The sequence below is a fragment of the Rhinolophus hipposideros genome (assembly GCF_964194185.1).
Source record: "Rhinolophus hipposideros genome assembly, chromosome: 4".
In the NCBI taxonomy this organism is placed as follows: domain Eukaryota; kingdom Metazoa; phylum Chordata; class Mammalia; order Chiroptera; family Rhinolophidae; genus Rhinolophus; species Rhinolophus hipposideros.
Window position 1 is genome coordinate 21,980,713 of NC_138050.1, and position 288,358 is coordinate 22,269,070.

The window sequence follows — 288,358 nt, forward strand, 5'->3', positions numbered from 1 at the left end:
GGCTTCTTGGTAGGCCATCTGCAGACTTACCAGAGGAGTTTGGTTGCATGGCTCTAGGAAACAGAGCTTCAGTGTGACTGAAATGGAATCACAGAGAGAGACTTTGCTGGCCGCTTCTCTGATCTGTAGCCCTAAGAGAAGGGGAGAGTCCACTGGGGAGGAAGGAAGACTTGAACACTCCTGCTGCCCCTACCTCTGCTCCCTTCGCTGCAGCCACTTAGGCCCTGGTTTTTTTCCTAAAACATAAAGCTCACCCTTGGGCTTGCTGGTTCCTCTGATTAAACATCTCTCTCTCATCTTTTTTAGGTCTTTACTCCACTTCCTGGGAGAGGCTTTCTGGGCCACACTCTAAAATTGTACCTCATCCCTACGTTCCTTAGCACTCACCATCCACCACACAGAAAATGCTTTCACTTTTCCTCTTGGCTTTTATCTTTCTCCTATACTGGAGTGTGAGCACTGGAGTGTGAGCACTGAAGTGTGAGCACTGGAGTGTGAGCACTGGATTGTGAGCACTGAAGTGTGAGCACTGGAGTATGAGCTGGAGCGTAACCACTGAAGCATGAGCACTGGAGCATAAGCACTGGAGCAGATGTCTCTGTTCACTGTTCTGTATCTGGCATTACAATAGCTTGCCATGTGGAGGGCTCCCAATAATCACTAGTTGATTAAATGAGCAAGGAAGCATGTGGGAAGGGCAGCTTAGAGATGGATAAGGATATCCTGCTGTGAGCCACGTGGTAGGGATGGTAGAAAAAGGAATTAAAGGGATTGGGAGGTACCCCTCCACAAAAACTTGCTCTAAATATATTTTTATTGAAGGCCTGTGGCCCTCAACCTTCCTTCCGACCGGGTCGTGCCTTGATGGCTCAGGTGGAATGTGTCCAGGTGTTCAGGAGGCCCAGAATTCCCTCTCTGGTGACGTGTGAGCTGAGGTGCCCCAGAACAAGAAGCAGGCACAGTGCCAGGCCTCCTCTGACCCAGGCATTCCCCAGTTTCCTGTTGAAGCCCATGGCCTGGCCTCTGAGGCCCAGAAAAGCTGGACAAATAGTGAGCTCTCTGTCGCTCTGCGTGTGGGCTTTAGGTTATCCCCTCTGGCGGGAGAGTAATTAGTATTTCCTGCTCCCATATAGCCCTTGTCTCTCCAGGGTCCTGCTCTGGTTTCTGACCCTCTAAGACAGGAACATCCTTTCCCACTGGGGCCCCAGAGATTCTATAGAGCTTCAGGGCACCACGTGCTCCTTTGCCATGGCTTTCTTTAACTGCCCCACAGTCTTCCTTTCCTGGCCCCAGGGTGTCCTGTCCCCTTAGAAAATTAATGGATGCCATTTGTTGAGCAACATAGCCAGGCTCTGTGGTATTATTACCTGTCCGAATCCTGAAACTCCCTTGTGAGGCTGGTACTATTATTTACCTATTTTACAGATGGGTATCAACGATTTTCACAATTTATTGAGGGATTTGTGTGAGCCAGGCAATGTCCACAAGCACTTCATATGTGTGGCAGATTCTGTTCTTGTTCTTAAGTGCTTGCTGTCCCTCCCTATGGGACAGTCTCACTACCCACCCTGATAATGACACGTATGACGAGTTTGGCCATTGGAACAGGATTGGAAGTGACATACTTCTGTGTGGAAGCTCTGCGAGCCATTGCAGGTTCTGCCTTTCTTCTCTCTGCCCCAGTCCTGCTGGGCCGTTAGGGCGGACCTGGTCGTCTGATTCTCAGAATAAGGACATGTGGCCAAACCACAGAGAACATATAACAAGAGTGAGAAACAAACCTTTGTTGTTGTAGGCCACTGAGATTTGGGTGTGGTTTGCAGCATAATCTGGTGAAAGCTAGTGGATAGAACACGAATTATCACATTTAATCCTAAGAATAGCCCTGGAGGTATGTATTTACGTCTCCTTTTTCACCATTAATACTGTAACTCCACTAAATCCTGGTGAAGGGGGCTGTGTGGCTCCGTCTCCATATAGAGTCAACTTTATAGAAACACAGGCCAAGAGCCAACCTAATTAAATGGGAATTTTATTCCTGCATCTTTAGAAAAAACCTTAAAAGGGGGTCCAAATGAAACTCTTAATTGAATTCCTTCTCCTCTCCCATCCACCTTCCTTTTACCCAGAGCTGCTCTCCAGCTTCTCCCAGATTCCTTTAGATTCCTCTCCCACCCTGAGCACCTTATTGCTCTTCTCTCCTTCTTCCCTTCGTCTCCACCAAAGCAGACCAATTTTTTTTCTCCCACACTGAAAAAGATCTCATATCCCTCATCCGGGGAATGTGCTATCTTCTCCTTTTCGGGATAGACACTTTTCACATACCCTGGACATGATTTCTCAAGAAACCTTCCTTTCACACCATTTCACCCAGGGTCCAGCCCTGTCATCCAGGAGAGACTGGGTGACTTGTTTATCTACAGGCCCAGAGAGTGAGACTCCTCCACTCTCTGAAAGGAGAATGAAGGGAGTGGGGGAGAACAATTGGCAGGATTCTCTTTGAGAAAGAAGGGGGGGAATTGACAGAGGGAGGGGCAAAGGCTGTGACAACCCCAAGTTAATAATCTTTACCCTGTTACATTAAAAACAATAACAATAATAATAGCAGATAATACTTATTGAGCGTTTACACACACCCCCAAAACTGTGCTAAGCGTTTTATATGCACTTGTCTCATGTATTCCTTATTATAACCCTGTAAGATAACAAAATCCTCACTTTGTAGGCAAGAGAATTAAAGCATACAGCAGTTGAGAAACTTGCCCAAGGACATAAGCTAAAAAGTGATAGAACTGAGGTTCAGAGTAGTTCTGAACCCACAGCCTGTGCGTAACCCAATGCCATCCTGCGCCCATGTAGTTAGCTCAAGACTTACAAACCGCCCTCGGCTTCCCAGGGCCCTTGTGGACATTTCCAGCCCCGAGCGTGGCTCAGGCAGTCCTTCACCCCCGCTCCCTGCTCCTTTCACCAGCTTCATTCCCAAGTGGCCCCTCTGCTCCACTTGGGTTCACTTCTCTCAGCTCAGCCCGACATGTTTTGCTCTTTTTCCTTCAGCCCTGAGTGAGGACACTTTCTGGCCACACTACTGTCAGTTCGCCTGGTTAAAGGCTTTGATCTTGCAGACCTTGGCTTTGACTTCTATTCCTCTAGGAGGCTTTCCCTTGTTTTCCTTGTCATTGCCCATTCTTGCATCTTCCCAAGTTTCACTTGTGTTCCCAGGGCAGAGCACAGGCCTCAGATGTACTGAGTACTCAATACATATTTGTTTAATGAATGGACGATTGATGTTTATTTATTCAATTCATATGAAACAGATTGTTTGGGTACTCTTACTATGTGGTGACGATTCCTGACCCATGTTTCCAGGCCACTTCTGGATTTGATATCTGTAGTCGGTGGCCCGAAGCCTAGGATGAGCCACATCTTCCTTCCTGGTACTCAACTATTTCATGTTTGCCACGTGACATGTTTCACCTTTGTCATTTCCAAAGCAGACTAATTTTTCTCCATTAAAAAAAGTCTTGGATAACCCTTGTCTGGAGAACTCAGTAGTCTTTTTCAGAATAGGCATGTTTGACTCACTCTGAGATGACTCGTCAAGAAGCCTTCTGTTCACAGCCAGTGACCCAGGGTCTAGTCCCTGTCATCTCCCAGGAATGACAGGACGAGTCTGCAGCCCAGAGAACAACGTACCGGAGTCATCTATCACAGATTTGGCATATAACATTCTTTGGACTTCAGGCATCCATGACAACAACATGGATATTGTTTTCATCAAGGGATTAAAAAAGAATTCTTCCACAACTTGCAGCCAAAAAGAAAACCAGCCAACTAATCAACAAAAAATGAAAAGCGTTGGAGGCCTCCTCACCTGAGGGTCTTTCAGGCTTCCCAAATAGCCTTGGAATTTTCTTGTTTGCTGCATCAAAAGTGCAGGTCATGTCCCCAAGGTCCAGAGAGCTTCCTACACTTGGCACAGAGAGTGGCTGGGTGGAGCTGGGAGAGCGAGGGTGGGTGGGTCTGAAACGATGCTCCTTTAGGTCACCTTCATCCATGCCACTCCCTGATATTTCAGACCTGTGCCCTGGCTTATCCCAAGTACAGACTGACGAGGGGGCATGCAGAGCCACAAAAAAATTCTACTCCTGAGAGTGGAGATTCTTGCTGGGCCTCAGCAATATGCTTAGTTGATATATTAGGCTCCAAATCAATAATCTTTCAGAAATTCAGTATTTCTACAATGATAAATTACCATTGATAGTGTGCCAAGCATTGTGCTAGAAGCCTTAAATTGGTGGTTCTCAAACTGCGTCAGCATTACCTGGAGAGCTTGTTAACACTGCTGGGCCCCATCCCTAGAGTTCTTATTCAGTAGTCTGGGGATGGGGGTGAGGATGTACATTCCAACACATTCCTAGGTAAGGCGGAGGCTGCTGGTCTGGGGACCACATGTCGAGAATCACTGCCTATATGTGCGTTCTTATTACATCCTCACAGGAATTGAAATGCATAAAGGTAAAGCATGTAATCCAAGGCAGAGCTGGGATTGTAGCCCACACCTGGCTCCTTCCAAAGCCTGTTCTTTTTCCTGTGGCCATTCTGTCTTTCTATCACATTTATCCACCCTGGAAACTGCTCTAAGACAAACAAACAAACAAACCACAAAACACAAACCCTTAAAGGACCTGTTTCTCCTGTAGCCTTCTGCTACTTTTATTTCCAGGACAGTGACAAGCTAGTGAGATTTAGTGGTATGCCAAGAAAGTAACAATCCATGACCTCAAGTTAAACACATGGCAGAGCCGGGGCTCAAGAATCTGATTTCTGCCTGGTGGGGTGGTCGCAAGGCCACAGCATACTTCAATCCATGCACAGAACAATCAGGGACGTAGTTCTGAAACTGTCTGGGGCCATGCAGCCTTCCACATGGTTTCTGTGCTCCAGCCGCCATCTATCTGTCAGCACGGCGGGGGATGATGCACAGTCCTCGCTCTGGAGGGGCCTTATGGGAACCTCTGGCACCATGGAACTTCATTGGAAAGCTGTTGAATTTGTAAACAAGCAGAATGATAGCTGTAGACAGCTGGGAATCTATAGCCCCAGAATGGGCCAGTAGTGAGAGATGAGGAGAGTGATTTTTTTTTTTTTACTTCACAAGCAGAGAGAATGGCATGCAACATTGGGCCTTGCAAATGTTTTCTAAACAATACAGACCTCATACGGAGAAAAGTCTGTAGGCACACATCCATCTTTTCAAGTCACCTTGGAATCCATAGGCACAAGCCCCTTCAGCTGCATTGTCTTCCATTTTCTGAGCAAAGGTTGTTATATCAGCATTGTGCTGCTGTGACATGGCATCTAGTGTTGGGGCACCTACAGGTGGTCTCAGAGGGGGCTGGTCTTGTCTTCTGAGCTGGGAGCGAGGGGTAGGGTGGTGGCGGACCTGCAACAGGTCCCGTAAATTTTGAAGGCAGCAATCTTGTATCCCCAAGTCTTTGGTTAACTCTTTTCCCCTATAATTCTTCATAGGCCATGGTTTTCTGACACTTCCTCCAATTGTTTGCCAACTTAGGATTTTCAACCTTCAGCAGTTTTCAATGGCTCAGGCCTGAGTTTTAGCAATAGCTCTTCTGATGTGCTTCTTCTCCAGTATTTTTGCTTCTTACTTGATTGACAGTGATGATCATTTAAAGCTATTTTCTGTCTTTCTATATGTTGTTAATAGTCTCTTGTGCTGTATGACAGTTATTTTCAAAGTTGTCTCTAAAGATCACTAGTTCATCCTCAGAATTGGGTGAAGGAGGCCTGTGTTTGTGTGTGTCTGGGTGGGTGGAGGGTATTATGCATACAGCAGGCTTCCAGAAACAGGGAAGGGGGAGATTTTCTCAAAGTATATTACAGTCAGTAAAAGATGAGAGATCTGAATTCAAATTACTCGAGTGAGCATCACAGAATTTTAGACCACAAAATGCCCTTAGGAAACTTTATTTTACAGATGAGGAAACTGAGGTCAAAGAGAGAAATTGAGTTACCTGGTGCCACACAGCCAGTGAGCAGCTGAGGTGGGCATGTAAGCCATGTTTTCTGATTCTAAGTGTAATGTTCTTCCTGCTACCTCCTTATTTAATTTCCCTTTGATCACTGGAGTATTTTCATTTTCAGTGGAATAATCTCTTAACGATTGTGGCCTACCAATTTGGGAGGAATTATAAATGTTCCAGCATTAACATCAACAGCAGAAGCATTTAAAAAATATATAAAGCATAATGAAGGGTCCTGAAATTTTCTTGATTTTCACCTCCCATCCCACTGCTATGCTAAGCTTATTAAAGACTAAAAAATTTCTAAGGCACTACTTAAACTTTCACCACGGAAACCATTTGGCAGTTCCAAAATGAGGTGTGTGTGTTTTTTCTTTTTAAATAACATCAGTGAGTATTATAAATCAAAGAAGAAACATTTTACCTGTTTTCAAGTTAGAGGGAATAAAAGGAAAGAAAGAGAATCTGTGCGGGAGGGTTGGTCATCTTACTTGGCAGCAGGAAGCTCAGGGTCAGCGGTTCTTGATTGTGAAAGAGCAAATTTGAACCTTGAGCCCAGATTACAGGATGAACGTTGGCTCCTGATCTTAATAACTAATTTCTCCTAAGTTAACTTTTCTTCCATTTATTCCTTTGGTGCTAACATAACGCTTTACAATGTACAGATTATAGCAAGAATTTCTCCAGGCATTCAGGGACATTCTAACTTCTTAACATTTAAAGAAAAGTTCAGATTTAATTTGGTCCCTGTGCTTGATCTAGTTTCATTAATTTCTTATAGCATTTACAACTTTATTAAAATATTTACCGGGCTAGTGATGAGTTTATTTCTAATCAATTTTTTGTTTCCTAACATAAAGCTTACTAAGTATAATGAATTGAAATCATGAATTCATGTGTAAAAAAGTCATGCTTTGTAATTAGAGTTGCCAAATATTACATGGGATATATTTATAGCAAAAAGTTATTTCTTGTTTATCTAAGATTCAAATTTAACTGGGTATCCTGTATTTTTTAAATGTTTTTTCAATTTATTTTATTTAATTTATAAAGAATTTTATTAGAATATAGCTAACATACAATATTATATTAGTTTCAGGTGTACACCATAGTTCAACATTTACATACCTAAAGAAGTGATCACCATGATAAGACCAGCAAGCATCTGACACCGACCCACGCTATCACAATATTATTGACTATATTCCCTATGCTGTACATTACATCCTCATAGCTTGTTTTATATCTGGAAATTTGAAACTCTTATTTGCCTTCACCTTTCTCCCCTTTGTATTGAACTGACACTCAGTATTATTTTATATTAATTTTAGGTGTACAGCACAGTGTTAGAGACTTATACAATTTAAAAAATGATCCCCCTGACACGTCTACTACCCACCTGGCATTATGCATAGTTATTACCATATTATTGACTATATTCCCTGTGCTTTATTTTACATCCCCATGACTGTTTTGTAACTACCAATTTCTACTTCTTAATCCCTTCACCCTTTTCCACCCTACCACTCAACCCTCCCCCTTCTATCATCTCAAAAAATCGAGTACCCATCTGCACCATACAGAGTTATTACAAAATTATTGACTATATTCCTTGTGCTATACCATACATCCCCATGATTACTGTGTAATGACCAATTTGTATTTCTTAATCCCTTCCCCCTTTTCACTCATCCCCGAAACCCCTCAATATGTTCTCTGTGTCTATGAGTTTGTTTCTGTTTTGTTTGTTAGTTTATTTTGTTCTTTAGATTCCACATATGAGCCAAATCATTCGGCATCTGTCTTTCTCTGTCTGACATACCTCACTCAGCACAACACGCCCCAGGCCCATCCATGCCCCCTGCAGATGACAAGAACCCATTGTCTTCCATGGCTGAGCAATGTTCCATTGTACATATGTATCACCTCTTCTTTATCCATTCTTTCATCGACAGACACCCAGGCTGCCTCCACATCTTTGCCACTGTAAACAATGCTGCAAAAAACATATAGATTGCATATGTCCCCTCGAAGTAACATTTGGGTTTCTTCAGATAAATACCATGAAGGGGGATTACTGGGTCCTGTTTTGTCTCTTGTTGCAGCCTTTGTTTTAAAGTCAATTTTGTCTGGTATAAGTATTGCTACCCCAGGTTTTTAATTTTTTAAATTTCCATTTTAATGAAATATTTTTTTTCCATCTCCTTAGTTTCTGTCTGTGTCTTCAATCTGAAATGATTCTCTTATAGGAAGCATATGTAAGGGTTTTGTTTTCTTATCCATTCAGGCCTCCTATGTGTTTTGAATGGAGCATTTAATCCATTTACATTGAAAGCAATTGTTGATAGACATTTTATTATTCATAATTTTTATCATAAAAGAATCACTTTAACATTCCTTGTAATACTGGTTTGGTGGTGATGAGCTCTTTTAGCTTTTTCTTATCTGGGAAGCTCTTTATCTGTCCTTCAATTTTAAATGATAACTTTGCTGGGTAGAGTAATCTTCGTTGTGGGTCCATGCTTTTCATCATGTTTAAAATTTTGTGCCAATCCCTTCTGACCTGCAAAGTTTCTGTTGAGAAATCAGCTGACAATCTATTGAGAGCTCCCTTATAAGTTACTAGTTGCCTTTCTCTTGTTGCTTTTAGAATTTTCTCTTTGTTTTTAATCTTTGCCGTTGTAATTATAATGTGCCTTGGTGTGGCCCTGTTTGGGTTTTCATCTTGTTTGGGACTCTGTGCTTCCTGGACTTGTATGTTCATTTCCTTCACCAGGTTAGGGAAGTTTTTGGTCTTTTTTTTTTTTTTTTCAAATAGGTTCCCAATTCCTTGCTTTCTCTTTTCTTCTGGTACCCCTATGATGTGAATGTTGTTATGCTTGATGTTGTCCTAAAGGTCTCTTAAATGGTTGTAATTTTTTTGGATTTTATTTTTTTTTTTCTGTTCTGATTGGGTGTTTTCTGCTACCTTGTCTTCCAAATCGCTGATTTGATTCTCTGCTTCATCTAAATTTCTAGTGATTCCTTCTAATGCGTTCTTCACTTCAGTTATTGTATTCCTCACTTCTGACTGGTTCTTTTTTTATGGTTTCTACGTTCTTTTTTTGTGCTTGTTATCTCTTTGTTGAAGTTCTCACTTGGTTCCTTAAGCATCCTTATGACCATTGTTTTGAATTCTGTCTCTGGTAGGCTGCTTGTGTCCATTTTGTTTAGTTCTTTTTCTGGAGTTACCTCCTGTTCTTTCATTTGGGATGTATTTCTTTATTTCCTCATTTTGGCTGCCTCTCTGTATGTTTCTATGTATTAGGTAGCTCGGCTACGTCCCCTAGTCCTGACCAGGTGGCCTTATAAAGTAGGTGCCCTTTGGGACCCAGTGGCACAGTCTCCCTGGTCACCTGTACCAGGTGCTTCAGAAGTGTCCCTTGTGTTTGCCCTTCTGTTATCATTGAGCCTTCATTGCTATTGGCATGCTAGTGGGTGGGATTGACCTTTAAGCTGATGGGCTATGAGGTTTGGCCATGTGCATAGTTTATAGACTGCTCTGCAGGGGGGCTTACTGCCTTGAGTGGGATTCACTCCAGCAGGCTCTGGTGCCTACTGAGACTGCCCTTTGGGACGTGCCGCTTGTGGGGCCAATTGGGCAGTGCTCAGCTGTGGTTTGAAGTCATCCTTCTAGCATGTTGGTTCTGGGCCTCTTGAGAGGGGCTTTGGTGCAGGCCAAGTTCACTAACTGCCTGTGACTTGCTGGGGACTACCTGGTAAGAGCTACAAAGTGATCCATGGTTGTTTGCTGCCTATGCTAACTTTGGAGGCACATGGGAGAGGCCACACTGCAAACCAAGGATATTTGCCACCAGTACTGGGCCTGGGGTAGCTGTGTAGAAAGGCAGCACACCCCACGGCCTACTGCCACCTGCCAGCTTCCTAAGGTTCAGCCACTGATTGAGCCTCCTGTGATATGCAAGTTGGGTGAGGCAGGGTCTCAGAGAATCACTGTAGTGGGAAGAGTTGTGGTTACCAAGTTAATGTAAATTCTGGTTTGGTGCTAGTACTGAGCCTGAAACTACTTAGCAAAAGTCTGAGAGCACACTGAGTCCATTCGCTGCCCATCTGGGGCCAGGGACTTTGATAGTTTTCCAAGAAAGAATGCAATGGGGGGACGGGGCTGGCTGCACTTGGAAAAAGTGCCTCCAGTGTTGGGGGAGTTGGATGGGTTGGGTTCCCAGCACGTCAGCTGAGCAGAGCTGTGGAGTTCAGCAGACCAATCAGATTCAGGTTTGGCTACGTGGGGGTGGGCTCAGCACAGGAAAAATGGCACCCGCCTGCTGGCTGCATGGGAGGAGGACCTCCTCATGGAAAAATAGCGACTGTCCTCCAGCCCTCAACCTGAAGCAACACAACTCAGTCTTCCCCTGTATGTCTCTGACACCCCCCCGAATCACCATCCTTCTGCTGAAGCCCAAGGTGAGTGCCTAGGTGTGAGAGAGTTTGTGCGCAGGCGCTTTAAGAGGACACCTGAGTTTCCCGCAGCCTTGCTTCCTAACTGTATAGTCAGAATCCCCACTGTTTTTCACAGCCACATGTTGTGGGGGCTCCTTTTCCCAGCACCAGTATCCTGGTCTGGGGAGGACAGTGTGAGGCTGAGGTCTCTCTCTCCTCTGGGGGGAACTTCCACAGCTGAGATATCCCTCCCAGTTTTCATCTGCCACAGGGAGGTTTGGAGGTAGCCAGTTACATATCTCTGCCCCTCCTACCAGTCTTGACATGGTTTCTTCTTTATTTCCTTAGTTATAAAACTTCTGTTCAGCCAGACTTCCAATGGTTCTCCAGGTTGGTTGTTCTATAATTTCACTGTAATTTTAATGTGCTCACAGAAGGAAGCAGGCACAGTGTTTATATACTCTGTCATCTAGGTATCCTGTATTTTAGTTTGCTGAATCTGGTAACCCCATTTGAACTATGCAGTATACATCATCCTGAAATCTTGAGTTTGGGTAAAGAATTTTTTTCAGTTTTATTTTGTTTTTAATGGGCAAAGATATTTTTAAAATAAAATTATACACTGAATGTTTTAGGGAGCTAAATATCTATCTTCTGATAAAGACATACATAATATATCTAGATTTTTATGTAGCTGGCTTGCTTTATAGGTGAAGTATAACTGTGTGTTTTATAAATTCAGTTTTTAAAAATGTTTACTTTTTATCTTGCTTACCCTCCCTCTCCCAATTAAAAATTATGCTAGCTCATAGTTTTCAGATTCCACAACACAATTTAGAAATATATCATTGTCTACTCACTTAGGAGCCTATGTTTCATGGCTTTTGAGGTCTCTTTCAGGGAAATGGCCCTACCCTGCTGTGAATGTGGTGAGATTTTTGTTTTTTTTTTTTTAGCTCTGAGCGATTAATCCAAAGGAGTTCCACCAAGGGTTTTGGTAACCCCAGTAATAACATGGCTAGGCTATATGTGCTCCCTGTTATGCATTTTTTCATCCAATCCTGAAAATTCTATGAGCTAAGTACTATTATTATCTTCATTTTACAGATGAAGAAACCAAAGGCCTGGTAACTTGCCTGTGGTTTCACAAGCAATAAGTGAAACTGCTAGGATTCAAACCCAGGTCTGATTCCAACATACTTTTAACGCTTACCCGCACGAGATGTTTCCCAGTGGTGGACAAGGTAGCAGAGCTTGTTGTGAGCCTTGTGGAACAGGGGAAGTGTATTCCACATGAGAAAATTTCATATGAGAAAAGGGAGACTCTAGGAAGGCTTATCATAACTGGTGAAGTTTGGTTCCGTATGAAGATCTAATGTAGAATGGAGATTGTTGTCTCTGTCTCTTAAGAGATGGTTTGCAATCTAAAGCCTAGAATTTGATGGCTTACCAGAATGAAAATCGCAAATTATTTACAAATGCTTTGAAAGTAAGCTGTCTATTACTTTTGTGTACATAAGAAATCTGCAGAGGGACTTGTATAAAGATTCCTGAGCCCATTCTTAGAGATTCTGAATCAGTTCTAACTCAGTGGTTCTGCGCAGAATCTGAAAACTAGACTTGCTGCCTATTGTTTTGCAGAGACCTTCCAGGAACCCGTTGTTCTGTGTGAGTGCCAATGGGTACACACTTTGAGAAACCATACTTGAGTCCGTGAGTTCCTATTTTTGTATCCTCAAACCTAGAACAGTGCCAGCTACATAGCCAATAAATGCTGAAGAGGGGATAACACGGCATGCTAAAAGGGAAGGGTTTCCGTTGACATTTCTGGCTGCTCGAAAATAAGCAATTATAATTCTAATCATGGCTGAAGAGTTTTCTTCCAGCTTTTATAAATGCAAAATGTTGACTTTGATTTCCAGGATCTACATATCTAGGAGGTGGGGGGAGGTGGTTGTGGTGAGCATATATTTATATCATACAATGAAATCCTTACTATGCTTTATCATCGAAGCCAGAGCACATTTCTTAGTGTGTGAATGTGTATCTGTGCCTTCCTCCCTTTTGCAGTTGATACTGGAGATTAGACTCAAGCTTTAAGATTATAAAAAGCCTTTGAGAGAAACCCTTAATGAGGAACTGATTCTTTTAAACACAAGTTTAATTACATGTACTTTTATAGCAACATTTCTATTTTGGATGCTTCCCATGAATAAAGTCTCTTTTATGCCATTGGTGCAATGCTAGGCCCTCAAACTTAGAGGGAGAAAGAACACCCAACACGTGTCTTGATGAGAAATGAGACCCCAATGAAAAAGCCAATTTTAGATTGGTGCAAAAGTAATTGTGGTTTAAAAGGTTAAAATAATTGCAAAAACCATGATTACTTACAAAAACCGCAATTACTTTTGCACCAACGTAATACTTTTCTGCTTAAGCAGGTGCTTTGATTTCAAAAGCCACCAAGAGAGAAAAACTTGGATCCCACATTTGCAAGCCCTTGAAAATATTTCCATCTTTTCTCTGCTGTTTAACCATTTGCTTCCTCATATCGTATTTCCTAGAAAATAAGACCTAGCTGGACAATCAGCTCTAATGCGTCTTTTGGAGCAAAAATTAAGACCCAGTCTTATTATATTACATTATATTATATTATTTATTATATTATATTATACCCAGTCTTATAGTAAAATAAGACTGATTGTTATATTGTATTATATTATATTATTATATTATATTATTATATTATATTATATTAATTATTATTATATTATATAAGACCCGATCTTGTATTATAGTAAAATAAGACCAGGTCATATTAATTTTTGCTCCAAAAGACGCATTAGAGCTGATTGTCTGGCTAGGTCTTATTTTCGGGGAAACATGGTAGAGAATAACAAGCAACTTGAGTTCTCTTCTGGGACCAAAGAAAACTGGAAGGGTTATTGTGGTTATCAGGACACATGTGTTTTCAATGTCCAGCATTTGAGGGAAGCTACATGAGTGTACTCTGCCAATTGCTTTTTCACAAATTGAATTTTGGGACATAACTCTAAGGAGATACTTTGCAAATTCTCCCCTCAGCATAGTGTAAAAAGACTAGAGATTGTCTCAAGTTGGTATAGAAGAACTGAGATCTTAGTTTGTCTCTATTAATACTCACTGCACCATAGTTTTATGTTACTTTATATATTTTTTGGTAGACAGCACATTTTTGACTAGAGACAGCAAGGCAAAAGTACTAGATTCAGAATTGAAAAGCTTTCACTAATTTACCAAGCTCACTTGGGCTTTACAGTGAAAACACCTGCAAAGCCTTCTATGAATATAAGGTGTTAAAATTATGGTATCCACTCACCAAATAAGTGTGGATGAAAGAGTATAAATATGAGTTGCAGGTCCCATCATGAGAAGAAAGATCCCTGGGGTAGATAGGGAATGTTGCCCATAACTATCCTTTGTACTGGATTCTGGAGCACACACAACCAGAACTCTCCAGCTACGAAGGTGAGCATGGAAAAGGAGCACAGGCTCTGGGCTAAAGTAGAGGACAAACAAAACAAATACCAGATCTGCCAGTTGTGGCTGCGTGACTGTGGGTGAGTCACTTAATCTCTCTCAATTCCCATTTCCTGAAGAGCCACCCTGCAGGGCACCAGGTACTAGAAAGCACTGTGCACATTGCAGATGCTTATCCAATCAGAGTTATGAAGAACGACTAGCAGTGATTCTTTGGTATTGGGCTTTGGCTTGAGGTTCTAGCTGCCACAATCTTTGTCCAGCATTTCCTGCAATTGTTTAGTTACATGAAGCCAAGCTCTCTCTCTCTCTCTTTTTTCTTTTGTTATTTTTCATTAGTTTTAGGTGTACGAAACAATGTAATAGACATTTACACCCTTCACAAAGTGATAACCCCCTCCCCCAATCTGCTACCCTCTGATATAGTACTTGTATATAGCTGTTACAATTCCATTGACTATTTCCTATGCTGTACTCCACAGCCCATGAGTATGAGTATATATGGGATATATGTATATATGTGTCTATCTATCTATCTATCTATCTATCTATCTATCTACATACACACACATATATACTCATGGGATGTGGAGTATAGAATATATATATATATATATATATATATATATATATATATATATATATATATATGTTTATAGTTGACATTCAATATTGTTCAGCTTCAGATGTACAGTGCAGTGGTATATTTATTGCAACGTTATTCACAATAGCCAAGATATAGAAACAACCAAAATATACATCAATAGATGATTGGATAAAGAAACTGTAGTATAGTTGTGCAATAGAGTACTACTCAGCCATAAAGAAGAATGAAATAATATCATTTTCAACGACATGGATGAACCTAGAGAATATTATGCTATGTGAAATAAGTCATACAGAGAAAGAAAAATACTATATGGTCTCACTTACATGTGGAATCTAAAGAACAGAATAAACAAACAAACAAAACAGAAATACATTCAGAGACAGCGGGAAAAAATAAAACCAACTGAGGGTTGGTAGGTGGGAGACAGGTGGGGATAGGGGAGGAGGTAAAGGTATTAGAAGCCAAGCTCTTTTTAATGCCTCTTCATTAGCTGTTCCATGATGTGAACATGGTCTACGTGGGCACTAAGACCTTTCTCTCATTCTTCGCATCAGGATAGTTCTCATTAATATAAGTGAACAGTTATTAAGCTGGATAAAGAGAAACAGGAGAAAGACAAATAAGAGCAGTAAAACCTTAAAAGTTAGGGAACTGAAATCCCTGAGGCAACATGGGCAGTGATGTCGGGCTGCCCAGGGTCAAATATTGGCATCATCAGTTACTTGCTGGGTGACCTCAGGCAAGTTACACAAGCTCTATATGGTTTGCGTATTCTAAATTGGACATAATAATAATGTTTATATAGTATAGGGGATACTCAGAGAATGATTATAATAATCAAATTAAAAAAATGTGTGAAAAACTTAGCATAGTGTTTAATATATAGTTATCCTTTGATAAACATGAGCCACTATAAGAAAGTTGGAGTTAAAAGCTTAAAAGTGGCTCAAAGACTTTGTTCAAGTATATTATGTAATGTGCAGAGTGTGAGAAAATAAGACTAAATTGTTGCAAGAAAGATTCAGGCCATCATTAAGAATAAAATGACTCTAAGGGTTATTAAACACTTGGATAGAATGTTATCATGCTTCTGATTTCTTATAGTTTTTCTCTTTCTAGTTCTTAGCATTTCTGGACCTGCATATTAATAAAATAGCAACCGAAACAAAGCTTTTAAAAATATGTTTAGACAAATATTCAAACTATTGAAAAAGAGAAATTATGAACCAAGAATAATATATCCAGCAAAGATATCCTTTAGATGTGAAGGAGGAATAAAGACCTTTCCAGACATACAGAAGCTGAGGGAATTTTCTAATACACAACCTGCACTACAAGAAATACTAAAGGAGGCTATTCGACCACCATCAACTGGGACAATTTGTGGCAACATAAAAAGGGGGAGAGTAAAGGCCTGAACCGGAATATGGGAATGGAGGAAGTAAGCGTGATGAAGAAAATGGAATACTCTAAATATCAAACTTTCGTTTACATAAACTTAAGGGTTTATGTAAACTCAAAAAAAAAATACAGAACTGAACATATACTGTAATAAAAGAAGAAACAAAGGGAAACAGCATAGAATACCACCACACAGAAATATTAGACAACAACAAAAAGGCAAAAAAACAATGGAGACACAGCCCTACCAGAAAACTAAAGCTAGAATGACAGGAAATCCTCACATATCAATAATCACCCTAAATGTAAATGGACTGAACTCACCAATAAAAAGGCACAGAGTAGCAGATTGGATCAAAAAACTAAACCCCACTCCTATGTTTATTGCAGCACTTTACACAATAGCCAAGATATGGAAACAACCGAAATGCCCATCGGTCGATGACTGGATTAAGAAGCTGTGGTACATTTATACAATGGAGTATTACGCAGCCATAAAGAAAAAAGAAATCTTATCATTTGCAACAACATGGATGGATCTAGAGAACATTATGTTAAGTGAAATAAGTCAGAAAGAGAAAGACAAGTACCATATGATCTCACTTATATGCGGAATCTAAAGAAAAGAATATGTGTATGAACTAATCAGAAACAGTTTTGGGGACACAAAAAACGAGAGTTGTTAGATGGGCGGGGGGGAGGGGGTTAGGAATGGGGAGAAGGGTGAAGGGATTGGGGGGCGGCTAGTGACCACAGGATGGCCTCAGGGTTTTTTGAGAATTACCTTGGGGAACTTATTCAATAGTGTTTGGGGATTTTGTTGGGTGTCCGATGGACATGTGTCCTGTTTGGGAGACCACCTCAGGGATGCTGTGGATGCCTGGTCATGGCATTGTACACCAGAGACTGGACATTAATGAATGCCAACTATAATTTTATGTGTATAATGTGATGGCTCGGTGTGAGGTCGGGGTGGTGGTGGATGGGGGGAGGGGGTTCACGGTGTGAGGGATGTAAAAATAAAATAAAATAAAACTAAAAAAAAAAAATTGCAAAAACAAAAACAAAAACAAAACAAAAAAAACCTAAACCCAACCATATGCTGTCTCCAAGAGACACATCTCAGCTACAAGGACAAGCATAGACTCAAAGTGAAAGGGTGGAAATTGACACTCCAAGCAAATGGTATCCAGAGAAAATCAGGTGTAGCCATACTGATATCAGATGAAACAGACTTCAGTGTGAAAAAGGTAACAAGAGACAAAGATAGACATTTCATAATGGTAAAGGGGACTATACAACAAGAAGACATAACAGTCATCAATATTTATGCCCCCAATCAGGGAGCACCGAAATATACCAAGCAACTATTAACAGAGCTAAAGGGAGAAATTGACCAAAATACAATTATACTAGGGAACTTAAATACATCATTGACAGCTATGGATAGATCATCCAAACAGAAAATAAATAACGAAATAGCAGCCTTAATTGACACATTAGATGAAATGGACATAATTGACATATATGGAGCACTTCATCCTAAAACATCAGACTATACATTCTTTTTTAGTGTACATGGAACATTCTCAAGGATAGACCATATATTGGGACATAAAATCAGCCTCAGCAAATTTAAGAAGGTTGAAATCATACCAAGCATAGTCTCTGATCACAAGGCTTTGAAACTGGATATCACTGCAAAAAGAAAGCAGGAAAAAACACAAATACATGGAGATTAAACAACATACTTTTAAAGAACGACCGGGTCAAAGAAGAAATTAGAGGAGAGATCAAAGATACATAGAAACAAATGACAATGAAAATACATCCTACCAAAATTATTGGGATGCAGCGAAAGCAGTTTTAAGAGGGAAATTTATATCATTACAGGCCTATCTCAAGAAACAAGAAAAATCCCAAATAAATAACCTCATGTTACACCTTAAAGAACTAGAAAAAGAAGAAGTGAAACTCAAGGTCAGCAGAAGAAAGGAAATAACAAAAATCAGAGCAGAACTAAATGAAATAGAGAACAAAAAGACAATAGAAAAAATTAATGTGACAAAGAGCTTGTTCTTTGAAAAGATTAACAAAATCGACAAACGCTTGGCTAGACTCACTAAGATTAAAACAGAGAAGACACTAATCAACAAAAACAGAAATGAAAAAGGGGAAGTTATAACAGACACCACAGAAATACAAAGGATCATCCAAGAATACTGTGAAGGACTATATGCTACCAAATTCAATAACCTAGAAGAAATGGACAAGTTCTTAGAAACATACAGCCTTCCAAGGCTGAACCATGGAGAACTGGATAATCTAAACAGACCGATCTCCAGTAACGAAATTGAATCAGTCATCCAAAACCTTCCCAAAATCAAAAGTCCGGCACCAGATGGCTTCACTAGTGAATTCTAACAAACCTTCAAAGAGGATCTAATACCAATCATGCTCAAAGTACTCCAAAAAATTGAAGAAGAGACAGTACTCCCTAACTCATTTTATGAGGCCAACATTACCCTGATACCAAAACACGGTAAGAACAACACAAAAGAAGAATACTACAGACCAATATCTCTGATGAATACAGATGCAAAAATCCTAAACAAAATTCTAGCAAATCGAATACAACAATGCATTAAAAAGATTATTCATCACGACCAACTGCGGTCATCCCCGTGGCACAAAGATGGTTCAACATCCACAAATCCATCAATGTGATACATCACATAAACAAAATAAAGGGCAAAAATCATATGATTATATCAATTGATGCAGAAAAAGCATTTGACAAGATACAACATCCATTTATGATTAAAACACTTAATAAAATAGGTATAGAGGGAAAATACCTTAACATAATAAAGGCCATATATGATAAGCCCTCAGCTAATCTCATAATTAATGGTGAAAAACTGAAGCCCTTTGCTGTATGTTCAGGAACACGACAGGGCTGTTCCCTATTACCTCTGCTTTTCAACATAGTGTTGGAAGTCTTTGCCAGAGCAATCAGTCAGGAGAAAGAAATAAAAGGCAGAAATAAAAGGCAAATTGGGAATGAAGAAATTAAATTATCACTCTTTGCAGATGCCATGATGCTATATATAGAAAACCCTAAAGACCACCAAAAAGCTATTAGAAACAATCAATGAATACAGTAAAGTTGCTGGCTACAAAATCAACCTACAAAAGTCCATTGCATTCCTATATACTAACAATGAAATCTCAGAAAAAGAAATACAAAAACCAATTCCTTTTGCAGTTGCAGCAAAAAGAATAAAATACCTAGGAATAAACCTAACCAAGGAAGTGAAGGACCTATATGCCGAAAACTATAAGACATTTTTGAAAGAAATGGAAGAAGACACAAAGAAATGGAAAGACATTCCGTGCTCATGGATTGGAAGAATCAACATAGTTAAAATGGACATATTACCCAAAGCAATATACAGATTTAATGTAATCCCCATCAAAATCCCAATGGCATTTTTTAAAGAAATAGAACAAAAAATCATCAGATTTGTTTGGAACCACTGAAGACCCTGAATAGCCCAAACAATCTTAACAAAAAAGAACAATACTGGAGGTATCAAAATGCCTGACTTTAGCTTTTACTACAGGGCTACAATAATCAAAACAGCATGGTATTGGCAGAAAAACAGACACATAGACCAATGGAATAGAATTGAGAACCCAGAAATAAAACCACATAAATATGGACAGATAATTTTTGACAAAGAAGCTAAAAACATGCAATGGAGGAAAGACTCTTCGATCAATGGTGCTGGGAGAATTGGATAGCCACGTGGAAAAGAATAAAACTGGACTGCTATCTGTCACCATGTACCAAAATTAATTCAAAATGGATCAAAGACTTAAGCATAAGACCTGACACAATAAACTGCATAGAAGAAAACATAGGTACTAAACTTATGGACCTTGGGTTTAAAGAGCATTTTATGAATTTGACTCCAAAGGCAATGGAAGTAAAAGCTAAAATAAATGAATGGGACTATATGAAACGTAAAAGCTTCTGCACAAAAAAAGAAACCATCGACAAAATAAAGAGGCAACCAACTGAATGGGAGAAGATTTTTGCAAACAGTGCCTCCGATAAAGGGCTAATATCCAAAATATACAAGGAACTCATGAAACGCAACAACAAAAAAACAAACAACCCAATTGAAAAATGGGCAGAGGACCTGAAGAGAGATTTCTCCAAAGAGGACATACAAATGGCAAATAGACATAGGAAAAAATGCTCAACATCACTAATCATCAGAGAAATGCAAATAAAAACCCACAATGAGATATCACCTCACCCCAGTCAGAATGGCTGTAATCAAGAAGACAAATAGCAACAAGTGTTGGAGAGGCTGTGGAGAAAAAGGAACCCTCATACACTGTTGGTGGGAATGCAGATTGGTGCAGTTGTTATGGAAGGCAGTGTTGAGGTTCCTCAAAAAAATTACGAATAGAATTACCATATGACCCAGCAATTTCTCTCCTGGGTATCTACCCAAAAAATTTGAAAACATTTATACATAATGACACGTGTGCTCCAATGTTCATTGCAGCTTTGTTTACGGTGGCCAAGACATGGAAACAACCAAAATGTCCTTTGATAGATGAATGGATAAAGAAGTTGTGGTACATATACACAATGGAATACTATTCGGCGGTAAGAAAAAATGATATAGGAACATTTGTGACAGCATGGATGGATCTTGAGAGTATAATACTAAGTGAAATAAGTCAGACAGAAAAAGCAGAGAACCCTATGATTTCATGATATGTGGTATATAAACCAAGAACAACAAGAGAACAAGACAAACAAATGAGAAACAAAAACTCAGACACAGACAATAGTTTAGTGGTTACTAGAGGGTAAGGGGGGTGGGGGGTGGGAGATGAGGATAAGGGGGATCAAATATATGGTGAAGGAAGGAGAACTGACTCTGGGTGGTGAACACACAATGGGATTTATAAATGATGTAATACAGAATTGTACACCCGAAATCTATGTAAATTTACTAATAATTGTCACCCCAATAAATTGAAAAAAATATGGTTAGAGACATTGGCTCCAAATACAACTCATAGCAAATAAAATTATAGTCAATAATACTGTAATTATAGAATTTAAAAGTGTTCCTGTAGCTCACACGAGCTTCTAAAGGTTCCACAGGGAATGTCTGGGGTCAGGATTCAGCATCATCAGATGACATTAAAGACAAAATACATTGACTATGTGCTTAGATGCAGATGTATAAGCCAGGAAGAACAATCAAACTGGAGAGGGGCTATCAAGTAGCTAGGGAAGATGGGAACACTGGTTATGTACCTAGTAACTGGCAGAGAGTGTACTGGGCTCCTTACATTTATTGTTTGTTTATTCTTCATAACTAAATACGTTATCCCCAGGAAACTGAAGTACAGAGATTAAATAACTTTGCCTAGTTGCAGAGTTAAAGAGGGGCAGAGGCAGGGTGCAAATGCAGGTCCTTCTGAGGCCACAGGTTGTTCAGAATGCCACATGGTGATGCACGTAGAGTGCTGCATTAGGCGAAAGATTATAAGTGGCGTCCAAATAAGGGATGAAGGAGCTCTGTGAGGGGCCCTTGAGGGGCTCCGTGCTGGAGCCGGGAGCTGAGCAGGCTCTGATAATGGGATGGGCAGGATAAACACACTTGGGTTTCCTTAATTAATCAATTGGGAGGATACTGGTTTACGGAACTAAAGAAAAGGCTGAGGAGAAAGAGGGCTAAGGCAGAGTCTTAGGGGGAAAGGAAGGAGCTGGGGAATAGATTGTGGCCACCTTCCTTGTCAGTAATATTGTCAATTCTATAGTCTGTAGTTCTCAAGTCTCCTGATAAAAAAAACTCTGATAACAGAATCATTCCAATATTATCTCATGTTGTCTTAGACCAGTCAAACTTGTGGTCTCCTGAGTTACCTCCTGAGTAATTTGAAACATGGACTGTGAATTTCTTCTGACTGGAGTATAAGATGAAATGGTAAGGAGTGAGATCAGTGGCTGATGGTTGTGATGAAAAGTGATAAGTGAGAGAAAAAGGAGGCCTTTAGGAGTTTGGATTTGAGGCAGGAAGAAATGTGGGGCTGACAGTTGAGTCCATTGGATTTTGGGTAATGATCTGCAGTCTTAATAAGGAACATTTTCTATGGGGAAACTCGGTGCTGGGGATACTCCTTTGGGTTACTAATTGTAGCTGGGGTTCTGAGCTCTGCCTGTCCCCTGCTTTCTACTGACTTGGGAGGGCTGCAGTGCAGCTGACTGGTTAACCAGACCCCTGGGGCTCTGGGAGACAGCTTCACCTGGAAGAGTGGGTGACTAGTGTGGTTACTGACAGCACCTTTAATTTATCGGTTCTGCTTAGTGCTGAATGAGAATAAGCCAGGTGCAAGTGGGAGGCGCTTTGCCAGTCTCAAGATGAGTAGGGTGGTATTCGGGGAAAGATAACAAACTTGTATTAAGCAATAGCAAGAGCACCTGTCTCGGGCTATCAGGTCCCTGTCTGCAGTTGTGCTCATGTCTTTGAGACTAGAGCAGCCGGGAGAGATGCCAGCGAGGCTGTGTGAGGGGAAGGATGCTTTTCGGTGAGGGGGCATGAGTGACTTCCTTTCTAGATGATTGGCTGGAACGCAGGAGTTCCACTCCTGGCAGGTTCTTGGATTCGGTGAGGCTGAAATAAGACAACGGAGCCGTAGGTAAAGGGCTCATCCCAGTTATATTCTCGAGGTGGCCGGTTGAGACACAGGAAGTAGTATCCACACTTGCTGGAGCAGCCACGACAGTTATATAGCATACAGAACAAAAGTGGCTTCCAGCCAGCTGGTTATGTAAGCGGAGGTGGGGTGGGGAGGCATCCAGTGGTCTGTGCATGCATGCGCTATAAGCCGAGTCAGTATTTTCCCATGGGAGGCTGAGAGCCTGGCGCTACTGCCCTCTGGCCCTGTCCCAACACTGGCCTTCTTTGCGGAGGCAGCTGACCGTGTGCCTTGAAAGGTGGAAGTCTATGGTCTGCTGCCATATTGCTGGAACTACCACCACTGGTTCTGTTAGCAGGAAATTGCCATGTTAATATCTCAACCAGTGGTTCCCAAACATGAGCCTTCATCAAAATCACCTCGCGGTCATGTTAAAGCAGGTGGCTGGGTCGCACTCCCGGACTTTCTGGTTTAGTGTGTCTAGGGTAGGGCCTGAGAATTTGCATTTCTAATAAGCCTCCAGATGATGTTGATGCTGCTGGTCCATCTTGAGGATCACTGCTTTAGACCTGGCTTTCTCAAGTGACCCGGGAACATTCTGAGGGATTCTGGGGTAAAAAAATATATTGAACCTGGTAAGAAAACTAGAAAACAAACCCAAAGTAAATTTACTGAGGGATGCCAGGGTAGTAAGGTACAAGGTAAGATTTTAGGCTTGCAAATTGCTTGAGGCAGAACATACAACATTTGTTAGTTTGTCTTACTAAAGCTGCATTCCGGTATGCTGTGACAAAGTGATTTCTTTGTTGTATGTCATGTGGAGAGATTTCTTCATGGGAGAGAACTTGCACTAAGAAAAGAAGAGGTGACAGCAAAGAACTCTGTGCTTTTCATACCCACCGACCGCACTGAGGCAATATAAGTATTTTTAGAAAAACATGGGATATTTATATAGCATCTATTAGGTACTAGGCACTGTGGTAAGTGCTTTACACACATCACTTCCTGTGATTTTAAAACAGTTGCAAGGTCTGTATTATTTTCATTTTATAAATGAGAAAACTGAGATTCAGCAGCATTCAGAACACCCAGAATCACAAAGTTAGCAACAGGCAGAGGCAGGACTTAAAAATATGTGTCAGCCGTATTCCAAATCTGTGTCCTCTTAATTTACCATTAGAAATTCATAGATCTTTATAAAAATGTGCAGCTTTTAAAATGAAATATTACTTCTTAATTTTAAAAACAAGGTTATAGGTTCAGGACCAAGAATATACAGGCACGAACAAATGAGAATTATAGATAAAGAGGCAAAGAATATAAAACGTGCTAAATCAGGTCATCTAGCGATATTTACATTGATCCATTTGATATTTACATTGATCTAATTGATTATTTTAAAGCTTCTTCCCTCCTCTGCCTACTTTGGTGATTTTCCTCAGGTGAGAAAAAGTCCAGAAAACTAAAACAAGAGGCAGAGGGCAGACCTGGTGAATCTTATAAACCCAGTGCATAGAGCAGTGCCCGGCACGTGACCATGGTCATTTGTACATCCATCATTCTGTAGGCATGCCTGCCTGCAGGAGAGTGAGGGTGGGAATTAGGAGGGCACCAGCAGCAGTGGGTGGAATCAGAGAGGAAAAGATGTATTGCAAAGAGCAGATTGCTTTAGTCATGGAAAATTTCTAAACGTTCTGGGTTCTGATTTAGAAGGTGAATATGACTTGATTGAAGAAGGAGAGTTGGAGGAATTAGAGTTGGGGGAGGTAGGAAAAGAGTGGCTATCTGTAAGAGAGAAAAATGGATGAATCAGTGAGAGTCATTTGGTGAGCTCTCATTGTCAGCCAGGAAGGTAATTTACAATTTGGGCTCATCTTTCTGAGATATAAACTACCTGATTAGAAGACATGCCCTGTACCCATCGGAGAAACCTGGGAGGTATGTACATGTTGCTGTACTTAAGGTAGTTCTTGGGAAGAAAGGCTTGACAGGAAAGCCAAATGACATGAAAGCCACCAGGTGAGCAAAAAGCCAGGTAATTGCACTTGGGCATTAACTGGGGAGATGAATACACCTGTGGGCAAAAGAATGCGTTTAAAAGGTAAAGTAGATGGCAGGACCTCTGTGCAAAGAAAGGGATCCAGAGGGGCCACTAGGAGATAAAAAGAGAGAAGAGGTGGCAGGCTGGGTTAATGGAAAAAGTAAGAACAGAATCAGATATGTCTGCACATATGGGCAGAACCAAAGGAGGAGTAGAGTGGGCAGCAGGGAGGGAACAGATTAGAGCAGCCAAATCAAGGCTGTTTCAAATTGATTTCCACATGGCACAAAGAAGAAATGCCAGGCAAGAGGCTGGACTTCTTTCTGTAAGTGGCTGATGGGAGATGAGGACAGAGAACTGCCAGCTGTTACGCTGCTGGGGAGGTAAACAACTGGCCAGATGTTTTAGAGACAACCTGTGTGGCAACCCGAACATATGCCAGTTATCAAGACTGAGGAATAAGCAACAGCCGACCAGGGCAATCACGTCTGTATTTATGAACTGTGGGCTCTCTGTGCGTGCATGCCAGTGTGTGGGACACAAGATACGCAAGTGATGAAACCTAAAGCGATTCTCGTTTCCGTAGAGCTAATTAGGAGTCTGGTAACAAAACAGGAGCCTGGCAGAGAGGTGAGAGGGAGTTTGCAGGGACCAGTCAGAACCCAAAGCTTGATGTTCCTTGCTGTGATTGATGAATTGTGGCTCAAGGGTGTAGCCATTTTAGAACGTCCTGTTCCTGTCAGCTCTGAAAGCAGGAGGCATTAACAGCCTGGTGATTGTGGCCTTGGTTTAACTCTTTCCTGAGCGTGGCCTTTTTAGCCTGATTTAGCACTCTGTAAGGATGCGGCATAGAATTCCTGGCACAATTCACAGAGGTCCTACTCATTAACAGCCTCTCGTGTCCCAGAGAGTTAACCATAAGAGTTTTTCAGTCAGAAGCGAGCAGGCTTGAATCCTGTGGCTGGCTGTTTTTGAGGGCAGTTGCTGGGGAAAAAAGCTAGTTGCACCCCAGCACTGCCTGCCCTGTGCCCACAGCAGGCTGGAAATGAAGCACATTTTGTCCAGCAGTGGCAGGTTCAAGGCCATCTTTGGCCATCCCTATGGCTATATACAACCTCAACTGAGTAAACTTCCTTTTCCTCTCCCAAAGTGTGAACTCAGGAACTGTTTTAACGTGAATAAACCTGGTAAGGGAGTAAAAAAGAGTTACCAAGTTAACCAAAAATGTAGCTAACAAAACTCAAGACTAACAGACACTTGGGTGGTGTGAGGCACCCCAAATCATTGCTAGTACAGCCCTAACTGAGCATGTTTCTAGAATAGACATTAGTAGTAGAAGGAAGGAATGAGGGAGGGAAAAGGTGTCTGAAATGTGAGACAGCGTAGTGGAGGGATACTGAGGTGGAAGAGGAGAAACAGGACGTACGCCTCAATGGACGGAGGTGAGCAGGAGAGTGCCCGTGACCCAGGCAAGTGCAGGGGCCACTGGGTGACAAGGAGGCCAGTGTCCTATGGTCAGTCTGGGCAGGGGAGTGAGGCCTGGAGATAGGGCAGAGGCTGGCCAGAGGTTAGAACACAGAGGTGCTGTTTGGAAGTGATTATTAATAGGGGATCCGGAGAATTTGCTGGGGACTTAGAGTTGCCCTTTCCTTGGGCATTGGGAAAGAGGCAGAGGACAGAAGGCTCAGGAAAGCTGTCAGGGCATGAGGAGGAATGTGGGCATGAAATAAAACCATGGGGTCCACCTCTAAACTTTCAGGGTGATTAGAAAATATGGCTTGAGGGACCTTCGCTTTGAGATGGCCCTTGATGGTTTCCCCTCTCTTTTTTCATCATTCTCATTTTCTCAGCTGAGAAAGTGCTTCGCCAACCAATCTGATACCTTCTGGTTTCTTCAGTTCTATATAACATTCCCTTCTGTGTAGTTGTAGGCATCTCATAAACGTGTTCGGTGACTGGGAAATATGGGTATCCTGCTGCCTTCCTCCCACCCCCTATACTCTTAGCAGCTATTCCTCTTGTCTGTATTCAGTGTGTCTTCCCAAACCTTTGAGACTGGTGTCATTGGCAATAAAGGTGAGTCAATGTTTATCATTTCTAGGCAAAGGTTTTATGTTAGCTATCCTATGTGTTGAGGGAAGAGCAAACGATAGGTGTCTCATCAAGGTCATTTGATAAATTGCTTTTATGTTTTGCATTCTCCCCAACTATATGTGTGTTCCACAAACACCCACTGAGCATCAATTTGTGCAAGGTACTGTCAGGAGCTCTTGGGGCTGCAAAGGTGAAAGCAGCCCCAGCAGCTCCATTCTTCTTTCTCTCTGCAACTGGGTTTCCAGGAAGCATTCAGGGAGCTTAACATCTAGTAATGGACAATAGGCCTTTTCCTGAATAACCATAGCATAAAACAGAATGTGGTAAGTATACTAAGAGGTGTCTAGATTCAAATGTTTTGGGAGTTCAAAGGAGGAGAGATTTACTGTGCACGTTGGAATTGTATTCGAGTACAAGTTGTACCAGGAGAGGATAAATAACCTATTCACTTCATAGTACTATAATAAATAAAATATTATTGACATGGCTGGCAAGACGGCTAATACCATTTGGATGTTGCAAAAAAGTCTGATGTATAAATAGCCATGGGTTCGTAGAACCACAGAATCTAGAATGTTAGCAGCACTGCAAGTAAATTTGGAAGACATCCAATTCAACTTCTCATTTTGCAAATTTACAAACAGATGTCCATATAGGCAAAGTCAATTGCCCAAGATCACAGACCTAGTTTGTGGCCAAGGCAGGGGCAGGTGGCCAGGGCTGCTTACTCGCTGTTCACACTGGAGTGGTGACATTATCCACTCTCCTGCCTCTGCTGAACAACTGCCCTCAAAACAACTTCTCATCTCATGTAGGAAATTTATATCCCTATCCCATCTTTCTCATCAGAACACTGTCATAGCCTTTTATCTCCTAGTGCGAAGTGTGTATGACAGTTCTTCACTGAGGACTCAGGTGGCATGGGAGCAGCACAGAGCAAGGAACACAGTGATGACGGGCTGGAGTATGTGTTGCTTTTATAATTATGTAGAAGAAAATGTTGGGAAGTTTGAAGAAAAGATCTGACTGCCTTGGCCCCCTCTCCTCACGTTTGGTCTCACCTGTGCAGTGTGGACATGCCCCACCTTCTCAGAGATTCATTCCCCAACTCAGCAGCCATGTATCTACCACAGCATGAGACCCAAGAAGGGAAAGTCAGCCAATCAGATTTGTTCTGTCTCTGGGGGCCAGCCTGTCTGTTAGTCCCTCTATCTGTTGGTAAGTTTTTCCTTCCATTTGTCTTCCTTCCTATCACTCTTTGTCAGTCCTTCTTTCTCGCTCTTAAAGACTCCACAGTTTCTTTCTCATCATATTTTTACTTCTCTCCTAGTTTAATTTCCACTTTGGGGTCTACCACAACAAAAGTCCGCCATGGCCCTAATGCTCCATCCTGACTTCCTTTCAGAGTCTGTCTCTAAGCTTCTGGCTCTTCTTGCCACAGACCCTGACTCATAACCTGCCTCACTACATCTGATGACTGTCTCAGTCCATTTCTTCCTTCCTGGCTGGATAATGGGTTGTTGCTTTGGTTAAATGTCTCCTCTGGACCAATTGTCCCAGGCCAGGGTGATTTGTAGAAAAAAGGCCATATAGAGTTGTCCTTAAAATTGTATTTAAAAGAGATGTGCGTGGGCTCAGCATCTCTGGTATCCATTGTCATTTAGTTAGGACTAAGTCCAGTAAATTGCCCCCTTTTCAATGTCCCCTTTTCAAGCAGTGAGTGACAGTGCCCTCCTCTGACCCCTGAGCCCATCACTTGTGGAGCTCATGTGGTGCTTCTGCAACTCTGCCTTGGACCCTAGAGAGGTCTGCCACCTTCTTTCTGGCGCTAGAATGAAAACTACAGTAGGATAGGAACCCTGTGTGAGCATTTTAATTAGACTTAGCACACTGACTTGCACGGGGGCAGCTCAGAATAAAAGACAGATTCTGAAGTTTCTTCAATTGGACTAAGCTGACAAGTTTGCAGGGCTTATTTGGGAGGTAAAATCAACTTGGGGGGAATAAGGCATGGACACAGGAAAAGGACATCATGAAATATACAGTAGCAGTGGTAATACCACCACTACACCATCATTTATAGAACCTTTCTGTCAGGCATTCCATAATACTTTGCATACTTTATCCCATTTAATCCTAAGGACAACCCATTGAAATAAATACTATTGTTTCCTTTTTACAGATAAGGAAACTGAGCCTCAGGGAGACTGAGAAACTCACCCACGTTCACTGAGCTAGTAAGTGGAAACACTGGGATTCCAATCCAAGCATGTCTAATGCCAAATCTAGTATCAATGGTGGGCACACATTGGCAGAATGATAGTGATGTTTTTAATCTCTTATTTAGCCAGCACATAAGAGCACAAGGTCTCTTTTGTAGCTATTTTATTTCTAAGTATGTGACTTTCCCCCCTTGATCTGCTCAATGTTATTATACAGCGAGTAGTATTCATTTTTTTCCTTCTTCCAGATTTTCCTTCCAAAACAATTAAAACGTTAACTGCCCTGCTTTTAAAGATTATGTCATACTCTTTGATCCCTGGCATCTGAAGTGTCATTAAAACGTCTCTTGGAATCATTCCCTGTGACATTACAGTTCGGTTCCTGCAGCATAATTCCACTTGCTGACTTTTTTCTTTGCATCACATTTGGATGATGAGTGGTACCCTGTTGTCCCTAGAATCCACCCCTTTCCGCTGTCAGAGACTGACTTCATGGGTCCTCTTTCTCCTTCTGATGGCCCTGCTTGCCTTCTGGAATGGCCAGGGCTCAAAAGCATTTGCAGGCAAAACACTTGGGGACATGCCAGTTTGCCTCCATCTCGTTGCCCTTCTTGGTTCCCTTTTTCTTCATGTTGGCTCCTCCATGCTTCATGCTGGGCTTCTCGTGCCCCCTCACAGCCACAGCTGTGCATAACAGTCCCCATTCTTTGGCTTATCCTTGGGACTGATGACATAGCCCCCAGTTTTTCTTTCTTTCTTTCTAGGCTTTCTCCAAAATTTCCATTACTTGATCACTTCTCATAGTTGCCTTCTTGCTCCTTGTCATGGTGTTTCTCAGATTTTTGTTTTTTTTTCTCAGCCCCACGTGACAGCAGCTGTCCTGACATTCATACTTTCATCAACGTGCCTTTATTTAGCCTCTTCTATATGCCATGCTTTGTGGTTACAGGTGGATAACATAGTCTTAGGAATTTTAAAATTTTAAATAGACTTTATTTTTAAAATCAATTTTAGGTTCACAGTAAAACCGAGTGGGAAGTACGGAGATTTCCCATATACCTCCTGTCCCCACACATGCATAGCCTCCTCAACTACTGACATCCCACATCAGAGGGCACATTTGTTGTAACTGATGAGCCTAGGTAGACAAATCATTATCACCCAAAGTTCATAGTTTACCTTAGGGGTCACCTTTGCTGTTGTATAGTCTATGGGTTTTGACAAATGTAGAAAGTCATGTACCTTTCATTGTAGTATCATACAGAACAGTTTCACTGCCTTATAAATCTCCTGTGTCTTAGGAATTTTTAAAGCTTAGTGAAAGAGGCTGACACAAATAATTACAATACAATCTGAACAGTGTTGAAGTAGAGATATAAACAAAGGATTGTCACAGCACAAAGGAAGGAGTAGCTAACACTTCTTAATGGGACCCGTGGACGTTTGTGGGTCAAGCAAGACATCTGAATTCTACATATTTGCAAAGGACAGGGGTGTCATGAGGCATGTGAGGCCCAGAGACAACCTGAGCAGAGGCATACAGGCATGAATACCCAGTCATTCTTGAGGGGACAAAGAATGTGGTGTATCAGTGATAGTTAAGGGCGGAAACTTTGCAATCCCTGAGATGGAAGTTTGAATCTGACCTCTGCATCACACTTGCTGTGTGATTTTGGCCAAGTTACAGAACCTGTGTGAGCCTCAGTCTCCTCATCTGTAAAATGGGGATGATAATAGTACTTGTTTGTAGAGATGCTCCGAATGTTAAATGGATGCATGTAATTAGCCCAGTGCCTGGCCTGTGGTCTGTGGACCTGAATGTCAGCTGGTGGTGCTGAAGCTGAGAGGACACTGGGAATAGGACTCAAAAGGCCATTTGTAAAGGCCCTGAAATCATATGAAGGAATTTAGACTCTATCCTCTAAGTCAGTGACTTTCAGTCTTCAGGGTCCATGAGAATCACCTGAGAGTTTGTTCAAATGCATATTTCTTAGTTCTTTCCCCTTAGTTCTGCTTCAGTTGGTCTGAGTGGGGCCCAGGAATCTGCATTTTGAATGGTTCTGATGAGAGTGGTACAGATCACATTTTGGATTAGGACATTGGGCGATCAGAAGGCTTCTTGTAACCTCTCAGCAAAACAAATCCAGAGTTTACATATGTAGAAACTGCAGAGAGAAATTTGGGGCTTTCTTAAGGTCAGGCAGCAAATTGGTCAGTGGAGCTGGAGCCAAACCCCAGAGAGGTTTCCAGACTCTGAGCTCGGACTCTTTCTGCTTTATTCAATCGCATCCACACAGTGCTGGTGAAAGCCACAGCGAACCCTGGCTGCTGGTGTTAAAGGTCTGGTCTGAACAGCTCATGTGCCTAGCAGGCCCAGATTCTGTGAAAGGGCTGTTGTCAACATCTGCAATCAGGACACGGGGTCAGCACTGCCCTTGCCCAGCTCCCCTCCCCCCACTCCTTTTTAGATTAAGAGGAAAAATGCTTACAAGTATCCAGCTCCTGGAATCTCACTCCTTAGCTCAGTTTAGCATAGATTTTCAGAACAGGAGACTCGTGCACCTTTTACGGGGTGGGCTTTTTGCAAAAGAGCACAAAGCAAGCTGCAGTGGGCCTTACCAGGTACTTCATTCTGGCCGTTGGGGGTGTTCTCCTCTCTGCTTGAATTCCCTCAAGGGAGGGCTGTGTTTCCCTGGGTCCTGCCTGCCCTCTCCAGATTCCTAGGGCTACAAGAATTGTCTACCACCCATATGCCTTTTGGTAGCCAGGGCCATTTCTCTGAGGGACCTAGTCCGGGTTTACGAAAAGAACCCACCCTCTGCCCCACTTCTTCTGGAAGAGGATTCTGAGGACATTAATTGAGGTCAGGTCGATAGGCCCCAGCTCACAGACAGCTGTCAATAAATCCTGCAGTAGGAGTCTCTGTCCTGGTTTCCAGTTTATTCTTAAATCCCCTAAACCAGCCAGCCTCTTAAATACAAAATCTTTGAGTACTTGAGTAACTGGGACCTCTCTTTTTGACATTTTGGCTTTTCCTGGCAGAGATATTTGAGAGCAAATTTGTGGACTTGGCTAGAAGCTCTCTCTCTTCCCTCCTCCCTAGTGCATTATGGGTGGGGTGGGGTGGGGTGGGGTGGTGAAACCCCATGTCAAGTGGGCATGATGGAGCTGAGAGAGGACCAACTGCACTGACCCTGAGTCATGCACACAGCTTGTAAACTAAATGCTAAAGTGACCGTGAGGGCCATTGCCTCAGGGAGCCATTGATGCTGAGCCTGGAACCGGCCCAGGCCCTTGTTGGGGCAAGTTACCATGGCCAGCCTTTAAGCTTTCTGGATGCTCAAGGCTTTGCAGAAGTGACACATTGAGTTTTGCAGTGCCACTGTGGCGACAAACATGTGGGCACAGATGTTTCTGCAGTTTTCCAGAGGTATCTGGGATAGCAGGGGTCCTGGACGGCTGTGGAATTGTTTCCTCTCTGTTAACTTTGACAGCGACTGGACTCTCCTGAAGCAACGTGACCCTGCATATGGCCCTCCCTGCTGTCATCACTTTCTTGCTTTCAGGCTGACGTTAAATAAATGCACCTTGGTGCTTTTTATATGAGTATGTCCAATCATAACCAGCTGGAGAGCTGTCTCCCACCCCCATTTTATATACAAAAGCTAAATGATTGACTCAGGGCAACTGCTCAGCCCAGGTTCACCCCCCGATTATCACAAGTCCCACACTGGTGATGATTCTGCACCCAGGATCCCACACAGCGACGCCACCCCTGGAAAGAGTCAGGTCATTATCCCTAGTGAACCAAGAGGTTGCTTAGTAACCTAAACCGATCGAAAAGCACGAACTATGGCTTGCCAGATGACTCAGGATAAATTGGTCTCAGTGCAGTTCTGGACATTCCCAGAACTCATGGAATTACTTGGAAAGAAGGTAGTAAGAGTGAATTACAGCCAACAGAGAGATAAAGAACTGGAACTATATGTTGACAAGAGTTCGTCTACTTAAATATGTAAGGTTAGAATTACACTTGCCTCGTGATTTCCACTTCTGCGGCTGCTGCCGTCTGAGATTTCAGTCCCAGCAGCGCTGCTTTACCAGCTGCTCACATGCTGTGAAGGGAAGTTCTGGGGACACTCCCCAGGGGCTAGGCACCTGGTACTAGAACGAATTTACCTTTGATGGTCTAGCAAGTGGGATTTATAGTCTACATTCTTCTTCTTATTATTACTGTAGGTTACCATTTTTGACTTGTATTTTGGTGGGTGATTTTAGTTGCAATTCCAGGAGAACACTAGTATCTTCCTCCTCCTCAGATATTTTAAAGTACATATTTGATGCTGTCCACGAGTGGGTGTGACACAGGAGCAGACACTGATTAGATCTGCAGTCTCCAAACCTGACGTGCAACAGAATCACTGGGAGAGCAAACAAATAAGCAACAACAAGCAAGCTCAAAAGAAGCAACGAACAGACAAATTCTCAAGTGTTGCTAAACCCAGAGATTGACTTGGTAGAAAAATGATAGTTTGAAAGCTGCCCAGGTAATAATTCTGGCCCATAGCCAGGTTTGTGAAATCTTGAATGAACTGTCTGGAGCAAAGACAGAAATTCTAGTTTTATATTTGCCTGCTTTCAAAATTTTCTATTTTTGAAATGAAAAGTCTATGTGAAGGACACTTCTGAGGCTAAGATGATAGCAAAAATAACATTGTATTCCAGTTAAAACTTTGGAACACGTGAACCCTGACAAAAACAAGTGAGGCATTTTCACAATCAGGATATCATGTAGATTGAAAGTAGGAGGTCTCAGTAATAATATTAAATAATTAGATGGGAACATGCTTGAATCTCTTCACTTTTCTGGACATCAGTTTCCTCATCTACAAAATGAAAGACTTGCTCTGTGTGATTTCTGTATTCCCTGCTGGGTCTGAAATTCTGCAATGAACCTCTCTGCTCTCTGGAATATACTTTTATGTCCAGGGGTTTAAGTGAGATTATCACATATTTATTGAACACTTGCTATGTGTCCAGGAACTGAAATTGTTTGAAAAACTGGATCGGGGGTGAAAAAAGGGGTGGGGTGTGGGGTAACAAATAGTAGTGAAAAAAATAGGTGGAGCTCAGTGACTAAGAGTTTGTGAACTCTAATAGCGCTTCTGCTTTCTCGTTTAGAGCCGTTTTGTGTGGTTCAAGTGCAGGTTACAGTGAGACAATTGACTGAAAGCAGCAAGCAAATATAACCTGATAGATGGTAACTGTGTTACTCAGCCCTTTGGATGACAGATATTGCTAGGTGATAAAAAGCACTAATGCATCAGGTGCTAATCTGGTGCTAAAATGCTGCTTCAGGAAAAATGTATTCCCAGAAAGGAAATACTGGCGATCTGACTGACAGGAACAGCTGGAGGCCCCCAGATTCATCCAGATAGGAAGCAGGAAAAAACAAAAAAGAAGTTGTATGTTATATGAAAGAAACGGGTGTGAGTTGTGTCTCTTAAATTGTTCTTGTTTCTGAAGCGTTAGGAAGGTGTTGATTATATTACCTCTCAGTCACTGGCAAGGCTCCGATTCTGTGTATTACTGAGCAGTGAAAGCCTCAGCCCATGGAAGGGCCCTCAGTGCAATGTTTTCTGTGGAGAGGGCAGGGGTCCAGGCTGGGGACTTTCAAATGGCTTTTAGAGTTTCACAGCAGTGCTAAAGGTGGAGGCAGGTGAGGCAGAGGAGGGGTGTGTGTGGTATGAGAACAATTCAACTCCTAACTGCTGTGCTTATTGGGGCTCTGCATGAGATGTTGGAACACAGCAGGGTTCATGCGCTATATATGGTGGCATTAGTCTGCCATGTGGTGGAGAGAAGATGGGCAGAGACTGAGTGCTCAGTACTCTTGGTTGGGCTGGGGCAGTGACTGATAGTGTTTGGAATGACTTTGCTGGATAATGTGACCAGATTTCTGGGTACACAGAACTGGGCAGATGATACGTTTGTTACTCCACAGCTTGCCCCACATCCCATCACTGTCTTGTCTTCTGGGGGTGGTGTGAAGTGAGGAAAGAGGGTGAGGTCCACATGGGGAAACTCATTTAATCCTTGCAAGAGCTGTCTGGCTTGGCTGCCATAATATTATCCACACTTTTAGAGGAGGGAAATGAGGCTATCAAAGTTCAAAGGTCTTGCCTTAGACCTTAGAACCAAAGGGAAGTGCTGGGCACAACAAGGTGTGTGTTTACAAGTCGACTCGCAGAGATGACTCCAAGCACACCCCAAAATGAGCTAGGCCTGGAAGCAACCAGAATCTTCTCTGGGTACCATGGAAACCAGGAGGGCCTCTGAGAAGGGTGAAGGAGTAGGACTGGGTCTGCTGGTCTTAGGAAGGCTGTTATCCTCAATTCTTCACTTGCTTTCGCTCAAAAGCACTGTGTGATCAGTCGGAGGAGGGCGGTCTAGGAAGGACTACTTGATCTTGGATTGGCCACAAACCTCCTGAAGAGCCTAGTAAAAGCCCCTCTAGCAACAAAACCGGGGTCATAAATACCAAACAGCACCATAGGTAATATTCAGTGATAAATAGTTGAATTCCCCAAATTTATAAACAGTGATAGAAATAACTCATAATTTTTCCTTGATATATGTTGATTCATGATCCTTCAAAATTTAGGGATTACAGTTTTACTCTCTGAGGAGAAGAAAGTATACTAAGTAGAGTGAGCACTCCATACACATTCCTTGAATGAACAGATGTAAAAGAAACAAAGGCAAACTTATGTAAGGCATTCCTTCCTTCCGGGATAAGTGCACAAGACTCTACCCCTCAGAAGGGAGCTTTATACTATAAAAACTTGGGTGATTTTCTTCTTGTTTAATACTATTATTTACGTTTTATGTGTGTAAGGTAGCTTGTTGCTGTTTCACACTCTATAAAGCCAACAATCAGTAAAGAAAGGGGCTGGAGAGATATCAGTGGTACAGATCTCTGCTCCCTTTCCATTTTTTTCTTGGCAGACATCTCAGCTGCAGTTTCTCTCTGGTATGTCTCTGGGGATATAGATCCCAATAAACTGTATAACCTGACATCCCAGTGGCCTCACTAAGCTGCAGACACATGTTTAGAATTCCTCAGTCAACTCGGAGGCAGGCAAAGAAAGCCCCAAGCAAGAAAGGCAGACACTGGGCACTTTTGAACTTATTCTTGGTATTAAAGGAGCATTAAATGGGAAAGGGTATGTAAAAACAGCAGTCAGAGAATTTAGCTGACTCAAGAACTAACTGTTATAGGAGGCAGTGGGTACATTACTCGGTAGGTTGGCTGTGCGTACATTTAGGAGACATTTTCCAGGCAAATTATATAAAGTCCTGCATGTGTGCCTGGTCTCGTCATATGCAGAATAAAGTGTTCAATAAAAGGAGGTGGACTGGAGCTGCACCTGGTTCTAGGGCATCTGTGCCTTTGTACAGGTAGAGAGATTCATAGCAGATTGGATTTTTCTGCCCAGGACTGGCATTTAGCCTGCCTGCATGGCGTTGGGTGACCTGCTTGTCTGTGGCTGGTGTCCATTCTGACTGGTTGATGCCTGTGTTGTACCTGTTGTTAAATATTCAAATATCACCCCTGGTTATATCCTCCAGAATACTGATTTGTGGTGGATCTCTAGCTAGATTCCACAGACCTCTATCCTCATCTTTGTCCTTAATCAATGACCTTAAAGAAATGGTCAAAAGTCTCATTTGTTGATGAGATAAGCTCTTCACTTGGATTGTTTCTTGGATCTTGGCTTAAATGTGACTTCTCTAGAGAGCCCTTGCATGACCCCAAACCCCCTCCCATATGTGCCAATAGCTCATAGCACTCTCTTTGTAAAAATACTCATTATACTCCATTGTTCTCAACTGTTTTTAGTGAACATCTATCCTGCTGTAAGTTACATAAGGGCAAAAACCGCATGGGTCTTGTTCACCCCATATACCACAGCCTAGCACCAAATAGATTCAGTTAATATCTGTTGAATGAATGAAATGAAACAGGTGTTGAATATTTGTTCGATGACAGATGTAATACCTGTCCTCAAGGGGATCATTCTATAGAGGAGACAGTAAAAACATCACATGTGTTATGGGCACAAATGGCACATACATGAGGTGTTATAGGAAATGAAGTAGAAGGAAAAAATTAACTCACTGCTCCAGGCTTGTGGGAGGGGGTGGTGGGGAGTGGGGTCACTGATGAGAATTTAAGGAAGACTTCATCAGAAAGGCAAGTCAGAAAATGAAAGATAGGAGTATTCCAAGTGGGGAAAAGCATTCCAAAAACAGGTAGAAGTTCAAGGAGTACTGAACAAATGTGGCATATTTGGAAAGAGCACTCACTCAAATTGACAAGAGTTAGAGCATCAGGGAATACATGATGAAATAACAAGCTAGAAAGGTAAGCAGAGCCTTTTAAGGTATGCTATGGAGGTTTGGCCCTAGCTTCCATATAATGGAAAAATTTTACAGGATTTTAACAAGGGCAGTTATGTTTTTCAAAAACACAGTATTAGTGGTTAAGTATAGAGAATGGGTTTAAAATTGGAAGATCCTAGCAATAGGGATATTTCCTGGAGGCAGCTCCTCCCTTCTTGTAGCATTCAGGGGGTAAGGGAGAGGGAATAGTTACAGATGGCATTGATGTTTTCACAGACGGGGATGGAATCTACATCTTGACAGGCTGTAATGCAATGAGCTGTGATTTTAAGAGATCATTTGACCTCTTTGTACCTCAATAACTGTATCTGTAAAATGTAGGGTCTGGACTAGAAGATCTGCATGACTCTGAGCACTAACATTCTATAACTTTGTGGAATAATAAACTCATAACATGAAATAATGTTGGAAGATTGTACATATATATAGTAGTGTACAGTAGTAATAGTGTTGTGGGAATACTTAAATTATAAAGAAATCAACACAAATACTGTCTTAGCAGCAATTCTTCTGAAAAGACCCCTGGGGCTTTTAATTGACTGCTGGTCAGTATGACCAGCAGTGTGGGAAGTGGCCTGGACAAGAAGAATAGGATGGAGAAACAGAGAGGTCCCGGTCTCTTTGTGCACCAGTCAGGGCATACTTTAGCTTGGAGATTGTTCTGGGCTTCACTTTTTCAGAGGGATGTGGACAATTAAGAATGACAAAATGGCTAGGTTGCTGAAAAGTCAGATGTCTAGATCATACGAAAACTGAATCAAAGGAATTAGAATATTTAGCTTAAGGAAACTAAATATTCTAGAAAACAGAAAACTTAAGGAAAATGTATTAGTTCCTTCATATATTTGAAAGACCTGCCTGTAGAAAAGGGATTTGATTTTACTGGGCTTCAGTGACCAGGTTTAAGACCAATGATTGGACGTTTCCAAAGGCATGGTTTGGCTGAATAGATGTAAAAAAAATCTATCCACCTAGTAGGGTTTTCAAAAACAACGAAGACTTATCAGTTTTCATAAAGTTTTCATGAGGTAAGGGAAGAGTTCTGTTTTGTTCAGTTGTATCAGTGGGACCTGTATAGTGCCTGGGACACAGTACTTGTTCAGCAACTATCTATTAAATGAGTAAATGAAGAAGGTGAAATTGAATTAGCTGTGAACTCTTTTTCATCCCTTATATTAAAATTAATATCTCCATCCTCAGCACTTTTGTTTATACAGCCTTTGTTTATTCTTCTTTTTTTTTCTAAGTGTGTTTTTCATGACCCATCAGCTCCAAGTCAAGTAGTTGTTTCAATGTAGTTGTGGAGGGTGCAGCTCACAGTGGCCCATGTGGGGATCAAACCAGCAATCTTTTTGTTAAGAGCACCATGCTCTAACCAACTGAGCTAACTGGCCACCCTGTTTGTTCTTTTGATATAGGCACACCTCAAAGATATGCAGTTTTTGTTCTAGACCACTACAATAAAGCAAATATTGCAATTAAGGGAGTCACACAATTTTTTCAGCTTCCCATTGCATATGAAAGTTATGTTTACACTATACTGTAGACCATTCTACACTGTAGAATGTAGTGTAAACACTGTAGCATTAAGAATGCAACAGCACTGTGTCAAAAACAAACAAACAAACAAAAAAAACCCCCAAAAATGTACATACCTTAATTAAAAGTACTGTACTGCTAAAAATTGCTAACCATCATCTGAACCTTTAGTGAGTTGTAATCCTTTTGCTGGTGGGGAGTCTTGCCTTGATGTTGATGGCTGGTGAGTGATCAGGATGGTGGTTGCTGAAGCAGGAGTAGCTGAGGCAATTTCTTAAAATAAGACAACAATGAAGTTTGCTGCATCAATTGACTCTTGCTTTCATGAAGAATTTCTTTGTAACATGCAATGCTGTTTTGTTGTGTCCAGCGCAACAAGGGCAGTGAGAGTGTGAGAAGGGGAGGTTTGGGTTAAGTCTTTAAGAAAGAAACAGAGACTTAATGTAGTTAAATCTCTCCGAAGGCCAGGGGTCTGTCTCTCAGTCTCAGAGGACTGGAGCCCAGAATAAGGCTGACTGAAGGTTTTTATCGATAGGTATACAAATACAAGAAAGTAACATTGTTTCTTACGTGGTCTGTGAGACTCATACATCATAGCAGAAAAATGTTTATTTCAATCACCCTTTATCTGTAAACAGCTAAAGCACAAGGTCCCATGATGTTTTACTTAAGGTATGTATCTTCTCAGGGTCAAGTCTCTCATATTGTAACAGCTCCTTTGAGATACATGGAGAGAACTGATTTTTGTTGTCCTCATGACTTCTCTCACAAACAGGTGCCAGGCAAAAGCCAGAGCCGGCAACAGCTTTTCCCAGGCAGGGGGAATGGCAGGCAAGGCCCTTTCCCATACAAATCTGAGGCAGCTCATTGGGGGTTCCCACTCGGTTCCACCTGGCTGAGGTTGTATCTCCTGTGAGATATCTTACCCGTCTTTGGCTGCAAACCATATTTCGGGGACCAGACAGAGAGACATAAGGTGTAAACACAAGGTGGAACAGAGTCCCAGAAAGGCACAGTCTTACAGACTCTTCTTTCCTTAAGGAAAGAGATGGGGGGACAGTTGGCTAGGCTGTTGTGTGACTAGACTGTTTGATAGCATTTTACCCAAAGTAGAACTTCTTTCAAAATTAAAGTCAATTCTCTCAAAACTTGTCACTGCTTTATCAACTAAGTTTATGTAATATTCTAAATCCTGTGTGGTTATTTCAATACTCTTCATAGTATGTTCAACAGACGTAGTTTCCATCTCAAGAAACCATTTTCTTTGCTCATCCATAAGAAGCAAGTCCTCATCCATTAAAGTTTTATCATGAGATTGTAGCAATTCTGCCACATCTTCAGGCTCCACTTCTAATTCTAGTTCTCCTGCTATTTCAACTACATCTACAGTTACTTCCTCCACTGAAGTATTAAACCCCTCAAAGTCATTCATGATGGTTGGAATCAACTTCTTTCAACCTTCTGTTAATGTTGATATTTTGACCTTTTCCCATAAATCATGAATGTTCTTAATGACATCTAGAATGGTGCATCCTTTCCAGAAGGTTTTCAATTTATGTTACCCAGACCCGTCAGAGAACTCCACGGCAGATATAGCCTTACAAACTATATTTCTTAAATAATTAGACTTGAAAGTTGAAATTACTCCTTAATCCATGGGCTGCAGAATGAATGTTGTGTTATAAGGCATGAAAATCACATTAGTCTCATTGTATCTCTCCATCAGAGCTCTTCTGAGACCATGTGAATTGTCAATGAGCCTTTATATTTTGAAAGGAATCTTTTTTTCTAAGTAGTAGTTCTCAATAGTGGGCTTAACATATTCAGTAAACCATGTTGTAAACAGATGTGCTATTATCAGGCTGTTGTTCAATTTATAGAATGCAGGCAGAGTATATTTAGCCTATCCCTTAAGGCGCTAGGATTTTCAGAATGGTAAATGGGCATTGGTTTCAACTTAAAGTCACCAGCTGCATTAGCCCCTAACAAGAGAGTCAGCCTGTCCTTTGAAGCTTTGAAGCCAGGCATTAACTTTTCCTTTCTAGCTATGAAAGCCCTAAATGGCACCTTCTTCTAACAGAAGGCTGTTTTGTCTATATTGAAAACATGTTATTTAGTGTAGCCACCTTCATAAATTATCTTAGCTAGATCTTCTGGATAACTTGCTCCACCTTCCATATCAGCACTTGCTGATTCACCTTGCATTTTTATGTTATAGAATTGGCTCCTTTCCTTAAACCTCATGAACCAGCCTCTGCCAGTTTTAAACTTTTCTTCTGCATATTCCTCACCTCTCTCAGACTTCATAGAATTGTAGAGAGTTAGAGCCTTGCTCTGGATTAGGGTTTGGTTTAAGGCAATGTTGGTTTGATCTTCTATTGAGACCACTATAACTTTTCCATATCAGCAATAAGGCCATTTTGCTTTCTTATCATTCATGTGTTTACTGGAGTAGCACTTTTAATTTCTTTCAAGTACTTTTCCTTTGCATTCACAACTCAGTTAACCCTTTGTCACAAGAGACCTTGGCCTTATCTTGGCATTTGACATGGCTTCCTTGCTAAGCTTAATTATTTCTAGCTGTTGATTTAAAGTGAGACATATGTGTTTCTTCCTTTCACTTGAAAAATTAGAGGCCATTTGTAGGGTTATTAATTGGCCTCATTTCAGTATTGTTGTGTCTCCAGGAATAGGGAGGACTGAGGAGAGGGAGAGAGGATGCTGGTTGGTGGAGCAATCAAAACACACACATTTATTGATTAAGTTCACCGTCTCATATGAGTGTGGTTTGTGACACATAAAAACAACTACAATAGCAACATCAAAGATCACTGATCATATATCACCATAAGAAATATAATGATAATTAAAAATTTTGAAATATTGTGAGAATTACCAAAATGTGACACAGAGACATGAAGGGAGCAAATGCTGTAGGAAAATGGTGCCAATAGACTTACTTGACGCAGAGTTGCCACAAATCTTCAATTTGTATAAAACAACACAGTATCTACGAAGCACAATAAAGCTAAATGGTATAAAATGAGATATGCCTGAATCTCCTGGTTTTTTAATAAATTTATTGGGGTGACCCCTTTTTTAATTAGACTATGAGCTCACCAAAGTCAGGGATTGTGTTTTAATTGTGTCTTCTATGTTCAGTTCAATTTTTGACATGTAGCAGGTGCTCAGTGAGTAGGGGAGCATGTAATTTGTTATTCAAACTAGAACTCTTTCAGAATAAAAGGGGTTCTGACCAGATGGGAGCTGATACCACAGCATAAACTGGCATTGTGCTTGCAAACCAGAATGTAAAGTTACTATAATCAGCAAGAGCTTATTGAGTGAATATAAAGCGAATGAGTTTATGGAGCCAGCAGAGGCAGGCTATACAAATGCTTCCCTTATACCGAGTTTAAAAAGTCTTCCCTGGGAATTCCATCTGCTGGGCTTAGGTCTGTTTGACTAGACACACAGAATGCATCTAACTTTTTCATGTGTCATTTAAATATTTGAATTCATTTATTGCTTCCCTTGGGCTGAGTTTTCTCTTTTCCAGCCTAAACTTTCCCAGTTTGTTTAACCATTTCCTGTTTTTGCCTAGAGTTTAGCCCTGTTACATTTGGGGTTCTCTGGTCCTGAATGGGCTTCTATTTGACCAGGCCAGTTTGGGTGTCATGGGCCTTGGCCCCAAGTAACCACACATCCCTATCCTCCTGTCTCAGTCCATTCATACATGTATTCTCCTCCATCTTCTCCTCGCACCTCAAGTGTTGTATCCCTACCCTTTCCCTGACCACACAACCTTGGCAGGATCTCTAGAACCAGTTATGACCACGGACAAGAGGGAATTAGGAAGTTGAACGAGTGTTCTGCAGCTTAAGCTCATATAAGCTTGGCCACTGGTCCAGCCCTGACTTGGTGACCTGATTCTCATCAATGTACTCTGTATTGGCTCTAAAATCCAACTCCCTGTGGCCTCAATTCTGGTAACTGGGCCTCTGTCCTGCTTCGTTGGCCTGAGTGCCTATGTGTATTACCTACAGAGGGCTCATCTTGTCTCTTGAATTGTTCATTTCTGCAATTTTTCATTTAATATTTTTGGACCATGGTAGAACACAGGTAATTGAAACTGTGGAAAGTGAAATGGTGGATAAGGGGGACTACTCTACAGCATTATTATTATAAAATTGCTAGAAATCCCTGAAAAGGGAACTGAACTTTTTCAAATTAAGTTACAATATACTGTTGAGCTACGTGTTCCACAAATTCTGGAATAAAAGTCAAAGCCTTCAAAAGGTTAATAATCTCAACTGGAGAGGGAATTTTTTTTCAGAAGAGGATAAGGATCGTTCTTATAATCTTCTAACATCAGGTTAGTAGGTCCACTGCATTTTTAGGAAAAAAAAAAGATGGAGTAAATAAAACAGCATACTATTTTTAACTGAAAACATTACTCTTTGCTCTGCCTCCTAGGTAGCTATGGGATCCTAGGAAAGCCATTTTACCTCATCAGGTCTTGCATCCTCATTTCTAAAAGGGAAATTTTGGACAAATGTCCTCTAAAACCCCATGCAGCTTTAGTATTTTATAATTTAATGCAAAAAATAAGAAATAACAGTTGTGTTGAGCTTGTAGTGGAGGTAGATGAAACATTTTCTGTGGTTGTATATGACCTGTTTTATATAAGAATAATAAGCCAAGTCAAAAGAGGATCTCACCAGGATTTTGGAGTCTGGAAGTTCATTAAAGTCTCTTTGGCTGGAGAAGTAGCCAATGTACTGCAGTGGTTCAGAACTCAACGAACTAAGGCAGAGATCCAGGTGCTGCTACCTCCTCAATGTGTGACATTGGACACACTACTTAAAGCTTCATGTGTCAAATGTGGATAATAAAAATCCCATCTCTGAAGGGCCTTTGGGAGATACAGGAGATACTACTCATAAGCAAATGCTTGACATGGTTTTTTGAACATAGTATGTGGTCAATAAATGTTTGTTCCTCATCTGTGATAGATGATCACATAGATGATGGCATACATGATCTGTGAGGTCCCATCTAGATCTAAACAGCTGTGACTTTTAGGGCTTTGTGGAAACTGTAGCAGCAGATGACCTCCAGGATGTTTGGTTAACTGGAATTTGGAGAATGAGGCCAAAGTTCACATGAAAGCTCCAAGCCTATGATAACGACAAATGCTATTTTTGGATTATGATATGTTTACTAACATAATGGAGCCTTTTTGTTAAACATGCCTCTTGCATGCATTCCTGTTCTGCAATTATATTTACATTTTTCTGAAAGCGGGGAGAAGCTAGGGAAGGATTTTGTGACACCTCCTGTGGAGGCTAACGAGCTGGAGCTACTGACCTCTTAGAAATGCGCTGCCTGAGGAAAATGGCTCCTTTAGTGAATCTGAAATGATCACAAAGGAAATAAAGTTGTACGTGTCTGGGCACTGACTCGGAGGAAATGCTGGTTCAGGGCTGCGTCTGTCCTTGCTCACAACCCAGCTCTGGGTCCAAAGTCCACAAGTCTGAGGCTCTTTGCCGGATACGCTTGCGCTTGCGGAGGCCTCTCTTGGATTTGTGCGAAATGATTGTTCTTCTCAATGCTGTGTGTGGCCTGGACTCTGACAATACTGGGGCGTCATTAGAGACCTTTGTAACTCTCTCCAGTCTGTGACGTGCTCCTGGCTGTGACTTGGCCTAGCATGGCGTGGGTGGGGCAGGACAGCACAGATAGCTTGGGTGTGTGGACTGGTGAGGCTGAGAGTGGGGGCCTCTCAGCCCAGGAAATAAGTGACTCTGATGACATTCTGAAACTCAGTGAACTCAGTGCAAAGTAACTGGCTATTAAGGTGCTTCTGTGTTTTCATGTGATCTTTGGTCGTAAATCTATTGCATCAACTGCCTGATTTTAGGGTAAAATTTAAAAAGTTAAAAATCAGTTCTTTTAATATTAGACATAGTAAATTGTTGAGAGAAACAATGCATACCAACTCAAAGGCCATCTGTATTTAATAGTAAATAATAGGACCTGTAAACCAAACTGAATGGCACATAATAGAAAATTGGGGTCAATGCACATTTTGAATAAGCACTGCATCTGGTATGTTTAATTGGGACATTGCATTTTAAAAATCCCCTCTACCATGTCCCACTCATTCCCTGCATTTCTTTCTTGATGGGCAATGTCTGCCTTCTTATAGAAGAATGGCAAAAAGTGATTTCTTTTCGGGTCTTGGGGCCTCTCTGTTCACTCCAGAGTTACCACAATATTTGTAAGACAGTGTCATCTGGCACAGGGTTGAGATTGCTGATTAGTAAGATCAATTGAAGGCACGTGGACAAGTAATATTAAAAAAAAATCAGTTATGCATTTCGAGATCATTTAATCAAGGTACAGTTAAAATAGACGTTGAGAACTGAATTAAAGAACAACTTCTACCAGTGACTTTTTATGTCTCAGTCTCCAAGAGCAACTGAATGTCACCTCCCTGGAGTGGCCTTCATTGATCAATCTCATATCCGCCAATTGCTGCCGCATCGGTGTCCCCACAGTGTTTTCAGTGGTCAAGCAGGGCACGTCCTTTCTTATCTCTGCCCCTCTGATGTACCAGAGCTCATGCATGGTTCTGCTCTTGGGCGTGGTGATCTAGTCACCTTTCCAGTATGGCTCCAAGACGCCTCTCTGTCACAGCTCTCCATCGCAGGAAACGCTGCACCTTAAGTCTGCTCTTTGGATCACTTGCCTTGGAGTTGCCCCCGCAACTTGCACTGACGTCTGGCACACGTGATCTTCACTAGCGTTTGCCTGCTCACCTGCTTCCACACTTGGCTCTGTCCCAACCTGTCAGTGTACTTCTTGGGCGTGTTTCTGATCCTGCAGATACTCCTGTTTCTGCCTTCGCACCTTATCTCCTTTACACGTTGCTGTCTCTGCGTAATGATGTCGTATGCTCAATCTCTCTCACCCCCAACTCTTCTCATAGGGTGCTGCCCTAGAATCGCTGCTGGCTCTCTGAATTACTGGGTGTGTCATAAAAATAACACTGGCTTAAGTCAGAGACTAATCCAGACTTTCTGCTTCCAGTTGTATCATCCCGAGTCACGTGATCTCTTTAAGACTGTTTCCTCATCAGCAAAATAGGAGTAATAATAATACCTACCTGGCTCACCTTAAAAGTGATTACTAGGACTAGTGATGTTGGGCTTATTTATTTATTTATTTCGTTTGTTATCCATGTATCTTCTATGGTGAAGTGGCTATTCAAATCTTTTACCTGTTTAAAACAATTGGATTATTTTTCTTTTATTGACTTTTGAAAGTTCTTTATAGATTCTAGATACAAGTTTTTACCAGATATATGCTTTGTACAAATCTCTCCCAGACTGTGCTTGCCTTTCTATTTTCTTAATAGTGTCTTTAGCAGAGCAAAAGATTTTAGTTTTGAAGAAGTTCAACATATTATTTACATATGTTATTAATTTTCCTTTTGTGCTCTAAGAATCTTTGCCTACCCAAGGAAGCAAATGTTTTACAACTGTGTTTTCTCCTAAACGTTTTATAATTTTTGTTTTTACATCTAGGTCTATAATTCATTTTAAGTGTGCATATATAATACAGTATAATAACATAATATGACATGATATGACATGATACGAGGTCAGGGTTGAAGTTTATTATTAGTCATTAAGGAAATAACCACAATGAGATATTATCACATACTACCTACCTATAGGAATAGATAAAATTGAAAAGACTGGCTAAATCGATTGTTAGTGAGGAATTATAGGAAATGGAACCTCATACACTCTTGGTGGGAATGTAAAATAGTACAACCACTTTGGTAAGCAGTTTGATAGTTTCTTAAAAAGTTAAACATACACTTACTGTATGATACAGCTATTCCACTTCTAGGTATTTACTCCAAAGAACTGGGAACATGTATCTCTACAAGGATTTACACATGAATGTTTACAGCTGCTCCACTTGTAATAGCCCCAAACTTGAAACAACTCAAATGTCTATCCATAGAAAATGGATGAATCAATTATGGCATTGCCATAAAATATAACACTAATAAGCAACAACATGGATGAATCTCAAAACAATTATGGTGAATGAAAAGAGACAGATGAATAGTGTGTCTCTTCATGCATATAAAATTCTAGAAAATTCAAACTAATCAATAGTAACAGAAAGCAGATCAATGGCTGCCTGAAGGTGGGGTGGGTGGACATGGAGTGAGTGTGAAGGGGCAGCAGGAAAGTTTTCAGGGTTGTGGGTATGTTCACCCTCTAACTGTGGTCATAGTTTCATAAAGTATGTGTATACATACATACATACACACATATATCAAATGTACCAAATTGTACACTTAAACACGTACAGTTTATTTTATATAAATTATACCTCACTAAAGTTATCAAATAGGGTCATATTGGAATAAGTGTTCACCAATGTGGAAAAAAAAGGGATTACAAGTCCCCAGTGAGGTAATGCCTATGAAATTGCACTGATAGCTGTAATCTGCTCTAGAAATGTGTATTGTCATCATTATCTGTACTACATAGACTAGAAAAGTTTCCTGTTAGAGAACTAGGCCAGTTTCTGGGGGCATCAGACTCTAGTTTTCCTAACCCCAACCAATGGAAAACGTCAAATTGTGAGTACAGCACACATTACGGAAGAAAGTCCTGACTGCATGCTAGGACATTCAGACCCTCAAAAGATTCCTTTCAGAGATTGACCATATCCCAGCCCCCTCCTCCCTGTCCGTCACTCCCAACAAACAATGAAATAGTGGCCTGAAGTGCAAGGGCTTTCTGTATCTAGAATAGGAGATCTCAACCTCGCTGCACATCGAAATTACTGAGAAATTTTTGGGAAATACAGATGCCTGTCCCTGTGACTGGAAATTCTGATTTAGTTGATCTATATTTTTAAAGCTCTCTAGATGATTCTAAAGTGCAACTAGGGTTGAGAAGCACTGAGGTGGAGCCTGGACTGCCTATCATTACCTGCCCCACCCTGTAGCTAAATTATCTCCCAGCACCTTCTGTACATCTCTAACTTTCTGTTCAACTAGTGTTGGAAAGCAGTCAGGCAGAACCAATGATGACGATGATGATAATTGTCTCACTGTGTTTCACAGATAGCCTGACACAGGGTAGGAGAGGATGGTATTATTTGTAACATTTTTTTTTAACAATAACCTTTAAAAATATCATCATGGTTGGTTTTTTTAATCATTATTAGTTTCAGGTGTACAAAACAACATAATGATTAGACATTTACACACCTCACAAAGTGATAACCCCAACAAGTCTACTACCCTTCTGACACCGTACATAGCTATTACAGTACCATTGACTATATTCCCTTTGCTGGACTTTATATCCCATGACTACATATATTTTTAATTATAGTTGACATTCAATATTCAATAGTTTCGGGTTAACAGAGTAGTGGTTAGGCATTTACATAATTTATGAAATGATCCCCCCCATAAGTCTAGTACCCATCTGACACTATACATAGTTTTTACAATATTATTGACTATATTCCCCACACAGTACTTCACATTCCCACAACTATTTTGTAACTACCAATTTTTACTTCCTAATTCCTTCGCTTTCTCACCCATCCTCCCAAACTCCCTCCCATCTACCAACAATCAGTTTCTTCTCTGTATTTGTGAGTCTATTTCTGGTTTTGTTTGTTCGTTTACACTGTGCTTTAGATTCCACATATAAGTGAGATCATATGGTATTTGTCTTTTTCAGTCTGACTTATTTCACTTAGCTAAATACCTTCTAGGTTCACCCATGTTGTTGCAAATTGTAAGATTTCATTCTTTTTTATGGCAGAGTAATACTCCATTTTATGTATATAGGAATATGTACTGCAATTTACCCAATTGTCTATTAATAGGCCTTTCAGTTGTTTCCATATCTTGGCTATTGTGAATAGCATTGCAGTAAACTTTGGTATGCACATATCTTTTTGAATTAGTGTTTTGGATTTCTTTGGATAAATACCCAAGAGTGGAATTGCTGGGTCATGAGGTAGTTTTATTTTTAATTTTTTGAGAAAACTTCATATTGATTTGCATAGTGGCTGCACCAGTTTGCAATCCCACCAATAGTGCATGAGGGTTACGTTTTCTCTGCATCTTCATCAACACTTGCTGTTTGTTGATGTATTGATGACGGCCATTTTGACAGGTGTGAGGTGATACCTCATTGTGGTGATACCTCATTGTGGTTTTTATTTGCATTTCTCTGATGATTAGTGATGTTGAGCATCTTTTCATGTGTCTATTGGCCATCTGTATGTTCTCTTTGGAGAAATGTCTATTCAGATACTCTGCCCAGTTTTTAATTGGATTGTTTGGTTTTTTGGTGTTGAGTTGTATGAGTTTTTAAAATAAATATTGATTATTAATCCTTTATCATGTGTACCAATGGCAAGAACCTTCTCCCATTTAGTAGGATGTCTTTTCATTTTGTTGACCATTTCCTTTGCTGTATAAAAACTTTTTAGTTTGATGTAGTCCCATTTGTATTTTTTTTCCTGTAGTTTCCCTTGCCTGAGGAGATATGTCAGTAAAAATATTCCTAAGGGTAATTTCTGAGAGTTTACTTCCTATATTTTCTTCTAGGAGTTTTATGGTTTCAGGTCTTGCATTTAAGTCTTTAATCTATTTTGAGTTTATTATTGTATATGGAGTAAGAAGGTGGTCCAGTTTCATTTTTTTTGCATATATCTGTCCAGTTTTCCCAGCACAACTTATTGAATGAACAGTCTGGGCTCTCTATTATTCTGTTCCATTGATCTATGTGTCTGTTTTTATGCCAATATCATGCTGTTTTGATTACTATAGACTTGTAGTATAGTTTGATATTAGGTAGCACGATACCTCTGACTTTGTTCTTTTTTCTCAGGATTGCTGTGGCTATTCGGGATCTTTTATGATTCCATATAAATTTTAGGATTTTTTGTTTCAGTTCTGTGAAAAATGCCATTGGTATTTTGATAGAGATTGCATTGAATCTATAGATAGCTTTGGGTAGCATGGGCATTTTAACTATATTAATTCTTTCTATTTATGAGCATGGTATATGTTTCCATTTATTTGTATCTTCTTTAAGTTCTCTCTTCAATGTCTTATAATTTTCTGAGTATAGGTTTTTTACTTCCTTGCTCAGATTTATTCCTAGGTACTTTATTATTTTTTGATGTAATTGTAAATAGGACTGTTTTCTTAATTACTCTTTCTGATAGTTTGTCATTGGTGTATAAAAATGCAATTAATTTATGAGTATTAATTTTGTATCCTGTTACTTTACTAAATTTATTTATTGGTTCTCATAGTTTTTTGGTGGAATCTTTGGGATTCTCGCTATATAATATCTTGTCACAATAATGCAAATAATGCAAATAATGACAGTTTTACTTCTTCCTTTCCAATCTGGATGGATGGGTTTTATTTCTTTTTCTTATTTGATTGCAGTGGCTAAGATGTTCAATAGTACATTGAATAAAAGTGGTGAAAGTGGACATCCTTGTATTGTTCCTGATCTTAAAGAGAATGCTTTGAGCTTTTTCCCACTGAATATGAGCTGTGGGTTTCTCATATATGTCCTTTAATATATTGAGATATATTCCCTCTATTCGCACTTTGCTGAGAGTTTTTATCAGAAAAGAATGCTGGGTTTTGTCAAACACTTTTTCTGCATCTATTGATATGAACATATGATTTTTTGTTTCTTATTTTGTTTATGTGTATATTGGTTTAATTGATTTGCAGATATTGAAACAACCTTGCATACCAGGAATAATATTTCTGTGGTCTATTTTCACTTCTTTCATTTCTGATTTTATTCATTTGCATTCTCGCTGTTATTTTCTTGATGAGTTTATTTAAAGGTTTTTCTTTTTTTTTTTTTTACCTTTTTTAAAAAAACAGCTCTTGGTTTCATTGATCTTTTGTATTTTTCCCCCTATTTTGTTTATTTCCACTCTGATCTTTATTATTTTCTTCTTTGTACTCACTTTGGGCTTTGTTTGCTGTTCTTTTCCCAGTTCCCTTAGGTGTAAAGTTAGATTGTTTATGAGATTTTTCTTGTTTCTTGTCATTTTTTTTTAAATTAAGTTTTTTATTGGGGAATATTGGGGAACAGTGTGTTTCTCCAGGGCCCATCAGCTCCAAGTCCTTCAATCTAGTTGCGGAGGGCGCAGCTCACTGGCTCATGTGGGAATCAAACCAACAACCCTGTTCAAAGCTCGCGCTCTAACTAACTGAGCCATCTAACTAACTGAGCCGCCTCGAGATTTTTCTTATTTTTTGAGGTATGCCTGCATTGCTATGAGTTTCCCTCTTAGGACTGTTTTCTCTGTGGTCCATAGATTTTGGGTCATTGTGTTTTCATTTTAGTATGTCTCAAGGTATCTTTTGATTTCTTCCTTGATCTCATTGTTGACAAATTCATTATTTAGTTATTCATGTTATTTAGTGTCCAAATGTTTGTGTATCTTTCAGTTTTTCTTCTTCTAATTTATTTCTAGTTTCATACTATTGTGGTCAATTGAGCAGACACTTGATATGATTTCAGTTTTCTTAAATTTATTGAGACTTGTTTTGTGGCCTAACATGTGGTCTACCTTGGAAAATGTTCCATGTGCTCTTGAAAAGAATGCATGTTCTGCTACTGTAGGGTGAAATGATCTAAAAAAATGTCAATCTGGTCTAATGTATCATTTAAGGCCACTGTTTCTATGTTGATATTCTGTCTGGGAGATCTGTCCATTGGTAACAGTGAGGTGTTCAAGTCCTCTACTATGATTGTGTTACTGTCAATCTCTGCTTTTATGTCCATCAATATTTGTTTTACATATTTAGGTGCTCCTACGTTGGGGGCATAGATGTTTATTAGGCTGATGTCCCCTTTATCATTATGTAATGTTCTTCTTTGAATTTTATTATAGTCTTCATTTTAAAGTCTATTTTGTCCAATGTAAGTATTGCTATCCTAACTTTTTACTCATTTCCATTTGTGTAAAATATCTTTTTCCTTTCCTTTACTCTCAGTCTATGTGTGTCTTTCAATCTGACGTGTGTCTCTTGTAGACCGCATATGCATGGGTCTTGTTTTCTTATGCATTCAGCTACCCTATGTTGTTTGATTGGAGCAGTTAATCCATTTACATTTAAAGTGATTATTGGTAAGTTCATAGTTATTGCCATTTAATTCATATTTTGATCTTCTTTTATTTGTTTATTTTATCCTTTCTTACTCGTAAAGAAGTCCTTTTCACATTTCTTGTAATACTGGATTGGTGGTGATAAACTCCTTTAGCTTTTTCTTGTCTGGGAAGCTCTTCATCTGTCCTTTGATTCTAAATGATAGCTTTGGTGAGTAGAGCAATCTTGATTGTAGGTCCTTGCTTTTTATGTCTTTGAATATTTTGTGCCAGTCCCTTCTGGCCTGCAAAGTTTTTGTTGAGAAGTCCGCTACCAGTCTTATGGGATCTCCCTTGTAGGTAACTAACTGCTTTTCTCTTGCTGCTTTCTTAAAAGCTTTAGCATTTTAATTATGATGTGTCTTGATCTGGACCATTTTGATTCATCTTGTCGTGGGTTTGTATGTCTATTTCATCTTTGTCAAGTGAGGGAAGTTTTCTGTCATTATTTCTTTGAATAGGTTTTCAATTCCTTGCTCTCTCTTTTCTCCTTCTGGTATCCCTATCATGCAACTGTTAATAAGCTTGATGTTATCCCAGAGGCCCTTTAAACTATTTTCATTTTTTTTGTATTCTTTTTCCTTTTTGCTGTTTTGATTGGGTATTTTCTACCACCTTTTCTTGTAAGTCTCTGACTCGATCTTCTGCTTCATGTAATCTACTGTTGATTCCCTCTAATGTATTCTTTATTTCAGTTATTGTATTCTTCATTTCTGACTGGTTCTTTTCTATGTTTCTTATCTCCATTTTTATGTTTCCTGTGTCTTTGTTAAAGCTCACGTTGGGATCATTGAGCATCCTTATAACCAATGTTTTGAACTCTGCCTCTGGTGGATTGCTTGTCTCCATTTTGGTTAGTTGTTTTTCTGGAATTTTGTTCTATTCTTTCTTTTGGGGCGTGTCTCTTTGTGTCCTCATTTTGGCTGCCTCCCTGTGTCTGTTTCTATGCATTAGGTAGACTTGCTGTGTCTTCCAGACTTAGTAAAGTGGCCTTATATAGTAGGTGTCCTGTGGGGCCCAGTTTTGCAGTCTGTCTTGTCACCTGGGCCATGTGCTTCAGGTTGTCCCTTGTGTGCTCTCATTTTGTAGATGAGCCTTGGTTGCTGTTTGCATGTTAATTGGAGGGATTGGCCCTCAGTCTGATTGGTTGTAAGCACTGGATGTGACTACAGTGGAGGAGCTGTTGTGCAGGGGCTAACCCTATAGAGCAGGTTTTGCTTTAGCAAAGTTCTGGTGCCTACTCAGTCTGTTCTTTGGGTGTGCTGTCTGCAGAGGCACCCAGATGGTGCTCTGACTTGGACTGAAGCCAGCACAAGGGCCTCCTAAAAGGAGCCCCACCACAGGCCAAGTTTAGCAGCAGTCTGTGCCCTGCCCAGGGCCACCTGGAATGAGCCACAAAGCAATCCACAGATGGCCGCTACCCACACTGGGCTTGAAGGTGCCTGGGAGAGGCTGAGCTGTGAACAAAGGCTGGCTGCCACTAGTGCTGGGTTGGGGTTGCTCAGCAAGAAGAATGGAGCATGGTGAGGCCAGAAGCTGCTTGTTTGAGGTTTGTGAACCTTTGAGAGATTTTAGCAAAGTCCAAAGCATGAGACAAGATAGGCCATTGTATGAAAAAGCCACTGAAAGTGGCTGGGGTGGGCCCATATTTTGGGTGGGGCATGGCCACAGAGAATCACCAGGGTGGGGTAAACAGCATTAGCTGGGTTGATGGAGACTCAGATATGGTGACTGCCTGCATCAGCACACTGGGAGTGGGGAGGGCCCAACAAAGAAACAATGCCTTCTGCCAGCACCTCTGTTTGGAATAAAGCTTCCCCTTCAGCCGTCATCCTAAAGTCAGACAATTCAGTCCCCGCACCCCCACCCCCATATGTCCCTGGCTCCTTTCAAGCTGCTGCCGTAGTGCTGGAGCTCAGAGTGAGTGAGTCCATCAGTGAGTAAGGCCTTATGTAGGCCTTATGAGGAATTCCTGGGACTCCAGCATCCCTCTGTCTCATTCAGCCACCATCTTCACTGGTTTTCATAGCCAGATGTTATGGAGACATCTCTTCCCAGCACTGGGACCCTGGGCTCGGTGCAGGGGTAGGACCTCTTCATTCTTCGGGGGGGATCTCCAAAATGAGATGTCCCTCTCTATTTTTAACTGCCACATGAAGGTGTGCAACAGCTCATTCCTTGTCTCCACCCTTCTTACCAGTCTCAAGGTGACTTCTTCTGTATATCCTTAGTTGTAGGACTTCTGTTCAGTTAGACTTCAGGTGATTCTTAATGATGGTTATTCTGTAGTTTAGTTACAATTTTGATATGGTCATGAGAGGAGGCTAGCAAAGTGTTTACCTACTCTGCCATCTTGACTGGACAGTAGAATAATATTTTCAATACATTTCATGGAAACATCATGCTTTGTTTATCTAATTGTCTGTTGTTTGGCAGGTTTTGTCCAGATTTTCTGTATTAAAAATAATTGTATTCTTTTATGGAGTAAATGGAACTCTCATATCATGCTAGTGAGGGTATAAATTCATACAACTACTTTGGAAAAATTTTGACAGTATCTACTAATATTGAATATATGCACGGTATAACTCAGTAATTTCTCTCCCAGGTGTGTTACAGAACACAAAGAGTTCATCTGTCTGGTGCTAGCAGAGCCAAATACTAAACATCAAGAATTGTTGTTGAGAAAGATTGACTATTTTATTACGAATGGTGCCTTCAAGGAAAACAGAAAGCTTATGCTCAAAAGCTCAAACTCCCCAATCTAGGGTTCAGGGCAGGTTTTTAAGGGTATAGGGGGAACGGGAATGTGGAAGTGCTGGTGGGGCAAGTTTTAATTGGAGGACCTTGGAGTTTGACCATTTATGGTAAGGAGCATCAACACTGGATTTTCCTGGACAAAAGACCCTTTGCTTCTGAAAGGGTTCTGGTGTTTAAGTTCTGGTTATGTCCTGGTTCTTTGGTTCTGCATGTGGGGGGTGACAGTGCTTCCAGGTGCAGGTGGAAGTCAAAGTTCTCTTCTGTGCATACTTTAGCTCATTACTTGCAGTTTTGGTCTGTTGTATCTGGAATGCAACTCAGTGTCTCATTAAACCAGGATAGAGCCATTTTGAGCTGGTTCTGCTGTTACATATGTATCCACAAAAATGTGTACATATGTTCAACAAAAGACAAGTACAAGAGTTTTTATAGTTGCTAACTATGTGTAACTACTAGTAAAGGCCCTAACTGGAGACAACCCAGATACAAATCTCCCCTTTTTGTTGTTTATTCCTTAATCTTGATGGACATAGGCCAACAGGGTCCAGTACCAATTAAGATAGAGGAGTAGCTTCAAGATGGAGTCAGATTTATGTACCCATTGTGCCCGTCTTATCTGGTTCTTACAACCTCATACACCCACCTCTTCTGCAATGGTTCCTGAGCCTTAGCAGGGATATTCTGGGTGTTCAGTTTATAAGCAGAGACCATAGCAATGGGAAAAGTAGCAGGAGGCCAGGATACCTGTACCTTCATATGAGACAAAAAGTAAAGATTAACTTTTGTTACCATGTTTCCCAGCATCCAACACATGACAATGATGATCATGATAATTATTATGTCATATAGTTGCAGTTTTTAATTGCAAGTCTCAGGAAAAGAGAAGTTTTAATTCTCCGTGGTTCCAAGTCAAAAAATGGGAGAAAAATTGGAAACAAGTTTGGATAAAAATAGGTAGATATTGGAGGAAACTAGAAGAATTCATAATTCAGTCCAGTTTACAAGTACAAAACAAAACAAAACTCAAAAGACAAGGAATAACACTAGACTATAATATCTACAAAGGTATATTTTAGTTTCTATTGAGACATAATTTTTATCTCTAAAAATCACCTCCATTTTTACCAAAGATAGCCAAATTAAGACTAATTTGTTTGCAAAATAAGTCTCGTTTCAATAAGCTTGGATTGACCACAATTCCTTAAAGCTATCCAGTCATATCTGAATTTATGCAAGACTCTATCAAAATATGACATTATAGTCAAAGCGTTGGTAATAAAACCAGTTTCTAATTATGTTCCTTTATAAAGAGAACAGATTCTTATTGAACTTATGCAAACAAACATGTTGCCATGAAAATAAAAATACTGATTGAAAGTTTACAAATTCTGTGGTGATCAGGTAGACAGAAAAATATAAATGTTTCAGTACTGCTTACAAAGGTATAATTTACCAAATTGCTGAGTCATCGGTAATTTAAGAGAAGCTTCCGTTTTATCTGGAAAACAATACTTTTTAAAAATCAGCAATTTCAAACAAAAAAGTTATTAAAATTGTAACCATTTTCATCAGTTCATTTAGTCCTATGTAATTAAACTTGTTCTGCTTGAATCCAGTCTTTCCATTTGTTCTCTTGAACTTGCCTGATAATTAAGGGTGATAGGATCAGTGATAATTCCAAAACATTTGCAAGGCTGTCCATCAAGGCTCATATGATTTGCTCTGTGGAATGGGTGCCTCAATCCCTCAAGAAGCTATAGCCCAAGTTGGAAACACATTTTCTAACAGTTTTTTTTGCCATTATAAGGACATCAACCATGTATCATGGGATAGCTTCAATGCATCCAAAAACACACACACAAAAACAAGAACATTGATAACCCAAAAAGTAAGAGGCAGTGAATGAAGTCCAGCTTAAACATACTATAGTGGATAAAGGAATGCAAAAATGAAAAACAATTGCCAGGGATCGGGGAGGAACCAAGTAGCCATCTTGGATTTCCCATAGACCTGAGTATTCACTTAATTCACAGTCATTGTTTAACCATCTTAATTTCTCTGATTCTAGAGGAAGCTGTTGCCAAGTTACAAGGATATCAGGATAGCTAAAGTCTGGCAATGAGGGGTCATTTTTGCAAAAACAGAATGGACTTTATCCACATGTGCCAAAATATGATATGTCAGTTCAGTCCTTATAGTATGTGCCTCAGTTTTGATGACAGAAATCTTGTGCCAGGACATCTCAAATTTTCAGGAATTTCACATAATTTCTGGAATACTTATAACATACACGTATACAAATACAACATAATTATTATTTCCTTATTTGACAAAGCTTCCTATGTAATTTTAGTATATCAAAGAAGCTTAATTATTTTAATATTTCTCTTTTGTAGGGAGAAAAACAATTCTTTTGAGGTGTTCCAGGGGCCCTTCTGAAATACCTCAAAGTTATTCCCAGATCAAGACTCTATTTATAATTTAATTTTTGGAAAGTTTGTCAAATTATATAAAAGGCTTTGGATGTTTGACTACATAGGATTATAAGTCATTATGAAGGAATACTTAATTATCTGTTATCCAAAGTGACAGTAAAAGATTTCAAAGAAACATACAAAAGTTTGCATAAGTGTTAGCGAAACTTAATTCTTTTTTTTCATCTTGCTTTTTCTTTCCTTCTTCTTTTTTAAATTTATTGGGGTGACATTTGTTAGTAAAATTACATAGATTTCAGGTGTTCAATTCTGTATTATATCATCTATAAATCCCATTGTGTGTTCACCACCCAGAGTCAGTTCTCCTTCCATCACCATATATTTGATCCCCCTTATCCTCATCTTCCACCCCCCACCCCCCTTACCCTCTGGTAACCACTAAACTATTGTCAAAACTTAATTCTTGCTATTGAGAAGATTCAAGCTTCTTAAGGGTACATAAAACATAAAATTATTTTGATAAAACAGAACTTTTGCTTTCTAGGCAGAAAACTTTTTCACAGTATCAATACCAGATCAATAGATTTTTTTTAGCAGAGAGGGAAAACCAAACTCTAATTTCACATCAGCTTACTTTTCATATTTAAATTCACTTACGTGATTAAATTTATTTCAGTCTTATTCAACTTGACCTCACATAAAATTTATTTTTCTACAAGCCTTCTACAACTTTCTTTTTTACATTCAGATTTTGTCTTTGTTGTTGGCTTTCTTTCTCTTTCTCATTCTGAAACTATCAACCTTATCAGGATGAAATTACATTCCTTTTCAAAAACAAACAAACAAAAAACCAAAATTCCCTACCTTATACCTTCTTTACTGAAAACATATTATTTTCTTCCATATTAATTAAAATTTTTAATCATTAGGAGCCTTAATTGTTAATGACAACTAAAAAATAGCAGTTAGCATTCTTTAGATGAGCAAATATATGAATATATTTCATAACCTCTAGAAACAGGCTTTTGTTGGTAATTATTTACAAATTTTTTAGAAACTTGTTTTTTCGTACAATATAAGAATTGTTAAAAGATACAAATTTATCTTTTTATTTCTCTGTAAGAAGCCAAAAGTAGGAAAACTTTTAATCCCATTTACATTTATTTAATTTATTTGCTAACAATTAAATTTAGATTACTTATGAAAATTTTGTCATACTGAGTTATTCTTGCTGACAAATTTTGCAACAGTGATAACATGAACTTATTTAACTAATAAAACCGAGGTAGAATAAAAGTATTATTTAATACTGATGATTAAATAGGCATAAAGATATGCCTATTTAATCAAACCAAACTCAAATTGGCTTTAATATCAAATATTTTCCCAGATCATGTGATTCTGAAGAGCATTTAGTTTGGTTTGTTATATATATAATTCTTATATAAGCATTTGTTTATTTAAGCCAATTTAATATTATAAATTAGCAATATTATCCAGTAGTAGAGTTACGCTATATCTAGAACAAAGATACATAGACATACATAAATATAAGTAAGCATAGACAGAGATCTCATAGCTTTCATTTAAAAATGCTAGCTTTTATGTCTCAAGTACAATGCAAAGCTCATGAAAAACTTGATCCAAATTATGTCTTGGCAGACGAACTAAGTTAAGATTTTGCTCAGATGGCCAAAGCTTTGCATTTTGTAAGAATTCCTTTAAGGCGGTTTTAAAATTAATTTATAATCAATTATGTCATGCATTCTATTGTCTCTGAGAGGCCTGAGATCCTTTCCTTCAAGGGTGCCCCTTAAAGTGGACTCGATGACAAACACAAACAACAGAATGGAAAACAAGTGTGCACAACAAAGTTGGAAAGCTCAGAAAGTGAACGGAGTGGCTTCAGAATGCTTGAATTTAAAGTGGCAGATTTTCCTAGAGGAAGATGGTGCCGGGATAGAGCCTGAGCACAAGATGGCTGCTGCCACATGTCTGGAGACAAAGAAGATGGGGGAGGGAGGAAGAAGCCTCAGACACCATTTTATTGCTATGTTTGATCCCCTCAATGGGAACAAACCACAAAAGGAGGGGGCTTTTTCCCTTTCAGAGTGGCCACAGTGAACAAGTCACAGGATAAACTCTGACTGGAAATTGAACTGGGACCACAGTGGTAAGAGCACCAAATCTTAACCACTGGACCCCAAGGAAGTACGGGTTAAACTCTGACTGTATTCCATATGAATTCCTCTTCGGCAACAACAAAGTTCAGGAGCCAGGACAGGCTCCTGCTGCAGACTGCTTTACCATATATGATGAAAGCCTGGGAAGAGGATGTAAAGTCCTGAGTGCCCTGGGAATGGCTCAAGGGGCCAGAGGGAGAGGCAGTGCCTCTCTTCTATGGGGTCAGAAGGCTCTCACAAAGGAGTTCGCTATGGTCATCTGGAAATTCAGTTCCTGAAAGTCGGATCATTTAAAACAAATAACATTGACAAACAGCATTATCTCACTCACATTCATACATTTCTCCCCCCATATACACAACTTTCCAACTCAATTTGTCAGCTCTAAGCCAAATTCAAAACCAGATTCAAGTTAAAAACAAAATTCCATGGCTGGGTTCAAATAAACCAAAGGATTTCAATCCAGATTATCGAGGTTAACTTCTCAAGGCGTGTTCCCTAATATAACTAGTGGGACATTCCCAAACCACCAAAAGGGAAAAGTTGTTTGGTGTAGCTACACACCAATTTACTCACCAAAATTTGTCTGTCAAGCCAAGTACCCAATTTCTCTCACCGCAAAATGAAAGTGCTACTATAGGTCAGTCATGCCCAGTCAACAGTGAGCACTGCAGGTCTGTCTCTGGGACAATCATTCCGGACAGCTGCTCGGACAGGCACTGGAGAGATTGCCACTTGCCAGGGGTCACTGAACTTCAGGCAGAAAGCCCACTCAGGGCTTAATCCATTCATGGTTGCCATTGTTGTTACGGAACATAAAGAATTCATCCACCCCTCCTAGCAGAGCCAAACATCAAACATCGAGAATTGTAGTTGAGAATGATTTGCTATTTTATTATGAATGATGCCACCCAGGAAAACAGAAAGCTTATATTCAAGAGCTCAAACTCCTCAATCCAGGGTTCAAGTTGGGTTCAGGGTGGGTTTTTAAGGGATAGGGGGATCAGGTATGTGGAAGTGCTGGTGGGGCAAGTTTTAAGTGGAGGACCTTTGACCTTGGCCATTTAAGGTAAGGAGCATTGACACAGGATCTTCCTGGACAGTGGACCCTTTGTTTTTGAAAGGGTTCTGATGTTTAAGTTCTAGTTATGTCTCTTTCCTTTGTTTCTGTGTGTAGATGGGTAAGACTTTGGTTCTGGATGCAACTGGAGGTCAAAATTCTCTCCTCTGTGCATGCTTTGGCTGCATGACTTGTAGTTTTGGTTTGTTGTCTCTGAAAAGCAACTCAGTATCTTGTTAAACAGGATAGGACCGTTTTGAGCTGCTTCTGAAATTACATATATACCCACAAAAATGTGTACATTGTTGAGCAAAAGATAAGTACAAGAGTTTTTATAGTTGTTAACTATGTGTAACTACTAGTTATGGCCCAAACTAGAGACAACCCAGATATCCGTTAATGATAGAATACATAAATTAACTGTGGTGTATTCATGCAATGGAATATAGCAATAAAAATTAACAAAATACAATGATATCCAACATCATAATGACTCTTGCAAACATAATATCAATTAAAAATAACAAACAAACACAGACACAAAGAATACATAGGAAAACAAGCACAATTAGTCTATCCTGTTAGGAATCAGCCTGGTGGTTACTTCTGCATGGGAGCAAAAGGATGTTCTGACTTTGGTTGGTCATAAAACTAGACATGTTCACTTTATGAAAACTCATCGAGCTGTACATTCATGTTTGTATTTTTTCTGTATGTTTACTTCAATAATATTGACAAACCTCTCCCTATATTCTTATATGTAAACTTTCAAGGCAAAGTTCCTTGTTCATTCTTTCTTTTGGCTAGGAAAACTGTGGCTTTGAGAATGGTTATGGGCTACATTGGGTCTCCCCCAAATTCATATGTTGAAGCCCTAATTCCAGCACCTCAGAATGTGACTATAGTTGGTGATAGAAACTTTACAGATGTGATTAAGTTAAAATGGGGTCATTAGAGTGGGCCCTGTATCGTTCTGACTGGTATCCTTATAAGAAGAAGACATTAGGACACAGACAGTGAGAAGCCATAGACCAAGGGGCAGCCATCTAAGGACACAGCCAGAAGACGGCCACCTGCAAGTCAGTGAGAGAGGCCTAGCAGAAACCAAACCTGCCAATACATTGATCTTAGATTCTAGCCTCCAGAATTGTGAGAAAATAAATTTCTGTCATTTAAGACACCCAGTCTGTGATACTTTATTAGCAGCCCCAGCAGATTAACATAAGAATTGAGTTAATTTTTAAAAATATTAAACACAGTAAGTGGCAAAGCAAAACTTGAACATTCACTACCTGACTTCAAATTTTTATTTTAAATAGAAGTTTAATAACATGTATATTTCCTGTGTACATTAGCACTTTTGCCATGATGGTTGGATATAACCGAATGAATATATCCAAATTTTTTATATAGAAAAATAATGTCATTTATATAAAAAGTAGCTCAAATTGTTATTATTAAATGCAAAAAATAGTCAAAATATCAACTTTACTTTTTTTGTGGATTTCTGACACATTTGGAAAAAAAACTCTTGAAATCAATTAACATAGCTAAAGAATTAGAGATATCCAGGAAAATGGAGTAGGTCCCCCCAAAAGCCCAACCTATCACCTTAAATACCATCTTCAGTTAAAGACTGAAAGATGTTGGGTGGGGAGAAGCCAGTTATGGGATGTTACCAGGAAAAGCCCACTAAACAAAGGTATGATTTAAATCAATGCCTTCTCCATTGATAAGAATTTCTAGCTTAAGAGTGATCCTGTTCTTCCTGTTACAGAGAGGGAGGCATCCTTACCAATGGAGATTTCCTTTATACATGTAAATGTTTCCTACTAAGGGGTTATTTATACTCTGTTTTCAGAGCTTTTCTTGCCTCTGCTGTTTCTTAAAAATAATCAGTTCAAGATAATCCTTACTCCAAGTAGGCATATTTTGGGTGGCAAATTTTGCTCCCCTTCAAGTGGAAAGTATAAATATCACTCTCCTAATCCTCAGAAATCCCTTTGGAGCTCACAGTAGGACAGCTGCAACTACAAAAAGTCTGAGCACTTCCTGCTCAGAGAGACTGGAAGAACTCAGCAGAGGTCTTCCTTCATATCAGACACCATATATCACAGGATATCACAGGAAAGGGTCCCCTGACAAAAATGCTGTCCCTCTGACCCACGCTAAAATTCGCCCATTAACTGGAATAAAGAGGTGCCAAGAATTTCTGAAGGTCAATATTCTCTCTAATTTTCTTCTACATGGTTCCCTCTGTCACTTTGGGCACATCTGTTTTCCTCTACTCTCTCTCTGGTCTGTCTTTCCAGCTGATTGACTGTCTGGGCTCCATGTGACTTTCCAGAAAAAAAAAAATTGACATGTAAGTAGTTTTATTTTCTTTCTCCCAGGCTCTGTCTTTTTAAAAAAAATTAAAAAGAAAAACATTTCTCCCACTACTTCTTTATAATAGAGTATGAAAATATGAAGAGAGAGAGCAGAGAAGGAATTAATAGCTATTAGGTTCTTGGTTTACCCCAGGCGTTTGCACATTCATTACTTAATTTAATCCTTACAACAATTGTGTGAGCTGTTGCTGTTCTCATTTTTGCAGATGAAGAACCTGAACAATGTCTTCTGTGCCACGGCCCATGTTCTTTGCCTTGCATTTGTCTTGACCTAGGTTCCCCAACCCCTGCCAAACAAACAAACAAACAAACAAACAGAGTATAAACAAAAATTTGTGTGTAGGTAATTTATTTGGGAGGTGATCACAGGAAGCAAGGAGGAGGATTAAAGTGAATGAGATCGGGAAGAAGGAATAGCAAGTATAAAAATACCTTATGGAACAGGTTATTGCCAAACACAACTCCAGATCTGTCCCTAATGGTCATTCTGAGAAGCTTATGAAACCTCTCCAATTTTTCTACCCAGCAACAAGGAGAATAACTTTTTCCTCAGGATCCCAGTCCCCACTGGTTGAGGTCTTCAGTATGGGGTCAAATATCCTACTCTTCAGACCTGCACAAGCTTGCCTCAAATAACACTCTGAGGGTAGCAGAATGTGCCACCCCTAAATATACCACTTTGGCATATCGATTATTTTGTTTCTTTTAAAAAAATTTTTTTTTCAATTAGCATTGACATACAATATTATATTAGTTTCAGGTGTATAACATAGTGATTACACATTTATATACTTTATGAAGTACTCACCTTGATAAGTCTAGTACCCACCTGGCACCATATATAGTTATTCCAATATTATTGACTATAATCCCTGTGCTGTAATTTACATCCCTGTGACTGTTTTTAGAACTGCCAATTTGTATGTCTTAATCCCTTCTCCCTTTTCACTCATGCCCCCATCCTCCCTCCAATCTAGCAACCATCAATTTGTTCTCTGTATATATGAATTTTTTTTTTCTGTTTGTTTAGTTTCATTTTCAGATTCTACATATTAATGAAATCATATCGTTTTGTCTTTCTCTGTCTGACTTGTTTCACTAAGCATAATACCCTCTAGGTCCATCCATGTTGTCACACATGGTAAGATTTTATTTTTTTTATGGCTGAGTAATACTCCATTGTATGTACTACTATTTCTTTATCCATTCATTTATTTATGGACCCTTAGTTTGCATTCATGTCTTGGCTATTGTAAATAATGCTGCCATGAACATAGGCATGCATATATCTTTTGAATTAGTGTTTTTGATTTTTTTGGATAAATACCCAGAAGTGAATATGCTGGATCATATGGTAATTCTATTTTAAAATTTTTGAGGAACCTCCATACTATTTTCCATAGTGGCTGCATCAATTTGCAATCCCATCAATAGAGCCTGAGGGTTCCCTTTTCTCCACATCCTCATCAACAATTGTTGTTTGTTGATTTACTGTTGATAGCCATTCTGATAAGTATGAGGTGATAACTCATTGTGGTTTTAATTTGCATTTCCTTGATGACTAGTGATGTTGAACATCTTTTCAAATGTCCATTGGCCATCTGTATGTCCTCTGGAGAAATGTCTATTCAGGTCCTCTGCACATTTATTTATTGTGTGTGTGTGTGTGTGTGTGTGTGTGTGTGTGTGTGTGTGTGTGTGTGTTAAGTTGTATGAGTTCCTTATATATTTTGGGTATTAACCCCTTATTTGATATATTATAGACGAGTATCTTCTCCCAGTCAATAAGTTGTCTTTTCATTTTGTTCATGGTTTCCTTCACTGTGCAAAAACTCGTTAGTGTGATGTGGTCCCTTTTGTTTATTTTTTCTTCTGTATCCCTTGCTCAGGTAGACATTTTCAAAAAGATATTGCTAAGAATGATGTCACAGAGTTGACTGTCTATGTTTTCTTCTAGAGGATTTATAGTTTCAGGTCTTACATTTAAGTCTTTAATCCGTTTTGAGTTTTTTCTGTATACGATGTAAGAAAGTGGTCTAGTTTTATTTTTTTGCATGACTCTGTCCAGCTTTCCCAAAACCATTTGTTGAAGAGACTATCTTTACCCCCATTGTATATTTTTGCCTCTTCTGTCATAGATTAATTGACCATATAGGTGTGGGATTATTTCTGGGCTCTCTGTTTTGTTCGTTGATCTATGTGTCTTTTTTTATGTTCGTACTATGCTAGTTTGCTTACTATAACCTTGTAGTATAGTTTTATATTGGGTAGTGTGACACCTCTAACTTTGTTCTTCTTTCTCAAGGTTGCTTTGGCTCTTTGGGATCTTTTGTGGATACATATGAATTTCAGGATTATTTGTTCTAGTTCTGTGAAAAATGCCATTGGTATTTTGATAGGGACTGCATTGAATCTGTAGATTACTTTGGATAGTATGGACATATTAATGATGTTAATCCTTCCTATGCATGAGAAAGGTATAACCTTCTGTTTGTTTGTATCTTCTTCAATTTTTTTCTTCAGTGTCTTAAAATTTTCCAAGTACAGTTCTTTTGCAGTTCTTGATTAAATTTATTCCTAGTATTTTATTCCTTTTTCATGCAGTTGTAAATAGAACTGATTACTATTGGTGTATAAAAATGCAACTTGTTTCTGAATATTAATTTTGTATCCTGCTACTTTACTAAATCCATTTATTAATTCCGGTAGTTTTTTTTTTTTTTTTTTTTAAATCTTTAGGGTTGTCTCTCTCTCTCTCTAGTGTCATATCATGTACAAATAATGACAGTTTGACATCTTCCTTTCCAATTTGAATATCTTTGATATCTTTGATTTCTTTTTCTTGTCTGATTGCTGTGGCTACAACCTCCAATACTATGTTGAATAAAAGTGGTGAAAGTGGACATTTCTGACTTGTTCTTGATGTCAAAAAAAAAAAAGCTTTTAGCTTTCCACCATTAAGTATAATGTTAGCTGTGAGTTTGTCATATATGGCCTTTATTATGTTGAGGTGTGTTCCTCTCTATCCCCACTTTGATGAGAGTTTTTATCATAAATACAGAGGGTGCCAAAAAATGAATACAAATTTTAAGATAGGAAAAACTATTAAAATTGTAATACTTGATATATACTGATAACAAAAGATGAGTACAAGTCACATTTGACTTCTGCCATAACAATGGGTGCTCAAAGTGGTTACCATTAGCGTTAACACTTTTGATTATGGCAAACTACTGCTTGATGAATGTTGACCCAAGTGTCCGCTTGTATACAACTTTTTGACACTCTCGGTACATGTTGGAGTTTAAATGCTTTCTCTGCATCTATTGATATGATCATGATTTTTATATTTTATTTTGTTTGTGTGGTGTATCACATTAATCGATTTGCAGATATTGAACCAAACTTGTATCCAGGAATAAATCCCATTTGATTGTAGTAATGTATCGATCTTTTTAATGTATTGTTGAATTTGGTTTGCTAATATTTTGTTGAGGATTTTTGCATCTATGTTTATCAGGGATATTGGCCTGTAATTTTCTCTTTTTGTGGTGTCTTTGGCTTTGGTATCAGGATAATGTTGGCCTCATAAGATGAATTTGGAAACCTCCCTTCCTCTTAATTTTTTTGGGAAAAGCTTGAGAAGGATAAGTATTAATTTTTTTTTAAATGTTTGGTAAAATTCACCTGTGAATTCATCTGGTTCAGGACTTTTGTCTGTTGGGAGTTTTTTGATCACTGATTTGATTTTGTTAGTAGTTATCAGTCTGTTCTTTCTGATTCAGTGTTGGCAGATTGTATGTTTCTAGCAATTTATCAATTTCTTCCAGGTTGTCCAATTTGTTGGAATTTAATTGTTCAGAGTATTAGGTTGATGGAAAAGTAATTGCAGTTTAAATGGTTAAAAATAATTGCAAAAAACCCAATTACTTTTGCACTAACCTAATATTTTCTTATAATCCTTTGTATTTCTGTGGTGTCAGTTGTCATTTCTCCTCTTTCCTTTCTGATTTTATTTATTTGGGTCCTCTCTTTTTTTTTCCTGGAGAATCTGGCTAAAGGTTTATCAATTTTGTTTATCTTTTCAAAGAACCGTCCCCTGGTTTTATTGATTTTTTTCTATTTTTTTAGACTATTTTATTTATTTCCACTCTGATCTTTATTATTTTCTTCCCTCTAGTTACTTTAGGCTTTCTTTGTTCTTCTTTTTCTAGGTCCTTTAGGGGTAAGATTAGATTGTTTGAGATTTTTCTTGTTTGTTGAGGTAGGTTTGTATAGCTATGAATTTCTCTCTTAGAACTACTTTCCCTGTGTCCCATAGATTTTGAGTCATTGTGTTGTTATTTTCATTTGTCTCAGGGTATCTTTTGATTTCATCTTTGATCTCATCGACCCATTCATTGTTTTTTAGCATGTTATTTAGCCTCCACATATGTGTGTGTATTTTAGTTTTTTTCTTGTAATTGATTTCTAGTTTCATACCATTGTAATCAGAAAAGATGCTTGATATGATTTCACTCTTCCTAAATTTATTGTGACTTGTGGTCTACCCTAGAAAGGGTTTTTTGTGCACTTGAAAAGGATGCATATTCTGCTGCTTTGGGGTGAAATGCTCTAAAAAATATCAGTTAAGTCTATCTGGTCTAATGTGTCATTTAAGGCCAATGTTTTCCTTCTTGATTTTCTGTCTGGATGACCAATCCATTGATTTCAATGGGGTGATAAAAACCCTACTATTATTGTAATGTATTACTGTCAATGTTTCCCTTTATGTCCATTAATATTTGCTTTATATATTTATATATTGAGTGCATATATATTTATATATTTATATATTGAGTGCATAGATGTTTACAAGAGTCACGTACTCTTATTGGATTGATTCGTTTATCAGTTTGAAATACTCTTTGTCTTTTGTTATAGCCTTTGTTTATAGTCTATTTTGTCTGATATAAGTATTGCTACTCCAGCTATTTTTTCATTTCGACTTATATGAAATATCTTTTTCCATCCCTTTACTTTCAGTCTGCGTGTGCATTTTGATGTGAAGTGGGTCTCTTCTAGGTTACATATGTATGGGTCTTATTATTTTTATCTATTCAGCTACCCTATGTCTGTTGATTGGATTTAATTTACATTTAAATAATTATTGATAGATATGTAGTTATTGACATTTTATTGTGTTTTTGATTGTTTTTGTGGTTCTCTTCCTTTCTTATTCTCTTGTTCTCTTGTATGTTGATGACTTTCTATAGTGTTTTGTTTGGATTTCTTTCTCCTTATGTCTTCTCTATCTCTTACAGACTTTTTTGTTGCTGTTTGTGGTTACCATGTGCTTCATATATACTAAGCTAAGTTTATAGCAGTCTTCTTTAAGTTTATGTCCACTTATGTTTGAGCACAATCTAAAATCACTACAATTTTTACTCACCTCCTCTATGTTTATGTTTTTGTAATTATTTTTTATTTATTTTGTGTGTGTATTTGTGTGTATCCCTTAATTCATTGTTGTAATTACTCATGATCTTCCCATTTTTGTCTTTAAACTTTTGTACTAGCTTTATGGTTGGTTGAGCCACTGCTTTTCTAAGTGTTTATCTTTGTCAGTGAGCATCTTTTCCTTTCCTGTATGTTCTTATTCATATTTTTGATCTTTTCTACTTAAAGAAATCCATTTAACATTTCTTGCAATACTGGTTTGGTGATGATCAACTCCTTTAGGTTTTTTTTTTTTTTTTTTTTTAATCTAGGAAACTTTTTATCCTTCCTTTAATTCTAAGTGATTGCTTTGCTGGGTAGAGTAATCTTGGTTTTAAGTGTTTGCCTTTAATCACTGAATATTTTTTTTTTTAATTAATTTTATTGGGGTGACAATTGTTAGTAAATTTACATAGATTTCAGGTGTACAATTCTGTGTTACATCGTCTATAAATCCCATTGTGTGTTCACCACCCAGAGTCAGTTCTCCTTCCATCACCATGTATTTGATCCCCTTTACCCTCATCACCCACCCCCCACCCCCTTACCCTCTGGTAACCACTAAATTATTGTCTGTGTCTATGAGTTTTTGTTTCTCATTTGTTTGTCTTGTTCTTTTTGGTTTATATACCACATATCAGTGAAATCATAGGGTTCTCTGCTTTTTCTGTCTGACTTGTTTCACTTAGCATTATTCTCTCGAGATCCATCCATGTTGTCACAAATGTTCCTATATCATCTTTCCTTAACGCCAAATAGTATTCCATTGTGTATATGTACCACAATTTCTTTATCCATTCATCTATCGAAGGACATTTTGGTTGTTTCCATGTCTTGGCCACCGTAAACAAAGCTGCAATGAACATTGGCGTACACGTGTCTCTATAGAGAAATGCTTTTATATTTTTGGGGTAGATACCCAGGAGAGCGATTGCTGGGTCATATGGTAATTCTATTCGTAATTTCTTGAGGAACCTCCACACTGCCTTCCATAGCGGCTGCACCAGTCTGCATTCCCACCAACAGTGTATGAGAGTTCCTTTTTCTCCACAGCCTCTCCAACACTTGTTACTATTTGTTTTGTTGATGAAAGCCATTCTGACTGGGGTGAGGTGATATCTCATTGTGGTTTTCATTTGCATTTCTCTGATGATTAGCGATGTTGAGCATTTTTTCATATGTCTATTTGCCATTTGTATATCCTCTTTGGAGAAATGTCTCTTCAGGTCCTCTGTCCATTTTTCAATTGGGTTGTTTGTTTTTTTGTTGTTGAGTTTCATGAGTTCCTTGTATATTTTGGATATTAGCCCCTTATCAGAGGAACTGTTTGCGAAAATCTTCTCCCATTCAGTTGGTTGCCTCATTATTTTGTCAATAGTTTCTTTTGCTGTGCAGAAGCTTTTCAATTTCATATAATCCCATTTGTTTATTTTAGTTTTTACTTGCATTGCCTTTGGAGTCAAATTCATAAAATGCTCTTTGAACCCAAGATCCATAAGTTTAGTACCTATGTTTTCTTCAATGCAGTTTATTGTGTCAGGTCTTATGCTTAAGTCTTTGATCCATTTTGAATTAATTTTGGTACATGGTGACAGATAGCAGTCCAGTTTCATTCTTTTGCACGTAGCTATCCAATTCTGCCAGCACCATTTATTGAAGAGGCTGCGTTTCCTCCATCGTATGTTTGTAGCTTCTTTGTCAAAAATTATCTGTCCATATTTATATGATTTTATTTCTGGGTTCTCAATTCTATTCCATTGGTCTATGTGTCTGTTTTTCCGCCAATACCAAGCTGTTTTGATTATTGTAGCCCTGTAGTACAAGGAAAAATCAGGGAGTGTGATACCTCCAGTATTGTTCTTTTTTTTTAATATTGCTTTGGCTATTCGGGGTCTTTTGTGGTTCCAAACAAATCTGATGATTTTTTGTTCTATTTCTTTAAAAAATGCCATTGGGATTTTAATGGGGATTGCATTAAATCTGTATATGGCTTTGGGTAATATGGCCATTTTAACTATGTTGATTCTTCCAATCCATGAGCACGGAATGTCTTTCCATTTCTTTGTGTCTTCTTCAATTTCTTTCAAAAATGTCTTATAGTTTTCAGCATATAAATCCTTCACATCCTTGGTTAAGTTTATTCCTAGGTATTTTATTCTTTTTGCTGCAATTGCAAAAGGAATTGTTTTTTCTATCTCTTTTTCTGAGATTTCATTGTTGGTATATAGGAAAGCAATGGACTTTTGTACGTTGATTTTGTAGCCAGCAACTTTACTATATTCATTGATTGTTTCTAATAGCTTTTTGGTGGAGTCTTTAGGGTTTTCTATGTATAGCATCATGTCATCTGCAAAGAGTGACAATTTAACTTCTTCATTCCCAATTTGGATGCCTTTTATTTCTTTCTCTTGCCTGATAGCTCTGGCAAGGACTTCCAACACTATGTTGAAAAGCAGAGGTGATAGGGGACAACCTTGTCGTGTTCCTGAACGTAGAGCAAAGGGCTTCAGCTTTTCACCATTAATTATGAGGTTAGCTGAGGGCTTGTCGTATATGGCCTTTATTATGTTGAGGTATTTTCCTTCTATACCAATTTTAGTAAGTGTTTTAATCATAAATGGATGTTGTATCTTATCAAATGCTTTTTCTGCATCAATTGATAGAATCATATGATTTTTGTCCTTTATTTTGTTTATGTGATGTATCACATTGATGGATTTGCGAATGTTGAACCATCCTTGTGCCCGGGGGATGAACCCCACTTGGTCGTGATGAATAATCTTTTTAATGCATTGTTGTATTCGATTTGCTAGAATTTTGTTTAGGATTTTAGCATCTGTATTCATCAGAGATATAGGTCTGTAGTTTTCTTTTTTTGTGTTGTCCTTACCAGGTTTTGGTATCAGGGTAATGTTGGCCTCATAAAATGAGTTAGGGAGTACTGACTCTTCTTCAATTTTTTGGAAGAGTTTGAGCAAGATTGGTATTAGATCCTCTTTGAAGGTTTGGTAGAATTCACTGGTGAAGCCATCTGGTCCAGGACTTTTGATTTTGGGAAGGTTTTTGATGACTGATTCAATTTCCTTACTGGTGATCGGCCTGTTAAGATTTTCCAGTTCTTCATGATTCAGCCTTGGAAGGCTATATGTTTCTAAGAACTTGTCCATTTCTTCTAAGTTATTAAATTTGGTGGCATATAGTCCTTCATAGTATTCTTGGATAATCCTTTGTATTTCTGTGGTGTCCGTGATAACTTCCCCTTTTTCATTTCTGATTTTGTTAATTAGTGTCTTCTCTCTTTTTATCTTAGTGAGTCTAGCCAAGGGTTTGTCGATTTTGTTAATCTTTTCAAAGAACCAGCTTTTTGTCACATTAATTTTTTCTATTGTCTTTTTGTTCTCTATTTCATTTAGTTCTGCTCTGATTTTTGTTATTTCCTTTCTTCTGCTGACCTTGGGTTTCGCTTGTTCTTCTTTTTCTAGTTTTTTAAGGTGTAACATGAGGTTATTTATTTGGGATTTTTCTTGTTTCTTGAGATAGGCCTGTAATGATATAAATTTCCCTCTTAAAACTGCTTTCGCGGCATCCCAAAAATTTTGGTAGGATGTATTTTCATTGTCATTTGTTTCTATGTATCTTTTGAGCTCTCCTCTAATTTCTTCTTTGACCCAGTCGTTCTTTAAAAGTATGTTGTTTAATCTCCATGTACTTGTGTTTTTTCCTGCTTTCTTTTTGCAGTTGATATCCAATTTCAAAGCTTTGTGATCAGAGAATATGCTTGGTATGATTTCAATCTTCTTAAATTTGCTGAGGCTGATTTTGTGTCCCAATATATGGTCTATCCTTGAGAATGTTCCATGTACACTAGAAAAGAATGTATAGTCTGATGTTTTAGGATGAAGTGCTCTATATATGTCAATTATGTCCAATTCATCTAATGTGTCATTTAGGGCTGCGATTTCGTTATTTATCTTCTGTTTGGATGATCTATCCATAGCTGTCAATGATGTATTTAAGTCCCCTAGTATAATTGTGTTTTGGTCAATTTCTCCCTTTAGTTCTGTTAGTAGTTGCTTGGTATATTTCGGTGCTCCCTGATTGGGGGCATAAATATTGATGACTGTTATGTCTTCTTGTTGTATAGTCCCCTTTACCATTATGAAATGTCCATCTTTGTCTCTTGTTATCTTTTTCACCCTGAAGTCTGTTTCATCAGAAATCATTATGGCTACACCTGATTTTTTCTGGGTACCATTTGCTTGAAGTGTCAATTTCCACCCTTTCACTTTGAGTCTATGCTTGTCCTTGTAGCTGAGATGTGTCTCTTGTAGGCAGCATATGGTTGGGTTTAGTTTTTTGATCCAATCTGCTACTCTGTGTCTCTTTATTGGTGAGTTCAGTCCATTTACATTTAGGGTGATTATTGATATGTGAGGATTTCCTGTCATTCTGTCTTTAGTTTTCTGGTAAGGCTGTGTCTCCATTGTTTCTTTGCCTTTTTGTTGTTGTCTGTTATTTCTGTGTGGTGGTATTCTATGATGTTTCCCTCTGTTTCTTCTTTTATTACAGTATATATTTCAGATTTGGATGTTTTTTGAGTGGTTACCCTTGAGTTTATGTAAAAGAAAGTTTGATATTTAGAGTATTCCAGTTTCTTCAGTACGCTTACTTTCTCTATTCCCATATTTCAGTTCAGGCCTTTACGCTCCCCCTTTTTATGTTTCGGTTGCCACAAGTTGTCCCTGTTGATGGTGGTCTAATAGCCTCCTTTAGTATTTCTTGTAGTGCAGGTCGTGTATTAGAAAATTCCCTCAGCTTCTGGATGTCTGGAAAGGTCTTTATTCCTCCTTCATATCTAAAGGAGATCTTTGCTGGATATATTATTCTTGGCTCATGATTTCTCTCTTTCAATAGTTTGAATATTTGGTTCCATTCCCTCCTAGCTTGTAGAGTTTCTGCTGAAAAATCTGATGATAATCTAATGGGCTTTCCTTTGTAAGTTACCGTCTTCTTTTCCCTAGCTGCCTTGAGGATTCTTTCTTTGTCATTGATTTTAGACAGCTTCAATACAATGTGCCTTGGTGAAGGCCTGTTGGGATTGAGGTAATTAGGTGTTCTATTTGCTTCTTGGATTCGAGGATCCAGTTCTGTCCACAAGTTTGGGAAGTTCTCATCGACGATTTGTTTGAATATATTCTCTGTTCCCTTCCCTCTTTCTTCTCCTTCTGGTATGCCCATTATTCTTATATTGCTCTTTCTGATGGAGTCAGAAAGTTCTTGTAGAGTTCTTTCATTTCTTTTAAGTCTCAAGTCTCTTTCTTCTTCCCTCTGTGTAAATTCCAGGTTCCTATCTTCGATGTCACTGATTCTTTCCTCCATCTGGTCAACTCTACTACCTAAGCTGGATATTTTATTGTTAATTTCTTCTATTGAGTTCTTAATCTCCAGAAATTCTATTTGGTTCTTTTTCAAGATTTCAATCTCTTTTGTAAAATGCTCATGGTGTTCTTTGATTGTGTTTCTGAGTTCATTAAACTGCCTTTCTGTGTTTTCTTGCATCTCGTTCAGTTTTTTCAGAATTGCGATCTTGAATTCTCTGTCATTTAAATCACAAAGGTCCATATCTCTAAGTTCCTTTTCTGGAGACTTTTCACTTTCTTTCTGAGCTATCTTGTTGCCTTGGTTATTCATGGCAATCACTGATTTACTATTTCTCTTCCTAGACATCTACAGGAGTGTCTTCTGCAACAGGTTGATAGGTATGCGAAGAGCTTTTGGAGTTCCAAAGCTCTTTCTGCACCAGATTCAGAGCCCGTTTGTTTCAGCAGTTCTGTTTACTCCTGCAGGGATCCGCCCAGATAGGTGGGGCCAGGGGCGGGGTGAGTTGTGAGAGGTGGCCCAGAGCAATGGCGGCGACCACCACCACAGCCAGTCCTGCTTCCACAGCTCCCTCCCCTTTGCCGGAACTAGTTGAGCTGCGAATCTGTGTCTGCGGTCCACAGTTCTCAGAGCAGCAAATATTCTGTCCTTTGATCCGACACTGCTACTTTATCGCTTCTAGCACCGGGCAGGTGGGGGCGGGGCGAGCTCTGGGAGGGTAGGGAGGGGGCGGCTAGTCTCCGTGCCTAGGGCTTCCATTCTCCGCTTGGCAGTGAGGGCTTAAACCACCGATTTCAGCCCTCTTCCCTCAGTCTTTGCTCCGAGGTCTGCCGTGAGCGAGCGTTGGGTTCAGCTGTGTTATATGCTGCCCCTCAGCCCTGCGGGCCGTAAGCGGAGCCCTAGCAGTCCGAGTCCTTCCCTCTCCCGCAGCAGCTGCGGAAGATCCGGGCGCAGCGGGCTCCGAGCACTGAGCTAGGTCTGTGTCCTGCGCCCGCGCGGCTCCGTCTCCGCACTTCTCCTCTCCCTCCTCCCCCGCTCGCGCGATTCACCCACCTGGAGGTGAATTCAGTAGTCGGCCTCTTCGTCTTGCCTGTCTGCTGTGCAAGGAGTCCTTTGTGGAGATATTGTTGTCCGATTCGTTGTAAATTCCAGGGGAGCGTTACAGAGGCTCACCTCACGCCGCCATTTTTTTTTTGTCTTAACCAATCACTGAATATTTTTGTGCCATGCCCTTCTGACCTACAGAGTTTTTGTCGAAAAATCAAGTGATAGTCTTATGGGAGTTCCCTTGTACATGACTATCTGCTTTTCTCTTGTTACTTTTAAGGTTCTCTCTTTGTCTTTAGCCTCTTGCATTTTAATTATGTTGTGTCTTGGTGTGGAATTCTTTGGACTCATCTTGTTTGGGACTCTCTGCACTTCCTGGACTTGTATGTCTATTTCCTTTACAAAATTAGTGAATTTCAGTCATTATATCTTCAAATATGTTTTCAATCCATTGCTCTCTCTCTTCTCCTTCTGAGACTCCTCTGATGTGAATGTTATGCTTGATGTTGTCCCAGAAGCCCCTTAAAGTATCTTCATTTTAAAAATTCTTTTTTTCTTTTTTTTTTCCTGTTCTGATTGGGTGTTTTCTGCTACCTTATCTTCAAGATGGCTGATACAATCCTTTGCTTCATTTCATCTGCTGTTGATTCTCTCCAATGGATTCTTCATTTCTGTTATTGTATTTTTCATTTCTTACTTTTTCTTTTTTGTTTTCTAACTCCTTTTTAAAAAAACATTTTCTATCTCTTTGTGTAAATTCTCACTGATTTCATTTATTCTTCCTCTAAGTTCATTGAGTATCCTTATAACCAGTGTTTTGAAGTATGTATTTTGTTGAGTGCTTGTTTTCATTTTATTTAGTTTTTTTTTTTTTCTGGAGTTTTTTCCTGTTCTTTCATCTGGGACATGTTTCTTTGTCTCCTCATTTTTTTTTTTTCTGACTCTCTCTATTTCTTTCTGTGCCATACATAAATGTGCTATGTATCCCAGCCTTGACAGAGTGACCTTATGCAGAAGGTTTCCTGTGGGGCCCAGTGGCACAGTCTTCTGTTTTACCCGAGCTGGGTGCTCCAGGGGAGTTTGCTGTTTGTGTTGTGTGTGCCATCCTATTGCGGTTGTGCCTCAATTTCTGCTGGCAAGTCAGTGGTTGGTGTTGACCTTCAAGCTAATTGGCTGTGAGTACCCCACAAAATGAGAGTCACTTTATTTGGACTCTGGTTCTAGCTGAGGCTGCCCTTCAGGTGTTTTGGTTGTGGAAATCTGGTCGGTGGGACTCTTGTGTGCTCTGAAGCTGTCCTCTAAGTGTTTTAAGTCTGGGGCCTCTTGGGAAGGGCTCTAGTGCAGACCAAGTCAGACACTGCTTGTGCTGGACTTGGGCAGTTTGGTAGGAGCTACAACACTTTGGAGCTCCTATATTTGGTTGCCACTTGTGCTGGGCTTGGAAGTGATTGGGAGAGTTTATCCTGTGAACCAGCCCATCCTCTACTTGTGCTGGATTTGTGGCCACTCAGTTGGAGCTACTTTTTAGGCCACAACTGGCCACCACTTATGCCAGGCTTGGACTCACCTGATGGGAGTTACAGTGCAAGTTGAGAATGGTTGCCAGTTGTGCTGGGCTTAGGACTGCTTGGCAGAAGCTATAATATATACGCACTGCTCTTTGTGGTTTGTGGACCTTTGAGAAAGTCTTCAGTGCAGACCTAAGGCAACCAGCACTCATATGAGATTTGAGGTCTTTTGAGTGAGTGTACAGCATGAGCAGTGGCAGGCTGCTCCTTTGCAGGACCTGCTGAAAGAGACTGTGGTGGGGTGAGCAAGTTGAGGATGGTGGGGGTTCTACAGGTTAACAAAGAGCACAGATTTGGTGTCCACCTGCACCGGCCTAGCTGCGTGGGAGTAGGGCTCAACAAAAGAACAATGATTCCTGTCATCCCTTCTATCCTGGAAGAAGTTGCCACAACCCTTGCCCCTCCAGTGCTGGCCCCGAAATTTGTCAACTTATTTCCTCCCCTTATGTCCCTGGTGCTTTTATAGCTGCTATCCCTGCCCTGGAGCTTAAAGAAAGTGAATTTATGAGTGAGTGAATGAGTCTGTGTATGGGCCCTTTAAGAGTAGCATTTTGGTCTTTAGCAGCCCTCTGTTCTTCTCGGATACAAACTCTGCTGGTTTTCACAGCCAGATGTTATGAACACTACTCTACCCAGCACTGGTGCTTTGGTCTGGGAAGCTCAGTGTGGGGCTGGGAAACCCTCATTCCTCAGGGGGGATCTCCACAGCTGAGATTGCCCTCCTGATCCTTAACCACCACATGTGGGTATAGGACCTGTCCTTCTGCATCTCTGCCCCTCCTACCAGTCTTGACGTGGCTTCTTTTTTATACCCTTAGTTATAGAACTTCTGTTCAATTAGTCTTCAGGTGGTTCTCAATGATGGTTGTTCTATAATTTAGTTATATTTTTGATATGATTGTGGAAGGTGCTGAGTACAGTTTACCTACTCTGCCATCTTGAATGGATGACTTCAAATTTTAATCTTATCAGTGCCCCTGATTTTTCTTCCTTTCTGTGAGAGATTGATGGTGGTGCTGTGAGGTGGCAAAGGGGAGCACCATCTCCATGGATCAACCACTGCTTTAAAGAGGAGACATGTCTGGGCACCCAATGGGTCACTTTTTCAAAGCAAGCCTTTCCTTCTGTCAGGTTGCTTGCTTGGGTGTGATGACTTTCACATCCAGAGAAGAAGACTTGCTGGAGGAAGAATGTATATAGCGGGGGTGTCAAAAATATGTATACACATTTTAATTGATGTTATCTATGCTCAAGCAGTAGTTTGCCATAATCAGAAGTGTCTGGATGCTGGTGGTAACCACTTTGAGCACTTCTTGTAATTGCAGAAGTCAAATGTGACTCGTATTCATCTTTTGTTATTGGTGTATATTGAGTATTACAATTAATACAGTTTTTTTCTTTCTTAAAATGTGTATACATCTTTTTGGATATATATGTATATTCCAAAATCAGAACTCATCAATGGGCAGTCATGTTTAGTAATTATTACTGATCATTAGAAGTCATCTCAGGCTCTTGGAAAATAACTATAACTTTGAGTGATAGTAACACTGTTTCCTGTTTCTCTTGTTAATTCTACCCCCTCAGACTTGGATTTGGGGAGCTGAAACATTTTGTTTTTGTATTTATCTGTTCTCAATGATATTACAATGCTCACATTTTAAGGGCTTATCATATTAGGGCTTCCTCAGGATGTTAAAACATCTGTTTCTAACTGTCAAAGAGAAGAAAGAGGAAAAAAAAACACTTATTTGACTTTTAATTTTAAACACTGCAAAATGAAATATATGTTGATGGGAATACCATCTGGAATTTTCCTGATAAGTAAGTAGAATACAGGGATGTGAAAGAGATTTGGAGTATGAGTTAAGGAGGTCACCCCGCCTAGGGTGTCTTAATTTATCACGCTTTGAGGGTATATACAATTTCCCTTTAGTTCAGCAATTATTTCAGAACCCACTCTTTGTCGGATATCATATCACAAACAGAATGTAAGAGAGGGTTCCCTTCTGTTAAAAACTTATGAATCTCTTGTGTAGATAAGTGGCTCTGCCCATGATTACCACAACTTAATGCCTTCAGAAAGCTTTCAGGCTATAGCATAGAAATGGAACTGGTGGGTTCCTTGAGTTTAGAAGTCAGAGCTGAGAGGTCTCCAGGGTTCAGAAGGCAGAGCACAAGACAGGCGATTGCTGCACAGAAGGGGAACTCCAAATATCTGCATAGGGTCCCCTTTGGGCATTCAGGTGAGTACTGATCAATGTATGCAAATGAGGAAACTAGCTCAGACTAAGGAAAGAACTATCTAAAAAGATTAGAGGAAGAAATGCCCAATGCTCACACAGGGACGGGAGCAGTGTCTGTTTATCCCAGCCAGACTGGAAAAACTCATAACACATTAGGGAGAATACTCAGAAAATTTGTCTTTAGTAGTGGAATAATTAGCTATAGATTGAGCACTGCTCTGGTCCTGTCTAATAAATTTTAAAAGCAAGATCTGAAAATGATCAAACTTCCCAATTAACTGTATACTAGAAGAGTATATAAGAATATTTATAGTAATACAAAAATATCCAGCAACACAGTTAAATCCACAATATCTGATATTCAATGAAAAATACCCAGGCATGCAAAAAAGTAGTAAAGTACAAACCAAATAAAGATAAAAACCAATCAATTGAAACTGACACATTTAATCCAGAACTGACAAAGACATTAAAATTGGCGGGCAAGGGCACTAAAGTAGTTATTTTAATTATTTCATATATTCAAAAAGGTCATTAGAGACATACTAAATACAAAGCACCCAAATCAAAGTTCTAGAGATGAAAACTACAATGTCTGAGATGAAAAATACACTGGATAGGATTCACAGTAGATTACATATTGCAGTAGTAAACATTTGAAACTTGAAGACATAGAAACAGAAACTATCCAAAGTGAAACACAGAGAGAAAATGGGGGAAATAAAAGAGTACCAATAAACTGTGGAATAACTTTAGGTAGCCTATTTGGACTGTATTTAGAATCCTCCAAGGTGGAAGGGAGTAGAAAAATATTTGAAGAAATAATTGCTCAAAGTTTTCTAAATTTGATGAAAAATTTCAACTCAGAGATCCAAAGAGTTTAATTAACTCCAAGAATAAAACACATGAAGAAAACTACATCAAACTACTCAAAACCAATGCTAAATCTTAAAAGTAGCCAGAGAAAACAGACATATTACATACAGACAGAAGAAGATAAAAATGACAGTAGTTTTCTTCTTGGAAATTATTCAGGCAAGGAGACAGGGAAGCAATAGCTTTACAGAAGGAAAAAAAAATCTATCTACTTAGCATTCTATACTCCACAAAAATATCTTTAAAAAATGAAGTTCTTTATTTAAAAAATAAAGAACTTTTCAGACATTCAAGAGCTGAAACAACTCATTACCAGCATACCCACATAACAAAAATTTTAAAGAAGTTCTTCAGGCAGAGGAAAACAATATCAGATGGAAATCTGGCTCTCCACAGAGGAATGAAGACAACAGAAATTTATAAGAACAAGTATGTAAGTTTACTTTTTTATTACTAAAATCTCTTTAAAAGATACTTTTCTGTTTAGAAAAAAATAGCAATGTAGTGTAAAGTTTATTACATACATAAAATTAAAATGCATAACAACAAATTGAAACCCACATAAGTAAAAGAAAGAAAATAATAAAGATCAGAATGGAAATCAATAAAGTAGAAAAAAACAACAATACAAAAAAAACCAATAAAACCAAAGGCTGGTTCTTTGAGATAATCAATAAAATTGATAAACCTATAGTTAGGCTGGTCAGGAAAAAAAAGAAAGAAGCCATAAATTACAAATATCAAGAATGAGAAATGTGACGTCACTAGAGATTCTAAAACTATAAAAGGAAAACAAAGGAATACTATGAACAATTTTATGCCAATAAATTTCACAACTTAATTAAAATGGTAAAACACCTTGGAAGGCAAAACACACTTAAATAGACAACCTGAATATCCATATATCTATTAAAATATTGAATTTATAGTTCAAAAATCTTCCCACAAAGAAAACCAGATTTAGATGGTTTTGTTGGGAAATTCTTTCACACATTTTAAAAAGCAGAAACATGAAATCTATGCAAATTCTTCCAGAATATTGAAGTGAATGAGCTGCATACCAACTCATTCACAGAGACCATATTATCCAGTAATTTTTTCTAACACATGAAAACGTTCAAAATCAGGGAGGAGAGGCTCTGCACCAATTAGTCTTTCAGGGACAAGACAGATTAAGGCTCTGCCATCTTTAATATTTGATTTGCATAGCAGAGTTGTCTTGATACTTCCATACAGTTTGCAGACAGAGGAAGAGAGTAAGGGAAGAACGAGAATGTGGCAGATTTTTATAGGCAAGGCCTGGGAGTGGTTCAAATCAGTTATACCCACACTAACTGCAAAGGAGGCTGGGAAATGTAGTTTAGCTGTTAGATGAACAAATATCCAGGGTCTGTCCAGTGGGTAGGACTTTCCTTGCCTGATAGAAATAGAGTAAAGAAAGGCAAATTCATGTAGGGGCATATTGGGAGAAAAAGCTACAAAGGGAGGCTGGATGCATATTGAACAAAGCTTTAAATACCTAATAAGAGTATTGAGTTTATCTTAGCTGCTAGGGACTTAACAAAGGTTCTCAAATGACTTCACTGGAAAAAATCTTTTGAGAGTGTGTGGTAGTTTGTTATGGCAGCCCTAGCAAACTAGTACAGATGGTAAGCAACTTGAGGACAAATTCAAGTCTTGTGTCTCTTGGTGTCCTTATCATATACTCCAAAGCCTGTCACACAGTAAAGGCAAAATAAACATTTATGGAATCAATGACTGATAAATTGATGAATGGATAAACAAATTTGATATTGATAAATAAATAAAATCAGTTTTGAGAGTTAGTTTGATGTACCAACTTTGAATTTAACTAACTTGTAACCAGGAGCCCTATTATGAAATAACTTACGAATGATATGTGCGGGAAAACTTTGTTGGTAGGTGAATAACAGGGTCATATCATAATAGTGTTTTATAGTTATAAATTTTCTTCATGAAACAAAAAAAGCTCTGGCTTCCATTAAGACACCTCTCTGGGAGTAGCAGTAGCACTGGTAGCACTAGTAATTGGGATCTCCCGGGGCGGAAGCTGAGGTGTGAGGGGACAGGCTGCTTGCCCAGGACCAGGGCAGCCACGGGCCTGGCCCGTGCTGAGGTGGAGGCCAGACTGTTCCTTTAGCTGGCAGAGTGCCACCTTCTGCAGCCAGTCCTTGGGGATGATCCACACAAAGCTCCCGTGAGATGATTCAGCCACATGTGCTTTGAACTGACAGTCGCACCTGGAATGCACCTTCTGGAATGGCAGTGGAGGAAAAGAAATGGCAGCCTTGAGGGGAAAAGAAAGATTACTCCATCAGAGTTTTATATGACAGCAAGCATCTGGGCAAAAAGTGAATGCAGGGTCAGTCAGACATCCAGATGTTTTCTATCTACCAACATGACAATATCTGGAAACATCTGGACAGTAAGTGAAAAGGCTTGTGTTTTTCCACATGTGTGGCACATTTGGGCAAACTCCAGCCAGGAACAAGCTTGGTCAAAAGGAAGCTGATTAACTAGCTGCCACATTCCCCACAGGGTTATATGGGATTGGATACAGAGGCTGGATTTGGCTGGGGTGTTGGTTCAACTGGCACGTGCACACGCCAATATACACACATGCCATTGGAGGCTGCTTGTGTGGATCTGGAGATACTGCATGCCAGGACTTCCAGAGAGAGGAAGGCTCTCCTCGGGACTGAAGAATGCCAGGTAGCTGACTAGACCCACAGCCGTCGGTGCAGTAAGCCAGCCCACACCTGTGTGCAGTTGGTGAGCAGCATCGGTCACTAGAGGCAGCAGCAGAGAACACACAGTAGAGCATCAGGCTCAGAGGCGGAAGGGCCGCAGAGTCAGGGCAGCGGTGAATGCCTTGGTGATCAACTTGACTGATGTGGGAATCCAAAGACAGGGGTAAGTTTCAATTTTTAGGAACAGCTGTCACCCACCATGAATGAAGAGGATTCACTAGGAAATAGGGTTTGTGGATCACAGCTAGGATATCTCTCTGGAAATTCGTGGAGCTGTGAGCTCATCGGACTTGAAAGATAATAAATATAGTAAACAAATAAATGATTGATATGTCCTCCACAATGTCTCCCCAGGGAACGTTTTCTCAATAGAATGTCTCTTGAATTCTTAAAATCCAACTTCACAGAATGTATGTATCTCTTAATGTTATGTTTTTTTGTCCAAAGTTTATATGGAACCCCACATGTGTTTATGACCCCTAAACTCCAATAGTTAAACAAAATGATTTATAGAAATAGTTAGTTTTATTCCAAATACCATTCATAAAAAGTCAGGATTTTTTGAAAGGCATGTTGAGTGTCAGCCTGGCGTATGTGCCTTGGTTTTCGTTAGAGCTGAGAAAGGAGCCACAGCACTTTAAACAACTCTTTGTTACAAACGTTCATTTTATGGTACTGAGATCAGATTAAGTAATGCCATCATTCTTATTTATCCATTCGTTCATTCTGCATTCACTTGACCAATATTTATTGAATGCCTATAAAGCATGGTTAGAAAACTACACTAGTTAGTGGGGATTCTAGTCTAGTGGAGGATACAGACAAAATAGATAGGCCCTTGCAATACAGTAAAATAGGTGCTCTGATGGGGGAGGTGTTGGGCAGTGGGAGCTCACCAGGGCCTGTCGCCTCCCCACTTCCTGGAGGAAGTGATATCCACATTAAGATCTGAAGGATGCATGGAACTGAGCCAGGGAAAATGAGGACTAAGGAGTTTACCGGAAGAGGGGACAATGGCTGTGCAGCAGCTTAGAAGAGGAAAAGTCAATAGTTCAGAAAGGCTGGAATAGTTGGTGGGAGAAAAGAGGCAGGACAAGTCAATGTGCCTGGATCCCGGAGAGGATTTGTTGTTCCTGGTGGAGAGGATGGACCACTAGCAGGCTGGCTATGTGGGGCAAAGCATGGAACATAGAGCAGGGCAGAAGAAAAAGGTTTGCGAATCTTCGTATATAGACATCAGAGGCCTGAGAATTAGTAAACTCCCTCCCAGTGAGTGTCCAAGTGAGAAGGGAGAGGCCAGGACAAAATCCTGGGTGGGCAGAGTTTCAGGAGTATCTAAGGCTGACTGGATGGGCAGCCAGAGAGCTGGGAGGACACCAAAAGAAGAGCAAGTTGGAAAGACAAGGACATGGTTCACAGAGTAAAGGGGGCTGAGAAATCAAATAAAATAATAACTGTAAAAAATGCCTATTTAGCAACATGGGCATGGTTGGTTGTCTTGGTGAGCTCAGAAGTTTCTTTTTTGATAATGCAGGTGTGGGAAGGAGTAGAGAGTGAGGAAAAGGTGAAAAAATAGTGTTGCAAACTTCCTTAGGAATTCTGGCCATGATGGCAAAAAAGAGATTTGACTGAATCATAGGACTTTGATGTGGAAGTACAATTTAGGATGGAAAAGAGAGCATATTTGAATATTACTGAGGACCCGGGAGAGCTGAAATGTTTGAGCAGAGATGGGGGTGTGTTCCAATGTTTAAGGGGTGGAAGGTGTGCCCCACATTTCGGCCAGTCCAGAACTCATTTAGAAGTTGTGTGTGGGTAAGGGACTGGAGCTCTGGGACAGGGCCAGGTGGATTTAGTCCTGCCTCTTCCCTATTCGGGCTGTGTGACCTTCAATAAGTCATTTAATCTCTCTCAGCTTCAATTTCTTCATCTACAACAATAAGACCCACTTCATACGGCTGTTTGAAAAATCCAATTCAATTCTGTACATAAAATGGTTAGCACAGTGCCCGGTAAATGCTCATTCATGTCTGGCTTTCTTAGCATGACTTCCTCAGGACATTTGCAGTAGCCTGTCCATAGAGGGAAGGTGGTGGGAGCCTCCTTCAGTGTCCACCTCTGTCTTGAACAGGGCAAGGAATCATTCTCTTTGCTCTGCTAGGCTCTCTGACCCAGCACCAGAAGCCTCCCAGCTGAACTTTGGGCTCTCCCGATTGTGCTTACTGTGTGGGGCCTCAGACAGGGACAGTGTCTGGGGACACACCTGCTGGAAGCTCAGCGTTGCACAGTGGGTAACATCTCAGGGAAACCACAGCTTTGCGCCTCTGCTGGGAAGGCCAGCCACCTTTGTTTCTGTGTTGTTAAAGGGAATGGAAATTGAGCTCCCGGAACAACACCGTATTGTACTTCCCAAGCGGTGTCTTTGTTTCTGAACATCACTATGATGTATAATGTGATGTAACAAGAAGGGAGTGCCCCAAGGGAGGGGCAATGCCAGTCGTCACTTTCTAAATCAAATTCTGTGCTTTCTTTCGCTTTTGCTGCCTGCCCCCTATTTCCTCCCAGTAGGAACTGTGTCTGCCTTTGTCTCTGCTGTTAGAGAGCTTGATAGGCTTATTCCCATTGGAATCAGATGGGAAACCAGGGATGGAACTGGGGCTGGGGAGATAACCTAGTGTCCAAAGAGGAAAATAAGGCTTGAGGTCACACACTGAGGAACAGAGTGACCAGTCCAGGACTCAAAACTCAGGTTTCCAGACTCCTGGTCCAGTGCTCTTTTAAAAGCTTCTCCACATAAATGATTAGGATTTTAGTAATCCATCCTCCTCCCTTCAACCCCCTTACTGTTGCTGATTTATTTATCCAAAATGCACTGGGCGCCTCCTTCACAGAAGTTCAAAGAACTCACGTTAGGTCCTTTCTGGGCACTGGGGACTCATCAGCTAGTCATGAGCTAAACAGAAATAAATCCCTGCTTTTCTTGCAGGGCTTCAAGTTCAGTGAGGAGTGGGGGTAGGCAATAAATGTAAAAAACAAATAAATGATAGGTATATCCTCCACAGTGCCTCCCCACAGTGCCTAAGAAAAGAGAACATTTTCTTAATAGAATGCCTCTTAAATTATTGAAACCCAACTTCATAGAATGCATGTTCTCTCCTAATGGATTTTGGTCAATGATTATATACAAAAGCATGTATATTTATGAGTCCCAAACTCCATACAACATTTAAACAAAATTATTTGCAGACATAATCTTGAGTTACATTCTAAATACAATTTGTAGGAAGTCAGAAGTTTTTGAAAGGCAGGTTGAGTGTGTGCCTTGGTTGTTGTTAGAGCTGAAGGAGGAGCCACAGCACTTTAAGCAACTCTTTGTTACAATCATTAATTTTATGGTGATCAGGAAGTAATGTTTGAAACATTGGCTATCCAACATGATGGTCAATTACTTATACGCGATATACAGGTGTTTTACTGTAGGTTGGCTATATTTTAGGAAATTGGTAAGCAGTTTTGGGTTGATGCTCTGTGACTTTTCCCACATAAAGTCATGGGAAATGGTCTTCTGGTGGCCTGATGGCTGATTTGCAAGAAGCTATTCCTGATGTTAATTATGTTGTTGGAAGGTGAAAGGTGTTATAAAATACCAGGTCGGCATTAGTGCAGATTCTCGTAGCGATGTCTCATCAGAACTCCAGTCACAGCCTCGGTGTTCCCATGGGTGACAGATGCTTTTCATGGGGGAGCTACTAGCATAGCAAATGGTCCTTGAATCAGATATTTAGGTGGGACCCCTGTCTACAAACGTCCTCTAGGCAGCTTGGCTCAGTGATGAGGATCATGGCTACTTGCAAAATAACTTGAACAGGAAGAATCAATGATCCCCTTGTTAAGTTCCACGCTGTCTTTTGCCAGGAGAGGTGGCCCAATTCCATGAGCTTTCTTCTTCTACCTTTTTTTTTTTTTTTGAATGGTAGCTGTGGAATGATAGGAAGTCTCCCACAAAGGATTTCCTTTGGTCATTGTTGTTTTTTTGCTTAGCAAAAAAATGTGGTGGGGGAGGGACAAAAATCTCCCTCCCTTTGTAAGTTGTGTGATTCAGAGTTTAAAAGGCCAGTGACAGGATCTGGGTCACAGACTCGGTTTCCTTCTTGTGTGGGGCCTGGTGCTTCACATGCCTGTCCCGTTAAATGTTGGGACTAGAGCCCCTTCATCTGTCCTATTTTTGTCTTTGGTCACATGGGTCAAAAGTGTTTTCCTTGAGGTTAGAATCTGTACTAAGCGAAGTACCATGTACTGGAATAACCAAACTTTACGTTTTAGCTTTGTAAAGAGTTGAAAGTTCACTTCGTTTTACCTCCTTTTCAAAGGAGAACCCCCCTCCCACTCCCAGGGACAGCTGGGTGAGACGGTGTGTGCTCCGAGTACATCTGATTAAGTGTGGGTGTATTCCTCAGGGTTTTCCAGGAAAACAGAACCAGCAGTATGGGTATACGAGTATATATAGAAGGAGTTTACTTTACGGAGTTTGCTCGTGTGATTATGAAGACTGACAAGTCCAAAATCTGCAGGGTGGCCCAGCCGGCTGAAGATCTAGTACCATGTTTGTGTCTCCCCAAAATGCATATGTTGAAATCCTAATCCCCAAGGTGATGGTATTAGGAGATGGGGCTTTTGGGAGGTGATGAGGCCATGAGGGCAAAACCCTCATGGATACAATTAATGCCATTATCAAAGAGGCCTGAGAGAGCTCCCTTGTTCCTTGTGAGGCTGCAAGGAGAAGTCTGCAACCCAGAAGAGGACCTTCACCCACCCATGATGGCACCGTGATCTTGGACTTAATACAATGGATTTTGGTTAATGATTATATACAAAATAAATGTCTGTTATTTATAAGCCACCCAGTCTGTGACACCTCGTTATAGCAGCCTGAGTGGACTGAGATACTCAGAAAGAGCAGATGCTGCAGTTTAAATCTAAAGGCTGTGATGGTTTAATTCCCTCAGGAATTAAGACTGGCTCAGGGGAGGTCAGTCTTTTGTTCTATTCCGGCCTTTACCTGATTGAATGAGACCCACCCACATTAGGGAGGATAATCTGCTTTACTCAAAGATGATTTAAATTTACATCTCATCCAAAAATACCCTCTCACAGAAACATCCAGGATAATAATGTTTGATTAAATATCTGGACTCTGTGGCCCAGCCACGTTGACACATAAAATTAACCATCACAGGGGAGTACAGCAACTGAAATATTATATGTACTTATGAATGTTCCACAATTAAAACAATCCCACCCCTCACCCCCCCCCCCCACACACATATGAATTGAACTCCCCCTGGTGTGGAAGGAAAGGAAGAACAAGCTTGGGGTGGGGAGAGTGTCTCTTTGCTCCTTATTTTTTCTGCCCAGGAAAAGGGGTTGGCAAAGGATATGACACCTGGGCTTGGATGACTGATTAAAGGTGACCTTGGCTTCAGAGCTTTTAAAAGTTGATGTTAGCCAACTGTGCAACTTCCTGCATCCCTGGATTTGTGTAGGAAATGATAAAGGCAATTAGCTGACGTGTGTGTGTAAAACGTGTACACACATACACACATGTGAGGCAATGTGACAGAAAGGTATGGTGGCTCATGGACTATGGAGTCACACTGCTGAGTTGAAATCTCAGCTTTGCCACTGATGTAAAATAGGGAAACGATAGAACTTATAGTTCATAGGCCATGAGGATTAAGGGAGGTAGTAGCTGTGAAGTGTACAAGATTGCCTGGTACATAAATCCTAGAAATGGCAATTATTTTTATCATCATCATCATACATACAACGCACGTCACTTGTTCACATACATATAGCACACATGGTTATTTGTGAGCAAAGGAAACCTACACTTCTGGCAAATAAATGTACAATGGGAAATTTATACCCAAACTCTACTAAAGTATTAATGCAAAGTCTATGCTGAATACTGATTCAGAAGAAGGTGCGTGCTTTTGATATTTCATTAATGAAACTCCATTAGATAGGATCCAGATCAAATCTGCTTTAAAATATATATATTTTTTAAGTAAACAGTGTTACAGCAAGATCCTGGCATGACATTGGAGTAAATTCAGATTTTGGGTTTGCAAGCCATGCAGCCATTCTGCAAGGGAGAGGGCAGTGCAGGAGTTCTCTCCTCTTGCTTGTTCCCACACTTAGTAAACTGGTGCTGGCCGCCTGAGGCTCAGGTGTGCCTGAGGCTGCTGGAAGGAGAGCGCAGATAATGACAGCTGGTGGGCTCCAGTGTGATCTGGCTCCTTCTCCCTGATAAATGGCTTCACAGATGCTGCCAGCTTTATGTTCAATTAATCTCAGTTGAATTGATCATCCAGTTATAAAGAAAACCATTAGCGATAAAGCAAAACTTTCCAAAGAGCTTTTATGGGGAGGAGAAAGGGAAGTGAATATTTTTTTCTTTTGAAGAAATTAAGATGATGAACTGTGTTTGAAAAGAACACAGCACTAGCCTTCTCTCTACCTAGCTGACTCAGCCCTAAGGGGGAGGGATAATAATTTTTTTTTCACCTATTCACTCAGGGACCATTAAAAGGAAATATCTTTTAAATAAACAAGCACACACAAAGCTTGGTATATGACAGACTTCCTTGAAGCTGAGAAACTTTACACACTATTATCAATTCATTTAGCCCTCTAAAACAGGGTGGGGTGGAGTGGGCTAAGTACTATTATTTGTCACCCATTTTACAGATGAGGAGACTGAAAAAAGAGTTTAAGCAACTTGGCCAGGATCCCAAGTGGCTGAGCTGGGATCCAAAGCCTGGCTTTTGGGCGTTTGCTACACATATTACATTATTCTATTTCTCTTGGGACCCAGATTCCAACTGAGCCAATCCCCTTGCCCCACATATCATTCAGGAGCTCACTGCCTCCTTCCTGAATTCTTACATTCATATTTATTTATTTATTTATTTATTTATTTATTTGGATAGATACATGTAAATATTTTTTTCTGAAAACTTTTTCCCCCCATTTTTAAAATTAGTTTTAGGTGCACAAAACAATGTAATAGTTAGACATTTATCATTTATATTCGTCACACAGTGACAACCCCCTCTGACATCGCACGCAGCCATTACATTTCCACTGTCTCTATTCCTAATGCTGTTCTCTGCTTCTATATATATATATAAACTTGTAGTTGACATTCATTATTGTTCAGCTTCAGCTTCAGGTGTACAGTGCAGTGATCAGGCATCTACATCTTCCCTGAGTTGGTCTCCCTAATGTAACAAGTGTCCATTGGATACCCTACAAAATCTTTACAACATTATTAATTACATTCCCCAAACTAACTTTCGTTTCCCCATGGCCATCTTGTGGTTACTGACCGTTTTCTAATCCCCTCACCTTCCCCCTTATCCCCACCCCCCCACCCATCTAGCAACCCTCAGTTTTCCTCTGTGTCTCTGAGACTGTTTCTGATTAGTTCATTCATTTATTCTTTTCTTTAGATTCCACATATAAGTGAGATCATATGGTATTTGTCTTTCTCTGTGTGACTTATTTCACTTAACATAATGTTCTCTAGGTCCATCCATATTGTTGCAAATGGTAATATTTCCTTCTTCTTTATGGCTGGTAATACTCCATTGTATAAATGTACCACAATTTCTTAACCCAGTCGTCTACCAATGGGCATTTTGGTTGTTTCTGTGTCTTGGCTATTGTGAATAGTGCTGCAACAAACATAGGGGTGCATAAATTTTTTTGAATTAGAGTTTTGGATTTCTCTGGATAGATACCTAGGAGTGGAATTGCTGGGTCATAACATAGTTCCATTTTCAGATTTTTGAGGTACCTCCATACTGATTTCCATAGTGGCTGCAGCAATCTCCAGTCCCACCAACAGTGTACAAAAGTTCCCTTTTCTCCACATCCCTCCAGCACTTGTTGTTTGTTGATTTATTGATGATAGCCATTCTGACTGGGGTGAGGTGGTATCTCATTGTGGTTTTTATTTGCATTTCTCTGATGGTTAGTGAGGTTGAGAATTTTTCCATAAGTCTGCCATCTGTATGTCCTTTTTAGAAAAATGTCTTTTCATGTCCTCTGCCCATTTTTTAATTGGGTTGTTTGTTTTTTTGGAGTTGAGTGAGTTTTTTATAAATTTGGGATATTAACCCCTTATCGGATATATCATTGGCAAATATCTTCTCCCATTCAGTAGGATCCCTTTTTGTTTTATTGATGGTTTCTTTTGCTGTGAAAAAAATTTTAGTTTGATGTAATCCCACATGTTTGTTTTTTTCTCTTACTTCCCTTGCCCGAGGGGATATATCAGTAAAAATCTTACTCCAGGTAATGTCTGTAAAATTTCTTCCTATATTTTCTTCTAGGAATTTTATGGTTTCAGATCTCACATTTAAGTCTTTAATCCATTTTGAATTTCTTGTATATGGTGTAAGGAGGTGGTCCAGTTTCATTTTTTGCATTACATTCATGTTTATAATACCACATGCATATCTTCAACATGTTATGCATGTGTTCATTTTAGAAAACAAAAGCAACAATGGAAAATGCTGAGGAGCAAACAAAAGAAAGTAAAAATTTTTCATACTCCTCCACCTCCTACAACCCTTGTTATCATTTTGGTATATATCTTTCTAGACTGTTTTCTATGCACATGCTTTCTTTTTAAGCAACAATGAGCTCATATGCTGCATGCTCTTGTGTAATTTGATTTTTTTCACCCAACAATAAAATGTCTTCTCATTTAAATAAATACATTTCTATGACATTATTTTTAATTCTTAAAAAGTATTCCACCATATGCACACATTGCAATTTACTCAACTAATCCTTTCTTTTTGGACAATTAAGTTGTTTCCAAATTTTGAAGTTAGAAATAAGGCTACAACGAACATCTTTGTAGCTTAACTTATATGTACATTAAAATATTTTAATTAAATAAATTATTAATATTAACATTGTTAATGCTGAATTATTATAAACTCTTATTTATTCAAACGGTTTACTTACAAACCATCATTGTTCTTCATTTTCAGATACTTAGATATTAATGGAGGTGATCGCTGTGATCAGTACAAGTTCCATATTTTTCATTAATAAGAATCTTGGTTTTATTAAAATCATGTGACTTGGGCATTAAAACTGTTGTGAATTACGTTGTAATTTTTTAGAGGATAACTGACAACATATGAATAAAACATACAGAAAACGGCATATTCTGTGAAAAACTCTGTGGAGGCCTCCCTGTAACTCTTCTTACCTAGGACCCCAGGTGGCGGGCACTTCCCTGTGTACTCCGTTAGGATTCAGGATGAATATTTTACTTCCGGGGGGATGCCTCTGCCACTGCTTTGGTTCAGGCCCTCATTAGCCTCGTCCTGAAATCTTTCCTCAGCCCCCTACCTGGTTCCTACCTCCTGGAGCTTCCCTTTTCCATTTGTGCATTGCTATCAAATTTAGCTAAAACGTCAGTCTGATGTTGCTCAGGTATCCAAAAACCTTCAGAGTAATTTCTCATTAAAGATGAAGAGTAAGAGATGAAAGGACAACAAAATGTTTAGACCAAGCATCAGTGTGTTTATCTGCATTCTCTCCAGACTGCCTGCCTAGTCCAGACGCAAGCCAGTGTCCTGCCCCTCTGCGTTGTTTACCAATGTACAGGAAAAGCTCCTGTATACTGCTACAGGGCCTTCCTGCTTCCCAACTCCCTTTTCAGAAGGTTTGGCCTTGGCCCCAGGAATTCCAGAGGTCCGTATGGGTGGCAGATATTTTCCCACCTTGCAATGAGGCATCCTTCCCTTCTCCTGTGCTCACCTGCCCTTAGGCTGCCCGCCTTTCTGGGCCAAAGGCTGAGATTCTCCTTATTAAGAGTATTTTTTTTTTTTAATCACATTCAGGTTTGGGTAGTCTGAGCCCAGGCATATGGTTTCAGTGCCTCTGTATAAGTTGTATTCTTCCTTTAAGGCGTCTTTAATTGGGGATACTGAAGTAGCAGGAACTTGCAGCCAGGCTGAAAGAAAGCATGACACTTGTATTCTCATAGAGAAGATGCTTGTGAGCAATTTTACCTTTATTAATGTGACGCAAATGGAACTGACCTTGAAAACAGATTAAATGAGTTCACAGGGTATCTCTTAAGGATGTTGGATTCTTTGGAGAATGCGTGGCTTATCATAACTTGGCATATTTTAAATGGTTTTATCCAAAAAAGTAATCATTCCCTTTCCTTCCCTTCTAAGGTCACATGTGCTGTGTATCTATTTCCATGGTTTGGTCCAAGGCACTACACCTGGTGTGTGGAAACAATTGAATGGAAATACAGAGACACTTACTAAGTGTAGCGTGTTTCATACAGTGTGACTGACAATGAAAAGTGGCACTTGGGTCATGGAGATACAGGCCCAATGACCTGGTTTTTTAACTGGAATTTCTTTATATAAATCTTTTTACTTTGCCTGATGCTTAAATGTATAAAACACTATTATTTACATAACCTCATTTTTACTCAGAGAAATGGATTCAGAGAAGTGAAGAGGATAGCCCAAAGTCATACTTCTTTAAGGGGTCAGGCTTTGACCCCAAGACTTTGGATCCAGATCTTTCCACTAACACGCAAGGGTCTTTTAGTAAAATATGTTTCTGTGCTATTTTATCATTGCCTTTATGTGTGAATTCCTTGCATTTTATGGAATTGTTAGCTAAAATCATGAGATTAAGTTTTCAAGGTCAGCCCCAAACTCCGCCTTTTCCTATTGCAGGAGGAGGGTTTATGGCTTGTGCAGGAAAGAATTCAAGCGTGAGCTAAGTAATAAGGTGAAGGCAGTTCATCGAGAGGTAGTATACTCCACAGCCAGAGTAGAGGCTGCCCTGGGATGAGAGTCAGCTCCCCGACCCTGCTTATAGCAGTGGTTTTTACTAGGCTTTTTAGTATGGGAATAACGGGGAGGAATATTTCAATTAGTTCTTGGAAAGATCGACCCCTCTGAGATTTTGGGATACACCCCTTTTTTGTCCTTATATGATCTTTCTCCGAAGTGTCATGGCATGGGGTGGGAGGGGTGTTGCTTGCATGGAAATGTATTATAATGATCTTATAATGAAGCTGGTAAATCTCACTGCCATCTTGGTTTTGGCCAGTTCCGGCTGGTTTGTTCCACATCCTGATTCACCAGTTTTCTGCCTCTGGCTGACAGTGATTTTTCTTGGAGGCCCTGCCCTGCCCTATCTCAGTCCCAGTGCAGGTATCTGCATGGAGTAATGGCTTATGAGCTGGGACTTCGGTGGGAGCAGTGACTATGGTGGAGGTGAGGCAGGTTAAGCAGCCTAGGAAATTGACCAAACCCTCTAGGACACAAGGTGAGGCACCTCACTGGTTACACAAGTAATGAGTAACCGTATTGGGCATCTGCAGCTGGAGAACAAAAACCAGTTTTATCCAGCAAGGCTAATTGCTATGACATGGGAACCTGATCTTTAGCTAATTATAATGTCATGTACACTGCGGTTACTACTACTCCCAGCACACATCTTATGCCATGACAATTTCAGAGGAAACAAATAGAAAATAAAGAGAGGGAAACTGAGAATGCAACCCACTGGGAGGAAAAATGACTGCCATGTCAATGGGACATCACCAATTCTTGCGTCCCCCCACCCCAGGAGGGTTAAGGACCTCTTATCTGGGCTTCCTTGGTTTGACTCACTCTCTGAAATTGCCCACACTTCCCTCTCCAGGGTGTGCTCTCTTTTCAATAACCTCTCTGTACTTCCCTGCATCTGTCTCGCTCTGGAATTATTTCTTGCACGGAGACAAGAACTCAGTCACCGCTGCTCCCAGTTGAATCCTCTCTTGGACATCCCTGTGAGCCTCTGGTGGCAGAGAGGTAGGCTTCACAGGCATTGGGGTACAAAGTACAAATGTTAGGGCTTTGTTTCTTACTGGTCCAAAGTCTGTGTCCCTGACCCCTTGAAAGGCCAAAACTCAAAACATCAGAATTTAGAGTAAGGAAATGTGTATTGATTGAGAAGGCACCAACTGAGAAGGTGGGATCCCTAGTAGTTTCTCAAATCCATTTTAAGAAAGTATAGAGTTCAGGCTTCTTCTATGTCAAGGGAAGGGAAAAATTGGAGAGGCTGTTTTTCTATTAGGGTGGTGCAAAAGTAATTGCGGTTTTTGCATTTTTAACCTTTTAGACCCCAATTACTTTTGCACCAACCTAATAAAAACTCAAGCCCCAGGCAGAATTCCTCTAATGATTAGCATGTCTAAAGCAGAAGCTATTAGCCTGAAGGTCCTTGGAACAACACAGGCTTGAATAAGATGGAGTTAGAGAGAGAGCAAGCATTTCACTGTTATATTTCCTCAAGATCTGCTGGATGCTTTCCCAGTAAATGGTTGGTTTTCTACCCCAAAGAGCTTGGGTTTGATCGCAATTCAGGGGAATTTGGGAGGCTCCAGAGGGGAGAGAGAACTGAGCAGAATGAACTTTCTCCACAATGCCCTTGCAGTTGTATTTCTTTCTTACCCGGTAGTCAGACAACTCCTTGTTTCAAGACAAAGCAGCAACATGTTTACAGTGTTATTTGATATGCAGATATTACAATTAACTGGAAATACATTTTAACCTTCTCTTCCTCATGTCAATATCTTGTTTTCCTTCTAGACTGGTATATAGAATGTCAGAAAAGAAAAAGTGACATTGAGGAACAGGTTGACCTTAAAGGGGTCCGCAATTGTCTTAAACGTTATTCGTCAAAAGTGTTGACAATCTCAGAGATGAGTGAAAGTAAAGGAAATCAAGATCCCTGCCTACTGTGACAGACTTGGGGAAGAGGCTACATGTAGAACGTGGGGTTCAGGAATGTCCTCCTGAATCACAGTGTCCCTTTCACACCTCTTCTTCATCAGCTGTTGTCAAACCACATGTACCCAGATAATGAATGGGGACACAAAGGGACTGGGTTGAAGAAAGGAGTTGAGTCCAGTTGAGGGATGTGGAAGCCTCAAGGTGTTTAGAGCAGCTTATTCTTTTAAACAAAGGTCTCTGATTCTGCTCTGTATCACACGTTCTTACTGTTTTTTCTTCCCTTTGCATGAGGCAAGGACTTGGATTTGCTGTTAAGGATAGTGGAACAAAATAATACTCCTGCCCCACTTTCACCAGTTGAGTTAGACACTGGAGAAGAAAGAAGCTTGATGTGTCTTGCTAAAAATATGTTCCATGCTGATGAATTTAAATTCAAACCATAAATCTGCCTACTACTAACTGACATGGGTCCTTTCCCTTTCCACTTTATGATACTGCAAAGAAGCTTCTGAAGTATTCCCTTTTAATATATGATAATGGCATATCAATGGGAGCTGCTAATAACACCACCTTTGAAAGCTTGGGCAATTGGGTTGATGACTATTAAGAGCTAGGTAGTCTCTAAGTGTCTACTACCTGCTCTTTATTCTTTGACTATGAGTTGGGAAGTAAGACCCTGAATGAGGATTATATTATGCTATATTGTAAGGAAGAATGCTGTCCTGAGATTCGGGTGCAAGATTGTCATCAAATCAAGACTACTTTTGAAAATACAAAAGTCCAAAATGTAAGGTTGAAAATTTTAAAATAGAGTTGCCTTTTGGGTATAGATTGTATATACTTCTTTTTGATAAATATATAACTGTGTATCATTATGCATTTATGTACCTGGCTAGGGCCAGATGCCACGTAAGTCACTAAAATCAACTCCGGATTTTCTCTGGCATTGGGAAGTATGGATGAACACCATCTGTTAAATTTCCACCTTTATTAAATTACTATCATGTTTTCCCCAAAATAAGATGTGGCCGGACAATCAGCTGCAATGTGTCTTTTAGAACAAAAATTAATATAAGACTGGTCTTATTTTACTGTAATATAAGACTGGGAATATAATATAATATAACATAACATAACATAACATAACATAACATAACATAACATAACATAACACGGGGGCTTATATTAATTTTTGCTCCAAAATATGCATTAGAGCTGATTGTCCGGCTAGGTCTTATTTTCGGGGAAACACGGTACCAGACGTGTTGCTGGTAACTAGTAAAGTGGACTCATTTGAGGCTGCACTCTTTTTCCTTTCCTGTTCTCTGGTGAAAATGAGTATGACTAATGAATGCATTGAGACCAGACTCCAGAAAGTTCTAGAGGATAAGAAGCAGAGTCTGGAGCACTAAGCATGCATCGTCAGAGCCCAAGACTCTTTAGGGCCTTGAATAGTTGGTCACATCCCAAATTTGACACACCCCAAATTCAAATTAATCACACCTTGATTCTTTATTTTAAAAATAAAGTTTCTATAAGGGACATTACAATAAGGTTGAATGAAATAGAAATGGAAAATTGGAACCGAAGACAATGAATCTATGGGTATGCTAATTACAAGTAATTTTCCTTGATTGAGATTTCAGTTTGGCTCTGGGCTTCATGGAAACTCAGACAAAAAAAGGAAATAGGACAAGTGGCATGTTCTTCACAGCTCCTCGGAGGAGACAAATCTGATCAAGCACCAAACCCCAGAAAGGATTTTTAAGGGGCGAAAATGAGAGGATTTGTGTTTGAGGCCTACCTAATTTCTCCCTAAAAGAATAATCCACGATGAATTATTAACCTTATGTAATACAATTCAGTATCCTCCTCACTTTTAAAAGGAGTTAATAGTAATTACTCTTCAGGGTAGTTGTGAAAAGTAAGTGAGAGGCTTGATAGAGTGAATCTGGCATGATTATTAGTTGGAGTCAACCTAAATTTTATCAGTGGGGGAATTGTTAAATACATAATGGCATACTGTATCCTTCGTCATGTTTTGTCTCTCCCAGTAATCACACTCCTTGTTGATGATTTGCAGCTTCTCCTAGGAGAGGCAGAGTATATTTCACCATCCCACCAACATTGAACTTGGCCATGTGGCTTGCTTTGGCCAATGAAATGTGGACAGAAGTGACAATATAGTGATTCTAGATTTAAGAGGTATTATTCCACTCACCTGTCTTGAGCACCTGCCATTTCCATACGAGGCATAGGATGTTATCATCCTTTACTAGTCATAGGAGGATGACAACAAATGCCTAGTGCATATTGGACCCAACCTGAAATTCAGAGTGCCGATGAACCTAGCCGATTGAGACCCTCAGTGTGAGTGAACAAAAAGAGATAAAAAATATAGTTGAAAGTCATTGCATTTTGGAGTGATTTGTTCTGCATTGCTACTATGACAATAGCTGATGTAAACAGTTCCCTTCTATGACCAAACCTGGAGAGATATTTGTGATATATTTTGAGAATAAAAGTTTAAAAAGCAGAATCATATAAATTCTGCTTTAGTAGAATAATACAAATGTCTGATCTTGTTTTGTTAAAAAAAAAAGAATGTGTTTATACATCTAAATATTAAAAAGTGTGAAGGATGGCATTCACATCTTTAAAAGAATTGAAGGGGTTCTGAACAACTCTCCCCAAGATATGCCCCTTTTGGTACATGGATTATTTTGAGCTGAAAGCAATCAAGACCCTGAGAGATCATGCAAAACTTTTACTTCTCCCTTACAGAATTTAAATTGAGGCCTTGTCCCAAATAAGATTTATCACCAGAAATGATTTTTTTATGACCTATCTATAGGGAAGGGCAAACTCCAAATTACTGAACATCTGCTCTTCTTATTGTCCTGCAATGACCTTCCTCCCCTCTGAAGCCTCAGGTCATCTTATCCCATCCCTTAGTTCAGGATGTCACATGTGCCTCATTTTACCTTTCTGTCTCTGAACCTTTCATGAATGGGGGTCCCCATACATACATATATAATTAAATTTGGTTATTTTCTCTTGTCAACCTTTCTCATGTCAATTTAATTATTAGAGCAGCTGAAAGAATGTAGAAGGGTAGGGAAAAATTTCTTCCTCCCCCACAGTATGAATTTGAAAAGTATATACATTTTTAGAAAAGTGTTTTTTTTTTTTTTTCGTTTGCCATGTTTGTGTGTGTATGTGTGTGCATGCAATTTGTGAATTAAAAAAGCTTAAAGATCAAACACAACAGCTTCAAAGCAGGCTGCCACTACAGCTCTATGGTGGTCACTTTGTCTAGGGGTATCTGGGCAAACTTTTTGCTTAGATCTGCTCTTCATCATTGCTTGAGTGTTACAGACTATTGTAAACAAACTTACATTCCTTCAGCTACTGTTGGAGCAAGGAAGCATTGCCCACAGCTCCATAACAAAGGAGTGTAGTTAGGACTAGAAACCAAGTTGCTTTGCTAGTTTACGTCCTTGCCCTCTCCCTTCACAAATATTTGTACTGTAGGCATTATACTAAGTGCTTGGGAAGCTGTAGTGAACAAGATAGTCTTACAGAGCATCAACAGCACTAAATCCCAGACTAACACTTTATCCATTGTTCAGACATACACATACATAATTTTATGTAAATCCATAAGTGTCATTCTATAATTTGCTTCTTTTTATTTATTTATTTATTTATTTTTTGTTAGTGCTGTCATAGTCCCTTTATGCTGCTCAAACAAAATACCCCAGACTGGGTGGCTTAAAATTAGCAGAAGTTTGTTTCTCACAGTTCTGCAGGCTGGAAGTCCAAGATCAGGGTGCCTGCATGGTTGAGTGAAGGTTTTATTCCTGGTTCATAGCTGTATTCTTGCTGTGTCCTGATATGGTGGACAGGGGCTTATAAACTCCCTGGGATCTCTTTTATAAGGGCATTAATCTCATTTTTAAGGTCTCTACCCCTTATGACTAAAGCACCTCCCAAAGTCCTCACCTCCTAATACCATCATCTTTGGGGGTTATGATTTCAACATATTAATTTTGGGGGGATAAAACATTCAGACCACAGTGAGTGCAAAGTTATTTTTTCTTTTGTTGTCTGTCTTCCCTTCTCTTCTCATTTCTGTCCCGTCTCCCCCACCCCACCCCATACATACACCCACAAAAACAAACTAGTTTATACCTTTGTGTACTTTTCTTTATGATCATGTAACCATGTATGGACATTTATGGTGTAAGGTAGGGAGAAGAGTGTTCTTGCCTCTATAGAAGTGTGTGATCAGTTTTTATTTTATGATCAGAATAGAGACACATGCCGTCAAATAAACTCAAGGACAAATCAAGGCCAGGTATCAAGAGAACGCTATCAGATTCTCCTGCTCCAAAGTTCTTTTGCCAATTGTTCTGCTGATCTTGCTGTGGCAGTGTGGCCCTTTGCTCAGAGACCACTGTGGCTCACCTGTTCTCCTCATTTAATACAAATGATGGTTGTCCCAAGTCACAGTGTCACATTCCCCTTGGCCTATGGGGGTGGGTAAGATAGGTGGGTAGAACAGGTGAGTAGCAGACAGACTGTTGGCCCAGTGGTTGAGGTGACCAATTAATATATCATCCAAGTAGAAAACTTTTGAGAATGAAAGGAGGCTCTACTAATGTTTCATAATGTTTCATAATGTCCTTTCATTGTTACTGGGTAGAGATGAACTGACAATGTGTATGGCTTATGCAACTTGTCTTCCCTTTTTTAATATTTTAGGAATCCCTACCACTCCCACCCGCTAAATGTAAATACCCAGGCCGCTCAATACCTGGGACTCCCTGATGTGTTTATTTCTCCCCAAGGAGTCTCTATTTTAATTTATTTCACGAAAATAAGTTTAGAAGCTATGGAATATTAATCAATCAATCTTTATTGGGCACCTTACATGTGCCAGACCTTCACTGAGCAAAAAGGTAATCATGGCTCATATCACAGATGGTTGCTGAGAGGCTTAACTGAGATAATCCATGTGGAGCACTTAGCACAGTGCTTGGCATATGGTGAGCCCCTAATTATTTGTGTTGTTGTTTTAATTATCATTATAATCATTACACGGCAATACATATGAATAAGACAAGATTTGTCATCAAAATCCTAGCAGTGGTGATGGGGCACATAGAAACCAACATTTAAACACAATGGTGATAAAAGCATCTACAAAACTATGAAACTAGAGAACATTATGGGTGTAACTTATTGTGCCTGTAGGTGGAAGAGCAGGGTGGGTGTAGGAGGTGATCTTTGATTACCTTATGCTCCTGCAAGAGACATGGACGCTTCCTAGGAGGAAGCACCTTTTAGACAATTGGTCTCTTTTAATGCATAGAGAAATCTTGTGCTTAACAGGAAATCTAGTATGTAGATATTTGTATTTTATAACAGTAAAAAGGCCAGTAATTATGATGAATTTAAAATGAACATTTCCTCGCTGTTAAGACATTGGGCTCTGGAGCTAGGAGCCTGGATTTGAATTCTGATTCCACAGTAATGGGGCATGTGACTTTAGGCAAGTAACTGAGCCTCTTTGGATCATTGTTTCTACATCTGTGATGCAGCAATATTAGTAAGATTTGCCTGAAGGAGTTCATGTGAGGGTTAAATGATTTCATTGACGGAAAATACCCAGAACAGTGCTTGGCACATGGTAAGAACCCCACAGATGTCACTTGACAGCTTCAGTGTCCCCAGAGTTTGTTAAAGTGCTATTGCATAAGTTAAATTCCTTTAAGAAACAGCTAAGTGAATATGGGAATGAAAAAGCTGTTTTTACATGGAAGAAATGTGAATCTGTTGAGCAAATTTAAAGACTTAAAAAAATCGTTCTTCTGGTTCCATGGATCTAGTTAAACTGTAGCGCCAAAAGATCACAGAACTTCTCACCTATTTTTATTAAAGTATACTATGTATACCTATGATCGATGAAAAAGTATTCTGTTTCCTTTTAAAATAATAATTTGTTCCATAAGGAGGTGATGTGCCAATGTTTGCTAGAAGAGGAATGGAATATGGGTCTTCTAAGGAAGGGATTAAAATGCTTACTCTGTAATTAAATGCTTACTCCAATAAGGAAGCTTAAAGCCAAATCTTCCCCGAAGCCCCCACCCCAGGCATAAAGTTAAAGAACTGCAGGGCTGTGCTGGATGAATGAGGAGAAAGGGACACACCAGCACAGCCCAGCAGCCATCCTAGGAAAGTAGGAAAAAAGAAGCAGCCAATTAAATAGGTTAGCAAAAGTATTTAAATATTCTTTCATTTCACTCAACAAATGTAAGCCCATGTGCCAGACACTGTGCCCAATGCTTTTCCATGAATTACCCAACTTTCTGTGACCAGTAACTTAGAACAGGACATCTACCTCTTGGAGGGAGTTCTAACTGGCCCTGACAGAAGGGATCTGAGTGCAGGTCATCTATAAAATGCAGCATTTATCTGGGTGGTGTCTTTGGTTCTTCCCTCGCTAATGTGCTCTGGCTGTAACTACCTCCCTTTCAACTTCCAAGAAGATTCCCAGATGGACATTCCTTTTGACAGCTCTTGAGTATTTCATAATTAGGTTAAGCAATCAGCACAATGGCTGTGACCCCCAAGTTCCTTCCTTGCCCAATTTAACAAAGTGCCTCTTCTATTCCAGTTTTCTACCCATGGAATTATAAATGTTATGACTTTGCAAAATAGGAATAGTAATAATACCTGTTACATAAAATTATTGTGAGGATTAAAAGTTTTAATAGATAAAATTCCTTGCAACAGTGCTTGAACCAGAAAAATCGTCAATATGTATTTGTCAGTATTGTTATTAAGCATCACCTATGTGCCAGGTACTAGGCTAAGTGAGCTCCACGTGTCAGCTCATTTCATCACCAGAAAAAAAAATGTGTTTACTTACTTTATGTCTGAGTGATAGAATTTTGTGATCATTAGTAATTTTCCTTCCCAACCTTTTTTTATTTTCAACTTTGTGTTCTGGTCGCTCTTAAACTGATAAAAACATCATATCAACCACATGGATTGCAATCTTTGATTCCTCTCTCTCTTGTCCTCCTCTTCTTCAACCTCACTGCTCCGCATCAGATTGAGCCGATTTAAAATCTCTCCCGGATGCTTCTTACGTTTTTCTACTTCCCATTCTAGCCAGGCTCACCAGACACTGTCATAGCTTCCTAACTGGTTCCTCCCCAGTCCATTTTACATACTGCAGTTCAAAGTATCCTCTCTTGGCATAGTTCTCAGCCTGGAATTGAAGATCCTTTTCTTTCTGGTCTTAATCTACCCTTTGGGACTGTCTCCAAATCAGTCTCTTGTACCTTTTAGTCTGCTGCTGAATTATGCCCCATCTCCCTGAAATGTTCTTCCTGTAATTCATATGAATACAATTTCCTTATCAAATGTTAAAGCATTATATAGAAGTCCCCTTTGACCAGACCCCTACTCATTCCTAGACCTTTCGATGTCTCCCTGGAGATCACCACTATTCTTGGTCAAAAAGCCTCTTACCTTTCTTTTTCTTTGCATTTACATTCATATATACGTAAATACAGAGAATGTATGGTCATGCTTGTTGTTTTGTGTGTGGGTGTATCTGTGACATAAATAGTACCCAACTGTGCTTATCATTCTGCAACTTGCTTTTCTCTCTCAACAATATGTCCTGGCAATCTGTCCATCAGAATTCATCTTAAATGCCACTAAGAATTTCCCAAACTTTACAAGATTCTGCTGTACTGTCAGTACTCTCTCGACTGACACCCCTTGGAATCTCTTAAGATGCTTTCTACAGTATGTGTGTGTATTAGAATTAGGAGTGATTTTTGTGTGTGTGTGTTTTATACTTTTCTTTAATTTCAAAAATTTCAACTATTTCCTCAATATCATATTTAAATAAATGGGTGCTAGGTTAAACAGACACACACACACACACACACACACACACACACACACACCATCACATACACACATCATCACACACACACCATCACACACACATCATCACACACACATACATTTTCCTTTCTTTTTTTTTTTTGCTGTAATTTTATATTTCTCAGACACCTAACTTTTAATTTGTCCACTCAGTGACTTTGATAATGGGACTGCAGGTATCTTGGAGAGGGAACATAAATGTGACCAGGAAACTGTGCCACTGTTGCAAACTCTCTAACCTGCCCAATTGTTGGGCCACAACCTCACTACTAGGATCCGAGAAGAGCAAGTCTCAGGTGAAATTCTGCCACACTGTGCTGTGCCCAGACATGTCGGAGCCTGTGCAAGTGGAAAAATGGGTGCTTTTGTGTGGAAAGTTCAGCTTTATATTATTATTTGATTACAGAATCACATATATACTATACATTAGATACATATATGACATATTAATAAGAATTATAAAATATACAATGAACACATATTATGTAATTATAATATATTATAGATATTAATATGAAAAGTTAAAAGCTCTACAATCAAACACCGTGACTGTGTATCACATCTGCCTGCTTTGCCCAATCTGTTTGCAAGCCATGTCCACCCTCATAAATTTGCACAGTGGGGAGGCCCCGGGCGTGGTCCCAGATCTGTAGGCTGGTTGGAAACAACCAGGCACAATAATGCCAGGTCGTAAACCAAACATCAACAGCCTGTCTCTATTTAAAATTTGATATTTTATCATAGATTTAAAAAAAGTATTGCATTACAATATTTGTTTTGGCACCCTTTTCAGTCTTGCACCTGAGATGAATGCCTCACTGGTCTTGCTGTAGTCCCACCCCACCGCGACACATATAGCCACTTATTCACTAAGCATTTATTAACAAACAATCAGGAAGGTGGCTTGTGCAAGCTGTTCTGTAAGCTTGATGAAGTTCCAGCTTACTGTCCTCTGGGTGTGGGAAACGGTGTCCTCCAGAGGCAGTTCTGCTGGATCCCAGAGGCGGGATTCTGTCACTCTCGTTGCCTGCATCATCACACAAGGAGAATCTTCCAAGTTCATGACTGTTTACATAGGACTATTAGGGACTGGCCTTGGGCACCGGCCTCAGGGGTAAGGCTATGGGCCTCATTCATTTTTCATACTCGTTTCCCTCAAGAGGGGAAGTGTTTTTAAATATTTTAATCACTCCACATTTCTCAGCTTCACTTTCTATCAATTCCGAACATTCATCACGCTATTTAAAAAGTGTTTAACCAGTTAAAAAATCTATTTATACCATTACTCTGCTAATTAGCAAAGCCTCAGTTATTGACTAAGATGTGGATCAGGGTCACTCTTGTGGTGGCCCTCTGGAGCGTGGTCCTTCTGCTGCAGCGAGCAGACAATCCCTGGAGGGTGGCTTGTTTTGTAGGACAACTCTAGAGTGAAGCTTAAACTAACGGCGCATTCATAACATCACACCGTCTTTGCTTTAAATATATTAAGTTAGAGATTCCATAACAATCACCTATGATGAATGGGCAAATTGGTGATTTAGTTTTCTTATCTCAGTGTACCAGGAGTGTGGTCGCCTCTGGGTTATTAGGCAACTCCACATTTGTACGTGACAAGCTCAGTTCCAGGGTAAGTGCCTTGGGAGGCATATCCCTGACCTGTGTGGCCCTGGTGACACTTCTGCTGTGCTGTCCAGCATGCACTGTCTGCGATCAGCACCTCCACTGGGGTCACTGTCAGAACATGGCGGTGGCGCAACTGGGGGAGGAGTAGCTGGGGGAAATCAGATCATGAACGGGAGTGAGTGAGGGAGTGAGTGAGTGAGGGAGTGAGTGAGGGAGTGAGTGAGTAAAGGCAGGGCGACTGCCTGCATTCAACAACAGTAGCACAGAGGATGAATAATCAAGAGGTCACAGGAGGAGTCAGCCAACAGGGCCCATTGCAAGGGAGGTATGGGAAGCTCAGAGTCCTAGAAACTGAACTGGGTGAGGGCTTCAAGCCAAGGAACTGTGACTTCAAGGTAAAGCCCTCACTGTCCCGGAGGCTGACATGACAGAGGAATAAAGATTGTGGTTAAATTCTCCCACAGACTGGAGCACAGACTGGTACATGACCAGCTCTAAACCAAGGTTCATGGGGTGAAAGAATTATGTTGATTTTTCAGTGCCTTGGGGCCCTAGCTGAGTGATCATTACACAATCCTGCTACTATTCATGATACTCGGCAGGACTTACTCTAGACCAGATTCAAGATACAGTCCCTGGAACTTACTGTTGAACATCAGCCGCTAAGATGATGGCTTTATTTTCTAGGGATCTGAAACTTTATCCCAAAAGAAAATGGCAGTAATAACTTCTGCTGGTCAAAGACACTGACTTCTTATAGCTAGGTACCATTAGTCAATGCTTTAATGGTAGCTATTAACAATTGAATTCTTGCTGTGTTCTATAAATGGCTATGTATTTTATATGCATAGTTTATCCCTAAGTTCCAGATAAGAAGACTGAGCCGTTAAGCCACCTGCTCAATTCTAGTGGCAGAACTGGGATTCTCGCAGAACCCATGCTCCTATTCTCTCAACCTCGGCCTTACTGTAGATGGCCAATGGCATTGAAGAAGTTTTTGGAAAATGCATTTGCTTCCTTGTTTTTCACATAAAAGATGCTGCTGCTATGCTGACATCATATGAACTGTGTGAGTCCTCTCTGCTTTTGCTGAGAAATAATGGAGGATCCTGTTGAAGTGTCTGGCTTTTGAAGGACTAGTGATTACTTTATCAGCTGAAGCAGCTGTGAGCCCCATTGGAAAAGCTGTCCTCACCACCAAAACAATCTGAGAAAGAACAAAGTACAGAATTCTCAACCCAATGTAGAGCCATTTGTTAATTGAAAAAGAAAAGCTTAAATCAACACGTTGTAATGAACTGTCTCAAAATGCATTCACATCTTTTATGTTATTATGCCCAAAGGAATAATAGGTTAATTTCTGGCTCACCTCTGGCTTGTTGGATGAACTTAGGTCACTTAATTTTTTTTGATTCTCTATATTTCATTATTAATAAAACAGCGTTTTGACAAGATTATTATCCCATAAAAGATTAGTTTTTTTTGTTTTATTTTTTTGTTTGTTTTTTTTTTGGGTTATCTATTCTTCTGCCATCTTCTTTTTAGGGTTTGAAATACTTTGTCAGTAGATTAAATTGAATTTAAGTGATAATTCTTTTGATTTCTGATTTTTAAAATGAATTAGAAACATAACAGCCAATATGAGCTTGGCTAAACAGGAGAATAATATGATGCAAATACAGAAAAGATTTAATTCAGCCATCACCATTTTGGATAGCTGCATGATTTCTATTACAAGTTTTGAAATTTAAATTACTCCAGCTTAGAAGTCTTTGAAACTCCAGGTAGGTAACAGTGGGATTAGAAAATCACAGAAACCCATTTTGCTTATAAAATTCAAGTAAACCTATGTCTTTCTGTAAATTTGGCTCTTCCCACTTTGTCAAGGGAGAATTTGAGATCTGTTACATTTCAGTGATTAATAACATAGGGGTACATTGTGAGTACTTTGCAGAATTCCAAGTTCTCACACACCATAGTTTCTGAACTTAAATACCTATCCAGAATTTATTTTGAAATAAGGAAAATTGTGAGGGCTGATAAAAACATTAGTAAATCATTTACTGTAAAATTTTCATCCATAAGAGATTAAATAATAGTTAACAGGTTAAGAAGGGAATATGCAATGATGTTTAACCACCATACCTCATCATCTCATCAACATGTACGTTCCTGTCTCATCACTTTGTGTTTCTTTCAATCTGAGGGTTTATAGGTGCCCATTCTTTCCTCCCCTTGTCATCATCCCCTGACCTAGGAGTCAGAAGATGTGAGTTCCATTTCAAAATCTAGCTGTGTAACCATAGTCAGGCCACGAAGTCTCAAAGCAATACTTTCTTATCCATCTTACATAACCGTCAATTTTGAACAAAGCAACAGGTGTGAAAGAACTTATTTACTTACAAAAGGTTATAGCATTATAGAAATGTGAGGTGCTACAATTAAATCCAGCAGTTTTTAGAAGTTCAAATAGCCATGGTATTAAAAGTTAATGAATAAATGATTGACTAGAAAAAATATCTGCGTTTTACTTTCCCAAAGTAATCACCTCAGTTTTCTCCATTTTATCCACAGGATAACAAGTTGGTCATGTAAAAAGGTGATACAGGCATAATTTCTTTCTTGTTAAACTTTAAGAGGTAAGAAAACATTTATTGGAACATATACATCTGGTATCAATTTCCCCCCCCACATTTTATTATGAAAACTTGCATACAGAAATGTTGAAAGAGTTTACTGACAATACTCGTAAACCTACCAGCTTGATTCTACCATTAACATTTCACTGTACTTGCTTTATTGTGAATCTCCCTATCTAGCCATCCTCCCATGTATTCATTAATTTATCTTCTTCTTTTTTTAAATATATATTTCAAGGTAACATGCAGACATCAGTAAACTTTCCCCTAAGTAGCATACATATCATTAACCAGAGTTTAGAATCTGCTTATGGTACTTTTTTCTCTTGATGCAAATGGGGTCTAATTTAATGTCATAAAAATCATGGCACAGTATGATTTTTTTTTTAATCTTGCTTCTTTGGTATAGAAGCAGTGAAACCCTCTTTTCAAGCTAAAAATGCAGAAGCTGACATGTGAAACATGCTTTCAGAGCTGCTTTGAATGAAGCAGGAATGGGAGCCTGGAGCACCAGTCCCCACGCCCGTCTGCCACTCCTTGGGGTGCCCCGTAGGCCCCTCATGCATTGCCATGGGTTATTAAAGTTGGTTCCTTCCTTAACCTCATCAAGATCATCTACCAAACAGCTGTTTTCACAGGTTGTTTTCAAGCTGCTCTCCTCTCTCATTTGGTGACTCTAAAGCATTGAAAACTTTGCAGACTTTCCCCTCACAAATCTCAGCAGAGAGCTTCTCTTGTTTTAATTAGCGTAATGCAAGGAGCCTTATTTAAGATCTGGATGCCTGAAGTAAAGCCCACAGTTGGAAGAGCTGCCTTTGGAATGGGAGAAAACTGGAAAAACAAGAACCTGACGTAGGTGGATAGCCAAATACAGTAGCCCGCACATGCGGGGTGAGCATGTTGACACAGTGTGAATGGCCACACTGTCTGTCTTCCAGGGCTTCTGCCAAGTCACAACTGAGAGCGCGTCTCAGGAATTTTGGCATCCTGCTGGGAGCGAAGTCTGCTTGGGACACTTATCTTCCCCTGGTCCCTCCCTGAGATGCAATGCTCTTGTGTGTGGGGAGGGCAGATCTTTCATGAGTTGGGCAGCAGCCTGGGCATGTGGGTGAGTCCTAGGCATGGGGGTTGGAACTAAGGCTGGGACCAGATTGGGCCACAGTCACATGAGGGTGCGTATGTTCAAGGAGAAGAGCAAGGATTAGAGCCGTGGAGAGACCATATTGATTATCCAGGTTTGAGAGGAGAAAGTGAATCTGAAAAATGAGGGGAGAAGACAAGACTGGGCCAGGGACAAGGTCACAAAGCAAGAATGAGGAGAGAGGGTCCCGTCTTTGCCGTGAACACAATTGGATGCCCAGAGGTTATTCTTACTAGATATTAAACACTGTGCTGTAAACTCTGTGAGGATAGGACTGTATCTAAGTGAATGTTATGCCCAGGGCCTAGAAAAGTGAATGGTAGGTAATAGATAGATACTCAATAAATGTTTATTAAAAGAAAAAACTAGGGGAGAGGGAAGGTGGATGGGAAGGAGGAGGGAAAGAGAAGAAAGAAGGACAGAAGATGGGATGGATGGGTTTCACTGAGTTGTGGTAGGGTTAGTGCCGGCATCCACACTATTGCTAACAGCTTGGTGAGACTCATAGAAAACTTAAATCTAAACTCTCCACCAATGACCACTGTTTTAAAACATATTTTGACCATGACTCACAGTAAAAAATATGCACTTTAAATGGTGACTCAGTACACACACACACACACACATACACACCTCTTAAAATATGATACGTCCTAATAATTTTCATTCTGTTCCATCTCATCCTATCCCATTCCCAAAGTACACGTTTGTAATCCACAGATTGAACAACGCCAGGTCCAATCTCTGATTTCTTCTGGGACATTATTCTTTCAATGATCACTTTCCTTTCCGAATGCTTAATCTCTCTCTCCCATATGGGAGTTAATCCTCTCTTCCTGCAAACATATCATATTTATTCTGTTTTATAAAAAGCAAAGACAATTCTTCACTTGACTTTGCTCCCTTTCTAGAGACAGCTCTTCACAATACCTTCCATTTATAGGAATGGCCTTTAAATAAGTGATCTCTACCTGCTGCTTTTTTCTATCCAACCTTTCCTTCCTTAATTCCCTGCAATGAGTCTCCCCCCACCACCACCCCCTTCTCTCAAAGGAGTCTAATGACCTTTGGCTATGGAGATCCAAATGCTGTTTCCTTCTTCCTTCTCCTCTTCTTAATTCCTACTCTTCTTGACTGAGAATACTTTTGAACCTTATTCTCTTAACAAAGGTCTTCTTTCTTGGTTTATTTTATTCATGCACTCATTTATTTATTTGATTAGCCACTCGACATTGGCTCAGGAGCATTGCAATGTGTAAAGTAAGGCAAATGTGCTAAAGGGAAAACAAAGATGAATAAGATATATAATTTCTGCCCTCAAACACCTAAAAGTATAAAAAGAGACTTGGATTTACAGAGCTAACTGCCCAGTGCTAGAGTTTGGAGGGCCAATTGGATGGTGGAGTATGGTTAAGAACTCAGGCTTTGGAGCTGGATAGATCTGGGTCTAAATTTCAGCTCTGCCAGTTACTAGCCATCTGATTTAGAGCAAATTACCTAACTTCTCTAAATGCCAGTCTCTTCTTCTGTCAATAGTGACTAATATTCATGGTGCCTCCCCATAGAAGTGTTGTAAAGGTTACATTATCTCACTGAATTCTCACATGATTCCTCTGAGGCAGGTCTGATCATTAATCCAATTCTACAGAGGAGGAAACTGAGACAAAGAGAGGACATAGTGTCCCTAAGTGGAAGACCTGACAAATAAACTCAGGCATTCTAATTCAAGAATCTGTGATCCCAAACACAAATATATTTTACTTCTTTGGGTCTTCCAGAGTCCAGGGTCTAGTCTTTATTGATATAAGACTAGAATCTAGTTTTATCAGTATTTGCAGAGGTTATTAAACTCTTAAGAGGCTAAGTGATATGCCAGAAGACAACTGTATTAATTTATTGTTCAAGAGATAAGACTATACATCTACACAGGACATAGTCTCCCGTGCAGATATGATAACATCAAAAAATAATGATAACTACTATTAACTGACCGTATGCTCTGTGCTGGGTGAATTACACATATGTCTTACTGTATCTCACAATACTCTGAATGTAGGCTATTAGCCCAATTTTACAGATTGGAAGACTAAGACTTTTTATTGAGTACATAGTAAAAACTCCATACATTCTAGGATCTGCTGCAATGATCATTATTAATAGGAGTAGCAGCAGTAGTGATAATGTTAAAGAATTTTCGCAGTAGTTCTGCTGGTAAATATCAGAGACTGGAAATGAACCCAGGTCTATCTTGGTTCTAGAGATACTATTTTTTATCATTAAACTTCACAAAAGTTTGGGGTCAGAGCAGTTTTAGACCAAGGGAGCTGAGTATCCCCACAGAATATTTCATCCTGTCTGAATTGCTTCTATTTCAGAGAACTACTGTGTTCCCCTGAAAATAAGACCTAGTCGGACAATCAGCTCTAATGTGTTTTTTGGAACAAAAATTAATATAAGATCTGGCATTATATTACATTACATTATGTTATGTTATGTTATGTTATGTTATGTTATGTTATGTTATATTATATTATAAAGACCCGGTCTTATATAATAGTAAAATAAGACTGAGTCTTATATTAATTTTTGCTCCAAAAGACACATTAGAGCTGATGGTCTGGCTAGGTCTTATTTTTGGGGAAACATGACATGTCTAACAAAGAACAAGTCTTGGTCATCTGGGACTTAGATGTGATTCTTTGGTTGGTTGCAGTAAAAATGGAGGGAGTGGTCCTGACTGATTCCATTTTCAATCAGCTACCCAAATTTCCATGCCCTGATGCCAGTCAGGTCATACTCTGATTGGGTAGGCCAAAATTTTCTTTATAATGGTTGCATCTAGATATTTCCTGTGGTACAATACCTAGTCCTGGTCCCCTTGCCTGGATTCAGAGGATATCATTCCTTTATCTGGCTCTCTCATACCCCTTCTTAGGACAAGATATTTCTTCAGAGGATGCAGGTTATATGGCATATGTGGGTACTTCAAGGAGTTCTACTGCTGAGAGAATCATTTACTGACTCAGGCCCCTGTCTCTTAGGTGAAAGGATATTTGAAGAGCACTTCTGTGTGATGAGAGACTTTGTGGTGGGAAAGTGGGAAGAGCTTCACAACTGATTTTGAGGGATTTGGGGTTTTATGGTGAGAAGGCTAATGGAAAGTAGAAGTGTAATTTAGCATTGAAGTTGGAACTTAAGTAACTTGGAAAATGGTGGTAAAATGGAAAAAAAAGCTGAGAAGTGAGGAAGAGAAAGAAATTGTCTCAAGCTATTTTGGGGGTGTAGAGGGCAGACATAAGAGTAAAAATGGAGAAGATGGATTCAACTTCAGACAGGATGGATTTATAGTGTGGCTGTAGTAAGTCGACTTATTGTACTTGATGTGTTTTTCTGTCTTTCCATTTCCAAGCAAATTTGGCTAAGGAAAGTTGTATATGTGTGTTCATAGCCATATGATTTTATACCAAGGAATAGGATTTTATACATTCATGCACAAATATGTAAATATTTACCAAAAAAACTTTTAAAAGATTAAACAAAATGTACAAATATGAGAAGAGAAAATTGAGAAGCAGATAAAAATGGACTTGAAAAATTTCAGCTAAACACAGCAATTAAATAAAAAAAATGCATTGGAAAGGTAAAAATATAGTGAATGAATTTGAAAATTATTTATGGGATAATAAAACATTCAATAATATTTAGCAATGTGCTTCCATTTTGGTATATATATGTTTGGTATATGGGACTTTTAATGTGTTTCAAATTATTAACTCTACAAGAAGTCAGTAATTCAATAGGATTCATGGCTGTAGCAGGCAACTTTCACATGTTTAAGAAAAGTTATAAACTAGTTGGATATAAAGTCAAGTCAATGAGTGAAAAAAATGGACCCCTATTGTTTAGTCATCAGAGTCTGTGCTTTAACCATTAAAATAAATACACCACAACCAACACAACCAACAATACACACAGAAATAAATCCAACCATCCATATTTGGATCAGCATTTAAATCACAAGGTCCTCAAAACTCCTACTGTGTTTCCCCAAAAATAAGACCTAATCGGAAAATAAGCCATAGCATGATTTTTCAGGATGACACCCCCGGAACATAAGCCCTAATGCATCTTTTGGAGCAAAAATTAGATCCAGTCTTATTTTCAGGGAAACATGGTAGGTGTTTGGAAATGTGAGGAGTGAGATGGAGACTGATAAATAAATTTTGAGTGATATGTGCATCTGGGGGACAGATGTGAAAATAAGGAGAAAAAGGAGAAGAGAGCTGAGGGCAGAGCCATCAGAAGGACTCTTATTTCAGAGTAAAATAAAGAATTGGGGCACTTAGAGAAGTAGAAGAGATGAGAAGGTGCAGTACTGCAGAGGCCAAGAATTCTCCAGGCTCATGGGGAGGGGTGTTTGGCAGTGCAGAAAAGTGGAGAGAATCACAGAGGCTGAAGTCTGAAAACTTATGTTTGGCTATGACCATTGACTATTGGGGCAACAGTTACAGAGGTCAGTGATGTGAGTGGAAGGTGAGGAAGAGGGATCCTCAGAAGAGGTTGAAGGGGGAAGGGAGGGTTGGGAGAGAAGGAGGAGAAGGAGGAGGAAAAGGAGAGAGAGAATAACTGAGAAAAATTCCTTATTTTGGATATTGTAATAAAACTTTTCCTATACATTCTGGGACGGCTAATATTTAGTGAGGCAAGTATGTACCTCACTAAAGTTGGACAAATTATTGAGATCTGAGAGCCTTTAGGCCAGCAATGTGAAGCAAAAGTAGAGGAGAAAGGGGAAAAAGCAACACGTCCCAAAGTGTGTTCTGCAAAACCCCTGTCTGCAGGATGATAATAGATGTTCAGCAAGCAGGGAATTGAGTCTCCCTTCTCTCACCAAACAGTTTTATTTCTCTCTGTCCCACAGGAGAGGAATTACCAGCACCCATGCTTGCTTTCAGAACCAGCTAGCCTGTGGCTTCAGCCTCGCTAATTGCTTTGTGTTTCCATTACGTTTCTGGTCTCTGAGATGCTTATTCTGTTTTTATGCTGAGTCATGCCTTTTTTATTTTCTCAACTTATATTTTGTCTCTCACTGTTGTACACGTGTGTGCCACAGGGGACGTGTCAATGATTGAACAAACCGTGCCATTTGGACCATAAATCTATGGCAGAATTTATGAGTGTGTGACGTCTTGGAGCTTCACATGCTGTGAGTCTCCAAGAGGGGAATAATCCATACACAGCTTCCCAAATTTACGTGACTGTGGAACTCTTTCTTCAAGATCTCCTATTCTGGGAAATACACTTTGGGAAGCTTATAAATGAAATGGTAGAAATGACGAAAAGGTATTTTAGGAACGTTGTATAAAGTATTTGAATTGAGAGTGGGAGGAGCAGCTCTCAAAGGAGCTTCTTGAGGCTGAGAGTGCAAAGAATGATGGCACTTCTGGAAACAGGGAGAAGTTCCAGCGTAGGCATGCCAGGAGGCTATGCAGGGGGGTCTGTCAGCAGTCTCATCCAAAAATGTAACTGGAAAGAACTTTATTTTATTTATTTATTTTTTTGAAGGCCTTGGAGCTAAGATTGCCTGGGAAGGGACCCAGCCTAAGGAGGACCCGTGTGTGAGCTGGGTGAAGGCAACTATAACAGTGTGAGAACCTGTTACAGTAATCTGTCTACCTGCAGAGGGTTCTCTGGGTTCTGCTTGCCATAGTAAAGGAGCTCAAGCACCCTGAAATACTGAGTGAGGCTGTCATGCTCCCAAGATATTTGTAGAGGAGGGGTGCCCATGAACATGGTACTTATCCATTGTCATGGTCTAAGGAAGAGAACTCTGCTTTCTTCCTTGGATAAGGGTGGAAAAGGAAATATTTGTGTAGCTATTCATCAACCCACCTATGTAACAAATATTTATTGGGTCTCTATTGTGTGTTTGAGCACTCAATAACTGGGCAGGAGATAAATTGATAACAAAATGAATTAAAGAAACTGTCTTAGATCTGAGTATGGAGTCTTGCCAAGGAGACAAATAAACATACCGCGAAAGCGCAGTGTGGTGAGATTCCTGATACAGGAAGTTCAGGGAGATATGCAATGTGTCGGAGGGCACCCAACTGAGAGGGCGGACCAGGATGGACTCAGGGGTTAGAGTGTCGTTCAAGCGGAGCACCTAGAGATGGGTTAGCCAGGCAAGGGGGAGCATGTGTAATTATAGGTACAGAAAATAGTATTTTTGAGGGTCTTCCAACTAATCTGTTGGAGGAAGTGAAAAATATTCAACATGACTGGAGTATAGAGTTCTGGATGAGGGATCTAGGGTGGGGAATAGGGGAGTGAAAGACAAAACATGAGGCAGGCAAAGCCCAGATCCTATGGGTCAGAGGTCAGCAGTATGCCTGCATGGGGAAACCACCAAAGCTTGGGCCTCACTTCCAGAGACTCTGAGACTTTTCTGGTTCTCTTCCTACACCGAACATCTACTTTGTTCTTTTCTCTACCTCTCTTTCTCTTTCTTACCTTTCAAAGCTCTCCTTCAGAGAATTTGACCCATCCTGTTGGGATAGGAAGTTTGGAGGTCATCTGAGGAGTGGTCAGGACCTGGAAATATGACCTGCCCACTGTGGAGTGGGTCATTGCTGGGGAGGAGAGCTAGTTTAGCAGGTGGACACTGTACTAGGAAATGATGGTTATGGGGAATAGGAGTCAGTTGAGGCAGATGGTCTATCAGGAAGGTTTCACAAGGGTAGTGGTCAGAAAGAAGATAGATAAAAACTGGACAGCAGAGAAACTGAGAGCAGACAACATGAGGAAATCCAGATAGGCAGCCTGTCAGGAGGGCTGGCCATGGACCAAGGCTCAGTGAGGGGCCTTCTTACCAAATCTGGGATCTATAGTGCAGACATCACAGACCTGACAGTCATTGGGTGGAAGGGCACAGCAGTAAGTAGGGAGTCACCTGAACACTGGAACTGAGGCCACTCCAAACATCCCCTGGCTCAGGACAGCCAGGGAACCTAACCCAAGCCAAGCCTGGGAGTGGAGGTCAGGGTCGTCTGCTCTGGGGAGAGGAGGAATCTTGGTCAGGGAGCCAGGTGAGGCATTACTCTCTCTGCTCTCAACTCTCATCACTTTATGGATTCCATTCACCTTGACCTCTTCTTACCTGTACTTTAGGCTCATCTCTGCCCAGTTTACTCTCCTTCTTTGGCTCTCAGCCTAAGTGTCACTTCCTCATGGAAGCCATCCCTGGCCCCCTAACCAGGCCAGGAACCCTTCTCTGGGGGTTTCCTCCCCAACCCTCAGCACATCTGTAGAATGATTTGAGTGATTACTTACAGCCTGTCCTCTCTACCAGGCAGGGAGCTCCATGAGGGCAGGGATCTGTCTGCTTTGCTCCCCATTCTATCTCCACTGCGTGGTACAGGGTAGCACCCAGCAGGAGCACTCGTAGTATCTGCTGGAAGAATGAATACGTAAATATTTCCAAATGCCAGTAGGACTTCTGTAAGATTCCTATGATCGCCATTTCCACAGGCCCCAAAACCCTGTCCTCCTGTCTGATTCGGTGTATGCCATTCATATCTAGACTCTTGATCTCCCTCCAAATATGAAGGGTTGAAGATATGAAGCAAACGCTATGTGAATAGTTCAAAAGCAGATCCGCGTTCCCCGTTCCACCTGGGTAAGGTCACGTTGCAAACATTTTAAACGAGCTTTGCAAATTGTCAGCTGAGCAAAGAAAGGGGGCATCAGCCTTGCTCTGTGCAAAAGCACATTTTGATGTAGGCTGCCTGTTGCCTGAAATTCTGACAGTCACACAGTCGTCAGGTGGAGGGGATGCTAATGATCCGGGTGCCCTGTGCAGTTACATTTGCAAAAATTGATTTCCTTCATAAGGCAGCAGAGAGTGTCAAAATGAATGCTGCATTTAGGCCAGTGCACAGAGCAGTTTGATAGCACCGTGAGAGCTCTTTGTTTCTCTCTGGCATGTGGATGTACAGCCTTTGATGTTAGAATTTTGGCTCATTAATAACTAATTTACATTTCCCAGACAGCAAATTGTGATCTGACACAAATTTATAAAAGAGCTCCAAATGGTGAAATTCTCTTCTACAATGCGTCCTTTGTGGATTTTTTTTCTTCCTAACTTAAGGAGTTTGTGATTAAAATTTTAATGCAATCATTGAAATCTCATGGGCTGCTTAAAAATAAAACACCATCTTCGTTCCTTCCTCTTAGAGATCATGACAACTGGCTGCTCCTCTGGGGGTGTTTTACAATTGCGTTTTCATCTGCTCTGGGCCTCAGATAAAGTAGGATGTCCTCGGTGAACCAGAGGAAAGGCGTGATGAAGGAACTGGCAGTGGTAGCAAAAGGCAGTGGTGATGTGCTCGGCAGCTCCCTGAGGTTTCTGTGCAAGTGTCAGGGACAGCAGGTTTTTTTTCATAGCCTTGTCTCCCTGGTGTCCAGGAGCTCACAGGGGTGAGTCTCACTGCTCCAGATGCCTCGAAGCCTGAATAGGCCATTTTGGGAACACGGATGGGCTAGTCACAACTATCGAGACAAGGAATTATATATACATCGATGTTTCTTTCCTTTTGCCTGCTTCTTGGAGGACCAGATGCTTCATGGAAAACATGGTGATTTTTCTGTATTTGACCCCGTGTTTCTTTGGGAGAATAATTGAGGTCAAGGGAATATTGAGGCAAAGGAGCTCTTGGGAGGCAAATGTAGGTGTATCTTGGTTCTGCCCCTACCCCCCATCCATCTTAGCCAAAGGCTCCGTCATTGGGTATGTGATGACTCACGGCTTAGTGGGAGAGACAGGGCAGGGCTTCTCTCCTCCCGTTGGAAGGAGAAAATGCCATATGTATCCAGTCACCTGGAAACACCTTCTCTTGGACCACAAAGGGAGGTCTGTGTCTCTCTGGGAGGTAAGAAGATAGACCTGAGAAGTGAACTAGAGAACTGGCCGTGGTCAAGGCAGCAGGGGGTGGCCAGAGGAACAAGACACTGGGTAGCTTGACCAATTGCATTACTTCTGGCAAGAGGCTCAGTCTACTTACTGAGTTACTCTTTGCTTGGAGAAAGAGTTTAGAGAACAGCCATGGCTCATTGTGTGGAATGGAAACATACCCAGAATGAAAAGATTTTGAAACTGGCACTATTTGAGGCCAGATTTTAAATGATCACACAGCACGAGCCAAATTGACTCCATGCAGAGAAGCAATAAGCCACCCCAATTCCCTATATTATTTTAATAACAGAAAGAATGTATTTGGAATTCCAGGCAAGACCTCCACCTGGGCACAGTCCCAGATTCTAACTCATCTGTTCATGCCTTTTCAAATGAGCCTTTTACAAAGAGGCTGTTTTCCCCTCCAAACTCTTCCTGACCAAGGAAGGAATCTGAGATTCCCCCCTCCCAGCTTTGGATGTAGGAAGCAAGAAACCAGAGAACCCCCGCTCTGAGCAGGGTGTCTTCAAGGAAAGTTACTAAGAAAACTACAGTGCTGATTGGATTGAAAAGGATGGCCTTTTGTTTATTAAACTAATTAAACAAGGAGGCCATTAGACTGGCTGTGAGGGCCCCCATACGCAAACCAAAATCTAAGCCTGTGAATGCCTCAAGATTACAAAATCAAAACCCTAAGGACAAGTCACAGACAGTACACTAGGCTCTAAGCTATAGACAGTCAATAATTTCCTTGCTTTGCTTCCCCCCTTTTCTCTGTAGAAGTCTTTCCCCAGCTCCTGTTGGTGGAGTGCTCCTAACCAGTTCCGGTTTCGTGCTGCCCGATTCGAATTTATTTTTACTCAAATGAACTCTTAACATTTTTAGCATGCTTTTGGTTTATCTTTTAACACGTTCAAATAACAAGGCCTATCCTAGGAAGTGGCATGAGGTACATTGCCCCTTTCCCTGAGCTTGGAAATTAGGGCATATGGGACAGAGAGGGGACTGAATTTGGTCGTTATTTTTGTCAGTCTCTGAGTGACAACTACAAAGTGTATGCCACCATATTTGGACATCCATCTGCTCCCCTGAAGTGGCAGGAGGATTCCCATAGGGCCTGCAGACCACTCTGAGAGCCGCGAGGGAGGGAGAAAAAGCTTCTGTGTGTCCTGACAATAATTAGGTCTTTCTCAGCACCTAGAACATTGCTGATATTTAAAAAAGAATGCTCTTGTCATGCTTGCTGATTTTACCTTCTTGGATCCTGAACAGCTTACATAACACTTTACTATTTTTTCTGAGTCACAGAGATCAGATTGGATTTTCTTGGAAGGGAATCAATTCTGTTCCCAGCCATGTTGGGACCCAAAAGAAAAAACCCTTTTATTGCTGGAAACTTGATAGCTCCCCTGGCTGTGTTGTACTCATCTTCTTCAATATGTGGATAGTCTTTGGAGACCGTTTAGGGTTAAGTCTTTGTGCCACCACCTGCCCCTGGTGAGCTTGGATTTGTTACTCAATCTTCATCTGTACAGGACAGATGATAATAGGTGTTGAGCAGATTAAATGCAAAATTCCTTGCACATGGCCTGGCACATAGTAAGTGTTGAAAGGGGCTGTTGTTACCATTATGAGGCTTACCATGGAGTGAGGCATAAGAAGCCCCTGGAAGGGGCATCCTGTGAAGTAATGAAACAGAAACACCTTGAGCTGTTCTGCTGATTGCCACTTCGGAGAGATGCCGCCGTGGTTATGGCATCCAGTTTTCTGGACAATTAAGGATACATGTTAGACTCAGACATCAACAGGAAGTGGCTCTTTCTGCTTGGGCTGTTTATAGAAAACCTCATGGCTCTAGTTCTCCTAGGGAGCACCCATCCTCCTAAGCAAACCTGGGTATGGAGAATAAATTCCTCAAAAGGAAGGATCACATGTGTTTTTTTGAGAACCATTTTTCCCAAGTAGCACTCGGCATATTGTAAGCAGTCAATGAATGTTTGTGGAAGGAAGTAATGATGGATGGGGCAGAGAGCAGATGGTGATGTGGCTGTTCCTGGGTCAAACTGCAGTTCATCTTTTGCCAACCACTTTGGAGGGAGCGGGGCTCATTTTCAGTGGATACTGACTGGGTGCTTAGGGACTTCACTTTGGGCGATTGCACAGATACAAACTAAGATCTCTCTGTAATTATTCATAGAAACAGATGTCTTAGAGAAGAGATTTCTCAAGATGTAGAAAATTAGAAAAAAGTCCAGGAGAGAACTATGTCTTGGATATACTGTTTAAGAGTTTTCACTAGTTTCTTAGGGAGAGAAAATTTAGGATCAAGTTGCAGTATTTAAGAATATCTGATAAACTAATACACAATTCTCATTACAGAGCATGAGCCAGTCATCCCTTATTATCTTTTTACTGTCAATTTCATAAAGTTTTCAGTGAAAGACTTTCTTCAGGCATGGGCTATTAAAACCAAGATTCTGGTGCTCAGAGTGGTCAAAACTAGATGTATTAAAAATGTTGATCCTGTTTGGGTGTGATACATGGTATAGAGGCATTTATGAGCACTCAGTAATAACACCATGTGCTATATTTTTGGCTTTGTTAATCCATATTTACATCTTTACTGTTATTTTATCCTCACACCATTTGCAAGAGGCTAGCAGGACAGGTAGGGTGACTAGTAATGTCCTGATTTTATAGTTGAGGAACTGCTGTTCAAGGTTACCGTCTCTATGAAGGGGTGGATTCAGGGCTCAGTGGGAACAAGCACACAGATTCCCCAAATGTAGAGTTCTTTGTTTACATCTCACCAAATCATGATTTAAACTGTCCAGACTGCAGAACTTGCTCCTTCAGTCATCTCACGGGCCACACCTCCGTCTTCTAGATTGGGGGGTGGGGGTAGGATGGGTGATTGCTGTTGTAAGGAAGGATCCAGGAAGGGACTATGGCAATACCTGGTACAAATTAAGATGGGGAAGGCGGGAAGAATTTGTAAACCATCCATGCACATTTGACTTTTGCTTAACCAGATATCTCAGCTGCTGGGAGAACTTGGACCATGGGGACAGGTTTTGGATTGGTGTCTGAATAGCAACAGCAGCAGTAGTGTCTTGTCCAGTCTGTTTGCACAGCCAGATCCAAAAAATCTGGGAATGTGATGATGGCAGGGCCACCAGGTGATGACTACAGCATCACGTTCTTAAAGTTTCACCAAATGACTAGCCTGTCCAGACAGGGAGATGCCTTGCTGGAAGGGCTTGGTCATCCGAGGGTCAGCACAAAGCTCTTAGTGATGGCGCTCCCAGGAGCTCTGGGAGAAGATGCTTATGGTTGATTTAAATCTGGATTAGATGGAGCTGGGAGGTGACTTCTTCTATAAGCTCTTTGTGAATATAGAACTTGGGTGGATGGGGTAAGATGAGGCAGGCCAAGATATTTTAGCTCACAGTTCAGTTTGCTGTCTCGTGGTAACCGGAAGTTGATTTTAATCATGTGTAAACTCCTTCACTTTGGCATGTGATAAGAACTTGGATCTGCTGTGCCATCAATCTTGCACTGCCTGGGGTGAGGGCTGCACAAGGAGCAAGCATGATACTCTGCCCAGCACCTGGGGAGAGCTGTGTGCAGCAACTGGGGGAGCAGAGGTCTGACAGCTGCTTATTTCCTTGTGATCATCAAGCCCATCTGTGACTTCAAGCAGGTTCCCTTCACAATTGCCCACTTACCCTCCTCCTCCCTTCTTTACCTGACATGAAATTCAGAAGATGAATACTTCTGGCACTCTTTGCCTTGGTATCCTTGAAACAAATTTACTTAGATATCAAATAAATGGAGCAGTTTATTATCTGAAGTGGATTTTACCCATTCAAATCCAGGTTGTTGTTTTCCTAAAAAATGAGAGTAATTTCCTGAATCCTGGAGACCTTAAGTGAGAACTATGGGATCCGATCCTCCTTTGGCACTTTCTGTCTAGGGCTGTGACTTCATATTGTGAACTCAGATAAAAGACTAACGGGGGCTTCTCTGTGGGCTCCAGAGTGGGCTTCGGAAGTCATTCACCCATTGTCTTGGTATCACATATCCAGTCACCACACATATCACCTTGTTTCTGAAACCAGATTTCTCAAGAAATCTGGAAGTCATTTATAGTGATTTCTGGAAAGATGTACTCTGTGCAGTCATTCTGATAGATTTAATTGAAGATTATAGGTACTGAGAAGGACAGGCTGGAGTAATAAAAAAATGTCTTGCTGGGAGTTATGAGGTTCCTGATTTGGAAGACAATATGGTGTGGTAGGAAGGGCATGGGCTTTGGAGTCATGATGGACGTGGAAGAAATCTTACGTCTCCAACTATGTGACTGGGCAAGCTTTGGTTTTCTTGTCTGTCAAATAAGGCTATTGACAGATATCTCATAAGGGGGTGGTGGGGGTTAAATGAGGTAATGTAGATGTTGATGCTTCACAGATTGGTGTCTTCAGTATCTCTACTTCAGACCTGTCTCTTGAGTTTCAGATCCTTATCTCCACCTGGATGCCCATCTGTACTTTGTACTCAGCATGTCCCAGTGTGAACTCATCCTTTCTCTGCCTCGCCCTCCTGACCAAATTGCTCCCTTCCACCTACAGTTTTATTTCAGTGAAGGATTTCATCATTCTCCATTGTCTATGCCAGACACCTGGAGCCACCCTCAAATTTGCCTTCTCCCTTAATCAATCTAGAAAATGTCATCAGTCACCAAATCCTGCTAATTCTGTTTCCCCTGCATCATTGTACTCTGTTTCATCTTCTCCACCCAAGGCTACTCTTAATCCAGTGCCTCATCATTTCTTGTCTGTGTTACTGCAATACATTCCATTTTAAAATTTATATTACCATCAGAATGAATTACCTGGTGTCACACATCTATTTAAAAGCTTTATCATTTCCTTCATGAGCTTCAAGGGGAAGTTCAATTTCCCTGACCCGGGAAAATATGTTCTCCATGAGCTGCGTCCTTCCATTCTCTCTAGCTCCCTCACCACTTCTGTGTTCTCACCCTAAGGTGATGCCAAACTGAGGTACTTTACGTTCTGCAGGAGCACGAAGCATTCTCTGACTTTCCTCAGGATCATCTGCTTTCTCTGCCTGAAATTCTTTTGTGTTCCCTATGTACCTGGCTAACTCCTAACCACCATTCAAGATTCAGCTCAAGTGTCACCTCCTCTTGGAAGAGGTTCTTGAACTAGGCTGAGTTAGATCCTTTCTTCCTGTACCACCACCATTTCATCTATTTATACATTTATGGTCATTGATTTTTTTCCTGGTCTGCCTTCCCTCTGAGGCTAGGGAGTATTACACGTTCAGCTTGGCAACATCAGACCCCGCACCATGCTAAGCATTGGTGGACATTACATATTTATGGAATGAATGATTAAAAGGTATCAAAAGTGACTAGTACAGAGCGTTATGGGAAGGGCTCATTAAAAGGATCTTCTCTTTGATTTTGCCATTAAATAGCCAGTTAATTTGGGTGGGACCTGTCACCTCTCTGGGCCTCGATTTTTTCATGAGAAAAGAAAACTTATAGATAATTTAACACACACACACACCATTTTTAAAAATCAATATAGTGTAAATCTGAGTAAGAAATAGATGAAAAGTAATTTGTAATACAATTTTGGTGTTCCATAAGTAAATGCACAACTACACTGAAAGACAGGATGAGGTGGTCAGATGCTTGCACCTGCTATAATGAATAAATCTATCTTTCAGAGCAGTAAAACTGGTTTGTATTTACACTTTGTCTTTCAATTTCTCATTTTAGAATAAGGGCTAAATCAAAATATTTGTAAGTTAAAGTGGAATAACTGACTGGGCTAGCTGAAAATGCAAACTGATAAAGATGGTTTTGTATTGGTGCCTAACACAATACCTAATACCACACTGGCAATATTGTTGGTGACATAATTTTCTGAATGTTTGAAATGGTAGATGACTCTTTGTAAAGTTTCAAGCAAAATAAAACTAATATCGTTTTATTTTTGATGACTTACATTCTTGGAAAATTCAGTATATAATAAAATAGTGCAGAGAGAAATTGTTTATATGTAAAATGGAAATAGGCAGTAGGTTCGGTTAATTATCAATAGATTTTTTCACCTACATAAATGTCCAGGGGAGAGTTAGAAATGTATGCAGAATGCGGCACACCCTCCATGGAGTGGGGCTATTCCACACATTGCAGAATGTCCAGCTTTCCACACATTAAAGGGTAGTAGTGCCCACCGTATTGATGAGACATAAAAAATATAACTACACACAAATTTCTAAAATACCTTCTAAGTGTCTCATAGTGAACTAGATGAGCTGCAATGCACTGTACAGTAGTGAAACATTTTTCATCTACATCTCCTTTCTTAATGGAAGAATGTACTTCATTTGTCTAAAGCCAATTATTGTCAAGTGAATTTATTTCATGTGATGAAAGATTTGTAGTTTTAGGGGGGAAGTGACTAACTTTCAGTTATAAAGGAATTAAATACTAAATGAATATACAAATGGAAGCAATTTTATGATTGTTGGGATTTGGGTTACATTTTCCTGATTGTTACTTCCTTTCTTATGTCATTTTTCTTGATCTTCACCCACTATTCTAACTTTAGTAACCTCCTTGATTAGGAGATGATCTGTTTCCATACTCTTAACAGTGAGAGATTTGCTCTCATTGTCCTCCATTCTTGATATTTATGATTGCAACTTTACCTGATACTAGTTAAGTTATAATTACTTGGTGATCATGGTTGCTTGATGTCACTATTGTACCACGTATCATTTCCAAGTTAATTATCCTACTCAGCTGAGATTATTTTTTCAAGTCTGTTTCCACTATTAGTGAGAACTTCGTTACCAAATGTATTGTTACCTTAAAAGCAGGGATCACACGTTATTCATCTTAATCTTTAGACCTTGCCTCAGTAATCAGCTACCAGCAGGTGTTCAATAAACATTTGTTGAGTGAATGAATGGGTGGAAAACATGATGTGCTTCAGTCTACAAATCTCAGAAACGTCAGATTTGAGGTTGTGTAAAACAAATGAATCTTCTAAGTCATCATTTTTGACTGTGAAATTCTGTAATCTATTTAAAAGGAGCATAAATGTTTCCTTCTAAATTGACTCCCCCTTTCTATTGATGGTGTACCATTTTACCAGGCTCCCCAACAGAAAATTCTAGAATCTTCTTTGACTCTTTACAGTCCATTACATGTCATATAGACCAAGCTTTGGTTTACAAAGTCTCTCAGATCTGTCACTTTTCCTCCTCTACTCAAATGATTCTGTCATCATATCATGCTTAAATTCGAGCTAAAAACTCTGATCAGGGTTCTTATCTCTAATTCCTCTTCTTCCAAGATTATTCTTACCATAAGGTCAATGTGCACAGGGAACTACAACAGCTCTCGCTTGCTTAGAGTCAAGCCCAACCTCCCACAGTTAGATAGACACCCTCCTTTTTACCACTTCCCTTACCTCCCCCAGCACATGCTATTCTGCAATCAGGCTTGTTTCTTTACTGGTCACCACAGGACTCCAATATATCTTGAATTCTCCTATTCTGGTATGCCATCTGTAGCTTCTATTATGTAATAGGGCATTTTATAATTCCCCACAATTCTTTTCTTACTTCGTGTATTTATCTCCTTGTAAGATTGTAAGCCTCTATGCAAGGACTGGTGTTCATTTTATTAGTAAACAAAACCAACCTTATCATGATACTGGGGCTGTAAAAGTGCTCCACAGAGAAGTTGAATTGAAAATATGTATATAGCTGTAGTTTGGTTGCTTAGATCAGGGCTCAGAAAACTTTTTCTGTAAAGGGTAGTAAGTATTTTAGGTTTGCAGACCTTATGGTCTCTGTCACAACTAGTTAACTCTGCTGTTGTAGTGTGAAAGCAGCCACAGGTGCTGTGTAAACAAATGAGTGTGACTTGGTTCCAATAAAACTTTATTCACAAAAATTGATTTGCCCAGAAAGATGTTTCCTGGCCCTTGGCTTATAGTATGGTGTTAGTGAGACCCATATCAAGACCCCCTTTGGGTCTGTGTTGGTAAACTTAATTGCAATACTAAAATTTCTAATCCTGACCAAATAGCCTTACAAGAAAGTGTATGGTCACTGCTGGAGAATTGATCAAAGCAGAGGGACACTATGCATGGCCATGAAGATTGTGCATCATACACTCTAGAATTGTCACTAACATAGCCCTCTTGAAAAGCATTCTAGATGAGTCCTGTTCTCTTCCCATTGGTAGAAAAGAGAACTGTCATTTATTTGAGTATCTTCCATGTGCCAGGTACTTCATATGTTGTCCATTGTTTCATTAAGTGCAATTATTCTCCGGAGCATGGGCGTCATCATTTCCACTTTTCAAATGAAGAGGCTGAGGCACAGGAAGTTTAATTTACCCAAGGTCACAGGTGGCATGTCGTGAACCCCACATTGGTCTTTCTGACACCCAAGTTTATGTTCTTTCCACTGTATATCATAGAGTTATTATCATAATAACTCTGGTGCTGGTGTATGAAAAACCAAAGAGAATGTAACGTTCCTGGCAAGGCAGACTGATGTAGCCAGTTAGTATTTATGGTCTTTTGGTCTTAGATAAATTTCTGCTGTCAAGTTTATTAATTATTACAGCTCTTCTTTTATAGTCATTAGAGACCACCAGTCAAGTATATCTAAATTTCAGAGATCTTACTTTGGAAAGAGTCATCCTTAGACGTGCCAGTATTTTATACAATTGTATAATTGTAATACAATTATGGTCTCACTTAAACAAAAGGAAATTTAAATGGGAGCTAAAATAATAATTTTTCTCATTTTTTTCTATTTTAGTGTTCATCTCTGTTGGGGTAAACCAGAATAAACCTTACAGGATTAAAAAAAAAAACAAAAAAAACTGGTCACCTCTATTCTATACTTATAGCCATCCTCACCATAAAGCCAATGGTTAAAGGAAGATATTAAAGAGGACTATATAATAAATAATTCAAATCCCCTTGTACCCTGATTGTATTGCTGAAGCCAGGAGGGAGTGAAAATAAAGGGGGAACAAAATATATTCATTTTAGAATTTTTTAGCTTGAGTTTCCTAAGGCCAAATAATCATATTTGCCATTTGTTCTGTCTTCTTGCCAAACCATGGTATAAGTTCAGAATCTTTCTTCCTTTTTTGCTCTTTTCCTATTTTTCTTTCTTCTTAGTCTTCTCCCCTTCATCCCTCTCTCCCTTCCTTCTTCTCTCCCTCTCTTCATTTATCTGTCTCTCTACCTGTATGTCTGTTCATCCATCCATTTATCTATTATCTATCTATCTATTTATATCTCTATAAAATCTCCAGGTTTTAGTAATATTCTAATGGGCTGGGTTCTCTGTGGTGCCACACAAGAGTCTGTCTTGTCTGCATTATATTTTTCTCACTAGTCTTTAACATGTACCTGAATCCCCACACAGTCATGGTTATTGTCCTAGATAAAAGAACAAAAATGTACAGATGATTTATCTTTCATAGTTATGTCCATTGTTTGCTTATCCTAGCATTCCTGTTACAAAGATTATGTATTGTTAGATTGAGGATCCCAGGAAGTGCAAAATAATAGGAAATGAATCCCATTGCATTTGGCACCTACTGTAGTGGTTTCCCAAAATACTGGATTCAACAAGAACAATAACATTAAAAAAGCACAACCACCAGCCGTCAAAGTTCATAGACCCCAAAGATTACTATCTTCTCCTAGTTTTTGATACATGCTAATGCATTGTACTTTGAACATATGAAATCCGGGGACTTTCTGGGAGATGCTTCAGTTCTGGACCAAAAGGCTTCAAAGGCTTACAGCCCTCTAAATGAGGCTTTGAAGTAGAGTGGTGGAGTGGTGATGAGAGGAAGCTCACCTCTCTGTGTGGGTATTCTGTTATTTCAGGCTTTTGATTTCCAGCTGCAAAACAAATAAGCCCCCCTGGTGCTCTGATTTACCCCAGGTTATCTTTATAGACAGAAAAGGATAAATTTCCAACTCAGCCAAAGATAGAGCTAATCAGTCCAGTATTATATATTCAGGCATCTTCAAACTCCTCATTATTTTGGTTTTATTATAATCACAATGCCCTTTGACATTGCTTTTTGATGTTGTAAAAATTAACGCCTAATGAAGTGTAATGGTTTATTTATATATTGTGGTAGAAACAATTGGTTGGCTAATTTCACAGCCATTCTCAACCTTTTTCTCCTTTCTGCCTCCCACAATAGAGAGGGAGCCAAATACTTGCTTTGCTAGCTACCGGTGACAATTCCAGTCAATGAGATGTTAATCCTACAGACTTTGGGAAACCTTTCTGCTTTCTCTGATAAAGGAGACATTTGGGCTGGTGTCACCTTTTCTCTCTTTTTTCCTGTCTTATATGCAGATTAGATTCTGGGAGCTTCTGAAGCCATTTTGTGACCAGTGATAATTATGAAGATAAAGTCAGCATGCTAAGGATGCTATTAATAGGTGCTGTGGAAGGAAAAAATAGATTAAGTTTAGGTCCTTGATGGTTTATTGAGTACCGGAATGAACATCAGTTGCAACCAGTCTTTGGACTCCTTTGATATATGAGAAAAATACATCCTTTTTTGCTTCAACCACCACCAGTTGTGTTTTTTGTTATGTGCAGTTGAAGGCGTTCTTAACTAATACAGATATAATAGCCAAACTATGGCAGTACCAGGATGGTTATTTCTGACTTCTAGAATACTTTTAGCTATGTGACCCACTTTTAACCATATGTCACTAATCTTCTATTTACTTGATCAATGAACATATCTATGAAATAGTGAATCTGGCTTTATAAATCAGTTTTTGGTCCTTGTGGGGTAGTTGATCCAGTAACTAATGATGCCACCGAGATACATACAAACAAATGCAGCATTTTCATTGAGCACTTCTCACTCATTTCCTCAGGGCAGCTGATTTAATAAAGTACATTCTCCTCTCTCATGGTTCCCAAGAACACCTTTATTATTGGAAAAGCCCTAACTTATAAAAACCTAAGTTATAAGAAGATTTAATGGAAAATACTTCGAAAAACAGATATTAATTTTTGAGTATTTGTAACACATACAAACAACAAGAAGTTCTGAGTAATTAAAGTCCACACTTTACCCATAATAATATGTTGTTTTTTTCTGAATCAGGCATGTGAGTTCTGAAGTAGGGTTCTTTTTGTGTTCAGCCTTCATGGTTTCCTGAGAATCTAGAGGAAATGTCAACTTTTAGAGGAAGCAAGAAAATCTCTTCTTGTTTCCTTAGGCTGGACAGTAGTAATTGCTTGTCTTTTCCCCTCTAAGGAAAGCAAATCACCAAATCCATTTTTTAAAAAAATTTTACCAGAGGAAAATTTTATTACTCGTGTTTGTTGTTCCCAAAAGAGTAATTAAATGTAATCAACAAGGCAATTAGTTTGGGTCCTAACACCACCTTCTCTTTTTTTTTTATATACTTATATTCTGAAGAACCACTGACCTAATTTAGAGATAAAATAATTCCTCTTCATGAGAATGAAATATAATAAGAATGAAATTCAAGTCTGGAGAACTGTGGATTGCTTCGATGTCATCTTAAAATGAGAATGTCTGACTGCTTTGATCTTAGGAAGGGTTTAAATGGTATCGTCATTTAGTTTCCAGAATGTGCCTCCTTCCATGTTTCCATAGTTTTCTATTGGAACCTCAATTCTGGAACTTTTTATTATATCAGAGGATGCATGTTGCTGTCTCCCATTCTAGACTGTGAATTTCTAGAGGGCATTGGTGAGATTTAATTTATCTCTGTATTCCCCCACATTTCCTAGGGTAAGATTTTGTACTCATATGACAACTGATAAATGTTTGTTGAATTGAATGTTATCCTTGCTGTTGTACCTTTGCAATATCTTGATCTTTGAGTCACACACTTAGATGATTCTTAACTAGGCGTCTGAGACTATCTTAAAGATAAAGTTGTTAGTATCACCAAGCTCTGATTACTTGGTGTTGGTGTTATATAATTATGTTGCAATTAAACTAAAAATAAGCAGCATATTTAAATAATTCAAACAGAATTAAAGCAAGTAGGTGATTCACACAAATATCCCTGTGCCTCTTTTGTTGGTGGATAAAATTAAATGCATCATTGGTAAATGCTGACTCTTTCCCATATTGACTGGCCCACCTAAGGCAAGCACACTTCCTGGAAATTTGGATTGATATGGAAAATAAAATTAGGGCATTATTTTTTTTCCTTTTAAATGTCTGTAAATAAAATTCCTTTAAATAGTAAATTTAAAGTCTGACTCAATTAAAAAAAAACCAATTATAATCACTGAAAAACAAAACAATAAGAAAGTTTTAAAAGTGGCCTTTTAGGGTGAGGAGAATTGGCAGTCTAGGATCTAGAGATGGCTTATCATAGAGTGGAGGAAGGCTTATTTCTCACTGAAACCCTTTGTGCACATATATTACCTATTAATAGATAAAAACATAAACAAAGAAATTTCAACACAATTTTTGAAAAATTACAAAATTATAGGACTTGTACAGCCTGATTCTAAGACTTACTATACAGTGGAAGTATTCAAGATAGTGTGATATTGGTGTAAAGGGAGGTGTGTAGATCGATGGAAAAGATACAAACTCTAAAAACACAGGGACACACACATCGATGGCTAATTGATTTTACACAGTTGAAATAACTCATTTCAACTAGATGAGGAAAAAATAAACTTTGACACTTGCATTGTACACAAAAAAATTAACTTAAAATGAACTATAGACCTAAATGTAAAATCTGAAATGTAAAGCTTCAGAAGAAAAGATAGGCTAAGATCATTGTAACCTTAGGGATACAAAGAATTCTTAAGACACAAAAAGCCCAAACCATAAAATAAAAATTTGATGGAATGTACTTTATCAAAATAGAAACTTCTGCTTTTCAAAATAAATCATTAAGATTTTGAAAAGCAAGAAACGGGACAGGGAAGAAATGTATGCAAAACATGTATCTGATAAAGAAATTGTACTCCAGATTATAGGCAAAATATTTAAATACGTACTTCACAAAGACACATAAATGGCCAATAAGTACATGAAAAAATGCTCAACATTGATAATCGTCACAGAAATTCAAATTGAAACCATAATGGAAAATTAAGATGAAGAAGAGTTGATGAGGATTTGGAGCAACTGTAACTCTTATACGATTTATACGATGCTAGTTGGAATGAAAAGTTTACTGCTACTTTGGAAAACAGCTTGACCATTTCTTGTAAAATTAAACATACCATACACCTGAGCAATCCAACTTATGGGTATTTGTGCAAGAGAAATAAAAACATGTGTTCACATGAAGACTCATACTTGAATGTTGTAGTAGTTCCCCAGAATTACTGTATCAATTATCACAGACTAGGTTACTTTAAACAACAGAAATTTATTCTTTCATAGTTTTAGAGGCTAGAAGTCCAAAATCAAGGTGTTTGCATGGCCATGCTTTCTCTGAAGGCTCTAGGGGAGAATGTGTTCCTATAACTTTCTCTTTGCTTCTGGTGTTGTCAGCGGTCCTTGGCGATCCTTAGCTTACAAATGCATCATCACTCCAATCTCTGCCTCTGTCATCACATGGCCTTCTCCCTCGGGTCTCTGTGTCTGTGTCTCTTCTCTTCTTCTAAGGACACCAGTCATGTTGGGTTAGGGCTCACCCTAATGACCTCATTTTAACTTGATTACATCTGCAAAGACCCTATTTCCAAATAAGGTTACCTTCATAGGTACCAGGATTTAGGACTTCAATTTATCTTTTTTGGGGGGGGGGAGGAAAAGGGGGACAGAGTTCAACTCACAATGTTCATAGCAGTTTTACTGGAAATAACTGCTTATGGAAATAACTCAGATGTCTATCAGCAATAAAAAGGATTGAATTAGTGATAAGCATAACAGATGAATTTCAAAAATGTTTTGCTGAGTGGAAGAAGCAGACACAAAGGAATACATCCTGTATGATTTCATATACATGAAATTCTAGAAATGACCAATCTACTCTATAATGACAAAAAGAAAACAAACAAATAAACAAACAAAAAACAGATTAATATTTGCCTGGGGCTGGGGCCAGGGAGGTGGAATGTCTGGACTAACTACAGAGGCACTAGGGTAGTTTTTGTAGAGATGGAAATGTTCTGTGTCTTGGTTTTGGTAGTGGTCACAAAAGTGTGTAAGCATGTCGAAATTCATCAAACTAAACACTACCCAACTGAACACTTTTTATTTTATGTAAATTATATCTCAATAAAGTTTATTTAAAAGTTCAATTATAAACAGCTATTAGGTAATTTATGGCATAAAGCAAGATACCTTTGTGATGTATTCACATTTTTATATTTATTTAAGATGAAGTGTGACGGTAGCATTTGTGGAAGGTGTTAGCACCTATGCATTCACCACTGGGAAGTGAGGCGCATGTCTACATTCTGTCTGCCCAGCACCCCTTTACCCTTCTCCTGGAAATAGCATCCCCTCCTTTTCCTTCTTTTAGAGGGACCTCCAATTATAATGGACTTCTTGCCTATTGCCACCTCCTTAACATACTCACACTTCATTCTCTCTGTCTCCGCCCTCTCACTCTATCAATGGAAGCACATGGAGAATGTTGATGTACAGCAGAAGATAATAACTTTGAGCTGTAGAAAGCCTCAAGGAAAAGAAGAAGAGAGAGAGAGAAAGTCATGGAAGCATAAAGTCTCTGGCTTTGGAAATTCACCAATTATTCCCTACCTCCACTATTCCTGGATTCTTGAGCCAATAAAAAACAAAGTTTCCTTTTTTTTTTTTTTTTTTTTGCCAAGTGAGTTAAAGTTAAGCTTCTTCCAATTCCAACTAAAAGAATTCTGACAGATTAGGATTAAAAAAAAATTTTATTAGTCTAAACAGGCTGCCTTATATATAAATACAGGGCTGTTTCCATAAGTACGTTCATTAGTCTATACATTTTCATGTTGTCAAGGTTCCTCCAAATGAATGTCACCTTGGACTTCCCCACCTCCCATTGTCCAGAGGTTGTGTTGTCTAGCAGATTGAGCCTTTGACTTACGTTTATTTATTTTTTTTAACTTTAATTATATGGCATAAAGTTGGATTAGACATTTTGGCAGCTGCTTTACTTGTTACTGTATGTTGGGCATGAGAGCAATAAGTTCAAATTAAACCTAAATTTTTAAATATAGATTGCTATCAAGCCAGGTTTTCTTCATCTAATACTTTCATAAGTGATTATTTCAACCCTAAAACCAGAATTTACATTTATTGCTATTTAATTTAATTCTGATACTTTTCCTCCCTCTAATATTTTAGAATCCAATTGATCCTTATTCTGTCATCTACAGTATTTTTCTCAATTTTATTTCATTTATTAGTTTAATAAATAATAAAGTGGAAAACTAAAACTATTTTATGTGTGCCTATGTTAGGTTTGGTGTGTTCCTAAGAGAGCATCAAGATTTACTCAATAATTGGTTTGGGAATTTCCCTGGAAGTCAACAGGAAGCTTATGGATTGATAGCTCTCTGCATTGCTGTGAATGACAAAATCTCCCTTTTATGACCGTCAGGAAACCGATGTTTACTATTTTTAGTCTTTTGGCATTTCCTCCATTCTCCAGGGTATTGTGAAGACCACTGATGTGGCCCTCTGATCACTACTCCAGTGATTTTGGTGGTAATTTTTGGGTCCCTTCTATTTATTTAAGGTCACTTTGTGTTCTCTGACTATCTCCTCATCTCTCCGGGTCTTTGGTTTCTTCTATTTTAATCTCATTATTTAATTATTTAATTATTATTAATTAATCCTTAGTGCAGAAGATTTAATTATTTAATTATTAATCCTTAGTGCAGAAGATGGAAACAAAGTGAAAATGTAGTTATTTACTTCCTACACTACTGAATCTCTCTGAGTATTATTTTTCCCTCATGGGGTTATTTTGGGGGATAAGAAAGGCAATGTAGAATGAGGTGCCAGGCATAAAGTCAGATGTAGTAGTTGTGCATGACCCCAGACCTGCTCTTCAGGGCAGGGTGACCTCTGGGGGTGGACACCATTGATAGAGAAGGTTCTACCAGGGAGTAAGGGGTATGATAGTTGCTTTTAGGCAAATGGTGTCTCTGCAAACGTTCCTATGCCCAGCCTGTTGTTGCCTCTAGATGACTGGCCAAGGGCAAAGCTTCAGTTCCCTCTGCTTCATCTAGTCTGCTGGTGATTCCTTCTAGAGTATTCTTCATTTCAGTTATTCTTCACTTCTGACTGATTCGTTTTTTATGGTTTCTATGTCTTTTTTTAATGCTTGCTATCATTTTATTGCTTGCTATCATGTTCTCACTAAGTTCCTTGAGCATCCTTATAACCATTTATTTTGAACTCTGTCTGTGGTAGGTTGCTTGCCTCCATTTTGTTTAGTTCTGTTTCTGGAGTTTTCTCCTGTTCTTTTCTCTGGGATGTATTCCCTTGTTTTCTTTTTGGCTGCCTCTTTGTTTCTGTGTATTAGGTAGATCTGCTATGTCTCTGAGTCTTGGCCAGGTAGCCTTATGTACTATGTGCCCTTTGGGGCCTTGGCACAGTCTCCCTGGTCACCTGCTCCAGGTGCTCCAGGAGTGTCCCTTGTGTGGGTTATATGTGCCCTCCTGTTGTAGTTGAGCCTTGATTGCTATTGGCACATAAGTGGGTAGGATTGACCCTGAGGCTGACTGTCTGTGGGGTTTGGCCATGTTCACAACTTATGGGTTGCTGTGCTGGGGTGCTTACCCCACTGAGTGGGATTCTCCCCCGTGGGTTCTGGTACCTGTTGAGACTGCCTTTTCTGTATGCTTCTTGTGGAGCTAATTGGGTAATGCTTTGCTGTGGTCTGAAACCAATCTCCAAGTATGTTGGTTCTGGGGCCTCTTGGGAGGGGCTTTGATACAGGCCCAGGTCATCCACTGCCTGTGACTGGTCGGGGGCCACCTGGTAGGAGCTACAAAGCGATCCACAGTTGTTCACTGCCTTTGCTAAACCTGGAGGTGTGTGTGAGAGGCCACCCTGCAAAATAAAAAGATCTGCCCCCAGTATTGGACCTGGTGTAGCTCTGCAAAAAGCCAAGAAACCCTGAGGCCTGCTGCCACTTGCCAGCTCTCTTACAGTTCAGCTGCTGATGTAGCCTTGTGCAGTATACAAGTTGGGTGATGGAGGGTCTCAGGCAGTCACTAGAGTGGGAAGAGTTGTGGTCGCCAGGTTAATGTAGACTCTGGTTTGGTGCCAGTGCTGTCCCTGCAGCTACTCAGCAAAAGTCACAGGGCACACTGAGACCATTCACTGCCCACCTGGAGCCTTCTGGTCTCCGATAGTTTTCCAAGAAAGAGTGCAATGGGGGCGGGGCTGCCTGCTCAGGAGAAAATGCCACAGGCATTGGGGGAGTGGGGTGGGGTGAGTTCTCAGTGAGTCAGCAATTTGGAATAGTGGAGCTCACCAGACCAATCAGATTCAGATTTGGCTGTAAGCGTAGGGGGCGGGCTCAACACAGGAAAGATGGCGCCTGCCGGCTGGCTTCACGGGAGAAGGACCTCCTCACAGGGAAATTGCCGACTGTCCTCCAGCCTTTATCCTGAAACCACACAACTCAGCTCCTAAGTTACTGCCCCTCCGCTGGAGCCCAAGGTGAGTGCCTGGGAGTCAGAGTCTATGCGCAGGCCCTTTAAGAAGATGCCTGGGTTTCCCGCCGCCTTCCTTCCCAACCGGATGGTTAGAATCCTCACTGTTTTTTCACAGCCAGATATTGTGGGGGAATCCTCTTCCCAGGAGCAGTACTCAGTGCTGGAGAACCTGCGGTGAAGCTGTTGTCCCTCACTCCTTTGGGGGGAACCTCAGCCACTGAGCTATCCCTCCTGATTCTCAACTGTCACACAGAGGTTTGGGGCCCATTCCACTTCTGTGCCCCTCATACCAGTTTTGATGTGGCTTCTTCTTTATATTTTTAATTACAGAGCTTCTGTTTGGCTAGACTTCAGATGGTTCTCCAGGTTGATTGTTCTATAATTTAGTTGTAATTTTAAGGTGTTCACGAAAGGACACAGGTTCAGTGTTTATCTATTCCGCCATCTTGGGTCTAGCTGTCTTGCCATTTTTACACAAGTATGCAGTGAATAATTCCTCCTTAACAAAGAATTCAGATCATGATTGGTCTTAGGTACGGGAGTGTAGCCAGACTTTGGAGGTGGTTGGTGTTAAGTGGATCCAGCTGTAGAGTGCTCATAGTAGCAGCGACAGAAAGGAGGTGGTATTTGGCAATAATCCTCCTTGAGGAAAAGATGGACAGATGTTGGCCTGGTGACAATAGAGTCAGTGTCAGATCAATGAGTTGATAACAAAGATAGTTTATAAATCATGTGAACCTAACAGGAGGCTTCTAGTAGGTATTGTAAGACTCTCTTTTTAGCTCTGTTACCCTTTGTAACAGGAATTGAGAGAAATGTTTAAAAGGCATGTGAATAGCATTCATAATGGCATGATTGTGACTCCAAATAATCTCAACAGCTTGAATAAAGATCTAATATTATGAGGAGGAAATGTGATAGAAAAAGAAATATGGGGACTCTAATATCCTAGGTAGGGCAAACTGTAGAATTTGCAGGGCTCAGTGCAAACTGAAAATGCAGGGCCTCAGAGTGGGATAGAGAAGTCAGTCTCACTTCACACAGGTCCACTGCCCCAATCCACAGCAGTGGGTGACTCTGAAGGGATTGCAACCTCCACTTCGGATGCTTTCTTGACCTGGATCAAGGGTAGACGAGAAGATGAATGCACTATGGCACCATGAGTTCATGGCAGGACAGCCTCCAGTTTACCATGCCCCAAGACAATGTGGGGTGTATGCCTGACCCCAACTTTCCCTGTGCCTCTGCCCAAGTCCCCACTGAGGGTGAAGGTGGCAGTGGTTGTGGGGTGGGGACAAAGCAGCGGGGAGGGCTGAGAACCAATCTCAGGGGGCGGGGAAGGCAGCGGTCGGTAGACGACTCAGGAACTGAGGCTCCAGGCTCTGGTGTGCGTTCCATTGTCCCAGAGTCTTAACACGACCCAAGTTCAAAGGCAAGTTTATTAAGAATTTCAAGATAGCAACCACAGAACATTAAACCCATGTGCCGGCCCTTTGAAGGCAGACCCTGTGTGACTCCACTGGTCACAGGCCCATGAAGCTGGCCCTGAATCTAAGCTAGAAAACAGTGTCAAAAGTGGAAATGATAACTTTTTTTGGACAAATCAATTTGAGCGGATGGAATGGTTCTTGAAAGGAGGATGAGAAAGAAGCGAGTAAGGCAGGTTGAACACTAAGTATAGAGAACCTTGAAAGTCGACTGAGGATTCAGACATCATCCTGTGGGAAGGGGAAGTCATGAAGGCTTGAGATCAAGGGAGTGACAAGGTGAAGGGGGTATTTTTAGAGGATTAATTTCCAGTGAAATGTCTTTTAGAAGCTTGTGCCTTTCAAGTATTCTTTTTTGTTGTTTTCATACATTAAAAACTGAAGGAACACTTCTTTTGGATCAAAGAAGGGCAGTTGCCTGGAAGGCCTCTTTTACTCACTTTTTCCTACTGTTCCATGCACAAAATCTGCTGGAACTTTTGACATTTTGCTCTTTCTTGCCTCTGGATTTTTAAATGCCAGCAAATTAATGTGTAAGATGTTGGCAGAAAATGACTTTCACGGGACAGAATGACCTTGCATTTTTGGTCAAGAGAAGAGGAAAGCAGCACACACACTAATTGCTGAATTACAATGAACCTTTTTACGATCCTTTGAATCTCTCAGAGGAATCAAAACAAAACAAAATTAGAGCAGTGATCTCAGGCAACCAGCTTTGCATGCAGACAACAGGTGGAGATAAAAGCTGAATCCTCAAAGTTTTTCGAAGTATCAGAAAAATGTGACTTCTGTTCCTCAGAGACTGATAATAATTTTCATCTGTGTTCCTGTCATCTTAATAGTAATTTATTAAAACAGGCATTTCTATGGCAAACACACACGAGAACTAACTGGGCACATCCCATAATCTCTTACCCCTGATATAAATAGGTTGAAGCTGCCGGAGAACTACTAGTACGGTTAAACAATTGAGAATGTTAATGTTGTAAGAAAGCAAACTCTACCAGGGTGGTGTGTACTCAGAATAAGAGCTTCTATAATGGTTAAAGCATTTGGCAGAACAAACTCTGGGCTTCCCAGAGACAGATAAATGGAGGCAAGCTCCTAGTGAAGGAGTTTTGTTTTCTGTTTGTCGCCCTCTCACTTGTACCCTTGTTTGTAGTCCGACTAAGGGGACAGGAGTTTCCCCTTTCCCGTTGTCCCGTGCAGGTTTAGTTAGCCTCGGCTAATATGAAGCCTGCTTTACACTCCCTCGTTATATCCCCCTTGCCTTGGTTATGTGCTCTCGTTTCATTCTTTTGAAAAGTTCTTAAAAATGTGTTAGCTTTTTGGACAGCTCCCTGTTATACTCATTTCTTAAGTTATCATCACAGGATGGTCTTTCTGAGAAACTGTGATAGAAAGAGGTCAACGTTAGAGTCAGACCACCATCTCAATCCTGGAACTGCCCTTTTCAGCAACATGACTTTTAACAGGCTCCATCGCTTCTCTAGCCTCCTCTGAACATGGGGAAGCTGGTGAGACCCTCACAGGTGTGTTGTGAACATGAAACAAAATCACATGCATAAAGCACATGAACACAGCAAGTACTGGGAACTGATACCGTTCCCTGATTCACCCCTTCTCTTCTCAACTGTTTGTGGCATGTCGGCCGTGAAACCATACAAGGCCTTCCTACAGAGTGCTGCAGGCTTAACGCCCACACTTACCAGTGACCGGACTTCCCTCCCTGCTTATCGGAAATTCTAAGACGATGTGTTTGCTTCTCCTCCAGACCTCTAGCATGTTCAACTCACCAATTAAAACCTCTTAGTTTGTCTCAGGTTAGAAGACTCTAGCCTTTCGGTGTTTCCTTTATTGGCTCAGAGTTGAAATTCATCAGGGCCAGTCTGGAACCTGTTCAGTGATCTATTTTTAGCAGAATACCCCTTCTGACAAATTCCGAGATCCTTGGAGTGTGTCAACCACTACCACCTACTTCCCAGGGGTCATCTGTGATGGACAACAGGAAAATCCATGTTCCCTGTAACATAATTCCGTGATCCTTCATTTTCATAAATTAGAGTAGACATAAGGGCAACTGGCTCTGCCATCTAATTGTTTCCTCAAAAAAATGGCTTTATTTGGCCTGTTTTAAAATTAATTATTTTTGTGTAGGTATTTCTCAATGGCTTATATTGAATAACAACCCTATATGTAAGAGAAAACAAAACAATACATTCAGCTACCTGGACATAACATTTTGCAACTCATTTTCTTATGTATTTATTATACCATAGTTTTTTAAAATTCATTTTTATGTAAGTTTTATAAGGAAATTATATCACTCAAAGTTAAATAGGAGTTGATTATTGTTTTCTGGCCAGAATAGGCATTTTGTAACATGTATTTAAACATTTAAGTTAAAATTATGTCCATGCTCTATGCTGTATGGCTCCAGTCATCCATTTATTGGTATGTAAGGAAAGATCTACACATAAGTAAATCAAGGTCTTCTCAGTCCATCTGCATATGAAAATGAAGTACATGTCCCTGGTAGGCTCCCCAACTGTCTTAAGAGGTCATCTGTTAAGACAGGGGCTATGTCCCCGCCTTCTGTGATAGAAGAGCTCCATTTCAGGGATTTGTTGAGAAATGTAACGTCAAACTCACTTCTCAATATTTATAAAAAATGCCAATGAAAGCAACAGTATTTACGGAGGTTGTTCAACCCATTCTGTTTGGTACACTAAAACCTCGTTTTGGTTTAAGCTGAAGATTTAAAGAGCCTTGTTGCTTAAGCATTGCACCATCACTCTACACTGAAGAATACTTTTTGAAAAGTCATATGGAATTCATTGCTGTCTCTACTACTCTGATGATGCTGAGACAGTGTTCATTCCATCACCCCTTGTCCTCTTTGGAACACAAAAAGGAGAACTTTCTTGTACTTCTCAGCATGAGGTACTATAGTTGGGTTTCTCTGTTATGATCTTGTGGATTCTGTGAATTATTTAAAAGTTACATTTCCCTCTTTGATTGGACTGCAGGAAGCTCAAAACCAAATTTGCAATCTGCCTTTCATGGAGTATATTCTGTGTAAACTGATTCCCACCTCCATCCCCAGAATGGGAGGTATCCCCAGTGCTCTGGGTGCTCTGTCGCCCCCCAAGCTTCCACTCCTTCATTAGCAGGAATAAAAAGCCCCTGTGTTCCATTTTCTTTAGTAACACACCAGTTCTCTCCAACACTCAAAGGTTGGCCATGAGAACTTACCTTGAGATCATTATCAAGATATGTGCCTTTCATCATTGTTATTTATATCCATCACCACCAGAAAGAGAGAGCTCCCATTGCTTGATTCTCATCCCCTAACAATCTCTCATTCTCTTTTCTGACCCCCATCTCCTATCTCTCTACAATTTTTATACTCTTCCACTTGCCCTCTGGAGCTGTGGATCAGTTATTAGAAAGACTTCCTGTATCTCCACCACTTCTTTCAATTCTTTGGCCTTCTTGCTCTACCTGAAACTAGACTGCTGAAGTCAATATCTTCCCTATACTTGTCTCAAGTGGTGGTCGTTTTCTTTCTCACAGGGATTCCATACCCATCCCTCCAAGCAGCAGTCATCGGAAGACCCTACTTTCCAGGTCACTCCCCCTTATTCTTTGAAGATTTTAGCTGTTGGCTCACTGACCCTTTCTCTACATGAGTCCTTTCATAATTGTAGAAGACTTCAAATACAAAAATATACTTCCAGTGCTCTAGCTTCTTAGTTTCTCCAATGTATCATCTTCTACCTAACCTAACCCTCTCATTCCTTTGGTCATATCTTAGAAACTGACATTGCCAGTACCCTCCTACATTACTTTTCTATTGCAGTGTAACCAATTACCACAAACTGAGTGGCTTAAAATACCATCTATTTATTATGTCAGAGTACTTTAGGTCAGAACTGTTGACCACGCTGTGTTCTCGCTTGGAGCCCATGTGGTTGCGGTAGACTTCAGTTACTTCTGGTTCTAGGACTGAGCTCCCCATTTCCGTGCTGGCTGTCATCCAAGATACTCTCAGCTCCTAGAGGCCACTTAAATTCCTTCACACATGGCTCCCTAAATCTTCATAGCCAACAATGGATAATTTCCTTTGTGTGGAACCCTTTTCATGCTTTTAATCTCTTTCATTAGGTAGAGCTCTGTGCCTTATAAGAACCAACCTAACTAAGTCAGGCCTACTGAGGCAACTCTCCCTTTCTCAAAATCAGCTATTCCATAAACATAATTTAATCACCACGTGTCACCTGGGTTTATTGCATTAGTCTCCTACTTGGTCGCCTTGCTTCCACCCTCTTTAGTCTACCCTCAACATGGAGGCCTTTTCACCATTCAGAATCCTCCAAAGGCCAGAGTCCTTCCAGTTGCCTATGAGGCCTTTCCTGAGCTGTCCCCTGTTACCTTTCTGACCTCTTCTCTTGCAATCTCACCTACTCCCATCCTGCTCCAGTCACATTCGTTCTTTTTTCTGCATCTAAAATGTGGTAGACATGCTCTTATATTACAAGTTTCGCACCTGCTGGACCTTTAGCTCTTTCCTCAGATATTGCAAAGATTCACTCCCCGTCTCCTTCATGTCTCTGCTCAGATACTGCCTTCTCAGTAAGGCTTTTTTGAAAACACTTTAGGTTAGTAACCCCCATTCCGGTACTCCCTATTTCCTTTCATGTTTTGTTTTTCTCATAGAGCTATTATCCATTGTACTATGTTTTGCTTATTTGTTTTTTATTTGTCTCCACCCACAAAGCAGGGATTTATTTCTATTTTGTTACTGCTATATTCCTACTCTTTGTTTTCTTTCACATATATTCCTGCACACCTCTACGTCAGGTTTGAGACTATCCTCAGAGGTATGTTTCTTCTTGGTATATGAGACTTCACTTCCTCTCAACAAAGCTATTTCTTTTGAATTAGGCACAGTTTCTGCAATTGTTTCTCTATGAGCTCCAGCCAACCAAGTTTTGGGGGCACTAATGAAGTTGTATTTACCAGCCAATGACTCATAAATGTACATTAAATTTGGAGGCTGTCAGTATTGCTTCTGACTCTCTGGCTGTTTATTATTTTGAGTGAATTATTGGGTACATCCCTTCCCATTTTTCCCCTTTTCACTTGAGACTGACGCCCACCAGAGTGACAAGTCTGTACTCCCTCTGCTTCCTACTCTCTCACATCTGCTTTCATATTCTACTTGCTCACCTGTCAGAATATTCTTCTGACATTTTGAAATCCTTTACCTTAGAAGCTAGGAAAAAATTGGAGGTTGAAGCATGACACCATTAGAAGTTTGTAGGGCTGGGATACATCAGTTTTGTATTTTTATAGATTTGACAACCCAGCTTTGAAAGGCACAACTATAAAACATCACATATTGGAAAATGCCTTGGTGGAGCCCATAAACTAATTCTATCAGCTATCTCACCTATTAATTATTTTCTCCAGCGCTCAAGGACTTGTAAGTAGCTGACAAAGGTGTTAAGAACTAGTTCAAGACAGTTTGCATTTACACCCAGTTTAAATGCACATTCAGAATGATTTCCACCTTTTAATCTGTCGGTTATTATTCTATGGTGTGTAACAGCGTGGCAAGAACGACATGGTTAATGTAATAATATGATCTTCCATCACTTTTATGGGACATTTGCATCTTTTTATGCAACACCTAATTGACAGTTGCCCCACCAGTCCTCCCCAACGGAACCGCCTATTATATGGAATTTATGGCCAGTGCTTTTTAAGGCAGTTAAATGAGATGAAATGAAAATCTATTTTAAATGACATTCAATGAAATCTTTCCTCTGGATGGAAAAATTGTATTTCAAAAAATATTTATTTATTGTGTAGTTGAGCACTTTGAGGACTTGCTAAGCCACAGAGACAACGTGTGGTGTACATGAAGCTGTCCTTTTTATTGGGGTTATACTTTCTGCAGTTTGGAAGCACAGGGCTTAGCCCTTCTGATGTACATCAGGGCACAGCCAGCAAAGTGCCTATTCTTGGGGAACACACACCCCTCCTCACCCCAGTACTCCAGACCTTTCTCATCTTGTACATGTGCTCTCTCTTATCTCAAGCTCTCACTCATGGTCTCTCTCCTCCTGCTAGAGTGTCAGCTCCAAGAGGAACATGATTCTCTCTTGTTCATGGATGTGTCCTCTAGCACATGGTAGGCACTCCATATATGTTTATTGAATTAATGAATGAGTCAATACCCTGACTATCTGGCCTTCATTAGTTTTGTGACTTTTGACAATATTTTATCCTCCCCAATCCATTAAATCCTTATTCCAGAAACCATTGAGTTTTATGAGAAAGCCCAAGAATAGATGCTGTATTTATTTCGTGTTTTAATGAGATGGGTGAGCCACTGTAGCTAAGTACTGGCACCTCTTTCAGCTGACTGACGGGTGGGTCTCCCAAGGTGGCCACTGGCTTGGATGGTTGCCATGCCTTTCAAACTGCCTGATCCAGTCTGCCTGATTTTTGGATGGACTGGTGTGGTGAGAGAGCACAAACATCGGTTTGGGTTTGGAGAGGGCAGTGCCTGATTTTTGACTTGGTTGAGGGTTAGCATGGGATGATCAGTGCCTACATCTTTTGCCACACAGTGAACAGGAATAAAACAGGATGGACAGATGTCCAATTGACTCTTTCCAGAGCTGAACTAGGGAATTTACTCTCAGTATAGCAATGCTAGGGAATGTGACTCTACTTTGAGCACACCTACGTGACAGCTCTACAGGGCCTCAAAATGTAGGGACCATGTCTATTTGCTCCTGTAGCCCTGATGCCTGGCATTCTTTCATTCCGTGCTCTGTAAGTATGAGTTGGTGTTTAGTGAAGCCATTCATTCTTGTTTCTGGTTGATATTATTTTAGGGACAGGTTCAGGTTTGTGGAACCTGAAGTTTACATACTTTGTATGTGTGTGTGGATCCTCTTTAATAAAAAAGAATACAAATGACAAGTTAGGTATGAATAATTTTCTGGAATGAGTAAAGACATTGTAACAAATTACTGGAAGCTTAGAGGTTCATATCCCTTCTTTCCAAGCTCTTTTTAGCCAGTTTGCCAGAAGTACACTCTTAGGAATGCTTCCTAAGCTTTCCTTTTTCATTTAGAACTCTGTAAAAGTCCCAGTAATTTCTAGCACTAGGACTAGTGCTTATGAATAGTGCTTATGCATATCTAGCGCTAGGACTAGGGTTTATGCAAATGAAATCTTAATCTTCATTAGTTTTACAAAAACCTATCTTTGTGATTATTTCACTATGGTCTTAAGAAACTGAGAAGCTCTTAGAAAGAAGGAGGGGCAGGGATATGGGTGGAAAGAGAAAGATAAAATTGACCGAGATAGGCTGTTGGCCTTTGAGGAAAGTCTAGAAACAATTTGGGACTTAAACTAGATTGTAATCCGGAAATGCTGCTGACACCATGACACTTTGCACAGTCTTCTTTTGGACTCCCGCCATGGTTCCTAACTTGTCCCATCTCTTGTGACAAGGGTTTGGCAGCCACCAACATCCTGCCTTTGGGTTGCTACAGGATCAAGCCTCAGGCATATGGAGAGTTGAGTAAATTCCCACAGTCTGTGGTCTACTTGTCAGGAATTAGTGGGGATAAAGTAAAGTAAATTGTTCTCTCTAACTTTCTCTTTCTCCTTCATCTTATTTTCTGTCTTTTGAGAGAGGGGAGCAATGACTGTAAAGGTAACTGTGTTCTTTGTTCCTCTTCTGAAATCTAAAGACAAGTTCATTTATAGGAGCACATGGCGGTCCGTTTTTTTCTTTCTCTCCTCGAGTCTTTTCAATTCCTTCAGAGATCTTTAAGATCACATTTGTGTCACAAATCAGACATTGTCTTTTCCATGATATTTCTAAGAGAAAAGACCTTTACATGCAGTCACATGGGTCAAGTGAATTTAGTGTGTATGGCACTGTATAAAGGGTAGGACAAGGAGTTGGCATAGATATGGAGCCTTCCAGAGAGCATATGCCATGTAGGGGGCAGGTGGAGAATGACAAGTGTACTGTACAGCCCTGACGTAAAGCAGATTATGATAATGTATCATACATTAGAAAGGTTAAAGAAAGAGGTGATGGGGCTATAGGAATCTAAGAGGAAGAATGAACACATCCTGTTATATACTCTTCATGGAAGGGATAGTATATTCTATAAAACTTTAAAGAAAGGTAGGATTTCAACAGGCATGGATGGACTGGGAGAGTAGGAGAAAGGAAAGCATTCCAGGTAACTGGTACAGCATGAGCAAAATCAGGAGAATATGGGGTGTGTTCAGGGAAAAGTGAGCATATAGCTTTTCTGTAATGTGGGAGAATATGTTAAGAAGTATCAAAAAAGGAAAAAAAGATGAGAAAGGATAAACTAGGTATAAATTATAGATGTCCTTGAATATTGGGCTTACTAGTTGGTATGAAAGAGAGTGTGATATGTTGAGGAAATCATAAAACTTGGAGCAAGACAGCTGAGTTGGATTATAACATTGTAATTGACTAGCTGGCCAACATTCAGCAAATCATTAAATAAAATAATCTCCAGTAGAATGGTGGATCAATGTGTAAACTAGTGGTTATAAAATTATAGTGAGGTTCAAAATAAAAGAAATGGTGTTTGGTCAATAATTCTTACAAGAAACACTTACCCAGTGCCTAGGTCTTAGGGATGCTGAGGGAACCAGGCATGTAGGGCCCTGTTCTCAGAGCTGACATGTTGGTGCAGAGACCCAGATAATATATGCATAGACTAGCCCGAAGGAAGTAAGATAATTTCAGATAGTGATTATTGTTGTGGAGGGAGGAGAACAGACAATTGGGTAAGAATAATGAGAGGGTAGAGAGCAGGGTTTTTGGTACTTTAAATATGGCAGTTAAGGAAGACTTCATGGTAGAGTGGACAACTGATGAAAATGAACCATCAATGTGAAGATCTGGGGGGCAAGAAGAATTCCAGGCAGAGGTCACAGCAAGACCATATATGAGGATCAAAGAAAGGCCAATATGGGTAGAGGTCAGGGGTGAGTAGAGGAGACAAGTTCTTTAAGCTGTCCGGACAGACCACAGAGGTATAGGGAGAGGAGTTTGTGTTTGGTTCCAAGGAAATCAGCGGTAGGGCAAATTTATTCTGTGAGAAGAGAATTGCAGCAGGATAAGAATGGAAGTCCCAAAGAGGAGACCATTGTGGTAATTTAGGCAAGCGATAGTGGTGGCTTAGACAGGTGGATACTGGGAGACAGAAATACATGGTTGGTTTTGGGTTATTTGGAATATCACCATGAAATTGTTGATAGATTAGATGTGACCATAAATGAAACACAAAGTGGAAATATTTTGTAATCAAGAGCCCTGTGTACACGTGGACCACGAACACAGCCTGTTTTGGTAGCCAGCAGGGAGAGCTGAAGGTTTCACGCTGAATAGTGACATGAAGCAGCACTTCAGTGAGGTGACCAGGCGGTCCCATATAGCAGGAGGAGAGTGGACAAAGCCCAGAAAGAACTTGTCAGTGAGCGCTTATCAACTTCACTGTGCATGTGAATCACCTGCAGATCTTATGAAAGCGCAGATTTGATTCTGTAGGTCTAGGGTAAGACCTGAGATTCTGCATTCTCCCAGGTGTTGCCAAAACTGCTGGTCTGCAGGTCACCCTTCTAGCAGCAAAGCATTCAGGAGACTAATTCAGGTGAAAGTTAATGAGGGCTTGAACTGGGAGAGGGTACAGATAGAGAGATACAAAAGATCTTTCTTTTCCAGTGGAGGTAAAAATTGAAGAACAAAGGGAAGTTATGAAAAAAATGAAGCTTTTAATCAAGGTGACCAAGAAACAACGGTGTCAATAATGTAAATATTAAAATTAGGAGGAGGTTGGGGGAAGGGGAGAAGATGGATTTTTCTAATCCCCATTATTTATTCTTGTGCTGCAGTGTGGGGTCTGACTTGGATACTTGGGGTGGGAAACCTCCCTGACCTAATCCATCTTGTCTGGAAAGATGCCGAGTCGAAATTTCGTTCTCTACTCCTGTGTCTGCTGAATATGAGAACACAAAGACTGCATGTAGCTAAGGAGTCCCAAAGGGAAGGAGGACTGAGGGCCTCATTCCAAGTAATGCAGTTGGAATTTGAGCCAGTAAATAATCTTGGAAGTCAAGAAAGGCCATGTTTCCTTGGACCGTGGTATCTTAATCCCTTTCTGTTTACTGCTGAGCGTCCTCGAGGCCAATCCCCACCCCTACGTCCTACACATGACATGCTGCAGGCTACAGATATTAATACCATAAAGCCTGAGGACTAGTATGAGTACATTTGTGTGATATTAATAATATTAACATATTAACAACAGTCCATACTATGGAGCACTTTATGATGTGCCAAGAGCTGTGTATCTTACAGTTATTTCATTAAACTCTCACAATATCAGAAAAAAGGTATTAAATTATTACTTCTCCCCAGTCCGGATATCACCCCCTCCACCCCTTTATAGCCAAGGGCTGTGAGGTTTTGCAAGGCTTAGTGGTTTGCCAAGGTTTCATAGTGGGGTGGCAGAACTGAAGTTCAGAATAATCACTTAAATAACTCTTCCAACAAGCAGGCCCAGGGAGGCTGGTTTGAGCAGCCTCACTCTGAACTGTCAGGTAGAACAGCTCCCCTGGCTGCACCTCCACAAAACCATGGTCCTTATGTTCACCTGGGGTTACAACAGGGCACCTGGCCCAGCAACTGGTTTAACTAGGCTCTGGTCCTAACTCTGCCCCAATTATCCGTGTGACTTTAGACAAGCACTTGAATTCTCTGGGCCGAAATAGTCTCACGTAGGAAAAAAGGGGATATGACCAGAGCTGTGGTTTCTCAGGAGCAGCCATCCATTAGAATCAACAGAGAAATCTTTAACAAGTGCTAATGCTGGATCCCCCTCAGAGACTCCAATTCACTGAGTTTGGGGGAGGACTCAGGTACTGGAACTTTTAAAAAACATCCAAGAGCTTCCAGTGGACAGCCAGGGGTGAACCCGCAGACTAGCTAATCACCCCTTGAAGGAAGTTGAAGGAAGGCCCCCATCTACCACTCTTCCTAAGACTTCCTGATGCATGACATGGGCATTGGACTCTTGTGACCACCAGGACTTTTTTCTCGGTGGCTTTTATTATGGCCACAAAGCCCAAGTGGGAATATGGAATCTGAAACAGTAGGCATAAGGGAGGTCTAACCTAGTAATAAAAACTCCAGATTTTACAGGCAAAAACTATGAATGTGAAAAAGGTGATCCAACAGTATGTTTTGTTTTTGGAAATGAAAGAAACTTCTTCTCTAGATGGCCCTCCAAGAAGCCTAGGTCAGCCTGGGTACTTTGTGTGCTGAGAGATAACCTGGAGTTGAGAAATGCATTCAGGGTCAGTGGGATCCGCCTGGATTTGGCTGGAAGTCTGAGACATTACGCAGAGTGACATGAAAGCAAAGCATGAACTCTACGTGGAAATTTCAACCCTCCTGCTTTGGGTGTCAGATACCTTCCTGGACCTCTGGGGATTGGAGCTTGCAGGTTGTGTGTATGGCAGCACCTGGAATTCCATAAAACCCCACTTATTGGAAGTGGCATCATGACCAGCGACACCCACTCAAGGGTTTTTCTCACGCACTGTGCCAATAACTTTCTATTTTAAGATTCTTTGGTTGTAAGAATTGGTGTATTTCTCCCTGAGCTGTCCCGACACAGCCATGCCTGGGTTGATTCCCTTTGATCCCCACCTTCTCTCACTTGTGGTTCTGAACTGCTGAACCCAAAGATGTTTGTCTTCCGTGGCAGAATGACATCAGCGAGGAGGCAGTTCCTCGGCCGCGGTAGCCAAGTACTCAGACATGATCTCGGAAGTAGGACAAGTACATTTTGTTTCTGCGATTCAACCCAGAGAACGGCTTGGTCCCTTAAGCTGGTGCCAAATGTGATTGCGCAACCTCAGCAGTGGCTTCCAGAGTGCGGCGTAAGAATCTGCCAAGGGTTTCATTTCCTTTGGGGATGAACATACATGCCTGGCATGATTGCTGTTGGCCAGACACGTCGGTGTGTGAATTGGGGAAACCACTGAAAGGGTTAGGGTCTGAAAAGATGATCTCCCTGGCTAGGCTAGACGTGAGACGTGGCTGCCATCCTCACCTCAGCAGGGACATGTCGCGTAGCCATGGAGAACATTGTGATCAAGTTGGCCAGGCTATGGCTCCATTTTGTTTTGGCGAAGGGTGTGTTAATGCAGTGGAAAGGAACAAGAAAAGCTACCAGTTTGGCTGCTGCTTCTGAACATTTGCTCTGCATTTTGGAACCCTCCTGGTTAAAGAGAACAACTTTGTAATTCTTTCCCCGAGGCAATGGGACAAGAAAGTGCGTGCGCTTTCACACACACACACACACACACAAACTGCACATGCAAACACACACACATAGCAAAGCTAAACCTTGTAGGAAATGAAAATCACCTATTGCATGTGTGCCCACAGGCTCCTAATGGGAGAAATAAAGAACTGTAAACATGGGCATGCATATATAAATGACCACTGTTTTAAGGGCTACTGTTGGTACCTTTCAAAGGCCAATCTTATAATAACAAAATCCCTCATTTTGCAGTTTTTTACAGTTTACAGAACAATTTCACATGTCTCATCTAATCAGCCCAACAACCTGTTAAGGTAAGAATTAGTTTCCTTTCCATTTTAACACCTGAGGAAATATCAGAGATATTAAGTGACTTGCTCAAGATCACACAGCAATTAGGGTCCAGAATCAGGGTAAAAACCATGGGTCATTTCCATCTGACCTCTCCAGCATGTTGGCTCTCTAATCTTGATCTTACAAAGAACAGAGGTTAGACAGCATGTGACTCATCTACTTATAGGGCTAGAGGTGAAGACCTAGTGTCTCAATGTGTGGTCTGAGTGTGACCAGCAGCTACACGTGCTTCTCCTGGGAGCCCTTTCAGAACCACTGAATCACAGCCCCCTCCCCCCCAACCTCTCCGACCTTCTGAATGAGTGTCTGCCTTTCCTCAGGATGTCCCTCCAGGGATTCATGTGCACCATCAAGTTTGGGACCCTCTGGAGACACAGGCTGGGGTTTCAGTCCCAGTTCAGCTACATTCAGGAGCCCCTAAGTGCCAGAACTGCATAAGCTGCGGAACTAAGAAGAAATCTCCATGCCAGGGTCCCACGCTGAAGTTCTGCTTCTAGGACAAGACTAAGACATCAATTTGCTTTAAAAACATCCACAGGTGGTTCTAATATGCAGCAGGTTTCAGAGCCATTGGAATAAACCATCTGTGAGGTTTCTTCCCACCTTGGATGAATCTGAGAACCTTGCCTATAAGCAACATTTCAGGATTCATACAACATTTTTATTGAACTTGACCTTTTCCTTTCTGCCTAGAGACTCTGCATCTTGAACCCTTCTTTAACAAGCACTTCTGAAAGCGTCAACCCCTCTATGTGGTAGCTGTACCGACGAGGTGGTATATTTTTTTCTCTTCCTCTGCACAGGAAAAGGAGTGAAAATGGCATGAAAGAGGCCTCTGGCATAAAGGCAGGCGCAGAAGGCTGTGACAGGAGCCTGACTTTTAAGGGAGGAGCTGTGACAGCACACAGCATGCTGTGTGCCCAAGCCCCTGAGTTCAGGAGGGCTGGCCCCCACACCTTCCTCTTCAGGTAAAGATCTCAACTGTCCCTTAAGACTGGCAGAAAAGTCAGTACATTGCGATCACCACCAAGAGTGCCAAGGAGCAAGTTCTAGGAAAGAGCTGGATCCCAGGAAAAGCCTAGTTGTTCCTGGCAAGACGTTGCGAGCCCCCAACGTCTTCAGGAAAAAAAAAAAAAAGCAAATACCAAAACAAAACCCACATTTCCCTGTGTGTACAGAGTCATGCCGTAAGATCTGGAATGTGTTCACTCTCCTGTTGAGCCATCTGCTTGAGGTATCAGGAGGGAGAATTCATTAGGGAGAGATTACTTGTGGGTCAGGAGAGGACGGCTGTGCAGCTGAGGCCCCTGAGCCAGCCTGTGTGTGAGGGAGCTGGTAACTCTAGATGTCCTGTATTTCATTGCTTCTTAGATATGCAGGGACAGTGCCAGGCAGCAAGAATCATGCTGATTTACTGGGTTTTGCAAAACAATCTTGAAATTGACAGAGGTTTCTTGTACAGCCTTGCCCTGCCAGTGTTAATGCAAGCTCAGGTACTCATATTTTCATCTGACATCTGTGCTTGTCAGGACTCACCCTGGACATGTGAGGACACGTGCTTAATCTGGGCGCCACACACAGAAAGTGGGCAGCTGTCGCCATCCCTGGCTGCTGCTCTTGTGCCTGTCGCTTCCCTCTTTGCTAACTGCCTTTCCTCTCTCTTTCACTCTCAGTTTCATGGCTTAGCAGCTGCATGGGTAATTATTTTCCTCTCCCCCAACTTCTTAGATTCCTCTCACCCTCCTTCCTGTCTCTTCCTGGCCGATATATTCAAGGCACAACCCAATTCTTATAGCCAAACCTCTCGCTCTCTCTCTCTCTCTGAAGCTCAGGATCCCAGGGAACCCGGAAATAGTGGGGCAGAATTTCTCTTGGAGCTTGGATGAGAAGCAGAAAAGCTTCTGGGCCCTTGGCACCCAAGGTCTTTGACGCTTATCGCTCTGCATGAATATGCTGTCCTGCGACCACCACACGATAGGTCAGGGCTGTGACCTTCTATCTAGGCAGGGAGGCATCCTATTCTCCCTGCAGGATGTGGAAAGTGTGGTTGAGTGGGTCCTCAGATTACAAAACCCAGTAGCTCTCAATCCTGTTACATCTCAGAATCCTCTGGGATATTTTCAAAGCATACCAATTCCTGGGCCCTAATCACAGAATCCTGACCAGGTTAGGTATTTTTTTTTTTACAGGCTGTTGGCTGGGTTGAGAGCCACTGCTGTTCTGCTGTCCTTGGGTAGGGTCTTAACTCGTGTCACTTCCAAGATGGTGGATTTGGTATATACCTAATTCGAATTCGAGAGTCCATGTGAGAGTGAAGAGGGATATCCCATGCTTGCTGATTCAGTGGAGGAAGGCCAGTGGGAATGAGAGTGTTAGGAAAAATGCAATTTTGCTGCTGCCTGGTACATACAGTGACTTATTAACTGCTACCTAAGAGCTGCCCGATAGTGCCCACAGAGGGGCTGGCTGTAATGCTCAAGATGGAAGAATCTGGCTCATTTGTAATTACACGTTAGCACCGCTAAAGTGCTGCTCACACCTACTGCTCCCCTTAGGCCTCTGCCAGGGGCAAACTTTCCATTGCTTATTCAATGGTGTAGTGTCCACAACCTAATCGCTTTTCTGTTTGCCCTAATTTCAGTGCAGCGGGACTGATTTGGGCTGTGGGAGAGGAGGAACTGCAGAATCACAAAGCCGCCTGCTTCCAGCAGTCCCCACCAAACTGGCCCCTGAAAACAAATCGACACACCTGGCCCTCCCTGTTCACAGTGGAAGCCACATGTATTCTTGATTCAAGAATGTGCTTTAGGCATCATCTCCATCAATGGCAACAGATTGCTATAGGAAAGATTTTTTGAAAAGGCCACGTGCAGTAGCTACAATCCTTGTTGGTGGGGTTTCCCACAAAAAAATTGGAATATCAGGGCTATCAGGGATCCAAAATGCCATTTATCCTGCAGTCACATATGCAAATGTTTATGCAGCCCTGTCTGATGAAACTTTCTGTGACAATGGCAGTGTCCTCTATCTGCAATGTCCAGTGTGGTGGCCGTTAAGCCACATGTGGCTGTTGAACACTCAGAATTGGCTAGGAACTGAAAATTCAAGTTTATTGATTTTAGTTATCTTACATTTAAATTTAAGTAGCCCTACATGGCTAGGGGCCACTGGCTTGGACACCTCAGGGCTGTAGAATTGAACAAGGCAGGTCGGTGTGGGGCGTGACCTGGGCTCACAAGAAACCCTAGGATGTGGTAGGGCCTGTGCTCTGTGTAAAGAAGCATCTCCAGCACATACATTCGGTGCCAAAACAATGTAGACACATTTTAAGAAAGAAAAAAACTATATGAAAATTGTAATACTCAAATATAGTGATAACAAAAGATGAACAAGTCACATGTAAACATTTTCTTTTGGCACCCCGGGGAATGTGGGAATGCTATGTGGGAATGCTACAGGCGGAGCGCTGAGATGTTCTAATTTTTCAGGAGAAGACAGCAATCTCGGATTGCATTTGAAATCAAAGTTTTAAGTGATGGAAACTAGTCAAAAAATTTAAAGAGCTTCTGACTTTTCTTCGTCTAGTACAATTCCTTCATTTTGTAGACGAGGGAACAGACACTCAGGGAAATGACACGTCCTACCCGAGACTACATAGTAAGTAGGTGGTGTGGCCTTTTCTGGTCTGTATTCTCCGTCTCTACTCTCATCTCTTAATTGGTGTCTGTGCTGGTTCTATATGTTCTCATTCTAGATGGTACCTATTTTGTCCTCCAAGCATTTTCATTTGGACAGATTGATCTATGAGTTTGTTCCCTCCTGTTAGTCTTCCTGGCAGCAAGACTCTTCTCCAAGCATGTGAAATACAAAAGAGGGAGTTTTTGCTTCTGGATTTAGGAGGCTGGAAGCAGTTTGTCTAGAGGTTTGAAATTTCTTTGAAGTTTCATATTCTATCTTAAAAAAAAACCAAACATGCAAACTTGGCAGTGTACTTCTTAATATATTTGTGTTTATTTAATATTAAGACAAAATCCTCCTTCATTTCTTCAAGTAAAACTGAAGTTTCAAAGAAAAGCAATAATTTTATCTTGTGGTTCAATGAATCATGTGGCCCGCAGTTTATAATCATTGGTTACTTCGAACTCCAGTTTGTAAAGTGCTGATGCGTTTCAAGCAATCTTAATGGTCCGTTTAGGTCCATTGCCTTCCCAACTTACCATCATTTAACAGGTTTAGAGGAGACTTCTTGTTTGGAGATGTCAGGATTTCTAGTTTCTCAAGGAAGATGTGAGTAGTTTGAGGACATGAACTTGGATCCTGTCTCACTGTTCTTGAATTTGAGATATTTCAAGGGCATCAATACGAAGACAGAGCAAAGCAGGGAATGTGACCAGGAGCAAAGAGAGATCAAGCCAAAGTCACTGGCTATTTGAACGCCATTGTCTTCCAGGCTGCTTTTGTCCTCAAAGGGAAAGATAGATGAGAAATCATGGAAGTCATGAAGAAGGAAATCATGTTGTGGGGGAGGTAGTAACAATGGCCTCAACTCAGCCTTCCATAGAATTTTCTTAAGGCAAGCCGATGTGGGAATATTGTGTTGGGTTTTCCAGATACAGATGCATGTACAACTGCATCTGAAGAGAGAATGCAGATAAAAGAAGGGCAGCTCTCACAGAGAAATCAGAGGTTTTCAATCTTGGGTTCGTTTTAATGCTCTGGGCTTCTTGTTGCACCAACATGCTTATGGTGTTTTTGCATTATCCCCTCCTTACTTCAAAGGTTTCCAGTTAGAGGATATACAGGAAAGTTAAAAAATCCTGACTGAGTCTGGGGCTAGTCATAGCTTAATAAAGGTAGTAGTAGGAGAGCAGGAGAAACATATCCTGAGCATTTTTTACATAGACAAGAGATTGGGCAACTGTCGGACTCTTGGGTATTTATTGTTGTTCTCCACAGTGACTAAAGCAGAACACAGTGCATTGTGGGTTCTCATGAATATGACATGGTTGGTCTTACAATGAGCTTTGGTTGTTCTGGACAAATCCTTAGGTCCCTTAGGTCTCCTTTCTACATTCTGTTTTTTGTTTGTTTTTTAAAGTCTTGAATTTACCAGAAGAAAACATCCACAATTTCAGCTACCACTCTGCCCATTAAAAAAAATATATATATATATGAGCTATTATGTTTCGTGATTTATTTCTTGTTGTTTCTGGTTTGGAAGAGCACTGCTTCAGAAACACTTGGCTCGTTTCAACTGATCATTGTTAGCTGGACCTAAGTTGGCTTTGGGAAGCTCTGAGACTCTTCACACAGATAACCACTTAGGGGCTTGTTTGCTCACAAGTCAGTACATCTAGTTGATTCAGAAAACAACCCAGCCTATCTTCCAGATATTTAGTTTACATGACACAAAGACTAAGAGTATCTCTTCATTCTGATAATGTGTCCCCAAGAAAATATGGTAACACAATGTAATAATTTTACATCGAAACCTATCTCCTCTGCTGTGCTCCCTCCCTTTTACTTTAATTAAACTTTTTTCCCCAGCTTTGCAAGATATAATTTACATATAGCATTGAATATCTTTTTCCAGTTTTATTGAGAAATAATTGACACGTATACTGATATAAGTTTAAGGCAGACAGCATGATGGTTTGATTTACATATATTGTGAAATGATTACCACAGTAGGTTCTGTTACCATCCATCTTCTCAAATAGATACAATAAAAAAAAGAAAGAAAAGAACAAATTTTTTTTCCTAGTGATGAGAACTCAGGATTCATTCTCTTAACAACTTTCCTGTATGTTGTACAGCAATATTAGCTGTAGATATCCTGTTGTACATTACAGCCTAAGTACTTACTTATTTTATAACTGCAAGTTTGTACATTTTCACCACCTTTCTCCAATTTTCCCCCAATTTTTATCTCTCCAAAACATCACCTGCATATTTTGAATGGCCTACTAGATATATCTTTCCTATTAAGATATCATAAGCATAAACAAATTTTGTTTATGCTTGTTTTATGCATAAGCACAAAACAAATTTTACTTAACAGAATTTATTATCTTTTCTCCCAAACCTGCTCTATGTTCTGTACTTTCTCTCTTAGGTAGTGGTAAAATGGCTCACTCAGTTTCTCAAGTTACATAACCCTCCTCTATTATCTTTGATTTCTATTCTTCTCCCTACCGTGTTCAATTATTTGCCTATTTTGTCAAATTTCTTCTCGTATGCTTGGCAGCATTCCCACTGCTATGACTTTGATTCATATCATGTCTTGTCTAGACAATTGCTGTGGCCTCTAAACTATTATTTTTCCCTGACCTCTAGTCTCTCTCATCTCTGGAGTAACTTTAATATGGCCTCCTGAAATCATTAAAAAAAAAAAAAGGATGTAGCAGTCTTCTGCTTCAAATTCCCTGTTGACCTGTGTTGTTCCAGGATAAGTTTTAAATTCCTTATAAAGGTTGCAATATTTTTCCCAAACTGACCCCAATTTAGTTCTTTAACGTAAGTTTTTTTCCAGTTTTTACTTACGTATTCCCGTCAAGCCACACAGAACCGTTGCCTAGTCCTCAAATGGCACACCCTTTCCTGGCTCTGGCTTGTTGCCACACCATCCCTTCTATCTGGGATGCACTTTCCTTGTTTCTTATTTATCTTCTAAGTCCAGTTTCAAATACCTACTCCTTTTAAAATTGTCTGTAACTCCTCCAGTTAGGATTAGTTATTTCAACTCTTGGGTTTCCCAATGCTTTGTGCATGAGTCTTTTATGGCTGTGATGCTATGTAATTTATTAGTTTACAATGTATACTGTGCTCTCTACTAGAGGGTGAGCTCCTGAAGACACATACCTCACCTCTTTTTTAGTTTAATTTAATTTTTTTAAATTAAAGTTTATTGGGATGACAATGGTTAGTAAAGTTACATAGGTTTCAGGTGTACAATTCTGTAATACATCGTCTGTATATCACATTGTGTGTTCACCACCCAGAGTCAATTCTCCCTCCATCACCATATATTTGATCCCTTTTACCCTTGTCTACTATCCCCTCCCCCCTTACCCTCTGGTAACCACTAAACTATTGTCTGTGTCTATGATTTTTTGTTCCTTTATTTGTCTTGTTACTTTGTTGTTTTCAGTTTTATATCCCATATATCAGTGAAATCATATGGTTCTTGACTTTTTATGTCTGGCTTAGTTTGCTTAGATGTTCAACATAACTAATCATTAGAGAAATGCACCCCTTTTCACCCCATTCACCCCATTTCACCCCATTTCACCCAGGTTAGAATGGCTATCCTCAACAAGACAAATAGTAACAAGTGTTGGAGAGGCTGGGGAGAAAAAGGAACCCTCATACACTGTTGGTGGGAATGCAGACTGGTGCAGCCGCTATGAAAGGCAGTGTGGAGGTTCCTCAAAAAATTAAGAATAGAATTACCATATGACTCAGCAATCCCTCTTCTGGGTATCTACCCAAAAAATCTGAAAACATTTATCCATAAAGATATATGTGCTTCAGTGTTCATTACAGCTTCATTTACAGTGACCAAGACATGGAAACAACCAAAGTGTCCTTTGATAGATGAATGAATAAAGAAGAAGTGGTATATATGCACAATGGAATATTATTTGGCCATAAGAAAAGATGAAATAGTGCCATCTGTGACAACATGGATGGAATTTGAGATTATTATGCTGAGTGAAATAAGTCAGACATACCTCATCTCTGGTACCTAGGGCCCCGCACAGTGCCTAGCACAACTAGATGCCCAATGAACCTTTGTGTAAATGCCAATCTTGACTATTACAGTGGCCAGCAGTGAACTGCTTAAGAAGAGGGATTGTGTCTCACACATTTTTGAGTCATCAGTGCTCATCATATACTAAAGGCTCTCTAAATGTCTATAGACTCAGTGAGTTAGAGATTCCCAGAAATCAAATATGGTGATAACTAAATATCTGTCTGTCACTTAGTCTTGTGGCCTTGGAAAGTTACAAATACTGTCGGGACAAAGCCAAGCTTCTAAAGACCAACAGTCCATCATGGCAGTTGTGCTTTTTGTGTTCATTTTGTTTCTACCCAGAAATTATACTCAGAGTGGTGTTAGCTACTATTTACTGAAAGCTTGCAATGTGTCATGTTTTGCATTAAAAATTACCTCATCCAATTAGTATTTCTTTAAAGGCAGCTATTTAAAGGGCTGTCATCAGTAAAACCCTGGAATTTATTTAAAATTACCTTGAGCGCATCTGAAAGACTCAAATTATTATTTAAGCCCCTCAGACATTACACTGCTAATCCTTTTCTAATGATCTCATCTTAAGAAATAGCACCGGCAGGAGGACTGTGAGCCTCCCCTCATAACAACATAATGAGCAGATTTGGGTATTTACATAATAACTCAGAGTGATTTCAGGGCATTTAGACAAAATATACAGCCACTTAGATTGCTGTCATTGCAGTTATCTCATCAGTCTTAGAAATTAAATGAAGATGGAAATGGAAAAAGTGAAAATCTGGAAGTTTTGGATACACTGCCCTTGGTTTAGCTACTTAAATGCTCTGGGTCTGTAGCAAAGTGTCACTATTAGGAAATTGGGTTCACAGAAAATGCAACCATTAATGCTTTGAGCGAGATGTCAAAACTTGATCTGAGGTAGAAGCAACTAGATCCCAGAAATCCTTTTCAAAATGATTACTACTTAACATTTACAGAGGGGGAAACTGATGCTCTTAGGGGTGAGATAATGTACCAAATCACCTATTTCTGACCACATGCCATTTTTATTTAATATTTTACTTCTATCTCCATTTTTGTAATGTTACAAATTGGACACTGTATTTATTATTTTGTGCTTTATTTACCCACGTTTATTTTCTTTACTCCTCATTTCTTCTTGAGAATCATTTTATTTCCTTCGGAGATTATTTTCTTCTTTCTGAAATTTATCCTTTAGAAGACCTTTACTGAGTGTGTGTTGGTAATAATCTTTTGCAGAGTTTTCTTATTTGAAATTATGTTAATTTTATCTTCATATTGGGAAGAGAGTTGTGTTGGATTATCAATGTTTTTCTCTTAGTTGTTGTTGCTGTTTGTGAGTAGACAGTTGGGCTAATATTTTTTGTACGTTATCTGAATTTTTCTCTGGGTGCTTCTTGGTCTTTGGCAATTCTGTGGTCTCACTTTGAGATGTCTAGGTGGGGCTTTCTTTGGGAATGTTAGTGTTCATTGGGCTTCAGGAATTAGAAGATCATTGTCATTAATTAGCTCTGGAAAGGTCTCAGTCATTATCTCTTTTAATATTTCCCTTTCCGCATTCCCTCCATTATCTCTTTTGGTGCTCCCTTTAGATTTACATTAGAACTTTTTCCTTGACCCCCAGGCTTCTTACCCTCTCTTTCATATTTTTCATCTCTTTGCCAATTTATACTGCAGTTTTGGTATTTTTTTCTCAGCTTGATCTTTAAGTTTTTTAATTTTCTCTTCAATTCTGACTAGTTACTTTAGTTTTTGTTTCTCAACTTTCTAATTGAACTTTCCTTTTTGAAAGAAAATCTGTTTGATTATATTTGACAGTATCTTATTTTTCTGCCAACTTTTTGATATCATCTTTCATTTTTTTATTGAGCTAAAAAACACATGAGATCTACCCTCTTAACAAATTTTTAAGTGTACAGTACAGTATTGTTGATTATAAGCACAAGGTTGTGCAGCAGAGCTCTAGACTTTTTTCATCTTTCCACCTTTCAGGTTTTAAACATGTCAAACAAACATTTCATAGTCTCATTCAATAACCTATCACCTATATTCTTACATTGTCTGATTTTGCAAGTCATTTCTATGGTGGCTTGTTTTCCTTTGTGTTGTGGGGTCGGTCTCTCTCTTTCTCTCTCTCTCTCTCTCTCTCTCTCTCTCTCTCTCTCTCTCTCTCTCTCTCTGTTTCTTGGAACTTTACTATAGGAATTTTTGAGTTGAAGTCTATTTCTCTTTAACTAAATTTTTGGTTTATAGTTTTAGAGTGAATTCCAGCCCCAAATCATTCTAAGTGTGGGTTTATAGTTAGATATTCTCAGAGGAGACTGCTTACCCCACTCTTTTGTTTTGTTTTGTTTTGTTTTGTTTTGTTTTGTTTTGTGTTTTTCTTCCATCAAGAGTCCAGGACAGGACAAGACAGGGAAAAAGATCTTATTTCCCTCTGTGGTAGATATTCTTTTTTTAGATTTACTTATTGTGAGTTTTTCACTTCTGAGGTCCTGGATTTCTTTTTCCTTTTTTCTCTTTTCTTTTCTTTTCTTTTCTTTTCTTTTCTTTTCTTTTCTTTTCTTTTCTTTTCTTTTCTTTTCTTTTCTTTTCTTTTCTTTTCTTTTCTTTTCTCTTCTCTTCTCTTCTCTTCTTTTCTCTTTCTTTTCCTTTCCTTTCCTTTTTTTTCCCTTCCCTTTCCTTCCCTTCCCTTCCCTTCTCTTCACTTCCCTTTTCTTTTCTGCTAGGCTTCTCATCCTACTCTAGCCCAGGCATTGTTTCCTGCCCTACAGGCATGGAATCTCTTAAAACCTAGGTTCTCTGTTCCCATTGGTCGACAGACAACACAGAACAAAGCTGGCTCCAGCAGCAACTTACCTCCCTGAATTCATGCTGTCTTTCTTTTCTTTTTTTGAAAATTAAAAAAAACATATATATATCTAAGTGTAGTTGGTGTACAGTATTATCTTTGTTATACTAGTTTCAGGTGTACAATACAGTGATATGACATTTTATACCTCACAATGTGATCACACTGCTAATTCCAAGTAATCATCTGTCACCATGCAAACTTGTCACAATGCTATTGAATATATTCCCTTTCACCTTTTTCAGCCACCGCCCCACCCCCCTTCCTTCTGGTAACCATCCCTTCGGTCTCTCTTTCTATGAGTCTGTTTTTATTTTGTTTGTTCACTTGTTTTTTTTTTTTTTGTTTGTTTGTTTTTTGCTTTCTTTATGCTTCTAGCCTCTGAGAATTGTCATTACTTTCTTCCAGCTCTACCATACATTTCAAAACATATTTTAAAACTTATTCAGGGTTTCAGTTATTTCTGGACCTCTGGATAACCTTATTTCCAGAAGCAGAATTTCAAGGGTGAATTCTTCAATATCTGATCAATATAATAGTTATCAGTCCTGTTTAAAAGTTAAGAAACACATTCACCAAGAGGATGTGACTTTTTAGATAAATAATCAGTGTCTATACCACATACTCAGGCAAGCATCCTGCTTAGTGCCTTAGCTGATAAGGTGGCCATCTTTCTACTAGCTCATGCTATAAAGATGATCAAAGGGCAAATGATGACCTTGCTTCATACTCCTTGAGAACTAGAATTAGTTGACAGGAAGTTCTTAGCTTCCCACTACCAAATCCACCAACCTACCTGCTTTCATATTCATATTTATTGTGTCTGTGGGTGAAATTTTTGTTTTTACCTAAGCTTGCCCTTTCTACATGTTCTTGGGACCTTTACCCTCTCACTGTGTCCAGGTCTCATTTTCGTTTTGCTGCTGTACCAATTTCTCTCTCTACACTGAGCTGTTACCATTATCACTGTTATTCCTGTGTGAAACCCCCTCCCTGTGACCCCATATCCCCTTCCAGCTACTACTCCATTTATCTGCTGGTCTTTACAGTAATAACTAATTGAAAGTATTTTCTACGTTATAGTCTCCATTCCCTTTTTTTTTCACATTCTCTCCCACAGCCCATGACAATTGGGTTTCTATCCTTTGCAGTTGCTTATGTCAAAACCACCTTCATGTTGTCCAGACCAATGATCTCCAATCTGTTTTTATGTTACTTGATCTCTGAGCAGAATTAGGTACCACTAACCATTTTCTTTTTTCTTGAAACACTTTCTTCTTTTGGCTTCTATGCTACCATGCACTGTACTGGTTTTCTTCCAACCATAAAAATTTCCTCCATCTTAAGTCCTTGTCTGCTGGACCTCTAAATTTTGGAGTGCTCTGAGGCTCTGTGCTGGATTCACCTACTCTTCCCCATCTACACACTCCCTCTGGGTGAATACTGTAATTTCAATGGCTTTAAATGCTAGTTATTTGGCAATGATTCTGAAATATGTATCTTCAGCACAGAACCCCTACTGTATCCCTAGCACCTGGAATAGTTTCTAATGCATAATATGTACAAATAAGGTAGAAAATAAGAATCAGAAGATCAAACAGATCATCTTGAGAACTCAAAGTCTGAAGCCTGAAGTGTTTCCAATCAGGTGAAAAGAATGTGAATAGTGTATGGATTTTCTGCCCCTCGCCTATTCATGCTGACATCTTCAAAGAATTACAGCAAAAATCTAGGAAATTCTTGGTATTCCTTAGAAGAAGAATCCAGTGTAAGTCTTCTCTTCCTGTAAAGCTTGAAAGTGGACTTTTACAACCTACTGTTCCTTTAAGTATTCAAGGCTTTATAACATAATGAAACATTTAGAACAGGAAAAAAATTCACAGACCCTGGGGCAATAGACATCAGACCTCTGGGGGAGCAAATCTTTCCCAAAATATGGGCTGCTGTTTTAGAAGAAGTAGAAGTGTGTGTGTTTCTGTGAGTGCCTGTGTGTGTGTGTGTGTGTGTGTGTGTGTGTGTGTGTCTATGTCTATCTATATGTGTGTCTATGCTTCTCTCTTGGTGTTTGTGTCTGTGCGTCTGTGTGTGTCTCTCTGTGTATCTCTTTCTCTGTATGTGTGTGTATATCTTTGTGTGTCTATGTGTGCGTCCATGTGTATGTGTCTCTGGGTGTGTCTATGTGTATATCTGTTTGTGTGTCTTTGTGCCTGCATGTGTGTGTTGGGGGAGAGATGGTGGCCTGGAGTTGGGGGGGGCGGGGGTGGGACACTGACTATATTAAATGGAGGAAGGGACAGGGAAGGTTATCTTTCTTACAAAGATAAAATCTCTGTGGTTATCATGTCTGGCATGAAAGGCACAGGCTGGCTCAATTAATAGATCAGGTCCAAGAAATGCAAGATGATAATTAATTGCACGTCTCGTTCAACCCAAGGTGTTCTCAGATGGACTCCTGCAGGGGTCCACATTAGGCCTGGGCTTATCTGAATTCTGGCTAATGATCTGGAGGATGGTGTTGCCAGTCCACTAATGACTGAATCACATTCAGTTTGAGGGCTTCAATCATCAGCAGGGGATGAAAATAATGCACATTGTTTTAACTTGCTGTTGCTGCTGTAACAAGTTATGACAATTTCATAGTTTAAAACAGTATGAATTTATTATCTCACGACTGTGGAGGTCAGAAGTCTGACACAGGTCTCAGTGGGCTCAAGCCAAGGCGTGGGCGGCCGATGCTCCTTCTGGAGCTTCTGTAGGAGGATCTGTTTCCTTGACCTTTCCAGCTTCTACACATCTCTTGGTCCCTGCACATAGCCTGCCCCATGTAAGAACCAGCAATGAGGTGTCACATCCTTCTTCCTTCTTGTCTCTCTCTGCTTCTTTGCAGCCAGAAAGGTTGTCCCTTCTGAAGGACCCTTGTGATCACATTGGGCCACTCAGATAATCGAGAATACTCTCCCCAGCTCAAGGTCTTTGACCTTAGCTATATCTGCGAAGTCACTTTGCCATGGAAGGCGACACATTTACAGGTTCTGGCAATTAAGATATGGACTTCTTTGGAAGGTGGGGGCATCATCCTGCTCACTACACACATAGAAGTTGGAAACTGGAGCTGTGTAAACAATCTCAAAAATGGAAATGAATATAAGAGAGAAAATGGCTAACCTAGGCTTCCCTGATTCAGCAGGCCAGAGATGAGAGATTAGAGACATGGCAAGAGCAGAGAGCTGAGACATATCCCACTGTGAGCAGGAAGTTGGCCATGTAAGTGCCCTTTGGGCTGGGCCCAGAGAATGCATGTTGGAGAAAAGTGAAAGGCAGGCCATTGCCTCAGGAATCTATGAATATTAATCTCAGTGTTTGCTGTTTAGTTCAAAATCAAACATCAGACTAATGTATCTTAAATGATAAATTATGTGTTCAGAGGGGTGTCTTGAAAGTGGAGACTGCAAGGGGGAAGAACGTGCATGCTGATGATTGTGAGGGAATCAGAGTAGGCCTAAGAACAATTTGCAAAAATTATGTCCATGACAACACCTTAAAGCATAGCCAAAGAGAAAGGTTAGTCAGTTTCAAACAGATATAAAAAATAAACACTACTGAGACTAGGACTGTGGTAGGCAGAATAAAAGACGTCTAAATCCTAATCCCTGCAACCTGTATAATGCCTCATAGTTTGGCAATATAGCTTTCTATATTTTGCTGATGTGATTTAATTAAGGACCTCAAGAGGGAGAGACTATCCTGGATTATCAGAGAGGGACCAATGTAATCACAAGGAACTTTTGAAAGTGAAACAGAGAGTCTGAAGAGTAGAATATCAAAGAGATGGAGCATGAGAAAGACAGCCTGATATTGCTGGCTTTGAATACAAAGAAAGAGGCCAGGACGCAAGGAATTGGTCAGTGGCCTCTAGAAACTGGAAAAGGCAAGGAAATGGATTCTTCCCTAGAGCCTTCAGAAGGAATACATCCCTACTAACGCCTTGATTTTAACCCAGTGAGACCAATGTCGGACATCTGACCATTTTAACTATAAAAAAATAAATCTGAGTTGTTTTAAGTTGTTCGATTGGTGGTCATTTGTTAGAGCAGTAATAGGAAAATGATAGAGGGAACGTGTGCTTTTGTGGGCCTGCTTCTTATAATGCCGTCTTATGCTAAATTGATGCCCCATTAAAGTCTGACCGAAAGGATGAATGAATGAGTAAATGAATCCATAAACTGTGGGAGAATCTTCCCAGGGAATTGAGAGATAATCTCACTGCTTTGCTATTTAAATTTGTTTTCCTCTTTCATGAGCTTCCTTTGATTAGGAGCATAGCACACTTGCAGAACGTGCAGACACACATGTGAAAATAAACAATTGTGGGTGGGCTTCTAAAGGACAGGAGGACACTTTCCTCCTCTCAGTGTTCTTAATCTAAGCCTGAGTTGGAGAAAACTAGATGTGCTCCAATTTGGAGCCCAACAGTGGTGCGGGAGGCTGAGCTATAGCATCTCTAATGTTACAATCCAGGCTGTGAAATGTCCTTAATTATCTGGAGTTAGATTCCTGGGTCAGGCTAATTAAGCCTCTTCTGACTGTGCAGAATGCCTTGGTTGGCAGTGGTCGGTGGGTAAAAGTTTATATTGTACACCTTTACTGTGGGAACTTGCTTGATTCCCTCCATTTCTCTTTTGTTTCTCTGTGCAGAATTCAGGCCCAGGTGGGCTGTTTCTTTTTAATAAGAATGCAATCTACCTGGTGCTCTCATGGGATCTCCAGGCTTGTGGCCATTAAAGAGACTAGTTTTGGAGGTAGGCAGTGGGATGGAACCAGTTAGCACGACCATCTAGCAAATCTCCTCTATGCCTAATGGCCTTTCTTCTCCTTCTGGGAAGCACCTACCTATGCATGTTCTCGGGTGAATTTGGAAGAAGAGCCTGCTGCCTGCTGTATCTGAAAGAGGGCCAGTGGTGGGAAAGGTCATTGGTAGTCCATGGAGAAACCGTTGCTCTAAATGAGCGTGTCTCCAGAGTTAGTGTGGGAGGGAAAGGAGCTGGTTATACTTTAAAATCTATGCTTTCAGATGCTCCTTAATCATGAACTAATCTTAATGATAGGACCATGTGTTATCTCTAAATAACTAGTAAACCCTCTCTGGAGGTGAATAAGCCAGAACTCTTAGAATCTGAGTGTGTATCTACATACTCCCTATTATTTCACTGTCAGTTTGGACAAAGCCAACAGTCCCCAGTTTCAAATGAGATTTGAAATTTTCTCTGTTTCAGACCCTTTTACAGACTATCTATCTAAGGAGATGGAGATCCCAGGAAAGAAAGTAGCACTTTCATTTTGGGCAAGTTGCTTAGTCTGTCTAAGCCCCCATTTCCTCATCTGTAAAGTGAAGAAAATAACTCCAAACTCAAGGGGTTGTTATGGGGTTAGATGATTATAATGCAGGTAAAGCGCTCAGGAGAGTGCCTGCCGCAGGGCGAGCTCTCTATAAGTCGGCTACTCTTTGTAGTGACAAGTACTTAAGTACAACTAAGTATCAGGTACAAGGCCAATAGCGGGGGTATGAAGAGGACTAAGGTAGAGTCCTTCCTGAGCGATGGTTTGCACTTTGTTGGGGGGAAAGATATGTGACTATACAAGGTTAAAATGGAGAATTATGGGTCCCATTAAAATTATGAGTAGGATAGAGTGAATCGCCCAGTGTGCCTGGGATAAGAGTGAGGATGATGAGAAAAGGTTTCTAGATCTGGAGCCAGGACTTGAAATGTGAGTAGGTGTTCACGAGTCAGATGGGCAGGAAAGACAGTCCAGGAAGGAAAGTCCCCCTTTTCCTCCTGCCTAATCGAGTGCCCATGACAGAGGGGCGTGTGGCACAGACCTGGAGTACTGCCTACCTTTCCCTTCTCAGGCTGTTTACAATACACCCAAGCTGCTGCCTCGCTTTGGTTTGCTGAAGTGGGGGGATATTGCCATGTGTAGGAGTAATCGAGAGGAGAGCAGTCATCCAAAAGAATTCAACTTCTGCCATCAGATGGTTTTCAGCGCATACAAAGGAGGCCCTGTCTCCCAGCTCAGTTTACCCAGGGCCCCTTTCAATGGAGACTTTAACTCTGCAAGGTGGGTTCACGCATGCCGCATCCTGCCCTCACATGCAGCAATGTAGGAGGTGTACTAAGGAGGTAACCCTAGGAAAGTGGGCTCTGTATAGACGTAATAAGAAGGATCCTTACCACTTGCTAAACAGTGATTAGTTCTTCTCATCTCTCTGACCTGTCCTTTTTTTCCTTTAGGGAGCCCAACTGATTTATGCTGATTCAAGGTAGCATGTGGGACATCAATCATGATGAAACACCATTTCTCTTCATTCTCTCCTTCCAGGGTTGGAAGAACCTAACTCAGTTTTGTAGATACTCAGATAGTACATACTGAGCAATTGCTAGTTAAAAGAAAGAGTGATTTCTTATATGAATGGAGGCTCTCCTTAGAATGTATTTGGAACTCACATGAAGGCAGAGCCCACACCTGACCTGCTCACCAGAATATGTCCAGAGCAAGCATAAGGCTTGGCACTTGGTCAGTGCTCAGTAGATGTTGAATGTATTTTTCTAGTCATTACCACAAAGCTTCAGAATCATCTCTAACTACTTTCCCCCACTCTAAATGAGTTACTAGGACTTGTAGATTGTGCCTGTATTCTCACATTTGCCTCTTTTATATTCTCTGTTGCTACTTTAATTCAGACCCTGGTTATTATTTGTCTAAGTTATTACAAAAGCCTTTACCAAGTCTTCTGGTCTCCCTTCTACTCTATAGCTTACTTTTTAAAGACATGGACTGATCATATATCACTACATCACGTGTGTGTGTGTGTGTGTGTGTGTGTGTGTATGTGTGGGTATTTCTATGCCTATAAATAAGTTCCTTCACATTATGTTCCAAGTTTAGCTCTCAAGACATGACCTCCTTCTGCCATTTGCTGTAATCGAATGTACCGCTTGTCATTCCATTAATATTCCATGTCTTTCTATCTTCTTGAGTTTGCTGTGTCATTTCCTCCTCCTGGAATGCCATATCCATTACTCAGTTCTCAGTTAGAATGCTACCTTGCCTTACCCAGAGGCAGAGGAATTGAAATGTTAGATCTAAAAGGACTCTCGGAATCATCCACTTCTGCTCCTCATCATATATATAAGGAAACCAAACCCTAGAGAGGTGACTGGGCTTATGTTAGATCAACATTAGAGCCAGGACTAAGGAAAGACCTCCTGGCTCATAATTTGCTACTCTTCACTGTGACCAGTGTCCTTCATTCACCTTCAACAACTTTTCTTACGATACTTTTTATATTCCATTTTGCTTTACAATTTCTTGTACTTGTCTGGATTTGCAGCTCTGAGGGCAGAGACCATGTCTTAATCACCTTATTATATCCCGCTGCACTTAGCACAGAACTTCCATGTGATAGATGCTTCCTACATGCACTAAACATGAATGGATGGGTGGGTAGATGGATAAATGTGTGGATGGGTGGGTGGATGTATGGGTGGAGTGGTGGTTGGATGAATAGATGGATAGATGAGTGGATGGAAGGATGGATGGATGTGGAGATGGGTGGATGAAAGGGGTGGATGGCTGGGTAGATGGGTGGTTGGGTGGATGGATAAATAGATGAGTGGATGGATGAATGGATGATGGGCAGATGGATGGATGGATGGAGGCATGCATGCACGCATGTATAATTGGATCATTATTGATGCAGTAGTTTCTATGTATGTGCTCAGGTGTTTTAATAGGCTCATAACAGACATTATCTGCAAATGTGTGTGTGGTACAGCACAGCTGCAGGTGTGGCTTACTCATTTTATGATGTGATGAGGAAAAGATTATTGAGGGGGCTGGGTGAGGGATATTCCCTTCCAGGTGTGCATAATAATAATGATAATAATAATAATAACAACAACAACATAATGCTTCATTTGTTCCAGATCCTGTGCTAAGTACTCTATGTACATTATCATATTTAATCCTTACAGCAACTTTATGAAACCTGTGTTCTTATTATCCCCAATTTACAGGCACTAATGAGGTTGAGTAACTTGTCAAGGAAATCACAGAGCTAGGATTTGAGCCCAGCTTTTAACAACTTGGAAGCTCAGGTCCTTACCTCCTACACAAAGGCAGAAAATATGAGGGTGGCATTTGGGTGCCAGGCCTTGGAAATCAGAGTTGCTATGTTTGAACCCAGTCAGGCCACTAATTTCCTGAGCGAGGAAATCACTTAATTTGGCTTCTCGATTTACTCTCTGGTTGAATGGAAGTAATAGAATCTTCTTAGCAGGAGTGCTGTGAAAATTAATGACTGCATATAAAGTGGTTTAAGATAAAGATTCTCGGATAAAAGGAGCTGGAGGGAGGGAGTTTAGAGTGCTGTTAAGAAAGAGCAAGGAACTACAGTTTATTCTATTTCCATGGGCTGGTTTGTGAGTGGGCAATATATTTGTAAAAATTTCAGTTCACATCAATTTGCATTGATGAAGAGTTCTGGGCAGGAAGTAGAATCTGGTAAATAGTTTTTGGTTCCGTCTTCACACATTTATGAAACATTGTTTTTAGCATTAGATTATTTTAAAAGAGAACTATTGTTATGAATTAATAATGATGGTAATTATATACCACCTGAGAACCAGGGACAGGCGTTCCACAAGGCCTTGATCTCTGAGTCAGCCTGGCTTCTCTATGGCAAGTTGAGAGTGCTGCGTTCTTTTCCCTGGTCTGCTTGCGCTCAGTCATGGCCAGGGGCAGGGGATGGAAAAAGAGAAGCTCTTTATGTCACCACATCCCCTCCTCGTGCCTCCTCTCCAGGTGGGAGTGTCTAGGCAAGATTTTCATAGGTAAGATTCCTGCTCCTGGATTTCATCAGCTTTCATCGAATTGTACAAAACCACCACACATGCCCCGTTGAATAAATGAACCTCTTCTTCAGCCCCTTCCCTCCCAGCCAGGTACTACTACATAATCACATTTACTTACTCATTCATTTGCTCATGAAATGTTTATGGAATATTGACTCTGTGCCAGGTGCTGTGCTAACACCGGGGATAAAACAAGCATGATCTCTAATTTTTGGGGCGATTCACTGTCAAATAATCATACAGAAAAATAATCTGTGACAAGAGATGACAAGAGTGAGGAGGGAAAGTAACGGAAAGGAGGAAAGTGTATGACAAAAGAGTGTGACCTTGTGATGTGAGGACCAGGAAAGCTTTTTGAGGAAGTGATTTTGAGCTGGGACTGAAAGATGAGCAGGAACTAATAGGATTTATAGTGCTAGGTGCATGGGATGCCGAGCTAAATAGGGCCCAGGCAGTATACAGTATAACCCTGACTTCAGGGTCCTTCTGCTCTGGCCCTGGAGATGGACGAACATGCTGGCAGTGATGGTACAGAATGGCAAGTGCTGTAGATGGAAGTGTGTGAGGTGCAGTTTCATTTCAGGGTGGAACTCCTACCTGAAATGTTTCCAGAGTCAGTCCACAGTGTCTGGGGATTCTGAACTGCTTTGACGCATAGGTGGGATCAGTGGATGAATAGCAAGGGAGGGGAGTGAGGGCATTTTATGGGGAGGGAACACCTCATGCAAAAGCTGAGATTGCTGAAGCGTCCATTTGAGAAAGCACAGGTAGCTTTTTGAATCTGGAATATAAGAACATGTTGGGAAAAAGAGACAGGAGAGAGAGAGAGAAGTTAGGTACGGAAAGGCCTTGTGAAGGACGGTAAGGAATTTAAACTTAATCCTCTTTTGTGTATGTGTGTGTGTGTGTGTGTGTGTGTGTGTAGGGGGAGAATTGTTGAGAAGTGTTCATTAGGGGAGTAAAGTGATCAGATTTGCATCAGAGACTCCTCCTTGGAGTGGGCTGGATGAAAGTCAGAAAGGTACTTAGGAGGCTAATCCAGAAAGCACCAAAAGCGTGAATAGGGCAGAAGGTGCATTTGGGAATGACCTCTTGAGACAGGGTGACTGATTGGATGTGGTTGGAAGAGGGAAGTCAAGGAAAAGATTCTTTACCATATCCTCCAGGAAGCAGTTTTCTGCAGTGTTGCTTAAATAATGGGTTTCTTGACCAACTGCAGTTCTTATCTTGCCCTCTCTTAGAGTCCACCTGCAAAATATCACTGTGAGGAATCCAGCAGCAAAGATTCCTGATAAAGTGCTTTAGGTTTTCTAAACCTCTTTGACCATAGGACTGTTTCTTTTTTTCACAGAGCCTTTACTGGCATCCAGAGTGATCTGCCTAGGATTAAAGCTGAGCATATATGTAGATCCTTGCTTAAAATCATTTAGCAATTTTTGGACAAAGTTCAAATTCTTTGCCTTCCACCTCACGGCCTTTCTTGGACTGATTTTTGGCAGAGCTCACTTAGTGAGCAGTGTTCCAGATAACTTCCACAGTCAATTTTCTTTTTGAGAAATGTCTTCTCAAGTCTTTTGCCAACTTTATTTCATTGGTTTTCTACTTGTTATGGAGTTGTAGGAGTTATTTATATACTTAGAATATTAATCTCTTGTCAAATACATGTGTTGAAAGTATTTCTTTCAGTCTGTGTCTCAAGATGACAGGATTATGTGAAGATTCAGGGGGAAAGATGGTGCATGAGTTTTGGACAGGCTGAGTTTGAAATGCCTGAGGAATATTCAGGAGCAGACCCCATAGAGACTGTCTTGGTTAAGTGTCTACATTTTCTTAAGAGGACAATATCCTGATTATTATCAAGACATGTATGTTTGTGCTTTAATTGTCAGTATATCACTGTTTGCATTCAGGCTCTGACCAGTTACTGAACCCTACAATCCTTATCTAATCTATGAAGAACTTGGTTGTGAGAAACAATATATAAGAGATATTCTTAAATAATTTGCAGCAAATCTATTTTCTTTGATGTTCAAGTCTTTATATGCATCAAGCCAGACCATCAGGTAGTTGGATTGTTTTGGACTCTCAAACACTCATGTTATTGAATTAAGCTTTGGTGTTATGTTTCACTTTTATAGAAGAAAACTGTAAGTCACATCCAGGTGAAACCTGTTGTTGATTCTGGGGTAGGGATGGTGTCAAGGACTTTCTCCAAAATGTTCAAACCATCACACAATCAGGATCCCTTTATGAAGTTGTTTTTTGGGTTTAAAGAGAAGAAAGAATGTGCTTCTCTTGGATACATGGATGTGGTAAACCTGGCAACTATCATATTTCTGGTATAAAAAGATAGCACACCTTGTACAGTAATCCTTATACAGATTACATGGGCTATCTCTGACTTGGTGAGTTTGTTACCTACACTTTCCCTTTGATTTTTAAATCCTTCATCAAAATATATACCTTGTGACCATCTGAAATCCTCAATAGAATAAAGTGAGGTACTTAAAGATAGCTCAGTGAAGGTGGCCCGGAGGAAATTGGACATACTGGTGGAGTATAGCAGGAAGTTCTTATTTAGAATTATGGGTTTGGGAATCATATGAATATAAATGACGGTTGATGGTATGATGGTAGATGACAACATGGGATGGTGAAAAGAGCAAAAGGCAGAACCTGGAGAGCATTGTGTAAGAAGTAAAAGAAAGCAAAGGAAACATGAAGTATACAGGGAAGGAATATCAGTGGAGGTAGGGGCAAGAAGGGAGGCATCAGCAGAGCACCAGCATAGAGAGTTGTCATTACAGATGAAGGACAGTATTAGAACAGAGAGGAGAGGAGAGACGTCATCAAAATGGCGGCGTGAGGTGAGCCTCTGTAAATCTCTCCTGGAATTTACAACAAATCTAACAACTATAACTCCACAAGGGACTCCCTGCACAGCAGACAGGCAAGACGAAGAGACTCACTACTGAATTTACCTAAAGGTGGGAGAATTGCGCGAGTGGGGGAGGAGGGAAGGGAGAAGTGTGGAGACGGAGCCCCACGGTGCAGTACACAGACCTAGCTCAGTGCTCCGAGCTCACTGCATCCCAGAACTACCGCAGGTGTGGGAGAGGGAAGAACTCGGACTGCTAGGGCTCCGCTTATGGCCCACAGGGCTGCGGGGACAGCATATAACACGGCTGAACCCAACGCTCCCGGCAGAGACCTCGGAGAAAAGACTGAGGGAAGAAGGCTGAAAACAGGGGTTTAAGCCCTCACTGCCAAGCAGAAAACGGAAGCCTTAGGCACTGAGACTAGCCGCCCCCTCCCTACCTTCCCAGAGCTCTCCCCGCTCCTACCTGCCCAGTGCTAGAAGCAGAACAGTACCAGTGTCAGATCAAAAGAACAGAATATTTGCTGTTCTGAGAACTGTGGACCACAGACACAGATTCGCAGCCCAACTAGTTATGGCACAGGGGAGAGAGCTGTGGAAGCAGGACTGGCTGTGGTGGTGGGTGCCGCCATTGCTCTGGGCCACCTCTCACAACTCACCCTTCCCCTGTCCCCACCTATCTGAGCGGATCCCTGCAGGAGTAAACAGAACTGCTGAAACACATGGGCTCTGAATCTGGTGCAGGAAGAGCTTTGAACTTCAAAAGCTCTCCGCATACCCACATGGACACTACGCCTTGTGACCCAGGTGAACTATTAACAGAGGAGAAGCCCATCTCCCAGGGAATTCCCCCATTGTGTGAGAAGCTGGAATAGTGCAGAGAAAACATAGCATTACAGTGTGAGGGAGAAAAAAAGGCTGCAGTAGGAGAGGAAATAAAACATTCTACCAACAAGTACTGGAAAACAAAAGAAAGACCTCTTCCTATCAACCTGTTGCAGAAGCCATCCCTGTAGATGTCTAGGAAGAGAAATAATAAATCAGCAATTGCCATGAATAACCAAGGCAACAAGACAGCTCAGAAAGAAAGTGAAAAGTCTCCAGAAAAGGAACTTAAGATATGGAAATATGTGACTTACATGACAGAGAATTCAAGATTGCAGTTCTGGACAAACTCAACGAGATGCAAGAAAACACAGAAAGGCAGTTTAATGAACTCAGAAACACAATCAAAGAACACCATGAGCATTTTACAAAAGAGATTGAAATTTTAAAAAAGAACCAAATAGAATTTCTGGACATTAAGAACTCAATAGAAGAAATTTAGAATGAAATAGCCAGCTTGGGCAGTAGAGTTGACCAGATGGAGGAAATAATCAGTGACATCGAAGATAGAAACCTGGAAATGACATGGATGGAAGAAGAAAGAGACTTGAGACTTAAAAGAAATGAATGAACTCTACAAGAACTTTCTGATTCCATCAGAAAGAGCAATATAAGAATAATGGGCATACCAGAAAGAGAAGAAAGAGAGAAGGGAACAGAGGATATATTCAAACAAATCATCAATGAGAACTTTCCCAAACTTGTGGAAAGAACTGGATCCTCAAATCCAAGAAGCAAATAGAACACCTAATTACCTCAATCCCACAGGCCTTCTCCAAGGCACATTGTATTGAAGCTGTCTAAAAACAACGACAAAGAAAGAATTCTCAAGGCAGTCAGAGAAAAGAAGATGGTAACCTACAAAGGAAAGCCCATTAAATTATCATCAGGTTTTTAAGCAGAAACTCTACAAGCCAGGAGGGTGTGGAACCAAATATTCAAACTATTGAAAGAGAGAAATTATGAGCCAAGAATAATATATCCAGCAAAGATCTCCTTTAGATATGAAGGAGAAATAAAGACCTTTCCAGACATACAGAAGCTGAGGGAATTTTCTAATACATAACCTGCACTACAAGAAATACTAAAGGAGGCTATTCGACCACCATCACCAGGGACAATTTATGGCAACCAAAACATAAAAATGGGGAGAGTAAAGGTCTGAACAGGAATATGGGAATGGAGAAAGTAAGCATTCTGAAGAAAATGGAATACTCTAAATATCAAACTTTCTTTTACATAAACTTAAGGGTAACCACTCAAAAGAAATCCAGAACTGAAATATATACAGTAATAAAAGAAGAAACAGAGGGAAACATCATAGAATACCACCACTCAGAAATAATAGACAAAAACAAAAAGGCAAAGAAACAATGGAGACATAGCCTTACTAGAAAACTAAAGATAGAATGACAGGAAATTCTCACATATCAATAATCACTCTAAACGTAAATGGACTGAACTCACCAATAAAAAGAAACAGAGTAACAGATTGGATCAAAAAACGAAACCCAACTATATGCTGTCTCTAAAAGACACATCTCACCTACAAGGACAAGCATAGACTCAAAGTTAAAGGGTGGAAATTGACACTCCAGGAAAATGGTATCCAGAGAAAATCAGGTGTATCCATACTGATATCAGATGAAACAGACTTCAGTGTGGAAAAGGTAACAACAAAGATAGACATTTCATAATGTTAGAGGGGAATATACAACAAAAAGACATAACAGTCATCAATATTTATGTCCCCAATCAGGGAGCACCGAAATATACCAAGCAATCAATTACTAACAGACTAAAGAGAGAAATTGACCAAAACAGAATTATACTAGGGAACTTAAATACATCATTGATAGCTATGGATAGATCAACCAAACAGAAAATAAATAACGAAATAGCAGCCCTAAATGACACATTAGATAAAATGGACATTATTGATATATACAGAGCACTTCATCCTAAAACATCAGACTATACATTTTTTTCTAGTGTACATGGAAGATTTTCAAGGATGTCCACATATTGGGACATAAAATCAGCCTCAGCAAATTTAGGAAGATTGAAATCATACCAAGCATATTCTCTGATCACAAGACTTTGAAACTGGATGTCAACTGCAAAAAGAAAGCAGGAAAAAACACAAATACATGGAGATTAAACAACATACTTTTAAAGAATGACTGGGTCAAAGAAAAAATTAGAGGAGAGATCAAAAGATACATAGAAACATATGACAATGAAAATACATCCTACTAAAATTTTTGGGATGCAGCAAAAGCAGTTTTAAGAGGGAAATTTATATCATTACAGGCCTATCTCAAGAAACAAGAAAAATCCCAAATAAATAACCTCAGGTTACACCTTAAAGAACTAAAAAAAGAAGAACAAATGAAACCAAAGGTCAGCAGAAGAAAGGAAATAACCAAAATTAGAGCAGAACTAAATGAAATAGAGGACAAAAAGACAATAGAAAAAAATTAGGTGACAAAGAGCTGGTTCTTTGAAAAGATTAACAAAATTGACAAATCCTTGGCTAGACTCACTAAGATAAAAAGAGAGAAGACACTAATTAACAAAATCAGAAATAAAAAAGGGGAAGTTATCACGGACACCACAGAAATACAAAGGATCATCCAAGAATACTATGATGGACTATATGCCACCAAATTCAATAACCTAGAAGAAATGGACAAGTTCTTAGAAACATGTAGCCTCTGTAGGCTGAACCATAAAGAACTGGAAAATCTAAATAGACCGATCACCAGTAACGAAATTGAATCAGTCATCCAAAACATTCCCAAAAGCAAAAGTCCAGGACCAGATGGCTTCACTAGTGAATTCTACCAAACCTTCAAAGAGGTTCTAATACCAATCCTGCTCAACCTCTTCCAAAAAATTTAAGAGACAGTACTCCCTAACTCATTTTATAAGGCCAACATTACCCAGATACCAAAACCTGGTAAGGACAACACGAAAAAAAGAAAACTACAGACCAATTATCTCTGATGAATACAGATGCAAAAATCCTAAACAAAATTCTAGCAAATCGAATACAACAATGCATTAAAAAGATTATTCATCACGACCAAGTGGGGTCATCTCCGGGGCACAAGGATGGTTCAACATCTGCAAACCCATCAATGTGATACATCACATAAACAAAATAAAGGACAAAAATCATATGATTATATCCATTGATGCAGAAAAAGCATTTGACAAGATACAACATCCATTTATGATTAAAACGCTTAATAAAATAGGTATAGAAGGAAAATAACTTAACATAATAAAGGCCATATATGACAAACCCTCAGCTAATCTCATAATTAATGGTGAAAAGCTGAAGCCCTTTGCTCTACGTTCAGGAACACGACAGGGCTGTCCCCTATCACCTCTGTTTTTCAACATAGTGTTGAAAGTCCTTGCCAGAGCAGTCAGGCAAGAGAAAGAAATAAGAGGCATCCAAATTGGGAATGAAGAAGTTAAATTGTCACTCTTTGCAGATGACATGATGCTATATATAGAAAACCCTAAAGACTCCACCAGAAAGCTATTAGAAACAATCAACGAATACAGTAAAGTTGCTGGCTACAAAATCAACGTACAAAAGTCCGTTGCATTTCTATATACAACAATGAAATCTCATAAAAAGAAATACAAAAAACAATTCCTTTTGCAATTGCAGCAAAAAGAATAATATACCTAGGGATAAACTTAACCAAGGATGTGAAAGTCCTATATGCTGAAAACTATAAGACATTTTTAAAAGAAATTGAAGAAAACACAAAGAAATGGAAAGACATCCCATGCTCATGGATTGAAAGAATGAACGTAGTTAAAATGGCCATATTACCCTAAGCAATATACAGATTTAATGCAATTCCCATCAAAGTCCCAATGGTATTTTTTAAAGAAATTGAACAAAAAGGTCATCAAATTTGTTTGGAACCACAAAAGATCCCAAATAGCCCAAGCAATCTTAAGAAGAAAGAACAATACTGGAGGTATCACACTCCCTGACTTTAGCTTGTACTACAGGGCTACAATAATCAAAACAGCATGGTATTGGCAGAAAAACAGACACATAGACCAATGGAATAGAATTGAGAAGCCAGAAATAAAACCACATGAATATGGACAGATAATCTTTGACAAAGAAGCAAAAAACATACAATGGAGAAAAGACAGCCTCTTCAATTAATGGTGCTTGGAAAATTGGATAGCCAAGTGCAAAAGAATTAAACTGGCCTGCTATCTGTCACAGTGTACCAAAATTAATTCAAAATGTATCAAAGACTTAAGCATAAGACCTGACACAATAAACTGCATAGAAGAAAACATAGGTACTAAACTTATGGACCTTGGGTTCAACGAGCATTTTATGAATTTGACTCCAAAGGCAAGGGAAGTAAAAACTAAAATAAACGAATGGAACTATATGAAACGTAAAACTTCTGCACAGCAAAAGAAACCATCGACAAAATGAGGCAACCAACTGAATTGGAGAAGATTTTTGCAAACAGTGCCTCTGATAAGGGGCTAATATCCAAAATATACAAGGAACTCATGCAACTCAACAACAAAAAAACAAACAACCCAATTGAAAAATGGGCAGAGGACCTGAAGAGACATTTCTCCAAAGAGGATGTACAAATGGCAAATAGACATATGAAAAAATGCTCAATATCACTAATCATCAGAGAAATGCAAATAAAAACCACAATGAGATATCGCCTCACCCCAGTCAGAATGGCTATCATCAACAAGACAAATAGTAACAAGTGTTGGAGAGGCTTTCTTCTTTCTGTGGAGAAAGAGGAACCCTCATCCATTGTTGGTGGGAATGCAGACTGGTGCAGCTGCTATGGAAGGCAGTGTGGAGGTTCCTCAAAAAATTACAAATAGAATTACCATGTGACCCAGCAATCCGTCTCCTGGGTATCTACTCAAAAAATCTGAAAATATTTATAAATAAAGACAAGTGTGCTCCAATATTCATTGCAGCTTTATTTACGGTGACCAAGACATGGAAACAACCAAAATGTCCTTTGATAGATGCATGAATAAAGAAGTTGTGGTATATATACAACATGGAATACTATTTGGCGGTAAGAAAAGATGACATAGGAATATTTGTAACAACATGGATGGATCTTGAGAGTATAATGCTAAGTGAAATAAGTCAGACAGAAAAAGCAGAGAACCATATGATTTCACTGATATGTGGTATATAAACCAAAAACAACAAAAGAACATGACAAACAAATGAGAAAGAAAAACTCATAGACACAGACAATAGTTTAGTGGTTACCAGAGGGTAAGGGGTGGGGGGTGGGTGATGAGGGAAAGGGGGAGCAAATATATGGTGATGGAAGGAGAACTGACTCTGGGTGGTGACCACACAATGGGATTTATAGGTGATGTAATACAGAATTGTACACCTGAAATCTATGTAAATTTACTAACACTTGTCACCCCAATAAACTTTTTTTTAAAAAAAAACTGAAAACAAAAAAGACAGAGGGGAGAGGTCCACAGTGTCAGATCCCATGGTGTTCAAAAATGATAGAGACTTTTGGATGTGAAAATATGGAATTTGTTGGTGACTTTAGCAAATGAAAGATACAATTTGAAGAAGGAACCCAAGTTAGAGGAAGAAGTTGAAAATACAGAAATGGAAAGGGAAATTTAGAAAGGAAAAACAAAACACACAAATCAAAACAAACCCCCCCAAAACAGAAAACTTGGGAATGTGGGGAGAGATGAGATCCAAAGCAGAGATGGCAGGTTTAGCCCGAAAAAGGAAGAAGGAGAAGTTTTCTATGAAATGTGAGGGCAGAACAAATGGATGGCATGGCCAAGGCTGGGCAGCTGCTCACCAACCCATTTTGCTTTCTTCCTCATACACAGCTGGACAAGATTCCCAGTGTCCTTTGCCATTAAGTACAGTCAGATGATTAAGTATCAGCCGTTAGAATATGCGTCAAAATGGTGTGTGCCACTTATTAGAATTCCCATGCACGCCCCGCCAGACTCTTCCCTCTGACTGATGGGGATGAGGGCTTTCAAAGAGACGCTGGACACCACGTGGAGAAGACATCAGAACCTCTTTCAGTATGGCTGTTTGAATGTCTGTGATGAACAACTCTCCTCGTACTTCTGGCCCTTTTTGCTCCAACGTGGGCTCACCCTGGATTATTACAGGAGTCGGATATAAACTTTTCTTGTGGTAGTCATTAAATCATTTCAAGTGGTACGTTACAAAAGTTATATGCCAAGGTTGTCCCGGAATACAATATAACTTTATAAAGGCAGTGAGGAAGGGCCTTTTTGAGGCATGGTAGAAACCCAGTGGATGAAGAACCAGATGTGTAAGGAACCTTGGAAGAGAGTTCCAAGTGAGGCAAAGAACAAGCACAAAGTCTTTGTTGGGGAGGCAGCTCTGCAGGTACTGGAATTGTCAGGAATTCACTGTGACGGGAGCACAGTGTGTGAGTTTAGGGGTAAGGTGAGGGTGGTGATGAGGGGAGCCGGGAGAGCTCCGCAGGACATGCACCGTCTGTCTCTCAAGACCATGGCGGCCCGTTTGTTTTCTAAGTACAATAGGAAGCTCCGAAAAGGGCTAGGAATGACTTGTATGTTTTAAAGCTCATGCTGGCTGCTGTGTCGAGACGAGATTGTGCAGGAATGGGGTGCCCATGAGGGAGCCTCTTTCAGTTGTCCTAATGAGAGACATTGGTAGTTTGCATTACGATGGTGGTAGTAGATATAGAGAAATGCGTGGATTTAAATGTGAATTTTGGGGGGTAGACTTAACAGGGTTAGAAACAGATTGGATCAGGGGATTGAAGGCAAGAGAGGGATAAGAGATGACTTCCAAAGTTCTATATCACTTATGTGGTGTCAAATAATCACTTAGGGAAGACTGGGGAAAATTGGGTTTTGGGGGACAAAGCAAAATGCTTTTTGGGCAAAAATTTGACATGCATATGAAATATCCAAGCATGCATGTAAGTAGGCCGGTAAATATAGGGGCTCAGGGGTCAGAGAAGGGTAAGGAAGAAATTTGGTAGTTATGAAAGATATTTAAAATAATGCTCTAAACACTTACTATTCTGACAGGTAAGAGAGCTGGAAGTAGAGGAGGCTGAGAAGAGGCAGCCAGTGAGGTGGGAGGAGAGCCAGAGGAGGGCGGTTTTCTGAAGCTCATAAAAAAAGTGTTTAAAGAAGAGGGCCGTGGTCTACTGTGTGGAGAGCTGATGAGAGATCAAAGAAGAAGCTGTCCATAGAAACAGAATACTTTTAGATGGTGGCCTCGTTTTTCTTTCTGGAACAGGAGAGGGTGTGGAGGAGCTGACAAAATTGGAGATTCAAAGACAGAGGTGAAAGTTTGGCTCACAGTTGTTGAGGGGATGAGGCACATGGGAAAGAACTGCCGGGCTGATTGGAGACAAAAACAATTTGTAATACCTTCTACCTTCACCCTCACATTGGTGTGGGTTTTCTTTGGGTAGAGCAGAGGCAGAGGGACTGAGGTTTTTTTTGTTTTTAATTTTTTTTTATTTTTGAGAGGGTGAAATGGAAGATAAGGAGGTTAAAGTTTAGAGGCTTATGGCAAGAGCGTGACTGAAAAGGTTCGCCAGGATGGACAGGAAAGTGAAGTCAGAAGGGCCTTGAGAGATCAGGAAACACTGGGGTGGTTTCCAGTTATGTTATCTGAGTCAGAGGACGTGGTTGGATAGGGAGGCAGAGAGAAGAGAGATGGGGGTAGGTCACAGGGTGCAAAGAAAGAGAAGTATTGGATGGGAATGTGAGGGATGACAGATGCCTAGAGGGCTTGAATTTGGGGCAGAGAGTGCAGAGGTGAAGAAGGGCAGCAGCCTGGGGAGTTGTTGGTCTCAAGTGTTTGTCTCCTGAGGATGTTTCTGAGATGACATATGGATTATTCCCTCTTGAGAAGAATCTTCCCCTATTTATTCTTCCAGAGCTCAGTTCCTTCCTCCCTCCCTCCTTACCTCCCTCCTTTCCTTTCCTTTCCTTTCCTTTCCTTTCCTTTCCTTTCCTTTCCTTTCCTTTCCTTTCCCTTCCTTTCCCTTCCTTTCCCTTCCTTTCCCTTCCTTTCCCTTCCTTTCCCTTCCTTTCCCTTCCTTTCCCTTCCTTTCCCTTCCTTTCCCTTCCTTTCCCTTCCTTTCCCTTCCTTTCCCTTCCTTTCCCTTCCTTTCCCTTCCTTTCCCTTCCTTTCCCTTCCTTTCCCTTCCTTTCCCTTCCTTTCCCTTCCTTTCCCTTCCTTTCCCTTCCTTTCCCTTCCTTTCCCTTCCTTTCCCTTCCTTTCCCTTCCTTTCCCTTCCTTTCCCTTCCTTCCCTCCCCTCCCCTCCCCTCCCCTCCCCTCCCCTCCCCTCCCCTCCCCTCCCCTCCCCTCCCTTCCCTTCCCTTCCCTTCCCTTCCCTTCCCTTCCCTTCCCTTCCTCTTCCCTTCCTTTCAGAAGCAGCCCCTGAGAGCCTTGATCTCAGAGTTCAGGCTGACCATCCCACCCCCACCATGGGCTGGTGAAACAGGGCCAGCCAAGGCATTGGTAGCCCTGGCTCTACTGCCTACTCACTATGTATCTTGAGGGAAAGCAACAAGCTTTGCTGCCTCGATGATCTTATCTATCGAATGGGGATGACAGTACTGGCTTGCTCTCCTTCACAGGGTTATCATGAAGATAAAACAAAATAACACTTGTGAAAACATTTTGAAAAAGTTAAAAGCCATGTACAGATGGCTGTGCTACATTGAAATTGTGTATGTTCCTGACCACGCCCAGAAGGCGAAGCTTTATACTCACCTTATGTTTCGTCTTTCCTTTTCCCTGGCTTGCCTTTTACACCTTCAAATTACAAACAACACTATTCTCCATTTACCTCTCACAGATGTTTAAACTATAGAGCTGAACAGTATACAACATGCATGTATTTTGGTCCTATATTTGCTTATATAGTGATTATTATCTTTATTCAGTCATTTACCCAACGAATATTTATTGCTTTTCAACAACATATCCCAGACACATGCTAGTGACAAAACAATACAGAGACAGTCCTTTCCCTCAGGGCATGAAGTTTTTAGTGAGAGTCAGACAATTAGATAATCATTTTCATACAGGTCATGAAAGGGGGTTATAAGAACATCAAAGAACAAAAGGCAGAACCCGGGGAACAATGCATAAGAAGTAAAAGAAAGCAGAGGAAAAGCCAGAACTGTGACATCATGGAAGCTTCTAAAGGAGCCATTTAGAGGAAGTAACAGAAGGAAATCCAACTACACAATTTGTTTTCATTATCTATGAAGACATCCATTAGAAGAAGCATGGATTCATGACACCCACATCTTACTTGGCCATTTTAATCTCTCCCCTCAAATTCTTTTACAGGGTTAGTTAGTAGAGGCCTAATAAGATTCATTCTGCAGCTTCTTCTAGCCCTTTATTGAAGGTGATAATAACAGTAAGTTGTTCATAACAGAACTGATAAGAAGGAGAAGAAGAGGAGAGCCTGGGTAATTTCCTAACTTAGGTGTCAACCCTTGAGGAAAAGACCATGGACAAAATCACCCTTCTCAATGAGCACTTCCCATCCTTGTCATGACCCGGTACTCTGGAGTCAGCTAATCCTTCCAGATAGCCACCTGTCTCGTGTTACTTTCTGACAGGCACTGAGGCAGGCATCTGGCTGCGACAAGCCCCCTGTGTGGCGTGGACGATGCCTGAGACCATGACTGCTCCTAGAAAAGGCAGCTCCAGGCAGTGCTCGGCCATGCTCAGGCCATGCTGTCTGCACAGAGCTGCATGGGCCCTGGCTTCTCCACTCTTGCTTGAGCTGAGAGCATGGAGCAAAGCACTATTTGTTCCCCAAGTGAAAATTCAGATAAAAGGTTTTGTCCACGACCCTCGTGGCATCTCCCAGGTCCGAGATGCCTGAGGTGCCTTTGCTGGACATCTATTCGAGCTGGGTGGGCATTTTATGCTGTCTTTGCCCAAAGCCTGCCCCACACAGAAGCATGCATTGTAAGTCTCTGGCCTCCCATTCGGCAGTCAGTGGCTCTCTCCATTGCAGTGCTGTAGGCTAAGACATTTTAGATAAAAATCAACTCAGAACTTAATGAGCATCTTGGCAATTCACGTTGTCCATTCTTCGAGCATCTGTGCTCATTGTTGCTGGGGTGATTCATCTGTGTGGAGCATGAGGCTTCAGTTTAATGACGCGTTTTACACGAATGTGGCCCTAGCTGACAGATACCAAGACACCCTTGCTTTAATGGTCACAAAACCTGTAATGCAGTTATTAACTGGTAGTTTCTAGTTTTAACCTCCTATGCACTTCAGGAAAAAAAAAACAAAATCCACCCTGAGGGGATATGGAGTTTAGGTCTGTCTAAATTCAAGTGATATTAATTTGTCCTTCTTGTGTGTGCTTCCCGATACAGAGCCTGTCACACAATAGGGCACTGCGGATACCGAGTCCCTCTTCCTCTGTGAATGACTAGAAAGGAACCCCCACATTTGGATTGGGCCCTGCAGAGTTGCGGGTTTGATAGAACCAAAAGGATTTGAGAAAGGAAGTGCTAGGTTCTCCTGGGTTGGAAGACCTCATCGACCACGTGACTATCTCTCCCTGCAGGTGTCATTGTTGAGACCCGGGGGCGTGAGCCTTGTCTTACAGGTGTGAGAATCACTGCTTTCTTTTTGGAGAAGTTGGACAGGAAACGTCGCCTTTCTGTTTCAGAGGCTGCCTGTGGCCCGCTAGTCTTTGCTGGCTGCATGCGGGCTGAACTAGCGACTGCTTCTCCAACTGTCTGCAGGTGTAGATGCCAGAGTGCCACCCCCACAGCTCTGATTTGGAATGTCTGGGGCAGGGTCCCATGCACTGAGCAATACGGAGCCCAAACCTTGCAGTCCAAGGTGACTCTCATAAAATTAAGAAACAGAACAACCTGTAGCTGTGAACAAAGTGTTGGCAACAGGTAGCAACGAAAGGCATGGTTCTTGTCACTGCTGTGCGTTGGCTCTGTGTGCCAAGCATGCTAAGTGATATTCATTTCTTTTAAGGCCTACTAGGTGCCAATCTGTGTGCTATGTGCTGGGGAATGCAGAAATGAATAAGAAATAGCTCTTGCCTTATGAAATTCATAGTCCTGCGTGTATGGGCAAACAGACAGCTACAAACCAACTACAATATATGGTGTAATAACGTAGCATAAACCCAATCTGAAGGGTCGTAGAATAAAATATTCGCTGCCATTTATTAAGCACTTACTATGGGCTCACCTTCATCTTACATAGGTTAAGTAAATTCATCACAACAACCCAATAAGGCAGGTGAAGAAAGAGGTCGAGGTTGTTTCAGTAGTTGGCACAAGGCTGCCCAGTTAATAAACAGCACAATCAGATTGTAGCTGCCGAAGGCTAAGTACTTAAGAGCTATAGTGTAAAGACTTCCTAGAGAGAAGGGGCCTGTTACTTGCTGGACACCTACTATGTGTGGGGCTCACTTAATTGAATATTTATGATATTGCTGAGGGTGGCCAGAGCTCCGTAAGGAGAAACACTAAGCACAAATAGGACAGGCACACTTGTCTGGACGCCACCATTTCATCTCTTGGTTAGAGCTTGAATGAACACTCGTATGCTGGGATGTGGGTTCCCTTAGCCTTCCTGGTGGCTGGGCAGGGCCTTGTCACTGCTAGTTCTGGCTCCCTCATCAGTTTACCCTAATGTGCTTACAACATAGGGCACAGACTGCCCTGGTTTCTATTTCCTTGCCTCTCATAAGCAATGGGCGCTGTACAGCCTAAGGTGTTTCAGCCTAAAGTGACTGGGGATTGCGCTTTTCATTTCCATTCTCTGACCATTTTTGAATGTGAGCTAGGTCCCCCCCCCCTTCCTGTCCTTTGGTAGGTTGGCGCTGGGAGAGAGCACCCCTGTGCTCCGACAGGACTCAGAGCTCTTCATTTCCTTGCCTTGCATTTGCCATCTCACTCTGCACACATTTTATCTTTTGGGGTTGCAGTTGAAGACACCCCTCTTCACTTCCTCTCCTAAAAATGGTCATGTCTAGTGTCCCAAGAATTGTGATTGCTCCCACATTAGCCATGTGTATGGCCTGGTCCCCGGCACCTGGCTTCAAGATGAACTCCAGTGACGTCTTTAATGAATGTGCAGCTTCAATTGTTCTTTTTTATAATTTACTATTTGGGGACAATTTGTCCCCAAGAAAAAACACGTCTTTTTCTTTAACTTGGTACATCAAAAACAGGAAGTCAAAGGTATGAATTCTCTTCCTGTGAATCAACAGAGAAACCTTTCTCATCTGCACCCATGAATGTGCAGGTTGCGGCGCTAGGCTCACTACTGCAGGAATGGAAGGTTACAAGCTGGAGCCTAGGGTAGTGAGCCGGCAGGAATGAGAGGTGGGACCACTGTGACTATTGAACTGTCACTATTGAGCTGAGCCTGGGAAGCACCAAACAGACAGGCATACACTGTAAGCTGGAGTGGCAGGGGCGGGAGCGAGGGCAGGGGCTGGCAGCTTGTCCATTCCAGGGTGCTATAAATAAGGTGAAGGCGAGTGCTGACGAGCAGGTGATGCACTTCAGTAGCAGTCAAAGTGGGATGATGGTCCTGGGCCTTCTGGGAGCTCGTGAGATGGGTGGCTGGGGGCGGGGGGTGGGACAGTGGGGGTAGGAGATGGGGCTCTCACGTCAACACCTTGTGCTGGGTCAAACACACACACACACACTATAGTTGCATGTACTCATTAGGCCTCACTGATTCAGTCCAGCACTGAGTCACAGGACACTAATTTCTGATCAGCGATACATATTTCAACATTGACTAGTGAGTCACAAGTAGCCAGGAAAAGGGACTGACATGGTTTCAAGTCATCCCCTGATGTCACTGGGGTTGAAAGACAGTCTTTTCCTGGTTGTTGAGGTGGCTGCTTGCCACAGAGGAGCCATAGCACACTGCTGTCCAAACAGGCTCCTTGGCGAGCCTTTCATGGCACCTACCTGCCTGCTTCTTCCCAGGGTGGAGGTCGAATGAGCGGAATCATATGCAGAGGATGATTGAAGATTTGGAAACAAAAGGCCTTCTGTACGTATGAGTTAGACTGCCACTTTCCGCGGCCTCAAATAAATAGCGTTTTCTGCAGTTCTGGATGGGTGCTAAGAGAGCCCGATGGTATCTGTGCCCAAACTCATCTAACAGCCCTCACCTCTCAACCAGCTTCCACTGGGAACCTGTTGTCATTTGTGGCCCTTGACCTTGTTCAGCTCTTCATTCTTTCACTGAGATTGTGTTGCGTGCCTACCACATGCTGGGCACTGCGGTATGCGCTGGGGAGACAGAGATGAAAGTATATGAACTCTGAGTCTTGGAGTCACTTCAAGGTCAGTGGGAGAGAACGGTGCATAATCCAATCAGTCTGTGCAACACATACAGGTGACAAATGGTAACTGTGATCGGAGGTGGGACATCATACCCCAGGAGACACCCAAGTAAGTAGATTGTTTCATTTGCTGCCAGATCTAATGGTTACACTGAGCTAAATATCCCTTTCTGTAACTTTGAGTTATTTATCCAGGGTCTTCCCTCTGGAGCCACATGGAACATATTACACTCCTCTTCCAAAATGATGGGACTTTGGATATGTGAAGATGACTAGCTTCTCTTTTAAGGCTAATAGTGTCATGTCATTGGGTCCAGATCTATCTCTGTTTTAATTGCTCCCTTCTCAATATAGTCTAGTTTCTCACTGTCTTTATCGAAGTGGAGAAGCCAGAACCCAATTCAATATTCTGGGTGTAGCTGGAGAGAAAAATCATAAAGATAAATAAATGAGGAACAATGAAAATAACAAAATAAAAAGGAGCCTGGTACAGTGTGTATGTTCGTGTGTGTGTGTGTGTGTGTGTGTGTGTATGTGTGTAATGCATGGGTAGAGAGTATATGTTTTTATTTTTAATTTTACATAATGTAAAGTCAGTTCAAAAATTTTTTTGGTATAGTATAATTGATTCTGACTGTCTTGGATCCAAGTATATATTTCCGTTTTCTGGTATGTTTATGCTAAAGTAGAATTAAGAAAGCTTGATGAAAACAGCTGACCTACATCTCTGGACAGGTAGGTGCTATGGCTCTCAGCCCCTCACGTCACTCTTGACCTCTAATTGACTTTCCTCCATTAGCCACTGCCTCAGTATCCTGGATGATCCTCTCTTTCTGAGTAACTTCCTTTTGTAGTCATATATGTGGCTTTCTCTCTGCATCAAAGCTATAACCAAGCCCTGCTCTTATGCAGATGGCCACTGAGAAGGCTGACACCAGAGAGCTCCAGGGTCATTCTACTCACAGTCTATGAATAGTGCACAACCTGAAGAATTCACTCCTTTCCTATTCTGAGGAGTGCACTACCTGTGCGACTACTCATTGTGCCTGGATCAGGTCACCTGTGATATCTGCCTCTAAAATACATCCCCCAAATCCTCTTTCTAATCTGCCTTGGGATACTCTGTTAGGGTGTCAGAATTTACCTGTCGTAGGTGTAGTAGATTGGCACTTGGCATTTATTCCATGTATCTTCCAGAATCCTTTGCAGCGCAGGTTATGGGTGTAAAGCAGGGTTCACCAATTATATGTACTCATGCAGTATTTGAAAAGGGGAAATATGATAGCAGGTCAGATTTCTGCAGCTCTGGCTACTATTGCCTGCAAGCAAAGTCTTAAAGATGCTGCGTGTTTCTGTAGCAAGATTCTATTGTATAGTCGCTGGCCTCATGTGAGTAGAGAAGCAATTGTAGTAGCATGCTGATAGTTTCCAGATCCCACAGCTCTGGGGCTAAGTTCTGGAACTCAGCTGTTCCTGTGGCAGCCTGCTGAATCTCCACCTTTTGTTTGGGATACAGGGAACAGTTCCCTTGTGGTCAGGTCAGCTGTGTAGTGCTGGAAGTCATTCCTGGAGAGCCAAATAACAGCCTATCCTTCCAGCCCTTCCAACAATTTTGTGAGCACTAAATTCCCCGCATTAAGTCCCTTTCTGTTTAAAATAGCTAGAATACTTTCTATTTCCTGAAACTGAGCCTTGATGGGTACATTTATCAATGGTAGTTCATGAAGGGTGATTCCAACTTTTTTGCCTTAATTAAAAAGGATCTTGTTACAAAAATTGTCACCCTAATAAACTTTAATTAAAGAAAAAAAAGTATCTTGTGATTGCTCTTAAAGAGCACTGCACTAGAATTTGAGTTAAAGTCCTGCGTGTGTTGCTTATACACCTATACTTGGGACCCTGAACAAGTCACTCAGCTCTCACATCCTTTTCCTTATCGATCAAATTAGACAAATAATACCTGTTTTGCATATGTGAGCATACATGGAGAGAACAATTGTGAAAATGTGCTTCAAGCAATAAAAACATGACTGCTGTCTTTTCTCCTCAGTCTAATATATCCCCAATAAAACCCAATTTCTTTCTTTCACAAAGTATCCATTAGAAAATGTTGTCTATTTATCACAAAGTGAGAAATAATATCAAATGTCCTGCCTCCCATTTCATTTAGGATTCCCTGTAGCTGTTTTCAAACCGAATGCCCTGAGACGCTGGAGAGAGAGTTGACATTTATGCAATAATTTCTAAATGAATAAGTGGAAAGTTGGTGAAAAATCAAGGAACCTTTCAAAATCAGACAACTATCAAGATAGACGTTAGTATTACCCACCATGTGAACTCAGTGGCTTACAAAAGTGCCTTATGGAAAAAGAAGATAGTTTAGAAAGTCAAATAATACCATAGTGACAGCAGATGGTTCATACCCTGTCCAGTATCTGCCATGTCAAGCAAGGCTTTCTGCTAGGCTTTGGGCCCTTTCTAGATGTTCAAGTAAGTATACGAGGGAAGATTTTACTGTATGCAAGTTGAATATCAGTTAACCTGACCAAACGAAAAGAAAGACACTAAAATAAACGTAAGAGTTGCTCATTTCCCATTTCTAAGAAAGCCCGTTTTTCTGGGTATAACAGGCCCACTGCACAGCACGTTATAATTCACTCCTCTGTGGAGATCATTGCTCTTTGCCACACCCATGTCTGCCTCACTCCACTGTTCCTTCTTGTGGCAATCCCCGTCCATCCCTGCCTACGCAATTCTTAGCTCTTGTAGGGCCCTGGCCAAGGGCCACTTCTTCTGAGAGAGCGTTCTTCTTCTTTAAGTCTAAATTAATCCCTCTCTGTGTTGTCCTAGTGATTCGTATTTGTTAACTCTAGGATACGTCATTTTTCTGCCTCATATTTTCTGATTTAATTATTTCATTAGTTGTCGGTTATTTAGATATATAAGTAGAAAATATTTATATATTTTAATTATCTATTTTAATTAATGGAATCTGGCACAGTTTAGCACTGGTAGTGAATAAAGGTTGCTAAATTCAGTTTTGAATGGATCCTAATCCTAGAACATTTTGCTGTATTGACTAGTTGAAAGAAATAGCCTTAAAATAGATATCATTGAGGTCTAAGTGACAACCAGTACTGTCTCCATCTTTCCTATTATTTCCCGTCCTTTTCCTAACTTCTACCTGCCTACCACTTCCACATGAACAGACGTATGGCCATCTTGTTGGAAGCAGCCAATGTATCAGAACAGGCAAAGGGTATTAGAACAATAAGAAATAATGCCACTTTTCTAGCTTTAAGTCTAATTGCATGTAGTGCCAGATACATGAAATATCAGGGAGGAAAAAGTGTGTAATTTATTCAAATTTTGATTAAACTGAGTTAAGTCAAGTGTATAGGTATCATCTGTAAGCAGTTACCCTGTGCACATTATAGAATTATGATTTTAGGGGATGTATACGTCCTCTCAATTTCAGGAAGAGGGTGAAGGTTTGCAACTGCTTGCCTGAAGAAGTAAAATCTGAAGAGTCATTTAAAATATTAATGTTATTAATGAAAATGCCATATGTAGAGAATTGTAAAATGTCTTTTTTTTTTACATATATTATCTCATTAGACCGTCACAGTAACCCTGTGCAGTAGATAGGGCACAAGTTTGCACATGAAGAAATGGATTTAGTCCAGCAATTGTCTCTTTCACCTCTTTTAACATACCAAACTCTGTTGTTAATGATTTAGAGAAATATGCCTATCTGAAAAATTTATTAGCTGCCACTTTTTTAAAGATGTCAGGCTGCCCCACTAATGAACTTACTACCCTTTAGTAGTTTACCAGTTAAGGTCAGAATCAGTCAATGTTACCCTGGAGCAGACAGAAAAACAAAATGATTTGCTTTGAAATGAGGGCTTTGCTCGTAAGGATTGCAGTGTTGGCATGAGCATGGCCTTGAAGTGTTTATTAAGATCAAAGCCTGTACAAACCGAAGATGCTGAACATGTGATTCCAGGTATCTCTTTCTTTGTCCCTTGTAGTATATGTCCATGCCAGATAGACACAGGGCTGAAATGTGTAGGGTGCAGGTCTGAAATGCTCTGGATTTCAGACCTGAAATGCTCTAGATTAGTTACAGGTGGGTGAGGATCAAACCTTGTCTACTTTCAGTTCTCTGTTCAGCTCGTGTGATGCCAACTAGAAATCAGCCAGAACATGTGATCTGAGGAAAGAGATTGGCAGAGTTTTTTCAAGTTAGATATTCATTTGTTTAGCTACGAAATTATCACTGTGCTACACACTGGGGATATACAGATAGAGAATGACACGATTCTCATCCATGAGGAGCCCACAAGCTAATGGAGAAGATTAACATGCAAACAAAAACAATTCAATAAGAATGTTTATATGATTGTGGAGGTGGGAGCCAATGACCTGTTTGAAGGGATGGGGAAGGCTTCTTGGTGATGCTGGAGGGTGTAGAAGCTAAGTTTCGGTCAGTGGAGAGAGGGAAAATTATTCCAGGCAGAGGAAGTAGTGTAAGCAAAAGCACAGGGACATGAAAAGTAGGAGTAATTTGTGAAAATGGTCAGTGATTCATAAAATTCATAAAATACGTGTGGAGGAGATTGCACATGAAAATAAAGAGACTTTATAAAAGAGGCTTCCATTCTTGAGAAACTGTAGAAGAACCTCTCTACAGCAATGTGTCTCAAATGTTAATGTGTGTAGAATTTGAATAGGAATCTCACTAAAATGCAGATTCTGATTCAGTGGATTTGGGGTGGGGCCTGAGGGTCTCTGTTTTTTATGTTTTTAATTTAAAAAATTTTTTTTTTATTTTTAATTAAATTTATTGGGGTGACAATTGTTAGTAAATTTACATAGATTTCAGGTGTACAATTCTGTATTACATCGTCTATAAATCCCATTGTGTGTTCACCACCCAGAGTCAGTTCTCCTTCCATCACCATATATTTGATCCCCTTTACCCTCATCTACCACCCCCCACTTCCTTACCCTCTGGTAACCACTAAATTATTGTCTGTGTCTATGAGTTTTTCTTTCTCATTTGTTTGGTTTATATACCACATATCAGTGAAATCATAGGGTCTCTGTTTTTAACGTGTTCCTAACTGCTGCTGCTGCTGCTGCTGCTGCTGCTGCTGATCTGCAGACCTCTCTGTGAATGTGAATAGGAAGTGGGAGGAGGACAGGTGATAAGCCCAGCACCCTGTTTGAGGCTAGGGTGTGTGTGTTGTGTGTGTGTGTGTGTGTGTGTGTGTGTTCATGAGCTAGATTTGATGCTGGTAAGCAATGGGCAGCAACCAATGTTTTTAAACAGAGTGGTGACAAGATCATATCTGTATTTAGTGACTGTGAAGAATGGCTGGGAGTGGGTGGAACAGGACACATGGATGGGAGGCTGCTGCAGTAATCTAGAGACTGGTAGTCGGAGCCTGAACATTAGCAGTGACAGCGAGAATAGAGAGAAGAGTGGATTGAAGAGATACTCAGGAGGTAAGAGATGGGACATGATGATTGAGTGGGTTGAGGGGTATGAGGCAGAGGCAGAAGGAAGAGAGAAAACTCCTAAGAATCAGTCGTGGAAAAGTGAGGTTTGGTGCTGTTATAACGAGGTATAAAATGCAGGAAGAGGAGGTGGTCAGACTTGGGGTGAAAAGAAGCCTAGAGGTCACCCAAACAGAGCTGCTCAGAAGGCAGTTATGATTCAGAACCAGGGTGTAGGAGAGCTGGATGCAGACCTCAGATGTGCAGGGGAAGCCACACTACTCCGAGAAAGAAGCAGAGAAATGAATGAAGAATTCAGTAAGAGATGGCCCCAAAGGTAGAAAGAAAATAGCAGGCAGTATTATAGTAAATAGAAGCCAAGTGCTTCAAGAAATAGGTCATGTCAACATCAAACACTGCAGAGTGGTCACATAAGGAAGAAGTAGATATAGGATATAAGTATTTGAGAAGACTTTAGTGGAGGTAGAGACAGAAGCATTGTGGATGTAGGACCATAATAGGTTAAGGAGAGTGTGATAGGCAGAATATTGTGCCCCAAAGATGTACCTGTCTCAATCCCTGAAGCCTGTGAATAAGTTATATGGCAAAGAGACTTTGCAGTTGTGACTAAGATATGGTCCTCAAGTTGGGGAGATTATCCAGATGGGCTCAGTACAATTATATGAGTCCCTATAAGTGACAGGGGGGAGGAAGAGTGGCTCAGAAAGCTATGGCATGACCACTTGATTGCTGGATTTGGAGATAGAGGGAGGGGACCATGAGCTAGAAATTTGGTGACCTCTAGAAGTTGGAAACAGTTCTCAGTTTCCAGCCATAAAGAAAACAGGGACCTCGACCGTAGAACTGCAAGAAATTCTGCCAACAACTTGAATGAGTTGGAAATGGATTCTCTTCTAGAGTCTCTAGAATAAAATGTAACCTGCTGACATCTTGACTGTAGCCTTCAGAGACCCATACCAGACTTCTGACCTACAAAACTGTAAGATAACAAATTGGGGTTCTTTAAGCCACTAAGTTTGTTGGTGATTTGTTACAGCAGCAGTATGAAACTAATACAGAGCGGTTAAGATCTAGAGTCACGGCAATAATGAAAAAGCCAACTAGTCTTTCAAGATATTTGATGGTTAAAAATATGAGACTATGAAACTTGGAAATATGTTAATAGGAAAAATTTTGGAGTCAGTTTCTTTGGAGTAGAAATTAGGATTGTTTGAGTCAGAGTTTCATGCAGACCTTTGACTATATCCCTTTAGCTTTTCACTGGATGAGGCTGAATTATGAGGTCAGACAATTAAGTTCGCAAACTCATCCTAGAAAAAGTGCTGCATACCTCATTGCTGAATATCACTATGGTCACCTTCCAAGTACTCCCCTTGGGAAGCTGTGCACCGACACCAGCACCTAGTCCACCCTTCAAAGCAATTTTGGAACTCTTTCTGGAATGGCCATCAGAGCTGTCATTGTATTACCCTTGATGTCCTGAATGCTATCAAAATATCTTCCTTTAATATTTCCTTTATCTTCGGGTAAAGAAAGAAGTCATTGGGGGCCAGATCAGGTGAGTAGGGAGCATCTTTCAATACAGTGATTTGCTTACTGGCTAAAAACTCCCTCACAGACAGTGCCGTGTGAGCTGGTGCATTGTTGTGATGCAAGAGCCATGAATTGTTGGCAGAAAGTTCAGGTTGTCTAACTTTTTCATGCAGCCTTTTCAGCACTTCCAAATAGTAAACTTGGTGTGCTGTTTGTCCAGTTGGTACAAATTCATAATGAGTAATCCCTTTGACATCAAAAAAGGTTAGCGACATCATTGCCACAAGTTCGCAGACTTAATAGTGAGACCTCATGTGAGTACGATCATTGTATTGCTGCAGGGACTGGAACATATCCTGCCCCCGCCTTTGGACTTTATTTATTTATTTATTTATAAATAGACTTAACTTTTTAAGGCCATTTTAGATTCACAGCTAAATTGAGCAGAAGGTACAGAGCTTACCCATGTATTCTCTCCCCTCAACATGCAAACTTCTCAACTAACATCCCACACAAGAGTGATTCATTTGTTACAGTTGATAACCCTACCTTGACACCTCATTTTCACGAAAGTCCATCATTTACATTGGGGTTCAATCTTGTCCTAATATGTGTGTGTGTGTGTGTGTGTGTGTGTGTGTGTGTGTGTGTTTATAACCTAAAAACAGAGATCCCCCCGGTAACCTGTGGTATATTGATTCCCTGCGGTAGTCACTCCGTAGCCCATCAGAGCCCACACTGTGACTTGATAGGAATGTACGCATGCAGGCAAAGACACCTTTAATTTTTCTTGATGCGTCTCCTTCCAGGTCTCCCACTCAGCAGTTTGGCTATTACAATAAGTGCTTAATGTGTGCTCTAGCATTGTTGCGGCATCATTTAGAGATTGCATGCTGGGCCGACACGAGTCAGAGGCGGCAAGCACATTAAGGGCTCATCTGTATCCGCTGGCTGCGGGTTCGGTGGATGGAATGGTGGTAAAGCTCAGACGGTCCTCAGAGACACGATCCTCTTTGTGCTCTTTCCTCATGCTGTCCTGTTCCCTCACGTTCTGTCCCGTATAGTGCTGTCTCTCCATGTTGTTTGAAGCAAATGTGTAGCCAGCCTGGCTGCTTCTCTAGGCTTGCGCACCCCCGGGAACATAGAGATAGCAATTGGTGGACAAAGTGCCATTGCCTGTCAAATGAGAAAGGGTTCAGAGCACTGCAGCAATAATTGTGGGAGTTTTTAAACATCTTTTTAATAATTACATACATTTCAATGTACTTTAAAATTTCTCTGCATAGTGCAATTATTCCAATTATATTCATTTGGTTTCGAAAGAAAGTTACGAGGTCTACGTATATATGACATATATGGAGAATATCCTGAATATAGCATTCAATGCCACCCCATGGATTTCTTATTAACACCGATAAAGGTCTATACACCTAAGAAAGCTTCTCTTGTACTTTTTCCACATCCTTCTATATTTTTCTCTTCCACCTGTCATATGCAACTAAACATTTCTTTATGGTCATCAGTCAATTTAATTTCGAGACACACCACAGAGTGCAGGGCATTGGGCTGAAAATAGTACCAACAATAAAAGTTCTAATAGTAATCATTAGTCCAGTTCTCTCTCGCAGGTCCTCTGGGGGTTCAGGCAGGTATCCACAGACAAATGCATGGATTTATGGGGCACATGCACGCTCTCTTCCCCCACAGAAAGGGACAGTGCTCAGACTATAACCTAGCCCCCAAAGAATTCCTTTTCTCCCAAAGGGGTACAATTATAAGAAGGGTGTGGGAGGAGATCACATTCTGTGAGCGGCTTACCCATCAAGTCCTACTCTGTGCTGATGTATGTCCTTCCTATTTCAGCTGTCCCAGGCAGTGGCTGGGTCAGTTTTCCTTATCATGCACATCTGGAAATACAGGTCCTGATCAATGCAGGTAAAGTCACAACAAGTCCTTTGCCTGCATTTGCTCCAAGTCTTTGGGACCAAGTCCTACTTTTCTATCCTCCTACAAAGTTGTCTTCTTACTAGCAACACTAACACACCACCCCATATTTCTCTGATTTTCTGATGTTTGAGGCCTGGAAAAATTTATTCGTGTATAGATTCGGCAGTTAGCATTTATTAACTACTGGAAGACAAGAATTTTACCAGGCAATGAAGATAGTTAGTTGAGTAAGACATTTTCTGTGCTCAAGAAGCCCACCATCTGTGATTTATTTTTAATTTATGTTGCCCTGTGTTTGGGGACATTTGGCTGATGTGTGCCAAATGTCACATTGGTCCATGCTGGAGGAGTGGCTGATGCAAGCTGGAGTCAAGCTAGCTGTCTGGGCCTATGTCTACCTTCTGAGCGTCAGAGCCATCCTGATGCTCTTAGAGTCTTCCGCGAGTGCTTCAGAAGAAGCCAGGAACGTCCACAATTATCCTCTCCCTTAACCTGCAAGTGCCATGCTGACCTCTGTGAGGGCCTGTGTCTGGGTGAGTGATCAACGGACACCTGAGTCTCAGAGAAGCTGTGACCCTGTGACATCACTCTGATGCTCAGGTGGAGGCACATCTGGAAACGTAATCTTACATGTTAGGTTTGAATATTTTCAAACTTACAAGCATATACCTTGGTTTTCTATTCCACTGATCTGGTACCTACCTCAACACTCCCAGGTACTGGTTTGGATAACTCTGATCGAAATAGTTCCTTCCTTTGTCACATATATCGCTGTGTCAGTAAGATAAAGGCTCTCCGTACATTTCATATATACGAAAACTTAAATGTTTACCTTTATTGAAATAACTTTTCTCTTCGTAAATTTAACAACATTATTGTAGAACACCACCCATCAGGGAAGGGTATGTGTGAGCACCTTCAGGTTAGTCTGTCTCCACCTGCGCAGTGAAGTGATCATTGGTGAGGGGGAAGAGGTGAGGAGGGGATGTCTAGGACGGTTTTGAGTGTTCAAGTTCAGTAGAGTAGACTGCACTCTGTGGGGGAATGTTGAGAAAGCTGGCTGCTGGTGCTCGGGCACAAATACTTGACAAAACAGATCGAAATGGGTCAGATACGGGTGCAATCCAAGGAAAGATAATTTGCCTTCTTTTTATTCAGCTTCACTTTAAGCAGAGCAATGTTGACTGTGCCCCGAAAGCTTTTGTTCAGCTTGTGCCCCGAAAGCTTAGTAAATGGGTTGTCATTTTTCACCAGTTTTGCTGTCGAGAAGCTGATATCCCCAACTGGCTATGTGGTAGGCTGGCAGCTGCTCCTGATCTCATAGGCTGTGTGCATTCTCAGGCAGGGACCCTTCCCCTCTCACATCCTGTGGACACAGAAAACTTCAGCCACTGAGCTCCATAACTACTTCCTCCTAGGTCTGAGGTTTTCTTGGCTCTGAAAGCTTCCTGGGTTTGCTGACATCACCCTCCTGTGGAGGAGGATTGGCCTGACGGCCGAAAACATACATGTAATTGAATAAATTCTATTAAGAAAAAAAGGACAAGAAAAACATAACTTAATCAGACGCCCCTTCAATGGCCATTGTTTAGCATGCGGAACTTGTGGTTCTGTGCCATGGCAGGAAAGGAAGAGGTGACCCTGGGAGGCATTTCCTAAGTACAGATTAGAGAGAGCCTGGTGAGACCTGAATTGGTGAAGAGGAAATGAAAAGCTGTGCTCTCCTTCCAAATAGGGCGATTCTGTGGCAGTTGATCTGAAGGAAAGATGTAATGACAGAAGCCTAACAACTAGGAATTTCAAAACAAAACAAAACATTGTTATCACCCTCTGACAAGCCAGGGGCTTCCTAGAATCTAAGGGTTCCATCCCTCACCACACGTAAAAAGCCAGACACATTCACTCTTCAGCAATGCTTCAGCATTCTCTTTCAGTGATATATTGCAGTGCTGAACATTCCTCAGTCTGGAAAACTTTTCTCCTGTCTAACCCAAACCCCTCATGCTGCAGCTGAAGTTCACGGCTTCTTCCTCTGTTCTGGTGGAGATGGAAAAGAACCTGTCACCATTTCCTCCTTAAGAATCTTTCAGACACTTGATGACTTAAAAAGCACATCTTATTTTCCCTTGGTTGTTCAGAACTTCTCTCCAAGTCAGTAAATTCTGGAGAATCCTTGTCAAATCTTTTATGTTCAGGGGAATAAGCTCTAATTGCCAAGCAAAGTAAAAGCCCAGAAACAAGCACCCCTGTTCTGCTTTGTCAAGGAAAACCTTTTGCCCTGGACTCTCGATTTCCAAACAGAAAGCAGCACACTGTTAAAAGGGTATTTTGTTTCCCTTTTCTGGAACCCATTGTTTGTTGCATCAAAGACAATGAGTGGTTCATCCAGCTGCAGTTGTTAAAGTATGAAACTTCCCCTGCAGGTCCTAATGAGCTCTTGGAGAGAAGAGTGAAACTGCCGAGTAAGGTGTGTTTGTCCTGTGTGTCTGTGGGTGAGGGTTGGGGAGCGGGGGTGCTGGGGCACACGACACCCTTCTTTCCAGCTTGAAGCATTCCCTGCCTGTTTCTTTTAGGCTCAGGAAGCTGTCCCCACAGTGACACTCACATGCTGAGGAACTGAATTGTTGGCAAGATCTGGGGGAGAGTAAGCCAGATTGGGCGGGGAGAGCATTCCATTATTATAACACAATGCCATAATAGGTTACAAAATTCTTTTCGTATTAATTCTTATACAATAGGAATCTCAAATTTTGACTGTCGCACTGAAGAGGGAGGTAAAATGCAGCCCTTTGTTGTATTTTTTGTAACTATCGTGGAGGTGCTCCCTGCATGTCTTAGTTGCAGGGCTCTGCTGTTAGAAAGGGGTGGGCTCCTCCTGAAGGGGGTGTGTGGCACTCTCTTACACCAACCAGCTCAGAATCTTCTCCTGCAGGCCTTCCCTACACCGCTCTGTACCTGGCAGCCGACGCAGCTCTTGGGAAACTGGCTCTGCTGGAAGGCTGCACTAGTTTTTCTTGCCTTATGACCAGAGGGCCTTGGAGTGTGAAGCCAAAGCGTGCCCAGGCCTCCTCAGAGGAGGCAGGCTTGCAGTGCCTGCAAAGCTGCTGGTGTAACATTGATGTTGGAGTGAAGTGCTCACTTCCAGTACCCCACCACCTACCCCTGGGGCGTTGGTGTGATGCTCACCCAGGGCTGGCAAGGACAGCGTGTCCTCCTCCCTGTGCCACTCTCCCTGGGCCTCGCAGAGCCCAGTGCGTACCTTGTCAATGTTGTTGACAGGTTGACTCACAGACCAGGCACAGACGTTGGAACCCAGAAACCTGGACGCTATTTCTAGCTTGGCTGTGGTCCCCGACTTTGGTTTCCTACCATTGGAGCCCGGGTGGAGAAGTCATTGGGCAGGCGCTCGGCTAGGCAGCCGATTTGGGGTGGATACACAGGAGACATGGGACTTTTTCTTCATAAAAGTATAGAAAATGAGTTTAACAGTGTTTGTGACCTGGTCCACCCCAAGTGCAATCTCTGACTTTGGCAATGGTAGGGAGTGGAATATATTCCAGAAATATATGAACTCTGTAGAGTTCCAATACATCTTTGAGATTAACTTGAATTCCCACCCTTAATTCACTGTTGTATTCATTAAGTATACATTTATTTAGAATATTTAATGAAAGCCCTTCATAAAAATCTCTGTAAACTGTAAGTGCAAATAAGCTGCATTCTCCAAGCCTCACAACTCCCCATGAGATCAATTCCTTTTTCAATTCCTTTTCAAGCACCCTGCAAGGTAGAGGTTGCTTGGGCAGTATTTCAGACTCTCTTAATTACATCTTTTGGGGAAATTATGATACATTTTCTTATTTTGTATGAGGTTTATACTTCCTCTTTGGATGAAAGGAACTCCATGTGTAAATGCAATTATTATTCTCTGAAATTCTTATGTGCAGTTAACCACCAGAATCTCCTGGGCTGTTTGTATCCGATTCAGGCCTGAATTTTAACAGTGCATATCAACTAAGAAAAGCAATAAAATCCATAAAAAAATTAACATTGCTAAAAAGAACCACTGGCTTCCAGGGGTTACAATCCTCATGAAGTGATTCTCTCTCTGATTAGTAAGAAATGGGCCTGGCATCTTCCACAGCATAAATACCCTGTTTCTGAGCCTGCCCAGCAAATGCTTTCAGAGGCTGAATTTTCCCCCAGATTAGTGAGCTGGCAGTGGACAGTAAGGGACATTCCACTGAAATCAGGCCATCAGGAGCTGAAGACAAAGGCCACTGATTCAAGTGCACCAAATTGGAGTTGCTCTAATCAAATATATTAAATTCACCATCATTCTTGATAATTTTAATGGGAAGAAAGGGCAGCTGTACCCTTAATTTTCTAAGCATTTTATTTAGGGCCATAGGGAGGGAAACAAGGAAGGGGAAGGAAAGCAGGATGGGACGGGAATAAGGGTAAAGATGCTAAGAAAGCTACAGGACACTAATGTCTTTTGTCGTAAAAGTAAAACGATTTTGCGTGTTGTTGAGATCCACACGGAGAGTTCCCTGAGCCGTCACTCATGGGGAAAAACCCAAGATATGCAGTGTATAAAGCACATTGCCAGCAAGCAGACTGGGGAGCTTGGAATACTTGGGCAAAGAGCGACATGGATGATCAGTATTAGATTTGCTTCACTGGTTCCATGAAAGCCTGATCAGTTGAGTATTTTTCCCCCCTGCATATATGTGCTTCATACAAAAGAACTTAAATTTCGAGACATTTGGGGGACATTATCTCCACTCCTTCATAACCTTCCTGGCTAAGAGCAAAATTCACAAAAGACCTTTCTCGCCATGCGAGCAATGGGATTCAAAATTCTAGTTAAGAAACTGATGGCCCAACCTATTTTTTTCTAAAGCAGTTTAACAGAAAGTCTCAGTGTGACACTTCCTGCCTAGAGTATAGCTCGACTTGCAATGTCTTAGGACGCACCTCGAGCTTCAAAGGAGAGCTTGGGTGGGTGATGTCACTTCCTCTGTCTGTAGACTTGATAACAGGATGAATCTGAATGAGATATGAACCAGACATTCCACTGTGTAATTAATTATTTCACTCCATTGTAAAGCCGAGTACTTAGGTAGACATTGTTTTTGTACTTAGAGTTTCACACACACAAATGCTCTTCGAAAAGGAAACAAAGGTCTAGGAATCGCTGCGTGGGACTCACAGGCTCACACAGGCGAATGTGAGTCACCCAGAGAAAGGGCTTTGGAAGCCGGTGCCTGTTACAGCCTGAAGCCAGCCTGTTTCTGAGCTGGAATGTGAGAGGCAGCTGGCTGTGTCAAAGGGGCAGAGAATAAAGCAACAGTGTAAAATGAAGACACAATTCAGCAAAGAGAAGATGCTAGTAAAATGATTTCTGCTCCTCAGGGAGCTTCGTTTGGAGGGCTCCATTCTGGAAACAAATGATTCTATTCCTCTTCTTAGGGGGGGGGGAGGAGGGGGAAGGGGGGAGAGAAGAAGGTAGGAGTTCGTGTCAGAAAAATGTTATCGGACTCTTTAACTGTCCTTATTTGAAGGGAATCAAAGGGAGTGTGATAAGGCAGCATGTATATACTCAGGGGTATTGTATCAAGTGACACAACGCAGGCTAAATGAAGCTCTTCTGTCTTTGGAGGAAATCTAATAATCAATCAGCTCCGATCATATGCGGTGGTCCTCCAGCTCTATGGAGGTTGTTCCCTTTACCATGAGCCAAATGGGTGAGGCAGGCTCAAGGGAGGGGAAGAAATTGCCAGTGCATTCCTCCCCACGCTCCCTCCCTCTCTCACACACAATGCCTTTTTGTCCCTGTGGCCCCAATCCCGCAGGGCATGGCCTGAGCTGGCTGGAGGCCATTGCCAGGGAGCTGCACAGTTCCCAGCACCCTCATTTGTGGTAGCTGGGCAGGGTGAGCCTCCTGAGCCAGCTTGGAGTGACATCCACAGCTGGCAGGCTCAGTGGGGAGGTGACCTCTCTTCTTAGCTTGGGTCTGGGTGGCACTGAGTGTGGCTGTCTTTTCCCACTTGTGGCTAGGGTCTGGAGGCAGGCAGGAGACTGCAGAGGTGCTTATGAAAGCGTCAGGGTCAGAGAGAGAGCTCAGGGCTAGGAGTTGAGCAAATGAGTTGCAGCCTGGCCCTATCACCAAGTTCACTGAGCAAGGCTTAAGGAAGTCACCTAACCTCACTGTAGGTTGGTCTCTGTAAAATAAAAGGCTGGAGGACATGATGTCCAAGGTCTCTTTCAGGTCCAGTGGCATATACCTCGCAATAATAACTGAGTACCTGGGATGGGAAACACCGTGGGCTTCTGAGTCAGATAGGCCTCCATTTGAATCCTGATTTCACCACTATGCAGTTTTTTTCAAGTTCTAAAGCTTCTGTTTCTCCTTGGAAAATGTGTTGAGTTAAATCATATCTACCATATGAACACGTGAGTTTAATGACCCGAATTATAAGGAAAAGTCCGGTATAATTTCTGGCACACAGTATGTTCTTCTAAATGTCAGCTTTCCTTGTAACCTATATGGTGTTGACTGTCAAAAGAAAAAACAAAACACTTAATAAAAATATGCATTAGTCTAAGAGGTTTGAAATTTTAAAGAAACATTATATAATATTTTCATGTGTTGGGTTAGCAGTTCCTAGACATTTCAATTTCAGAGACAAATAAAGTCAGAAAAAAAATAATTAGGATTGGTTGCAGGTAGAACTGTCAACTTTTTAATTTTAGCCAAGTAAGTTGGTTGAAGGACAATTCTCAATTGCTATCACCATTATTTCAAAAAATAAAGGCCATAATGACCAGTCTTTACTGGGTAAAGACACTTGCCCTCATTAAACTGACACATATGTCACATACGTATTTTTATTATACATAAAATGTACATGAACATCGTCTTTCCTTTTCCTTCTGTTATAACCGCAAAACCAGCTCCAAATGGCCCTATCCTGTTCAATGAGATACTGAGTTGTTTTTCAACAAAAACTGCAAGTCATGCAGCTGAAGCATGTGCAGAGTAGAGCACTGGGACCTCCAGCTGCCCCCTCCCCTAAAGGAAGCAAAGGACCAGGACATACCCGGAACTTGAAGGGTACGGTCCTGTTGTCCAGGAAGATCTGGTGTTCATACCCCTTTATCATAAATGGCCAAGTTTCAAGGTCCTCCAATAAAAGTTGCCCGCCAGCTCTTCTGCATACCTGTTTCCTCTAACCTCTTAAAGACCCTTAACCCAGTCCGGCAAGCAAGGTGTGTTGGAGGCCTATTAGGTCTCCCATCTTTTCTGTTGGCACCTTTTTGATCAGTAAATCTTTCCTTACTCCAAGCTCTCATGTTTTAAATGTTGGCCATTTGGAGCATTGGACACACACTGTTGGGTTTCAGTAACACTGTTTATAATTTGCTGTGGATAAGGGACAGTTTGTTCCATTCTGCCACCAACATGAGGTTGGTCTTGGGAAACCACTAACTTAAGAAATACATTTACCTTATTTTTGTACCTTTATGTGTTTGTGTAAACTAACCTCTGTTATTTTATTTTCCCTTTTTACTTTTCTCTCTAATATCCCTGCCCCTGTAGACACAAACACATGCATTTCCTTTATGTTGCTTTAGCCTACTCAACCTACCCAGAAATTTCCAGAAGTGAGCAAAATGCTTTGCAAGTTCCGTACCCTTCCTCCCTCCCACTTGAAGTGATCTGTCTTAGTAGCACATTCAGCCTGCCTCCAGGAGAAAGGGCCCTTCTCTCTTTGGCCTCCATGGCACTTCAGGGCTGCCCAGCTACACTGCCCCCTCTGGGCAGATTCCGATGACACAGAAAGCAAAGGAGCTCTCCGGCTTTTCCCCTCTTGTGGACCCAGTTTGCGTGGGGCATCTAGAGAGCTTCAGACCCTCTCCTGATAGCAGCCACATCCTCTTCACTGTATTGGCTCAGATCCCAGGAAAGAAGGGCTTTTGAGTCACTCAGCTGGTCCCTTGCTCCTTTCCCTCTTGGTAGAAGGCAGGAGACCTCTGGGCTCAGCCAAGACTGCTCTTTCAGAGCAGGCTCCTGGGCTGCTTTTCATCAGGAATCTGGGCCATCAGCCCCCAGTGTGGAGTCCCAGACAAGCGCTAATGGAGCAGGAGCTGGGTGGGAAAACTGGACAGCTTTCCACCTCCTCCTGATTTGGGTTCTCACACTGTGGCCTCATGTGTTGTGAATTATAGAAATACCAAACACATGCACAATTAAATATAAGCATTAAAATGCTCTTGACTGCCAAATGCTCTCTTGATTTGTGCTGCCTATACACAGCTTGCTTCCATGAGTGCCAATGGGTAGTGGAGCTCGTGCTAGCCTGTTCGCTTCTCCACTAGCTTGCCTTGTTTCTGGGGCTTTCCTTTAACTTTCTGCTTCCAGGAACTAGGGTTGTGCTAGGATCAGATTTTCTCTGTGTGAGGAGTGACCCTTCTTGCAGTCATATTTGGTCTTCATGGGAGGTCTCTCCATGGTCAGAAAGGAACACACAGAAAATCCATTAGGCACAATATCAAAACTCTTTCTGGGGTAATAGATGCAGGGCTACTCACTGAGGTCTGAGTCAGAAATCTTCAGCCTCCTGGAGTTGAGTGTGGCTGAGCCCACTGGTCCAGCTGGCTGGTCACACAGACAATCAAGCACAGTGCCACCTTCCTGCTCGCCATCTGGGCCCAGGTCCTACAATATGCAAATCACAGTAATGTGCAGAGAGCAGCCCGGGTCTTCTCTCTCCTGTTCCCTCCTCCCCCAGGCCCTGCTGCTCAGTGGAGTCTAGTTCCTGCAAGGCGCGGTAGAAGCCGCCAGCAAGGGAGTGGGGTGGGGGCCCCATAGAAGCCAGAAGCTTTATCTCTTTGGGCTGGTGAGTCTCTTTTGAAGTGATTTAGACCAAAGAGAACAACAGTGCTTATTTTTCATTTGGGAGGCTTCAGTTTTACCAAGAAGCTTCTCAAGTGTTAGGAGGCTCACTGAGGTTGGTGCTCTCTCCCTTCATGTGGTTCGCATTTCTCATGTTTTACTGATTTTTGATGTGGTGGCTGTAGCCAATGAAAGCGATTCCCCTCCTCCCTGCCCCCAGCCCCAGTTCAAAGTTATAAACTGAGAGTTTTGGGTTTCTGTCTTCAGCATTTCCTCTCTTCGACATCTCTGTAGAGCGGGCAATGTCATTTCCTCAGTCACTCCTGGGAGCTTCAACACTCATTATGTCCTTTGTTCACTAATGGGTCAGTGGGACACTGGAGAAGGGACCCGGATTTAGGAGTGTGGGGACACTTGCCTTGACAGATCACCCTGAGTGCAGAGCAGGTGCCAGGCAGCATGCTAGGAGCTGAGGGTACAAAGATGAACCCACCAGAGATTCCCTACCCCAAGGGGCTCTCCAGCCTTCCTGGGCATAGGTGTTCTTTCCTGTACCATGAGACAGCTGGGCGAGGCCAACTCAGGGAAGGGAAGAAATTGCTTGTGCATTCCTTTGAGATTTCTCTTGAAGGCCACAAACACCCTTTTTATTGCCAAACCCAAAGATTCTTTTCAGTTCTTCTTTACCTCCTTCCAGTTTGGGGCCTATTGATCACCGTTTCTTTAGCTGTTATTTTACTCAATATATACTTATTAGGTGGCTAATTCCTATGGGAATTAGAGCACAGTTTCTGGTACAGTGTGATGGTTAAATGCAGGTCCTTGAGATCACCAGATCTGTAGTCACATGCAGCCCTGACTTACCTTCGATGTGTGACTTGGGTAAGTTCTGCCGCCTCTCAGGGTCTCAGTTTTCTCGCCTATTAAATGAGGTTAAAAATATTACTTGCCCCACAAGGTTTTGTGAAGATTAGATAAGATAATATGGGGTATGTTCTTAGAATAATGTCCTGGCAAGTCTTAGGTGCTCAGTAAATATTGGCTCCTATTATTATTATTGACTGTGCTAAGCCCTAAGAATACAGCTGGGAAACCAGTGTCATGGTTTCATCCCTCACAAAATTTACAGGCCAGTATGGGAGACAGTCATTCATCAAGTGGGTGTCAGTGTGTTAAAATAAAAACAGAAAGTACAGAACTGTGCGTCTGCAGCCTGCTACGGTACTATTCTGTTTCCCAGATTCTCTTACCTTTTTTTCTCTAACCCCATCACTGAATTGTCTTTCTCTTTTCTTCCTCAAAGCAGTGACTCCACAAGGTCCTGTGGTTAGTTCTTTCCTATGTCCCCTCCCACCCCAACTTTCCAATATAATGGGCAGCGAAGCCTCAAGATGAATTGAAAGCTTCAAATCTTCTCCATCAGGAGTCATGCTGGGGTACAGGCAGGGCAAAACCAGGAAGTGCTTAAGTGTGGGCTTCCCTGTCAGGGACAGATGGCTTCAGCTGGCCGCCCCCACCCAGTAGCCAAGTCTCTTGCAAGTCACCTAACCTCTCTATGACTCAATTTGATAATCTCAAAAAGGGAGAGGATAATACACTCTGTGTGGGGTTAGTTGACTATATAGATTTATTCTCAACCATATATGCATTATTTATATATACACACACGTATGTAAACATATATATACATACACATATACACACATATACATACACATACACACATATATATATGAAAACTCTCAACTCCATGCCTGGTCCCTAATAAGCACTCAGCCAATGGTAGCTCCAGCTCTAGCTCCAGCTGTTTATATGAACTGAGCATCCCTTTCAGGTATGGTTATTGGAGCACAGTTTCTGGAATGCAGAAAAGTGGCCCTAAACAGTGCAATGCAGTCTTGTATTATAACTGAGTTAGGAATACGGGAAACAAAGTTGACAAATGGGCTCATGCTCTTGAGGGAGTTCACAGTACAGATTTATGCACAGGTGACCCTAATTCAAGCCAAACTGTAGAAGATAATCAAATTCAGGACACATATCTGTATGCTGAGAGAAGAGACCATTCTGCTCAGGCCATCAGGGAAGGTATCTTTAAGCTTAGCCACTTAAGCTGAGAGGATCAGAATAAAATGTGGATGAGGGACATGAAGCTTGACGAAGGGCATTTTTATCTGAAGACGGAGGAAAGTGTTAGAGCAAATGCACAGATTTAGGCAAACTCCTGGTGGGTTTGGGCTCTAACGTTGGTGACTGGCGCATGACACGCACATAGGACTATACTGGAAGGCAGGCTGGAGTTGCCAAGGAGGGTTTTTAGGCTGTTAAAGGGGTTTGCAGCTAGACACAATTTTGAGCTAAATATGCTGTCCTAGAATGACTTGAAGAATCCATCAGGAAGATTCTAACTTGTAAGGAGAAGACAAATTGAACAAAAGAGAGATTCCGGAAAAAAATGGCGGCGTGAGGTGAGCCTCTGTAACGCTCCCCTGGAATTTACAACAAATTGGACAACAATAACTGCACAAAGGACTCCTTGCACAGCAGTCAGGCAAGACGAAGAGGCCGACTACTGAATTCACCTCCAGGTGGGTGAATCGCGCGAGCGGGGGAGGAGGGAGAGGAGAAGTGCGGAGACGGAGCCGCGCGGGCGCAGGACACAGACCTAGCTCAGTGCTCGGAGCCCGCTGCTCCCGGATCTTCAGCAGCTGCGGGAGAGGGAAGGACTCGGACTGCTAGGGCTCCGCTCACGGCCCGCAGGGCTGAGGGGCAGCATATAACACAGCTGAACCCAACGCTCGCTCACGGCAGACCTCGGAGCAAAGACTGAGGGAAGAGGGCTGAAATCGGTGGTTTAAACCCTCACTGCCGAGCGGAGAACGGAAGCCCTAGGCACGGAGACTAGCCGCCCCCTCCCTACCCTCCCAGAGCTCGCCCCGCCCCCACCTGGCCGGTGCTAAAGAGATAAAGTAGCAGTGTCGGATCAAAGGACAGAATATTTGCTGCTCTGAGAACTGTGGACCGCAGACACAGATTTGCAGCTCAACTAGTTCCGGCAAAGGGGAGGGAGCTGTGGAAGCAGGACTGGCTGTGGTGGTGGTCGCCGCCATTGCTCTGGGCCACCTCTCACAACTCACCCCGCCCCTGGCCCCACCTATCTGGGCGGATTCCTGCAGGAGTAAACAGAACTGCTGAAACATACGGGCTCTGAATCTGGTGCAGAGAGAGCTTTGGAACTTCAAAAGCTCTTCGCACACCTATCAACCTGTTGCAGAAGCCACTCCTGTAGATGTCTAGGAAGAGAAATAGTAAATCAGTGATTGCCATGAATAACCAAGGCAACAAGATAGCTCAGAAAGAAAGTGAAAAGTCTCCAGAAAAGGAACTTAGAGATATGGACATTTGTGATTTAAATGACAGAGAATTCAAGATCACAATTCTGAAAAAACTGAACGAGATGCAAGAAAACACAGAAAGGCAGTTTAATGAACTCAGAAACACAATCAAAGAACACCATGAGCATTTTACAAAAGAGATTGAAATCTTGAAAAAGAACCAAATAGAATTTCTGGAGATTAAGAACTCAATAGAAGAAATTAACAATAAAATATCCAGCTTAGGTAGTAGAGTTGACCAGATGGAGGAAAGAATCAGTGACATCGAAGATAGGAACCTGGAATTTACACAGAGGGAAGAAGAAAGAGACTTGAGACTTAAAAGAAATGAAAGAACTCTACAAGAACTTTCTGACTCCATCAGAAAGAGCAATATAAGAATAATGGGCATACCAGAAGGAGAAGAAAGAGGGAAGGGAACAGAGAATATATTCAAACAAATCGTCGATGAGAACTTCCCAAACTTGTGGACAGAACTGGATCCTCGAATCCAAGAAGCAAATAGAACACCTAATTACCTCAATCCCAACAGGCCTTCACCAAGGCACATTGTATTGAAGCTGTCTAAAATCAATGACAAAGAAAGAATCCTCAAGGCAGCTAGGGAAAAGAAGACGGTAACTTACAAAGGAAAGCCCATTAGATTATCATCAGATTTTTCAGCAGAAACTCTACAAGCTAGGAGGGAATGGAACCAAATATTCAAACTATTGAAAGAGAGAAATCATGAGCCAAGAATAATATATCCAGCAAAGATCTCCTTTAGATATGAAGGAGGAATAAAGACCTTTCCAGACATCCAGAAGCTGAGGGAATTTTCTAATACACGACCTGCACTACAAGAAATACTAAAGGAGGCTATTAGACCACCATCAACAGGGACAACTTGTGGCAACCGAAACATAAAAAGGGGGAGCGTAAAGGCCTGAACTGGAATATGGGAATAGAGAAAGTAAGCGTACTGAAGAAACTGGAATACTCTAAATATCAAACTTTCTTTTACATAAACTCAAGGGTAACCACTGAAAAAACATCCAAATCTGAAATATATACTGTAATAAAAGAAGAAACAGAGGGAAACATCATAGAATACCACCACACAGAAATAACAGACAACAACAAAAAGGCAAAGAAACAATGGAGACACAGCCTTACCAGAAAACTAAAGACAGAATGACAGGAAATCCTCACATATCAATAATCACCCTAAATGTAAATGGACTGAACTCACCAATAAAGAGACACAGAGTAGCAGATTGGATCAAAAAACTAAACCCAACCATATGCTGCCTACAAGAGACACATCTCAGCTACAAGGACAAGCATAGACTCAAAGTGAAAGGGTGGAAATTGACACTCCAAGCAAATGGTACCCAGAGAAAATCAGGTGTAGCCATAATGATTTCCGATGAAACAGACTTCAGGGTGAAAAAGATAACAAGAGACAAAGATGGACATTTCATAATGGTAAAGGGGACTATACAACAAGAAGACATAACAGTCATCAATATTTATGCCCCCAATCAGGGAGCACCGAAATATACCAAGCAACTACTAACAGAACTAAAGGGAGAAATTGACCAAAACACAATTATACTAGGGGACTTAAATACATCATTGACAGCTATGGATAGATCATCCAAACAGAAGATAAATAACGAAATCGCAGCCCTAAATGACACATTAGATGAATTGGACATAATTGACATATATAGAGCACTTCATCCTAAAACATCAGACTATACATTCTTTTCTAGTGTACATGGAACATTCTCAAGGATAGACCATATATTGGGACACAAAATCAGCCTCAGCAAATTTAAGAAGATTGAAATCATACCAAGCATATTCTCTGATCACAAAGCTTTGAAATTGGATATCAACTGCAAAAAGAAAGCAGGAAAAAACACAAATACATGGAGATTAAACAACATACTTTTAAAGAACGACTGGGTCAAAGAAGAAATTAGAGGAGAGCTCAAAAGATACATAGAAACAAATGACAATGAAAATACATCCTACCAAAATTTTTGGGATGCCGCGAAAGCAGTTTTAAGAGGGAAATTTATATCATTACAGGCCTATCTCAAGAAACAAGAAAAATCCCAAATAAATAACCTCATGTTACACCTTAAAAAACTAGAAAAAGAAGAACAAGCGAAACCCAAGGTCAGCAGAAGAAAGGAAATAACAAAAATCAGAGCAGAACTAAATGAAATAGAGAACAAAAAGACAATAGAAAAAATTAATGTGACAAAGAGCTGGTTCTTTGAAAAGATTAACAAAATCGACAAACCCTTGGCTAGACTCACTAAGATAAAAAGAGAGAAGACACTAATTAACAAAATCAGAAATGAAAAAGGGGAAGTTATCACGGACACCACAGAAATACAAAGGATTATCCAAGAATACTATGAAGGACTATATGCCACCAAATTTAATAACTTAGAAGAAATGGACAAGTTCTTAGAAACATATAGCCTTCCAAGGCTGAATCATGAAGAGCTGGAAAATCTTAACAGGCCGATCACCAGTAACGAAATTGAATCAGTCATCAAAAACCTTCCCAAAATCAAAAGTCCTGGACCAGATGGCTTCACCAGTGAATTCTACCAAACCTTCAAAGAGGATCTAATACCAATCCTGCTCAAACTCTTCCAAAAAATTGAAGAAGAGTCAGTACTCCCTAACTCATTTTATGAGGCCAACATTACCCTGATACCAAAACCTGGTAAGGACAACACAAAAAAAGAAAACTACAGACCTATATCCCTGATGAATACAGATGCTAAAATCCTAAACAAAATTCTAGCAAATCGAATACAACAATGCATTAAAAAGATTATTCATCACGACCAAGTGGGGTTCATCCCCGGGGCACAAGGATGGTTCAACATTCGCAAATCCATCAATGTGATACATCACATAAACAAAATAAAGGACAAAAATCATATGATTCTATCAATTGATGCAGAAAAAGCATTTGATAAGATACAACATCCATTTATGATTAAAACACTTAGTAAAATTGGTATAGAAGGAAAATACCTCAACATAATAAAGGCCATATATGACAAGCCCTCAGCTAATCTCATAATTAATGGTGAAAAGCTGAAGCCCTTTGCTCTACGTTCAGGAACACGACAAGGTTGTCCCCTATCACCTCTGCTTTTCAACATAGTGTTGGAAGTCCTCGCCAGAGCTATCAGGCAAGAGAAAGAAATAAAAGGCATCCAAATTGGGAATGAAGAAGTTAAATTGTCACTCTTTGCAGATGACATGATGCTATATATAGAAAACCCTAAAGACTCCACCAAAAAGCTATTAGAAACAATCAATGAATACAGTAAAGTTGCTGGCTACAAAATCAACGTACAAAAGTCCATTGCTTTCCTATATACCAACAATGGAATCTCAGAAAAAGAGATAGAAAAAACAATTCCTTTTGCAATTGCAGCAAAAAGAATAAAATACCTAGGAATAAACTTAACCAAGGATGTGAAGGATTTGTATGCTGAAAACTATAAGACATTTTTGAAAGAAATTGAAGAAGACACAAAGAAATGGAAAGGCATTCCATGCTCATGGATTGGAAGAATCAACATAGTTAAAATGGCCATATTACCCAAAGCCATATACAGATTTAATGCAATCCCCATTAAAATCCCAATGGCATTTTTTAAAGAAATAGAACAAAAAATCATCAGATTTGTTTGGAACCACAAAAGACCCCGAATAGCCAAAGCAATATTAAAAAAAAAGAACTATACTGGAGGTATTACACTCCCTGATTTTTGCTTGTACTACAGGGCTACAATAATCAAAACAGCTTGGTATTGGCGGAAAAACAGACACATAGACCAATGGAATAGAATTGAGAACCCAGAAATAAAACCACATAAATATGGACAGATAATTTTTGACAAAGAAGGTAAAAACATACAATGGAGGAAAGACAGCCTCTTCAATAAATGGTGCTGGCAGAATTGGATAGCTACGTGCAAAAGAATGAAACTGGACTGCTATCTGTCACCATGTACCAAAATTAATTCAAAATGGATCAAAGACTTAAGCATAAGACCTGACACAATAAACTGCATTGAAGAAAACATAGGTACTAAACTTATGGACCTTGGGTTCAAAGAGCATTTTATGAATCTGACTCCAAAGGCAATGGAAGTGAAAACTAAAATAAACAAATGGGATTATATGAAACTGAAAAGCTTCTGCACAGCAAAAGAAACTATTGACAAAATAATGAGGCAACCAACTGAATGGGAGAAGATTTTCGCAAACAGTTCCTCTGATAAGGGGCTAATATCCAAAATATACAAGGAACTCATGAAACTCAACAACAAAAAAACAAACAACCCAATTGAAAAATGGACAGAGGACCTGAGGAGACATTTCTCCAAAGAGGATATACAAATGGCAAACAGACATATGAAAAAATGCTCAACATCGCTAATCATCAGAGAAATGCAAATGAAAACCACAATGAGATATCACCTCACCCCAGTCAGAATGGCTTTCATCAACAAAACAAATAGTAACAAGTGTTGGAGAGGCTGTGGAGAAAAAGGAACTCTCATACACTGTTGGTGGGAATGCAGACTGGTGCAGCCGCTATGGAAGGCAGTGTGGAGGTTCCTCAAGAAATTACGAATAGAATTACCATATGACCCAGCAATCGCTCTCCTGGGTATCTACCCCAAAAATATAAAAGCATCTCTCTATAGAGACACGTGTACTCCAATGTTCATTGCAGCTTTGTTTACGGTGGCCAAGACATGGAAACAACCAAAATGTCCTTCGATAGATGAATGGATAAAGAAGTTGTGGTACATATACACAATGGAATACTATTCGGCATTAAGGAAAGATGATATAGGAGCATTTGTGACAACATGGATGGATCTCGAGAGAATAATGCTAAGTGAAATAAGTCAGACAGAAAAAGCAGAGAACCCTATGATTTCACTGATATGTGGTATATAAACCAAAAAGAACAAGACAAACAAATGAGAAACAAAAACTCATAGACACAGACAGTAATTTAGTGGTTACCAGAGGGTAAGGGGGTGGGGGGTGGGTGATGAGGGTAAAGGGGATCAAATATATGGTGATGGAAGGAGAACTGACTCTGGGTGGTGAACACACAATGGGATTTATAGACGATGTAATACAGAATTGTACACCTGAAATCTATGTAAATTTACTGACAATTGTCACCCCAATAAATTTAATATAAAAAAAAAAAATTGAACAAAAGAAAGACAATTTGTAAAAGAAGGAAGTAAAGCTGAGTTGAATCATGCCAGTGACAGCACCTTTTTGTTTCTACTGACAAAGGAGTCTGTCATTAAGTCACAATGCTGTGGCCACCACCATCAGATTAAAATTGTCAACAGATTTCCATGTGTAATAGAAACTTTAAACTTTATTACTTAAAAAAAGGAACATGATGCCAACGCCACAGACTTGGTGTTTTTAAGCTCTGGTATTTGAGTCTGGCTATGTGAGGAAATAATCTGAACACCAGTCTTTCTCCCATCTGACCCATCTTCTACCCACATCCGAACCTTTCAGTGGCTTCTCATTACCTAATGTATAATTTCCAAACTCCTAGGCATGGTTTACATCCTGCTTTCCCCCTTCAACCTCTTCCCTTGTCACTCTTCTCCCATGCCCCTATTCCCGGTCCGTATTTAACTCCTGGTGGATACTTGAACTATATTATACACACCCACTCTGCATTTTCCTTCTCTATACTCTTGGCCTAGTTAATCTTTCTTTTCCTCATCCAAAGCCCTGTTCTGGTGCCATCTGCTCCAACAAGGCTTCCTGATCTCCTTTCTCAGGTAGTGCCCCTCTTTTGTTTTGGCGTAGCGACCTGTACATATCTATATAATTATACTCCTTCTGCCGTATTGTAATTGCTAATTTAATGGAACATCACCACATGCTCATGAGCTCCTGAGGGCAAGAACTCCCACCCTGTATCCTCAGTGCCTGGCACATCATATGGATAAGAAAAGGACTTTCTGAACTAAAGAAGAACAATCCTAGGAATCCAAAACATTGTTTTGTTTGCCTCAAGATGACATTAAGCTACTTTAAGATCCTGGAGGCAATGTCTAATCTTGAGTACTTAATATTAAAGAAATAAAAGAATATATTTTGGGAATGCTGAAAAAGTCAGGGCCCTCTTGAGGATTTTAAAAGTTTCAGTTTTGACCTAAACCAGCATGCAAATATAGTCTTGGACTTCCTGCTTCAGAATCGACTGGTCTACCAGCTAAACATTCATATTTCTGAGCTGCTGCTTTCTATCTGCCAAATCAAATTCCTGGAGGTAGGACCTGGGAATTGGTATTTTTAACATTTTCTCATGGTGATTCTGATCTACCCTCAAGCCTGAGAATCACTGACCCAGGCAAAGTCTCCAATCAATGGAATATTGGTAGATATAGGATGAAAGGGAAGATTGAGAACAGAAAATGCACATCGATACAGCTTTTTATGTTTCAAGAATTCTCAGCAAGACTCAAACCCTTAGAGTAGACTGTATACAGTAGTCCCCCCTTATGTTCTGAGACCCGCAGTGGATGCCTGAAATGTGCATAGTAACAAACCATACATATACTATAATTTTTTCCCATACAGGCATAACTACGATATAGTTCATTTATCAATTAGGCACAGCAAGAGATTAGCAACAGTAACTACTAATAAAATAGAACAATTATAAAATGTAATAAAAGTTATGTAAATATGGTATTTCTCTCTCTCTCAAAATATCTTATTGTACTATACTCACCTTTTTATTTAAAGAAAGCACTCTATGGCTTCTTTTTGGCATATTTCAATTGCCAGCATCACTACTCTTGATGTTTGGGTTCCTTATTAAGTAAAATAAGGGTTACTTGAACACAAGCACTGAGATACCGATATATTAGGTCTGATAACCAAGAAGGCTCCTAAGTGACTAACGGGCGGGGAGTGTGTACAGCATGGAGACACTGGACAAAGGGATGTTTCATATCCCTGGCTGGACGCGGCTGATTGGTGTGAGATTTCATCATGCTACTCAGAACAGTACGCGACTTAAAACTTATAAATTGTTTATTTCTGGATTTTCCATTTAATATTTTCAGACCATGGTTGACTGTGGGTAACTGAAACTGCAGAAAGGAAGACCGTGGATAAGAGAAGGATTACTGTATATTGCAGACTATCACAGCAGGGCATCTTGACGTCAAACTTAAACCTCGCTTCCTTCATTCTGTGATATTCAAAACATTTATAAAACAAGGAACAGGACCAAGATTTTCTGAATGTATATTATCTTACGAGGATACTGGAAAAAAGTCAATAGGCATGAGCAGTCAGGACAGCTTGAGAGATGAGGGAATGCCGTTAGAAACAACCCTACCATGGAGGGAGTGAGGAAGACCCGTGTCTCTCAATTTACAAACAAATAAATACTCTGTAGGGCCTTGAGGTGACAGGTCCCCTGGTATTTTGATAGTTTCTGGTTCCAAAGAGTAAATGATAAATTCATAGAAATGAGCTCCCAGCCTCCTAACCAGAGGGCTTCCATCAGACTACGGACTCCTCTCAGGGTGGAGAAGATGGGAAGGAATTTCAGGTGTGATAGCGCTGGTGAACTCAGGTGGGAGACCAGGGCCTCCCATTGAAATCAGGGGAAAGAGGAGACTAAGGACACCCAGTGGGACTTTTCATGCTCCATCTCTCATTACATGAGAGGGCTGAACCATTCCCAGCCTGTTGTTTTGTCTTGGATGAACTGTGGTTCTATTATTGTGGCAATGGAAGGTTCGAGACTACGTGGTGACTGATATAAAAGGAGGCAGATGTCATCCCTTGATTGGGTGTTTTGCTGATGAGTGATTCAGGTACCATGACATAATTATCAGTGATAAAAAGACTTAGAGGTGAAACCTTGTTCAAAATAATGCTGTGTCCACAAGAAGACAAGAAGAATCAATAAAAATAGAAGCATGGCTCTGAAATTTCCCTTACCTTTGAAACTAAGGCAGAAAGAAACCCTGGATATATGTTGCCAGGCTAAAAAGAAGATAAGGGGATACATCTCTGATGAATAAGGACCTGTAATCTGTTTCTTCATTTAATTTATTTGTTATTTTTTGAAATTGATAATGAGATAGAAAGGCCTTGCTATTTAATTGACCTAGAAGCAAAGGAAGAAATTATTGCAAGAGTTTTTCTAGCTATTTTCCCCAACACTGAAGGTGAAGGAGACAAATTCTCTTTTTCTTCTTCTTTGTATATATATTTATATTTTTTGCTTTAAATTTTGCCCTTGAATATAAAATGGCTTTGGTTAATACAGGATTCTAATCACATCGTAGGCTATCATAATGAAATGGTAACCTTTGACAATGACAAATCTGCAAGACATGGCAAGATGCAATGATTGACATTTACTGTGCAGGCACTTTAAAGTGCATTTGCCCTGAAGCAACTGAGAGAAAGTTCTGCATGACAGAGCTGTATCTAAACTCTCACTTACCTTGCAACACCTTTAAGTCCTTGCTAATACAATCTAGAGTAAAAGATATAATAGTCAGGCAAAAGGCCCCAATAGAAAATATAAGTCCTGGCTTAAGAAAACTCAATGTGTGTCTACTAAATTATAATAATGATAGAAAAACAAACAAACCAGACAACAAAAATTACAGATGATTATTTGTATTTAAATAGATTTTTTAGATTTGCTCCAGGGTTGTTTTAACCAAATATCTGTCATGATTTACTTCTCCATTATTTTTTCTACACAGAAATTTTAAGGATAGATTTAACATATAAAACAAGCCAAGTATATCCTATCACCCACTTGTTGAATAAGTACATCTTCTACAACTCTGTTCTTTGAATAAAGGGTGTCACTTTTTCAGCTGTGACTTAAGAAAATGAACACTGACACCAGGCAGGTCTCCGTGACCTTGCAATAATGAAAGCCGAGAACTGTTGTTATTTACATTTCTTAGGCAGGTACTACTTATCTACTTGACATGCTGTGTCTCTGTGTGATTCTGAAACATAATTATGATTTGTGTTGTTAATTATGGAAGTACTTCATATGTCCATAGTCACTCAGACCCAGGATTGCCACACATAACAACTTCCTACCTGGGCTAAACCACCTCCCTTCTTCTTACCTTAGAATATGCTATCTGACTTGAGAATTGCATCTGGGAGCCAATGTATTCCTAGTTCGTGATCCTGTGTCACCAGTATACACCGAAGTATCACATTACATTTATACTGTGATCTGAAGACTCATAAGAAGAGATTGTTGAGAAGGCAGTTTCTTCTAACTAAAAGTATCTTGTCCCTTATTCTGTCCTCAGAAATATTGTTCCCTCTTCCCCTCATCTACAATGTTGCTACCACTCTCACAAATGTGCTAATTAATTCAATGCTAATATAACATTTATTGAGCTCTTGTTATGGGCCAAATACTGTACTCAATGCACATATAGTGCTTGTTATGTAAGATTAACACTGGTCTAAATTATTTTAAAATGTTATTCTTCATAACAGCTATGAGAAGCTGTTAATATTATAATTTCCATTTTACGTCTGAGCCAACTGATGTAAAGAAAAAGGTTAGTTAACTTGCCAAAGTAGTAGAGCAAGCAGTAGCTTAAAAAGTAGAGCAAAGTAATAGTAAGCAAGTAGTAGAGCTCAGATTGAAACTCAAGCAAGTCTGCCTCCAGAGTCCATGCTCTGAACCACTTCTCTATGTTGCCTATGAAGTTTGTTATGTTTCTTAAACCATACTCTGGTACTATAAGTACCATATAAATGGTACTTAAACCATTTATAAATGTTCTTATGTTGCTGATGGAGAAACTGAGGGGCAGATGACCATGCAATTTTCCTACCATCATATATTCAAGCCCAAGCCACCCAATTTCAGAGACTTCCAGCTTTTTCTCCTATGTGGGTCCCCTAAAGGTGACAATGCTGGAGATTGATTGTCTTCTGCAGGTAGTGTTGAAGGGGAACCTCTATGCAAAGGTCTCAGCTGGTCAACAGCTACTTAAGGGTGGGGTGTGCGCCTGAGCAAAGCAGGAGAGGTTTGCGATGTTTCTAGGCTGCAGACACCACATCTGCACTCTGCTGAGTCTCATACGCTTTACCCAGGGCTTGACCTCAGAGGCAGTGAGGGGATTCAGAGCTCTGGGCTCTGACTATCAGGTTCCATGTCTCTAGGAGTCAAAGCTTTCATCTGGAGCTGGAACAACTTGTCTGGTTCAGTCTGCAGTGCACCTGCAGATTCCCCATTAAACTGCCTGCTGCATCAGGAATAATGATTCTCAGGGGGAAGAGATATTATTTGCATTTGAATTAATGTTGAGTTCAGAGTCACAGATTCCTCATCAAGAAGGATTTAGAGCAATTGCTGATATCCTGGGGAATCTGTGACCAGCTCATTATTTTCATCTCACAGGGTAGTACTAGAATTTTTAATTTTTTTCAAGTCTTCTTTTGAAAGTTTGGCTCTCTTTATCCCCATGATCATAATTATAATAATTTTGAAACATCAGTCTGCTCAGATATCAAGGTGTTGAATGGATAATTTCACTTTAATGAATTTGTCATGTATGGGCTTATTTTCCACATCTGTCCTAAGCTGAATAGCTAACTGGTTAATATGAGAGCTGTTCCGTTTCATTAGCTTCTCCCTGTTGATTTCCTTGAGGTGGAACTGATGCACTGCCAGTTGCAAGCCCTGTCAGCTCTTTCTTTTCAGGCAAAGCATGGATCTAAATCTATTTTAAGGCACCCATTTCAGCGAAGGAGAATAAAAAAATGAAATAGTTTGATCATCCGGATGCACTGTAGGATTCCATATACCCGGTAGCTTCTGAGAGATTAGCAAGTACTTGTCTTGGACATCATCAACACTTGTAGCTGAGGCCATCTTAGGTAAACTGTACAAGTAAGGCCACAAATCCCTGGCAGAAATGGAGAGGAAAATAGGTTTGGCTGATGAATCCAGGAAGGGATAGAAGAAAAAAGTAGGTAGTGGGGTGGAAGGAGACCCAGCAGGCTTTGTTGAGGGTCTAGAGTTGGAGTATAACAATTTCTAACCTTTGAAGAAGGAGGTCTCTTAATCGTTTTGGTGGGCTAGGAGGATGTTTCTAGAAGTAGTTTAAGGTGAAAAAGAGGAGCCTCCTGGAAAGAGAAGTGTGCTGCCTCCTTCATAGGGCCGTACGTTCTCCTGGTGAGGAGAAATGATCAGTGAAGTTGCTCTGGGCTCTAAGAAAACCTCATGCAAGTAGTCAAGACATGGATCATCTCTCACAGCAAGAAGGCAGAGTGCTTCAGGATTGTTTGATATAACAACTCTGTCATCGGGATCCAGTTGTTGGTATCTTTTTGCCCTATGTCCTTGGCATTGGTTTCATTCTTAAACTTGTTCTCCTCAATGTTGTATGATTACTACCAGCAAAAATTGGGGCTTTCTCTGCTCCTTGCTCACTCTGCACTCCCTTGCTCACTTCCCTGGGGCTGAGGAAGGGAAAAACTCTCTCTTCATTTATGGAAGAACAATTCCTCACTGCAGTCTGACTGGGCCAATGTAGGTCTCGTCCTGCCCTGGCACCAGTTAACTATTACCAAGGGAATGTCATGAGCTGCTGCTGAAGACTGAGCTCCAGAACCAATCCTTTGCTAGAGGTGTGGGGTTACTTGAATTAGGCTAGACTAATCAGTGCCTGCTCTTAGGGCTGGCCATGGGGTTAGCTTTCTGTGAGACAGATGTGCCATGCAGAGAAAGGGTGGAGTCTGCATAAGTTAAGAAAAAAGGAAGAGAATAACGGTTCTCACTATGCTAACCTACAAAACAGTGTTGACAATTCTACCATAAAGAAGGTAAGGATCTCAACTGAAGTCTACTCACCTCTGAGGTGAGCAGGCCTAGATCATCTCCTTCTATTGATCTGAAATGAGGCACTTTTGCTCAGTGTTTATGAGCCCTACACACAAAAAGAAATGGAAATGAAACCAGAAAACAGAAAGCAGCACCCAAAACTCAGCTATTAAAAGAAGTGAGCACATGTGTGGGAGGCTCTGTGGACTGACTGTGTCAGGCTTTGCCCTCCATAACATCCCAGCTCTTAAAAGGACGGATACTTGATTGGGACGTTCTCTGTACATCCCAAGACTCCAGAGGCCTTCAATATCTAATCACAAGAAAGAGTGAAGAAAGGATCCCTGATCTTCATGATCCACATAAAGTGCCCTCTTGCTCAGGAAAACTGGTTAAAATCAACTCTCTAGCAGTCATAGACTCCTTTATGCATTTTGTTAATTTTTATGAACGTTATGTCAAGTGTACTTTTATTCCTCTTAACTATGCAGAAATGTTTCATCATTGTCTTTTCTATGAATTCTTCAGTTTACCCTTCGGGAATAATATATTGGTGCCATCTTTGTAAACTAAAAGTTAGGTAAGCAGGAGGAAAGGGCTACCTCGTCCTAGATATTTGTATTACCAGAGTAAAATTTTAAGTAATTGTGAAGTTAATCACAGACGCCCTAAGAGGAGCTGATGTGGATAGTGTCTTGGTGCATTCAAGTGCGATGAGCTTGAACTAACCCCTGTCCAGTGAGAGACGTAACAAAGGACCTACAAGAACAGAGATGAAATGTTTGGGATCAGAGAAAGATGGTGATAGGGAGGAGAGAGACATTAATGTCACAAGTAAGAAGGAGATTGGCTTCCAGTGCTAGATATGCAGACGGCTGAAAGGTTACCCAGAGGGTAAGGCTAGGGGCTCAGAGCCCTGAGAACAGCTAAGAGTGAGAAAACACAGAAAGAATCAGGGATATACTGGGGCTCATGGCCGGAATCCGTGTTCATTTTCCTTTGTCTAAAATGGCAGCCTGTCTGACACACTAGTACAAACCTGCCTGTGGGCCTCTCCCTGTACCCACCAAGATGTTCCAGTTATGAGGTACACACTACGCTACTATGGCCAGCAGGAAATGAGCAGCCAGACCATTCAAGAAAGACTTGAAACTCCAGATGGGGCATAAATGGGTAAGGGTGTTTGAAGGGCCCTTGTGAAGGAAAATGGAAGAGAGTGAGGAGAGTGGAAGAGGCTGCTGAGGTTAATGCCATGCCAGAATTAATCCAGAGCAGAGTTTCTCAGCGTCAGGACGATGGACTTTCAGGACTGGATTGTCCTATGTTGTGCGGGTCATCCTGTGCGTTTTAGGATGTTTAGCAGCATCCCTGCTCTTTATCTCCTAGATCACGTGGTAGCTCACAAAAATTACGTGTTTAATAAACACATAAGGCAGCTGATATTTCCTATTGGTACCTCTGACATCCTGGTTTCCTGGGAGCTCAGAGTCCTGAGGATTCCTGAGCTCTTTTGAATCTAAGGGTGGGATGAGCCAGGTCACAGTAGTCAGCCAGCATTTTTGTGAGGAAAAGTTTTGTTGGTGGGGCAGTGGCTGGGGTAGGGTGGGGTGGGGGGCACTGGGAAGGAGCAGCTCCTTAAACTTTAATGTGCAAAGACTTCGTCTACTGTTCTTATTAAAATACAGATTCTGATTGAGAACCTGGGGTGGGGCCCAGAATTCTGCATTTCTAACAGCCCCGAGTGATGCTGACACTGTTGGCCCTGATATCCCTTTAAGTAGTGAGGGCCTAGCAGTATCAGCGAAGGAAATCTTATTCTAAATATTTCTTTGTAAAGCAAGTCAGTTAAGAAAGGAACCCGCCATAAAGAAGCTACAGGAAACAAGAGAGTCAAAGAAATAGTGTTAAGATGGCAAACGTGGAGCAGTGAGAAAAGGACAAATAAGACCTTCCTCACCCAATAAACAGATTATCAGAGGCAGAGGCACAGTGGCTTTAAGCTTAAAAGAATAAGAGTTGCAAAGAACTTTGTAAAATTACAGTTTCATACAGCAGGTAGTAAACTTATGGAACTCATTATCCCTAAGCTTTAGTAAAGATTAAAAACACAGTTACAAAAATGCTATAAATAAAATAGTAAATTACACACTTGCAGTAGGTTATGGAAGGAAGGAAGGATATTTTGGAATACCTCCCTAACTTTTGAGGTTGACACACATGTAAGCTCTTTGCTCATAGTTTTTAAACCAAAAATAGAGATTTATGTTTCACAAAGGATTCCTTGTTTTTTGTTTTTGTTGTTGTGTTTAGTTTTGTTTTCATTTTCCCCCATCTCTGGGTGTAAGACATACTGGATGCTAGAACATTAGCATTTTCAATACTTTTTCATGGCTTCTGAGAACAAGGTGTTAATCATTTGAAGTGAGTATTGAACTAGGGAATCCAGGATCTATTGACCTTCCTTTCAGATACCACATTGGGCCAAATTCTCCAGTCATTCTGGTGGTAACAGTATGTGAAACAAAGCCTTGATGTGCTGTTCTGTACATTGGGGCTAGATGGTCTAGAGCTCAATTCCCATATGCCAACTCTATTTATTCCATTGCTTTAGCTACTCTTTGCTGATTTCCTAAGGTGGGTCTTAGGATGTGTCTCTAAATATTCTGATCATCACATTTACTAAATTGACTTATTTATTCCACAGTTATTTGTAAATTACTACATGCCCAACACTTGGTAAATAAGAAGAAAGAAAACACCAGCTCTCTCCTCTCATAAGGCTTACAATCAAGTGGAGAAAAAAATGGGCAGCAAAGTTTGCAAATTTTTAGTTTATCTTTTTGATAACTTACTAAAGTGTGGGATGTCTAGTCAAGATGGCAGAGTAGGTAAATGCTGGAGCTTGCCTCCTTTCACATCAAAATTACAACTAAACTACAGAACAACCATCGTTGAGAATCACCTGAAGGCTAGCCGAACAGAAGTCCTATAACTACAGACATACAGAAGAAGCCACATGGAGACTGGTAGCAGCTGTAATGTAAAATGTGCTGGTCCTACAACCACCTGCGACTGTTAAAAATGGGAGGGATAGCTCAGTGGAGGTCCTACTTGAAGAATGACGGTTCCAAGCCCCACACCAGGCTCCCCAGCCCAGGTTCCAATGCCAGGAAGAGAAGTTCTCATAACTTCTGGATATGAATCAGTGGAGACTGTGGCTGAGTGAGACAGAGGGCTGCTGGAGTTCAAGGCATTCCTCTTAAGTGGCTTGTACATGGACTTACTTGCTGATGGACCCATTCACTCTGAGCTCCAACCCTGAGGTAGCAGCTTAAAAGGCACCAGGGACATATGAGGAGGAACTAGTTGTCTGGCTTCAGAGAAAGTGCTGGAGAGGCAGCTTTCTTCCAGACAGAGATGCTGGCTGAAGCCATTGTTTCTTTGTTGAGCTCCTCCCTTCCCCCAAACCCCAAGTGTGCAGATGCATGCAGACACCACATCTGAGTTTCCATCCACCTGGCTAAAACCATTCGGAATTAACAACCTGGTTAATCCCCGCCCTGTCCTGGGGATGCCCTGAGACCTGACCTCATCCAATAGGTGGGCCCACCCAAGCTGCTTCCAGTGGCTTTTCCATGCAAACTGCCTGTCTTGGCTTATGCTGCAGACTTTTCTAAAATATCTCAAAGTTCACGAATCCCAAACAAGCATCATCTGGCCTCAGCGTGCCCCATGCCTCTTTCTAAGCAGCCCCAATCCTAGCATAGTCAGCCTCAGTTTCCAGCTTAGTCTCTCTCAGGCACCACCAAGCTCAGTGCAGGTGGCTGCCATCTGCGAATTTCTTTGTGTTTCATTCTAGGTGGCTCCAGGCAGGGTACAGGCTGTGGCTGAACTTGACCTATGGTTGGGCACCTCCAAGGAGGCCCTGGGGCTGGCAATCACATGGCTGGCTTCGAATCAAGCCAAAGCACCACTAGCTGCCTCTTTGGAAGATACACCCAAAGGGCACCAGAGCCCTGCTAAACCAAATTCTCCATAGGATCATCTCCTACACAATAGCTTCTCCACTGTAGTCATGGGCAGCCCTCACAACCAATCAACCTGAGGTTCAATCCCTCCTGCTGATGTGCCAATAGCAGCCAAGGCTCAACTACAGTAGGAGGGTACATATAACACACACAAGGGACACACCTGGAGCACCTGGCTCAGGTGACTAGGGAGGTTGCACCACTGGACACCACAGGGCACCTACTACCTAAGCCCACTCTACTAAGACTGGGAAACATAGCAGCCCTACCTAATACATAGAAAAAATATAGGAAAGCAGCCAAAATAGCGGGACAAAGAAACATGTCCCAAATGAAAACAGAACTACTCTCTATAAAATGGACTAAGTAAAATGGAGACAAGCCACCTACCAGGTGCAGAGTTCAAAACACTGGTTATAAGGGTGATCAATGGTCTCAATGAGAACTTCAACAAAGAAATAGAAAACATAAAAATGGAGATAGAAAATATGAAAAAGAACCAGTCAGAAATAAAGAATACAGTAAGTGAAATAAAGAATATATTAGAGGAAATCAACAGTAGATTAGATGAAGCAGAGGATCGAATAAGCAATTTAGAAGATAATGTAGCAGAAAACACCCAATCAGAACAGTAGAAACAGAAAAAAAATCCAAAAAATGAGACTAGTTTAAGGGACCTCTGGGACAAAATCAAGCATACCAATATTCACATCCTAGGGGTACCAGAAGGAAAAAAGAAAGAGCAAGGAATTGAAAATATATTTGAAGAAATAATGATGGAAAACTTCCCTAACCTGGTGGAAGAAGTAGACATACAAGCCCAGGAAAAACAGAGAGTCTTAAACAAGATGAAACGACAGAGGCCCACACCAAGACACATCATAATTAAAACGACAAAGCTTAAAGACGAAAGAATCTTAAAAGTAGCAAGAGAAAAGTAGTTAGTTACCTACAAGGGAGTTCCCATAAGAATGTCAGCTGATTTCTCAACAAAAACTTTACGGGCCAGAGGGATTGGCACAAAATATTCAAAGCAATGAAAAGCAAGGACCTACAACCAGATTACTCTACCCAGCAAAGCTATAATTTATAATTGAAGTACAGATAAAAACCTTCCTAGACAACAAAAAGCTAAAGAAGTTAATCACCATCAAACATGTATTACAAGAAATGTTAAAAGGACTTTTTTAAGAAGAAGAAGAAGAAGAAGAAATAAAAGATCTAAAATACGAATACTAAAATGGTAATAACTACATACCTATCAACAATTACTTTCAATGTAAGTGTAGTAAAAGCTCGAATCAAAAGACATAGGGTGGCTAAATGCATAAGTAAACACTACCCCTTACATATGCTGCCTGCAAGAGACTCCCTTCTGATCCAAAGACACAGACTGGAAATAAACGGATGGAAAAAAATATTCATGGAAATGGAAACAAACAAAAAAATTGGGATAGCAATGTTCATAGCAGATAAAATGGACTTTAAAAGAAATGCTATAACATGAGACAAAGAAGAACCTAGTAAATCCCATTTGTGGGTTTTATAAAAACCCAGAACACGACTTCAAAAGGATGTGAGCATCCCTATGTTCATTGCAGCATTAGTTACAATAGCCAAGATATGGAGGTGACCTAAGTGTCCATCAATGGATGAATGGATAAAGAAGAGGCAGTACATATGTACAATGGAATATTACTCAGCCATAAAAAAAATGAAATAGTGCCATCTTCAACAACATGGATGGACCCAGAGGGTATTGTGCCGAGTGGAGTAGGTTAGACAGAGAAAGACAGATGCCATATGATTTCACTTACATGTAGATCTAAAGAACAAAAATAAATGAACAAACAAAAACAGAAACAAACCCATAGATACAGAAAATATTTTGATGTTTGCCTGAAGGGAAAGGGTTTGGGGGACAAGTGAAAAGGAGAAGGGATTAAGAAGTACAAACCACTAGTTACAAATTAGTCCTGGGAATGCAAATTATAGCATAAGGATTATAGTTAATAATATTGTAATAACTACATATGGTGCAGATAGGTGCTAGATTTATTGGGGTGATCACCTGGTAAGTTATATAAGTGTCTAATCTTTATGTTGTACACCTGAAGCTAATATAACATGTATTGAATCTAATGGAAAAATATATATTAAAATAAAAACAAAGAAAAAGCACACTAAAGTGCTGTGAAGGATAGTTTACTATTATACACACCGAGGAACATTCTCAGATGGGATGGTTTGTGGAAGGCCTCTCTAAGAAAATGACTTTCAAGTTGAAACCCTAAAGATGACTAGGAGTTAGCTTGACAAAGAGTGAGGAGAAGAATGTTCTAGGAGTATGTAAAGATACTAAAGCAGGAAAGAGCTTGAAGGCTAGTGTCTGTGGGTATCATGATTGGGGTTAAGAATGCTGTCTGCTGACACTGGACAGACATTTCACAGAGGGCCTTCTAGGCTGCTGTAAGTTCAGTTTTCCTTCTACTTACACTGGAAATCGATCACAAGGTCTAGAGCAGGGAACTGCCTTCACTAGCCCTCTCGGGCTCAACCCCGAGATGAAGACTTGATACTGAGTCTCAGGTTTGGGTCTGGCAAGCTCAGCAGCTCATTGGACACAGAGTGATGAGCAGGGGCTGTTTCACTCAGCAACCCAGATGGACACTACGAGTTCTCTGTCACTGTTCAACCTGTAAGGTACATGGTGACTTTGTGTCAGAGAATAGCAGTGGAATGAAAAAGTGAAACACATGAAAGCAAAGAGCTACATCATTCATCCTTTGGCATGGAGTAGGAGTGAGTCCCACACAGAGCACTCAGGCATTTGTCATGAACTATGATTTGTGCTTACAAAGTCTTCTTCCTAGGATAATGAGGAAAGTGCTGTAAAGACCTCAAAAACTGTTTAACATTCCAAATTCTGTTATCTGCATGTTATCTGTTATTCCCTGAAGTTTGGGGGATAATTTGGAATATTATTATCTGTTAAAAAGATCAGCCTCCTAGTGATCGCTGGTAGATGAATAGGTCTCTTTTTAAAAAAAATCATCTTCTGATGAATTTAGTTTGAAGGAAATGAATTCATATTATTCTCATTTTCCTTAGTATCTTTAGTCTTATTTACCTGTAATCTCTTAGACTATAGAGATGGGACTGATTTTTAGCTTATTCTACTGCCTTAGAAATCAGGTGTCACTAAGGAATGAAGGGGGTTGAGTCTCAAACCAGGAAAAGGAAATCTTTTTTTTTTTTTTTTTAATTGTAGACTCCTAGATAAATTTTCTGGTGATATATTTGCAGTCTGGGAAACAGGGAGAAAGATGGGTCTTGGAAGTCTGCAGTACAGTTTTGAGCCATATACTTCACTTTTCTTGTGTCAATTTTAGCACAAAAAAGTTTTCAAAAATAAATTCTTATACTGTTGTGGTATCCTTTCCACCTACCTACCTCCAAAAAAGATGTCTTAAAGTTGGAATCCTGCAAAGAAGAGATGAAATTCAGTATTTGACTCCACAGGAGGGCACATGTCAGATTAGAGAGACTAAGTTGCCTGAGACTATAGTCAGTATAACTGAGGACTTTTGTTTTAATTCTACCCAAGAGTTAGCCATACATTGTTTTCTGAGTATCTTAAAGCAAGTTTGGAAGAAGTTGGGGCCTGGCCTCATTCTACCTATTTTGATGTGAGATTTCCCCATGAAGGAGCTTCTTCAGATACTGTCTGGACTTGGAGATGAAGGAGAAAATGAATACTTTCCATATTTCCCCCAAAATAAGACCTAACCGGAAAAAAGCCCTAGCATGATTTTTCAGGATGACATCCCCTGAACACAAGCCCTAATGTGTCTTTTGGTGCAAAATTTAATGTAAGACCTGGTCTTCTTTTCAGGGAAACACGGCAGAAGGTTTGTATGTGACATACTTAGGACATCAGAGTTTTAAGGCCTGAGTTCTAAGGCCTCAATATCCCTGTCAGAGCTCACTCAGCTGAAGAATGAAAAAATAATAAATAAGTAAATAGACACTTTGGAGTGCAAAAGAGAAGAGTGTCTGTGATACACAGAAATAATGTTAGTGAATAATCTTCTGCTTCATTATCAGCTATAACAATAATTAAAGGGTTTTGGAACCTCAGTGGCTACCACTGCACTGTTTAATAGTAATTATTGGGTAATTACATATTATTATATGAGAGATATATAATTATATAATTGTTATTATTAAGTATGATGTTGACCATTGTGGTTCTAACCCCTTCTTCATTTGTGGGGCCTATTTTGGGATGGTAATTGAGATAATAAGGGATAACGTAGGAAAGAAGGAAAGTAATTGGGTGAGGACATGCTTGCTTGGCTCAGCTAGAGCAAAGGACGGGGAGAAAAAACCTTAGGAATCAGCGATATCTGTCCTGGAGAGGTTTGGTTGGCATTTCTGACTGACCTGTGAGGTAATTATTCTCAAAGAATTTCTGGCACAGAGTGGTCTGGCTTTATTTTTCTCCACTGCCTTTGCAGAGTCTCTAACTGTGACTTCACTGAGAGCACAGGATAAGTTTGTGTGACATCCCGCCTTGATCATAACTAAGAGACTCTGGTGATCCTTGTTGTCTTCTGTCCTGTGGAAGTGGCCCGTGGGCAGCTTTGAAGCATATGATTGAGTCTGAACTGTCAGTGCTGTTCTCTGTTTAGTGTAGCAAAAAGCAAACCGAGGCTTGTTTGCCTCTGTCTCAGTGTAGTCCAGGTCACAGGGAGGGAGTTGCCAAGCAGTATGTGAGAAGCTTTCCAAGGGTGGTTAGATTAATAAGAGAATAGGGCAGGCTTTGTGAAAAGGTAAAACTAAGGTGGGACTTGGCTGAACACTTCTCAGCTTAGAAGTTCCTTCTGTAGAGGACGAGGTGATTGCTAAGGGAAAGAGTTACAGTTGTTTCAAAAATGGAGATAATGCCCCCGATCATCCATAAATAATTCAATTCCTCATTTACAAGCACATTTTCAAATGCTCAGCAGGAAAATGACCCACAGATGCTGACATACCATTAGGAACAGGATGAGGCCCACCTTTGTGGTTTACTTTAATAACATTCTTCCTGGAGACAGGTGGAGGTAAATTCATTCAAGATTAGACTGAGTGCAGAAAAGTAAAGAACAACTGAGCTCATAAAATCAAGTCTTAAATTTCTCTTGTTCTTTCTCACCTGAGACCTCAGATTATTCTCAAACATCTGCATTTAATTATTTATTTCTCCCTTTAATAGGAGAAAGAAAAAGTAGAAGGTAGTAGAAGTCCCTCTAAGTGTGGGCAAGTTGTATCTTAAGATAAGGATTTACAAATTTTTTTTCTTTAGTTTTTAATTACAGTTGACATTCAATATTATATTGTTTCAGGTGTAAAATATAGTGGTTAGACATTTGTATAACTCACAAAGTGATCCCCCAATAAGTTTAGTACCCACCTGGTCCTATACATATTTATTGCAATATTAATGACTATACTCCCTATGCTGTATTTTACGTCCCCATGACTATCTTCTAACAACCGATTTGTAATTCTTAATCCATTCACCTTTTTCACCTAGCTCGCTAACCTCCTCCCATCTGGCAACCATCAGTTTGTTCTCTGTATCTGTGAGTTCGTTTCTGATTTTATTGTTCATTTATTTTGTTTTACAAATTTCACATACGAGTATAAGTGAAATTTTATGGTATTTGTCGAACTTCTTTCACTTAGCATAACACCCTTTAGGTTCATCCATGTTTTTGCAAATGGTGAGATTTCATTCTTTTTATGGCTGGGCAGTGTCCCATCATATGTATATACCACCTCTTCTTTATCCATTCGTCTATCGATGGACACTTAGGTTGCTTCCATATCTTGGCTGTTGTGTATAAAATGTCCTTCTTTGCCTCCTGTTACAGCCTTTGTGTTAAAGTCTATTTTGTCTGATATTAGTATTGCTACCCCAGCTTTTTTATTTTTTCATTTCCATTTGCACGAAATGTCTTTTTTCATTCCTTTAGTTTCAGTCTGTGAGTGTCTTTCGATGTAAAATGGGTCTCTTGTAGGCAGCATATGTATAGGTCCTGTTTTCTTCTCCATTCAGCCACCTATGTCTTTTGATTGGAGCATTTAATTTATTTCATTTAAAGTAATTATTGGTAAGCATGTAGTTCTGTCATTTTATTATTCATATATATATATATATATATATATGTATATATATTATCTCTTCTCCTTCTTCTTCTTTAAGAATTCTCTTTAATCTTTCTTGTACTACCAGTTTGGTGGTGATGAACTCCTTTAGCTTTTTCTTGTCTGGGAAGCTCTTTATCTGTCCTTCAGTTGTAAATGGTAGCCATGCTGCATAGAGTAATCTTGGTTGTAGGTGTTTGTTACATTACTTTGAATATTTTGTTCCAATCCCTTCTGGCCTATGAAGATTCTGTTGAGAAATCAGCTGACAGGGAGCTCCCTTGTACATAACTAACTGCTTTTCTCTTGCTATTTTAAAGATTCTCTGTCTTTAACTTTTGGCATTTTAATTATAATGTATTTTGGTGTGGGTCTATTTGGGTTCATCTTATTTGGGACTCTCTGCACTTCTTGGATTTGTATGTCTATTTCCTTTGCCAGGTTAAGGAGGTTTTTCAGTCATTATTTGTTCCAATAGGTTTTCAATCCCTTGCTTTCTCTCTTTTTCTGGTGCCCCTATGATGTGAATGTAGCTATGCTCGATGTTGGCCCCAAAGCCCCAGAAACTATCCTGATTTTTTTGGATTCTTTTTTCTTATTGCTGTTTTGATTGGGTGTTTTCTGCTACTTTGTCTTCTAAATTGGTCCTTTGATTCTCTGCTTCATCTAATCTGCTTTTCTTCCATTGAATGTATTCTTGATTTCAGTTACTGTATTCTTTATTTCTAACTGGTTCTTTTTTATGGTTTATCTCGTGTCAGTTCTCACTTATTTCACCTATTTTTACCCTCAATTCATTGATCATACGTATAACCAGTATTTTGAACTCTGTATGTTGGAGATTGTTTGGCTCCAGTTTGTTTTGTTCTTTTTCTGGAGTTTCATCCTATTTTTTCATTTGGGACATGTTTCTTTGTTCCCTCATTTTGGCTGCCTCCCTCTGTGTGTTTCTGTATATTAGATAGATCTGCCACATCTCCCAGCCTTAGCAGGATGGCTTTTTGTGGTAGGGGGTGTCCTGTGATATCCAGGGTGCAGTCTCCCTGGTCATCTGAGCCCAGTGCTCCAGGGGTGTTCCTTATGTGGGTTGTGTGTCCCCTCCTGTTGTAGTTAAGCCTTGATTGCTGTTGACACCTGGATGGGTGAGATTGATTCTCAGACTGACTGGCTGTGACGACTGGCCTTAACTACAACAGATGAGCTGTCGTGTGGGGGCTGACCCCATGGAGTGGGATCTGCTATAGTGGGGCTCTGGTACCTGCTGAGTCCACCCCTGAGTGTGCCATTTGTGGAACTAATTAGGCGGTGCTCTGGTGTGGTCTGAAGCCGGCCCCCAGTGTTTTCCTTTTGTGGCCTCTTTGGCAAAGCTCCAGGGCAGACCCAGGTCAGCCATTTCCTGTACCCTGCCAGGGCCACCTGGTAGGAGATTCAGTGTGATCTGTGGTTGGTTGCTGTCTGTGTTGGGCTTAGAGGTGCCTGGTAGAGTTGATATTGAGAATTGAGGATGACTCCACTAGTGCCAGGGACCACTTAGCAGGAGGCAGAGGGTATGCCAAGACCAGCCTCTGCTTGTTTGGGGTTTGTGGACCTTTGAGAGATTTTAGGAAAGTCTGCATGTGGGCTGAAGCCATTAGTTTATAAGGCACAGACACAGAAAGAGGTTTGGGCTGGTGCGCAGTTTGGTTAGTGCAGGATCTCAGGGAATCACAATGGTGGGGTGAGTTTGATGGAGACTCAGATTTGGTGCCTGCCTCCACCTGCAGGATGGGTTGGGGGAGGTCTCGACAAAGGAACAATTGTGACTATCAGCAGTTTAGTCTCTCTCCAGAGAGCTGCCTGTCTGTCTTGCAGCTCAGACAATTCAGTTCTTTCCTGTATGTCCCTGGTTATTTTTGAGTTGCTGCCTCAGTGTTGGAATTCAGACTCAGTGAGTCCTCCAGCAAGTAAGTTTGTGCACAGTCCCTTTAAGAGGAATACTTGGGTCTATAGCAGCAATTCCTCTCACCCTGATTGAGTCCCTGCTTATTTTCACAGCCAGTTATTGTAAGGACTCCTCTTCTAAGCACTGGTCATCTAGGCTGGGGAGCCTGGTATGGGGCTGGGACCTCTCGCTCTTCAGAGGGGACCTCTGCAGCCAAGATATTCCTACTAATTCTTAACCACGACATATAGGTGTAAGGCCAGCCCATTTTGCATTTCCGCCATTTTGCATTTCATACCAGTCTTGGTATGACTTCTTCTTTATATCCTTAGTTATAGGAGTTTTGTTCAGTTCGTCTTCAGGTGGTTCTAAAGTGTGGCTGTTCTTTAATTTAGTTGCAATTTTGATGTGGTCGTGGAGGAGGTAAGGACAGCATTTACCTACTCCGCCATCATGACTGGAAGCCCCCAAAATAAGGATCTTAAAATATGACTTTCATCTCCTCAAACTAGAGCTTCTATCCCTGGACTCTGTGATTAACAAGAGTTTTCTCTTAAATTTGTGTCTAATATGTATATATTTTTTTCACACACCTCAGAATTTCTGATTTCCATCTTTTACTGTAAGATAATATAAGGTTGGAGTGAACAGGAGGTAAATTTAGCACTAAAATGAATAACTGGCCTGAGATCAGGGAAGTTGAAGGGTAGAGTGTTCATTCTGGGTGAAGTGTTCAGTGCTGAGTATTTTAATGTAGTATTTGTCACTTGGAACTTTGGGCCAGTCTGTGTGGCTTTGGCCATATTGGGTCAGCCATGCTGAGTCAGGAGAAAGAGTGACCTGTGAAGCCACCTCCATCACCAGGAAGGGGTTCTTCTTCCCAAATGAGCTTCACTTGATTTGTTATTTGCTCTAATACATGGGTGAGCTAGAGGAGGATGAGCTCCATTTTATTGGCTGCCTGCCTGATGTTTTAGTAACCATATTAGTTAGAGGTGTGGCTGCAATGGACCAAGAGTTAGGTTTGGGACCAAGATTGGGTTCTGACCTTGACCTATGGTTAGGGTGACAATATACTTTATCATTCAAACCAGGACACTTTTGAGAGTCTAAGGAGACTCTTTAATAGTTCCTATGGAACACAATATGTAAATGGAAGTGTCCTTGGCAAATTGGCATCTAAAGTTCCCCAACAGTGGTCTTAGGAAAGAGCCTCAGTTTCATCAATTTTAAAACAATAAAAATGACTGCCCTGTCTATCTCACAGGGTGTGAGGCTCAAATGAGATAATAAAAGTGGAAAGTGTTTTTAAAATAAATACTCTGTTTACAATTTACAGGTTATTTCCAGATGTCCAAAAAGGAGCCCCAAAGTGGGTGAAATGAGTGAAGATGGTCGAAAGGTACACATTTCTAGGTAAGCTCTGGGGATATAGTGTATAGCATGGTGATTTTAGTAAATACTGTATTGTATATTTGGAAGTTGCTGAAAGAGTAGATCCTAAAAGTTCTCATTAACAAGAAAAAAATATGTGTAACTATGTACAGGGATGGATGTTATCTAAACTTAGTGTGGTAATCATTTTGTAATATATACTGTGTTTTCCTGAAAATAAGACCTAGCTGGACAATCAGCTCTAATGTGTCTTTTGGAGCAAAAATTAACATAAGACCCGATCTTATTTTAATATAATATAATACCAGGTATAATATAATGTAATATAATATAATATAATAATATAATAAATGCTGGGTCTTATATTAATTTTTGCTCCAAAGGACGCATTAGAGCTGATTGTCCGGCTAGGTCTTATTTTTTGTGGAAACACCGTACATACATCAAATCATTTTGTCATACACCTAGAACTAATACAATGTTACATATCAATTACATCGCAATAAAACTGGAAAAATAAAACAAATGAAAGAGGAAAGTAAGGCTTCAAATAGTATCATTTGAAATCTGTATCATGTTTTATAACTTAAACGAATAATTAAAAAAGGAGCCCAGAGACTTAGCATTCCTCAATAGTGACAAACCCTGAACACAAGCTCCCAGAGTTCCAATTTTTGATTACAAAGAAATTGCTTTTTTGTTATTTTCCTAACCCTTGTATATCTGTGGAGCCAATTCCATTACTGGATTTATCTTTTGGTGCAAGGAAGAATGATGTCCATGCAATGAAAGGTTACACAATATCTCCATTTTTTTCTCTTGGTCAGAGAGTAAGGAGAATAAATTTCCTTACCAGGCGTTTTGAGACTCTCCTAACCATGTTCACAAGAGTTAGCATCAGAAAGCCGAGGAATGACATCTAGTTTGAGGTTTAAGTGTGGTTTCTCAAATGTTTACAAAATGACTAGAGATCTAACCTTGTCTATCTTTGCTTATAACTATTTTGGTGGTCTCTAAGTGGCAATAATTGAAATATTAATGCTTTTGTGTCATGTAATTTCCCCTCCATTGGAGGATTGTTCCTACAAGTGTGGGCTATGGCAGTCTCTGTCTCTTACCACAGAGGATGGGGGTATGGGGGGGGGGACTCTAAGTATCCATGGGCCCCAGAGCCTGATTAACTCACTGCTGCAAATGCTGATCTTGACTCAGAGATAGAAACTGGGGATTTAAGGTCAACCTTTATAAAAATATATTATTAAGAAACTTGTTATAATTATATGGTGGAAGCATAGTGTGCTTGGAGCCAAATGTTGATTAATGTTAATTTTAGGGTAAACAGAGGGGGAGAAAGACAGGAAAAGCCAGTGGACTCCAAAGCTAAAAATATTCTTGAATTGAGACTCAGCATCTATGGGTGTACAACCTGATAATTATTTCTGAACAGTGATTACTGATATAATTAACCTTGAGGTTCATCTGGATTGCTAGAGCTTCTCTCCTGGAATGTACCAATCACTGCGATTCACAGACCACTGAACTAAATCCAGAAATGCTCACACATTAAATCACTCCATGCCTTTTGTTCAGAACAAATGTCTTCTCCTTCTGGAATATAGGAGGGATATTGTTTGTTAGAGTCTAAATCTGTTGGGAAGGTAATAACACTGGCAGTATTGTAGGTATTTGTCTCGTCAAGAGTGATATGATTTGAAAAGGAGACATAGAAATTTGCAACTTAGTTTAATTTAGGCCACTTGGGAAGAGCCTTCCCATCGTAGAGTCCTTCTCTCTGTTTCACTTGAGAAAGCCTAGAAAAGAAAATGTTAAGCAGCCCTTCAGCATTCTGGCACTGATTAGTACAAGCTGTATCCAAAATAAAGAGAAAGTGAGAGACCCAGGGAAGAGAAGAAGCCTCTTTAGTCTGTGAATGTGAAATGAAATGGAATATGCTAAAATAGAACTGGGTTGAAATGAAATGGAAGTGGGGTTGGAGAGAAGGATTGAATGTGGAGCTTGCTTCTCTTTTAGAGATCCTCTGAGACTTAGAGAAACTAGAATCACTCATAGCTACTTGATTAATTCATTTTCTAGAGCAGATATTGTTGGTTGTTTACCAACAGCTATTCTTCCTTTCATTCTTATTAACATTACCCTGGTTTTATGTGGTTAATCTGTGCTCCCTCCCATAGCCTTGTGTTTATGTTAGACAGTCAGGGTCATCCCAACTCCCTTCTAGGCATTGGTTTAGGCACAGCACATGGTGTAGTTTTGCCCAGTGAGATGTAAGGATTGTTTGCCAGGGGATGGGGGCACTGGGAAAATATATATATTTTTTCCTTATAAAATAAGACTACCAGGAAGAGGCAGGTACCTTCAGCTTCCTTTGCTGGATGTGGGTGTGTGCATGTGGTGTCAGTCTGCCATCTTGCTTTTATGAAATGAGCTAGCTTGGATACCAGCCAACCCATTGAAGGGGGCAGATCTGAAAGTCAGAAAGAACTCTGCTTACAGCTGATGTCAAGGGGGCCAGGAATTTACTAACCTTGGAGCTGCCAACCTTCAAACTTCTTACTATGTGATTAACACTCTGGCTGTTTATGGCAATTGGATCAGGGCTCTGTTACTAGCAGTTGAGAACATCCTAACGATAAAGTACTTTTTTTTAGAAGAGTTATGTATCTTTTATAACAATCCATTTCTTTGCCCATACGAGAAGTCGCAAATCCGTAGGAGGGGGTCTTCTGAACCCCACACTAGACAATGCTTAAGATTAGTAATAACAACTAAAATGATAACTTATACTTGTACAGGCTGTATATTTTCTGAAGTACTTTTACATTGATCCTTATCTGCGAGGTAGGTAAGATAAATATTATTATCCCTATTTTGAAGATAAGAAAATGAACACAAGGAAGTGGAATGATTTACCTGACATGACAGAACTAGGATAAGAAAACAAACAAAAAAACAAAAAAACAAAAAAACTAAGTCTGGCAAAGAGAAATGTTTTGACAGTAAGAAAGTGTAAATGTAGGAAATGATTAAAAAGCAGGGATTTTGAAGGCCACTAGAACTGGGTTTCTATTCAACCTCTACTTCTTGTTAATATTGTGGCCTTAGACAAGTAACTTAAATCTCTCTAATAATGTTAGCTTCTTCATCTGCAAAATGACAATGATAAAACCCACTTCACCAGGACATTTCAAGAAATTAATGAGGAAATGTATTCAAAGTACTGAGCCCAGTGCTTGGTCCATTACAGATTTCCCTCTCCTAAACACCATTCATCCTTTATGAAAGAAACTGAGGTCACTCCATTCTTGCAGCTTTTTAAAGATGAAATGGGCAAGCATGAGTCCCAACAAATGGCAAAGGACTAGATAGAATGAATAATTTCTAAACATTCTTCAAAATGCAAACAGTCTATGGCAAGAAAGAAAGAAAAAATAAAATAAAGAATTAAAATTAAAAGTGTTTCTGGCCAAGTTGGTGAAGGCGAATGATAGAAAAACAGGATGCTGCGTAATGGAGACGGGGCCGGGAAATTTATATGGGAATAAGAATAAGACCGTGAAAACAGAACAGGAAGGAGCTGGCAATGTACAAGCATGGGATAAAGAAATGCTGGGGCCCGTGGTGGTACCCAAGCTAAACATTAAGTTGGTTGTTTTGCTCTCACTAAGAAAAAGGCAATGTGGGAGCCTCAGAATTCATAAACAAGCACCCATCATGAGGGAACTTTGAGCTGACCCTCCCACCCCGACCAGCCTCTGTAGCGTTTTACATTCTTTCTGGCTTCACTTCCTAAGATGAAGTGATTGAGAAGGGATTTGAAGAAAATCCAGAGAAGGCCAATGAAAATGATTACATGACTGCAAGGCCGGGCTGAAAGAGCAGCAGCGATTTCTCTTGTAGAAATGAGGGGAGGCCGGGAACTCAATGATTTCAGTGCCTGCCGGATATTGTATGGACCTCAGGATCCTGACCCTTTCATCCTTGTGTATCCTCTGTACCTGGTCAGTTTATGTCTATGTGTCAGATGTTCAGGTAACTGTTTGCTAATGACATTGGTGATTTTTTTAAAAAAAAAATTCATTAGGGAATATTGGGGAACAGTGTGTTTCTCCAGGCCCCATCAGCTCTTAGTCGTTGTCCTTCAATCTAGTTGTGGAGGGCACAGCTCAGCTCCAAGTCCACTTGCCGTTTTCAATCTTTAGTTGCAGGGGGTGCAGCCCACCATCCCATGTGGGAATTGAACCAGCAACCTTGTTGTTGAGAGCTCGCTCTCTAACCAACTGAGTCATCTGGCTGCCCATATTGGCAATGTTTTAAATGCCTTCTGGAAACTTAGGTTGAATATTACAAAAAACACCGTGATGCTAAGTATTAGAGAACCTGAAATATAAATGATTAAATCTTCTTTTAGTAACATTTTAGAGAATACAGTAGAAAAAGTATAAAGTTTATTTTATTCCCGTGTAAGTAAGCCCTCAAAGAAATTAGGCCAAATAAAAGGAAATCAGTATTAAAAAGTATGAAATTAGGTAGTTGGACTCTGGTTTTATGTCCCTGCTTTGTCGCTTACTAGCTCTGTAATTTTGGTCATGTTTGTTAGCTTCTCTGAGCCTCAGTTTCCTTATCTGTGAATTGGGGATACTAATAATACTCATCTCACAGAGTGTGATGGTTAAATGCAATAATGCGTATTAGTACTTACACAGTGTTTAGAAGATGGGAAACGGTTAAAAAATCACGGATATTTGTGTTTAAGAATGTCAGTAAGTATTAGCTATTATTACTGAGGAGGTCAAGATTATCAATGTGTTCATTCTAGGAGGTGCCTTGGAACTTTCTTAGTCTCAGACACTTGTGATAATTCACTAAACCCCTCCCTTCCTGGTTCTAGTGGCAGCATTAGTCCACCGCCCTGCTGCCACGCCCAAACACCACTTTCAGGTTAACTTCCTCTCCCGCCCACCTGCAGCCCCATCTGAAGAGGGGGGCAGTGTGGCTAGTGTCGTAACATGTACCCCAACTCTGTCCTAATCACAAAGTGCAAGAGTGTACCCGTGACCCATGAGGTGGCTTCTCCACCCTTACTCTCTCTTTAAGGAATTTCACTTAAGATACACAAGAGACCAGGACTCAATTGGCAGTCATGCCCCAAGTTGAAAGGTCATCTAGAGTTGGGGAGAGGCCTCCACTTCAGAACTGGCCATGTGGACCACGGTGAGTGGTCAGTGAGCACAGAAGCTGGTCTGCAGAGAGGGTACAATCAGTCAGAAGTAGGAGAAGATGTGGCCTCGAAGAAGCAGAGGGTTCACTGGCTGATGGCCTCCCAGTTCGCCTGAGGCCAGGCTGCACTTCTTGTTCACTTTATAATGAACCCCCTTGTGATTTGAGGTGCTTAGTTCCTTGAAACCAGATGACCCGTGCGGTGGACCTTGGTCCTCAGTCACTCTCCTCACAGTCAGGCATGAGGAGCCAATCAGTAAATATCGATGACGAGGACAATGATGGTGACAAAGAGGGGACGGGGTACATGAGCAATCTGTTTTAGCACCTTTCTTCTTAGAGACTGCTGTGCCCTCTGCCCTGTCCTAGCCCTTGGCCAAAGCAAGATGCACACCGTAAGCTCTTTGTTTGTTGTTTTATTTTTGGATGACAGGTATAACTTCAGGTTCAGTGTCTAGTGATGTCCTCTTTCAGACCGCCACTTACTCTTCTGTCCTTTTCTTCTGTGTTTAATGTCTGCAACTCAGAGCCCTGGGTTCTTGACATCCATTATTCAGCTGTAGCCTGGGTTCTTCTGTTTAATGTTTTTGAGTTAACAGTTCTACTAATTAGCAAAATGAAATCACCTTTTATATTTAAAAAATGTGGATTAGCATATTTATTTTTGCAGCTGAGGCCCTAAAGACAGTACCTGAGGCAAAGATTGAGTACACTCAATATTACATGGAAAGAGCCTTATGTCATCCTGAGGTAAATGGTGGTATGTGTGGTTTCCATAGGGAAACCCACACAGTAAGACTCATGCATAAATGTTTACTAACACATACAATCAGGTACAGTTTAAGATAATGGGTTTTATACAAAGTACATTTCCAGCTCCCCCTTTCCCCGCCTCTGTCTTTTTGCTAAGCACACCGTTTACTGCACTTGCAAGACGCTGTGCTACACTGAGCTACGCAGCATTTCCTAACCTCAGGGGTCTCCAGTGGGGGAGAAGGTGCTTGTCATCTCCCGTCTGCAGGAAAGACCCCCTCAGGTCCCCCCTTCTTCCCACACTTGCCTTGCAGACACTTCTGCCGCCCTGCAGGCAAATATACTCACCTGAGACCTAATCAGAAAACTAACAGGAAAAATGCAGAACGGGGAAAGATGCTAAAATCATCAGTTATCCACCTGGGACACCTACTTTTGGCCTCCCTGGCAAATACAGATTGTGAAAAGGAGGGAGGAATGAGTGGAAGGGCAATTTGGGTCTCTCTACCCCAGATCATGTTACCTGTGCCTCCTTGAGCTCTGAAGGTTGGGAGTGAAACTGAGGTGGCTGGCGTCTCTGGTTGTCACCATGCTTGGTTGAGTTTTGCACTGGAAACTGGCAATCCCTCTGAAAACTTCAGATCACTCTTCAAATATCAGTAATGACATCCCCAGAAATGAGAATGCTCTTGTTCCCGCGGAGAGCAGCTGTCTGACTGTCGGCATGTGCCTTTAAGTTGTGTATTCGGCATGACTGACTTTTTAAATAAAAATCACCTAGCATGGTTTACCATATGTCTGATGAAATGCTCTAAAAATGAAATGCAGATCTTTGCCATTCACTCTTGAGCAAATACATATGCTGTCACATCTCAGAGCAATTTATTTCTCTTTATTTTAAGTGTGCCCAGTGCCACCCATCCAGATACACATCAGATGCATGAGGAAAAATGGAAAATAATTTCTCAGTTATTTGAACATTTAAATGGTATTGCTAACATGGAACAGGTCAAATGTCTTGGATAATAAAAAAAATAATAAAATGTATTTTATAATTTTATAAAATATAATAAAAGGCTGTGGATGATGAAATTACAAATAATCAAGTAAAATAATATAATTTTAAAATTTCAAGAAAATGGGCCAAACGCATCTCCTAGGAGTTGGAACCTTGATTCAGGGGTTGGGAGATGTCATTTGAGCCTTACTTAAGCTCTGTCGTGTCCTGCGTCATTCGATAAACCACAGTACTGTCCGGTGACTCATTTTCCTGACCATGTTTGGAGAATAATTCTGTCTAGGTCACACCACTTGACATACAGATGATTCCTCTGACACGGGGCTGATGAGAGGAGTGAGAGAAATAAATGCCTACTATCTAACCAGAGTTCAGAAAGATGGTGTTATACCTATATTATTTCATGAATCTTTTGAAGCCTGGCAACTGGATTGTTAGTTACGTTTAAGAGAATTGCAGAAAAATTGTTCTGAAGCTAATGGCCCTGTAACTCTCAGCCTGTCGTTCAGGATGGGGGCAGATTAGAGCAAGGCCAGGGAGTGCTCCCTTGTCAGGGTGGAGGGAGAGCCTCCTCCATACTGTGGAAGTGGGTGTGAGCAGGAGGCAGGAACCATATAGCTTTGCCACCCACTCACGGGGTGTCTGGAACTGGTCTCTGTGCTGAAGTGTGTGTGGCTGTAGTTAGCTGCCGGCTGCCCTCGTTTCCTAGCAGCTTCTTAACATTCTGGCTTCCTGTGTGGCCTGGCAGTGTCCTTGGGGAGGCCAGGCTCTCCACATCTCCTGAGGCCATGCAGCTCTCCATAACAAAGAAGAGGTCACTCCACACTGCCAGTGTCACGCAATTAGCCAGCCCAGCATCCAGGAAAACATTTACCCTCACGTTGGCCTTGGTGCCACCCTGACTTGTCAAGCAACCTCCTCCAAGAACAAGCCGATTCACACCATATGTCCAACCTGGCTCTGGTTCTCCAGTTCATTGGCTCTTACGTAATACATGCCAGGTTCTCCACAGAAATTATGGAGCATTCAGACCACTGAACTGCCTTTGTCAATAGATCAGTTCAGCTCACTTTTTCCACTAGCAGACTCCCCTTCTGATTCTACAGGAATCCTAGAATTTTAGATGAGGAAGAGACCTAAAAAATCAGCAAATCCACATGTTCTCATTTCAGAGGCAAATCATTCATTGGACTAATGACCTACTACAGAGAGTCTGCAAGCTGGCCCACCTTCTGCCTGTGACCAGTTGGGATTTGGGGTGGCAGAGGGTGATAATAACCTAGGATTCTTGAGTTCTTGAGTACTGGCTTGGGGACTTGCTGCCCCGCCCCGCCACCCCGGCAGAATGGAAGCCCTGTGTGCTCCTTTCTGAAGGCCATGCCCAATCATTTCCGTCTAGCTGTGCCTTTCTTTTACTAGATCACTCCTTCCTCTGGGAACATGAGGGCTTGTGCATTAGTTTGCTAGAGCTGCCATAACAAAGTACCACAGACTGCGTGGCTTACACAACAGAAATTTATTTTCTCATAATTCTGGAGGCTAAAGATCCAGGTGCTGGCAGGTTTGGTTGTTCTGAGGCCCCTCCCTCCTGGCTTGTAGATGGCTATCTTCTCCCTGTATCTTGACATGGTCTTCCCTCTGTGTGTGGGCAAGTCTGGCTTATCTGTCTTCTAATTTCTTCTTATAAGGACACCATTCAGATTGGCGTAGGGCCCACCCTAATGGCCTCATTTTAACTTAATCACCATTTTAAGCATCGTATCTCTAAATATAGTTACATTCTGAGGTACTGGGGATTTGGACTTCAACATATGAATTTTGGGGACACACAATTCAGGCCAGAACAGGCTGCCTCTACTTCAGCTGTCTGAAGCCTGCTCCCTTCCTCAAAGGTACTGGGCTTCCAAATACTCAGAAAATAGTTGATCATACTGGGAACATGGAGAAGGAGCCCTGCCCTCTGCCTGTGTCTCTGGTGGGTGTGGACAGCAGCCCCCCTGAGGCAGCGTCTCTGGCCTGAGCTTCCTATCTCTCTGTTCCTCATTAAGTAGCTCCAGTCGGGAAAGGTTGCTCATCACACTGGTCTCTAGCAATGCAAGCTGAATTCCCCATCCCCTACAGCTGCTCCCTTCTTTTGTGGTAGAAGCAACATACGTGAATGCTAAAAATCACTAAATCCGATTTGTCTTCAGATTGGCATCTTTTAGATACCAACGCAGGAGCTCTTTGCAGTGGATCCTGTCAGCAGTTCTCAGGCACTGCTCCCATCCCCTAATAATTGCAGTAACTGCCATTTATTTAATGCCTAACATGTGCCATATCTGCTCAGTGCTAAGCTCTTAATACAAATATTTAATAGAGTCCTACAGTAATGCAGTGAGGTCACTATCTATCATTACTCTCATGTGATAGGTGTGAAAGTGAAGATTGTAGAAGGTGAGGGGAACATAGTTGGGAAACAGAGGAATTCAAATTTGAACCCACGTCTTTAGAAGACTTTAGAAGTAAAGTCTTGACAGTACACCATTTCCATACCTAATCTGATCAGCTTCTTTCTTAAAATCCTGTCTAATTCTATGGAGCTTTCACCTCCTGGAATAGTTCTCAGATTTCAACCTCAGTGTTACTCTTTCAGTATCATTTTTTGAAGACAGAGATCAGTGCAATATAAAGGAAAGGAGGTAGACTTTGGGGTCAGCACTGGGTTCAAATGCTGGCCACACCATGTACTAGGCGTATGACCCTGGGTAAGTTACTTAATTTTAAGTTTCAGTTTCCTTATTTGTAAAAGGAGATATGAGGTGTGATCAAAAAATAAGGTGATAGTTTAAATTTTAAAAAAAGCTATTACTGTAAAAGACATATAGCCATTAATCCCCCTCAAAATACTCCCCCTTGTTTCGAACACACTTATCCCATCATTCTTGCCACTTTCTGAAGCAGTTCTGGAAGTCCTCTTTCGTAAATGTCTTCGTTGTGCTGTCATGGCTGCCTCGATGTCCTGAATCGATTCAAAACTTTTACCTGTCATGGTCATTTTGATTTTGGGGAAGAGCCAGAGGTCACACGGTGGCAGATCCGGTGAATAAGGTAGATGAGAATTCTGTAATGTTTTTATTTGACAGAAATTGCCATACCAGAAGTGATGTGTGACACAGACTGTTGTCATGATGGAGGATGAAACCGTTTGCCCATTTCATGTGAATGCATTGTTTGTGATTCATGATTTACAACACACTGTAAAACACACCTTCTCTCAACTGTAGATCACACCTGACTAACTGCACTGAACAAGTTGTCGCACACTGTTCCTAAGGTTCGATGTGCGACTTCCTGTATTGAAGATCCCTGCCTTTCCTTTGGATGGCACTCAGCAGCAGCATTCACTGTATTTTTTTATCATACCTCGTAGATACCCTCCGTCTTATAGGGATGAAATTAGACAAGGTACGCCAACGACTTGCACATTGTCTAGCATGCAGGAGGCACTCTGGAAAGGTAGTTCTGAATTAAAGGAGACTCAAGGAACATGATAATTAAATGCATTTGGGACTTTTGATAGGATCTTGGGTTAAAAATAATTGTACTAATATATGTTAATAATAATAATGTTTATGTATGTATACATAAAGTCTACATTCAAATACCTTCAATTGTTCCAATTATGTATACATATGTATATATTCACAAATATATCTGTACAAATATACATGTATATATATATATATATTTATGTGTATACATAGTATATTGGGACAATTATATATGTACATTATTGGGATGGTTGAAGGAGTTTGAATGTGGACTTTATATTAGCTATGAATGAAAAAGGGCTCTGCATAAATCTGACACATTTAAGTGACTGAAGTAACCTCCCAGGGTGATCTAATCACAAATTTCTAACAGGTCATGGTGGGTAGTCACACCCCAGACCTATAATTTCTCTAGTAAATGGTTTATCTTTGCCTTACCAAGCCCTGTCCATTGTTCTCGTCTATCTAGGTAAACACACCTTTGAAATGCCAGAGTAATCCTCTTTTCCAGACCACTTGAAGGTATTACTACCCTCAGAGGGCACATAATTTTGTTAGCTGTACTGTACCTTGCTTTCTTGCACCCCCATGTAATCTTACGGTCCCTCCTTAATTCCAAATTTATAAAAGGAACTGCAGAACTTATTCTCTGGAGCATTTGAGCTTTTGCTTCTCGGCATGCCATCAGTTTGGCTTAAATAAACTCTTATAAAAACTCTCTACGGGTTTGAACATCTCTTACATTGACACAGGTAATAATACAGTGTTATTGTCCCATTTCCTGAGCGTGGTCGTGGTGTTGCAGAGAAGAATGCCCTTGTTCTTAGGAGACACATGCTGAAGGATTTAGGGATGAAGTCTTCCAACATCTGCCACAAATTCTCAAAATGGTTCATCAAACAAATGAATATACAAATGTGTGCTTACGTGCACACATGTGCACACACATGGAGAAGGAGGAAGAAGATGTGAGAAAATGAGCGTTCATTGTACTATTATTGCAACTTATCTATAGCTCTGAAATTTTTCAAACTTAAAAGTTGTAGGGTGAGGGGGCTTAATGTTAAGTGTGAGATGCAAGGCTGTGGGACAGCATAGTGGGATGTGGGAGTTTATTTTAATTTTTCTCCTGCGCCCCGTCATAGCCATAGGAAACTTCTTTTAGCTTAAAAGTCAGCTCTCCTGTTTCCCCAGAGAGCTCACCACCACCTGGCTTACAGTGCAGAGCCCACCTGCCCTACGAGCTGTGTGCCCACCCAGCATTTTAGAGATTTGCAGAAGTCTGCATTTAGGATTGCCAGATTTAGAACACAAAAATATAAAATGCCCCATTATATTAGAATTTAAATGAAAGTAAGTTTTTTAGTGAAATATCTTTTTAAAAAATTTTTATTGGGGAATATTGAGGAACAGTGTGTTTCTCCAGGGCCCATCAGCTCCAAGTTGTTGTCCTTCAATCCAGTTGCAGAGGGCACAGCTCAGCTCCAAGTCCAGTTGCCGTTTTCAGTCTTTAGTTGCAGGGGCACAGCCCACCATCCCATGCGGGAATTGAACCGGCAACTTTGTTGAGAACTCACACTCTAATCAACTGAGCCATTTGGCCACCCCTAGTATAAATATGTCTTAAACATTGCATGGATCATAAATAACTTGTACTAAAAAAATTGTTTGTAATTGTTTTCAATCTAAAATTGAAATTTAACTGGACAGCCTGTATTTTATCTAACAGCCCTACCGACACTTGCTCCCACCCCATCTGACCTTCACCACCACAACCAGAGGTCATGGACATCTATGAACACTGAGTTTTAAGAACCCAATAGAAAGGGTTCTCAGTCCCCTGACAAGATTTGCAAACTGCTGCGCTGACTGCCCACAACTTATAAGCAGGCACACAAGAGGGCAGCTGGTTGAGTGGAGACAGAACCATGGGCTACAGGGAGGGAGAGAACAGCTCCCGAAGTCCTCTGGCCCAGTCACGCCTATGCAGGAGCACCTGCATTCTAGGGGCCTTCCTCCTCCTTCCTTCTCTCTGTCCCTCCTTTGCTCTGCTCCACCCCAGCTCAGCCAGCCGGACTCACAGAGAGCCCAGTGGCTGCCAACAAGGAATTTGGAGCTGGCTGGCCTGGGTTTAAATTTCGTCCTCATCACTTACTGGGTGGATGCATTTGGGCAGTGAATTATGTAACCTATCTTAGTTTCCTCATCTGTAAGACCCAGATAATGACAGTGCCTCCCTCACAGCCTGGTCATAAGGATTAACTGAACTAATATTTGCAAAGCACTTAGGACACTGCCGGGCATGCACGTAGTAAGCCCTGCATAAGTGTTTATTAAATAAACAATCCTCTTGTGGGGGAAGGCTAGGGTCACGGTGCAGGAAATCTACTGACCTGAGGCCCCCAGACTCTGCAGGGGCTTTGCGATGGATGTTTTTTTTTAATGACATGAGCAACACACTCAATCCTTGAGCTCATTTCTTTCTGGGCACTTACTGGTGTGAACTCAGGAAGGTGACATGGAGGCAGAAAATCTGGGACCCTACAGGAGTGACTGTGCCTCCAACCCAGCTAATTACCACCTGGGGGGACTCAGGCACTTGGAAAAAGTGGCTCAGCATGGGCTGTGTTGGAAACAAACCTCATTCATATCCCATCGCCACAATATTTTACTCATAGTGTCTCTTTTGCTCTTTGATGTTGGTTTTTTTTCTTCTTTTTTTTACCCCGTCAAAGCCTCCTTCTCTCCCTCCCCTCTCTTTAGTTTTCAGTTCTGTTTCATGGCTTCCTTTCTTCCTTTTAAGCTTACGCTTCTTCACCTTACTTTTTTTCAAAAGGAAAAAAAAATCCCTCACATGATGTTCAGGGCTGTTGAGAGTTATGATTGAGGAGATCAGCTAGTGTCCCCAACCAACCCCCACAGGGAAGCATGTGATGGTGGCACATTGACTGAGCCTGAGTCTTGTGTTGCCAAGTGGTGGGTCTCTCGGGCCAGGGGAGGGAGGCCACAGTGACTCGTGTTAAGAATCACCTGGAGGGAATGGTGCTTAAAAGGAAAGAGTGAATTTCTTCAAGTGCAATGAGAAACGTAAGTCTCCCGTAGCTTCAAGGTCCTCTCCCTCCTTGTAGACAAGTTAACATGAGAAGAAGCCTCCAGATAATTCAGTTCCCAGCAGCTGAATCAATCAAAAGATGACAAGAAGGCCTTTATTCAAAAGGGCGTCATCACAACTGTACAGGGCCCTGTGCAATGGAGTCTTGTAGTGAGGAAGAGAGAGTAAACTCAACTCCGTATACAGCTTGGGCGAGTGGGAATTTATAGCCAAGAAGAGGGTTGGGTGTTGGCGGATTGAAAATTATTAAGAGGGAACATCAGAGGTAAAGGAAGCTTCTGGCTAAACTGACCTAATAGGACTTTTGCTGAAGGCCAACCAGGGTGATCAGACATCACCTGGGAGATGGTGGAGGATAAGGAACCTGATAAGATATTGAGGGTGATCAGATATTGAGGCTGGGAAGTTCTGGTTAAACTGACTCAATCAAGATCTTGCTATTATAAAATTAGATAATCCAGAGAGGAGCATGGAAGTCCAAAAGTCAGGCCTCAGCTGAAAAAGATCTCAGAGGAACCTGAGTAGACTTTGGTCAGTGAGAGAATCTTTGTCACTCCTACGCTTTTTGCTTATTTTTTAAGTATCCTAGAATTGCGATCAAATCTTGCTTTCCTGAGATGTGTTTTTCACTTAACAACTGACTTTGAATATCATTGATATTGATCCATTGTGTACCAATTTAATAGTTTAAGGCCAAAGGACATATTATTTACCGAATTTCCAAGTTATTATTGTTGGTAGGGGCAGATACTCAGCTTCTGTCATACCTATGTTCCAGCTGTACGAGTTTCCCCTTACTTCTTTCCTTAAGATAGGTTTGTCAGTCATATTGTCTAGGACATGGGAGTTTAGTAAAACCCCAAATGTCTGGATAACTTCAGATGTGGACTGAGCCCAATAAGAGTTTTGTATGTTTTATGATCCTGGAAGTCTCTAGATAAAGTTCTCCACTGTGCATTCCTGCTCTACAGTCGTACTTAATTCAACAGCAATCCACTCTGCCTTCTAAGTCAAATTTCAGACTCTATGCTTAGGTCTTTGGACCTACAAATATCCTTGTCTCTACCCACCTCTCCTTGAGTTGTTCTGCCTCAGTTTCCACAGGCTTTCCCCGCCATTAGGGCTGGGGATGGTACCAGGGGCTTTTTCTCAGCTGCAGAACCAGGGGTGCTGAAAATAATTGAAAATTATTTCAATTATGTCTTTGCGCAACAGTCCATGCAAAATGGAGCACTGCAAAAATGACTTTTGAGAGTTTATTTTATTTTGTTACTGAGAGAGCATCTTTAGATTTTTCGGAGCTAGACTAGGAGAGCTAGGGCTGGGGCTGGAATGAGGCAGGATTAATAGGAGGTGTAATCAAACAATATAGTGAATATTTAAATTTAAAATATGATTACAGTAAAGACACATTGCCATTTATTCCTCCCCTCCCCCCAGAATACTCCCTTCCCTTCAAACACACTTATCCCATTGTTCTTGCCACTTTCTGAAGCAGTTCTGGAAGTCCTCTTTCATGAGTGTCTTTAGTTGTGCAGCCATGCTGCTTTGATGTCCTGAATCATTTTGACCTTGGGGAAGAGCCAGAGGTCACATTGTGCCAGATCTGGTGAATAATTATGGTGGATGAGAGCACACCGTAATGTTTTTATTTGACAGAAATTGCCATATACCAGAAGTGATGTTTGACATGGAGCGTTGTCATGATGGAGGATGATTTATGGCACACTTTAAAACACACCTTCTCTCACATCCAACTGACTGTATGAAAAAGGTGAAACTTGTCACACACTGTTCCTAAGGTTCGACGTGCTGCTTTCCGTGTTAAAGATCCCTGCCTTTCCATTGGATGGCACTTGGCAGCAACATTCACCATAGTTTGTGATCACTGTGGAAAGGCTCCATGTCACACATCACTTCTGGTACGACAATTTCTGTCTAATAAAAACGTTATAGTATGTCCTCATCCACCTTATTCACTGGATCTGGCACCGAGCAACTTCTGGTTCTTCCCCAAAGTCAAAATGACTATGAAAGGTAAAGGTTTTGAATCGATTCACGACATCCAGGCAGCCCCAAAAGCACAAATAGACACTCATGAAAGAGGACTTCCAGAACTGCTTCAGAAAGTGGCAAGAACGATGGGATAAGTGTGTTCGAAGCAAGGTGGATTATTTTGAAGGGTATTCATGACAATATGTCTTTTACTGTAATGTTTTTTTAAATTTAAACATTCACTGTAATTTTTGATCACACTGTGTAAGTGCAGGGCTGATCTATCTTTATTTAAAAGTTTGATATTTTGTTTGTTGTGGATTTCTTTTTGCTTCCATTTTCATTTTTAAAATACATTACTAAAATTAACACTTAACTTGATTGCTGAGTTACGTGCCCACCTTTATATTTTGCACCCAGAGTGATACTTTACTCTCCCTATCTTGACAAGACCACAGGTCTCTTTCCTCATTAGTTTATTCCTGTCATAGCTCTTGTTTAGGGAGAGAAGGCACAGAGACATTGCACTGGTCCTGGCCTGTTTAGCTTTGCTAAGCCCCTGATTTTTCTTTCTCATTCTACCTCCACTCCATTGTCACCTTTCTTTTACCCTTGTGAAGGCTTATGCCATGAAAACACTGGAACATTGAGTTGACGTCTGCACCCAACAGGAAATAAAGGACTGAGGAGACCAACAGGACAAATCTGAGCACAGGTGACTCTCAGCTGATAGATGTAGATAAGTGAAACGACTTTTCTTTCTTTCCATGAATAATCAGAGTAATTATTTCAATATTTCTATTCATGCCGGTTGTCTAGAAGTGGCACTCCCTGGTGACTTATACTAAAGGATAACATTTGATACAGATGCTTTGATGCATCAGAATAGTTTGGTGAAATACAAAAATCATTTTTTTAAAGGGAGTAATGTGTCCCCTTGTTCCCTCCTGAACCTCCTCCCTCTCTTCGAGTTAGGGTGGGGTCTGAATTTCAAGGATGACGTGTGGGCTCATGGAGGCTTTAGAAAAGGTAAGGTTAGCTGATTCCTCATTCATTTAAAAAACTAAAAGCTGAAAAATTTTAAAACCTGACAAAATATTTTTTAAATCAAAATAAAGTGGCAATGTCAAAATATTATGCCCCTCACTTTGCTGATTGTGGGCTTTCAATCTGTACTTGTTATTATGGACGTTAATTTAACTGGAAATTGAAATTTAATAAAGCTTCAAAAGAAAAGCTAATGAAATAGCAGATTTCTCTGACGTTGTGGACAAATGCAGATATATATGTGCTCCTTCCTCCTTCCATCCCTTCTTTCCTCCTCACCTTCACTTTTAAATGTTGAAAATCATTTGGTATTGGCCTGTTAGCCATTTGTTGCAATATATTTGCCCATCCTAATGAGCCAGATAAATTTTGTATGCATCTTAAATACTGATAAATTTGGTTTAGTCATGAAAATCTAAGGTTTTGCTTGGCCAGATTAGGCATAAAAGAGAATATTGTTTTCCAGATGTCTGTAGGCATGAGCCAGTGCAGTTTTCTACTGCATAGGGAGAACACATATTGAGACGGATTGCCACACAGTACAGGGCGCATCAGAACATCAAACTTCCTCTTCCCGGTACACGTTTTGACTGAAGCTTAATTCACCTTCTAAAGGAATTTAAAATATATTCTTTACCTATAACATATATTTGGCAACACTTTGAGTTTTAACATGAACTTGTGCAATGTAGACACAATGAAACCTGGCAGCATATTATTGCCACTGATATATAACACACTTTATTTATAGAATTTATCCTTTTCCCCATTCTCAGAAGCCCATAGACTAATTAAGCCATTATAAAAACACAATAGGATATAACATAATAGAACCATCCTGCTGTCAAGGCACACAGAGCAGGGAAATCAGGATAACACAAAGGAACACAATGCATCCAATTTAGTCCTGCTGTGGAAATGTCACAAGCCAGTACCCTCCAAAGGATGGAGTAGGGGAAAATGTTATTTCCACAGACAAATAGAGATTGAATCTTAATTTTCGTAAAATAACAAACCAACAAGCAAACTAATCAATCAATCCACAAATCAATCAGCGAGGAGAAACTATCCACAGCATAGTAAGGAATATAAGATGCAGTCTTTGTACAGTCATTTGAGAAGTGAAGTCTTAAGACAAAAATACAGTGTGCAGTGCTTCAAGATATATCACAAGAAGGATACGATTAAACAAGCAATTTAGAAAGCTCATTCTGTAGATCCAAAAAAAGACCAAGTTACTATGTTTCAGAAAAGCTGGGGAAGCCATGACTTGAGTAGGTAGGCCTAAAAGAATGTGGCAATTTTGGATAGCAAGAGAGGAGAAAGGAACTGGTATAAAAAAAATAAAAAAGGGAAGCCAGACATTCAAGAAAATATTTACACGCAAATATCTGGTGCAGTAGTTCACAACATGAAACAGCAGACAATTAAGTTATAGATATGTTGTCTTCCTTTTGAAATGGAGTAATCATAAAATGATAATACATAATAAAAATATGGCTATAAAATGTACAAGTAATAAGATTCAATCCATAAAAGAAATGTATGTGTAGCAGAGAAAAGAAAGACTGAAAGGAATTATATCAAATGTTAATATTGTTTTTCCAATGGAAGATAGATATATGAGTGATTTTTAATTTTTCTTTGAACTTTTCTGTTTTACAAATTCTAATTTAAGCAATAAAATCCCTACAATTAAGTGAAAACAAAGGGGGACAAAGAATTTCAAAATAATATTTGAATGGCCTCCATATATAAATTTTACATTCTCTCATTAATCTATTCATAGACCAATGTGCAAGTGTGTTAAAAGAATTTTTCTAGATTACTGTGTTTCCCTGAAAATAAGACCTAGCCAGACAATCAGCTTTAATGCGTCTTTTGGAACAAAAATTAATATAAGACCTGGTATTATGTATTATGTTACGTTATGTTATGTTATGTTATATTATGTTACATTACATTACATTACATTACATTACATTACATTACATTACATTATATTATATTATATTATATAAGACCCAGTCTTATATTATGGTAAAACAAGACTGGGTCTTATATTAATTTTTGCTCAAAAAGACGCATTAGAGCTGATTGTCTGGCCAGGTCTTATTTTGGGGGAAACACGGTATCTATATGGACTAAATTATGTTTCCACCCAAATTTGGTTCCTTTCACCCCCAATGTGGTTGTATTTGTAGATGAGGAGTTTAAAGAGATAATTAAGGTTAAATGAGGTCATAAGGGTAGGATAGGATCCTAATCCTAGGACTGGTGTCCTTATAAAAAGAGGAAGAGACACCAGGATGTACATGCACACAGAAAAGCCATGTGAGGACATCGCAAAAGGGGGCCATTTGCAAGGAAAGGGCACAGGTCTCAGGAGAAACCATACCTGTCAACACCTTGATCTTGGGCCAGATCCGGAACTGTGAGAAAGTCAATTGCTGTTGTGTACACCACCCAGTCTGTGGGGTTTTGTTATGGCAGTCCTAATAAAGCAATATATTATCTTTACATAGCTGATATTATATGAATAATATAATTTTCCCACCTATATTTTTGCTATACAATTAATAGAAAATAACCCATAATATTTATCCACCAGAATGAACCTTCCATATCATTTATGTCTCCCATTCTTGGTAATTTCTTTTGCTGAGTACCACCAGAAAATTGGCCATGGTTCAATACTTGAAAAAGCCACAGATCGTATAAGACTCAGAAGATAGCCTCTGCAGTGCCAACAAACAGTAAAAAGTAGTATCAGTGGGCGCTGCTGGTCCCCCAAAAAGATAAACTAGGTAGCAGAGCTGAGCCCATTTGCTTTTTTGCCCTATGTATGTGGCTCTACCCAGCTCTTTCTTCGGGATTGAAGGAACTATTCCCTCAGCTTCTGGGTGTCCTGCTGGCTGACATCCCTTTGCCATCAGTCAGCCCACTCTGGAAACTGCCCTATATGAAGAAAACCTCTGAACGCAAAATCTGCCACTTCTTGGAGGTAGCTTTCATCTATGAATGGTCATTGCAGGCAGATAAAGGTCTGACCTTCTTGTCTCAACTGGGAACATCTCTGAAAGGCCAGCTCCAGAGCTCCCCGTGCAGTCAGAGGAGTTCTTTGCTGAGTCCACAGTCCAATTTCACCCTCCAGCCAATCCTGCTTCCTTGCCTCCTCCAACAGGTGTTAATCTGGAGACCACACCCTAATAAATTTCCTGTTAGCTAATCTCTATTGCAGTTGCACACTTCCCAATTTATCTGCACAATCTCTTCCTGTCCTAAACCCAGAATGCTTATCCATATGATCTCAAGGCAATTATCTGCGCATCAAGGATAATAGTAGCCCTTTTGTGAAGCACCCAGGTGGCATTTCATGACTTCTGGTGAGCAACACTGACGTTAAGTCATAAAGGTTGTTCCAGCTCTATATGCCCTTCCCACCAGGTAGTTCTGTCCTCATCCAGCCTTAGTAATTTGAAATGGGGAGTCTAGGTGTTTCATGAAAAGACTATGTATGCAAAGTGGCTCCCAAACACCCTAGTTGCTGAGAGGCCAAAGAATGAAGCACACAAATCCAACCTGTCATTTAAAAAAGTTTTAATAAAAAAGTTACTTATAGAAATGCAGTCCTGGGGGGCAGCAGGATAAAATGAATCCCCACACTGTTGATCCCCCAGACCACTGGTTTTACATCCCCCTAATGGAATGGACCTACGTACTCCAAAAGGAATGCAGGAGTGATTGAGGGGAACAAAGGGACAAGACACTGGGGTCTCTGGTGCCAGGGTGACTTAAAGCATAAATAACACTGCGGGGGCCTTGTTCCAGAAGAAGAGCTAAGAGGTGGAAGAAGGATTAATGGTAGTTCTTGATTGACCTGGAGCCTCTGTACACATTCCAGAGTCCACCCAGGGAACAGGGGAGGGTTCAGGTAGATTCGCTTTAAAATGGAGCCAGCTTTTCAAGATGGAGTCATCTTTATCTGCACACTAGGTCTTCTTTTGTTTTTCTTAAGCAGTTGTATTAGAACCTTAGAATATTGAATGTCAAAGATGGAAAGCATCTTAGAAATTATCTAACTCTAGAATGACAAAGGGGTTTTAATATAAGTTGCGACTTGGATCAATTAACTGTTGGAGAGCTACCATGAGGATTAGGAGGATGGCCAGGGCTCGGCAGGAAAGAGTGTTGTGGTTGGTTATGGATGTTGGTTATGTGTGGAATGGGGGATGGTAGAAGTCACTTCATTGACATCTTTGATAGTCCTAATCTCTTCTTTCACTGGAGATGAAGCTAGCCCAAGGTCAGACCTCGCCAAGGTTGTGTGACTGGTTACACGAGTTTGAACCATAGCCAATATGTCCCAAGGAACAGTCCAGAATCTTAGATCCCATGGATGCTATACTTAGCTCTGTGGCTAACCCTCCTCTGTTCCAGCCCCTGGTACACTCTAGCACATGGCTCTTCAGCCATATCCCAGGCCCCCCTCCTTCTTGGCTGCCTTCTGTTGTTATACGTGAGCATGATTCTTTGGGCCAAATCCTATGACTAGTTTCTGTTTGCTCTGTGTTTCCCATAGTTAAGCCCCAAAAAGTTCTATCAGTTTGGGATGGATAAACTTAGGAACAGATTAATTCTCTGCCTCCCCACTCATTGATTCATTTATTCATTAAAACATATTTTAGGCACTTGCCATTAATATTAAAATTCCTACTGAAAAAGCCCACCAACACCTCTGAGCAGTGACTTAATGCTTCATAAGACCCATCCTGCCTTGTAGTGGACATCTTTCTCATATTCCCTACTAACAACATCCTCTCCTTCACTAGGGAACTTTTTCTTCCTTCCCCTTCTACATGGTTCTGTTGAAGCTATCAATCACACCAGCCCATGACCTAGCTACACAGGTGGCTATGCAACCAAAACCTGGCTGCAGTAGTCGGTTAGTGCCCAATCCCCTGAAGACGGTGATGTTCTATCCTCAGAACCTGTGAATCTGTTTTACATATTCATTTCCATTTCCATATGTTTTAAATATACATTGCCATTATATGTCAAAAGGGACATGGCTGATGGAATTAGCGTTGTGAATTTTAGGATGGGGAGATTAACCCGAATTATCTAGGTGGGCCCATAAAATCACATGGGTCCTTAAAAACAAAAGATGACAGAAGAAGGGTCAGAGACTGTGGCAACAGAAAGAAAAGCAGGAGAGATTTGAAGCACGAAAAGGACTTTACCCACCACAACTGGCTTTGGAGATGGAGGAAGGGGCCATGAGTCAAGGAATGTGGATGGCCTTTAGAAGCTGGCAGTGGCCTGCAGATGAGGAAGGAAATAGGAATCAGGGACCTCAGCCTTATAAGCACAAGGAATGAATTCTGCCAACAAACTGAATAAGTAAGGCAGTGGATTCTCCCCTAGAATCTACAGAAAGGAACATCTTTCCAACATCTTGATTTTTATCTGGTGAGACCCCTACTGGGCTTTTAACCTCCAGAATCATAAGATAAGAAAGGTAACCTGTTTAAAGCCACTCAGTGTAGCAATAGAAAATGAAAACACTGTCCAAATCTCCTGGTCACGGTAATTGGCCCAGATATGGGCGTGTGATTCAAATTGAGCCAATCAAAGTCCTTCCCTGAGACTCTAAGAAAGAAGTCATTCCTCTTGATAGGAGCTATAAGAACATGTGACCTCAGACCTGATGGGGACATGGCCTCTGCCAGGTGAAGAAGCTGATAAGAAGTGGGCCAACACATAGGCAAGAGCTGTAATGTGAGTCAGGGCAGGTCCTGGCAGAGTTTCTCTCCACCCATGCTTAAGGCCAACTCTACTCCTGCCCTTCCCTGTCACATAAGCCGATTAACTCCTTCTTTACTTCTGAATAATTCGTGCCCCCTCAAAATACCAATCCCTGATTTTCCATACCTAAAATAATTTCTTGGGTTAACATGTATTCTCCAGAAATTGATAAATGCCCACGTTCCCTGGGAGACTTGACACATTAGCAGAAATTGTTTTATCAGATAACGTAGCTTCCACTGGGTAATGACAGAGCCCCAAGGAAATGGTACATACAACTAGTGGGTTTTGATAGAAGAAAGGTGCTGGGAAAGATCTGGATCGTGGGGGAAACAGACCAGGTTGGTGCGGGAGGAGGATGTTGAGTGAATGAATGAGTGCAGGTGGCAGTAAACCATGTCAATCATAGACATTTGGAAGGAGTAGGGATTAACGAGGGGAAGGGGGCTAACCCTTCTCATATCTGCTTATGTCTCCTCACTCACACCATGTTTGCCGTCATCTTTGACTCTCATGACAGTTTGGATAATTTGTTCTTATTACACAATTCTCTGCATTGGTGGGTTAACAATGGACCTATCCCAGAGGAAGGAGGGCATCTGTTCCTGGGCATGCTCCATGGCCCCAGCGCTCCCCTACATTGAGAGCCTCTGTGGATAACCCTGCCCCAGCAGGCTACCATGAGGGCTCCCAGGGTGGCCATTGAAGTTTTAGGAATGGGCACGGACAAAGTACCCATAGCTTTCTGGAAATCACAAGGTAGAAAAAGAAAAGCTATAGAAAAAAACATAAACAAAACAAAACAAAAAAAACGCAAAGCAATCTCCTCATACAGTCTGCTTATTGTTGGAGTTTGAAATTCTGCCAAGTGTTCATGCTTCTTAGTTGTCAGCAGTTTAGTTTGAGACAATAGTAAAAACAGTCCTTTGGCTTCTACCTAAACTTCAACAGAGAGAAAAAAAAAAAGTTTCAGAAGTTGAGCTGGAATGGTCTCCTTACCTTATTTGCCCTGACCCTGAGTTGCACTGTGCTACAAGGAATCTAGAACATGGGGCATGGAAACGCTGTGTTTACAGGCTGAGGCTCGGGCTTACACATTCTCTGAGTCAGAGCCTTTGGAGCTGGTGGTGATTTAGTAGGCATGTGGGAGGGAAGCGCTTTGCTAACTTAAGAACCCCCTTCTTAAGTTCAGCATTAAGCAAACTTAAAACTTAAATCTTTCATCTTTGGGAGTTTATTTTCTCTTGGAAAATGTCTGGATCCTTTTTTTCTGTAAAAAGGGGAAGAAAAGGCTAAGAGTAAAGATGACAGGTTTACTTGGGCATGAAGTCACTGTTGGACAACTCACTTTTCCTGAGTTAAGTGTCAAAAAATCTGCAATTTACAGAATGAGTTTTCCTGAAATTGCACATAGGGTGGATAATTGAGAGCAAACTGCCCTGGCTGTTTGGCTGGAGCAATGCGGCCCTTTCTGGGAACTTGGGTCCCTCCCAGTGTAGAGCTCCTGGGGCAAGTTGTTCATTTTCAGCACCAGGGTCTGACCCACAGCTGCTTAAGTCCCCAACTCTAGGCTTTGCCCAAATGCCCTTATTTCTGTGTAGCCATGAGGCTAGGTTCCAGTTTGCTTGTAAGATCTGCAGTATTCATTTTTAAAGTGTCACTTGATAATTTTTTTATGTGAATCTCAGGGAAACCTGTAAGGAATTAGATTTTCATATGGCCTGGAGGGGAGGGAAGCTATATCCTTCTTATTTAGCACCAGAAGACTGATAGCTTCTCTGTCTACTGGCTGCCTGTCACGAATGCCATCAGAGCCTACAAATGGGGACTCTAGAGTTTTCCATTCTTATCTCTATGGGCTCTGACCCATGGCTCTCTCATTTCCCTATCTTCTGGCTAGTTTGGCACAACACCCTTACCATGTGGGTCTTATCTGGGAGCCCAGACCGGCTATGAAATTTTAGATCGGTGCAGTAAATGGTTTCTTTCAAAAAGTCTGTACGTAATGTGGCTTTCTCAATTACTGTACTGCATGCAGAGTTTTCTGAACTTGTGTGTGTGTGTGTGTGTGTGTGTGTGTGTGTGTGTCTGTGCTCGTGCAGGCGTGAGTATGGGCACATGCATGCACACAGGTGTTAGGACTTGCACCACCATTAATTGAAATTAATGACATTACTTAATGTCCAGGTAGCACCAAATACACTTTAAAAACCTGAGAGCAAATTATAACTAGTTACATAAGGAAAGAAGAGAATCTGGAAGGAGGCAGTTAGCATAGGGAGTGAAAGCTTCCTTAGAGATGTCAGCTTAAGGTTTGCAAGTTCTGGCCTCTGGGTAGACCAATGTCCCACATATCTCAGTGCAGAAAGGAGACTGAGGTCCAGGATGGGGCCCTAAATTTTCCCACATGGGGCCTAGTGGCACAGGCCAGCTTTGCTGTTTCGGTGCTACAGCTTTGCCAGCACAGGCCAGCTTTGCAGTTCCAGTGCTATGCAGTCCCTTGTTGTATGGAGCATGAATTGAGTGCACTGTGGGCCCATAGGAAGTGCTAGTTTTTTGCTCATGGTGTTCATATGTTCCGAAATGCAGACTAGGGGAAGTTCCTTTCCTCCAGTAACAGACAGTCAATGAAGAGGCAAAAGCTCCCCAGTGAAAAACCTTTTCTCTGGCTTCTCCTGACTGAAATGTAAATGACTTTTGAGAGCAGAAAAACTAGTTGATGAATTCATTCTTTGAACTTCTCTGACTGGATAGCCAGGATAGACTTTGAAAATCTTCAAAGATCTCAGCCCATGAAATCAATAATTCATTTTTCAAGTTGAGAGAGTTAAGGCAAAAATTCTGCTCATCAAAGACAATGTTGAGGACCTACTATGTGGGCAGCAGCATGCCGGGCACTAGAAACGTTACTGAGCTAGGAAAAGCACCGTCCATGCTTTTGAAGAACTGACTAGGGAAGAGCAAAGGACAAGGCTCAGTCTATAGGATCATCACAAAGAGCTGCAGGAATCATGGGTAAGAACAGGCACATTGAGTTGGGAGTGAGGGAGGAAAGATGGGGAAGGGATAAGGGGTCTTTTCATGCAAGTAATTGCATATGCCAAAAGTTGGGAGGCAAAAAATTATCTGAGATATGTCCCATCCTTGTGCATTTCTTGACTGATAATTTTGAAATAGTGGCACAAATACTAATGACACCTAATGTTTATTAAGTATTTGCTAGGTATCAGAGACTGTGCTATAAGTTTGCTGAATCCTCATTAATCCGTACCATCAATTCTATGAAATTCGCACAACGAGCCCCACTTTTTTTTAGATGAATAAACTAACACTCGGAGCTGGTACTAACTAGCTGTCTCAGGATCCCTCAGCTAGTTAGTGCAAGATATGGGATATAAATCCATGTTTATCTTTGTAAGTCCAGCACCTGCCTCCTAAATCTTCATCTTTTTGTTTTGTTTTTGATGCCTAGTTATTCATTCATTCATTCATTCATTCATTCATTCATTCATTGTTGAGATCTGAAGAAGAGTCTTATGGCCCTGAGTCCTGAAAAGGGTCTAGCAGAACGCAGGAAGGTCCTTGGCCTCTCACGTTCAGAGTTGTGACTCCTAGTAGTTGGGGCCTCGGCTTTTACCGCCTGACCAGGCGTTGCTAGCTTTCAGTTGCCAGGTTCTCACTCCAAGGCATAAGTGTCCACAGGGCTTGGCCCCTCCACAGGCTTTATGAAGTGAGCGCCTTGGATGGGTTTTCTTCCTATCCCAGGCAGCTCTCCTCATCCATCTGCCTTGCTGGCTCTTAAACTGCAAACAGGAAGCAAAACTGAAAAAAGAGGAAAATGGTGCTTTGAAGAAAAGGAAAAACATCTTCCTTTAGTCAGTGGGGCTCTGAGAAGGGGAGTGATGATGGAGAGGTTTGTGAGAGGCCGTTACCTGGTGATGAGGAGCTGCAAAAGTCAGATACAGAACAGGCTGTGCCATTTGTGCCTGTGAATAGCTGACACCAAAGACTCTTGTTGGTTGAGAGTGTGGCGTGAATTGTCAGTTTCCAGAAGGGTGCCCACTAGGAATGCAGCAACCTGAGGGCGAACAGTTAAATAAAACACATGCTTGGTGAGAATGTTCAGCTTATAGATGTCACGGAGCTGAAGCCATGGCTGCTAAGAGCAAATAAATCATTGCTCGCAACACTGGATCCCACAAACCTGATGCTTCCTTTTCTCACCATGGGCAAGAAGGGACACAGGGTAAACCCGCTTCTTGGCAGCCAGTCCCCAGAATATTGTTTTGTGTTGTAAAGCTGCTAGAGCACTATGGGTGAGCTGGTCCGCTGCTTTGAGTGAGTAGGTAGTGGTGGACTTCCTTTCCTGTGACTGAGGAGGAAGCCAAGGAGCGCAGGAGTCCGGAGACTGGTCGAGTGGGGAAGCTGAAGCCACCGTGTGTCCTGCATTTACTTCCTTTGGCTCAGCTGGGAGGTGTGGTTGTGGCTATTGCTGTACACTGAGACTGGTAGGGTTCATTGCTCTTTAATGTTGCACACACGGGCGTCACATGATTTGTCAGAATTTGGGCACCTGTTCGTTACCGGTGAAGAAGCAGTGTTTAAGAACAGCCAGGGCTCTGCAAAGAGCACTCACAGGCCCCACCACAGCACGCTCTGCTGTGTGGTGTCTGGGCAATACTTGCACACACATTTGTATCTTAACAAGACATTTTCAGTGATCAGAATCAGAGGAGATATTTGTCCCTATACTTGATAAATTGGGAAAAGGAATACAGCCATAATCCAACCTTCCTAATTTGCCAATTACTATCATCTTTGCATATTAAGCCCTAATCTTTTAGCATATGCGTTGTCTTTATATCTGTGGTCCAAGTCCATAACCATTTGCTGAACCCCTACTGTGCATCAGTTACAGAGGCAGTTGGAGAAGCTTTGGAAAGTTTCAGGGGTGTCTGTTTAACCAAATGGTAAGTAACTTAAGTTATTTTTTAAATGAAAGCAAATGTGGTTATGCTATGTAGTAGAATACAAAATGTGCATGAATCAAATTTTAATACAAGCTAAGACTTCAAAGATGGACTATGAAGCTTCTGTATGAAGAATAGATTAAGTGGATTAGTGGCAGGAACCTCTGAGGAGGCCCTTACAGTTGGCTGAGGTAGATCTCTGTGAGAGAGGAAGAAAACCAAATGAGGATAGAGTGGACGAAAGAGGTTCTTCAACATGGAGTTGAGAGGATTTGGTAACTAGTGCATATAGGGCTAGAAGCAGAGGTAGGAGTTGATATTTTTTACTACTTTCCTTGGATAATTTCCAGAAAGCAGATTTGTGTGGCTTGTAAACCCCATTGTGGCACTCTGTCTATCGCAATTGTCAAGTAACAATGCAAATAGCAATAATGATACCAGCTCACGTTGACTGAGTTCTTTCTATGTGCTGGGCATTGTGCCAACCTGTTCACAGACATCATCTCATTTAATTTTTACAACCATCTCTGAGGCAGGTTCTACTATTGTTCTTTCTTTGCAGATGAAGAAATTGAGGCTTAGAGAGGATAGGCAACATGCTTAAGATTAAACAGATTTTTATATGCCAGCACCGATGTGGCTAAAACATTAGCAGGGCATCTTCCAAGATGAGGGATTTTACATAAATACAAACAGCAACTCCTAGTTTTATTAGAATCCATTGAGTATGAACCCTTCGACATAATCTTATTTATTTATTTATTTATTTATTTGGTTATTAGAGACGTACCCACCTTTACATGCCTTTTATAAAATTTTAACAACTTGGTAAGATATCCTTGTAAAAGATATTCCATAAACCCCTGACCTCTTCTATAGATTATTTTGCACCTGATTAAACCTGTTGCTTGTTTGGTTGTCAGGAACATCAATACTGTGATTGTGAGGTGCTCTCTCAGAGCTGAGGTGCCGGGGTGAATGGGAGGAGGCAGCCCAGCTGTTTTCGGTTTCTCTGGAGCTAGCCTACCTTGTCACTGCCCGTAGCCTCCATCCACACTCCACCACCTCTGGTCCCTGCTTTCAGGGACCATCTGCCAAACATTTCCCTCTCTCTTCTCCATTTTTATCTTTCTGTCTCCTTCCCAATCACTTCGGTGCTTCTTAGATTTAAGGGCGCAAGTTGTCTTTTAATGATGTGAAGAGCTACTGTGTGTGCTGAGTGCCAGACCTCACTGTTGAGGTCCCTGCATGGTCCTGTTTAATCCTCACCACAGTCTTATTCTGTGTCCAGCTGAGAGCACCAAGGCTCAGCCATGAGGCCATTCGTCTCGGCATGTTCACTACTCTTGACTGTGGGGTTGGGATTCGAGCCCAGGTCTGTCTAATTTCAAACCTGTTTCCTTAGGTGCATATAGTGTCCTCTGCAGTCCCTGGAAAGGAGTCTGCTCCTGGCCTTCCACATCACAAGTCAAAGCATAGCTTTAGCCTGTCGCTTGTGGCTTGTTTTCCTACGGCAGCAGTAAACTCAGGGGTACTACAAGGAAGGCTGTAGGGTCCTGCATGATAGTTAGTAAGGAGCACGGGTTCTGGACACAAAGAGAGCTGAGGCTGAGCCCTTTATCTCCAGACACTTGCTGTTTGATTTGGGAATAACACCAGTATTTAGCTCATTGTGCTATAAGAAATAACTGCCATCTTATAAATAATGGTGATAATGATAGTAGTAATAGTAATACTGATGGCAGCTGGCATTTTCTGAGGGCTTACGTGGAGTGAAAAGTCAAGTGCGGCTCTGAGCCCTTTATGCGCATTAACTATCTTAACCCTGACACTGACCCTCTGTGGTAGGTGCCATGATTTTCACCTCTCATGGGTTGAGGAAACCAAGGCGCAAAATGGTTAGGCAATCTGTCTGAAGTGATACATCTAAGAAGTGGTGTTGCTGTAGTGAGACATTGCTGCTCCTATTATTTGTCAGGCAGGGTCATCTTTTTTCTCTCTCTGTACCCCCTCCCTCATCCTCATGCTCTTTTGTGTGGCTCAGGTCTTTGTGGCTGCTCTCTCATGCCTCCTATCCTTTTTCTCTTCTCTACTCTTCTCTCCCCTTTTCTCTCTCCTCCTTCCTCCCTCGTCCCCAACCACTCTCCATCCTTTGTGTCACTCTCTTCCAGTCCCAGGTGGCCTCAGCCTCTAGAAGCCTGTGTTGCTGACTCCAGGTAATCGAGCTGTTGTTGCTGGCGTGTTTCTTATCCCTTGGCACATGGGTGTTCCTCCCCGGTACCCACGTCTGCCCCTGAGTATACCGCCTGCTGCAGACGAGTTGCTACCTTGCCACCAATTACACCCATATATCATAATTATACTTTTTTTTTCATTGAAAGCCAAATGATGAAGCTAATAGGATTCATGCTGAGAACAGATGTTCTTATTTCTGCCCAGATGCTGTACATGGCAAGGATTTCCTTACTCTTTTGTACTTTCATTTCAAGTATTTCTGGTTGAAGCGTTCTTGGGAAGGACTGAAAAATCATTCTGTCTTTCCAGCAAGCAACTGGGCACAGGTCTTGAGGGGGTGTGAAGTAGCCATCCTTGGCATTTTATAATCCATCTGCTTCCTGAGGACATAATCCTGCTCCTATTTGAAAATTGCCTTTGCTCGCGTTTTATAATTAAACATTCAGATTTTTGCTTTTCTGGTTGTTTCAATCTCAAACTAATGTGGCAATTAACAATTCTTCTATTTTCTGCTTTATTTCCTGTTCTCTTCCTACTTGGAATTCATGGACGTTTTTTTCCCCTCCTCATTAAGAATCTTAAAAGACTGATAATATCATTCATTTATTTAATATTTATTTAGTGTCTTTTATGTGCAAGACACTGGGGCAAAAAACAGACAAGGTTTCTACTTTTAAGGGGTTAATGATATTGTTAGGGAAGACAGAGAGTAAACAAACAAACAAATAATCAAACTGATTTCAGATGGAAGAAATGCTATAAAGGAGTGAAACAAGATGATAAGATAGAGAGAAACTGGGAGGGTTACTTTGTGTAAGGTAGTCAAAAAATGTTTTTCTGAGAAGGTGACAGTTAATCTGAAGTGAGGGAAGAACATTCTAGAAAGAGGAACTGACAAAGGCAAAGGCCCTGAGGTAGGGAGAGTGGGGAGTCAGAAGTATAGGACGAAGGCAAGTGTGGTTGTGTGGGCTGAGCATGGGGAAGGGAGGCAAGATGAGGTCAGAGAGGTGGGCAGGGATTACATTTCATAAAACCCTCAAGGATTCCTCTCTCTCTCTCTCTCTTTCTCAATATATATATATTGAAGAATACCAAGAATACCAAGACCCAAGACCCGGTATTCTATTCTATTCTATTCTATTCTATTCTATTCTATTCTATTCTATTCTATTCTATTCTATTCTATTCTATTCTATTCTACCTGGTCTTATATTAATTTTTGCTCCAAAAGATGCATTAGAGCTGATGGTCTGGCTAGATCTTATATTCGGGGAAACATGGTGTATATATGTGTGTATATACACACATATATACACATAGTCAGTTAGCAAAGGATGACTAACTAAAAATCTTTCCCTAGGATTTGTTTGGAGATCTGTTCTTTTCTGGGCAGTTTGTACCAGTTTCCCCATACACCTGACAGGCCTTAGAAAAGTGCCCTTAAATTATACTTTGTCCTAGAATTACGATGGGGAAGAAGGACAATGTAGACTTACCTATATAAGCCTTAGATGGATTTCCTTGAATCAGGCCTCAAAAGTGTGAAATTTTATCACAGCCACAGTTAGCATTTCAGAGTCGTGCAAAGGCACCACAACTGTGCTCCACGTAACATTGTCTTGAGACAGAGGCCAAATCTTGCAGCACCGCTCACATTGAAACACATATACACACACAAAGAGATGTCAGTTTTCTTGGAGCTGTTGAAGCCAGGTAACTAGAGCCCAGGGTTTCATCACAGAAAGCCCCAAATCGTCTGTGGCTACAGCCTCCCCGCATGGTCCCAGGTCAGAAGTTGTCTGGGATCTTCACATGGAGTCATGCGCCACTTCTAGAGTATACTCAGCTCTCCCAGATGCTGCTCCCAAACTTAGCCTGCCTACAAAACCTAAGCTCATCACGTCTCCAAAGATGAGAGATAAAGTTAGTTCAGGCATCTATCCAGTTTCATTCAGAAGGAAACTGTATGCAAGCTAGATCTGTATGCAATCTAGGAAGATATTCAGGAAGGACATTTTGATAGGACTCTAATAATCCCAATTCCCTCAATCTCAGGCATTTGTAAGTTTCCACTGGCCATTCACTAAAGTCAGCTCCTGACAGTCTGCCATAATCCCCACTACACTACCTGTGGGTCTGCTCCCATTGGCTACTTATACCATCAACTGAAAGGTGCCTCGTTCTAACAATAGAGGAAGGACTGGGATGGGCTGGGAGAGTGAAGCTCACAGAAGAATGGAGTGGACGCTAAAGAAGTAGGAAGCAGACAGAAAATTTAGTTTGATTCACAGAAGATCTGAATCTCAGGACTGTCCTGCCCAAGACTGAGGTGGGCAGTCTGGGATTGGTGAGAACTGCTGGGAGCACAGAAACTTCTGGAAGGATTAGAGGTGAAAGAATGGAATTCTACGATATCTGGATGTAACTGAAGGAACTGGAATATTAGACTCAGAGGCCCATGACAGTTGTCTTCAAATATTTAAAGTTGGAGGAGAGTTTTGGATTTGTTCTTTGTCACCTGGAAGGCAGAACTACATCAACAATAGTGATGATACACTAATGTGTGGCATTCATTGAGTGGATCCTATATACTAGGACCCGTTCATACTTTATAAAGAATGGCTTCATCAATGATCGCTACAGCCCTCTGAAGTAAGTAATGCATGTATCTCCCTTTGCCCATTAGAAAATATCACGCTGAGGCACAAAGAGTGCAGGCCCTTGCTCAGGTCACACAGCTAGCAACACAGAGAGCTAGGATTAAAGCCCTTATCTTACCAACTCCAACACCCAGGCTAGTCATCTCTGCACATTGTCACATGGTGATTCAACATAAGGAAGAATATTCTCAAACAGTGGAAGGAGAAGACGTGAGCTCCCTGTTGTTCGAGGTATGTAAGCTGAGATGGTGTCATTGTTCATGGCAGTTTGTGGGCAGTTCGTTCCCTGGAGGTGAGACGGAGACAAAGACGCATGACTTCTGAATCTTCTTCTAACCCTGAGATGTTACGACTGTTGAGCTCGCGAGTCGTGGGCCAGCTTGTTTCCAGCCGAAGAGATGGAGAGCCCAGAAGGAGACACACTCACCTGTTCTGACACATTCCGTGTATATGCACTATGTTCCAAACAGACACTAAATGTATATTGTCTACTCTGTTCCACAGACTCCAAACCTGTAGAAAATCAAATGGGAAACACTGAGATACTGGCTTCAGAAGATGGGATTGTTGGTGGCTTACCATGTATTTTCAACCAATATTCAGCCTGAGCTGCTTCTTTGAGTGAAAAGTACCACAGTTATTAGGGAAGGCTTTTCTGCATAAAGAAGCAACTCTTTTTATTTGTCAGAAACTACGTCAAGCTTAGAAGCACACTGCTTGATTTTCTCATTCCTGTGGTGGGTAATTCGGGTGGAGAATTGGTGGGAAGGGGAAATGGGTACAGATAGAAAAGGTTTCTGGGAAGAGAATACACCAAGCATAGAATTCCTGGCCTCCCAGACCTGCCCAAGGCCCCACTTTCAGACAAAGTTTCATTTGGGTGGAAGGGAAAGGAACTCCTTTTCCATATCTTGGTTGCATAAAAGTAGAAATTAATATCTATTAGTTTGATCCATTGGAAACAGTGATGTTTATAGGTTAAAAGAGCAAATAACAATAAAGGACAATAGTAACAACAGTAACGATTGAGCAAATGGAGGGCATCATACTCATTAGTAATTGGATCTGCAAAATATTATAACTGTTCTTATTTTCTTTCAAGGCCTCATTTCTCATGTGGTAGCAGAAGGAGGGGCTGAGGGATGGAGAGCATGCTTTAATGTTCCGATTTCATGCAATTCTGACTCTCTGATTTCAAACAGCCTCTTTCATGTTAGTGTAGCTTATTTTGGGAAAATCGTGGTCCTTTGGGATTTCTTCTTGTTCCCCTTCCTTTTCCCTTCAACTAAAGGTGCCAGAGTCTAAGGGGAAGGTTGTGACATCATGGTGGAGGGGAAGGAGGACCCAAGTGTGTCCCTGGGTCCTTGCTGGCCCCCAGAGCTACACCTCCTCCTCTCTGGTCTTGGGCGTCCTGCGTGGGTGTCTGCTGAGGGCTTCTGTGCACATCTGCGGACAGGGCCTCAGCCTCTGCCTAGACATCTCTGCATCTGTAGCCTCCTATTCCTGACTTCTTTTCTGATCTTCTGGTCTTTTCAGCACTACTGAGGTCCCCGGAGGCTGAGAAACCCACCTGAGAAGGTGGCTACATTCTCCCCACCTGCCTCAGTCATGTGAGCTCCCGAGGGCTGCTCCTGTGCTCTGCCTCAGTCTACGTGTCTCTACCTGCCCCCATGCCACTCTGGATGTCCTGGGCGCCACAGCAGGCCCTCTCCGAAAGGCTTTCAGCCTTTTTCAGGCTGTGTGTAAGGAAAGAGGAATCTGATCTCAGTATTTTAGTAGTTTCTCAAACCTATAGAGAGTTTCTAACCATCTGCTCTCGCTGCCCTTCTTAAGGTTCACGTGAAGGGTGGTGGACCAATAGAAGTGGGGACCCTTTGAGTGGACCACTGCCATGTTCACGCCTCTGTTCCTGTCTCCCTCCACTTCCCTTCTGGGTAGAAGGAGCTCCCCTTAATGTCAGAGCACCGTCTTTTCCTACCTTCTGGAAGGTTTCTACTGATTTATTTATGTGTTTTTAGTTTCTGACCTTTAGTCCAGGTAGAGTTAGCTTTACCCTCGTTTGGGACGTTAGGCCTTGGAAGTGCAATGGGATGTATTTCAGAAGTAGTATCCTTGATGTGTATTATACAAGAGGTGAGGTAGGTGCCCATCAATTTACGTGCATCTTTTGATTTGATCCGCCTAACAACCCTGTCAACAAACTCATTTGACGGATGATACAACTCAGGAACAGAGACGGGAGGATTTGTCCGAGGTCACACAGAATGGTTATTTTCGCAGAAGCAGGATTTAGACTCAGACCTCCCAGAGTCTAAAATGTGAGGACTTGCCCCTAGCTGTAATCATCACATGCCTAACATATCACCCACACGTCTATCACATATGTACCATAAAATTACACTTTTTGGGGGACCACTGTATATTTATATATTTCACAGAGTATAACTCAGAGAGGAAGAGGAGCCTTGACTTGGGGGAATTAATGTAATATTTCAAATCAGAAAGTCTTGTACCTCAGTCTTATTATCATTTGGCTTATTTCCCTTCCCCCACCCACTCTGAAAGACTCCTTTGATCTCTGCCAACCTTCGACCTTCAGTTGGGTCCATTGTTGATAGTCCCAGATGGGGGCAGGCAGAGCTAGAACCCCAAGAAGTCAGGTTCTCCACAACATGCCTTCCTGTCCAGCTCCACAAAACCTAGTACTGTGTCCCGTTCCACTCCCAGGGTGAGTGTTGACTAAATGACTGGTTGGCTAAGAGAAGCCACAGGGCAGACGATGTGTCTGGCAATCAGAACTAGAGAGCATTGTTTTGGAGTCACGGTGATGGTAAACCATGAGCCCTAGAGGCAGGGAGGAAATACAGCCGAGGAGGCCAGCATTGGCAGCTCCCACAGAGCAGCTGATGGTCCGGAGCAGCTGATGGTCCTGTGTGAGCTCAGAAATGAAAAGGCTGTCACATGATGGGTGCCTGGATTGGACCTCACATCAGGCAGTGAGTACCATCCATTCTGACCATGAAGGTCAGTGACTAAGGCATGAGTGTTTCATGGGTCTGACTGCTCTGGCTTCTGACTATGCCAACCTATCTGCACAGAGTGACCTGGGAGAGATAGGACCTGGACAAGACTCTCTTGGCTGCCGTCAATCATGGGCACTTATTGAAGGCATGGGTGCCATGACTGCTCAGGTGCAGCACAGTTCCTTCAGGATATGCAAGGCCGCCGAGCCGGACCTGGATATATGGGTGAGACTAGATTTAAGGCATCCAGGAGAAGCACAGTTGTGTACGCTCACACGAGAGCTGACATTTGATTTGGCTTCTAAATAGTGAGTGTTTTCCAGATAAAAAGTGGGAGAAGGAAACAGGAAGTGCACAGGTATGTGTGAGTGAATGAGTGTGTGTGTGTGTGTGTGTGTGTGTGTGGTGTGTGTGTGTGTAGGGGAGGTGTCTAAAGAATGCTTTGCTGTGGGGCTGGAGCCCATTGTACCATGTGTTCTTGGAAGATAGTATTTCCTACTCCCAAATGCATTTTTGGACACCATCATGATGACAAATGTCTGCTCCCCTTTCGTGGTCCCTGACTGTGTCCCAGCCCTTCCTTACATGGGGCTGCCCTCTCACCTTGACTTATCCCTGCAGGCTCTGTCCACCCTGATCCTTAGAACCAAGCATTGACCTTTGTGTCTTAGAGAAGAGCGGCCAAAATAATAGAACTCTAATTTAATTCTGTATTCTATTTGATTTCTTCCCTGCAAAGACTTTTGCTTGGTCCCCATAGATTCATGGGTAGGCCCATAGACCTGGGTCCTGCCTTGTTTTACTGATTTTTCTCCAAACATTGAATCCTTTTCTGGAAATTTAGCTCAATGGCTAGGGGCCTATCACATGCTGTAGACTTCCCTGGTGTAGGTTGCCTCTAAGTTGGTCAATTATTTGTATAGAGGGGCTACTTCTTTCATTATTCTTTGAAAAAATCCTGCTTCTAGTTACTTAATGGTTCCCCAAATTGTTTATCTTTCTGTTCATTGACGCTTAGGTTTTCTCTCATCTACCAAAGCACATGCTCTGTGCTCTAAATTATTAGTTCTAAGCCCAATACTTTGTGTTCTCCATATTATGTCAACATCAGGGGTAGTTTTCATTCATTCATTCATTCATTCATTCATCCATTCATTCCTCGACCCAATATTTATTGAACACCTACTATGTACTAGGCACCGAGAATGTAGTAGTAAGCAAGACAAAGTCTCTGCCATCACAGACTTTAAGTTTTGGTAAAGGGAGACTAATGCCCAAATAAAGAAATCAACAGGCAAGATATTTACAGTCTGTTAGATGTACCAGGAAAAAACAAAAACCAAAACAAAAGAAGAGCAATGTGGTAGAGGGAATCTGACAACGGGTAGATGAGGTGGTAGTGAGATGACCTCTAAGGGAGGAGCCATTTAAAAAGAAAAGCTAAATGATAAAATTATCTGGCAGAAAAGCATTCCAAAAGGAGGGAGCAGCAAGAGCAAGGGCCAGTTGGTGGGGAAAAAAAGCTTGGAGGCTGGCAAGAGGAAGTAAGGCATGAGTTGAGACAAAATAGCAGACAGGAGCCCAATCTTGGAGAGCAAGATGAGGTATTTACATTTTACTCTAAGAGGATACTGTGTTGAACTATATTATGTAAGATCTATGTTAGTTAGGATGGATTAATTGAAATGATTGCCTTGAAAGATCCAATGAATATGGTGTTAGGATGGAAGCTTCAATGAGGTTAAGAGCCGAATTTAGAGACAGAAGCTGCCATGCTGTTTATAGGTTCAAGGGGCTACAGAGAGACGGCCAATTTTCGTCTTAAATGTCCATCAAGTCAAACCCGTGAAATCATCCAGAGGATAGAAATTGCTACCAACCCTTTGACATATTCTCACTTGAGAAGGTGTGTGTGTGCATGTGTGTGTGCGTGTGTGTGTGTGTGCATATGCGCAGGGGATATGAAATACATGCCAGGCAGGGTTCCTTATTTGTTTCCATTTTGAAATTCATAAAGGTTGGGCACCTTTGAGATGTCAGCTCCGGCTAAGAAGCAGTTAAATTATAATCAGGGAAAAGGTATCAACAGGTCACCAAGACAAAGCACTTTTGGAACAAAGGTTTTCAACGTTTTCTGCAGGTCTCTGCTATTGCCTGGATAAACTGCAACTATTTCATTCACACTTTATTTAAGAAATAAGTTTTTTTTTCCTACAAAAAAGTTATAATTAACAACACTAGCATATACTGGTTTTGTATCAAAAGTTCTTTCACTGGAAACAGCAGTTATTTATAAGTCTGTGCTGCCATATCGGCTTAAGTTATGCAAGCTTCCGGGTAAAACTTCTCTTGCCATTTCAGTTGAACTGGACCATTTTCTGAACTTCTAAGGTGACCTAGTTATTTAAATAGTTGTTATTTGTAAGAACCTATACAAATCAAAACTTTCTTAGTTTGGAGCAAGTAGAGATATAGTGGATTCTGAGGCTAACATAAGACAGCAACTGCCCTCCATCACCCCTAGCTTAAAATATTTAAGGATCCCTGTTCTCTGTATTAATTGACTTTTTGCATTTCAAAGTACTGATGCTATAGTGTAGAACCATTGCCATGGAAATAGTGGAGGAAAAGTAACTGCAAATACAAGGCAAGAAAAAAAGGCAAAAGGACAGGGGAAAGAAGTCACAGGAAGGTCTGAAGAGTACTCTGTACAGGAGGGCCTCCTTTGGTCTCAAAGCGTCAGTGTCTTCAGGCCTGCCTTTGAGGGTTGTCACAATCTCAGCAATGATTATATTTATATATATATGCACAGATACACAAACAGACAAACATAAACATATACCTATATATACACTATATGCATATAAACACATACATATGTATTTCACTGTTTATTGCAAAAGTTGTTTGTGAACACTCACCCATTCAGTTAATTGACAGATACTTAAGTGTCTACAAAGCGCCAGACACTATTCTAGGCAGTGGGAATACAGCAGTGAACAAAACAGACACAATCTCTGCCCTGATAGGATTTCCGTTTTGGTGGGGGAAAGACTGATAAGAAAGAAGACACATAAATAAAATGCTAGGTGATGATATGTGCTAAGGAAGAAAGGAAAGCTGGGATGGGAGATAGGGTGTGTTGAGGGGGTAGCTGATGGTTGTGATTTAGATAATGACTGGGCAAGCTGAGATTTAAGCTAAGTCCTAAAAGCCGAAGGCCCTGCAAGCAGGAGGAACAACAAGGAGTGAGTGAGCAGAAGAAAGAATACATACTTGTCATTAAAATATAAAGTGTAGAAGCATAGGGCACAGTGTATCTTAATGTATCTTCTTTCAGACCATCCTCAGACATTTTTAAAGAAATCAAATACTAAATATATTGGCTTATGGCTTTCTTCTTTGTTCAGTTTACAGTATTATACATCATGCTATGTCAATATGAACATGATCCATTAATTTACCAGTTCTATGGTATTCGGAAATGCGTTTGCCATACTTTGCTTAGCTATTCTCTTATTTTGGAACTTTCAGTTTCTTGCACTTATTAAAAAATGTTGCACTAAATGGCCTTGTACATCTTTATTGTGCATATGAGCATGTATCTGTAGGATAGATTACTTATCCAAAACATTCACAAGAAGTTATTTCTTCCAACTTAAAGCATTGGAATGAATATCATTAGAAATTATGTATGATTAATGCCATTTTTCCAAATCCAGAAAATCATTTTAATAAAAGCTTAGGGAAAAATATCATCTAGGGTTCTTTTTCTACTTCCCTGCCTTTTGCCATATGTGCCCCCCCACCACAATTTTTTAAAAATGATTTTCTCGCCAGCAACTACTTTTGGCATAGCCAGAAGCTGAACATCACTGTGGGGGTGGAAAGGAGCATTTTGCTCCAAATTGCATAATTTGGCAATCTTTCCTATTAGGGTAGTCATGTTTTTGCAAGATTCAGTGAACTTTCTAAAAGTTGCCTCTCCATCAATCGTTTGCTGCAGCAAAACCATGGCAGTGTGGCTACCTCTCTTCTCCTGATTCCTTCCTGTGTCCCCTGCAGTTCCAGGCTCTGTGGAGGTCATTTGTTCAGGTCCTTGCATGTTCTCTTGCCCAGAGTTGCAGTCTTTGCTCCTTCTTTATTCCTTCTTGCATTTAAACCCTTTCTCCTTATAACAAGTTACCTCACATGTGATAATAGCAGGCCAATGAGTTCACCTCCCAAACAACATAAACGTGTGCTTGTGTAGAGACCATGAATATGTGCTGTCTGGGTGACTGATAGAACACCATTCCATCTTGGTCTAAAGCAGTGATAATAATCAACCACAGCAAATGTTTTTCAGCATTTACTTTGTGCTAGGCATTGTGCTAAGTCCTCATCATTTTATTTCATCCCATAACAACCCTACAAAGAATTGGAACTATCCTCTCCATTTTATATGTGGTACAATCAAGAATGAGAAAGTAACTGCCTCAAGTACACACAACTGAAAATGTCAAAGATCTGAGATTTGGAGCCAAGTCTTTTGAACTGTGGAGTCCCACAGTCTTGACCACTGTGTATCCTGCCTCATTTCCTGCCGAGGCTACATCTGAGGAGGTTTTGTGTTGAAGGAACTTATTCTCTACAGTTCCACTGGTACAACGCAAAGCCACAGCCATGGGCCAGTGCTGGGTTTCAGTGAAACAGACACCTACATTGAAGGTGTTCATGACGCTGCTGATGATAAATAACTATGAGTCATCCTTCCAAGACAGAGCGACTGGGGGAGCGGAGAGAAACAGATTTAGGCTCAGAGACCTGAGTGGGAATCCTGGCTCTCTCACTTAATAAGCACTGTGACATTGCTTGATTTCTTAACCTGGAAAATGGTGACTGTAGGGCACACTCTTACAGGATGTTGTGAGGATAAAACACTATGTGTAGGCACCCACCAAAGGATGCTTTTATTATTATTATTATTAATTATTATTATTATCATTCCAAGAGAAGCAAGGACAATACAAAATTCCATGAGAAGATTCAGTGTGAGTCTGAGTTTTCAACTAAAGAAATGCAAAAGTTTCTGGGAACTACAATATGGATGAGCCTTGAAAATATTATGCTAAGTGAAACAAGCCATTCACAAAAGGCTACATATTGGATGATTCTGTTTATACGAAGTGTCTGGAATAGGCAAATCTGTACAGATAGAAAGTATTTATTTCATTGGTTGCCTAGGGCTGGGAGATTTAGGGGGAAATAGAGAGTGATCCCTAATGGGTATAGGATTTCTCTTTAGGGTGATAAAAATGTTCTAATATTGATTGTGGTGATGGTTGTGCAGCTCTGTGGACATACTAAAAACGATTGAATTGTGTACTTTAAGTGGGTGAATTGTAAGGTATTAGAATTATATCTCAATAAAAGGTCTCTGTTAAAAATAAGTTACTGGTATATGTGTAGTTAAAAGAAATGGAGAAATACCATAGTCTATCATGGGTGTTATATTGAATGCATTTCTCTGAAAAAAATGTGTGCTGCCTCTTTCTTCCCAAAGCACCTAGAAAAACGTATTTTTAAAAAGGTATAAAGGTAACAACACAACAACAACAACAAAAAGCTAAAAGCTAAACAAGCCCAGGAAGAAAAACGAGACGGAAAAAAGTAGAAAGCTGGAAATGAGACTGTCTGAAGTCTGCACTTGGCCTGACTCATGTGCAGCAGGGCATGCATTTTGAACTGTTTGTTATAGGGTGATGGATGTGCTGTGATCCATCCACACTCTCTTATGGGGAATTCATGTGACAAAATGACCTCCATGAAAAAGCAGTTTGACCTTGCCCCACAGGCCACACAGATTCACCTGTGGCAAAATGCCGAGGCAAGAAGAGGACAGTTTGCTGCTTGTGGTGCATAGTGTCTGAACCCCAGTTAACTCTAGGTAGTTAATCCACAGCAGGTGTAATACCTGCCAAAATATGAGAAGATGCAGAAGTAACTTGGTCATAAACGTCTTATCTCTGAAAAGAGAAAATATCTATAAAAGTGCCTGGTTTCTATTAGGACCTTAATGGATGTTTGTAGAAAGTACTGTTGTTGGAATGAACCCAGCCATAAAAGATCTTGCCTCCCTTCCTGACTCTTAGGTAGTTAGCGAATTCAGTGGAAAAATAAGAGTCAAACTGTTTTTTGGACATAATAATAATTTTTTTTGGTGGTACCTTCCAGTTTACAGAGTACTTCTACGCCAATGGCTCATTTTATTTTTGAACAGCACCACAGAGGCATGGAATGCTAGAGAGCAGACTCAGATGGCCAGTGGTTTGCAAGGTCACAAGGCCAGGACAGGGAATGAGACCCAAATCCAGTCCTCTTCTCAGGACACATGAGCTGAAATTTCTCAGCCTAGTTGGTCAACTTAATTTTTCAGTGTTGCAAGAAATTGTATTGATGCTATGTAGCATCAAGGAGAGGACTGTTGGTAAAAACATAGCATACGACAATGATGGTGGAAGGCCCACCAAGCCACCACTTCTTGAGGCAGTAATGAAGTAGTGAACTAAGTTAGTTGAAAGGCAAAAACTCCACACCTGTGGGGAAAGAAGCTTAACAAGGTAGTTAGGAACACAAGTTTGGAAACCATACTCTGGCTCCACCACAATTTCGTCAGCTATTAATATATATTTGAGACAATATTATATAAGATTGTTGCAAGAATTAAGTCTGCTACTACGTGCTACATGTTTAGCAGGGTGCCTAACACAGAGTAAGTGCTCATTAAAAGCTGTTTTTAATCACTCATTTCCTTATCCTACTTCTTTTTATTTCATCCTCTCGTTGCCATCCTCCTCACTGTCATTTGCTCAGAATAACTGAGCAATAAATGAGAATTCAGACCACTTGTAAGGAGGCATGGAAATACCTGTGGGATTCAGGGTCACCTGAATTGGGGAAGGGATCATAAGTTCTTTTTAGCTTAATATTTGGAAACCAAGGCCAGTCTTGTTATGCTTTTTCTCCCCTTTCTCCAAATGCAATTCATTCATCCACTCAATTCTATTCTTCACACATTCATTTTTTTCCTCACTATTATTTGTTGAACCCAGTGCAGACTTGTTCATCCATTAAGCTGGAGAGAGTGAGTGCCAGGTCACAAGACCCATGGGTCAGAAATGACCAGAAAGAATTTACACTGGAAGGCAGGCTGAACTTGGGGTCTGTCATCTAGAGAACATGTAGGGTGAGAGGGCCAGATGGTGATCTGAGAAATGGGATTGAGGTTTGTATAAGTCTCAAAGGCAGAGCTGTGATTAGAGTCCAAGTTACCAAGCTGAACCAAGGTATGTGCATGGTGTGGTCTCCCCATAGGTTGGATGAAATTAGAATTGAGAGGTCCACACAGGTAACAAATACAGGTACAGATGCAGTGAGGGGTGGGTGTTCAGCAGTCAAGGCCTCAGTCATACGGCAGAGGTGATAGATACTTGTCTGGTTTCTTTTTTTTTATTAAAAATTTTCATTACAAATATAACTAACATACAATATTATATTTGTTTCAGGGGTACACTATAGTCATTCAATATTTACATACCTAAAGAAGTGATCACCATGATAAGTCCAACAGCCATCTGACACCAAACCACAATATCACAATATTATTGACTATATTCCCTATGCTGTACATCACATCCCCACGACTTTTTTATAATTACCAATTTGTACTTAATCCCTTCCCCTTTTCACTCGGACCCTCACTACCTCCCATCTATCACCCCAACAAATCTAGTACAGAATTATTACAATGTTATTGACTATATTCTTATGCTATACCCTACATCCCCATAAATACATTGTCACAATGAATTTGTACTTTTTAATTCCTTCCCCTTTTTGCACCCACACCCCCAAACCACTCCTATCTGGCAACCTCCAAGGTGTTTTGTGTATCTATGAGTTTGTTTCTGTTTTGATAGTTAATTTTGTTCTTTAGATTCCACGTATAAGCAAAATCTCATTGCATCTGTCTTTCACTGTCTGATACTCCACTCAGCACAGTACCCTCCAGGTCCATCCATGCAGCTGTAGATAGCAAGAACCCATTCCCTTCCCTGGCCGAGCAATATACCATTGTATATATGTACCACTTCCTGTTTATCCATTCTTCCATTAACAGACACCCAGGCTGCCTCCACATCTTGGCCATTGTAAACAATGTTGCAATAAACATATGGATGCACATGGCTTCTTGAAGTAGCATTTTGAATGTCTTAAGATAAATACTGTCAAGTGGGATTACTGGTTCCTTCATTGTCTCTTCTTATAGCCATTGTTTAAAAGTCTATGTTGTCTGGTGTAAGTATTATTACCCCAGCTTTTTGTTTGTTTGTTTCCATTTTCATGAAATATCTTTTTCTATCCCTTTGCTTTTCATCTGTGTATCTGTCAATCTGAAGTGAGTGTCTTGTAGCATATGTAAGGATTTTGTTTTCTTATCCATCAAGCCCTGCTGTCTTTTGATTGGAGCACATAATCCATTTACATTAATAGATATGTAGCTATTGCCATTTTATTGTTCATAATTTTGATCTTTTTTTCCATCTTATAAAAGTCCCTCTAACATTTCTTGTAATACTGGTTTGATGGTGATGAACTCCTTTAGCTTTTTCTTGTCTGGGAAGCTCTTTATCTAACATTTGATTTTAAATGACAGCCTTGCTGGTAGAGTTGTCTTGGTCGTAGGTCTGTGCTTTTCATCGTGTTGAATACTTGATGCCAATCTCTTCTGTCCTGCAAAGTTTCTGTTGAAAAACCATCTGACAGTCTTATAGGAGCTCCCTTATAAGTTGCTAGTTGCCTTTCTCTTGCTGCTTTTAGGATTCTCTCTTTGTCTTTCACCTTTGCCATTTTCATTAAAATGTGTCTTGGTGTGGGCCTGTTTGGGTTCATCTTGTTTGGGACTCTCTGCACTTCCTGGATTTGTATGTCTATTTTCTTTGCCAAGTTAGGAAAGTTTTCAGTCATTATTTCTTCAAATAGGTTCTCAATTCCTTGCTTTCTCTCTCCTCCAGAATTCTGGTACCCCTATGATGTGAATATTGTTACACTTGATGTTGTCCCAGGGGTCTCTTAAATTATCCTTTTTTTTTTTTTTTTTTGCTGTTTTGATTGAGTGTTTTTTGCTACCTTGTCTTCAAATCACTGATTCAATTCCATGCTCCATCTAGTCTGCTGGTGATTCCTTCTGTTGTATTCTTTATTTCAGTTATCGTATTCTTCACTTCTGACTTGTTCTTTTCTATGGCTTCTACATCCCTTTTTCTGTTTATTATCTCTTTGTTGAAGTTCTCACTAAGTTACATGGGCATCCTTATGACCATCGTTTTGAACTCTGCTCTGGTAGGTCGCTTGCCTCCATTTCATTTACTTCTTTTTTTTTTTTTTTTTTTTTTTTGAATTTTGCCCTGTTCTTCCATTTGGGATGCTTTTCTTCATTTCCTAATTTTGGCTGCCTTTCTGTTTTTGTTTCTATGTATTAAATAGAACTGCTGTGTCTCCCAGTCTTGCCCACGTGGCTTTATGTAGTTGGTTCCCTGTGGGGCCTCCCCACAGTCTCCCTGGTTGCCTGTTCCAGGTGTGTGCTTTGTGTGGGTTGTGTGTGTCCTCCTGTTATAGTCAAGCCTTGATTGCTATTGGCATGCCAGTGGGTAGGATTGACCTTTAGGCTGATTGGCTGTGGGGTTTGGCCATGCTTATGGGCTGCTGTGCAAGGGGTTTACCCTACTGTGTGTGATTCACCCCAGTGGGCTCTTGTACCTGTTAAGACTGCCCTTTGTGTATGCCACTTGTGGGGCTAATTGGGTGGTGTTCTGCTGTGATCTGAAGCCAACCTTCAAGTATGTTGGCTATGGGGCCATTTGGGAGGGGCTCCAGTGCAGTCCCAGGTCACCCACTGCCTGTGACCAACCGGGGACTACCTGGTAGGAGCTACACATTGATCCACAGTTTTTCACTGCCTGTGCTAAACCTGGTGGTATGTGGAAGAGGCCATGTTTTGAATTGAGGTTGGCTGACACCAGCACCGGGCCTAGGGTAGCTCTGCAAAAAGCCAGCACACCCCAAGGACTGCTGCCACCTTCTGGCTCCCTTAAGTTTGATAAAACTTCATGTGTTATACAAGGTGGGTGAGGCAGGGTCTCAGGGAGTCATTAGATTGGGAACAGTTGTGGTCAACAGGTTAATGTAAATTCTGGTGTGGTGCTAGTGATTAGCCTAGAGTTACTCAGAAAAAGTCTCAGAGCACACGGAGGTCAGTTACTGCCCACCAGGAGCCTGCTGGACTCTGATAGTTTTCCAAGAAAGAGTGCAATGAAAGTGGGGCTGGCTGCTCACAGAGAAAGTTCCTCTGGTTGGGGGAGTTGGGTGGGTTGGGTTCCCAGTGAGTGAGAAGGGCAGAGCTGTGGAGCTCACCAGACCAATCAGATTCAGATTTGGCCATAAACATAGGGGGCGGGTTCAACATAGGAAAGATGACACCAGCCTGAGGTTGAATGGAAGGAGGATCCCTCCCAGCAAAAATGGTGACTGTCCTCCAGCCCTCACACTGAAGGTACAAACCTCAGTCTGCTTTCATATGCCTCCAACAACCCCCAAGTCTCTGTTCCTTCCTTCGCTGGAGCCCAAGGTGAGTGCCTGTGTGTAAGTGAGCCTGTGCGTTGGCCGTTTAAGAGGACGTTTGGGTTGCCTGCAGCCTTCCTTCCCTCCTGAATGGTCAGAATTCCCCTGTTTTTTACAGCCAGGTGTTGTGGAGGCTTGTCTTCCTGGCATGGTATGCGGCTGGAGGACTCCAGCCTTTGGGGAGTCCCATGGTATGGGGCTGGAGTCCTTTGCTCCTTTGCTGGGGAACCTTTGTGGCTGAGATATCCCTCCAATTCTCAACCTTCACATGGAGGTTTGGGGCCCATTCAGTGTCTCTGCCCCTCCTACCAGTCTCGACATGGCTTCTTTGTACTTTTAGCTACAGGACTTCTGTTTAGGTAGACTTCAGATAATTCTCCAGATTGGTTGTTCTATGATTTAGTTACAATTTTAATGTGTTCATGGAAGGATGCAGGCACAGTGTTTATATACTCTGCCATCTTGGATCTCAGCACTTATCTGTTTTCAACATTATAATCTAAGCACCAAGTCACAGGGTTTGCATTGAGAGACTGAGACATAGTTTCAGAACCTGGGAAGATGTGAGTGGTCTATCCAACCTCCCCATCACATACTGGGGCTGGTCGTTTCCCAGCTCAGGGCCTTCACCCTCTCCCCTCTGGGCAGGTGCAAGTTAGCCGATGGGTGCTTCTCCTCCAGGCAAAGCACCAGCCTTCAGAGACTAGAGGTTACAGCAAAGGGTCCTGCAAAGAATCGTATTAGCTCTCAGACACCCAAATTTATTCTTGATCTTCCTAAGAAATGAGAGGTAAATGTAAACTAGCAAGAGGTTCAAGTTGAGAAGCTCTTGATTTCTCAACTACTGTAGGAGTTTTTGACCCATTCATCACCTCTGTCACCATAAATCACCAGAGGTTCATTTAACCCTAAAACCCAGTCACCATGGCTGTAGGTGACGTCTTTGTATGGCCCAAATATCCTCTTATCTTCTAAATGTTTTGGTGTGCACCTGTGTGGCAAGGTAAAATACATTCTTTGCAGTTTGTCTGATTTAAACTAGTAGTACTTGCTATAGTTGTACCAATAGAATGTTGTATTAATAGAATGTTGATTATCAATCTGGGCCTTGCATGAAATGTTAATGGTGTGCTACTGGGGAGAGTGGAAATTACCAATGGAGAGGTGAATTAAGAGTGTGGAAAATGAAGCTTAGTGGAAATAGCACTGAGTCGGTATTTAAGAGATCTGAATTCCAGTCTTTGTTCTGCTAACTGGACTATAACCTGGATTTGTCTCTGTTGTGGATTGTTAAATAGGGATAATACTTGAGTTTTTTATTTAATCATAACAACAAGCTGATGAGATAATAGTATAGGTTGGAAGGATTTTGGAAACCAAAAATTGCTTAATTCTTTTATTCAAAAGTATTCTCTGATAGCAGCATTGTCGTGCAGGGCGGCCTGCGGGGTCTCTCTCCTGCTCCCCACATAAGAACGCAGGATATGGCTAGGGCAAAAAGGCACACCCACAGAGCCATAGGTAGGGAAATCATACCCCTATGGTCGGTCTCACTGGAGGCTGGGTTTACACGACGTGCGACCTGCTGTCCGCTTTGCTGCCAACCGACCGACTCTCCTTGACTCTCCTTCACTCTCCTCTACTCTCCTCCACTCTCCTTGCAGGTGGTACTGTCGCACTGTAACCACCCGCCAGGGCTGTGGCAATACTTGAGGAGGGTGGTGAGCATGCCCGCGTGTCACTGCTTTCACCACCGGATCTGGAGACGGAACTCTCCTATCAACATCTGTAAGCTGAGGCCATGTAGCATGTCCACCTCTAGAATATACTCCGGAACAGGGGAAACATACACCTTGTAGGTACGAGGGGGAAGCCTTCCTATACCCAGTGGTAAGGAAATGGCTTTCACAGTCACTGTCTTTCCCCCGTAACCATCAATGCAGATTGCTGGTCTGGGGAACAGTTCTGGGTTCCCATAAACGAGACTGAAGTCTGTGGCAGTGTCACCTAGGGCCAAAGCCCTCTGCACATTAGAAGGGGACCAATGTATGGACAGTTCCACGTGGGGCCTCCGGTCCCTGCTTGTACCCTCTGACAAGGTACCTTGGCCCCACCCCTAATCAAGCTGAAAGGAGTTGGCCTCAAGGGGCTGCATGAAGTCCTGGAGGGACACGGGTCGCGCTTTCCCAGATTTCTCCTTTAGGCTTCTCCAGAATTGTTGTTTCAGACACAACTATTTCCAAAGTTCCAGCAGGAGTGCATTGGGTTGTCGGTCTATTTTCTTCCGATCGACCCCTGCTGCCACGAGATCACGCCACATCTGTGCGCGTTACTCTCTGAGGCCCGCGACCTCGCCCCTTTACCTTTGGTTTGGGCTTCCAGGTCTCAACTGTGCGGACCTCCTGTCTTAACTTCCTTCGCCTCCGGCTTTCAACATCCCCTAGGGTGGCCATGGCAGTTGTAACTTCATGGATCCATCGCCCCACATAGGGTGTAAGAATGGCAACCAAGGATCCAAAAGCACTCACAGGTACAGTATCCAAAACCAGATCTCTCATGCTGGCTGTAAAAAGCTCGTCATCCGACCCCTGCATATTAGGGTTGAAAACAGCATGTCTCATACCCATTTCATGGATGATTTGCCTAAGTTCCATATGTGACTGCCATTGACTCACAGTGTCTGGCAGCTTGCCAGCCTGTCCCCATACTGTGCGCACCCCAGCAGTGACCCACTCCATTAGAGAATGGTTGCCCTGGTCATGGGCCAACCTATGGCAATTCTGAAACCTTTGTCTCAGGGACGGATGCACTGTCACAAAAGCTCGCTTTTCCATCTCGCCTGGGGAGCAGAGAATGTTGTCTGCTCTCTCATCCCATAAACCTAGTAGCCAAGCCGAGACTGGCTTTCCAGGGCTCTGTCTGTACCGCCTCCCCAGCTCCTACAACTCAGTGGGAATATAAGGGGTGTAGGTTGTGAACTCAGTCACAGCTGGGTTGCCGGCAGCAACGCCCCCGGGGCCCAAAGATTGCTCACGTTTTACCCTTTGCTTCAAGATTGGCTGGGCTTGGGGATTGGGAGCTACATTGTCTCCACTCGCTGCCTCCGCCTCTACTTCAGAGTCTCCACTGTGGGGCCTCTCTTCCAACAGGCAGACCGGAGCTTCCAGCGCCTCCAACCAGGACACCTGGTCCGGCACCTGGGCCATTTCATTAAGCGCATTTTCCGTGTTGAGACTCAAGGCCGTGAGAAACATCCAGCCCACACGGCTGGCTGTACCCTTCTCCTCCTCTGGCAACCGCTCAGCCAGAGCCTGCAGGGCCCTCTCCACGCTGGCTGGAGAGCCGTCCATGTCCTCCCACCCCTCCTTGGGGGTCCAACTCCTGAGAACCGTGGCCACAGACACCACACACTGTGTGGGGGCCACACGTCCTCCTGCCCAGAGTCAGACTCCATTCCTATCTGGTGGGCATCTTGCTCACCGTGCCAGGTGTCTGAGTGGGTGGAGGCCTCTGCGGAAGGTGTCCACAAGCCTCGGAGCTTAAGGCCGCAGCAGATCACCAAAATGAAGGCAACACTGTCCATGGCCAAGACGGTGGTGTGCCATCTGGAGGCTTGAGTCTCCCAGGCAGACAGCGCCTCCCGTTCCCGGCGTTGCTCCTCGCGGGCCTCCCGAAGCTGGGCTCTCACATGCACAAACCGCTCCACCATGCTTTGGTAGGTTTTGGCCGGCACCGTACCCTGCTTACGAAACTGAGCTTTTATACGTGTAAACTGCTCCAGTACATTCTGGAGAGTTTTGGCCAACATCACACCCTACTGGCTGCGCCATGTGTCATGCAGGGAGTCTTGCAGGGTCTCTGCTCTCGCTCCCCACAGAAAAACATGGGACATGGTGAGGCCAAAAAGGAACACCCACAGAGCTATAGGTAGGAGAGTCATATCACTATATTCTCACTGGTGGCATCTCCCTCTCTGTAATCTGCTCTTGCCAGCTCAGCCACCATCTTCTTGCTAGCCCCCATTTGCTGCTAGCGTAGCCATGGCAGTTATATTAGTGCCCAATGGCTCACAGGTTACAGCTGACGGCCAACTAGCCACAGCTGATGGCCATCCAATCACAGTTGATGGCCATTTACTACCTGAGCCAGCACCTTTCCACGTGAGGCCGGGAGCCTGGAAACTGTACTGCTGGCTCTGTCCCCACAAGCATATTGGTAGCTAAGAGCTGATGTCACCCAGGGCCTACACTGCCTAGAGGGTAAGGCTGGGCCTCACCTATTTTGAGAGGAGAAAGTGGAGTCAGAGGACCAGGTGGAGCCTGGAAGAGAAACTGAGGCAGGAAGGAGAAGGCAGCTCCCTCAGGTTCAACAGGCAAAGATTATATCTAGGAAGCCTTACCACAGAGATGAGGAGCCACAGCCAGGAGCCTGGAAAACAGAGGCTCAGAGGTTCAGAAAGGGGGCCTTCTGAAGAACTGGCCTGTTACAGTGCAGGCAGTCTCAGTGGAGAACAGGTGTTTTCAACATCTTGCCTTACCAGACCACATGAAAAAGATGATTGAAGGGGCACATAAAAATAAGCTCTAAGTAAGTATAAAATAAAGTAGTGGTTCTCAAATTTGAGTGTGCATCAGAATGGCCTGGGGTGCTCCCTAAGACAGGTTGCTGGGGCCCACCTCCAAAGTTTCTGTTTCAGTAGCTCTGGGTTGGGGCCCTCCCCTGGATCATTTGCATGTCTAACAAGTTCCCAAGTACAGCTCATCTGCTGGCCTGGGGACGACACTTAGAGAATCAAGCCTGCTGTGGCAGTTATGAATTCCTGACCCATGAAAGAAATGATAAGCAGTGAAAGCTTGGCAACAGCATCCTGGCTTCCTACTCACTGCAGCAGGTGTTCTAACCTGGCTCCAGAGCAGCCTGAGACCCACCCAGGGGCGGACACCAGGCTGAGAGCACTGGCGTGGGTAGTGCTACTGCTGTCTTCCCCATCCTTAATCTGGGCCATGGATAGGGCCTTTGCCAGAGTACCTGCTGTCCTCTCTGCTGTACCTCCAAGACTTAGGGGTGCTCAGGACAGGTTGAGAGCTGCCACTTATGGACAAAGTTTGGGGTATTTTTCTTTTTCTTTCTTCTTCTTCTCCTTCTCCTTCTTCTTTTCTTTTTTTAAATATTTGCAAGTGGGAAAACATTAGCTGTATCATGTTGAATCTCTTCCCTCATGCTGTGTCTGCCTTCCTCCCAGGCTCGGGAGTGGTTGTGATTTCTGGCTTACACTGTCTCAGTTCTTCTGATTCTTCAGCACCAGTTGTGGGCCTTAAACTGGAGTAAGTTGGGGTGGCCAATTTATTCATTTTGGGTAAACATTTTTTTGTACAGTTGGAGCAATATGACTGATAATATGTAGAGGTTCTTCCTCCCTCTCCCATCCTTTCTATCCTTCCTCCCATTAAAACAAACACAAACTCTATACTCTTCATTCACTGTTTTCTAAATGCTCTGGTGATAGAGAGACTAAGCAGAATGTAAGGAGAAGTAAATTGTTAAGCATAGAGGATGGAGTGGGTGGGGCTGGCCGGCTGGGGCAGGGAAGTTTCTCTAAACTAATGTTTCCTAACTCTGGCTGCATATTAGAATCACCTAGGGAGTTTTTTTTTTTTTTTTTTTTTTTTTTATAACTACTTACGCTTAGGACATGAGATTCTGATTTAAACTGATGGGATTTTGGGCATTAGAAAATTTGAATCTCCTCAGGGGGTTCTAATGTGTAGCCAAACCTGAGATTTGCTGTTCTAAAACATTTTTTCTTAATGACACATGGGTGCTGAGCACAGCTGCATTTTTGTGCAACTTCCTTTTAACTACCACAAGCCACATTAAGGCAGGCTGGAGACTGCCATCTACGGGGTAGAAGTTAACGCCATAATCCTAAATTTAGACAGGTAAGAGTAGGAAGCAGGTATCTGAAGACCAGGTGGGCAAGATAAAAAATGCAAGTTCAAAAGGCAGCAGAAAATCCCCAGGATGAGGAATGACAGAGGATGGGATCAATTCAGGAGCATGAGTCAAAGGTTTCAGTGCCAAGAGAGCAAATTACCAAGGTCAGGTTATCCCAGCCCTGTGGAGTGAGTACAGAGATAAAGCTTGGTTCTCAAACCAACTGCAGCCCAGGTCAGGAACTCCTTATGTCCCGTGTCCTGGGCCAGAACTGGATGAGTGGAACTGAATTCACCTGGGTTGTTCATAGCCAGGATAAAAAATATGGAAAGATAGGAGAGTCTTGAAAGAAGGGAGATGAAAAGTAGAAAATGCAGAGGAAATTGTTGGGTTTACATAATGCTTAATAGCCAGTTCCACTGTTTTTGTTTGTTTATTTTTCACCAAACTGACCAAATGTTTCTAATGTTGTATAGATACAGCCCTAAATAATGGGAATCCAAACATAGCATTCTCTTAGAGCACTACTCCTTGAACTTTAATAGCATAAGTGAATTCCCTGGGGATCTTATTAAAATGGTGATTCTAATTCAGTAGTTCTGGGGTGGGGTCTGAGGGGCCTGAGACTCTTCATTCTTCACAGCGCCCCAAGTGGTGCAGAGCTGAGAACCACGCTTGAGCAGCAAGGACTTAGACGGTAGGGATGGTGTCTACTTAAAATGCACTGAAGGATACCTCACAGAAACGTGTTGAGTCACTACTGATGTGGGGATTGGCATTGCTTTTCCCCATTTTTCAGATCATTTAAGGGAGTCTATGGTTTTTGCAGAAAGGTTCCATCCCGAGGAAAGTAACTTTCTGCAGACAAAAGTACGAGGACAGCATCATGCCACGAACAGTGTCTCGTTTCCATCACCCTCTCTCCCTCCCCATGTCAGTCCCGTAGAGAAGACTGATGATGTTCCACAGCGAGCCAAGCTCGAGTTGACCTAGTGAAGCAAGAACCACAAATAAGTAACCTGTTACCAGGGAACAGAGCAGCAATTCTTTTATAAATGAATGCCAATGAAGCACAATTGTCTGCTGTAGCAGAATTTCTACACCTGACAGTATTCTTAATATACTTTAATTAAGAGGTTAATCTGTTGTAGAAATTGCTTTTCTCTGAAGCCACCTGAAATCAATTTAAACTCAATTACAAGTGGTTAGCTATTGTTTATGTGGTTAGAGATTAGAGAATACATTTTTGCTTGTCAGGAGCCATCCGAGCAAATTTTGAATGTCATGATCAATGGAGAGTCTGAATAGCTGAGTGCTCTTTAATGGGCATAGAGAAACCATTAGAAAATGTAATCAGTCATATTTGATGACTTGACCTTGGGACTCAGCTAGAAAAGGGTCTAATCATTTCTGTCCTGTAAGTGCCACCAGGATTGCTCTGCTAAAATTAATTGATCATTACGTGTTTTCTGAGAGCCTAATATATCCTATTTGATGGAATATAAATTGTAAAAATAATCTGTAAATTATATAACAAGCTTCAGAATACATTTACCCTCTGTCTCTTTAGCACAGATTAAAACTGACAGCTAGTTTCAAAATGATCAAAATTGCCTAACTCCCATAGTTTGGAATGCTTGAGTTTTAAAAAGAAAAAAATCTACTGCACAGCATATTCCCAGTCTATAATAAATTTGAATTACAACCCATTTCCCATCAGTAAAATGTAGAGATAAAAAGAGGTCTGGAAAGGTTTTCTGGGACTTGAATGCATTATTTTATTCAATTGCTTAGTAAGGTACTTAGCTGCTATTAAAAATTTGGATGCATGTCAGAGACAAAGAAGCTGTTTTGAATCCTATCCACTTCCATGCTAAATATATGAAAGAATTACATGCCTCTAATAGGCCAGCCAGCTCACTAATGTGATATCCCATAGTCTGGTTGAGCGATACACAATAACAGTGCACTTAGCTGATTATTGGTGGGTTAAAGGTTTCTTGTCATCCTTTCAGGTGTCAAAACGATGAATCCAATTACCTCCTCTGTTTATGTGTATTCTTCTGGGATCAAGACATTCTGCCATTATAGTGTACACATTCCATGACATTTGGTTAAAGTGCAGAAAGTATTCCTCTAGAACCCTGCCCCCACTCTCCCCCCCATAATTATTTTAAAATTTTTCCTTTGGGCTGGCACTTTCATATTTGAAATAAACCTTCCAGGATTTTCTTCCATAAATGTTAAATAGTTAACTGTTGAGTAGAAGACCATCTGTTCCTGCCTAATTGGCATAATGAGGGAAGACCACATTTTTGAAGCCTGAAAAAAAAAAAAACAACAACTGTGTGATCAGTTGGGCTCAGAGTAGTATTTTGCATAAGGGACTGGGGCAGCTCCCTAGATACCAGGATGGTAGCTGGTTTTCTGGAAAATGGAGTTTTGAAAGCAAATATCTGTTGGGATTTGAGTCAGAGGTGAAGCTCAGTTATAGGACCATATTTATCATGTTAGGGCTCTGGTAAAACTATGTGGATTCACATCCTGGCTGTACTGCTTCCTAACTGTGAGCATTAGGGCAGATTTCTTAGGCTCTGAAATTAGTCTCACTTCCCCCAACTGTCAAAGGGGGACAATAATGCAGATTAAATGCAGCAGTGTGTATGAAATGACCATTTTATAGAGTGTTAGGAGTGTATGCTTACTAAGCTCTTCATAATTAAACAAAGCATAAAATGATTTGGTGTCTCTCTTTTCTGAGCCCTAAAGAGGGGTGCATAATTTGAGAAGTTTTTTTTTTCTCTTGCCTTGTGAAACTTTTGGTATGAAAAGTCTTACGAAGATACCAAAATGAAGCTGTATTTGATTTTTTTTCATTTCACAAATGCCCTTTATGACAACTTCTGGGATGAGGATGGAGGTGAGGGATAGGGAACGTTCTCAAGACAAGCTCTACACTGGGCATCAGGGGCCTGAGTTGTAGCCTCAACTTGGCCATCCACCAGCTGTATGAGGTCGACAGCAAGAAATCCCTCATTCTCTTGGCTCAGTTGATCTATGTAAAATGGCAAGATTGAACAGATGACTGCTAAGGTTGTTTAGAGCACTGAGATTCCATGATTGTGTTTTGCGGGCCATCTCTGTAAGACTATTTCCTACTCCA

General features: G+C 41.0%; 1 long non-coding RNA gene across 1 annotated transcript; it reads left to right on the forward strand.

The window, feature by feature from the left end:
* Positions 1-24,549: 24,549 nt before the first annotated feature.
* Positions 24,550-233,210, forward strand: LOC308496505. Its single transcript, XR_013993192.1, has 3 exons — positions 24,550-24,684; positions 29,064-29,118; positions 233,152-233,210. It is a non-coding gene; the product is annotated as an uncharacterized lncRNA (long non-coding RNA).
* Positions 233,211-288,358: the final 55,148 nt, after the last annotated feature.